Raw genomic sequence first — 288,358 nt, 5'->3', positions numbered from 1 at the left:
TGGAAGAGGCCTTAAAGAACAGGACATAGTGGAAAGGAGAGTGGACCTAGGATCAGAGGACCTGGGTTCAAATCCTGCCTCTGATGCTTACTACTTGTATGACCCTGGGCAAATCACTTAACCTCCCTGTGCCTTTGTTTTCTCATGTGTAAAATGACAGGGTTGAACTAGATGGTCTCTTCTAGCTCTACATCTAATCACCCTCCCCTACATCTTATAGATGAGGAGCCTGAGGCCCCAAGGAGTCTAAATGATATGCCTTTCACTTAGAGCCAAAATGCCTACCCATGTTTTCCAGCTCCAAATCCAATACTTTTCCCATTACAGCAAACTGCCTCCTAGGCCTGAAAGTACCCAGCTTCATTTCAAGAGGCAGATTATGGATTTAGAGCTGGAAGGGAACTTAGAGGTACATAATCCACCCCCCTCATTTTGAGGTTCAATGACTTGCCCAAATTCACACCAACTGTAGGGTCAGAGCCATGATTCAAACCCAGGGCCTTGGACTCCGTGTCTAACACATTTTCCTCTGTATCTGGCTTTCTCTTATGTCACCACTTCATAGATAAAGTACTCCATGCTCCAGTGCAGCCATCAGATCTCTTTGAAGCTGCTATTTTCTACTTCTTAGCACCACTGGTTCAGCAGGAGGTAAAGCTGCCCAGGATAGGCTCAGCTCTAGAACTGGAGCTTCAGTCCAAGTGGACTGCAGGGCACCAAGATGGAATAACCTCCACTTTGTAAGATGGGCAAGTTTCCAAGAGAAAGTGTTTCTCAGAATGGGAGGCTATGGTGAATCCATTTCTTCAACCTCGGAAATAAATTAACAATTCAGGTTATGATCTGATAAATTCTTACTTAAATAACGTAATTCTTCAGGAAGATACAAGTCTTCAGAGAATGGAAACAAGTTTAATGACCTCATTTAAAAAAAAACACTTTTACAAAAGGAAATTTACTTAGAAGGTGCAGCAAGCATGGAAATTATTTCCCCCCAGGTGTGAATGTGGGCACACTTTTCCCATACCACCTTCATTCCTTGGAAGAGTGGGCTCACTTTTAATGCAGTTTCTACAAGGCATTCACCCATCAGGTTCGCTTCTAAATGTTGCATGGCCAATGGATGGATGAGCATGCATCACTGCTACTGCTGAATTAGGTCCTGGAAAAGTTTTCACTTCTGGTACTGCTAGACTGGGCCAGGCAAGGTCTTTGGGATTTTGCTCCATATTGTCTGGCTTGTGGCAAAGCTTGCAATGGATTTTAGCTCCTGGCCTTTCAGTGCCTTCCTCTCCAGACATTTTGAAGCTCACAAGGTCATAGCCGCCCCAATCTTCACCTACAAGCAGGCAAGGAGAGACACAACAGAGACCAAGGCAACAGCAAAACCATGGACTCTCTGCTTCATGCTGGCTGTGCAAGAGAGAGAGCTCAAAGCTCATCATCAAGAGACCCACAACAACTAGGCCTCCTCCAATGTTCCCAGTCCAGAAAGAGCCATAGCCAAGAGATTCATCCTGGCTGGCCAGTGCCTTTTGAATGTCCCCTAGTTCTGGCTACAAAGTGAATCAACAGTTCATACCCTCATCACATGGTATGCAGACCAGACCCAGCTACAGAACATCTCTGTGTGCTCCACATCAGGGAACAGTGATCTCATTTTACAAATAAGAAAATTAGCCTGTGGTCTTATAGCGAATCAGGATGAGTCAGAATTCAAGCCAGGGCCCTTTGCCTACAAAGTTAGTGTCCTCCCACTACACAATCAGCACATGATCAAAGTTGGTGAATAGAATCAAGGGTGCTGGCCCATTCTGGGAAGGAATTATCTTCTGTCCTATCCTTTTTGCTTGAGGAGAGGACAGGGAAGATTAAGTGCATAGAATACGGCTGCTTTTAGAGATAGCTAAGTAGTGCAGTGTGTTTGCCTTAGAGTCTGAAAGACCTGGGTTCGAATCCTGCCTGAGATACTTATTACCTGTGTGTGACTCTGGGCAAGTCACTTAACCTCTCTCAGCCTCGGTTTCCTCATTTATAAAATGTGAGTGATAATAGCTCACAGGATTATTGTATCAAATGAGAGAGCTTATGTAAAGCATTTTATAATTAGACCCCATATAAATGCTAGCTCTCAATATATGTGATTGTCCAGCCATATTGTTGTTTGTCCTTTGTTTTCAAAGAGGACCAATAACATCATAGGTGATGTCTTGACTTGAGTATGAATTGGGTTTAAGTGAGGCAGAGTTGCACAAAGTCGTCAGGCTCAGACTCACGTTCTGCTCTTGAGTCACCCAAATCCAGTGGCAGGACAGGAATCAGGAAGACTGGGGATGGCCCTGGGTGCGGTGGATGACATTGGCCTCTTTAGTGGCTCACCATGCTCTAATTGCTCCACAGTGCCTGATTCGGCCGCCTTCATGGCCATTGGAAGAAATTGTTTGCATTTGTCCATTCTGCCAGGGAAAGTCTTCACATGCTTGGAGCAGACATCTTCCTAACTCATCAACAAGTCTGAGGCCTGTCAGTTACCCTCAGCCTGATTTAGCTAGCCTGCTGAGGTGATTTACTGGGGTGTGGTCCCTATGCATGCTACAGCTTCTTGGGGCCACAGGTGAGTTAGGTGAATCAGGTGGACCCCAAAGGTTGATAAAGAGCCCTGAAAAGGGTTCAGTAGGCCCTCACAACCAAGATGCTAATCCTCCTGAATATCCTTTACACTCTTGTTCAGCTATAAATTAATTGCTAGATCCTTTCAGGGAGAAGGGAAGGGTTATTGATAATGCCCACCCCAGGGTGTGCCAGCATACCTGTATTCACACTCATGCCTAACGTTACAACCATAGGTGAGTAATGAAAACCCAGGTGAGTCAAAAGAGATAACTCCCAGACAAGCACAGATAATCCACAAGGAACAAAAATTAGGATTTTACTGTATGTGATGTGACATGCCAAAGAAATCTGTGCATCATAAATTTTCTCTGAGAATTGAGTTAGCTACATCCCAGAAACTATCACACCATAACAAATTCTCCATGGTCAGTCAACAAATATTTATTGAGCATTTATTATGTACAGTAGTAGGAGTGTGCTTATAAATGTTTAACAACTGGTTCTGGGAGGGGGGAATATGCTGGACACATTTTAAAGTTTAATTTTCATTATTAACATTTTCTCTAACACTATCTTGGGTTATTTTATGTTATTTATTTTTATTTTTTGGCAATTGGGGTTAAGTGACTTGCCCAGGGTCACACAACTAGTAAGCATCAAGTGTTTGGTCTGAGTCCGAATTTGAACTCAGGTCCTCCTGACTTCAGGGCCAGTGCTCTATCCACTGCGCCACCTAGCTGCCCCTTCTCTAATGCTATCTTAAGTCTAGACAATCAATAAAACAATAAATCAATCCCTAATTTATGGCACTTGCTGTTTTTCGAGATGTAAATGTTCACATTGAAAATTTGACGATCAGTTCTCAAAAGGCAGTTTAAACCAGCTCTCTGGCTCCCCGAAAATGCCATAATGTGGTTTGTGGAGGACACGAAGGAAAGAGTCCTAGATTTGGGGATTACACAAACTGAACTCAAATTCTTTTTTTGTGACCCTTACCAAGTCACTTGTTCTCTTTGGACAAGTTGTTTCATAGGCAAATGACTTCTTCCAGCTTTAAAGTTATGATGCTAAGAATAAGCTACAGGCTTTAATCTTAAGAATTCACTAATCAGTCTTTTCCCATGTCCAACTGTTTTAAAATAGCCTTACTAAGACAATTGTAGGAGGTCCGTAGGATGGGTCTGGTGGGCTCCAGCCTGGAGTGCAGCAGAACACCAGCAATAGGCCTTGCAGGTCTCTGCAACAGCAGCAGCAGCTTCAGGAGCTCTCTGCCCAAAGACTGTAAGAGAGTCAGTTAACTGGTCAGAAAGAGACTTTCTGCAGGGGAGCCTTTGCTGCAACTGGGTGCAGCTGGCACTAACTGGCAGCTGTATTGCCCATATGCAGTTCTGGGTTACAATTCCAGGGTGGAGAAGTGTACTTGTGATCAGTCACAAAGAAGCAGGGACCAAACACTAGCATTTCTGACTGCAGGAGAGCAGGGGACCTTCTTGAGTAAAGATCAGAGTACAGATTAGGAGAGCAGTGACCACACCTCTCATAGGATGATACCACTTTGGAAGCACTGAAAACTTGCAGTTTGGGGCAGCTAGGTGGCACATTGGATAGAGTGATGGGGCTGGAGTCAGGACTTCCTGGGTTCAAATCTGGCCTCAGATACTTACTAGCTTTGTGACCCTGGACAAGTTACTTGACCCTATTTGCCTCAGTTTCTTCATCTATAAAATGAACTGGAGAAAGAAATGTCTATACACTCCAGTAGCTTTGCCAGGAAAGCCAGAGATGGGGTCATGAAAAGTCGGGCAGGACTGAGAACAATGATAAGAAGAACTCACTCCAGATATAGTAGCATAAAAAAGCCTAAAGCTTGACACAGTGCCTCCCCAACCCTAAGTAAACAAAGTCCAACTTTAACATAAAGATCAAAGTAAAGAAATAAACTGAAAAGATAATCAAACAAGAAGGAAAAAAAAGTACTTGACTATAAAAAGCTACTATGGTGGCAGGGAAGAGCAAGACATAAACTTAGAAGACAACAATGTGAAAACAGCTACAAGCAAAGCCTCAAAGAGAAATGCTATTTGGAATCAGGCCCAACAAGAATTCCTGGAAGAGTTTTTTTTTTTTAAAAAAGAGACATAAGAGTTGTAGATAAAACATTGGGAAAAGAGATGATGATGCAAGAACATTATGAAAAAAAGAATTGAAAGCTTGGTAAAAGAGACACAAAAAATACTGAAGAAAATAATGCCTTAAAAAACAGAATTGGCCTAATGACAAAATAGGCCCAAAAATTAACTGAAGAAAAGAATCTGGGACTCAAAATTTAAAAAGGAAAGAATGTTAAACATAAATAAATAATTAAAAGTTAAAATAAATAAATAAAATATCTTTACTTCCTCCATCTTTTTTTCTCATTTCGTATTATCATATAATATTCCTTTTTACTATATATAATCAATCAACTATATAAAAGTGAGATAGGCTGCCACTGGAGACAATGAGTACATTATATCTCTCCGCAGGTCTTTAGTCAAATATTGGATGGCCATTTTATGTGCATGTTATATTGGGGATTCTTTTTCCAGTATGAGTTGGACTACAGTACTTCTATAATTACCATACATAGTAACATGTATCTTATGTATTTATTATAGAATTGAAATATGATGCATTGTTTCTATTATCTGGTAATTAACTTTGCAAAAAATAAAAATAATTGCACAGTTACATTTAGTCTGTGCTTTTAATCTCATCCCTTCTAGCCATGTCTAGATAGGGAGTAAGAAGAGAAAGAGAGAGAGAGAGAGAGGAGAGAGAGAGAGAGAGAGAGAGAGAGAGAGAGAGAGAGAGAGAGAGAGAGAGAGAGAGAGAGAGAGAGAGAGAATGCCTTTGACAGCTACTTGAAGAATTCCATCTTTCACTTAAAGGGTAAAGATGGAGGCAGTATTAGGTAAGTGTCAGCTTCTGAGGGCCTATGTGTGCTGCACCTCCCCCTCCTGCTGGGAGATCTTCATCCTGATTCCTGTTTTCAATCTCAGATCACAGAAATATTTCAAAGGGAAACTCCCCAATGTAGTATCTTCATTCTTACAAGCTCCCTATTGTGACTGACTGTACAAGGGGTCTGTTGTTCTCTCCTGAATATGGATTCAGGAGAGTTATACAGGCAGTGAGTGAAGAAAAGACCCAGAGAGCCTCAGCACAAACCAGAAGGGAGTGTCCATTGTCAGAAGACTATGGACAGACACGTTTGCCAAGAAGCACACCAGTAAATCTAGCCAGCAATGTCTGGGTGGGCAAGTATTAAGGTAAAATGGGAAACATTTTACTTCCAACACAAAATCTATGGGGCCTTTATGTTGAATGTTGAAGTTCTTAATAAATTTCCTCAATTCTAAATTGTGATTTTTTAAATGTGTTCTGTAATTTTAGTGTCTATTAAAAAGCAGATTTCAAATAACTATTTAAACAATGTAAGAATATATTTTTTTAAGTATCTGGACTGGAGACAAGTTTTAAACATACAAAAGGGTTAAGCTTTTTCTTTCCTAGTATTAACTAAAAGGGTTGCTGTTTCTCCATCTCTCTGTTTTTATCCTTTAAATTATTTATATCAATGTTGTTGTTAAATAATGGAGGGGTTGTCTTCTGGTTTTCTCAAGCCAATTGATTGGTGTAATTACTCTCTTTAGTTGTGGTAATTATAATTCTGGATGCTTTTGCTGAGAGGCTACCCTGGGTCCATTTATTTCTGCATTGTCTGTAAAAGCAAATGGGGCTTGCCTGACATAGTCAGCTATATCATACTGAGATTGTTGTTTTCCTTGCTTTTGTTGCTTTTTTAAATTTTCCCCTTCTCTTTTAAATAGCTTGTAGCACAGTTTTGATTATCTATGCCTCATGGAGAGATATTCCCAGCTTGTGACTTTTCTGCTGTTTGTTATTGGTGACAATCTCAATAGCAAGGCTCTTCTTAACCCCCATCCATCACTCTCTTTCATTTTCTTTCCTTCCATTATCCTCCATATAGTTCTGCTCCCCATTAATCTACACTCCATATGTCTTTATAAGGGAAATTTAGGCATTCAGGAAGAATTCTGTTCTCCTTTTCAGGTATGCATATTACAGTGTATCATGAAAACAACCATCCAAATCAAGGGCCTGATACATTCTAATCATCTCTGCTCCCCTCCCTGAGAGTTAAATACAGGATAGGAAAGTAAGCCTTCAATTTTTCTGCTGTACAAACTCGTTCACATTTAAGTCATTACTGGTTTGTCAGTTGGAGATTTCCTAAACCTCCTAGGGACTAGAATGTCCAATGAGTATGAAAGACACTAAGATCTGTGGCTGCAGTTATAAGTGAGATAGGGGTAGGGACTGTACCAGTGTTTCAGCTATGTACTAGTGATCTGCTGGATCAGGAAACTGCCTCTACCAATTCAGGTCAGCATCTTCCCTTCAATGTATAACCTGAAAGAGTTGCCTAGAGGTCAAGAGGAAGTAAGGGAAGAAAGAAAGGAAGGGAGGGCACGGTTGTGAAGGGTAAGTCAGGAGTGGGAGAAGAGAGAAAGGGAGGAACTGGAGAGAGGGGGAGAGGGGAAAAGAACACAGATAGTGAGGCAGAGGGCCCCTCTTACACCAAGGGCCCCAGGCTTCCACAGGGGCAGCTGTATCTCTAAACTCCTAAATCCAACTCTGGCTTCCAGTGTCCTAACTCCTGACCCCCAATCACCCAACAGTAAGCCAACATCATCATTAAAATCAGAATATCATTGCTGGAAAAGGAATATACACTTACAGACCTTATATATGCTCCTTTGGGGCATGTTGTTGGATGTATGAAAAAAAAATGTTTTAGCCCAAGAAATGCAAGGGGAGGTTGAGTTCACCTTTGAGGAAGACCTGACACTGGTAAATTTTCACCTTTCTAATAATTCTGTATTCTTTATATTACCGAAACAGATTTGGTGGTAGGAAAAGGCTATAGAAAAGGATTGTTTGACTTAGAAATGCCAATAATCTTCATGAGATTACGATAGGTGAAAAAACACAGATGAGTGAACAATAGCAGAAATTTGTTGTTCTGGGACTCAGAATGGCACTGCGTCTGGTGGCCAGCCAAATGGAAGTGTCCCAATGCATTATCCAACCGGTCTATGAACAAACTGAAGAGAGGAATAGGAATCCTTTTCATAGGTACAAAACACGGTCAGCTCTCTGAATCACCGTTGCTTTGAACAGTACAGCAGATACAAGGAGTTGGCAAAGTTATAGCCCTTTGCCTTTGTTGCACGAGTCTCCAAGTATCCAAAATGTGTGTGACACATGTATCTAAGAACATGAGCAGGTAGTTTGACAGATGCTAGCAGAAAAAAAAAATGCATACATTCTTTACACAAATGAGATGACATGGCACAATGCTATGATCTTTGTTGTTGTTGTTGTTGTTGTTGTTTTCCAGCACCAACAAATCTAAATTGTGCTCTTTTTACCTTTTTGAAAACCAAGGAATTGATTTTTGCATCTTATGTCGAATATTGAAAAGTAAGGTAAATTTTGAACCACAATCCCTAGACTCATGTTTTAATCAGCTATCCTGGCATTAAGTCTTAAACTAGCAGACCAGATACTACTGTTCCTTGACCAATTGTCTAATGATATGCTTTTGGTGATTCTCAAGATGATCACAACTTGAATGTATGGTGTCTCATTCTTTAGAAAATTAAGATGTATACCAGTTTCAACTTTTAAAAGCAACAATTAACTTAAAATGAATTCTTAAATAATGGTATGACTTTGACTCTAACACATTCCTCTTCCTCTGACATTTCAAGTGATTGTTTAGAAAGTCAGAAGCAATAGCCAATGAAATGTTCTATCTCACGGATAGATGCTTGAGGTACCATCAATGATATTCTGATTTCATAATGATGATGTTGGCTTACTGTTGGGTGATTGGGGGTCAGGAGTTAGGACAGTGGAAACCAGAGTTGGATTTAGGAGTTTAGAGATACAGCTGTCCCTGTGGAATTCTGGTCATGAAAATGTAACTGGCTTAAAGGCCTCCAACATAAGGGCAGTTTTTGATGCCTTTGAAAACAATTACCTTGGAGCAATTTTTTGATCACATAATCAGTAAGTACAGGGAAAGAGGTTAGGACTCTAAGTTTTCTGAGTTCTTTTCTGAGCTCTTAGGCCAACTTTATGTTTACTACACCATACACAACTATGATTAGATATTTGAAATTGTCCAGAAACTCAGGATCATCCTGACAAAATACCTGAAAAGTGCATTGAATTTTCTTTTCATCTAGATATCATGGTATCATCTAGGCATAACTTTGGTCTTATTGAAGTGGCTTAGGTATTTGTAGAGACTGAAGAAAAAAAACAGGATTTTAAACAAATGAACAAAAATAATTTATGTCAGTCACTGAGCCCTTTCTGATGACCAAGGCCTGATTATGAAATAGCACGAGAACACATACATCTGTAGAATTTGTGGTATAATCACCCATATACAGATGGCATGTGATAATTGATGATGTCCTCTCCATGTGACCAGAAATTTAATCTCTGGCACAAAGCACCAAGCAAGCTATCTGATAAAATTGTACAGGACATTTCTGTTAGGACGACCTGGCCAATGAAAACCACAGTCAATAAAATCCTGCAGATGTTTGGATTACCTAAAGCTCCCCACAAACAGCTGGATGAGAGTGTAACAGAACCCCCAAAGAAGAACTAAAAACTGCTACATTATAAAATTAGCCCTTCAGCTTAACAGATGGATGAATGACTGGGCCCCCTGCCATGTCTCCATTGTGTCTAACATGAGGGATATAAGCAATGTGGTCTCACAATGATTAGCTCTAGTGCTGGAGAGGAATTCTGCTCATTCATTCACTCATTCTAGCTGGAGCGACCAGACAAAAAGCAGTGTCTGGAAACAATGATGAATGGGGAGTCAGAAAACCTAGGTTCTGATCCTACTTCTGCCTCTCTAGACCTTAGCTTCCTCATCTACAAAATGAAAGGGGTTAGATGAAATGAACTCCATGCTTGCTTGCTTTATGACCTTGGATCTAGTCAACTACATGCAACTACATCAAATAATCAGGTAAGGAAATAAACCTCAGCATGGGCCACTACTTACTTTTAAGATTATATTTTACTTTTTTCAATCAGGAGAAATCCATCTTCTCTCCCTCCCCCACAATTGGGAATGAAAGAGAAACAAACCACCGGTTATAGACATGAATAATCAAGCAAATCAAATCTCCATGTTGGTCATGTCCAAAACATATTTCCCTTTCCCCTGTGCCACCCCACCAACACACGTATATTTCCCTCTGCACTCTGAGTCCTTTACTTCTCTATCAGGAGGTAGGTAGCATGTTTCATCATTATTCCTTTGGAATTATAGTTGGGCATCATTCTAATTAGAATTCCCAGTTCTTTCTAAGCTGTTTGATATTGTTCGTCAGTTGTTTTAGTTGAATCCAACTCTTCATAACCCCATTTGGGGTTTTCTTGGCAAAGATTCTGGAGTAGTTTCATTTTCCAGCTCATTTTCCAGTTGAGGGAACTGAGGAAAACAGGATTAAATGATTTGCCCAGGGTCACCCAGCTAGTTAGTGTCTGAGGCCAGATTTGAACTCAGGAAAATGAGGCTTCCTGACTTTAGGCATGGCACTCTTTCCACTGTGTCACCTAGCTGCCCAACAATATTGTCACTGTAAGATTTGTTCTCCTGGTTCTGATCATTTCACTCCACATTAGTCCATACAAGTCTTCTCAGGTTTCTTTGATACCATCCCCTTCATCATTTCTTATAGCACAAAATCATTCCATCGCATTGATATACCATTCCCCAGTTGGTGCATACCCCTAAGACTTTCCTTCTTTGTTACCTTAAAAAGCTATGCATATTTTTATACATTCTTAGAGTTTGTTTTGTTTAGGACTTGAATCTACTCTCCCTCTAGTTCCCTTTTCTCCCTTCTTCCCTTTCTCTCCTGTTTCCCTGTTAAGTAAAATGTGGTTTTGTACTCAGCTGCATGTGCATATTTCATCTTAAGATCAGTTCAGATGAGAGTGAAGTTCCAGAGTCAGCCACTCTCCCAGCTTCTCCTCCTTGTTTATATGGATTTCTACATGTCCACATTGATTTTGTGAGATAATTTTCTCCATCCTTCCTCTCCTCTCCCCCCACTACTAGTGTATTCCTCTTCCCCATCCCTTTCCAAACTTCTTTTAAGATTATCATGATGTAACAAAACCACTCCCAGGCCCCGGATGGTGAGTAATGGAGGTGAGTTTTGAACCAAAGTCTTCTAACTCCAACTACTGAGCTCTTGTCCTGAGACACATTGCCTCCCTCATCCCAAGTGTCAAACTGAATTTTAGGCTGCTTCAATTCTCAGAGCATCGAAAGGCAATGTTGTTGTTCAGAGGTTTCAGTCATGTATGACTCTTTGTGACTCATTTTTGGGAGTTTTTCTTGGCAAAGATACTGGAATGGTTTGCTATTTCCTTTCTCCAGCTCATTTTACAGATGAGGAACGGAGGCAAACAGGGTTAAGTGACTTGCTGAGGGTCACACAACTAGTAAGTGTTTGAGGCTGGATTTGAACTCATGAAGAGGAGTCTTCCTGATTCCAAGTCCGGTGCTCTATCCACTGTATACTTAGCTGTCCTAAAGGTACTGTGGGATACTAGAAAGATCAATGCACTAAGAGTCTGAAAGCCTGGATTCTAGACTTAGATCTTGTACATTCTGTGTTAGTCCAAGTAATTCACTTTGCCTTTCTGGGTGGGATTCCATTCCCTCAGCAGAAACAAATGGGAGAACAAATATACTGTCATCTGTGTGAGCTGAGATGAGAAAATTAGTCTGAGCTTTGGAGAGGCAGTAGTGTAACCTCTCAACCAGTTATTAACTATAGATAGGAGAACCATCTTGAGCCCCAAGTCTCCAACCCTCATTTGTAAAATGAATGGATTGGATTAAGTAACTTCCAGGCCCTTTGTGAGTAATCTTTTCTTCAGCACTTCAGTAATTCCATGATTTCATTGGAATGGATACTCCACCCATCTGTGCAGGTTCCAACTTCTCTAACACTCTTATCTTCTCCAATTTTCTTCATACCTTCCTGTAAATTCTTCATTGAGGATTCTCCTGCATCTCTGGAGATATTCCTGTGCTTCTTTTAAAATATTATGGGTAACAAAATAGCATGTTGGTTCACCTGATATAATGGAAGGAGTTCTGGATCTAGAATTAGTGAACCTGGGTTCAAATCCTACCTCCAGCATTCAGTACCTATGCGACCTTGGATAGGTCAATTAACTTGCCTGAACCTCTGAGTGCAATGAAGGGGTTAGACTAACTAACCTTTATATTCCCTTCCTAGCTCAATTCAGTAATTCTTTGCAATAGAAACTATTTCCTCCAATGACTGCAACATAGCTATAACTTATAGTCTAGAGACAGTATCTGAAAGAATGTTAGATATGGAATCAGAGGGCCCGTGTTCAAATCCCAGTTTTGCCTCTTTAGGCCTCAGTTTTCTTATCTCTAAAATGGGAGGATATTGGACCTCTGAGGCGCTTTCCAGATCTAAATCTATTCTCCAATGGCAGTTGCTTGAGGCTCAGAGAGTTAAGTGATGTGTCCATGGTAACATGACTAGTGAAGTTCAGAATTGGAATTTGATCTCAGGTCTTCCTGAATCCTTACCCAACACATTATTCATTATGCTAGTCTCTTTTGTTGTTGTTATTCAGTTGTTTCAGTAGTGTTCTACTTTTCATGACCCCATTTGGGATTTTCTTGGCAAAGATACTGGAGTAGTTTGCCATTTCTTTCTACAGCTCATTTTACTGATGAGGAAACTGAGGCAAACAGGGGTAAGTGATTTGCCTGGGGTCACACAACTAGTAAGTGTCTGAATCCAGATTTGAATTCAGGTCTTCCTGTCTCTAGGCCCGGTGCTCTATCCACTGAACCACCTAAGTGTGCTAAGCTGTTTCTCTACCAATGGAATAACCCTGGTAATGTAGAAGTTGAAAAGAGGATTGATAGGATTAATTTAAAAAGCTCACAGGAAGGTGGTTCTTTGTTCAGGATGTTTAAATGCATCTCCCTATGTGGACATGACCATTGACACTTTGTTAAGATAAGTAGTGTTCGTCCCAAAGATATTCTCTGATTAAGTCTCAGTGTCTGGGGCTACCCCTCATCACTGCCATGAGCTGATGGACTTGGATTCTTAGGACAGACTCTTGCAGGAGGAACCACACCCATAGTGATGGCTTATAAAAGGGGAGCTGACAAGCCTGCTCAGCCCCTTTAGTTCCCCTCTTCCTTTCTTTTGAAGAGATCGTGAGAGTAAAGGAAAGTGTGTGTGTGTGTGTGTGTGTGTGTGTGTGTGTGTGTGTGTGTTTGCAGAGGAGAAGGAGATACCCCTCCCTAAGAGACTTTAATAGTTATCTGGCCTCAGAAACAAATGACAGAGGCAAACATGCTCTCATCCATGTGACTTAATATGAGAAAATTAGCCTGAGCCTTAGAGAGGCAATGGTGTCACCTTTCAATCATTTGTCAACCATAGGCAAGGGAACTAACTAACTATCTTGGGCCCCAAGTCTCCATCCCTTAAAAAGTGGTGAACAACTTCCTCCTTTCAACCCCACAAAAACCTTTTCTTTTTTCTGCCTGGAACACCATGCCTTCCCCATTTGCCTATTGGTTTTCCATATTCAAATATTTTTCTTGTTTGGTGGTTTCTTTCCCAAGTGGTAGGAGTTCTTGAACCTCAATATTCTAAAGGACTATATAGCTCTCCTGACTATCAACTTCCCAAATATAGGAGGGAAGCATTCCTGGGCAGTGTGGGTCTTGAACCTCAGCCTCCTATTTAGAGAAAGGGACATTTTCTGGGTAGTTCACACTTGGGGGCTGCCTCGCGAGTAACCCCAAGTTCAAGAACTCAACATACTGGGAGGATCAGTAGCAAGTGGATACAGTGACAATATGGGGGAGCAAGGCAACTAGATCTTACTCTGTTATTATCACTTTGTTTTTGAAAGTGTGACTCTAATGAAAAGGCAGATTTCTTATCTAGCAGTCTCAACTTCATTTTCCTTCTAAAGAAGGAAGGAAGCAAGGAAAGAAGGAAGCAAGGAAAAAAAGGAAGGAAGGGAAGAAAGAAGGAAGGAAGGAAGCAAGGCAAAAAGGAAAGAGGGAAAGAAAGAAGAAAGGAAAGAAGGAAGGAAGAAGGAAGGAAGGAAGGAAGGAAGGAGGAAGGAAGGAAGGAAGGAAGGAAGGAAGGAAGGAAGGAAGGAAGGATCTAAGTGCCCACCATTTTCCAGGCACTGTTAAGTGCTTTACAAGTATTGTCTCATTTGATCCTCACAATAACCTGGGGAGGTATGTGCTACTATTATTTTCATTTTATAGTTGAGGAAACTGAGTCAGAGAGGTTAAGTAATTTGCTCAGGCATACAGAACTATAAGTGACTGAACCTGGGTTAGAACTCAGGTCTTCCTGGCATATGAACTGATGCAAAGTTAAGTGAGCCGAACTAGTAGAACATTTTACACAATAACATCAATATTATAATAATGATCAACTCTGAAATACTTAGCTACTCTGCTCAATACAACGATCCATGACAATTCCAAAGGACTTATGATGAAAAATGCAATCTACCTTCAGAGAGAGCTGATGAACTCTGAATGCAGATTGAAGCATATTTTTTCCACTTTATTTTTCTTGTTTCTTTTTTTTTTTTTTGGCAACATGACTAATGTGGAAGTATGTTTTGCATGACTTTACATGTATAACGGGTATCACATTGCTTGCCTTCTCAATGAGGGGGGAAAGGGCTAGAGGGAGAGAAAGATTTTGAAACTCAAAATTTTTTAAGTGAGTGTTAAAAAATAAAATAAGTACATTAATGAATAATAAAAGAAAAGAACTCAGGTCCTCCTGACTCCAGGCACAGAATCCTATCCACTGGGCCACCTAGATTCCACCGGTTTGAATAATAAAGCCCATGTGGTATGATGAAAATTGCGGCATCAGGAAAGACCTGGGTTTAATTCTTGGCTCCAATAATTGTTATCCATGTGTTCTAGACCAAATCACTTAATCTTTCTGAGCCTCAGTTTCCCCACCTGCAAAATGGGGAAACTGCAAAATACCTGTCATAGAGCTGTTGTAAGGAAAGTGCTTTATGAAACCAAGTACTACATAAATCTGAGTTATTGTCATTACCCACAGAGGTTTACTAGCTATTTGTTGCCATCCATTCACATGAATTTCTGAGAACTTCTTACTGTTTTTTCCTAGTCATCTTGGCTTTTACTACCCATAAGAAAGAGTTTCAGTGGTCAATCTTCCAAAATTATTGGTAAAATGTTAAATAAAGCTGGTCTAAGTATCAAAATCTAGGGAATTCTACTGTAAGTGTCTCTCCTTTCAGAAAAGGTTCCTTTAATCCTACACTTCAACTGTCATTAAATGAGTTTTCAATCCACAACAAAATATTTTTTCTTGTCCCACTGTTGATCAAACATAGTATTTTGTTGAGACTCTTTAGAATTTCATGCTTCTTTGTGCCACACGTTGCAAAATGGACTATTTTGACCAAATTAGGCTCAGTAAAAACAAGTATCAAGCAATATTTTCATACAGTGTGGTGTAGTGGATAAGGTGGTGGGCTTTGTATGGGAAAATCGAGTCAACAAGAATCTATTAAGCACCTACTAGGTGCAAGGCACTCTGCTAAGCACTAGGGATACAAAGAAATGCAAAAATAGTGTCTTCCCTGAAGGAGCTCTAAATTGAATGGGGGACACAACATGCAAACAAACATGTTCAGAGAAGATTTCTATATGATAAATGGGAGAGATTCTTAGAGGGAAGGCACAAGCATAAAGAGGGACCAAGAAAGGCTGCTTCCAAAAGGTGAGATTTTAACTGAGATGTGAAGGAAGCCAAAGAAGCTAGAGAGGCCAAGAGGTAGAGAAAAGGAAGGAAAGAATTTCTGGTATGGGGAGCTTGGAAAAGATGTGGGTTTGTATATTGCCTCAAATACTCAAAGCTGTGTGACACTTGGAGTTAACTTGTCTGGGCTTCAATTTCCTCATTTGTAAAATGGGAGAAATGGTCCCAGCTACCCCATCAGGTTATTGTGAAAGTCAAAATGAGGTCATTTATATAAAGCCCTTTGCAAACCTTAAAACACTCTATAAAAGTGAGCCACAATTATTGGGCCTCAGTCCACCACAGTGAAGCAAAAAAGATAGCTAAGGAGTTTTCACTGGAGAATTTCTACAGTTTTAAATTGATTAAAATCAATCAATTGAAAAGCATTGACTAGATGTTTACTAGCACTAGTTGTACTATGGAAATACAGTGAAAGGTAAAAACCATTCCTGCTTTCAAGAACCATTCATTGTAGTGAAAGGAGACTACATAAATAATTAAGTTCATGCAATATGCACATGTATAATATGTGTATGCATATGGGTAACATATATGTATAATAAACATATAGTATGCATTATGGAAGGATAGGAAAGGCCTCCTAAAGAAGGTGAAATTTGAACTGAGATTTGAAGGAGGTTGGGGAAACTTAGAGGTAGAAGTAAGGAGGGGCAGTGTTCCAAGCATGGGGGCAGCCAGTGCAAAGGCAAGGAGATGTTGGATGGAAGAGAAAGTTAGTGGTATAGCTGCATCACAGAGTGCATGAAGCAAAATGAAATAGACCAAGATGGGAAAAACAGAAATGAGACTTGCAGAGACTGAGGTATAAAATTCAAAGAATAATATTTACCGTTCATTTTCCTTTGCCTAGTAAGAGGTGTAAACAAAGAACTTCAAACACAAGCCACTCCCTACTCAACGAATAGCCTTGTGAAATTCTTATTTGTCTTCAGACTTAAAATTCAAAGCTGTTTATAACCTATCACTAAAGTTTATAGAATTTTAAACAATCAAATGTCTCTTCAGCATGACTCAACTAAGAATCTTATTTGGCACAGTTTCCTTCCAAGGTTGAAAGAAATGAAGCTGCTTATCTCCCTCCCCCCTAAAAAAAAATTTAGTGGCTTCTTTTTTTTATAACACTAGATTCACGACCCTCCCCCCAGTTTTCTGCCTTAGTTTTATTTCATGGATCATATTCTTCTCTACCATCATTCTAGGATAAAATAAGATTATAGATAGAGAACAAGAAGAAATCTTAGGGGTCAAGCCCAACTCTCTCATTTTACTGAAAACTGAGGGCCAGAAAAGTCCAATGACCTGCTCAGAATCACAAAATTAGTCAATGTCCAAGGTGATACATGAAGCCAGGTCTTCCTGACTCCAAGCCCTTCATTTTATCCACTACAGAGTGCCGCTTTTCAAGTTGGCATTTAAAGCCTTTCACTCTGACTCCAGTCTACTCTTGCAAACTTAATTCTCATTATTCCTCTTCCACACCCTATGTTCCAGCCAATTAGGCATTCATTCCACCTTCTGCCTCTCTACCTTTGTATATCCCTGGAATGTGCTCCATGTTTTTTTCCACTCCAAAAATCCTTAGATTGTTTTCTTTATCACCTTCTGCCTCCTCTCAAATTATCTTGTACTTATTTCTATAAATGTTGTATCTCAACCTCCCCCCTTCCCCCAGAACATAAACTCCTTGAGTGCAGGCACTGCTTTTCCTTATGTTTTTGTATTCCCAAGGCTATGCCTGGGTTTCTCTCCTTCCTCATCTCTCCCTCCTTGCTTCCTTCAAGTCTCATCTAAAATTTTATCTTTTCCCAATCGCTCTTAATATTAGGGCCTTCCTTGTGTTAATTATGTCCAATGTATCCTGTACATGGGTTGTTTATACACAGTTGTCTGTTTTTTTAATTGTTGTTCTCTCCCTTATTAGATTGTGAGCTTCTTCAGAACAAGGATTATCTTTTGTCTTTCTTTATATCTGAAATTCTTCTTAGCATAGTACTGGGCATGAGTAAGTGCTTAATAAACACTTATTGGCTGACATATTAAGGTGCTTAATAAATGCCTTTTGAACAAACAAATGAATGAATGTCCTTTGTTCCTTGATTTCTCTTTGCCCATTTTTTACTAGGATATTAGACAGTGGGGAATAGAGATGATTGTAATAAAGAGTTAGTGTGTGAATAAATGGAAGGAAAGTGGTTAGTTAATTTATATTATTATATCTGAATGGTTGTAGTCTACGAAGAATCATTAAAGAATAATGGCAAAGAGGCAAAGAATGGTGCATGGTAGAAGCTACATATTGAGGGATATCCTGCTATGTCAACTGGTAAATTGGCAGTAAATCATAGGCAGAAAGTTTGAGGAAGTCTGTTCTTTACTCATCCATTGACACTGCACAATCTTCAATGGAAAAAAAATGAGAGAGGATATAATGTCAATGTTTTGTGATCTTTAGTCTTTAAGGGAGGTGCTTTCCATGTAGCCCTTTTCAAGGCTGGGGTCCTTATCCCAACATCCATGTGAAATGATGAGTCAGGTCCCCCAGAGGAAGAATAGTGGCCACATCTTTCTCTCCAGGTTTTAGGGGTAACTATAAATGTAAGCTGTTAAAGGGTACTTCTCTAATGCCATTGGCTGAATTCTCCATTCCAATGTGTTTTCCACAATAGCTATTACCCATTACAATTAGTATTTTCCTTATTTTCCTTAATCAATTATAGTTGATTGACCTAATGATTAAGGACCCAATATCAGATAACAAATTAACACCAGTTAGGTTTTTACAAATGGATATTTACTGAAAGGATATAGTGAAAACAGAAGTTACAAAGCATTCCCCGCCCTTGGACACCTATGGGCACACTCATTCCTAAATACTCACTACCAACTAAGTACACTTCTAAATAGGGCATAATCACTGGATGAGTCATTTCTGAATGCCATGGAGGGTCTTGCCTACACCTCACTCAGCTCAGCTAATAGCAAATTCTGGTGTGAACTCCTATGACTGAACCTCAGCTCCTTCAACCTTTAAAAACTCACAAAGTTGTAGCTATTTCCAATACTTCATCTACAACTAGAAAAGAACAGAGGCAAAGAACAGAGGCGTGTGTATTCAGGGCACATGTTGGCCCAGTAGAAAGGTCCCAAGGCCTCTCTGCCTATGCAGAGGCTTAGAATATGTCTTCCTTCAATAGCAGCCAGGAAAAGAGAGAGAGAACAGGGAGAGACAGACAGACAGATAGACAGATGGACAGAGACAGAAAGACAGAGAGAGAGAGAGAGAGAGAGAGAGAGAGAGAGAGGAGAAGAGAGAGAGAGAGGAGAGAAAGAGAGAGAGAGAGAGAGAGAGAGAGAGAGAGAGAGAGAGAGAGAGAGAAAGAGAGAGAGAGAGATGGAGAGATGAGGAAGAAGGGAGAGATAGTCCAATTGTCTCTCAGAGCTTTTTGTATTAATGCTTAGTTTCAGGTCAGTAGCCAATCAAAGAAGCCCCTTTTTTCACCACATAGTAAGAGACAGAAAAAAAACAACAACTATTTTTTTGTAATTTTAGAATATCTGGGCATACTCTAAAGTCCATTTGGGTGTTATAACAGACTTAACACACTGTATATAATCAAAGAGTAGGCTTTCCATGGCCATTCAAATATTACATTCAGTAATAGTGTTATTCTGGGGTGATTTTTAAATTGATTATAAGGGATACTTGGTCCTTTATAGTAGCTTTTGGGGAAGGGGCAAGGTTGGCTCCAAAGCTGAGCTAGACGGGACCTTGAAGATTGTAAATTTGTTGTAATTTTGTTGTTTGTTGTCGTTTTCAGTCATGTCCAACTCTTCATGACCACATTTGGAGTTTTCTTGGCAAAGACACTGGAGTGGTTTGTCATTTTCTTCTCTGGCTCATTTTACAGATGAGGAACTGAAGCAAACAGGGTTAAGTGACTTGTCCAGGAACACACTAGTAAGTGTCTGAGGCCAGATTTGAACTCAGGAAGAGGAGTCTTCCTGACTTCAGGCCCAGTACTCTAACCCAGAGACACCAAGCTAGCCTCTGTAATTACATAAGGCTTTTTAAAAATTAATGCATGAGGCATGAGAGCTACATCAGGAAAAACTTCTATCTTTTGCAATGAGGATGTACTTAGGGCAGATGCTCCTAGGGATAGTTTGGTGTAAGAGAAAGGACATTGGACTTAGAGTAGAAAACCTGTACTTACATCCTGCCTTTGCTGTTTATTCCCTGGCTGACTGTTAGCAAGTCATTTTCCTCTGGGGTAGAGGAGGGAGACATGGTCTCTTTTTGTATAAAATGAGGGGATTAGATGGCCTCAGTTATGTGAAAGGTCTCTTCCAGCACTGAATCCTCAATCTGTTGTGTCAGAGCACTAAGAGCCACTTCTCAAATTAAGCAATGGAAAGAAATTGCATCTTTGTGATAGATGAGTACCCATACATCTATACACATTAGCTAGATTTCTGTCCAAACTCTTAAGACTGCTTTCTCAAGACCATAGAATTTTATAGCTAAAAGACTAAAAAGGTCATCTAGCTCAGTTTCCTCATTTTACAGGTTAAGAAAATGAGGCCCAGGAGTGCCAAATGACCTCTCCTTGTAACTAACAGTCTAGTGTATTTGCCACTGCTGACAGGAAGAAAATAATTGAAGCACTTTGGAATAGTGAATAGAGTCAAGTCAAATAAAGAGAACAAACATTTATTAAGCACCTATTACTATGTGCCAGGCACTGGGCTAAACACTGGAGAAACAAAGAAAAGAAATAGCAGCAACAACAAAACAGTCCCTGCTTACATGGAGCTCACAGTCTAATGGCAGTCTAAACAAGTATGTACAAACAACATACATACAGGATAGATTGGGAAAAAATCAAAGAGGCACTAGCGTTAAGAGGGATTGGGAAAGACTTCTTTTGGAAGGTAGGATTTTAGATGAGACTTGAAGAAAGTAAGAGAATCTAGGAGACAGTGACAAGGAGGAAGAACAGTTAAGACATGAAAGACAGCCATTGAAAATGCACAGCTTTAGGTGATGGAGTATTGTGTGTAAGGAACAGCAAGTGAAAAAATGCTCTAAATCAGTATTGACTAAAGAAATGCAAATTAAAACAACTTTGGGATATCATCTCATACCTATCAGACTGGCTAAAATGATAGGAGGGGAAAATGACAAATGTTGGAGGGGATATGGAAAAACTGGGACACTACTACATTGTTGGTGAAACTGTAAATTAATCCAAACATTTTAGAGAGCAATCTTGAATTATGCCCAAAGAGTTATAAAACTGTATATACCCTTAGACCAAGTATTACCACTATCAGATCTGTTTCCCAAGGTGATCAGGGGAAAAGAAAAAAACCTATATATTCTAAAATATTTATAGCAGCTCTCTTTGTGGTAGCAAAGAACTAGAAATTGAAGGGATGTCAGTCAATTGGGGAACAGCTAAATTAGTTGTGTTATATGATTGTGATGGAATACTACCATGCTATAAGAAATGAAAAGCTAGTTGATTTTAGAAAAACATGGAAAGACTTGCATTTAATAAAGAAGAATGAAATGAGCAGAACCAAGAGACCATTATATACAATAACAAAAATATTGTTTGAAGAACAACTGTAAAAGATCAAGTTATTCTGAGTATTATAAATACTCAAATCAACTACAAAGAACCAATGGAGGAAGATGCTATCCACCTCCAGAGAAAGAACTGATAAATAGAAGTATGTATGATATGGTTTCACTTATCTTTATAAATCTATGTAAAATGGTGGCCTTCTTTGGTGCAGGGTGGGGAGGGAGAGAAGGAGATAGTTCAGAACTTAAAATGTAACAAAAAAAATTCGATTTAATTTAATTTAAAGAATTAAGGCACACCTCCTTGGTCAGTCTACTGTGACCCAGATTATGTGGAGGGGAGTGACATATAAGAAGGCTAAAAAGATAGGAAGGGGCCAGGTTATAGGGAACTTTCATTGCCAAACAGAGGATTTTATCTTTGATCCCAGAGTCAATAGGAAGCCACTGGGGTTTGCTGAATAGGGAAGTGATATAGTCAGAACTTCACTCTAAGGTCGCTTTGACAGATGAGAAACTGGAATGGTGAGAGACTTGAGGCGGGAAGATTAACCAGCAGTCTATTGTAATAGTGTAAGCATGAGGTGATAAGGACCTGCACCAGGGTGGTAGCAGTATCAGAGGAGAGAAGGGCACATATGAAAAGCATTATGATGGTGGTTATTGTTGTTGTTCAGTCATTCAGTCGTGTCTGACACTTCATGACCCCATTTGGGGTTTTCTTGGGAAAGATACTGGAGTGATTTGCCATTTCCTTCTCCAGCTCATTTTACAGACGAAGAAACTGAGGCAAGCAGAGCTAAGTGACTTGCCCAGGGTCACACAGATAATATGTGTCTGAGGCCAAATTTGAACTCAGGAGGATGAGTCTTTTTGACTCTGGGCCTGGCACTCTGTCCACTGTGCCACCTAGCTGCCTGATATTATGATGGTAGAAATTAAAGAACTAAATAGAATATTAAACTAATTATAATACAATTTCTGGCAGACTAGGTGCAACCATTTTAGAGAAAAGTATAACAATGTAATAAATCACAAAACTTGCCATACATTTTGAGATTATGATTCCATTGCTAAGATATTATCATAAAAGGCATAAAATTTCATAAGAAGAAGAGTTCTGTCTGTACAGAGATATTCATAATTGCTTTATTTGTGATGGCAAAGAATTCAAGAAATCTATTTGCTTGGAAAATGGAAAATTGCATAATGCATCAGCTCCTTTCAAGCAGGGAGTTTTCCTTCTTTGTACTGTTTTCTCCAGAAGGTACCTAGAGCAGTCCCTGGAACATAGTTGGTATTTGCTCAATACTTATTGACTGAGTGATCAGAGTATGTCCTCATAAAAAAATAATAAATATGAAAACATATAAAGTTGTAGAGAGCTCTCCACAGAGTGAAATCAGCAGAGGCAAAATGACATGCACACTCACTTCGATTATATAGACCTACATCTTTACAAATACATGGAAATATGTGTTTGTGTGGTATGGTATGGCGTGTGTGTTTGTGTGGTATAGAGTGTGTATGTATGTGTGTGTGTGTGTGAGTGTGAAAAGTAAATAAAACCAAAGGTAATGGAACTTATGATAGACTTGGAAAGGAACATAGAGCAAACTTTTTTTTTTGGTTATTCATTTTCTGTTAATTCAGTCAGTTCTACCTTTTAAATGATAAAATTTTATGAAAGATTGTGTTTCTTATTGTGTTTATATGATTATTAGTCTTTTTGATGCTTGTTAAGTTTATAACAAAATTTTTAAGAAGATAGGCCTAACTTCTTAAAGAAATATAACAATTTTAAGCTCAAAGTTTATAGCACTGATGCTGAAAAAACTACTAATGTTCTTTGACAGAGTTAGAATTTGAATGAGATAAAATCCATCTTCAGTGCTTTCCTACCTAGTCTGCCTATGTCCTTTCCAGTTTTCTAGATGCCTCTTTCCCCCTGAGGAACACAATGTCCTCATGCTCCTCATCTGTGCCACCCTAGCCAACCTCCTTCCACTCTGCTTGCTTCAAAATGTACTTGTCTCCCCATCAGAGCCAAAATAAACTCCTTTTTCACCCTGGGACACTGGAAAATTGCAACCTTTATATATTACTGTCCACTAGAGTCTTTGAGCTTTCAGCAGATCAAAAGTAACTCAACTTATCACAAAATAAATAACCATGTACTACAAAGAGCAGCCTTTTTTCTGGCCTACGTATCCACATACTTACAAAAAGTCATTTAAAAGTTTCCCTTATTGTACTTTCCTGAATGTTGATTCCTAACTTAGTCAATGAGTATTTATTAAGCACCAATGGGGATATAGTTTTTTTTTTTAAAAAGGCAAAAGATAGTCCCTGCTCTCAAAGAACTCACAGTCTACTGAAGTATACAACATGAAAATAACTAGGTAAATATAAGATACATATGTAATAAACTGAAGCTAACCAATAGATGGAATGAGGAGATAGTGGCAGAAGGTATCTGTGACATGGGGTGAAAGGAGAAGAAGAGGGAATTCTCAGTGAATGGCCCCTTTTTTTTTCAGTGAAATATAAGGCCAGGTTCTCAGCTGAGAAAGTAGAAAGAGGGAGATCCACGGGAGGTTTGAGGAAAGAAAAAAAGATTTGGAGGAGCCATGATGGTGAGTGAAATAGTGAGTTAATTAGGTCGGTATAAAAGGATTGCCTTGGAGGTGTGAGGACACAGTTGAGGGTATGTAGCATACATTTGTAGTAGACCCAAGTCAGCATGGTTTCATGATTTTCTCCAGCTTCATTCAGCCACACATGTGTAGGACTGAAGGTAGCAGATGGTGGGAGTGATCCAAGGTTGAGGCTTGGCAGGGCAACATTGGCAATATGATAAGGGGACAAAGGACTCAAAAGAAAAAGACAGTGTAGAGTTGAGCTAGTTCACCAAAAGGTCATTATAGGGAAAGGAGAAAAGTGTAACTAGTACACGATGATGGCCTGGAAAAAACCCAAAGTGTTAAGGGATTAGAGGTCACAGTAAGGAAAAAAGAAGAGAGTATTGAGTTGCAAGGTAGAGAGAGAGGAAGTGATCAGATAAGGGAATTTCAGAGTTCCGAATGTGGAGGTGGTACATTTGTGGGTAATGACAAGATCAAGGGTATGACACTATTGTGTATGGCTGATATAGGGTGGAGGAGTAGTTCATGGGAAATGAGTGAGTTTAGGAACTGAGGGTTGGGGTGTTTGAGGGAGTATCAATACGTATGTTGAAATCTCCTAGTATAAGGACAAAAGTTGAGGAGGAGAAAAAGACTGAACCGGGTACTGAATTTGTTGAGGAATGAAGAGAAACGTCCTGGAGGCTGGTAGACAATAGCTATCCAAATTTTGATTGGGTGATAGGTATAGATTGAATGAACCTCAAAGGAGTGCTCACTGAGTGATAGTGGTAAGAGGTGAAACCTGGAAATGACAATTGGGAACCAGGATTATTCCAACTCCCCTGCCTCAATCTGTGATTGGAGGTGGGGGCAGTGGGTCAGGAATGAATGAAAGTGTAGCTAGTGCTAGAAAGGAAGGCCAAGGAGGCTTTGTCATTAAGAGGGTGCCAGATTTTAGTGGGATCCAGAAAATGGAAGAAGTGGGAAAGGAAAATATTTAAGATGAAAGTAAATTTGTTATCTATGGAGTAGGCATTGCAAAGAACTCAATAGAAGGGGTGAGTAGCTTTAGAGTAAGATAGTGATGGTGTGGAAGTTGGGTTGATAGCAAAGAGAATAAGTGATCAGGCTGTAGGGCCCGAGAACAGACTTCAAATGATGACAGCTAGGGGTTTGGAATCAAGGACCCAGAGGGGAGTTGATCAATGAGTAATGATTTCAGGTAGGTTTCACTGTCTGTAGAAGTTTGGCCTCAGAGTAGGGTCCTCTCAGGGCTTTAAGTAGCTCAGGAAAGGGGACAAGTACCAGGAGTTTAAGGAATGCTGTTGCTTTCCTTCTGCCAAAGTAAGAGACAAGGCTAAAGATGTTACAGAATGACTTTTTTTCTCTGCTCTGGAAGGAAGGCGTCAGGTAATCAATGGAATGTCATTTCTCTTCTTCCAATAAGAGTAATGATGCAATGGCATTTCCCCCCCTTTCCTCAATCCCTAATCCCAGCTCTATATCCTCTTTATTCCCTTGAGGTCTTGCTAGTAACTAGTCTTCTAATAGCTAATGCACTAATTCATACTGAGGATGATGGAAAATTTAAGAACCTTCCAAGATGCATTTGCATTTTAAATGAGGGCTCCTTCAGACCTTAAGACAAAGGAATGAATCTCTAATGGTAGGAAATGTGACCTGGACATTGATGTTGGAGATTGAAGAAGGCCTTTAATCAGTTTCTCTATAATCTTCTTACCTTTTTAAGGCTGACCCTATCCTATTAGTTGCAATCAAATCCATCATCACTGTCACAATGGTAACAGTAGGAAGAGGTGATCAACAAATGTTTGTAGGCCAACAGATTTTTAGAACCTATCTGCAAAGCTTCATAAAGACTCAAGGATAAAGACCCTTGTGCCTCCCTAAAACCCTCTGTTCAATAGCTGGTGCTCAACAGTTTATGAAATTTACAATGTTTAGGTTGAATGGCAAAGAATTCAAGAAAAAGATTGTCAACCAAAGGCTATATATTGTATACATCTCATCATGATGAAAATTGGCTTAGTCCACCAGTTTTAATAATCAGAAAATGTAAACTTCACCTCATCTCCAAGACTATCTATAATTCCTAACCTTGAAATTTCTCTGGCTCTATAGACTTTTAGACTTTAGAAGCGAAAAGGACCTTCTTGGACAGCTATTCCTATTTATCTCATTCAATTTTTTATTTATTTATCTTTATTTTTAGGCAATTGAGGTTAAGTAACTTGCCCAGGTTCACACAGCTAGTAAGTGTTAAGTGTTTAGTCTGAGGCCGGATTTGAACTCAGGTCGTCCTGACTTCAGGGCAGGTGCTCTATCCACTGTGCCGCCTAACTGCCCCTGTCTCATTGAATTTTTTTGAAAAATTTATTATTTTTCAATCAATTCAAATTTATCTCCTCTTCCTCTTGCCTCCTGTCATTCCCAATTGAAAAAGAAAGAAAAAGAGAGCCCTCATAACAAATACATGTAATCTGTTCATTTCATTTTAAAGGTGAAGTGAAAATAGACTTAGTGACCTGCCAAGGGTCAAAGCAAGTGAGTGCAATAACAAGGGAAGAATGAGAATCCCCTGACTGCTGCTCCATCATCTTTCCAATACACCAAACTACCTTTCTGAGTGGGTTAACTTCATGAGAATGTTTTGTTATTGTTGTTGTTAGGTCATTTCTGTTGTATTTGACTCTTTGTGACACCCCTTTGGAGTTTTCTTGGAGTGGTTTGCCTTTTCCAGCTCATTTTTACACATGAAGAAACTGAGGCAAACAGGGTTAAGTAACTTGCCCATTAAATGTCTGAGGCCAGGAAGTGTAGCCTTCTTAGTTATTTTCATTTGAGTTTGGGTGGATACAGAGAAAGAAATGGAAAATCACTCTACTATCTTTGAGAAGAAAACCCCAAATGGGGACACAAAGTCAAACATGACTGAAACAACTCAACTACCACCACAACAAGAAGGATATGTTAGCAAATCCATCATATAAAATAGCCTATGATTATCCAAATTCAACATTCTCAGTTCTGTGTCTTTCTAACGAGTTTTACCCTTTCTTTCTTGAGGTATGAGGTGAATTGGAGATCAACTTTGTGATTCACTTATTTCCATCTCTTGTGGGTATTCATTTTTCATATATTCTTACTGATTAAACACAGGATACCTAATAATAGCTCTATATCAGAGTCAGTCATAGAGTTCAGGAACAAAATTAACTTAATCTCAAAATAAATTTACAAGATGACCATATCTAAAGCCCTTGTTCTTTCTTTCCTTTAGTTCCTTCTTAACATGGAATAGCCTGAAGGTGGCATCATACAGTGGGAAAAGCAGTGATTCTGGATTCAGAGGCCTGGGTTCAAATCTTGTCTCTCTTGCTTACAGTCTGTGTTAACTCAGGCAAGTTCCTTAAGCTTCCTCAGCTTCTTCACCCTTTGCTCTAGCCTCTACTTCCAACCCAACACTCCAAAGTAAGTAAGTCAGTAAGCCTGGGGCTTCTGATTGGTGAGAAGCCACTAGAATTAGTCCAACTCAGACTCAGAACACTGCTTGCTGCTGCTTCCTGACCGTCATCATACAATGCTGCTGAACATGCCCACTTGACAGGCACCTACTTTGCTTCCAGTTCTTTGCTATGAGAAAAATATGTATTTTCTATTGTCTCTGTCCTTCAATATTTTATACTTTATGGATCTATGATTTTTCTCAGTGTGAGTACTCCCTCCTTGATGCATACTGCAATCCCACTATAACCTAAGGGAGGTGACATTTTATTTAGGCTTTAAAGGATTGGTCACCAGAAGCTTCTGTGGTTGAAATACCATCACCATGTAGTAATAAGCCTCTTGATACTTAGCTAGGCTGCTTCTCAGACTGAAGACTCATTCAGTCCATCTGTCCCTGGGCTATACTCATCCCTCAAATCTCCTTTGAAAACTATATTTTCTTCAACTGAACTGTTGAACATTGGACTCTACATCACTTCCTGTTTTGATTCTCGACCAATTCAATAAGAAAATATCTTTAGGCCAGCCACTGAAGGTTACAATTCATGTCTAAAACCACACTTACCAACTTTTTCTTCCCTTTTCCCCCATCACCAACCCAGTTCCTCCTCCTGACTTTCTTGTTCTGTTCGTGGTACTCTCATTTTCCTGTCTTCCTCATTAGAAATTCAGAAAGTATTTTTTTTACTTCTCCTTCATGCCCTCACATTTTGTGCATTCTTACTTCAAAATTTATCTTCCATCAATCCATTTCTTTTCATTCTTGCTGATAGTACCAAAACATAAATAAATTCTTATTATTTCATGCCTGGGCTGATCACACAATTTTCCCTAATATCAAATTTTACTCCCTCCAATTACAGAGTTACAGAATGATAAAATTGAAAGGGAACACAGAGGCCAACTAGTCCAAGGAATACCTGAAAAATCAATCATTCAATTGCCGCATTTTTTTCCTTTTTTTTTCAGCTTTTGAGTTTTATTGTATAAACAAATTTTTTTAACATGTGTTTTTAAAACTTTGGGTTACAAATTTGCTCCCTTCTTCCCTCCCTACCCACCCTCATTGAAAAGGCAAGCAGCTCAATACAGGTTATAGATGTGTAGTCATGCAAAACACTTCCATCAACACTTCCATATTGTGAAAAACTAAGTATATTTCCCTTCATCCTATCCTACCCCCATTTATTCTATTCTCTCTTTTGACCCTCTCCCTCCTCAGAAGTGTTTGCTTCTGATTATCCCCTCCCCCAATCTGCCCTCCTCTCTATCATCCCCCTGCTCTCTTGTCCCCTTCCCCCCTTATTTTCCTATAGGGTGAGATAGATTTCCATACCTAGTTGTGTATGTTATTCCCTCCTTAAGCCAAATCATATGTGAATAAGATTCACTCATTCTCTCTCACCTTCCCCCATTTCCCCTCCATTGTAAAAGCCTTTTCTTGTCTGTTTCATGTGAGATAATTTACCCCATTCTACCTCTCCCTTTCTCCTTCTCCCAGTATAATCCTCTCTCACCCCTTAATTTTATTTTCCAGATATCACCCCTTCATCTTCAACTCACTCTGTGCCATCTATCTATCTATCTATCTATCTATCTATCTATCTATCTATCTATCTGTCTGTCTGTCTGTCTGTCTGTCTGTCTATCTATCTATCTATCTATACATACATATAATTTTTTCCCTCCAACTACCCTAATACTGACAAAGGACTCATGAGTTACAAATATAATCTTTCCATGCAGAAATATAAACAGTTCAACTTAATAAGTCTCTTATGATTTCTCTTTCCTGTTTACGTCTTCATATTTCACTTGAGTCTTGTATTTGAAAGTCAAATTTTCTATTCAGCTCTGGTCTTTTCATCAAGAATGCTTGAAAGTCCCCTATTTCACTGAATGACCATTTTTTACCCTGAAAGATTATACTCAGTTTTTCTGGGTAGGTGATTCTTGATTGTAATCCTATCTCCTTTGCCTTCCAGAATATTATATTTCGTGCCCTGTGGTCCCTTAATGTAGAAGCTGCTAAATCTTGTGTTATCCTGATTGTGTTTCCACAGTACTCGAATTGTTTCTTTCTGGCTGCTTGCAATATTTTCTCCTTGACCTGGGAGTTCTGGAATTTGGCTACAATATTCCTAGGAGTTTTCCTTTGGGGATCTCTTTCAGGAGGTGATCAGTGGATTCTTTCAATTTCTATTTTGCCCTCTGGTTCTAAAATATCAGGGCAGTTTACCTTGATAATTTCTTGAAAGATGATGTCTAGGTTCTTTTTTTGATCATGGCTTTCAGATAGTCCAATAATTTTTAAATTCTCTTTTCTGGACCTATTTTCCAGGTCAGTTGTTTTTCCAATGAGATATTTCACATTCTCTTCTATTTTTTCATTCTTTTGGATTAGTTTTACAGTGCCTCAATTTCTCATGAAGTCACTAGCTTCCAATTGCTCCGTTCTAAATTTTTTTTAAGGCAATTGTGGTTAAGTGACTTGCCCAGGGTCACACAGCTAGTAAGTGCCAAGTGTTTGGTCTGAGGCTGGATTTGAACTCAGGTTCTACTGAATTCAGGGCTGGTGCTCTATCCACCGAGCTTCCCCTGCTCCATTCTAATTTTTAAGGAAGTATAAGCTTTTGGACTTCCTTTTCCATTTGGCCAATTTTGCTTTTTATGGCATTCTTCTCCTCATTGGTTTTTTGGACCTGTTTTGACATTTGGGTTAGGCTATTTTTTAAGGTATGATTTTCTTCAGTATATTTTTGGGACTCCTTTAGCAAGCCATTGACTTATTTTTTTATGATTTTCTTGCATCACTCTCAGTTTTTCCTCTACATCTCTTACTTGCTTCTCAAAATCCTTTTTGAACTCTTCCATGGCCTTGTACCAATTCATATTTTTCTTGGATGTAGGAGCTTTGGCTTTGTTGTCTTCTTCTGGTTATATGTTTTGATCTTCTTTGTCACCAAAGTAAGATAATATAGTCTGACTCTTTTTGTGCTGCTTGCTCATGATCCCAGCCAATTACTTGAGTTATAAACTCTTTGTTAAGGTAGGTGTCTGTTTCCAGTGTGGAGAATGTACTGACCAAGCTTCAGGGGTTTTGTGCAGCAGTTTTCAGAGATACTTCTAGGGACTTGTAAATTTTTAGTTCTTCCAAGTTGCTATGATCAAGGGCAAGGTATTTACTCCTTTCCTGGGCTGTGCTCTGGTCTATGAGTAACCACAACCACTCTTTTCTGCCTTGAAACTGTGAGGAGGATTTCCTCTCTACCACCACTACAAGCTCCACCATGCCACTCTCCTTCTTGCCCCAGGACCACCACCCAGAACTGTGACCCAGATCCAAGCATGGGCAAAGCAAGAGAATCCTGCACAAGCAGAGATCCCTGCAATCCCCTTCTGATCAGCCACTCAATTCCCCCTCAGTCTGTGGGCTGGAAGCTCAGGAGCCAGCTGCCGCCCTAGGGCCACACTTGGAGAATGGGGCTGGGACCCACACTTCTCTCTCACAGCAAAGACCTTTCCCACTGACCTTCTAAGTTGTCTTTGACGTTGAGAAGTCTGGAATCCGTCACAGCAGCCCACGATTCAATCCTCTGAGGCCTGCGCCAGGTTTGCGGAGGCCTGCGTGCCCATGCCAAACTGTGTTCCTCTCCCAGCCTGGCAATATACCTTTCTGATCAACCATCTAAGTTGTCTTGGGCTGGTAATTTGTTTCACTTTGTCTTTTTGTGGGTTCTGCTGCCTTAGAATTTTTATAGGTATCTGGAGGGGTTTGGGGGAGAGCTCAAGCAAGTCATTGCTTTCACTCTGCCATCTTGGCTCCACCCTTCGCCACATATTTATTAATTATCTATTACGTGCAAGGTACCTATTATGTGTAAGGCACATTATTATGTATAAGTATTATGCTCAGTGATGGGGATACAAAGAATTGAAGCATAACAGCTCTTGCCTTCAAGGAATTTACATTCCATCAGGACAGATGATATGTACATGTAGAAGTATACACAAAATAAATACAAGATTGTGGGATGGAAAATCAAGAAAAATCCTGGAAAAATTAGGAAAGTCTTTATGAAGCTTTGTAGTTGCTAAAGCACCTGCTAAAAGCACCTATGCTTTACAATATTTATCTCACTTTATATATCCCATAACTGTCCTATTTACTGTTCCACATTAAGTCTCTTATCATCATGCCAGTGTACTTGGCGCTCTCTATGCCTGGTATTACCTCCTTTTTCCCACCTCTCAGCATTACTTATTTCCTTCAAAACTCAGCTCAAGCATTATTTTCTACGTATATCCAATGAGATAATATTTGTAAAGTACTTAGCACTGTGCCTGGCATATAGTACGTATTATGTAAATGTTTATTCCCATTCCTTCCACCATACCTTGCCAGTATTGGCTTGATTGAAGAATATGGGAATGGGAATAATGTATATAACAAGGCTGGAAAGGTAAGACATAATTAGGTTGTATAGGGCTTCAAAAACCAAGTTAACAAGTTTATATTTGATCCTAAAGGATATATATAATAGGGGGTCATTGGAATTTTTTGGTAAGAGGATGAAGTGGTCAGAACTTCACTTTAGCAGAAGCATGGTAAAAAGTATTGGAGTGGAGAAAGAATAGAGACAGGGAGACCAATCAGGAGGCTTTTGCAATAGTCCAGGAGAGACAGATGAGGGCCTGCAGTAGGGTGGCAGCTGTGTGTGTGTGTGTGTGTGTGTGTGTGTGTGTGTGTGTGTGTGTGTCTGGTGTGACGCAGTATGTGGTGTTTAGAAATGGGGAGAGATGGTGTGAAGGTAGTAATGACAGCTTTTTTGGATAGAGGAGGGAGTGAAACTGAGGAGTCAAGGATGACAGACTGGACAGAAAGGTTGCAAACCCAAGTGACTGGAATGATGGCAGTGCCCATAAGAGAAATAGGGATGTTAAGAAGAAAGGCAGGTTTAGAAGTAAAAATAATGAATTCTGTTTCGGATATGTTGAGTTCGAGATGCCCACGGGGAATTGGCTTGATATATCCAATAGGCATTTAGAGATCTCTGACTAGAGCTCAGGACAGAGACTAAGAGTACAGATGTAGGAGTCATCTGCATGGAGATAGTAATTAAACGTCCCAGCAAGCAGTCATTCTGTCTTTGTTTAAAGGTCTGTCATGAAAGCAAACCCCAACCCTGCCCCATACCTTACAAGGCAGTCCATACTATTTCATTCCGAATAGCTCTAATTGTTAGGGTGTGAAGATAGTAGAAATCACAGTGAGTCTGGAGGAATAAGGTTCAAATCTTGCCTTGTGCTCACTACCTGAATTTGTGCGTATCATATTGCTCAACTTCATCTAAGACATCTAATACAACTTCATTTTACCTAGAAGAAACTTGGGTCCAGGGAGATTACTCTTAATTCTGCCCTCTGGGGCCATGCCAAACAAATTTAACTCCTCTTCTATCTTGAAATACTTGAAGACAGCTCTTTTGCTTTATTCCTTCTTCCTTCCCTCCACCTTCCCTCTCCAGGCTAGATTCCTAATTCTTCAGACCCTTTACTATCCCAGTCACTCTCTTCTGGACATCCTGACCCAGCTTCTAAATGTTCTTTCTAAAATATGGTGCCTAGAACTGAATAGAATACTCTAGATATGATTGGTCTGACCAGGGCAGAATATAGACTGACCTCTCACTTTCTGTGTTCCAGATATCACTTCTCTGTGATTGAAAGTGGTGTAGAAAGTGATGCTTAAGCTGGGTTTTGGAGGAAATAAGAGATGTGAAAAGGCAGAGGAAAGGAGGGAGTACATTCCAGGCGGGAGGTTACCAAGTGCACTGGAGAGATTGAGTGAAGATTAGTGAATAGGATGATGATGAGATATCCCAAATGAGATATTTGTAATGCATTTAGCTCAGTGCCTGGCATATAGTAGATGTTATATAAATGCTTATTCCCTTCCCTTCTTTTCCCCTCCCACTACCAATGTGACTGGATTGAAGAATGTGGGAAAAGGAATAATGTATAACAAGACTAAAAAGGTAGGACAAGGTCTAGTTGTGTATGTTCTATGAAGATTTGTTTCATTTTATTTTGGTGGAAGAAAAAAGCACCTGTTTAGCTAAATGATCATCATAAAATCATACATTTGGAACTAGAAAAGATCACAAAGGCTATCTAGTTCAACCCTGTCATTTTACAGATGAGAAACTGAGGTCCAGAGAGGTTGTGACTTGCTTATGATCACATGACTACACAATGTCTTAGGTAGGATTTGAACCAGGTCCTCTCACTACACAGCTGGTACTATTTGTTTTATCACTATGAGTCCTCCACCACCGAGGAGATCACAACCCCTCCCCACCTTCTTGTCTTGAGTGATTCTTATCCATAGCAAAATGGAAACACAAGCTCACAGATGTACAGCTGAAAGAGACCACAGAAACCATGTAGTCTAACCCCCTCATTTAAAAAAATCATTTATTTAGTTTTAGTTTTAACATTCACTTTTATAAGATTTTGAGTTTTCCCATTCATCTCCTCCCTCCTCCCCAAAACAGCATGCAAACTGATATAGACTATACATGTACAGTCATGTTAAACATATTTCCACAGTTGTCATGTAGCAACAGAAGAATCAGAACAAAATGGAAAATCCATGAGAAAGAAAAAACAACAAAAAAAGAGAAAATAGTATGCTTCAATCTGCATTCAGACTCCATAGTTCTTTCTCTGAATATGGATAGCATTTTCCATTATGAGTCTTTTGCAATTGTCTTAGATCATTGCATTGCTGAGAAGAGCTAAGTCTAACAAAGTTGGTCATTGTACAATGTTGCCCAAAGTTACGTAGTTAGTAAAGGCTGGCCCTCTGAATCCCAAACTAGTATTTTCCCATAAATCTTGACATGATCTAGCCAATAAGTTGGAGGTCTTCCTACTATTCTTTTAAGTGTCTTAGTGGGAGCTATGTATTCCATCAGCATGTCTACCTATTGTCTTTTATGCTAACTATATGACTCTTTCACCTCCCCTTTCAGTCAGACATGTCTTTTGCTCTGCTTGGTACAAGTTGTCACTGATGCAGCTATTTATATCTACCATGTCACCTTCCATTCTTCTTTGCATATCTAATTTTAGTTCTTCTTTTTTATTTTATTTTATTTTATTTTATTTTTTAGGCAATTGGGGTTAAGTGACTTGCCCAGGGTTACACAGCTAGTAAGTGTCAAGTGTTTGGTCTGAGGCCGGATTTGAACTCAGGTCCTCCTGACTTCAAGGCTGGTGCTCTATCTACTGTGCCACCTAGCTGCCCCTAATTTTAGTTCTTCTAAAAAGATTTTTTATTCTTTCTTGATTCTTGGCCATATAGCAGTATCAGGAAAATAATGGTGTTTACAAGATGGGCTTTTATCACTAGTGGCATGCATGTTGGGAACATTGAAAATGCTGTGCAATTTCCCTGATCTTCTTCTCCTTCTCAGTTCTATGCTGGGTGCATCATCATAGCGGTGAATTAATTCAACATAGCTGCATGTCAAAATCTTGATAACATATATCTTTCATTCACTTAGTATTTCACTTGGATTCCAAATGCAAATGGCTAGAATTAACTCTTTTTCATTACTAGAAATTTTACTGAAGCCTTTGTAGCCTTGCATGGCTTAATACAATACATACGATGCAATTCAGAGCCTAGGGAGAACCTCATCACCAGTAGTATATTGAAAACATCACAATCAGTAGCAAGTAGAAGAGAAAATTCACAGCAATATATGAAACAGATAAAAATGATTAACATTGTTATAAGCTCCTGTAAAAATTTCAGGCAATATTACTCTTGCTTTGTGTGAGTCCCCGGTTCTGGAGTCCCCAAGTGGTTTTCAAAGTGAGCTTGTTCATAACTTCCCCAGCTTTAAGAGAAAAGAGGTTAAAAAGTACAAACTCAGTCTAGAAATAATTGTCCTTCGTTTTGTTATCAATTTGTTACCATTTTATCTGATGCTAGCTTAAGAAAGAGGAACTACTGATGCTATTGAGAGAAATGTGACATTTTTTACTTGATGTCATTTATACTTTTATTATAGCGTGACCTATGTGTCTGAAGTTGTTTCTCTTCTTTCTGCATGCTATTGAATGATATACTAACATTAGATGACAGTTACCCCTGTATCGACCCAAATGTTGCCTGAACTTTGTATCAAATTTATGTTTGATATTTATGAGAAGGAAAAGAACCAGGCACAATAAAACGGTTTCCGATCTTTAAAGTTTCATAGTGAGTCATGGGTCTGTCTAACAAGATAAATGTAACAGGACATCCTGTAGTCACTGTACAGTTTTTCCAACCCATCTAAATTTTTTTGGTCCTCATGAGATTGAAAGGTACCCAGCATTTTAATCAAATATTAAAACCTGCTTAACTTATAGCTTATAGCTGCAATAAAATGCAAAAATAAAAAAGTAGAAATTTGAGATCCTCAGCAGAGGACCATGTTTGGAATTAATTCCCATTTTATTTGCCATTTTACTTATGATTGTTTTGAATACTATCTCTGATTATTTTTAAAATAACAGAACACATGTCCACTGATCTTTACATTTTTACCGTCATTAATTTATTTTCATTCTTTCTTGATGCATTTGTTTTTTGACTATAATTTTAGCATTTAAAGGGAAATCAAGGAATTTTCTTTTAAAGACTTAAGGCAGTTAGTGTTCCTAGACGTGTAATTTTGTTTCAGTGGCACTTTTTTTATACCCAGTCTATAACTATGCACTCAAAAAGAATGTTTTTTTAATTGTTCTTCAAATGGAATCATGGTGGATTAATATCAAGTTAAAAATATATAGCCTTCTATGCTACCAGTAAGAAAGAAAGAGACAGTGAGAGAGAGAGTTAATGCGCTATCTGTATACATATATGTATATGTGTGTGTATGTATACACACACACATCAAGGGGAAAGACTGAATGTTAGCTAATGGCTAGAGCAGTGAAGAACAATTAACAAATTCTGATTATTATTAGTTGGTTTATATGTCAAAGGAGAATTATAGTTGTATATGTAACTATAAGCTTTTGCTTTTTTTTATAAAGTTAATAGTGATTATTGCTTAATTAAATTCAATTAGGATTTTGCAAATATATTTTAATTTCTTACCAGAAAGCTGTATTTTTTTTAATGTGATCTGCATTTAAAGACACAGTTAAGCCTATCTAGTTAAATCTAAGGGGATTAAGGTATAAACAAAAGAAGTCATAAATTTCCTGATAATTTTTTCTTATGTGTAGATTTTCTTAGTAATAAAATAACATGAAATGTAATTATATAGTATAATATTTTGCATTACTTTAAATTTAAGCTATGATTGTTGACCCCTGGCATTATTCTTGTCTTTGTGTCTACATTTTCATATGAAACTTCCTAAACTTCACATACATATATATTTTAATGTCATATATATGTGCATATATTTCTTCTGTATGTAAACATATAGAACAAATAAAATGTTCTGAGAAGAATTTGTCCTGCTTTGAACATGGCTATGGAGATGAGATTTACTCGTTCTCGCAGTTATGTTATAAGAATGTATTTTCTAAACTTTTTTCATCTCTCTTGTAAACATTAGTTATATTTTGTTTTTAAAAAATGCTCAGAATTTTATCTCTCTCTCAAATATGTGTATATAATTTAGCAGATTAAGGAGTTAAAATTATGTGGTAGCTACATAGTAAAAAGCAAACCCTGCATTTTTGATAACACTTGTTTTAAAGAATAGCCTTTCAATCTAGTTACCAGAAGTAGTTACCAAAAATCCACACACTTCCATAATCCACTTGACATTATCAGTACCTCCAGGAATCTATGCTTGATTTCTTTTAGCATCTCCATTTTCTGCAGAATGGTTCATATTTTTACTGGCATCAGTCAACCCCTTGAGTAACTTCTCTCCCTTCTTTGTACGTATACCCATACATATAAAAGAAAAGTAAAATTCTGAGCATTTTATTCAGAAGCAGAACATAATTAATGTTTACTGGAAAGATGGAAAAAAACCCTATAAACACCATAAAGAAAATACCTTCTTAAAACAAATGTAGGAATGGGAACTGAATCTATAATTTCATTGTTATAAAGAACTCATTCTACCCATGTGAAGGTTATAAAACATGAGTGTGCTCTGGTCCCTATTGCCAGAAGACCAGGCATTTTACATTTTGCCTCTCCCGCAGGGAGTTAGGGGAGGATTCTAATCTCTGCCATTGGCTAGAATCCCTACCAACTGTGCTCTCCCTGTTTTAGGGTTTTAAGTATCCCAGTTCCATTTCACTACATAACAGTCAGATTAGCTTTTACAAAGCAGTATTACTTCAAAGATGTAGTATGAACAAACATTTTTCCCAACGCAGAGGCATAATATTAAGAGAGGGATTAGGCTCACAGCTTAATTTAGATCCTACATAGAATTAATCCCACCTAATTCAAGTCCAAGCCTTCCTTGGGCTTGTCTTTAGGACCTTGGCTTTCCCGATATGCTAGATGCAGCATCCATCTTGGAATAACAGGCTCTAAGAGCCCCATACCTCCAGATCCTAGACTGGATTCTGCACCTAGAACTGAAAGTCCAAATGAAACAGATCAATACCCTAAGACCTTCTGTTAGGGAGCCACATGGCTTGAGGAGAGGAGAAGTTGCCCCAAAGGCCCTTCTCTGATAACTGCATGATGTCATCCACTGTATGTTAAGGAGTCCTTTGTTCCTGGAAATCTCACTGATAAATGAGACTGCCCTGGCCAGGTAGTTTTAAAAATGCAGCCAGTTCTGGCTATGCAGCCAATGGAAAGACCACCAAGTAGCCAGCCACTTGGTAGGTCAATAGAATGGCTATGCATACATTAGCCAACCTGCCTCCCAGAAGTGAGTCCTCAGTGCCTCTTAGAAAGTGAGGTTATTTTAGATAGTCCAGGCATGTGCCAAACCCCCATTATCCTTATAAGAGAGTAACTTATTCAGGACCACACAATCAGCATGGGTCAGGCCCAAGACCACTAGAAAACACCACTTCTCCAAACAAATCTACATACTGCTAATATAAGTAGACAATATGACTATGGTCATATCCCAGGCAACACAATTTATTCCCAAGACATATTACTTGTTCTATATATGTACCAAGAACACACATGCGTTTATACACACATGTGATTGTACACACACAAATACACATGTGTACATAAACCATATAATCATATATGCATTGTGTGGGTATATGTGTGCATATATGCATATATGCATAAACATCTATACACAGGTTCATATGATAACATATGTATATGCAGGGTGTTCCAGAAATCTTAGTGAAGTTTTAAGCTTTGATAGCTTAAAACTATAGGTATATATTTTAGAAAATACAAACACATACTAATAGAATTTTTTTTAAACAGACATATCAAAAGATGAAGTTTATGTGCTTTCAAATGAAAAACATAAGCCTATTGAAGGACAGATAAAAAGTCAACAATCATGCCTTGTGTTAAGAATAATTGTAATAGTAATTCATACATACAAATATATGTGTGTGTGCATATATATATATACACATATATATGTGTATATATATATATCTATATCTATATATATCACTTTAAGATTTACAAAGTGCTTTCTTCGTAATAAGCCTATGAGCTGAGTAGTACAACTATTATTATCTCCATTTCACAGACAGGGAAATTAAAGCTTCTGGCCTTGCCCTAAGGTCTAGTTGATCAAAAAGCTCAGGGCCGCATCTCTTGACTCTAAAGCCTAGCTCCCTGGGCTTTGTTCCAGAAAACTCTACAATCCTCTCATTACCCATTAATCCTCCTAAACATTTCAACTTTGTGGATAATGAGTTATCATCAATTAACCAAAATATTCATTTGGTAACTTTTATTTGTAAGTCAGTGTGATTTATAACACAGAGTACCTGCCCTCAAAGAATTTATACTTTATTTGATAAAACAAGATAGAAGCATGAGAATAGTTTTTAAAATAGTAGAAGCAGAATTTTGTTCTAAAAAGTTTGCACTGAGGTTGATTATTTTGCTTGGTTAAGTATATTTCCTCAATTCCACAATAATAGTATCTATCTCCCAAGGTTGTTATGAACATCAAACAAGATAATAATTGTACGTCTGTAGAAGACAGTCAGCTTCTACAATCAGGCTGTACTGGACTGGGAAGGATGTTCCTGGCACTCCAAGCTGGGATTCTGAATACACTTCATTCTACAGAAACATCATTAAAAGACAGAATGATGTCTTGGATAACAGTAAGAGTAACAACATTAACAATAATAACACTAACATTTATACAGTACTTACTGTGTGCCAGGCACTGTGATAAGTGCTTTACGATTATTATCTTGTTTTATGTAAATTCTCTGTAGTATCTTACAGTTAGAAAGTTCTTTTGCATATATTACCTCACTCAATCCTCATCACAACCCAGTGAGGCTTATGGTACAAGCTTCATTACCCCTATTTTAAAAGATGAGAAAATAGAAGTTCAGAGAATTTAAATGACTTGCCCAAGATTTCTCAATCAATAGTGGCAGAGTAAGGACTGAGCCTCAGATATACTGGTTTGAAATCCCATGGTCTTTTCACTACCATAGGTAGAGCTTACAAAGGTAGTAAAAGTCAGAAGTGGGATTTGAACTCAACTCCTCTGGCTTGAGAGCCAGTACTCATTATACTGTACCATGGATTGTGAAGTAGACAGGCTGAGGCTCATATCCCTGTTTTATAGATGAAGAAACTGAGGCTCAAAGAAATTCAATGACTGCTCATTCACCATCATGCAGATAGAGTCAGAGGCAAGGCTTGAACCCAGGTCTAGCACTATGTAACACTATCTTACTCCCTGTAACAAAGAATTACTGCTGGTTGTCATGAGAAACACATAGGAGATCAAAAGACTCCCTCTTAGGCCACATTTTCCTCTTCTCTTTCTCTCCCCCTTAAAACCTATAAAGGAAATTGTCCAGAGCTACTAATGGAATTTTGGGTCCACATAAAATAGAAGTAAGATTCATCTTCATTTCAGAGAACAATCAGACTAAGATTGTCCTGAACATCTCATCTTAGGAAATTGAATAGGGATGGGAGTTCTTAGATCCATAGCAAGCTCAAAAGGGTGCAGGTCAGGAAGAAACTGCTAAGATGGGTGGGGTGGATGAAAACCTGCATCATCCTTGACTCCTTCCTGTCTTTCATCACTCCCCCCCTTATCCAATTTGTTATTAAATCTTATCATTTCTACCTTCACAACATCTCCCCTATATATTCCCTTCTCCCCACTCATGATCACCTTCCTAGTTCAAGCTCTCATCTGCTCTTGCCTGGACTATTGCAATAGCCTTCTCCGTGGTCTCTCTGACTTAATAATGGTAGTAGTACCACTAGTAGTAGCTGGCATTTATATAGTGCTTTAAATTTTGCAAAGTACTTTACAAATATTATTTCGTTTTATCCTCACAACAACCTGAGAAGTAAATACTATTATTCTCATTTTACAGATGAGAAAACTGAGGCAAATGAAGGTTAAGTGACTTGCCTGGGGTCACACAGCTACTAAGTGTCTGAAATAGGATTTGAACTCAGTTATTTCTGTTTCTCAGTATAGGGCTTGGTTCACCTCTCTCTTCCATTCCACCCTTCATTTAGTGCCAAAGTGATTTTCCTAAAGCACAAATCTAACCATACTACTCCCCTACTCAATGAACTTTTGTGGCTCCCTGTTATCTCTAGGATCAAGTAAAATATCCTCTATCTGGTACTAAAACTCTTCAAAATCTGACCTCTTTCTACTTTTCCAGCCTTTTTACCCTTTGCTTCTCTCAACAGGCTCTATGATCTGGTTACAATGGTCTACTTATTCTTTACACATAACACTCCATTTCCCCACCTGTTGCTTTGGCATGGTCTCTCTCCATGCCTGCTCAGCATGGAGCATCTCAGACTGGCTTACCTGGCTTCCTTTAAGACTCAGCTCAAATCCCATTCTCCTCACAAAGTCTTCCCCAAATCCTCCTCCAAGTTCCTTTCCTCTGAGATTATCTTCCATCTTGTTGTTCATCCTTTGTTTTTGGACAAGGACCAGTGATATAATGGGCTGATGTCTTGACTCACTGCCTTCATTTCAAAAATGAGGAAACTGAGGCTCAGGAAATCCACTCAAGGTCATGCAAGTAGTAATCATCAACAGCAGGATCTGAACCCTGGTTCTCAGACTCTAGAGCCAGTATTCTTTCCATCATGCCACAATTATACATGCTGCCATAGTTTCCTCCTCCTTCCTACTCTCATGGGTGGTGTCTGAAAGTCAAGGCCCTCCTATTCTAGTGGAGAAAGAGGCTCAACAGGTAGGAAATTGAGGATAAGGAGAATCCTAGAGTTAGTGATGAGGGGATAAAGGAGAAGGGAGAAGGGTGTGGTGGTGGAGATAAGCGATAGGAATGGCTCAGAGTGAGAAGGTGCTGTAGGGGTGAGTAGGCATTGGAATCTGGGAGTCTTAGAATAGGGGGCTCATGGGAAACAATGAAAAACAGCCTGAGAATATAGAAATGAAAGGAGACAGGAAGGGAAAGCCTGCTGAAGTGATTCAAGGAATGAGAAGTTATATAGGAGTCTGTTCTTAGGGAACCAAGAGACAGCAAGCCGTCCTGGTATGTGACACTGACTTGGTTTCTGAGGTATGCCAATGGTGATTTCTCCCAGCATGTTTCCTTTGGAAGTTTAGGAATGTAGGTGTAGAGCTGGAAAGGCCTCAGGGGCCAGAGAGGCCAACCTCTTCATTTTACAGATGAAAATGAAGTTCGGGGAAAATTCTTATCCAAGATCACACATGTAGAATTTGAACACAGGTCCCCTGACTCCAGGGTCAGGGCTCCTTCCACTGTACCCTGCTACTTCTTAGTGATGATTAACACTAGGGCACAGGTCAAGAGTTGGTTCCACATATAAATTGTCTGGCCATACTACATAGTATTACTCTTTTGGCTGTGTTGTTCTCACTTCCCAAGTGAAAAAAAAACCAAAAGCAAAAACAATTTTGTAGATGAGTAGGTGTCTGCAGAGTCAAACAACTGTACTTTTAAAATTTGCATCTGACTTTTTAGAGCTTCTTTAAAAAAAATAGGCTGCTATAATTTCCCTAGTGGCAGAGATTTGTGTTTAAAGGGTTGGGTTTTATTTGTTTGTTTGCAGAGAGCAAGGTGATGGATTCTGATCCAGAACTGGTCTTGCTAACTTCCCAAACCCACTTTAAATCCCCTTAGGAGACCAGAAGCTTAGTTTTATATAGTTTACTCTGTGTGGACAATTCAAATGATGGCCCCAGAAAAGTGTTTTCAGAAGAAAATGAGTAAATTGAGGTCTAAGAGATGTGGCATGCAGCATTCTACACATACTTCAGAACATGGGATTTCATCATATTCCTTTAGTCCTGGATTCGATTTAATACACATTTATTAAGTGAGGCAACAAGCATATATTAAGGATCACTTATGTGTTGGGCACTGTGCTAAGTGCTGGGGACACAGTAAAAGGCCAAAAACAAAGTCCCACTTAGTGCTCACTGTCTAATGGAGGAGATAGCATGCAAACAACTATGTACAAACCAGATTTAGGGTAATCTCAGGGGAAAGACATTGATATTAAAAGGAGAGCAGGGAAAGGTTTCTCATAGAGGGTGGGATTTAGCTCCCACTTGAAGAAAGCCAGACAAGCCAAGAGACAGCTAAGAGGAGGGAGAACATTCAAGGCATAGAGGATAGCCCATGAAAATGCAATGTTTTCATGGAGATGGAGTGTACAGTGCGAGGATGAGCAAGGGGGCCAGTACCACAGGATCACAGAGTATATGGAGGTGAGTAAAGTCTCTGAAGACTGGAAAGATAGGAGGGGGTCAGGTTATGAAGGGCTTTCGTTGAGGAACAAAAGATTTCATATTTGATCTTAGAAGAAATAGGGAACTACTGGGGTTTACTAAGTAGAGGGGTGACATGGTCAGACCTGTACTTTAGGAAGATTAATTTGTTTGTTGAATAGGGGATGGACTAGTGTAGGGAGATACCTGAGGAAGGGAGATCAACCAGAAGGTTATTGTAATAGTGCAAGCATGAGGTTATCACCTGTACCATGGTGGCGGCTGTGTCAGAGGAGAGAAGGGGGAACATATAAGAGATGTCAGAAAGGTACAAATGACAGGATATGGCAACAGCTGGTAGATATGGAGGTGAGAGAGAAAGAAATTGAGAATGACACCTTGGTGGTGTGCATGGGTGACTAGGAAGATTGTGGTGCCCTTGATAGGAATAGGGAAGTTAGAAAGAAGAAATGGCTTTGGGAGAAAGACAGTGAATTTGGTTTTTAATATGCTAAGGTATATATTAAGATTTTTATGGGATGTCTATGGGATATCCAGCTTAAAAATATTGTCTCATTTGATCCTCAGGGTAGCCATAGACATTCACTAGCTGTGTGTTTCTGGGCACAAATATTCGTGTCTATTCAGTCTGTGGTAGAGTCTTCCAAACTCATATTGGTCTGATCAGGACACTCTGTGCCCTGACTCCAAAGTAGTGATATCATTTTGATCCTCTTCAAGAATGAAGGACAAGATCCAATGACTCTGGGCAAGTCACTTAACCCTTTTTGCCTCAGTTTCCTCATCTATAAAATGAGCTGGAGAAGGAAATGGCAAACTACTCCAGTATCTCTGCCAAGAAAACCCCAAATGGGGTCATGAAGAGTCAGACATGATGGACAGTAACAACACACTTGATCTTCACAACAACCTGCTGTTATTATGCCCAATTTATACAGCTGAGGAAACTGAAACTTAGAGAAGATAAGTGACCTGCCCTAGGTCATGTAGATAAGTCCCATATCCAGGATTAAGAACTTGGGTCCAGGTGAAGTCAAGCTCAGCATTCTTTTCATTGAACACTATTGCCTTTCAGAAAGCATGTCTTCCCATGGCTCTTTAGTGTTTACATCTCTTTCTCTTGGATTGGGCTGGGTTTGATTTGGTTTTGTCACCACAAGCCTTTATTTTTCAAAGCATAGCACAGGTCTCAGAGATCTGGAGATAGAAAAGACCTGAAAGGTTATCTAATCTAAACATCTCATTACTTAAATGAGGAGAGTTCAACCCAGAGAAACTGATTTACCCACTGGTAGTAAGTTGCAGAGCCAGGAGCTAAGCTTATGTTTTCAGACTCCAAATACTTTGCTCTTTCTCCTGCTGTCATTCCCTAGCTGCTCTAGTTAGCCTAGCTTAGGAATGTGTCTGGCAGCTGATAAAGGCCTGATGTTCATTATGTTATCTTCTTACCATCCTTACCATTGATCTTCTTACCATTCTGTTGATGTATACTCAACATATGTGAAGTTTTTCCCCGCTAAAATAAAGCTACCTTAAAGAACTTTCTGACAAGAACAGAAAAACAGCTCCATGCTCATAAACTAACATCCTATAATGATCTGAATAGATTGAACTCAATAGATTTCCTCACAGGGTATGATAAACTCAAGGTCCTACACATTCCTAGTCACCCTGTAGCTTATTAATATCTTTCCTAAAATGTGGCACCCGTAACTGAATGCAATCCTGAGCTAGGCCAAGAGTTGAGTAACAAGAGGACATTTCATTTGGGAAATGGAACAATATTTTCAATACCTCCAATGTATGCACTTTTTGTAAAAGCTAATCTTTTAAATGCTGATATTCTATCCATGAAACTATAAGGCCACAAGTCAGGGAATGCAACTACCCTAGAAGAATTAAAATTACAAGTAACCCAAAGGACAATGAAAAGAAGCATGATGGGTGTAAGTAGGCTATATTCCATTCCCAACAACGTGATATAAAAGATAACATCAAAGAAACATTCAACCAGAAAGGTTGGGAGCTGATGTGTTGAGAATATTCCAACATATTAAAATGATCAAAGTACACAGCCATTGAAGTGGGTAGGTTATATGGTAGCCCTCTCTGTAGGATTTATAGAATGAAGTGAACAGAACTAGGAGAACATTGTACAAGTAATAGCAATATTGACTGTGGATGACTTAGCTATTCTCAGCAGTACAATGATCCAAGACAATCCTAAAGGATTTATGATGAAAAATGCTACCTCCTTCCAGAAAAAGAACTGATGGTGTTTGAACACAGACTGAAACATTCTATTTTTCACTTTTTTTTAGTTTGAGTTTTCTTCCACAAAATGAGTAATATGGAAATATGTTTTACATGATTGCACATATATAACCTATATCAGATTGCTTGCCATCTTGGGTAAGAGAGAGGGAGGAAGATCTATAAAATGTGGAACTCAAAAACTTTTTTTAAAAAATGTTAATAATTGATTTTACATGTAATTGGGGGAAAATAAACTATAAAGAAAGAAAGACAAACATAAGAGGGAGGAAGGGAAAGGAAAGGAAGGGAAGGAAAAAGAAGAAGGAAAAAGAAGGAAATGGGAAAGAGAAGGGAGGGAAAAGAGAAGGGAGGGGAAGGAAAGGGAAGGAAAAGGCAAGGGAATATAAAGCCTAATATGTGCCAAAAACTGGGCTAAGCACTTTAGAAATATTCTCTCATTTTATAAAAATGATATAGAATGAAAAGGCATTGAGAGTTACAAGCTACACCAGTGAAAGGGGCACCTATACTCATAAGGTTATTATAGATCCTTTAACTAACATTGTATTATTATAAATAAAGGCCATACTTTCTTTCAAATTTACCTTGTATGAGGATAGAAATCCTCCCCCACCCATCTCCATTTAGCCTGTAATAAATTTATCAGGTAAGAACATATCTGTATTGTTCACTAGGTGTGGACAAGGCCTGGACGCCTCCTTAGGTTCCACAAGAAATCTGTTCAGATTGCCTGAAGGATTTGGTCATGCCCTCTGGCATTTATCTAAAATCTTCAAGGTAGTCAGAATTAGAGATCTGAGTATCTGCCAACATAGAGGAATGCAAGTGAAATCTGAATCAGGAGAGGGATTTCCGGTGAGAAGGAATTTTTTGGGGGGTGGAGGAGGAAAAACAAGAGTCCCTCAGCCTTGTCCTCCTCCCCCAGCCTTATTTGGAGGAACATCTTTTGTACTGGGAAGATACAGAGGATTTGGACCTTTTCAATGGTGTACTAGAAGCATCCCTGGAACATCAGCAGCTGGTGGCTGTCATTGTCTGCCTCAAAAGCTGTGAACAGATGAGACACAGGAGGAAAGTAGATTCAAGGCTCTACAAAGAGCTCAGCAGAAAAGCCACACTTATGAGAACTCTAGCAAAAGGACTTTGGAGAGTTGTGAATTACTCTTTCACTACATCTACTCTCTAAGTTTGAAGCCGTTTTCTTTTGGACTCTGCATATACATTCTGGCCCCAGAATCTAGCATTTTACCACTCTGCCCAGCCACCTAGCTCTGATATCACTCACACTGGCATTAATATAGAAGGTAATTTTCTTTGACTCGTTGTCCCTAATCAGAATTTCATCTGGGAAAATTTCCAATTGTAGTTTGTGTCCATATTTCAGCAAATGTAGCTACTGGGGTTCCCAGTTCTGGTAATCAATATAACAAATATGTCACGTAGAGGACAGTTTTTATTTCCCCCTTCAGAAAACTGCAGATGGTGCAAAGAACTCATAAAAGCCCATAAAGTGATAAAGAAAATGCATAAAGTACTGACAGTAATCCAAAAGTCGCCCACTGGGGGGAAAAGGAAGTTTGGGATGCCCACTATGGCAACACTCTGATATTCAAGGGAAACCCCTCTCTCCCACAGATTCTGGAGGGAGATAAAGTTGAGAGCCAGGTGGCACAGTAAATAAAGTTCTGTGTCTGGAGTCAAGAAAACTGAGTTCAAATTTGGCTTCAGGTGGAAGCTCTGTGACCCTGGCAAGTCACTTAATCTTTATTTACCTCAGTTTCCTCAACTGTAAAATGGGGATAATGACAATATCTACCTCACAGGATTGTTGTGAGGATCAAATGAGGTCATATTCATAAAGCACTTAGCACAGTGCCTGGCACAGAGTAGATGCCATATAAATGTTAATTGTTATGTAGTATAATAATTATTATTGTTATAGGGAGAAGGAGACCTCTTTGTTCAATACATTTAAATTCTCAAAACATTCACAAGTGTAAGTATTCATAAGCATAATACAATGATATATAATATATGAATATTATATATCATAAATATCTTTTTATATAACACATGATAGATGAAAAAGGAGAGGTTCAGGCAAAGTTCTATAAGAAAACTGAAAAATGAGAGATCACTTTGCCTGGGGATATCTGAGCAGGATTCATGGAGGAGGTGGCACCTAAGTTAGGCTTTGAAAAAAGAAGATTTCAGCAGTCATAGATATGGAGGGAATCATTCCAGACACAAAGGATAGTAAAAGCAGAGGGTCAGATAAATATGTCATGGGACATTATGGCTAAAAAACAAAAATGTATGAAAGGAATTAGAGTAAAATAAGGCATTTGTTGATGCCAGATTAGGGAAAGCCATAAATGCTAGGCTAAGTAGTTTGTATTTTATCCTATAAGAAGGGAAACAACAATGTTCTTTGAGTAAGGGAATGATAACATGATCAGACCTGAATGTAATGAGGATATGAAGATTCTTGGCTCTTCAGGAACATAGTTGCCCCTCCTTTTTTCTAGTATATAAATGTAAGGGTTGATTGAACCATATATCCATCTATTCACTTAAAGTAGCTAAGAAAATGCTATAGTTTAGATACCTTAACCAGCCAAGGATACCTCTGTTGAATCAATCAGTCAAAGATATGACTATCAGTTGTTAAAACCTAATCAGTTTGGAAGGAACAAAGAAAGCCATTGGATGAAGTGATGTTATGCTACATAAGAGGTGTATTGGTATTTGCTGAGGAAACTTTGGTCAGTTCCTACGGGTCTCCTATAAAATAGCAAGCTAGTTCAGAACCCAAGCTTCTGAGCATCTAGAAGCTTACAAGAGAGAATAGTTCTAGCCCTGAGTGGATATTCCTTGGGGGCAGGAAGAAGGGTAGAGCCTCTGTCCTCTGACTTTGATCAGAAATGGGGGCAGAGGAACTTTATGAACTTCAGAGTGACAAAGGATTTCGACTTCTCATTGGCATCCTAGTAGTGTCTCCAGAATAGCAATAACTAGTAGTAGTATCTGCTTCAGGAACTAAGGACAAACAACATGCTAAAGAAAGGCATTTGCAGGACATTAGAAGTGTTCCAGCAGAAAGCTACACCACACCTATGGGGAGCCTCTTGAGGCCCCGCAAAGGGAAAGAGAGACTTCCATCAAAAGGACTTCCAGAAAATGTGAGTTACCCTTTGTCACATGTACTCTAAACTTGAAACCACTTTCCCCTGGACTCTGTATATGTTTGTGGGAAGGGATGCCTCCAGTTTGTGGGAGGGGGGTGTTGCACTAAATGTTCTTACTATATCACTTTAATACTTCTTTCTAAAAGCTAATTAAGTATGGCTAACTAATTGAGGCCAGATGGTAGCCAAATGGTGGTAGTGGGGACATGCTGGTGGGGGCTCATGATCTATAGCATCAGAAAACTGTTTCTCTTTCCCAATGCCTCAGGGTCTCATTGAATTTTGAGGGAGAAGTTAGCTTAATTCTGGGAACTAATAGGGGTTGGGAGATGAGTTCCAGAGCATGTTCTACAAGTGATTTTTTGAAGCAGATGTGGGCTAATTTGCAGGGACCATCCAATTACCTTGATTGAACTTGGGAATGGAAAGACAATTGGAACAGCTAGAGCAGGGGTGGGGAACCGTTGGCCTTGAGGCCACATGTGGCTTTCTAGGTCCTCAAGTGTGGCCCTTTGACTGAATCCAAACTTCACAGAACAAATCCTTTTTGACTGAATCTGGACTTCACAGAACAAATTCTTTTATGAAGGGGATTTGTTAAGGGCCAAACGTTGAGGATCTAGAGAGCCACATGTGGCCTCAAGACCACAGGTTCTCCACCCCTGAGCTAGAGTGTTCTTCAAATCTCCCAAAGACCTAGTGCAAAAAGCATACTTACTCAGAGCCTGGAGGAATGAGGAAATTAATGGGATGATTCATCTTAATTTGCTGGGAACAGAAAAATGGAAACGGTCTGAGAAAAGTGAGTTAAAAAAAATTCCCAGAGCAAAAAATTCCCAGAGCACCTGAATAGGCCCTTTGGAAAGTGTAAAGCTTTGTAAAACAACAGAAGAAGAAGTAAATAGGACTACGAGAAGGTCAGCTGGGATTCCAGATAATCCTCACATGGTTATCCTGTTCAAAAGTTGGCATAATGCCCTACAGAGAAGGAGGAAATGTCAGAAAGCATCTGTGGAAGGACAGTCAAACATCAGTGAGAAGGATCTTTGATGCCTTCTGGAATGGAGAAGAATACTAGATTTTTGAAGCATCTACAGTTGGAGAGCTGAATAGGAGAAAAATATGTTGAAGAATAGGAGCTGAATGGGAGGAAGCAGAATTGAGGCAGGGACAGTGGTGAGGATCATGACAGTGGCTAGGAGTAAAGACAATAAGCCCAGTCTTCTGGAATAAAGACACCATGGGGAAAGGTGGAAGGGAGAACTACCATGGCGAATGGTACCAGAAACAACCATGATCATCTACTCCAGCACTGGAGTCCTAACTACAGGGAGGGACCAGCAACTAAGTGGAAGCATGTATAAAGTGTCGGGCCTGGAGTCAGAAAGACCTGAGTTCAAATGTGGCCTCATCCACTTACTAGATGTATGACCTTGCCTAAGTCATTTAACCTTCACTTGCTTCAGTTTCCTCGAGTATAAAATGGAAACAATTAAATGACACTTTATTTGTGTGCGTATTAGATTTTAAGCTCTTTGAGGGCAGGGATCATGCCAATATTCATCTGTATATCCCTAGCACTTAGTAACTTACGGGTGTGGTTGTTCAGTCATTTCAGTTGTGTCCAACTCTTTGTGACCTCATTTGGGGTTTTCTTGACAAAGATACTAGAGGGGTTTGCCATTTCCTTTTCCACCTTATTTTACAGATGAGGAACTGAGGCAAACAGGGTTAAATGACTTACCCAGGGTCACAGAGCTAGTAAGTGTCTTAGGCCATATTTAAACTCATGAAAATGAGTCCTCTTGATTCCAAGCCCGGCTATCCACTGCACCACCTAGCTGCCCAACTTGCAGGTAGGAAGTGCTATTATTATTACTGTGGGTTGCAAGGATTATAAAAGGGAAAGGGATATACACTAAAATGTGGCAAAGGGCCCTCCTATCTCTCAATAGGCACAGATACAAGTGGTTCTTGTGTTCTTTACTGTGTAAATAAAATCTAATCCAGGCTTTTTGCCTTGTGAGCCTGACTGTTTATAAGGAGAGCTGGAGTTAACATTGGGAAGGACTAGATACTGGTATTCTCAAGCTTTACCTGGGTAAAGGCAAATGAATCAAAAGAAATTTAGAAGTTCCCAAACTCCTTTATTCAAGGAGAGACTCTCTGGAACAAGGGTATATTAGGAAAATTATTTTGGCAATTTTCTAGTTGCCATGGCAGAGAGGTAAGATTTGTGACAAAGATACTAATTAGGGGCTATAATAAGTCAGATGAGAGGCAATGAAGGCCTGATCTGAGGGGATAGCAGAGTGAGTGTAAAGAGGAGGACAGATACCTGAAATATTATGGAAGCAGAATCAGCCAATTTTGTTAATATAATGGACAGGGGAGTATGATGAAAAAGTGACTCCAAGGTCATGAACCGGAGTGACTGGGAACAGAGAAGACTACATGGAGGAAATGACACTTGAACTAGGCCTTGAAAGATGGGGAGTATTTCAACAGGTAGATATAGGGGGAGAAAAAATGAAAGCAATGTAGGTGTCCATTTATTGGACAAATTGAGAATATGTAATAGAATGTATGTAATAGAATATTACTGCACCATAAGAAAAATGAATATAAATATTTTTAAAACCATGGAAAGATATATGTAATGTGAAGTGAAAAAAGCAGAACCAAAAATTTATATATATATATATATATACACACACACATATATATATATATATACACATATATATACACACACACACACATACTTTCTATAATTGTATAGCTAAAAACAATTAAAGTAACAAACTTATACTATACATATAATAAATCAAATAAAAACATATTAGGAAAACAGGTGATATGGCTAGTGCTGCATTCAAAACAATACAGACATCTTTTGAGGTAAGATTAGTGATTGATAAATAAGAGCAAATATAGGCACAGACAACTGTGTTTGTTGGTTTCAATCTTTGTGTTCATTTTCTTAATATTTTTTCTTGTGCTTTCTTGTTCAAGTACCTTCACATTCGAATATTCATACTTGTTCATGGAAATTTTAAAAAATACATTTTAAAATAGAGATTTTGGAGGAGGATACTCTGGTTATAGGGAACTTCAAGAAAAGAGGTATGGAGGAAGTGATCAGTTCCAATGATGATGAGTAGTCTAATTTGGAATATAGAGTGCATGATGGGAAATAATTTGATATAAAGCTAGAAAGAGAAGTTGAGATCAGATTGTGGAGAATCTTGAGTATGAAGCTAAGGAATTTTACTTAGTAAGCAATGAGGAACCATTGGGTTGTTTGAACAGAAATGAGATTAAGAAAATTAAGAAAAAATTATGAAAATTTTAAAAAAATATAATAGGAGTCGTAGGGGAGAAAAAAAGAAAGAATGGAGATGGGATAGACAGGTATTACAATAAGGTAATAAGGACTTGAACTAGATTTTTGGTGATGGAAAAGGTAATCATATTATATTCTTGGTATCACTTTTAATCCCTCGCTCCTCTCACTCCCCACTAAAATACCTTGGGAATCCATCCTTACTATTCCCAATTATACTATATTGCATACAAGCATATAATGAATGCCTGTTGATTAGACATTGAACAAATGAGTGTAGTCTCACTATACTCTGCCTCTTCAGACCACATTTGGAATATTGTGTCAGTTTTGGCTTCCACATTTTGGGATGGACTAGAAAGCTAGAAAGGCAGCATAATAAAGAGGATAGAAAGCCAACCTTGGACTAAGGAACACCTGAGTTCAAGTCTTGCCTCTCATACAAATTAGTTTTGCAAGCATAGATAAGCCACTTAACCTCAGTGTCTCAGGCAGCTCTCTAGGACTATAAATTACTAAAGAGTTACCATTTGCTTTGATAGGAGAGTTTCCACGTAAGAGTTCACAGGTTGAAACAAACTTAAATATTTTTAAATTGATAAATTGGAGTGGAAGAGTAACCAGGATGGCAAAGAACCTTGAGCTCATGTCACTTGAGAATAGATTGAAGGAATAAGGAACAGGATAAAGGAGAGGGAGGGAAAAGAAAGGGATGGGAGGGGAGGAGACTTAAGGGGGAACATGATGACTGTCTTCAAGCATTCACAGTGCTTGAATGAAAAATTACTTCTTTGGTTTGGCCCCAGAGAGCCGAACTGGGAGCAATGGGTAGAATTTGCAAAGAAGATTTAAGTTTTATGTAAGAAAACATTTCCTAACAATTAAGATGTCTCAAAAATACAGTAAGTTGTTCTGGGAAGTAGTAAGTTTTCCTTCATTGTAAGTCTTTCAGCAAAGATCAGAGGACCATTTGTCCAACATGTTACAGATTGAATGAATTCTTATTAATGTATGGATTGGCTTAGATGGACTTTGGGTTCCCTTTCAACTCTCAGATTTTGTGATTCTGTGAATTGTCTTTGTATTTGCAGTAAATTAGTCTGGTCGGCATAATCGTATCTTCTTGTCTCTCTAAGTGCTTAAAGTTATAAATGCACTATAAATGCACATTGTTGTAAAATGAATTTATCTAGGAAAACAAGGACTTTTAAAATAAAAGATATTTGAGAGGTGTAAGGAAGATCAAAGATGGGATAAGATCAATTTTCAGAGTGGATATAATGATGAAAAACTGCAGAGAGAAGGCAAAAATGCTCAACTAATTTTGCTTCAGTTTTCTCTGCTAAGGAAAATGATCTTTGGACTGATAAGGGTAAAATTTTTTAAAACAGTTAATGGGGAGTTGAAACCTAAGATAAGTAGGAAATTAGCAAAAGCTGCTAGTTGTCTTTGATGGGTTCAACTCAAGAGACCTAGGAGAACTACATAGTACTAGATGAACCACTAGATGTGATTCTAAATCACTGTCAGTATTCTTTGAAAGATCACAGAGAACAGAAGAGATACAGGACTGAATAAGAGAAAATGTTTCAAATTTTTTTTAAAAAAGGGAACAGAATGGAAACTTTAGCCAGTGAACTTGACTTTAATTCCTGGGGAAACTCCAGAATTTATTTGTAATGGGGTTGAGGGGTGTTCAGAGGAAACAATCAAATTTATGAGTTCCACTATCAATTTGATGAAATTACAAGGTACAAACCATTGCTGTCATCTGAGAGAGAAGGACACCCATTCAGGGTAAGAATGTCCACTGGAGCTTTGAGACAACGTAGGAAACTGCTCTGATTGGTTCCCAGTAATCAGCTCCCTCCTCCCCTCTGATGACTAACAGCCAAGAATCAGCCCAAACCTTGTAAAAGAAATTCTTGCCATCTTCTCAGGATGCCTTCTTTTCCTTTTCCCTTATGTCTTCTTGCAATAAGTGGGAGACAGGAAAGGATGGGAGTTCTTTCTTCCACTGCCTGGAGCAATTAATGACTTACGTGAAAAGCAGATGAAGCTGTATGTACTTGCTCTGTTGGCCTAAAGTTCCTATACCTCAAATTTCTGGTATGTTTTACTTTTGTTGCCTCTTTTGAGCATAGATCAGAGACTAGGATTCATGTGGATGAACACTCTCTACTCAAAACACTCAAAGCAACTATGATATTGGTAGAAGTAATGCAGAAGCACATGGCAGAGGCATACGTGTGCTTGCATGCAATGTTAAGGTGAGATCCTGGAGGAACTTTCCCATATTCCTAACTTAAAGTCTGATAGTTCTCTAGTTTAAGAGTTTAAGCAAAAGGAGAGTTCTCCAACAGTGTATTCAAGGAAGGAAATATGACCCCTATTTCTAGAAGGCTGTGGGGAAAGGCAAGTGACCTAGATCTTGCCAGCCCTCCCCCCACCTCTCCAGCTATTGCCATGAGTTTCTTGGACAATGCTGGTCTAGTATAAATGAGGGGCCTATTCAGAAGTCCCCAAAATGCACTAACCTTCCGGGGGGGGCAATACATGCTTCTGTATCTCTCCTATGGACTTTCCATGAGTCTTTTGTGCCTTATGCATTTTCTATAGGATAAAATAAAGGCTGTCCCATACCCAATATGAATTTACTGACCTCAGTGCCTAAGCACAATTTGAGGACCTACCTCATTTGAGCAATATCTAAACAGGAGCTATACCATAAGTTTATTTAGAGATTTTTTTCTAGAACAGGTGGGGGCAATGAGACAAAAAAAAAAAGCATCTAGGGTTGAACCTAGACCAGAGTGAGTCCAGAGTCACTGGGGGCCCCTGGATTAAACATTATTAAAGCGATGGTTTGTATGGTTTGTGAACATTTAGAAGAAAAAAACTTTATTCATTCTGTATCACTTCATATAAGTCATCAATGTTTCTCTGAATTCCTCATGCTCATCATTTTAATGGCATCATTACATTGTATTGCATTTATACACCTCATTTGGTTTGGCCATTTCTGAATTGATAGATACCCACTTTGTTTCTAGTTCTTTGCTTCTATTGAAAATGATTGTATGAATATTTTAAACCTTTGTTTCTATTGTTGACCTCCTTGAGGGCATATACCCAGTAGCAGGATCTTTGGGTCAAAAGATATGAACAGTTTTCTCTCATTGATCTTACATAATTCCAAACTGTTTTCCAGAATAGTTGGACTGATTGATAGTTCTATCACAGCAGAATTATGGTACCATCTTCCCACAACCCCTCCAACACCAATTGTTTTCAGAAATTTTTTCTTATTCCTCATTCTCTTAAGCTTTTCTAAAAGGGCACATATGAGCACTTTTCATTTTTCTTAAGTTGCCTTTTGCATCACTCCCACACATAAGCGCCACTACCAATACCACCAACAAACCTCTCACAAGGTTTAAAAGGAGCTGGAACTGTTGATCCTCATAGCAGTTTTTCCAAGCTAGGTTGTTATTGTGCATCCTTCATTTTTGAAAAGGACCAATAACATCACCAGCTTGATATCTTGACTTGCTGTGAATTGGATTTAAGTGAGGCAGAGTTGCACAAAGTCGTCAGCCTCACTCTCTCTTTCAGAGTTATTAAAGTCCAGTAGCAAGACAAAAGTCAAGATGACTGGGAATGGACCAGGATGTAGTGGATGACCTTGGTATCTTCAATGTCTGACCAAGCTCTAAGCATTCCACAGAGCCCGCTTCAGCCTTCTTCATGGCTGTTGGAACAAATTGTTCTCATCTACTCATTTTGGGGAAGTCTTCACATGCTTGGGGTAGACATCCCCCTAACTCACTAACAGGTTTGAGGCCTGTCAGTTACTCTGAACCTGATTTATCCTACTTGCTGAAATGGTTTTACTGACATGTGGCTACTGTGCATTTTACAGCTTCTTGGAGCCACAGGTGATCTCGTTGGGTGAAGGTGAACACCAAAAGTGGATGAGAAGCCCTGAAAAAGGTTTGGCAAGCCCTCATACCAGAGCTGATAGTCCACAGAATCTTAGTTATATATAGCAACTTGCTATGGTTTCAGTAAATCAAGAAATACTTTCTGAAATTCCCATAGTAGTTCCCATTTGTAGTTCAGTTTTTAAACTACATGAATAATTTAGTTTTAAAATGATAACCAAATTTCTTCTGATAGTAAGAGTGAATACATTCTTAACATCTAATTTTACTAGATCTTACTTTCCACTTTGTCATTCTGACCCATCACTTACAATTGGATTTTAAAATTTATCTGAACAAACCACAAATGGTATAAACAAGGAACAGGCTATGATATGATAGTCATATTTTTAGTATAGTAGCATCCTTGGAACCTTATAATAACATAAAAATAAGTAAGACTTCCAAGGAACATTATATATAAACCTACTGAACTAACAATGCAATACACACCCAGAGTCAGGAGCCATATCTTACCAAAGTTTGTACCTCCCGGATGCCAGATAGCCAAATTTGGATCTTCATAATGAAAGGGGCCTGGAGTGGGGTAGTAGGATAGATATGTTGACATAAATTGCCAAATTAACTGTTGGATTAATATAGTTCAGTTATAAGGCACCAAAGAGACTGTAGCAACTCAGGTGACCTTTATTGTAAGGATTATTTGTGATCAGTATATTCATAAGGTTTTTGTTCACAGCCATAATGCTGTGATGGTATTGCCAAAATCAGGCTGCTGAAATTGGGCCAAGGTAGCACTTGATAGGATTTTGTTACATGAAGTGGTAAATTTGTAAAGCACATCTGAGGCATTTGTTTATTTCCCATTATGAAAGAAGGTAAGAGTGTGCATGAGCGGGCCAATCTATTCAAATCAATCTGTAGCGCTAGGCAGAGCAAACCAGTCGTTTGGTTGGGTTTGTGCTACTGTGTATCCCAAGATGAGAGCAAAAAGTGAGACTCAGGGATGTCTACACTGTCAATATGCCCTTGCTGTATCCTTTTCACTACTGGTTTGGTTTGTCATCAATAAATTGTAGTAGTGTAGGTTTACTAAATGAATGGTATCACTTTCCCTCATATTCTCAGGCAAACCAGAACTGTCCCCAGAGGACCTAGCACAGTGCTAGACTAGATGGTAAACAAATGTTTGCTGAATACAACTAATGTGAGCAGGTGACTTTGTTGTACAAGCAAAAACCTGTGGTCAGAGCATTTGTGAGTAGTATCATAATTAAATATAATATAAGAAAGTTAATTTGACCATATAGTCAACAATCCATATAATTGTTCCTCTGGTAATAATGGTAATTATACATTAATAATGTTGGAAATAGTAGTGCTTTTTATACAAACTAAACTCAGTTTTCATAGTTTTTCATTTTCTTTAATTTTCTGGTGACCATAAAAGTATGAATATTTTCATTTATTCAGTTTATTCCTTATCTTTCTCTTCATTTCAAATTCACAAACTTGTACTCACAGGTTCTATATCTGACTTCCAGGAGCCCAGTTGAGAGCCTCCTCATATTCAACCACCATGCTCCTGATCATGAGGATTAGTCATTCATGAGAGAGGACACAGAATAGAAAGAAGAATGGATTTTAAGTTCCCAACATCTGGAATCATGGGTCAGAGAGAAGGAGATGGGGAAGCTGTTGGGAGTCATGAGAGGAAAGTCAGGGGAAATAGGTTCAGAAAGGGAAAGCACTAAAGAAAAACTTTACTTACTTTGCCTAGAGCTGGCCTTGCCTACTCTCCGAAAGAACCAGGCAATTGCCACTTAATTTTTGTCTCTTCTCCTTCTTCCCATCCACATGCCATCATTTTCTCTGCCTGACATAGTGAAAGGATGGGAATGGCTGAATCAGCATCTCCATGGTGACACTGAATCAGAGGTAGGGACAGGGCAAGGCAGGAAAAGGACAGGATAAAGTTGTGACCTCCAACAAGCAGCCCGCAGACAAGAAATGACCTGTGTCATACTGACTGGTATGCAAAATGTTTACTGCCAAAGATCTTTGTTTTTGCAAACCTTTATAAACTCATGAACACATTCCTCCTTCTCCCTTCATTCTGATCCTTCTATCTTCAGCTCTCTCTTTAGTGCTTGAGCCAAGAAGAACTTCTATTTATTATACCAAATCTGAATGATAGGGGATAAAAGACCAGCAGGAGATAAAATCAGGCTTTATGTCCCAAAGCTGTAACTAGAAGAAACTGGTGATACACTGATAGCTGGCCTTCCATCCACTGATCTAGAGAATGAGTTTTCTAGTAGGTCATTCTCTATACCTTACCACCTTTCATAAAATCATACTGAAAACTCAACTTATCAAATGGAGAAGTAAGCCAGTCAATCTGTACCTGACAACTCCAACAAAAAATTCCCACAAAACCACCAGGGTCACACCAGAATACTAATGGGGCACTGAGGCTGAGAATGTTCTCTTTACCTACTGTCATCAGTGGGGCTACTTCTAACTGCCCAGACTCTTCCCCTCTAGTGGTTAGCAATTTTCTACTTCTTTTTATTTTTCCAATTGCAATGACCCCAAATCTCTGAGGAGGAAATCATCATTCCACTCCCTAACCCCTGGCACCCATTAGCTCATCCTCTTTTATCTCAACTCTCTCCCATCCATGTCTCTTCCACTGTGCCCTCTGGAATTATATAATAAACAAACTTCTCTTTATCTTGGACCTATTTCACTCATACTCCTTCCATTTTCTGGTACTCAACAGAGACCTGACATCCCTGGACATCTTTTCCAATACTGGTTGCACTTTCTCTTATATGCCTCAATCCCTTTCATGAATCCCATAGTCCAGACAAATTCTCACACAACACTACATCTCTCATCTCCTTGCCTTTGTATTGACCAGGGGTAAGGAACCTATGGCCTCCCTGCCCCCACTGACTATCCTCCATGCCTGTAATACCCTGTCCCTTTGCCTTTTAGTTTCTTCAAGAGTCTGTTCAAATTTCACTTTCTGCGGAAAGTGTCTATCCATTCTCCCAGCTGTTAATGACTTCTCTTTTCAGATTAGCTCCTCTACTCTCTATATATCTTATATGGGCCTCATGATTTACATGTTGCTTTTCTGTCATTAGAATCAGAAGTTACTTGAGGGCAGGGACTGTTTTCTGCGTTTCTTTGTATCCCCAGCACTTAGCACAATGCGTGGAACTTAATAAACTTCAATGTTTATTGACTGATTACTGTTTTGTCTCTCCTCACCAGATTACAAATTTCTTGAGGTCAGAGACCATTTCATTTTGTCTTTGCATCCCCAGCACCTAACACAGAGCCTGACACATAACTAGGTGATTAATAGATGCTTAACTGATTGATTAACTATTTGATGGTCCAAGAAGCCTTCACCGATTTACACGATCCAGGTGGTCTTGTCTTGTGGGCTTGTTACTTACTGTTTACTTGTTGCTTTGTAAGACTTTTTGATTTTTTTTTCTTAAGCATTCTTTGTCTCTGCAAATAGAGACAAAGTCAAGAACTTTGTGTTCCACATGTTAATGTTGTTGCAACAAATAAATCATCAACAAGTGTTAGGAAATGAGCTCCCTGTGCTCAGCATTGCAGTGCAAGGCATTGTGGAGATACAGAAATTATATCATCCCTGTCCTTAAAATCCAGGTCTATCCCACATGGACAAACACAAACAACACAAGACGGTATGTAATTAAGTGCTAAATTAGGCAGCACTGACTGTAAATAAGAGGGGAAGAATTCAGAAGAAGTTGTTATTGTTCAGATATGTGACTTTTCATGACCCAATTTGTGGTTTTCTTGGCAAAGATACTGGAGTGTTTGCCATTTCCTTCTCCAGCTTATTTTACAGATGAGGAAACTGAGGCAAACAGGGTGAAGTGACTTGTCCAAGGTCACATAGCTAGTAAATGTCTAAGGCTGGATTTGCAGTCAGGACGATGAGTCTTTCTGACTCCACGCCTGGCACTCTATTCACTGAGCCACCTAGCTGCCCCATTCAGAAGGAGAAAATGGGTTAAATAAGGACTAGAATAGTAAGGGAAAGCTTTGTAGAGAAATTAATTACACAAGATTCCCCTGTGATGCAAAAAAAATTGATCAATGGAAGATATTACTAGTTTATCATTTCTTGTTTTGACTAATTATATTGATATGCTAGGCTCAACTAAGGTAAGACCTCCTACACACAAGATTTCCCAGTATTCCTAGTCGTCAGTGCTCTCTTCCTCCTCAAAATATCTTATATCTGTCTATGTAAATATTATATTGTCCTCAGTAGGGTGTATGATTTTGAGGGCAGAGACTATTTTCATTTTGTCTTTTTCTCACCAACAACCAGCCTGTAGCACTCAGTCAATGATTATTGAATGGAATTGGGCGGAAGGAAATACTAAACATAAATACTCAAGTGAATCTGCCATCTTTTTGATTTGGAAGTTTCTCCTAGTGAGGCAGATCAAAACTTATTCACGCTTGACCTTTCTGTGTTTTCCCATGAGTTTCCATAGGAGGTATCAGAGTCCAATGTAGCACCTGGCATGTTGTTGTTGTTCAGTTGTTTTTCAGTTGTGTCTGACTTTTTTAATGACAAGGAGGGAGAGTTTACAAACTCCAAGATGGTGAGCTTGCTCCTGATGAAATTCCAAGGTGTTTTCTTAAAGGGGTGGTTTTTGAAGTTACAGGAGGGGGGAGGTAACAAATAGTCAGCATTTCTACATGCCAATCTAATCTCATTTCTTTTCCTTTAAATTTATATGATCAATAGACAGCAGATGGTGAGAATACTCTATGCAGTATACCTAGATTTTTATAAAGCATTTGACAGAGTCTCTAATGATGTCCTTGTGGTTAAGAGGGAGAGGCGTGGACTAGATGATATTACAGTTATATGGATTCAGAACTGGATGGATGGCTGGATTCAGACAAGTCATTAATGAGTTGATGTCAGCTTGGAAGAGGTCTCTTGGAAAGCACCCCAGGGATCTGGGTCTTCAGCTGTTGCTGTCTTTTTTGCTGTCTGAGAGCAGTTTACTAAAGAATGGAGAGCTACTTCATTAATAGGTTGGCCATTAGGTGACTAATGGCAGCCAATGGCAGTGGTAGTTTAGAATGCTTACTCATTTGTATTCCATTCTCAGCTATGAAGGAGGAAGTCAGTACGATTGTTGGTCCATTTAATTAGTTCATCAGTGCATAAACCTGAGGCAGGAACTAAAAATGGATACTACGTAGGGCCCAGGATTGAATAAGAAGAAGACAGTAAACTGGATAATTTAATACCTTTATAAAACTGATATTTAATGAATGCTTATTAGATTGAATTAATTACATTTGATACATTGAATGTTGCTTTCAAGAATCCCAAGCTAATCTTCAGTAAAAAAAAATCCATCCAAAAAAAAGACATATTCTTTTAGTAATGCTACATGGTTATAAATCTTGAACACAGTAATCTCCAAAAAAATCAGCATTATGAGTGACACAAAGGCCAATGGAGATATGATTGGAAGTAGATAGCAACATATTTCCAATAGTGACCTTTGAAAAAGTGGCATAAGTTATTGAATTGAGGAAACGTACAACATGTGTTCAGGAAAAAAGGCAAGCTGATCACGTAAGGGATAACAGGACTGCTTCACTGGTACCCATGATATATAAAAAGACCTGGAGGAAAGCCTCCAGGATGTTGGGATGACACTCTATGGGAGGACATCCACAAAACTTATACAGGATGAGAAGACATGGATGAGTTGTGATCTGAACTGATGGATTTGATATTCTAGTGAAATATTGGGATGAATACATCAAAATACTTGTGTCCTCTTGTATTCTTATCTGGAAAGACCACAGCTGAAGTACTGCGTTCAGTCCCAGGCATCACATTTTTGAACAATACTGTGGAGCTGGAGCAATCAGGATGGTGAGGGGTATAGAGAATTATACAATGTTAAGCTCTGGAGATGTTTAGCCTAGAGAAGAGAACACTTAGGGAACCATGATACCTGTCTTCAAGCATCTGAAGGATTGCCAGGTGGAAGACAGATTACACTTGTTCTTCTTGGCCTGAGGGCAAAACTAGGAGAAATGTGGGGAAATTTTGGAATGAAATTTTGGCTTGATATGGGGAAAACGTTCTAATTTTTGGAGAGCTATGTAGGTTGTCTCCGAAGGTTCTCTTTTACTAAAGGTCTTTAAGACAGTAAATGGTTAATAAATGTTTGTTGAATTAAAGTGAATAAGTCAAACAAAGATGAAGATGCCACAATCTAGATTGTGGAGATTATTAGTAAGGTATTAGAGGTTCCTTCCAACTCAGATTCTGTGACATCTTATTCTTCTTTGTAGCCCAGGTATAACTCAGGAGGCAGCAGGGTATTATGGCTAGAGAACAAGACAGAGTCAGGTACAAGACCTTAAAACACTTTAGGTATGCAACTCTGGACAAGGTATTTAACTGCTCTCACCCTTCATATTCTTACCTGTGAAATTGGTATAGTACTATCGGTAGTGTTTGCTTCACTGGGTTGTTGTGAAGATACCTTATTTGTAAAATGAGGAAAATTACATGTGTTGCATTTGCCTCAGGATTGTTATGAGAAAATAATGAGATCACTTATGTAAAGTGCTTCACAAACTCTGAAGAGCTATAGAAATTTTAGTTACTTTTCAAATCCATTGAATTGTTAGCTGTTGAGAGCAGACTCGTCATGGGTATCTGATCACTTTGTATCCCCAGTTTCTTGGTTACGGGCCTCTCACATATTAGACCTCGAGGTATTAAAATTATGGAAGTCTTTGAAAGTCATGCAGAAAAATTTAATGTAGTACTGAAACAGGAAGAGAGGCAGGTAGAGAGGATGCTCTAAGATAGTGAGTGGTCTCCAAACATTTATTATGCACCTCTATCAGTAAAAAAAAAATTAGCATGCATTCCCAATATACTGTTATTTAAGCTATTAAAACTTAAAATACACTAAGACTTCGGTATACATTGTATGTATGCTTATAAATTAAATAATGTACTATTGTATTAATATATTATATACTACACAGAACATGGTAAATAAAAATAGAAATTAAAAAGCTGAAATAAGCAATATTTTAAAAATATGTTAAAGTTTCTCTCTTAACGATACACAAAAACTTCATTCTTGAGAATATGATTGAATATGCTTCATTATTTAAAAAAATAAACCAACTTTATATGTCCTGGGGAATAGAGTTATAATGGTTAGTATTCATTAAATTAATTTGATCTATATGGCTAACCAAGCTGATGAATTTCATGTTTGGATACTTTTCTATTGAAAGATATGCAATGCCACAATCAAATTAATAGGTCACAACTGTCAGTGGGCAGAACAGCTTTTCAGCAGGAGTCATGTTTCTTGGTATGTTAATATTCACTATAAACAAAGCAACAACAAAAGCAAAAGTGAATTGTCTCTGATTTCATCTTAGCAGCAAGTTTTCCATATAAATCCATTCCTCTTTCTTTCTTTCTTTGATTCTGCTTAATGCATTACATCAGACCTTAATTTTCTATTCATGTTTGGATATTTTAGTTGTGTTTTTTGTATGAGCATGAGAAACAGCAAGAAGACCAGTTTGGCAGGACCTTCGAGTGCATGAAGGGGAGTAATGTATAATAAGGCTAGAAAGGTAGATTGGGGCCAAGTTGTGAAGGTCTTTAAATGCCAAACAGAAGATTTGATATTTGATCCTAGAGGTAACAAAGAACAGTTGGAGTTTACTGGGTACCAGGGATGACTTGGTCAGATCTAAGCTTATGGAAAACCACTTAGGTATGTGTGGGAGGATGAATTGCAGGAGGGAGAGACAGGCAAGGAAGCCAATCAGAATCCCATTAAACGGTTCAGGTGAGAGATGATAAGGCCTGGAAATGGGGTGATGGTGTGAGAGGAGAAAATAGAGAAGCAGACAAAATGAGAGATGTTGTAGATCTAGAAATTACAAGATTTGCCAGCTGCTTGAATGTGTGGGATAAAGGAAAGTGAAGTCAAAGATGACACCAAGGTTTCAAACCTGGATGACTGGAAGGATTGAGGTGCTCTTAAAAGGGATAGCAAAGTTTGGAAAAGGATTGGATATCTGGGGAAAGGTAATGTAATGAATGAGATCTGTGATGCAAAATGCAACCCATTCGCGTGAGATAATCCTGTGAGATTTGTTCTATTCCAAATGAAAAGGGGGAAAGGGGAACACAGGGCTCTTCTTCATCTATTACTTCCCTGCAGTGGAGAGCCTACCTTCTTAGGGCTCTTGTCACAGAAAAGGATCTGAAGGAAAGGGGTGTGGATATGCTAGAGAGTTCGAGGGGGATTTTCCTAAAGGCACCTGTCCAGTTGTGCTGTCCCTGCCTCCTTTGAGTTTAGGTTATAACTGTCCTCAGGGGCAGAAAAAGGGATTGTTCAGAGCTTTCACAGCTGAGGGAGTGTTAAGCTGTAATGAGTGATGGATAGGTGTGGCTTTGTCGAAGAGAAATCCTAACAGCTAGCTCCTGAAAGGAGGATGGGATGTGATCTAGGGTCACGGTGGAGTGAAACTAGCACTGAAGAAAACCTGGGTTCAAATTCAGACTCTGCTTCACCTGTGTAACGGTGGGCAAATCATTTAACTATCTGGGTCTCAGATAAAATGGATCGTCATGTGCTCTAGCATCCTAACTTCCATCCATGTTCTTTTTTTTCTTAACCGACCTGTTATTTTATTGGTGTAGGGAACTCCCTCCGTCCATGCCTAGCTGTACCAGCATAGCAATTTATAGTCTTCGAGAGTTGTTTGGGTTACTGAGAAGTGACTTGCCCGTGGTCACAAGGCCAGTATGTGTCAGACACTACTTGAACAGAGAGTTCTTCCTCGCTCTGAGACCAGCTCTCTAGCCACTATGCTGCATTTCACGATTTTAATGTCAAATCCTTCTTGCTCACTTTCCCCTCTATCAGAGGCAGCATAGTGTAGTAGAAAGAACCCCAAAATGACCAACCTGAGTTCAAATCCATTCTCTGCCATTAACTACTCAATGTAACCCCTCTGTGTCTTTATCTGTAAAATTAGGGATGTTAGGGTGGTAGATACTCTCCCAGGTACCTTCCAGGGCTAGTTCTATAGATATCCCCCCCCCCATCTGAAAGTCTCGGGCTGCAGCTTCAATTCGGCGACCAGTTTTCACTTGGCTTTGCCCAGGTTTCCTTCCCCCCCCCCCTTTTTTCTCTAAACTCCTCAGGATGGTCACATAGAAGAGTAAGACTTTAAGCCAAGAAGACCCAACGGACACCTCCCCCATTGAAGGCTGTGTATGCAAATCAAAATACCAGGAAGTAGCTGGGAACCTCTCAGCCAACCCCCTGAAACCCAGCTTAGTTCCTCTCTGGCTGCCAGGGGCTGGTTGCGCGAGCTTGCCCTGAAACTCTGGGGCTGTTCTAGACTTTTTTTTTTCCTGGCCTAGGGAAGATCAGGAGCCCCTCAATCCCTGGTGGGCCTCCGACAGCCACAACAGAATAAGGGTTTCCCCCTTTCTGTTGGGAACCATTGAAAACTTTCTCCCTATCCCCGTCCCCTTTTCTCCTCCCTCTCCCTGCTTCCCCTTCCCCAAAGCCTCGCTGGGCTTCGCCTCCCTCACTCCCTTCCCCACCCCTTCCTAGGACTGGGCTGAAGTCACCGTGGAGCTCCAGCGCGGCACCCCAACTTTCCAAACCAGGAGGGTGAGTAGCGGAGCGGGCTTGTGGGACTCGGTGGGTCGATCGGGATGGGATGGGAGGAGGAGGCGGCGTCTCAGGGAGTGGCGCCCCGGGCTGCTTAGAGAGGAAAGCTTTTGGTCGGATCTCAAACTGCAAGGTACAGATTTGCACAAGTCAGCAAACATTTATCAAGCGCTTACTGTGTGCTGGGAGAACGGTGCTGAGACAAGGGCCGAAAAAACTGGCGATTGGCCCAAGAACCGGCGAGAGGCGAGCGTGTGTGTGTGTGTGTGTGTGTGTGTGTGTGTGTGTGTGTGTGTGTGTGTGTGTGTTTGGGGACGCGGGAAAAGCTCCCGGCAGTGAAGAAAGGTAGGGGCAGTATCCCTTAGCCAGCTGAAGTGGAGAGAAAGCTGCTGCCCTTTCCTGCCACCTCAGTCCTTTACTAAGGTACCCTTACTTAGGTCTCTTGGTTACAGGTCCCCGCCCCGCTTTCTTGACCACACAAAATACGTGTGGGCGGTTGCAAAGCGGCGGGCTGGGGGGGGGGGCGGGAAATCACTGCAGGTGTTTTACCTGTTGCGGGCGCTGAGCCCAGGAGGGGCGTGGTGTTGGGGTTTAACAAGCTGGGGGCGCCGGAAGCTGGGCAGAGGGAAAGGTGTTTTTTGCTTTTGTTTTGTTTTGGTCTGAGGTGCGGAGGTGGATAGTTGGATTGCTATAAATGCTGTGCTCTTGAGCTATGTGTGCCGGACTTGGGGAGGTAAGAGGCGGGGAGGAGGAGTGGATGTTGTGGGACGTCCCTCCGACAGGTTGAAAAGGTTGCTGGGCTTTCTCCGCCTCTTGGGTGCCTTTCCCAGAAAGTAAGGAGAAGTTCCCTTGGCTTTCTCTGCGCGGGAGGGGGGCGATAAAGGGGCAGAGGTGTATCAGGGGAATTGTCATCTGGCGGAATCCGGTCAGTCCTCTGCCCTGGGATTCCCAGAGAATGCAGCAGAATTAGGTATATTAGAGCTGGAAGTGGTCATCTCCTTTTCCAGATAAGGATAACTAGGCCCAGAGAAGAGAATGTCACACAGGTAGCGAGTGGCAGAGCCAGGATTCTACACCCAAATCTTTTGAACATGATTTACTCGATCTCTGAACCGACACCAAATGTAAACTTAATTTTTCTTTTTTAAAACCGCATTTCTGGCGGGAGAGGAAGCAGGGTTTTGTGTGGGATGTCTTCAGGGCTGCTGGTCATACCGTTATTGGGGAACAGGGCTTTCGGACATCTGATAAGCTGTCCAGCCCTTTAGTGAAAAGGAAGCCAGAGTTATTTTGAGACTACAGAGGTTTGCTTTTCCTTTGCACGGGGGGAAGGGTGTAGCTCCAGTCGCAACTTTTTCCTGCATGATCTCGTTTGCTTTCTCTAGCGTGCAGTTAATGCATTTGAACTTTTTGGCCTGATTTTTAAGTCTGTTGATCCACTCTGCAGAGAAGGTGGGAGGTGTTTTAAGGATCCAAACTGCATCAAATTCAAATTACTTGATTGCCCAAATAGTAGGCTGGTAGGATTTTTGCTCAGTTTGTTGTTCTGTGACATAGTTATGCTCCAGAGATATTAGCTATCCTGTATTCACTATGTAAGAAAGGGAGTCTTTGCATTGTATAATTTCATCTTCATAAAATAAGACATACCCATAACTAATGTCCAATAATAAAAACTCTAGAGTTGCTGTTATAGTTTGGAGTCCAAAGGCAATGTCTGTGCCTGAAAAAGCCATGCATGTAGAAGACAGGAATTTATGGAAAGAAAAAGGTGATTTAAAAAAAAAAGACATTCAAAAGTTAAAAAAAGAAAAGAAAAGGTAATGAAAATATGGTGGAAATATGGAAGGAGTAAGGCTTTTTCCAAGTGCAACATTGCCATCTTAACAACAGGGACCAAAAGAAATGCTTTTTGAGCTAAGGAAGAAAGAAAATTCAAGTTTATCAAAACTTTTTGGTGATCTTTTGGGCCTCCAGAGGGTTTTCAGTGTTAGATGCAGAAATTCCTAAGAAGCCTCTTTATGAATTCTGTAAAACTTGCGAACTTTAACTTTCCATAATCTATATGGTAATAAAGCATCAATGATAACTGTCTGGGAATGTCATTAAATGAAAAGAGTAACCAGGTACAGGAAGAAAGAAAACTATTTGGGGGGTTAGTTTTGTTTTCTTTCTCTATGTGAACATCCGGGTGTAGTAGATAGATTCAAGAAGACTTTCATTCAGATCCCTCCTCAGTTATTAGTTCAATGACCCTAGTGGGTAAATCACTTAACCTTTTATAGACTCATTTTTTCTCATCCGCAAAATTTTCATAATAATTGTACCTAACCCATATAGTTATTGTGAGGTTCAAACATGACAATGCATACAAATTATTTTGTAAACCTTAAATGATTAAACATGGACTTAATTATAGTAAGAATTATGATTAATGACACTCCTTTTCCAAGATTGGACATTTTAGTTACATCGTAGGTAGGAAAGGTATTGGTTTAATTTCATTAGCTCCTGATTGTCAAAATTCTGTTCACGAAATGGTTTTTCTATGCTGTGAATGTTTGATACTAAATGCTAACAGTTGACCTTTAATTAGCCAATCAGCAATCGGGGTTAAGTGACTTGCCCCAGGTCACACAGCTAGTAAATGTCAAGTATCTGAGGCTGCATTTGAACTCATATCCTCGTGACTCCAGGGCAGTTGCTCTATCCACTTCGCCATATAGCTGGCACTAAAGCACTTTATGTGCACTCTAAAGTGCTGAATATAGAGCAGGAAGACTTGGGTTCAAGTCTGTTCTGTGCCATGTGTTGGCTATGTCTTAAGTGAATACTTTGTGGCACTAATTTAACCACTCAGGAGTCTAGGCCACTCTGACTCTAAGTTGCATAGAAGGTGTGTTGACCTACCCTGTTGAAGTTGTTTCTTTATCAAAGAGTTCTGAATACCAGTAGAATCATCAAAGGTCTAGTTCTTATCTCTATACATGTACATATGATGAAAAAATATTGATGTGAATATTAATATTAATATTAAAAGTTTGCTGAATTTAGTTGATAAACAATTTTGTCCACATCTGTATGCACAGATATTGATCACCATTAACACTGTGATATTTTCTGCAGGTACACATCAGGGATAAGATAACAATATCAATCAAAGTTAGGATTCAAATCATACCAAAAAATTCCTCAGGGACAGGGGCTATGTATCTACCTGAAACTGCTTTGGTATCTTCCGCTGGACCATAATAGTAATAATATATTACAGTTATTTTTTTTATTTAAAAAATTCTTATAAAAAAAAAGCTTTACTGTTTTTTTCAGAGTTTCTACTCTCATTCTGATTTGATCCTCAGAACAAACTTATAAGGCAGACAGATACTATTTTCCACATTTCCAGAGGAAAAAATTGAGCCTCCATGATGAAAAGAATAACCCAAGGTCACATGACTAGAACCTAGGTCTTTTGACATCTAATCTGGTATTCTTTCCACTATACCATGCCATTGGGCACAGAATAGGCACTCAGTAAGCATGTCTTGATCCTTTCTAGGAAGGTAGGTAGTACTGTGGATAGAGCTCTGGCCCTAGAGTCTAGACAACCTGAATTGTAATCCCATCTCAGACAATCACTTAGCTGTATGAATCTCTGCATGTTATATAATGTCCATCAGCCTCAGTTTTTTTATCTGTAAAATGGGGGTGATAATAGAATCTACCTCAGGTAGGTAAGGACACTTAGATTTGTGACCTTGGACAAGTCACTTAAGCTTCCCTAGCCTTAGTTTCCTCATCTGCAAAATGGGGATAATGATAGCACCTTTTCCCCAGAGTTATGAAGATAGAATGAGATAATATTTGTAAAGTGTTTTACAAGCCCTTAAGTGAAATATGGGCAGCTAGGTGCTACAGTGGAGAGAGGGCTGTGTTTGAAGTCAGGAAGATTCATCTTCCTGAGTTCAAATTTGGCCTCTGACAGTTATTAGTAGTGTGACCCTGGGCAAGTCACTTAACCCTATTTGCATCAGTTCCTCATCTGTCAAATGGGCTGGAGAAGGAAATGGCAAACCACCTCAGTATCTTTGCCAAGAAAACCCCAAATGGGATCGTGGAGAGTCTGGCACAACTGAAATGACTGCATGACAACAACAACAGAGTTCGATATAAATACTAGCTATTCTTGTTCTTAATTTTAGATTCTCTAAGAAAAACTTTGCAGAGGGATTTTCTCAAATCTTCTATCTCTAGAAAATTGCCCATTGTGCACTCAGAAAGGGTTGCTTTGATGGTAATTACACCTTGGAGGGTAATATGCTCTGGGATTGACTTCCATTAGTTAGTTTGCTAGTTTGATTCAATTTGACAAATATTCATTAGATACTTGCTGTGTGCAAAGCACTGTGGTAGGCACTATGGGAGATAGAAAGTTTAGATGAGACATATTCTTGCCTTCTGTGAGACTTAGAGCAATTCACTGACCCTGGCTTGACTTCAGTTTCCAAAAGACTCCTCTAACTCTAAATTGCAAGGTACCCAGAGAATTGTAGCAGAGTTGGAAATGGAAGCTGATTCTCCTCATATAATAATTACATATATCCTGATATATGTAACATATTATATCACATATATAACATACATATTTCTAAAAGTATTTAGTAATTAAGGCAACAATTTTTATTCTCAAGGCACTGGCAAAGATCCTTTGAACTTTTTTCTGTTAAGAAACAGTACAATAGGATTTAATTAATTCAATGACCATTCATCACATTTTCATGTAAGGGGGACACAATATTAACATCTTCCCCTGATTTTACATGTTTCTGAAATGAGGAGTCTATTTTAAACTGGACTTCATCTATCTAAGCTTGAGGCTTTATAGAGAGGAGGAGAGATGATGAAGGGAAGGATAGGATGGGCAGGAAACAAGTTAATGAGATAAGGCTGGAAGGAGAAATTGATTAATAGGGAATATGATGAAGTTGAGGGGACTCTTAGTTTGAGAAAAACTGAAACTTGTGTTCAACATATGAAGCTGCTGTTCTTTCCTAATTAACTGTCCTTTATTTCCGAATTTACTTAGTATAGAGTGGCTATTCTTAACTTGGGGACCATGAACTAGTTTTTTAAATTATTTCAACAACTGTATTAAAATTTAATTGATTTCTTTGTAGTCGTGTGTGTGCGTGTGTGTGTGCGTGTGTGTGTGTGTGTGTGTGTGTGTGTGTGTGTGTGTGTGTGTGTATGTATATGAGTATGAGTGAGAAATAGAAGGGGTCCATAGGTTTCAACAGACTGCCAAAGGGGTCCATGAAACAAAAGTTTAAAAACCTCTGATATAGAATATTGTTTGGGTTGTGGCATTTGGTGATCCTGGATACTTCTCTAAGCAGACTCTTTGCCTTGTCACTTCCCTGGCCCTTAGAGACTCTTTGGTACCTTTTGTAAAATCTAGCAATTCCCCTGAAGTGCCCAGAAAGCAGTTTCTTCTCTTGGGTCCTAATTACTTTTCTGTCATTCTGGAGAATATGGTGTCATGTATCTGGGAAGAGCAATGATGACCCATAAATTAAGGGGAGAATTAGAGGTGGTAGTGATTCTGAAAGCATGGTAAAATTTATGAAAATTAACAGAAGAACATGGAAGAAAACATTTAAAGGGTCCCCTATTAATGTCACTAATATTGAAAAGTTCAGCAATTTTATGGGACTTATACAGCTTCTGCATTTTCTGACAATTAAGTCACACAACTTTATGGGTGGTTTCTCTTCTCTCTTTCACAACTCCCCCCCCCCATTTATTATTTATTTATTTTTATCATTCTTTTGTTTTTAAATTTTGAGTTCTAAATTCTCTCTCTTCCTCCCACTGCTTTCCCACCCACTGAGAAGGCAAGCAATATGGTATCAATTGTACATGTTAAATCATGCAAAACACATTTCCATATTAGCCATATTTTAAATAAAATAAGAAAAATAAGGAAAGTAATAAGATTATACTTCAGTTTGCACTCAAAGTCCTTCAGTTTTCTCTCTCTCCAGGTGGATAGCATTTCTCCATCATGAGTCTTTGGAATTGTCGTTGACCATTGTATTGATGGAAGAAGCCAAGTCTTTAACAGTTGATCATTGCTACAACGTTGCTCTTACTGTGCACAGTGATCTCCTGGTTCTTCACAGTTTACTTTGCATCAGTTCATATAAGTAATGCCATGTTTTTCTGAAACCACTCCTTCATCATTTCTTATAGTACAATAGTTCTTCATCCCAATTGTATGCCACAACTCATTCAGCCATTCCCTGACTGGTGAGCATGCCCTTGATTTCCAATTCTTTACTACCACAGAAAGAATTGTTATAAATATTTTTGCATGTGTAGATAATTTTCCTTTTTCTTTGCTAACTCTTTGGGATGCAGACCTAGTAGTGGTATTGCTGGATCAAAGGGTATGCGTGATTTATAGCTGTTTGGGCCTGGTTCCAGATTGTTCTCCAGAATTTTTAGACCAGTTCACCATTCCACAAACAGTTCGTCAATGTACCTATTTTTCCCTTATCCCCTCCAGCATTTGTGTGAGGTAGTATCTCAGAGTGGTTTTAATGTGCATTTCTCTAATCAGTAGTTTTTTCATGTGACTATAGGTAGCTTGATTTCTTTTTCTGAAAACTGCCCATTCATCATCTTTGAACATTTATAAATTGGGGAAATAAGCTCTTAGTTCTATAAATTTGACTCAGTTCCCTATATATTTGAGAAATGAGGCCTTTATCAGAAAAACTTGCTGTAAATTTTTTTTGATATTACTTCATTGTCTATGGTACCTTACAGAAAAATGTAGTTTCTTTGATTAACCCTTTTAATTAGGTCTATTTTTCCTTTTGTTTTATCTGAGATCATGATTGCTACCTCTGCCTTTTTAAAAAATTCAATGAAGCACATTAGATTCTGCTCCAGCTTAACTCTGTGTATATCTTTCTGTTTCAAATGTGTCTCTTGTAAACAACATATTGTTGGATTTTGGTTTCTAATCCATTCTACTAGATGATTCTGTTTTACAGGTGAGCTCATTCCATCACAATTACTGTGTATTTCCCTCCATCCCATTTTCTTCTGTTTTTTTCCTCTCCTCTTTTTATCCTTTCCCTCCTCATAAGTCTATTTTGCTTTTAACAACTATCTTCCTTAATCTGCTCTCCACTTTGTCATCCCCCTACCTATTCTATCATCCCTTTTTCCTCCTCTTTCCCATTAGGTTAGTTACATTTCTATACACAACTGAGTGTGTGTGTGTGTGTGTGTGTGTGTGTATGTGTATGTGTGTATGTATATTCTTTTCTCTTTGAACCAGTTCCTATGAGAGTGAGGTCCAAGCATTGTCTGCTGCAACTCCCCCCGACCCTTGCCCATTTTCCTCTCTATTATAAAAGCTCTTCCTTGCATGTGCATGCCTTTTCAATGTGAGAAAATTTTCCCCATTACCTTTCCCTTCCCCCTTCTCCCAATGCATCCTTCTTTCTCTCATCCCTTTATTTTTTTTGAGATCATTCCAGCATAACCAATTCCTATCCATGCCCTTTTGTCTACATAAACTCCTTTTAACTGCCCTAATAAAGATAAAGATTGTTGGAGTTGCATGAATCATCTTCCCATATAGAAATATAAATAGTTTAACTTTATTGAGACCTTTATGATTACTTTTTCATGTTTATCTTTATATTCTTCTCTTGAGTCTTGTGTTTAAATATCATATTTTCTATTCAGCCCTGGTCTTTTCATTAGGAATACTTTAAAGTTCTCTGTTTCATTAAATGTCTATTTCCCCCTTGAAGGATCATACTCTTTTGCTGGTGGATTATTCTTGGTTGTAATCCTATCTTCTTTTTCTTCCAGAGTAACATATTCCAAGCCCTCCAGTCTTGTAACATGGAAGCTACTGAATCTTGTGTGATCATGACTGTGGCTCCACAATATTTGAACTGTTTCTTTTTGGTTGCTTGAAGTATTTTCTCTTTGAATTGAAAGTTCTGGAATTTGGCTATAATATTCCTGGGAATTTTCATTTTGGGACCTCTTTCAGGAGGTGATCTGGATTCTTTCAATTTCTGTTTTATCCTCTGGATCTAAGATATCAGGGCAGTTTTCCTTGATAACTTCTTGAAATATGATGTCTAGGTTTTTTCTGTGATTATGGCTTTCAGGCTTTCTTAAATGATCTCTCCTCATTATATTTTCCAAATCAGTTATTTTTCTTACTAAATATTTTACATTTTCTTCAGTTTTCCCATTCTATTGACTTTGTTTTATTGGTTTTTTATGTCTCATGAAGTCATTAGCTTCCAGTTGTCCAATTCTAATTTTTAAATAATTATTTTCTTTAGTGAGATTTTGTACCTCTTTTTCAATTTGGCCAATTCTGTTTCCTTAAAGAATTCTTTGGTGAATTTTTGTACCTCCTTTTCCATTTGGCCTATTCTACTTTTAAAGGAGTTTTCTTCAGTTAATTTTTGTATCACTTTTACCAGTAGTCCAATTCTGTTTTTTAAAGCAATATTTTTTTGGTTTGTTTTTTGTTTTGTTTTGCTAGGCGATGGGGTTAAGTGACTTGCTCAGGGTCACACAGCTAGTAAGTGTCAAGTGTCTGAGGCTGGATTTGAACTCAGGTCCTCCTGACTCCAGGGCCAGTACTCTATCCATTATACCACTTAGCTTCTCCTAAGGTGATATTTTTTTCCAGTATTTTTTGTGCCTCTCTTACCAAGCTGTTAATTCTCTTTCATAATTTTCTTGCATCACTCTCTTTTTCCAATTTTCCCTCTACCACTCTTATCTCTTTCTTTAACTCTTCCAGGAATTATTGTTTGGCTTGTGTTCATTAACATTTTTCTTTGATTCTTTAGTTGTAACTGTTTTTGCATTATAATCTTTTTATGAATTTGGTCTTGGTCTTAGTCTTCCTTGCCACCACGGTAGCTTTTTATGAGCAAATTTTTTGGTTGTGTTTTAATTTTCCAGCCTATTTCTTAACTTTGAACTTTATGTTAAAATTAAACTTTGCTCATGCTAGGGGTGGGAAGGCAGTGTCCCAAGCTTCAGGCTTTTTTATGCTGCTGTTTTCAGAGTTAGTTCTGGGGGTCTGCAAGTTTTTGGTACTTCAGTGGTATGATGGAGGGAGAGGTATGGTCACTGCTTTCCTAGTCTGTGCTCTGGTCTTTACCTAGCAAGGGCCCCTGCATCTGTATGCAGTAGCATCCTCTTTGCCTTGGGACTGGGACTAGAGCCCCTGATTCCTTGTGACTGACCCCCAGCGCTCCTTTCCACCCTGGAAGTGTGACCCAGAACTGTGCCTGGGCAATGAAGTTGCCAATCAGTGCCAGCTCTACTCAGGGCCAACAAAAGGTCTCCTGCAATCTCTTAATTGTCTGACCTCCTTAACATCTCTTGTCTGAGAGCTCCCAAACCTCCTGCTACTGCTTCCCAGTGTGTGTGGACTCTGTACAGGCTTCCACCCAGGTGTCAGAAACTTTTGCCAACATCCTAAAACTTCTTAGGCCAGAAAAACGTCTTACCCTGACCTTTTGTTGGCTCTGCTACTCCAAATTTTGATTTGAAGTGTTATTTTAAAGTTGTTTGGAGAGGAATGTTGGGAGAGTTCAGCTGGGTTGCCTCTGACCTACCATGTTGGCTTTCAGTCTACCTCTTTCACAATTTCTAAAAATATTAGTCTACAATAGGGACGGGAACAAGGCTAGGAAGGAGACTGAAAATGCAAGGGGGAGTGAGAGTCTTTGGTTTGAGAAACTGAACTTCCTTGTTTGAGTTTTTCTAAGTTTCAGTCCCTCCCTCAGAATTTCTTGACCTCAGCTAACTGGAAGAACACTGAAGAAATTCTGGGCAAAACATTCTTGGTTAAGAGTCTCATGAGATTAGAAAGCCAACATATTCTGCCCTTCCCAGCAAATGCTGAAGGGACAGCAAGAGCTTCCATTTTTATCTTACTGGGTCTTTTTCTTCATTCTTGTTTTATATTATACAGACTTCTTTTCCTCTCACTGAACAGAGTTGTGGGGAAGTAATTTTCTTTATTGACCCAGAGCATTATTCATATTCAGTGCTTTCTGTTAACAGAATTGTGGTGGGTTTTTTTTTTTTTGTCGGGGGTGAGGGTAGGTGGGGATGGAGGAGGGTTTAGGAGGGTGGAACAGCTCAATTGGAAAGAGTAAAAAGTTTCATCAGTTCAACCCTGTGCTTTGTGTTGGCTCTTCTACCTCTTTTCCTGCTAATTCAGTGAGCCCATCTATGCTCTGTCAATAAATCATCTATTTGCCTGAAAGTTCTTTATGAAATGTGTCTGTATGATTATTGTAGTTTTTCATTTGTGGTAATAAGAAGCATATAAATAACTCTTCCACATTATAATACTCTCTTATACTTATATTTTTATAAACTTTGCTGTTTAAAATTGCTTTCATATTCATCAGCTTATGCTTGACCAGGAGTTCCCAACATTTTTTGTGTGTGTAACAGACCCCTTTGACAGTCTGATGAAGCCTGTGGACTCCTTAAAATAATGTTTGCAAAAACATAAGATAAAAGACAAGGGAACCAAATTATAATGAAATACCATTATGGAAATGTTTTTAAGAATCAAGTTCTTGGACTCCAGGTTAAGAATGTCTGAGCATGGGATGGGTGGGTGAATGAGACCTCCTTTCATGCTTCCTTAATTAAATACCTCTGTTGCCTGCCTTTTGAAAAACCCATCTGCCTCTAAATCTGACCAGCTGGGAGTTTGGGGAAGGAAGTTAATAGCTGATAGGATCAAAGGATTTAAAGCTGGAAGGTATCTGAGAGGTCATCTAGTCCAGCCTTCGCTATTCTATAAATCGGGAAAATAAAGTCCAAAAAGGTTAGTATATAGCAGACCCTGCATTTGAACCCAGGTTTTCTATCTCAAAATCCAGTGCTTTCTACACATGCACACTGTTACCCTTCCTTCCCTTTTTTATGGTGTATTTACCAAGTCCCTAGAGTGCTAAAAGTTTGTTCATTCACCCCAAAACATGAAGTACCCACTGTGTGCAAAACACTGTGTTAGGTGTATGTGATACAAAGATAGTTTAAATAAGATACCTATCCTTGCCCACTTGGACTTTATAGTTCAATAATGGGATAAAATATGAATACAGATAACTAGAATATACTATATCATATGATAAGTATGTTAGTTAAAAAACAGGGTTATGTGAGGTCCAAGGAGGGGGAAATTAAGGATTTATGGAGTGAGGTACTTACTATATTATTACTTAAGGGATAAATGGGAATTAAGTGAAGAAGAAAATATGGGGTATTAAGTTATAGGGAGTAGTATTGAATGTGGATATGGAAGAATATTTGACATCAGAGTAGTCTAGTTTTGCTGAATCATAGAAAATTTAGAAGAGAATAATATGAGAGGGCTGGTAAGGTAGCATGGTATATTATGTTAGGGGGCTTTAAATGCTAGATAAATGGATTTGAACTTTATTTAGGAGACTATAGTGGAGCCACTGAAGATCATTAAACAGAGGAGTGGCAAGACTGAGTCTATGCATAAGAACAAATATTCTGGCAGCAATATGAAGGACAGATGGGTGGAAGTGGAGATTGGCAGGAATAACTATTTGAAGATTATTGCAGGAGTCCAGTCACATGGTCATGATAGTGAATGAGAGTTGGGAAATCAGGAATAGAAGAGGAGACATTGGAGAAAGATGTGGAAGTAGAATCAACAGAGCTTGGTGATCGTTCATATTTGAAAGGTAAAAGAAAGGGAAGAGTCAAAAATAGTATCCAGGTTTATAAACATGGGACACAGAGTGGATGGTGGTGCCACAAAAAGAAATGGTGAAATCAAAAGGAATTGGTTTTGAGGAAAGGTAGGTGACGATATGGTCTGGTTCATTCCCTCTTTGTAGTTCAGACCTCCATATGGGAAAGCTCCTGGCAGTTTTGGGTTTTTTTGGTAGGGCCTTTGAATCCTTGTTGTAATCCTAATGTACATTGGTATAAATCTTTGTTTTTAATTATATCCTCCACTTCTTTCCATTCCTCTTTTATTTTGTTTTGTTTTTATATTTTAGTGAGGCAGTTGGGATTAAGTGACTTGCCCAGAGTCACACAGCTAGGAAGTGTTACATGTTTGAGGCCAGATCTGAACTCAGATCCTCCTGACTCCAAGGCCTCTATCCACTACGCCACCTAGCTGCCCCGTACTCCCTCTCTTTTTGGGTGGGATCAGGTGCAAAGCAAAGTATCTGAATTTCCTCACGTGGGATGAAGGAGGAGTTAGGATCTCTCTCTCTCTCTCTCTCTCACTCTCTCTCACTTCAGCCTTTGGGAGAGATGGTTGTATTGTACACTTAAAACAATAACAATAATAATAATAACTGCCACATATAAAGAAATTTTGCAGATCCCTTTACATACAGCAGGGCAGCAGAACGGTTACTTTGGTTGTTTGAGCTTTTGAGCAGGTTGAAAAATTGGTACATCTCTCTACTCTTTCACTGTTCTTATAAATTATGATCAGCTCCACTATGGACAGCGAGATTGTAGGAGAGAGATTGACTAGGCCACTTCTCCTTTCCAAGGGGAAACTATGTTGCTCAATCAAGAACCGGAGCTTGAGGAGGAGGAATTGGTGCTGGAGTCAGAGGAAGTAACACTTCCTCCTGTTTTTTGGCCTCAGAAGGGTGACCTGAATAATTACCAGTGAAGTACCACCTTTTTACCATTCTGGAATTTATATCTTCTCATTTCTTCTCACTATCTTTTGGTGAGGAAAAAAAATGATTACACAAAAAATTCTCTGTTTGTACCTATTTAAGAAGCAACATTGTATAGTGGGAAGAGAAAGACAAAATGGTACAGTTGAAAAATTGCAATTTTTGGAGTCAAAGGACCTGGATTCAAATTAGCAAATCACTTAACCTCTCTGAACATCGGGTCCCTAATCTATAAACTGAGAGGGGTTAGATTTTCAGTTGCTTTTCAGTCATGTCCAACCCTCTGTGACCCCACTTGGGGTTTTCTTGGCAAAGATACTGGAGTGGTTTGCGATTTCATTCTCCAGCTCATTTTACAGATGAGGAAACTTGAGGCCAGTAGGGTTAAGTGACTTGCCCAGAGTTACACAGCTAGTAAGTAACTGAGGCCAGATTTGAACTTGGGAAGGAATTTTCTGACTCTATCTACTGAACTTCCTGGCTTCCCTATGGGGGTTAGATCACATGATCTCTAAGGTATGTTCTGGCTCCAACCCTAGGATCCTAGTTCCAAACTAGGTGAGCTGATCCTGGAGTCTGAATAAATCTGGGTATAAATGCCATACCTCACATTGATCATTTGGGACGCTGGGCAAGCCATTTCTACATCTGAGGGGTGTGGTCTTGACAATAAAATTCATTAGTATTATGAATTGCTCTATGAACTTTAAAATGATGAAATAAGTATCTCTTGCTGTTAGATGGTTATATAAATGCTGGTTAACCTTTATGTAGCACTTTAAGGTTTACAAAGTTCTTTACATATGCTTTATAAGTTAATAGCAATAGTTGGCATTTACATAGCATTTGATAATTCACAAAGTGCTTTACAAATACTGTCTTATTTTACTTTTACAGCAAACTTGGGAGGTAGGTGCCATTAGTGTCCCCATTTGCAGGTGAGGAAACTGTGGTAGGTAAATGTTAAATGACTTGCTGAGTCACACACTTATTAAGTATTTGAGGCCAGATTTGAAATCACGTCTTATTGCTTCAAAGTCTAGTGCTATATATCTACTGTGCCATTTATATGTTATATATCATAAATACTTATTATGTATTTATATATTTGATCCTCACAACCTTGTGAAGTAGGTGCTATAATAATAGTAGTTGTAGGAGCTAGTAGGTGCTACATTGTTATCTCCATTTTACTGGACTTGTTAAGGGTCATACAGCTGTTACAGCTATGACTTGCCCAAGGTCACACAGAGCTAGTAAGTGTCTGTCAGAATTTGAACTTAATGACTCTAAGTCTAGTCTCCGAATTGAAGAATACTGGTCACCTGACTCCATAACTAATGTTCCACCAGCCAGTTCCTTCTGAGATCAGGTACAAGGTAAAATCTAAACAGTGAAAATCCTTTCCTGTCTGGTACAACAGGTACCCAATAAAGGTACAAGCCAAACAATACAATAGAAATCCTTGCTATTCACAGTAGATGTATTTCCCAAGAAGCCATATAAACTATAACTCTATTTAAAGCATCTCAGTTGAATTAGTTACCTTAGGAAACATATGCAGAATTTGTCTCTAAAGCAAATGTCCACTCCTTAATTTCTCTTTTCAAAGAAAACTTGATATGCAAAAAAAAAAACCCAAATCCCAAATATGGCAATGTACCCTTATCTTTCATTTTGTTTAAAATAATTCTTGTAGTTTTTCATGGAATTTTTCCTTCCTAGGCAGTTGATCTTTCTTTTGTAGAATTGATGCCTTATTTATAGTAGATTCTTAGCATATATTTGTTGATTTATTGATTGAATAGCTGAGCTTACTTGCTAGGGGGACTACTTCTCATATCTGGAATGCTATGAAATAGGTGGTAATGTCTTTATGTGTAGTTAACTGTAAATAGGAGTAGAGAACCCAAAGTGTCAGCTTCCAAAATTTTGACTTTAAAATCATAGAGCTTTAAATAGTAGTTTTCTTCTTTAGAGAAGCCTGGGTATATACTTCTTTTTATGGGATGAATTACTACTATGACCTTTTGGAGACGTATTTTGCCCCGTGGATATAGCCATTACTTCTGCCCTGTCTTCTATCTTTCTATCTTATTGTACATCCCTCTTCTTTGTATTCTTTAAACATAGGAGAGCTTTGTATTTAAACTGATGAAAAATGTGTGTGTCTTGCTTCCAAATGTTTTCCTTCATCTCATTATAGAATTGACAGGGTGATGCTTTATTGAGTGTCCTTATAATTACCTTCCCTACACTGTTCCCCTAATCTTTTTCTTCTCTCAGTGGTTAGGGAGACCAACATGGAGGGGCAAATGGACGTGAGGAATGAATGTGGAGTAAGTAGAATGGTTAAAGGAGAAGTTTATTGGGAAAATACTTCAATTAAACAAATATTTATTAAGAGGCAGGTGCTAGAGATATCAAGATGTTAAAAACAACCCAGTCCCATTCACTAAATAAACTTTCAGGCTTGAAGTGAGTGGGGGATAAGATATTTACAGAAATAGTAATAATGTGAGTTAGATGAATGAAGTTGAAACAGAGAGGCAAAGATATTTGGAGAAAGATGGATTACCTCTAGCTGGGGGGATTAAAAAGAGGCCCTTTGAGGATATGGCACCTGAGCTGGAAGAAAGGAATTCAACAGGTAGAAATAAGGTGGGAATGTATATTAGATGTTAAAGGTCCTGTACAAATTCAAAAAAGCTGGAGAAAGGATTAGGTCAGGGAATAGCTATTAGTCCAGTTTGCTGGATCATAGAGTACATGAGAAAGAATGTCATGAAATAAGACTAGAAAGTTAGGTTGAAGCCAGAACTTGGAGGGCATTAAATACCAGGGTAGAAATATATATATGCACACACACACATATGCGCACACACACACACACACACACACACACATTTATGCATATATATTTAGTTTTCAATATTCACTTTTATAAGATTTTGATTTCCAAATTTTTCTCCCTCCCTCTCCTGCCCCCTCCCCAAGACAGCAAGCAATCTGATATAGATTATATATGTATAGTCCTGTTAAATATGTTTCTACATTAGTCATATTGTGAAAGAAGAATCAGAACAAAAAGGAAAAACCATGAGAAAGAAAAAACAAAAAAAGTGAAAATAGTATGTTTCAATCTGCATTCAGACTCCATAATTCTTTCTCTGGATATGGATAGCATTTTCCATCATAAATCTTTTGGAATTGTCTTGGATCATTGTAATGCTAAGAAGAGCTAAGTCTGTCATAGTTGATCATCACACAATGTTGCTGTTACTATGTACAATGTTCTCCTGGTATTGCTCATTTCACTTAGCATCAGTTCATGTAAGTCTTTCCAGGTTTTTCTGAAGTCTGCCTGCTCATCATTTCTTATAGTACAACAGTATTCCATTACATTCATATACCACAACTTGTTCAGCCATTCCCCAGTTGATGGACATCTCCTCAATTTCCAATTCTTGGCCACCACAAAAAGAGCTGCTATAAATATTTTTGTACATGTGGGTCCTTTTTCCAGGGTGGAAATATCGTCTAACTGAATTAATAGTTGAAAAATTATCCTTTAGGCAATGGGAACAATTAGATTGCTTTGAACAGGAGGCTGTGAGGTCACAGTGTATTAGGACAATTGCTTTAGAAAGCAGTGTAAAGGAAAGATTGGTGAGGAAAGAAAGAAGGGTTACTAGTAGATCAGTTTAACGACTATTATAGTTTAAGTAAAAAATGGTGGGAGTGGGGTTTGCTGTGGGAATGGAAAGGAAGGGAATGAATTTGAGAGGGATCATGGAGGTAAAAATAAAGAGTAAGAGGGAAGATTCAAAGGTTGTCTGAATTTCATTAATGGGGAGTAGTTGTGGCATTGAGCAGAAATAAGGCAGTTGGGAGAGGTAGATATGATTTTTTTTTGGCAGGGGGGAGGGAGGGAGATTATGGGCTTTGAGTTTGATCTATCATCAGGTTGTCCCAATGGAGATGTGCAGTGGGCAATCAGAAATTTTAAGATGGGACTCGGGGAAGAGGTTGGGAATGAATATATAGATTTAGGAGATATCTGCACTTAAGAGCAGATGAGATTACCAGGTAGAGAAAGCATAGACAAAACAATGAAAAGAGCAAAGCTTTAAGCCAGGATGCTTGGGCAGGAGCAGAAGTACTCAATTGTAGTTTATTTCCTCAGGGACAGAGGTGAAGTATGATTAGAAGGACAGACATAAATGTGGGGTTGTGCTTTTGCTGCCCTCTTTGGCAGGTATGTTGTGAATGTCTTTTTCACTTGGCTAGAATCTTGTATTTGGTGTTCCATGAACTGATTCATTCCACTGATCTTTTTTGAGCACCTTCTTCTAGTGCTAACTGAGCAAAATTCATCTTTCTATGGAAGTCCGGGAGGGTTCAGATCTTGGCTCAGATACTTACTATTTGACCTTGGAAAATCAGTCATTTCCTAGACCCAGTTTTCTCATCCAGAAAATGGGCGTACTAATATCCTCTTCTTTACAAATGAGAAAATGTCTGAAAGACGCTTTGCAAACCTTAAAATGCTATATAAATGTAAGGTGGTATTGGCTGTTATAGACTAGAGGTGAGGAAATAATTTAAGAAACATGTGCGATTTTCCCAGTTATGATATGATAAAGACTCATATTAGGTCCAGTGGCAGTAGTGAATGGAAATGTATAGCAGAGAGGTTAATGATAAAACAAAAAGGAATATTAGAAAGGAAGGGAATAAGCTTTTATATAGTGCCTACTATGTGCCAAGCACTGTACAACTTTCATTAGATCCTCACAACAGCCCTAGGAGTTAGGTGCTCTTATTATCTCCATTTTACGGTTGAAGAAACTGAGGGAAGCAGGTTAAGTGACTTGCCCAGGGTCAGCAAAAGGCAGCTAAGGTGGTGCACTGCAGAGTGCTGGGCCAGGAGTCAGGAAGACACATCTTCCTATGTTCCAGTCTGGCCTCAGACACTTACTAGCTAAGTGACCCTGGGCACGTCAGTTAACCTGTTTGCCTCAGTTTCCTCATCTGTAAAATGAGCTGGAGAAGGAAATGGCAAACCACTCTAGTATCTTTGCCAAGAAAACCCCAGATGGGGTCATGAAGCATCAGACAGGACTGAAACAACTGAACAGCAACAAAACTTCCTGAATCCAGATCCAGCAGTCTATAAACTGTGCCATTTAGTTGCCCCAAACTATTAGAGTTTACCCAGCCCAATCCTCTTATTTTACAGTTGAAGAAACTGGCCCAGAGAAATTAAGTGACTTGCCCAAAGTCATACCAGTAATACAGTTGGAATTTGAATACAACATGTTTATCTTAGCATTTAAATCTAAGCCCTGCCACTTAGCAGTGTGATCTTGGGCAAATCACAGGTGTTACTTTATTTGAAGAATTATTCTCATTTTACAAGTTAAATTGTGCCCAAATTTTAGCCCTTCAGCCAGTCATTGCCATTGTCCAGACACCATACCATACCATACTAATATTTAATAAAACGAGAAGGAAGAAAATAGAGAGTGGTGAGGGGAAAAGAAGGAAAGGAAAGAAGTGAAAACCATAAAAGATCAGTTTATCTTAGACCATATTAGGCACAGCTGTTAGTGTAATTGGACTTGGAGTAATAGAAGAAGATAAATATCAGTTCAGAATCTGCCTCTTCTCTATTTAATTCTTCCTTGAGCTTTACATTTTGTATGTGCTTGTAATATCTCACAGTAATATTTTTCTGTATTTGTGTCCTTCAAGTGTTGATAAATAATTATACGACAACGTAGTCAAATAGGGTCATAAGATCACAGAATGTTAAATTGGAATGCGTTTTAAAGATAATCTCATCCAGTCCTCTCATTCTACAGATGAGGCAAGAGAAGTGAAAGAGGTAGTGATTTGCCTAATGTTGTGTTTTGGTAGTAAGTAGTAGAGCCCCACGTCAAATCCAGGTCCTTTGATGACAAATCCAAAACCTTCCACAAGTTATGACTGAAGAAGGAAGTTAGCAATCGGGGGCTTTGGGACAGAAGTGGCAACCAAGATTTTTGTATCAATCTTGGTCAGAAATAAACCTGCCACATCAGGAAAACTTATCTACAGCTGTCCATTTTCCCTGCTTATACAACCTCCTCTCTTGTTTCTGAGTCATTTAAGTAATGAACTCAGATAAATATCTGCTCTATTCTTATCTGTGGATTATTAAAAAAATGTTTGTTAACCAAATGATTTGTAAACAAAGCTTACCCAGGGGCTGATTGGGACAGAGGGAGATCAGTGAGGGATGTCAGGGTATTGCACAAAAATGGAGAGCTGCCCCTGCCGCTTTGAAATAATCATTTAACATCTGCCTTAAAGGATGTTGATATCGTCTTTGGGCAGAATTTCTTTCAGCATTGGACCAAAACATTTGTCAGAGTTCCTCTTGAAACTGTAGGCTAGTTAGAGGTTTTGGAGCACAGTTCGAAGGTTTGTGGTATTACCAGTATCTATCCTTTGGTACAAAATAGGCATGCTTGCTTATTGAAGATACTCTGTACAAGGTAAGGGTGCTACACCTAAACACTTGTAATTGGAATTATCGAAATTACAAAACAAATTCATTAAAAGGCTCTGTTTAAGTAGAGTTGCTAAAATGCATTCAAAAACATAAGTCCACCTGCTTTACTAGCCATGCAACTAATAATGGTAGAACGTCTGCTGTGTGCTTAGGTACTATGTGGGTTACAGAGCTGAACTATATTGGGCCACATCCCTGCACTTATGGAAATTTATGCACTGTTTTCTTGGGATAGTTAAAATCACTTACCATAATATTAAAAAGGCTAACTTCTTCTTTCATATAGGGGTAGGGACTGCACCCATTATTTCTTTGGTATTAAGAACTCCCTAATGAGGAAGTCCCCTCTGCTATTGTAGGTCAGGCACCTTCTCTACAACTTAAATTTTTAGAGACTTACCTAGAACAGAGGTGTCAAACATGGGGGCTGCAGTGACACAACACTCCTAGTGTGTCCCAAGACAGATTAAAATATAGTTGGCAGGGGCAGCTAGGTGGCACAATGGATAGAGCACTGGGCCTGGATTCAGGAGGACTTGAGTTCAAATTCGGACTCAGACACTTGGAGCTTAACTTAGCTGTGTGACCCCAATTGCCTTGCCAAAAAAAATGTAGTTGGGAAATATTTAACAAAATGCATAAAAATACAATGAAAAATTTATGTTTCTAAGTATATGTTATATAATATATGAATTAATAAACATTAGTTAATATAATATTAATAACAATGTGTTATATAATATCTATTATATTATTGATTATATATCACTAGATAATATTATATTTTAAAACTAAATCAATATGTAGTCTGCAGGGATTCTTAAGTACAGATTAGTGCCCCTCCACCATTCCTATTTGAATTTAATACCACTGACCTAAAACACTGAGAGATTAAGTTATCAAGGGCCACATAACCATTATATATCAGAGACAGGACTTGAATCCAGGTGTTACTGGCTTAGAGGAAAGCTCTCTATCCACTCTACTACACTGCCTCTTAATGGCAAATGTTAAGAAAATAAACTTTTTTAAAAATCTTTTAAATCTTATATTTCTTTGTATGGTCTATATAAAAACTTTTTAGAAATTTCAAAAAATTAAAATTTAATCTGTCCATTATAGCAAGTTTTCTTAAATTTAATTACAAATGAATGTAATCTTATGACTACTCCTATAGGAGGGTATAAGCACAGTATAGTGTAAAGAACAGTGAATTTGGAATTAGAAGATCTGGATTTGAACCCTAGAGCTGCCATTTACTTTGGCTCTGTGACTTTGTATTAGTCAGCCTGTCTCACTGGTCCTTCGTTTCTTTAACTATAAAATCATGGAGTTGGACTATAAGATTTTTTTTAAGGTCATCTTAGTTCCATTAGTATATGATGTTATTCTGTGGTACATGGACAGCTCCTTTAACAGTTTTTTTAATATGTTGTTGTTGTTTTTTGGTAGTCTTCTGCTAGGCCTGGGAGTGAGGAAGGCTTGAATAGAAACACTTACCTCCTGGGGTTGTTGTAAAGATTAAATCGCTTTACCATAGTGCCTGGCACATAGTAGGCCCTCAATAAGTGCTTGTTTCCCTCTCTTTGTAAAGAAAGAGAGGAAGGGCAGAAGTTATTCATAGCTTTCTTATTCTGCCACAGTTAAACATCCTCCCTTGCTCTCCCAATTTCTGTCTACCTCGGGCATGCCAACTATAAATACCCCCAAACCAGATTGACCTCCCCCTACCGAAAAAGAAGAAATAAATCCAAACAACAAACTTAAAATCACAAATCACAACCTCCAGAACCAAACAACTCAACAGGCAGATCTGGGCAATGAAAGGAGGAAAGGTGAAGTTGTCTGCATTTCTCTCTCTCTTTTTTCTTTTGCAAGAATTAATAGATTGTTTTGTCTTGAGTGCCACCAGTGATTCTAGCAGTGTCTTTGGATGCTGTCAATAAACTTGGATCGTAAGCAGAAGAGAGGAAGAAATAGGTTGCATTGACAAAATTGAAGTCAAAGGAAAAAAGGAGATGAGGAAGGAAATTGGGGGTGGGAGGGAGGGAAAGAGGGAGGAATGGTCCAGGAAATGATCCAGAGAACTGCCTTTGATGCTACTAAATGGCACCAGTATGATGAATTTTTGGTGCCTGTGCAAGTATTTGAAGCATGTTTTTTGAACTTTGTACTTGCTAACCCACTGCAGAGAATTTAGGCAAAAGTCACTTTGTTCCCATTAACAGATTTTGCTCACTTGAGTCTGTAGTGATATTATTAGGGAGGCTTTTCTGGCTGGATACCAGGGTTGCTCTATCAACTGTCCTTCTGGTCTCAATCAATCAACCAATCATATAATAAATAAGTTTTATTTATAATAATCCAAGATTTATTTAAATGACAATAGCTTTTTTTTTTATCCAGTCATTCAGACTCATTCAGTCAATAATTGTTTATCGGGCACCTGTATACACACACACATACATACACACACACACACATACACACACACGCACACACACGCACACACATATATATTTAATTGATATCTATTGTTTAATCACCTAAATTTCCTTTGGGCAGCTAGGTGGCAGAGTGGATAGAGTGCGGGGCCTGAAGTCGGGAAGACTCATATTCCCGAGTTCAAATCCAGCCTCAGACACTTACTAGCTGTATGACCCTGGGCAAGTCACTTAACCCTGTTTGCCTCCGTTCCTCATCTGTAAAATGAGCTGGAGAAGGACATGGCAAACTACTCCAGTATCTTGCCAAGAAAACCCCAAATTGGGTCACAAAGAATTGGATAAGACTGAAAAAACAACTGGACAACAGCAACAAATTTCCTCTAGTATTTTTTTCCCCAGAGAGCCATCCCTTATAATAGATTATTTAAAAAAGAAAGAAAAAGAGGAAGAGGGAAAAATCAGAAGAACTGATCAATACATCAAAAGAATCTGATGTCATATGTAGTGTTCCGTGCTTATGTATCCTGTCTTCTTCAAAAGCACAAGGAAAGATGTCTTCTCATGTCTCTTCTTTGGGGTCAAGCTTATAATTTTGCAATATTCAATTTTAATGATTTTTAATGATCCACATTGTTGCAGCCACTGTGTCTATTGCTTTCTTGACTCTGCTTAACTTATTTTGCATCAGTTCATATTGTCTCTCCATGCTTCTCTGTATTCATCATTTTCATTAATTTTTACAAGACAATAATATTCCATTACAGTCATGTGCCATAATTTGTTTGGCCATTCCATAACTGATGGGCATCTACTTTGTTTCCATTTCTCTGCTGTGAAATAAAAATTGCTGCTGTAAATAGTTTGCTGCATATGGACCCTTTCTTTTTGTCAATGATCTGCTTAGATTCCTATACTTAAAGTTTAGTGGGCTCATGATATATTTGTTATGAGTCTTTTCTCATCTGTGCACATCACAAACTTTCCATGCCTTCTTATTCTATTCAATTCTTGTTAATATTCTCTCATAGAACCTTAAAGGGGATCTACCGAGCTTGTTGGAAGCTTTCCTTCTAGCTCTTTTTATAGCCTGTGCCACACTTGAACTCAACATTTTATGTAATGACATGTAAAAAACATCTATGTCTAGTTCCTATTGTTATCTTTGTATATGTTGAATAAATGCAATTGAATTTAAAAAACTCCTTTTGAGCATACATCTTTGCCATTTGCAGAAATTTCTTGCACATTTGAATTTGTTTTTCTAGATTACTTAGGCAGATGCCTTTTAGTTAGAGCATAAGTTAATATTGAAGTCACTTGTCTTGTTTTCTACTCATATCTAGACATAGCCTAGTGGATTTATAAATTAAAATGTGTGGTGGGGGGAAGTAGAACTTCTATGTGACCTGCATAATTGAACATCCTCTTACGCAGCTCACCACAAATCTATAATAAGATATTTGAAAGTAGTAAACGTTGTTTAAAATATATTTTCTATGATCTTTTTTACTAGAGTAGGCTTGATGGATAGCATTGGTAGTAGGGGATAAAATATCTTGTTAGTAGCAGTATCAAGTGCTGTTGGGCTTTTTCTGCATGTGTAGGACTTTTATTTTAGAAGAGGAGCATAATTTGATTTGTAATGAGGGGCCATAATAATAAAAATAAAATAGTTAAGTCACTCAGTTATATAGCCCATTACAATTTAAAAAGTGTTTGCCTCTGTAGAGTAGTGTAAGTACTCTACTCATGTAGGCAGTATACATACTTCTGTTTCACTAATGAAAAAAAAAAAGAATCAGAAAAGGTAAGTGACTTAATTAAGCAATGTTATACAACCAATATCAAACCTACCTTTGACTCCACATTTGCTTTGCAAAGATATTCATGTCCATTTTCTCATTACAACACAGTTCTAGTGTGCATATTTAACAGGTCACTTTTTAAAGAAATAATAAGAATAGTATATAGTGATGGTATTATAATGGTATATTATAATATGAATTTTTATTTTATCTATATTTGTATTTTGTTTATATCACATATATGTTAGGTATAAAGTATGAATAATAGATTGTTGTTAGTAAGATATGAGCCATTGACTCATTATTCCTTGATGAGAATATACCTTGTAAGAGAGATACATTTTGTGAACAGCCATAAATAGGGAATATATGGTCATGATATACGAGTAGAAACATCATTAGGGAAAAGCCTTTCTGCTGACATCATGATCACACAGGCCTCTATTACCTAGCCTTTAATTAAGCATTCTAGCCTGGACTATTGTACTACTCACATAATTGGTTTTCCTGTAGTTAAGCTTCTTTCTCTAGTCTCCTTCATCCTTTATACAGAAGCCCAAATAATCTTTATAGAGTTATTGAATATCAGAATTGGAAGGGACCTCAGAAGTCACTTAGTCCCACCTGAGTTTGCACAAAAATCCCCTCTGAAATATAATTGAAAAGTAGTCATTCAGCTTTACCTAAAAAGGCTTCCTGTGAAGGGGAGCCCACTACTTCTTAAAGCTTCCTATTCTACTTTTGGATCACTCTAATCGTTAGGAAGTTTTTTTCCCCTTATATCAAGTCTAAGTTTGCCTGTGAAGCTTCCTCTTACTGCTACTAGTTCTTCCCTCTGGGACTAAGAAGAGCACGGCACTTAATCCCTCTTCTCTGTGATAGGCAGCCCTTCAAATTCTGGAAGATGGCTAAATCTTCTCCAGATTAAACATACTACCACCGTCTTTCTTTGATCTTTATATGGCATGAGCTTCACCATCCTGGTGGCCCTCATTTGACACTTTTTTGCTTATTTACCTGAGGTACAGGATTGACTGTGTCTCCTAAAATAAAACAAATAAACCAACCATACCATGTTAGTGACTACCTATTGCCTTTTCAATAAAAATATAAGCTCATCCTCATGGTTTTTATGGTCTTCCACTAACTTTTTCTAGTTTTATTGGACATTACTGTTCTTTCACACACCGTGCGTTCCAGCCAATTGGACTACAGAGTGTTCCTTGAACTCAATATAGTGAAGCTCTGGAGATCCTTATCCAAACTACCTCTCACACTAACAAGTTGGATACCCAAAGGTTTATAATTACTTCTCAGCACTGTAGGGATGCCCTTGAGTGATTTGGGGTATCTTTCTAATGTAGTACCCAATATTAATCATATAGTATCTCTCTATATTATTGAGTGACCTGGTGTTTAGTGCTTCAGTATCACTTAACCAATTGACATCAGTTAGCTTTTACAAAAGGATATTTACTGAGAATGTATAGCAGGAACAAGAATACAAAAACATCCTCCCTAAATGAGGAGCATATTCTCTCCTTTAACCAACTTGTCCCCAGGGAAGAGTGAGCTCAAACTTAAAGCAGTTGCTATATAGTATCCTCTTCCCCTCCCCCACTATTTCACAGTTTACTTCCAGATTCAGCATAGCTGATGGAGAGAGTCACTCTCGTGTACAGGACATAGTGTTTCAGCATTGATCTACTCCTGGATTAAGTCTAGCAGGCCACTTCAGGGCTTGGATGGCGAATCAGGCTGGGTTGTCAGCAAGCTCTGGTGTGGTTTCTAGTTCTTGAACCTCCCTCTAGTAGCTCTAGTAGCTTACTTTTCTGATATTTCAAACCTCACGAAGTGTTAACCTAATACTTTCCATCTTTAATACTTCACCTAAAAGCAGGGAAGAGTAGATGAAACAACAGGACCATTGACTTACAGGCTATAGAGTGGTGGCTAGGGTGGGGGGATAAAGGTCAAGCCCTTTTTCCTGACCAGGCTTACAACATTTTATCCTTCTGTATGCTCGCTTAGTTCTGGTTCAGCAGCCAACTATAAAGTCTTTTTTATTCACCATGTAGTAAGAGGACAAGACATAGAGAAAATGCTACACATGCTCTGAAGTGGAGAGTTGGGTCCCTCCATTCCACACTCCTAAAGGCAGGCTCACCAAAAATCCATGAGTCCCCTGAAAGTGCCTTTAGGCCCCCATTGGCCAATCCATCATTTTATCCACATTCCATCTGTTTCTGTGCATTCCCATAAGCTTTCCTCTATTCTGGGAATATGGGCCCTCCCCTTTCTCATCCCTTTTGAATTCTTATTTTCCTTCTGAGGTTCAACTTGGACATCACCTACTCCACTAATGTCTTTTTTAACCACTCTGGATGTTTAGTTCCTTATCTTCTTTCCAAATGCCTGATATACTTATTTAGCTGTGTACATACTATATCCCTTCAATAGAGTTCTTTAGGATAATAGAATTAGAGACCTAGAGCTGAAAGGGCTCTTAGAGGCTATTGACGAACTGCTGATTAGCAGCACAGTAGATTTGAGTCAACTTCAGTTCTGATCCCAGCCCAGTTAGTATCTGGCTGAATGAACTTGGACAAGTCATTTCATCTTTATTGTTTTTCAGTTTCTGTTTCTGCAAAATTAATAAATAAAAGATCATAATACTTGCTTTGCCTCCTCAACAGGAGAACTTTCTTTTATGATAAACCAGTAAGCTAATGTATGTGAAAATATCTTTAAAATTGGATAATACTAAACAAATAAACTGATGCAGGTCATAATCCCTCTTAATTACAACTTAAGAGATGCTCTTTGAGAGTCATGGTGACCCTCCCCCCAATCATCTCTTGCAGTCAGCCTGGGGACTTACATGTCCAAATTTAGATATGCCATTCATCACTTTCTAGCTTGGCAGGACTTGTTAGAGCTTTGAGTCTGCTGGAATAGCTTTCAAAGTCTCAGAATGACCTCCATGCCGTGATGACGTAGAACGTTAGTGGAGGAAGATTTGAAGTGATGGCAACTTTGATCCATTCTTAATTCAATTCAATTCATTTAGAAAACATTTATAAAAGTGCCTACCATGTGCCAGGCACTGTGCTAAGTGCTGGGGATATAAAAGGAGGCAAAACACAGTTCCTACTCTCAAGGAGCTTACAATCAAATGGGGGAGACAACAAATGTAAACAAAGCAATCTATACAGGCATGCCTCAGAGATGTTGCAGGTTCCAGACCACTGCAACAAAGTGAATGTTGCTGTAAAGCAAGTCACACAAATTTTTTGGTTTCCTAGTACATATAAAAATTATGTTTCCACTATGCTTTGGTCTATTAAGTATGTGATAATATTATGTCTAAAAAACCCAATGTATTTACCTTAATTAAAAAAATATTTTATTGCTAAAAAATGTTAGCCATCACCTGAGCCTTCAGTAAGTCATAATCATTTTGCTGGTGGAGGGTCTTGCCTTGTTGTTGATGACTGCTGACTGACTAGGGTAGTGATTGCTGAATTTTGGGGTGGCCTTGGCAATTTCTTAAAATCAAACAACAATGAAGTTTGTCATACGGATTCACTCTTCCTTTCGTGTGAACACTTAAAGGCCATTGTAGGGTTATTTATTGTCCTAATTTCAATATCATGGTGTCTCAGGACATAGGGAGGCCCAAGGAAAGGGAGAGAGACCTGGTGGTGGAGCAGTCAGAACACACATGGCATTTAGTGATTATGTTCACCATCTTATATGGGCTCAGTTTGTAGTTCCCCAAAACAACTAAAATAGTAACATAAAAGGTCACTGATCACAGATCACTACAACAGATTAATAATAACATAATTTTTTCAAAGTTTGAGATATGGTGAGAATTACCAAAATGTGACACAAAGATACGATGTAAGTGCATGCTATTGGAAAGATGGCACCAATAAACTTGCTTGACTCAGGATTGTCACAGACCTTCAATTTGTAAAAAAAAAAAATGCAGTTTCTTAAGTGCAATAAAGTGAAGCACAATAAAATGAGGTATGCTTGTATGCAGAAGAAATAGGAAATAATTAAAGGAGGGAAAGCACTAAAATTAAGAGGGGTTAGGGAAGGCTTCTTGCAAAAGTGGAATTTTAGTTGGAACTTAAAGGAAGCCAGGGAGGTCAGTAGTCAGAGTGGAAGTTTTGAAATTCATTGCTCCTTTCCCCATTTTAATGATGATTGTTGACTTGGTTCTATGTTCTTCAATCTTGACGTTCTTCTGCTTGGTCAATTTCTTGGCCCCCTCATATGCTGCCTCCTTCTTATACATCCTTGGAGAAATTCTCTGATCTTTAGCTATGCTGGAAAGAGCTCTGGATTTAGAGTCAAAGGACTTAGGTTTTAATCCCAATTATGATACTTAGCAATCATAGGATTCTGGAAAAGTCACTCTGCCTATTGGAGCTTCAAATTTACCTAAACCTGGTAAATAAGAATCCTGTATCACAGGACTATTGTGAGAATCATGTGAGATAGTGTTTGTTAGGATGTACATTTCAAAACCAAAGTAGCTTTACCACTCCCCTATATGTGTTGTTTACTCCTACTACAAGTAAGTTTTTTGAGGATGGAAACTGCCTTTGCTTTTTGTATTTGTATTTCTAATATTAGGTCAGTGCTTGGAATTTAATTAGTGCTTTTTCATTCATTCATCAGAATCTTTTCCTATATTTAGGCCAAAATTGGCCTAAATTTCTATCCCTAGTTCTTAGTAGAGCTTGGAATATAGTAAATGCTTTTTTCATTCATTCATTCATTCTTAGTTCATCCATTCATCATTATCTTTTTCCATGTTTGGCCCAGGGTTGGTTCAGGGGTCCTTGTTTGTCCTTCTACTTTACCTGGAGATGATTTCTATCTGTTACATATACCTGGTGCAAGTTTCTATTATGCCTCACCAAAAAGTGATAGGGAAATGAACTGATTGAAGGTTTCAACTTCTGTGACGCATATGTGAAGATAAGCAGTTTAGTCCATCTTGAATGACTTACATTTTTAAAATAATTCAAACACCCTCAGAGAGAAAAGTTTCTTTAAAAAAAAAAGAGTAGTTTAGTGACTTAGCCAATGCTGTTTAGCAATCCTCTGTGTTGCTGATCTGTTGCTTAGCCTTAGCAACCAACCATATGCTACTTTCATTGGTCTGAAATGGCTGTCAGTGGTGTAATAGCCCAATGTAAATATGGAATTTAACTCTCTAAGTGGAGGAGGCATTGACAGAATAGAAAATGCAAAGACAGAAGCTGTTGACAAGGATAGGAATGTTCAGTTCAGGTTCAAAGTCCATTTGCATCATCTAGTAAGGACTGCACATCTGAAGCCAAACTTGGCTTGCCTTTTTCTCTGAATTTTCCTGCCAAGAAAACAAGAAGCAAACATTAGGAAATTAAAACTTTGCTTCATAGCAATGATGATTCTTGGCATATCTGATCAATGAAATTACAGCTTTTAAAAAAAAAACAGATAAAAAATGGAACTTTATCTTAGAATCTGAATTTGATTTTTAACAAAATCTAATACCAAAATACATGTTTTAAAATCATCTAAGTTAAAAACGTCTTAAAAAACAGGAACTAGGGTTCAAATGTTCAACAGACCTCTAAATTTAAAAAAGGCACCATTGAGTGGTTGCCAATGCAAACTGGATCAGTACTAATGATGAATTCCAAATACAGCTCTGTTGCTGACCTCCTTCTTTGTACTGACCAAATTAATTTTCCAAGGTTTTATATACACACACCCACACACACATACACACACACACACACATATACATACACATATATACACTCATATATGAACAAATATGTATATATGTATGTATGTGTGTGTATGTATAAGATGGAAATGTATTACTTAATAATTCATAGGAGTTTTTTTCACTAAAGTACTTGGAGATTCTTAGGTAAGTGATAAGTGCTCTCAATATTATATATTCCTTTCTTAGCTGCTCTGTCATAGGATAATAGACACAGAGCTGGAAGGGAGCTCAGAGACCCTCTACCCCAAATTCTCTATTTTATAAATGAAGAAAATGAAGCCCAGGGAGTATAAATGGCATTCTCAGAGTTGCACAGATAGTAAGTGTGAAAGTGGGGGATTTGAACCCAAGTGGTCTGATTCCAAAGCCAGTTTGTTCTTTCCATTGTGGTTAATACTTCTGGTCACCTTTAATTAATTTATTTGGGGGGGGTGGTATGATTAACTTTATTTTTAAAAAATAAATTTTTTTTCTTATATCATCATTGTCATCCCAAGTATCCCCCTCCATTCCTCTTCCAGAAAGTTGTCCCTTATAACAATAGTATTTTTAGAGAGGGGAAAAAATCAACACAACTGATAAGTATAGTGAACAGTAATGTATAACAATTGTGGACCTACCTCCTCCACGAAGGGGCAGTTTGAGAGTGTCCTGTCATGTCTCTTCATTCAAGTCCTGCTGGATCTTTATAATTTTATTACATTTGTTCTTTACTTTTTGGTATGTAGTTGCTCTTTCCATTTACATTTTTGTAATTATTTTCTTGGCAATCTGCTGTCACTATTGTGTTACTTTCTGTCATCATGTAGTGTTCAGATGTTTCCTTTTTGAATTTGGATGCTGAGGCATTTAGAGTGTATATGTTTATTTCTGATATTAGTCTGTGACATTAGTTTGACTTTTAGCATAATAATTCTTATTGTTTTTAAATTTTTTTAATGCTTGCTTTTACTTTGTCAGATCATACTGATCACAACTCCAAGTTTTTTGGATTTACTTGATTCATAGCAATCTTTTTTCCATCCTCTCAATTTTATTTTGTGTATGTCTTTATTTTTTTTAAAAAATGTGTGGGTTTTTTTTAAGCAGCCAATTGTAGGATTTTGCTTTTTTACCCAATGTGATTCTCTTTTTTGTTTTATTGGATTGTTTAATCTATTCAGATTTAAAGTTATGAGGTAGGTTTATATTTTACTCTGTCTTTAATACTGTTTTTTTAAGTTACAATTTTTCCCTCTCTTCTGCTGTAAGCACAGTATTATGTTCTTTCGGTTGTTTTACCTTGATTTCTTTAAAGGTGGCCTTGTTCACACTCACTCACTTTCCCTCATACTTAAACCACTCCTCTTGTTTGTTATCTCTTTCCCTTTGGGGTATTGCTTATTAGTTCCTTTTTGTCTCCTGGTTTCATTTGGCTATACATCCCTCCCCCCCTTTTTCATTCTCACGTAGGTAGATTCCTTCTTCCTCTCCTCCCCTTCAACTGGTCCTCTTCAATAGATTTTATTTAATTTCTTTGTGCCATTTTCCAAAAAGGAGCTCTCATTTCCTTCATTATTCAGCTTCTTTCTGCCTACCGCAGACCCTCATTCTCTGATTCACAATCCCTATAATTATCTGGACTCTGTTTTTTCTCTATATTCCTCATGCAATCAAAGTTTTGAAAGTATCTATTCTAGACTCTCTCCTTATAGACCTTGCCTGGTAGATTCCCTTTTCCATTGTGCTTAATTCCCAGAACAATATTAATTGTTGTAGGTGTCAGAGAGGACACTGCCCCATGGTTGGACCCCTCTCCCACCATGTCTCTGATTATGCAGCCCTCCCCTTGTTGCCTTCCCCTCACCCCCATTTGCCTCAAATTTTTCTCCCTTGACCCATGCTCTCCCACTGGTGCAGTTGCCAGTTGCTCCCAGAAGTTTCAACTCCCCTCTTCTCCCATGTAGAATCAAGTAGATTTTTCAGGCACCAAATCTCCCAGGCCACAGTCAACACAAAGCCCCCATCTCCCTTCATAGACCATCTCTCTTCACCCATAGGAACATTTATCGGTGAAATATCTTCTATCATCAAAGCAAAGCCTCTTCCTTCCCCTCCCCCTTTTCAATCCTTTCCACTTCCTCATTACCTACTGCCTTGTAGGCTCTTCTCTTTCTGAAAATAGAGGTCACCATCCCCTTATTGCTAGCGTTTGATTTGACCCTGGCGAATCACATATTCCTCTCTATCCCCCTGCTCCTTTCCCTCTTTCCAGTACCCTCCCATGCAAAATGTAGTCTCACCTATAGGCACAGTGTCACCAGGTTCTGTTCATAATGCCCATGCCCACTTCTTTACTGTTATCTTTATCAGACTTGCACCTTCACTCCTGTCTCCTCATGTACTTGTAGAAAGAAGCTTCTTACTGGTCTCCCTGCTGTCACTGTTGCTATCTCTGTTGCTGCTGTTGTTTTGGGGGTATTTAAGAAGCAAATAGTTGCTTTAGTTCTGTTTTATTTTCTAAAAATGTTTCAAACATATATTTATTTATCCATCTATCTATCTCTTCATTCATTCATTCATTGTTGAAGTCCATCTTTTTCAAGTATGGTTAAACTCAGCTTTGCAGGGCATGCCTCCCTGGCCTGAGCTCCATTGCTCTTCTGAACACATTATTCCATTCCCTCTTGTATTTTTGCAGTGTGTAGAATAGCCTTCTTTATTTGAAATTCCCTTCCTTTGTATTTGAAGATCTTTTTTCCAATCATGCAGTTAGGTCATGCAGTGGATAGAGTGCTAAGAGAGTACTGGGTTTGGAGTCAGGGAAATCAGAGTTCAAATTCGGTCTCAGATACTTGCTATGTAGCCTTCCTCAAATCACTTAATATCTATTTGCCTCAGTTTCCTCAATGGTAAAACTCACAGAGTTGTTGCGAGGATCAAATTAGATAATGTTTGTAAATTGTTTAGCACAGAGCCTGGCATATAGGAGGTGCTACATAAATGCTTTTTCTCTTCCCCAGATCATGTGTAGCACTTGTTTCTGAATGGAATTGTTAAATTTAATATACCTTACAGTTTGTAGCCTTGTTTTTTTTTTTTTCTGGAGGCAATCATTGAATTCTTTCAATTGGTATTTCATTTTCTTTGTTCAGAAGTTCTAGGAAATTCTCTGCTACTATTTTCTGAATTAAGGTGTTAAGGTTTTTTTGTACTATTGTGGGAGATCTAGGATCCTGGGGTTGTCTTTACACATTCTATCTTTGAGAGCAGTATGTTTTGCTTGCACAGTGAGCATATTTCCCCTTAATGTAATTGTTGTAAGCTTCTCTTCTTCTAGATTGTCCTTTATTTCTGTACATTTGCATTCCTGGTTATTGTTCTGTCTTTTATTTCACTGGCCAAACTTGCCATTGCAGATTACAGTTTTTCTATTCTGCCTGTATTTTTTGCTGTGCAAATTTATACATTCTACTTTCGTTTCTCTTTTAAACCACTCAGGAACATCGTGTTGTGGTTCCATGTCCTCCTCACATTCCACAGGTTCTTCTGTCTCATCAAATGTTCAATCATTTTCCTTTGTTTTGAAGTATTTATTCATAGATGCTTAGGCTTGTTAACTAAATCTGAACACTATATTTCCTTCCTTTGTTATTGTCTTCTCTCTTACTTTATTTGCTTATGTTCAAGGTCTCTGAATTTTCTTTTCCTAAGATCTTTAGAAATTTCTTTTTCCCCCTCCTAATTATCCTCTATTCACTTTCTTACTTTGTCCCGATTGATGGTGATTTCCTTAGGAGCTGGATCTCAAAATACCTCCATCTCCTCCTAATCTGCGCAGCTCATGAATCACAAGCCTAGGTCTTTGCCCCAAGTGATTTTTGAATAGTCAGAACCGACCTCAGCTACACTCTGTGTTCTTTGCTTCATGCTTAGTGGAATGCTGCACAGGCAGTAATCCCGCCAATCCTCTCCCACACCTCACCCTCCCCCCCACAAACAATGTCCTGCACTGGTATCTTTTCTTGATCTCTCTGCCCCTTGTTCTCTGGCTTGGCACCAGTCGTTCAGAGAGCTGTCATGCTGGTGCAATTGAGTTTTTTGCTTTGGCACCAGCAGTTCTACTGGTGCTGTGAGGTTGTCTGCCCCCACCTTGGTAGTTCAGCTGCTGCACTGGTATTCTGAGGTTGTCTGACACTAGCAATTTAGAACTTTGCAGCAATAGTTTAAGGGTTGTGGCTGCTGGCTGGCTGTCCCAGCCATTCAAACTCCCCCAGCGCTGGGGGAAGGAGATAGATGGGACTACTGTGTGGTTTGGATTTTGTTGTAAGCCTCTGTCAGGTTCTTGGGTCTACTAGTGCAGCCTTGCTATAGATAGCATGAGAAATGAGAAAATGCACTAAGTGATCTCAGGGTCTGTGAATGTCAATTTGGAGGTTTTAAAATTTTATTTAACCCTTTTTTTTTTATTCTGGGTGTCTTAGACCATGGAGACAGCTGAAGTTCCTTGATCTTTGACACATAATTTCTGTTTTGAAGAGGTTTGAGTGGGCATAGGGAACAAGGAAAATGACTAATAATTTATCTTGTTGTTCACATGGGCCAGAAAATATGTGCCCCCTTTATTTTTAAAGAACAAAATTAAGATAGCTGCTTCTAATGCTATTTTGAAGGTAGTTTTTATATTGTCTAGATTGATATGTGTTCTAAAGCAAATGGATTTCATTAATCTACTTTGCAAGATTTTGAGGTTTTTTTCAGACCAGACAGAAGCAACAATTTATAATTATATGGTAGTAAATCATAATTTTCTCAGAAAGGGGTATCAGAGAATACATTTAAGTACAATTATGAAAATAATTTTATAAAGAAGTCCATTTATTTGAAGTAGCTTTATGTCTTTTGCTCTATCTTTTCCTATTAAAAAAAAGTCCTTATGTATTTTGTTCCAGAACGCATAAAGCAGTGGTTTTATCATGAGGGAGGTTGAGACCTCAAAAGAATTCTTTGAAAAGTTCTGAAGAGTTTGGAGGCCAAAGCTGCAAACTTTAAACAGCTGTCTGGTGGGGCCATAAGGGGGAATTGCATGTTACGTAAGGAGGGGATAGTACGTTTGTCTACTCCATTTTCTTGGTCCCCCATCTGTCTTCCTTCTTTTCTTAGCTTTAATATCTTTTCCCTCTAAGATGATCTGTGGCCCTTGTAGCAGAGACATTGTATTATGGAAAAAGTCTGGGACATAAAAATTGATATAAAGATTATTGAAGTAGACATAGTAGATACATATGACAGCTGGAGCTAGGTATAAATCTGGACTTAAGCCAGCATCACTATGAATACAGTTTTAAACTGTTGTAGCTTAAAAGTACAGTACATTACTGGAAGGGAAAGAATGTCTCTGTACCAGAAAAAATATACAGGCAAATGATCTTCATTCTAAAATTACTTGATTCACATAGATGTTATGTTTTGTAAGTGAAAATTCTGGTTATTAGCTTATATCATTATTTAGAAATATTTAACTGTTCATAGTGTCTAATATGGAACCTGGAGTTATATACTAAATCTGAGTAAGATTTAGTTTCTTCCTTTCCCATGACTTTCAAATTAAAACACAAAGTTCTATCTATTTTTATTTCAACACTGTCTCTTCAACTAATTCCCTCCTTTTTAGACCCATTTAGAGAGGTTTGGGGTTATTAAAGCTTTGTAATTTCCTAAATGCATTTTACCTTGTTCTTCCTCTTGTTTAATTGTCAGTCCAACTCATCCATTTGTACCATCTGTTCCAGATACGGATATATGTATTTGTGTATACTGATGGATAAGATCTATAGGTTGTCCATTTAGCTACATGTTAGAACAGATCATTCTTCATCCACTTGATTTCTTCTCTGTGGATGGTTAATCCAAACACTTTTGAGTGATTATAGATCTTTTCTGGAAGGCTTTGCAATGTTTCAGGGTTTCAAGCAATAGGCACAATGTTATCCACAAACATTAACACCTAGAGGACTTTACCATCCAAAGAGAATCCCTTTAATGACTCCAAACTTCTCCCCCAAACAAACGCAATTTAAGAAATAACATGATACCAGTGTTGATAATAGGACTGAGAGATATGGAACACTCTGTCTCTGAAGAAATAAAAATAAATTTCATATAGAGGGCAATGGAGACATAGTGAGTATGAGCAGGCTGTATCATATAAGAAATAAGGAACTTTGAAGAACTGGAAGGGAAAATATATGATAAAAGAAGGACTGGTCATGTGGTGAAAGTGAGTGATAACAGGGGTACAACTTGAGTGTTCCGTTGGTATCCATCCTGTCAATGGAAAGAGAAAAAAAGTCCCCTAGTACATTGGATGGATCCCCATGGTAAACTTCTGAGAAGACATAAACAAGAATGGTGCAAGATGGTCAGCCGTAGATGGGTTGCAAGCTCTGTCACTAGGGGAAAAAAACCAAATTGATGATATCATATATCCATTTGATTATTCCATTCCCATGTCAGTACTCTACCAACTCCCTAATTATTTCTGCCTAGATAACTACTATCTAATCCAATCCAACAAACATTTATTAACTAACTAAAAGACAAGAAAAAAATAGTGTTTGAACTCAATAATCTTACATTCTATTCAAATAATAACTGAAATTTATATAACTCTTTACAGAATTGCTTTGCACATATGCCTTCATTTGATATTGTTGTCATGGGTTGCTGTGGCTTTCTAGCTGCTCTACCCATCTCCAGTCTCTTCCTGCTATATTCCAAACTACCACCTGATATAGAATAGTCATCCTCAAGTATGGCTTTGGTGATGCCACTTCATTGCTCATTAACATTTTATGCCTCCTCATTTACTAATGAATGAAATCCTAGTATTTCAGTCTTATATTCTTTGACTTCAGTGTACCTTTTCTGCCTTATCTTTTCCTCCCCTTTATATCATCAGCTGTGTGCCTCCTACTTCCTATCTGTTGAAAAATTCTATCCATCATTCAAAGCCCCCCTCAAATGAAAACTCCTCAATGAATAATCCTTCCTTCACTCACCCTTCACCCACCTCTCCCAGAAAGTCTTTCCTTCTTAACTCCCATAACTAAAGTGATTGTACCTCTTATCACATCACAATGTAGTTAATAACTGTGCCAATGTGATCTCCTTGTTTCAATTATAAGCTCCTTGAGAGCAGGGACCATGTGTTCTTCATTTTTGTATCCCTCTAGTCTGGACAAATAAATGTTTGTTGAATTTTGTTGAATGAGTGAATAAATCTCATAATGACCCAGATATGGAAACTTCTACTGCAGATACATTGCTGTTTTATAGTAGAAGTGGGAAATTTCTATCTTTGACAGGAAAGAGGAATCAAGTTCCTTTTTTATTTTATTACTACTGGTATCAGTTAACTTCTTTTACAGGTGCTAGGTTTTAACTTTGAAAGACTAAAACAAAAATCTTAACCCAGTGGAAAAAATCTCTCAAATGGTCTCTATTCTCAAAGGACCAACATGCAAATCACTGACTGTATTTCTAAATCACATCCTAAAATAGCTTTCAGCTGTTTCACAACTATGTTTCTCTTAAATCTTCTCTGCCTCAAATGAAATATCCCCATTATTCTCAGTTGTTCCTCTGTATGATGTGGCTTTGAATTCCTTTACCATTCTGGTAATCTTCTGAGTCTCTGGACATGTTCAGATTGTCCATATCCCTCTCAAGGTGTAACACTAAGAACTTTGATAATGGTAATAAAAATAATTAAGTACCTACTATGTGCCAGGCACTGTGCCCAATGGTTGATATTGGACCACAAAGTAAATGAGTCAATAGTATAGTGTTTTACAAGAAAATGTGCTTTCACCACTCTGCTTAGAATCAGCAGAGTTGTTATTAGAGGTATCTACTTTAGGTCTGGAAAGGAATTGGAGGAATCTAGAGGGGAACAATGGTCATTATTATTTTAGACCTAAAGGAAAAAAAAAGACCTTCAAGCAAAGGTCAAAGGATATAGTATAAATAAATAATTCCAGGGAATAGCTCAGCACTCACATGCCATAGCTGAGTGCCAAATCATCTTAATATAGATCCAAAACTCTGTTTTCCAATCTTTGCCTTCCCCTCTTCCTAACTTCCCTATTACTGACAAGGGTGCCACCCTCTTTCCTGTCACCCAGGCTCTCAATATAGGTGCCATCTTCAACTCTTCAGTTTCCCTCTCTCCCCTTATATCCAAATCACTCAGCAAGTGGTATTGATTCTTTTTCCCTAATACATCACTAATTCTGTCCTCTTCTCTTCTCTGACATTGCCATAGCCCTCATCACCCCATGTCTTGGACTATTTCAGAAACCTCCTGCTTGGTCTCCCTGCCTCAAGTCTTTCACCACTCTGATACATCCTTCATTCAGGCTGTCAGATTGCTCTTCCTAAAGAGCAAATCAAACCCCCTATTCAATAAACTTCAGTGACTCCAGGATCAAATATAAAAACCTTAGTTTGATAAAGCTCTTCGTAACCTCTCCCCCTCCTTTTGAGGCTTATTATCTTACTTCCATCCATGTATTCTTTGATCCACTGTCTTGGCCTTTCTGTTCTCTGAACAAGATGCTTCATGTTCTGACTGTTCATTTTCACTCACTGTCCCCCGTTGCTGGAATTCACTTCTTCCTTTATCTCCTGACTTCCTTCAGTTCTCATTCAGTTAAAATTCCACCTTCTGCATGAAACCTTTCCCAATCTCCTTTAATGTAATGCCTTCCTTCTGATGATTATCTCTAATTTATCTTGTGTATAGCTTTATGTAGTTGTTGACATATTGCCTCCACCATTAGACTGTGAGCTCCTTGAAAGCAGGGGCTATTTTTGTCTTTGCATTCTGAGCACTTATCACAGTGTCTGATACCCTGGCACACAAATGCTTTCTGATTTGTTGACCTGACTATTGGTTTTCAGCATTTCAGAAATGACTCTATGATTTTTGAGTATTTAATCATTTAATAAATGTTGTCTAACTAAATCTGAGTACCACCACCAAACCTTCTAGAGATTACTAGGCTTCTATTTCTCTAGAGTTGGACATGAAGCAATTGCTTTGTCTCTCATTTCAACTGAAGGGGAAAAAAAAACAACTTAAGGCTATGTTTTAAAAGGATCTTTAAGGGGCAGCTAGGCGGTGTAGTGGATAGAACACTGGCCCTGGAGTCAGAAGAAGCCTAAGTCAAATCCATCCTCAGACATTTACTAGCTATGTGAACCTCAGTAAGTCACTTAACTCTGATTGACTCAAAAATAAATAAAAGGATCTTTACTCAGTAACTAAGGGAAAAATAAACAAATTAAATACAAAAGCATGGAATTGACAAATTTTTGGGGAACTCACATCTTAAGAAAATTCTGCACTATCTAAGTCTTGGCTGGCACAACTTAAGTTAATCATTTTATCTCCTTGGGACAGTATAAAATGGGCTTAATAATACATTACTATTCATGAAGAGTAGAATATAGTGATTTATAATGTACTTAAGGCACCATAAGAATGTGCATTATGGCAATAATAATATCATCAAACAATTGGATAGGAACTAGACCTTTGATTTCATTGGCATAGGAAACTCCTAGACTACCATAAAATGGCAGCTTAGCACCTTTTCTGTAATCTCTAATTTTAGAAAATTGCTTGGGACACTGAAAGGTTAAAGAGCTCGACCAGGATCACACAGCTAATATGTGTTAGGAGATGGGTTTAGACCCAGATCTGCCAAGCTCCAAGCTTATTTCTCTCTTCATTCTGCCACATTGTCTGTCATCAAATAATATTAAAAACAACTCAGATTTACACGATATAAACCATTTTATTCTTCCCTACACCTATTACCTATTTTGACCCTGTCTGAGGACCTCTCAGTTCCAGAAAGATAGACCTTCTCTATCTAGCCCCAAAGAGTCTTCCTCTAGGCTTTCAGGACATCCTGAATTAACCTATCTTCTAGAGGGCTTTATAACTGCTACCCCTAGAGGACTTGGTATCGCTCTTGGCCCATTTCCATGTATGGAAATATATTCACAAGTTAACAAAATATATTAACAAGTTAACTAGTTCTACCCTTAAGTAATATACTTACAAGTTAACCAAACTATTCTCACAAGTTAACTAGTTCTACCCTTAAGTAAAGCTAGGCTTATTTGCCCCTTGTTTCAACTTGGATCTAAGCCTGGCTTTGTTTTATGGCAATCTAGTGTTCATCCTTGAGTCTACCTCTAGCAAGGTTTCACTTCTCTCCCCACATAAACACAAACTACCATTTCCCTAGCTTTACCAGGATGGCTTCTAATTCCTCCCAAAGTGTTACCTGTGGCCTCTTAGATTTGGCTCACTTGGAGTTTTTGACTTACCACTGGTCATCACTTCTCAGGAAATAGCTCCAGGAGCTCAGGCAACTACATTTTATAGATCATTGACCTGATGTCCTCCTTTCTTCTAACAACTTCTAGTTCTATTGTGGATCTTTTAGTACCACCTAGGAGGAGTATTTCCTAATATATAGGATCAGCTTCATGAAGAGAACAGAAAAGGGGAGAAAGATTAAGGGACTTTTAAACAAAACTGTCTGCTAAGAGTTCTGAATTTCACCTTTACAAGAATTAGACTGCAATAGATCACCAATAAATAATTCTTTAGTGTAAATTCCTGTACTTATATATTTATTCCTTTACTATATTGAAGTTTGTTATCTAGTTAGCCAGAAAAGTCTTCTGTTTAGAAGGCATTTATTATCATGTTTTGATCTTGTACATTCATCACACAATGTATGTATCCTGAGGCTTTGGCAAGGAGTACATTTTATACAGACAAAGCCAACAAAGTAACACTATTTATCAATGTTAAAGTGTTTGATCTTTTGAAAGATGATTGTAAACAGCAAGATAGAAAAGTTTTCTAAATAAGGGAAACAACAAATAAGTTTTATAAATGCATAAAAACTCATAATACTTTTTTAAAAAGGCAAGTAAGGTTGAGCTATTCTTTGGAATGTATTATATGTAACATATAATGATAATAGCTAGCATTTGTGGTTTGCAAAGTACAAATATTAAAAAGAAAGACAGTCTCTGCACTCAAGAAACATGCAATCTGAGTGGGGAAACAACACACAAGAGCAAACTGAAAATCAGTGAGAAGGGAAAGGAAGCTGTCCAGCTTAGGGGCATGATAGAGAAATCCAAAGAAATACAGCATCATAGGTTTCCTGGAATGAACTTTAGAGAATGTCAGGTATAACCCCATCATTTTACATATGAGGAAACTGAGGCACAAAAATTTAAGTGATGTTCCCAGGGTCAATCAGAAAGTGTCAGTGGTGGGATTTGAACCCAAATCTAATGGAGTCTTTTAGACTACCAAGTCCAGTGTTCTGTCTACAATGCACTGCTTCTCAAAAGAAGTAATTTGTTTTCAGAGAGATTAAGTAACTTGCCTCCTAGGTCACACAGGTTATGACCAAGGGAGGATTTGGACGGAGGTCCTTTGACTGAAAGCCCAGCACTCCTATCTGTATCACACTTTTTGCCCAAATAGGTCATTTCCCCCCTTCACTGCTTCTCATATTTGAATGAAGTTAAATAATAGTGCCATGATCACTGGTTTTCTCCTCATCTAATTGTTAAGCAGCAGGACTTGTGAGGATATATTTTAATTGTGGAAAATCAAAACATTCATATGTTTCTTAGTTCTGAGGAGAGCAGAGAACACAGTGCCTGGCCGTGTTGTAAGTGATTAACAATTGGTTGTTGATTGGAAGAGCAGATCATCTCCCAATCCTAGAGAACCAAGCCAGTAGTTTAAACATTAGTGGCATATATTATAAATACCTCTATGCTTCACAGCAGGGAAAAACTTTGAGGGTAGATTCAGTCATCTCAGGAATATTTGTACTAATGGACAGATGCTTTCATATACAAAGATACTTTCCTTTCCTCTTTCGTCATGTGATTTCTTGTCCTGCCATCAAGTCAAACGTAAAAAGACTGGACCACTATTTTTTCAGTAGTTTCTCAGATATTAAAACCCAAAGGGCAGCATTTATTTATTCCAAAAGTATTACTCTGATCTCTAGGGCTTCTGTGAAATACTCCTGTAAAATAATGAATATGCTTTGTTACTTTATAAGTTATATCTGGTATTATCAAACTTGTAACCACAGAGTCAAAGAAATTTCTGCCCAGGAGAGGATAGAATGAGGCTGTGGTCTAGAGATGCTTCCAGCCCCAGCATTCTATGTACCTATAAGTCTAAGCAGCTATTGGACCACAGAACTTTAGAGCTAAAAAGAACCTTTGAGGGTTTTTTGGTCCAGCCCTCTTGTTTTGTGCAGGTTAGAAAGATTTTGGGTCCAGTGGGCTGGTTTAGAATTGTAAGACTGGGGAAGTTTATCATCATTGAACCATCTTTTGAATGATAAATTCATGTTCATGGTTTAATGGGTCACCTAGAAAAATTATATTTTATTGGACCAAATCAATCAGTTGATAAATTGATACTTAGTGCTTATTATGTTCTGGGCACCATGCTAGATGCTTGAACTACAAACATAAAAATGAGGCAATCCTTGCTTTCAAAAAGCTTACATTCTACTGGGGGGAAACAGTGTTTTGTTGCACCTGTTTAGTCCAAAGCAAATGCCATAGCAACTGATATAGCACAGTCATTTACTCAAAACAGATCGGTCAAGGGAATTTTAGACATTATGACCAGATGGGGTTGCTTTTAGGTGCTCCTACAGAAGGGCAGCTTAGGTGGCACAGCACTGGATCTGGAGTCAGGAGGACCTGAGTCCAAATCCAGCCTCAGATAACTTGCTAAACTGTGTGACCCTGGGCAAGTCACTTAACTGTTTGTCTCAGTTGCTCATCTGTAAAATGAGATGGAGAAGGAAATGGCAAACTGCTCCAGTATCTTTGCCAAGAAAACCCCCAAAATGAGGTCGGAAAGAACCGGACACAACTGAAATAACTGAGCAACACCAACAGTTACATGGTGAGAGACTGCTTATGGCTTACTGTTACTTAGGGACATCTTACATGCCTCATATGCAGTGAATAATGAACTATTCTGATTCCTGTGCTCAATAAGCATTTGTTAAGCTCTTACCATGTGCCAAACACTGTGTTAGGTGCTGATGATCCAAAGACAAAAATAAGACAATCAGCTGCTTCCATAAATTACTCAACAAATTAAAGGATATAGGGAAGAGGAAGAAACATTCTATTCCAAATTGTTGATAGTAGAGAGGTTAGCTTTCTTATGGATTTTATAGGGGGAGGGAATCATACATTTTCTGATTTCATTCAATTTGAGGGCACTGGGTGCAAAGGATTATGGCCTAGAAGACTTGACTTCAGACATAATTTTGTTTTTGGTATGACTTAGCTGTGTGACCTTGAGCAAGTCACATGAGCTCGCCAGATCTTAGTTTCCTTATATGTAAAAGGTGGGAGTTGGACTAGAAAGTCTCTAAGGTTCCTTTCAACTCTGTTATTCTGTGATGCATTGGGGACTCTTTTGGTTCTCAGTGTTTATGATATAGCAAGGAAGCACTCTGTGGTAGTCTTTGAATTTGTCTTCATTTCTAATGGGTTGAGTGAGAGTCAGAGATAGATCTGGGAATATTTTCACTTGGGAGTAAAACAGTTGAACTCTAAATGGAGTGGTGCACAGAGGGCTTTAGGTGCAGTCCACCAAAAATAAAAATGCTGCAACCTACTTCCTTCTCCCATTCCTTTGGAAGTCCTAAAATCAATTCCTTCTTTTGGGGCCACCTGCCCAACCCCCTGAACCCCCAGTAGTGGAGAGCTATGAGGCAAAAGACATGAGGATGGTGGTCTGTGGACTCCTCCAGGTAGGAAGCATACTACCCCGAACCTATTCAAATGTTGGTCAAGTCCTGGAGTCAAGTCCTGGTTCTAGTGAGAATCAAGTCCGAGGTTGCAATATATGCCATCATCACAAAGCTTGTCATATGTATCCAATTATTTTTTTTAGCCCTGGCAAGGCACTATTTTTAGAGCAAAAGATATAAAAGCTCTCTTTAGGAAAAAAAAGGGGAAATGTCAAGTAATTTTTTCTCAACCCTTCTCCCATTCATTTTGTCATTAACAATGGAGTCAATTTCAAATGTACAAAAGTCAGCTAAGTCACTGATTGATCAATAGTGTTTGGTGACCAATGGAATTCAAAGGTGGCCTTAGAATTTTCCTGTTTACAAGCTGCTTGTTAACCTCCTGACTGTGCCAGGAATATCACCTGAGTTGAATTAGTATAATTTAATAATAACCAATTATGGGGAGTAGGGATAAGCTTCTAAATTTAAATGAGTTAGTTATGAGATTTTCTTCATGTTTTTGTGATGACTACTCTAATCTATTGCTTTGACTGTTATCAGAAGCATTTTTTGGAAACTTTGGAGTTACATGGTTTTTAAAAATTCATATCATTCATTGAAGGACAGATGGTGCTGCCTATGTTTCACTCCATCAACTTAGTTTGATACTTGCAGTGTACTACATCTAACTTGAATGTGGTGATTGGAGGTCCTGGTTGATTTCGCTTTCCAGAGTGGTTTTGCTTTGCTTCTCTTCACTCATTCAACATGGTACTCATACTGACCTACTTGCTAATCTCATACATGGCCTTCTTTCTCCAGTTTCTGTGCCTATGCCTGGAACGCACACTATCTCCTCACTTCTGTCACTTAAAATTCCTGACATTTTAAAACTCAGTTCAAATGCAGTAAGGGGGTAGGGGTCCTGATGCTCCCAAGTGTCAGTGCTCTCCCCCCACCCCAGTTGCTTTTCAGTTACTTTGGACAGATTTTGTATCTACTTATCTGATACTGTAGATTGTAGCTCCTTGAGGGTATGTATTATTTTTCTTTTTTTCTTTGTATCCCCAAAGCCGATTATAGTGCCTGACATAGAACAGCAGTAATAATAGTGAATATTTATATGTCACTTTGAGGTTTATAAAGCACTTTACACTTATGAACACATTTGACTTCATACAACAATTTGTGAAATAAGTACGACTTTTATCCCCATTTTGCAGATGAGGAACCTGAGGCCAAGAGAGTACCCAGGGTCATAGAGCTAGTAAGTGTCAACATCAGGTTTTTGAGGAAACTGAGGTGAAACAGAGGTTAAATGACTTGCCCAGGGTCACACAGCTAGCAAATGTCTGAGGTTAGACTTGAATTCAGGTCTTCCTGATTCCAGGCCCAGTGCTCTATCCAAGGCCACAGAGCTGCTTCAAAATAGCTAAGTTCCAGGAAAAGGCTAAATATATCATTAAATTCAACTACCAAATAAGTGTTAGGTGTCATCCTTGACTCCTCACTCTCCCTCACTTCCATATTCAATCATTTGTAAAGCCTTGTTGATTCTACTTTTGTAACATCTCTCTTATTCGGTCACTTCTCTCTTTGGACATTGACATCACCTTGGTATAGGCCCCTATCACCTCAAGCATGGACATTGCAATAGCCTTCTGATCTCCCTGCCTCAAGTCTTTCTTTACTCCAGTCTGTCCTCCACCTACTCATATTGATCTTCCTAAAGTATATCACTTTGTCATTAACAATGGAGCCAAGTTTCAAATATACAAAAGTCAATTGAGTTAGTGACTCATTGATCAGTGGGATTTGCTAACCGATGGAATTCAAAGCTACCTTAGAATTTTTGTGTTTATGAGCTGCTTATTAGTTACTTAGCCTCACCTCCACCCCCTACCCCCTATTCAGTAAACTCCAGTGGCTCTCTATCACCTCCAGGATCATATGTAAAATCTTCTGCTTGGTATTCAAAGCCCTCTCCCTCTTTTTCTCCCATTACACTTTACTCCCCTCTCCATGAACTCTGTGATCCATCGATACTGATCTTGCTCTTCCTTCTAAAAGACTCTCCATCTCCAGACTCGGAGCATTTTCATTGACTATCCCCCATGTGTGGAATACTCTTCTGCCTCATCTCTCCCTCCTAGCTTCCCTGGCTTCCTTCAGGTTCTAGCTGAATTCTCACTTTGTATGAAAAGCCCTTCTGTATCCCTTCTACTGCTAGTGCCTTCCCTCTTGATTATCTCCAATTTATTCTGTCTATATTTTGTTTCTATGTAGTTGTTTGCGTGTTGTCACCCCTTTTGTACTGTGGGTACCTTGTGGGCAGGGACTGTGTTTTTGCCTTTCTTATATCCCTAGTGCTTAGCACAATGCCTGGCACATAGTGGCATTTAACAAATGTTTGGTGACTGACTACCTGGCACTGTGCTAGGACCTGGGACAGGAATGAAAAGTAATCGCTGCTCTCAAGTAGTTTATTCTACTGGAGATAAGGCAAATAAATACATGATTTAATCACCCTGATCACCTTTTTCATCGTCTAGGATTCTTCCATATTTTACCAGTTATTTATGGCAACATGCTCCAGCCTGCTTACACAATGAGTGATTCTCTCCATTGCCCTTAGGTGTTAATGTTTTTTTTAATTCTCTGAAGATTGTTTAACAGGAGAATGGTGACATGAGAAAGAATAGCTTTTTGCAGTTCTATAGATATTGGTCTCAATTACAATAGTATGTAGCTTCCTACCTAAATTCATTTGAGCTTGATCTCCCCTCCATCAAGCTGTGAGCCCAGCTCATTATCCATTTATGGCATCTTCCTAAAACACATATTTCAATGGATTAATTCAGTGTAGTTATCCTGCTATTTGTTCCAATCTGACCAGTGTGCTTTTTTCATCTGCTTAATTGGTTTTATATGGATAGTTAGAGAAATCTCATATTTCACTGAAGATTTGTGGTGGTCTAGGGCTTCAGAAAGTCTGTGTGATGTCCTCCACCAATAGAAGAATTTGGAGGAATTTCTTTCATTTGGATCATAAGAAATTTTGCATGACATTACATAGGCCACTTTGATGAATCCATATCTCATCTTTTAATACCTTGCTTGATGTCATTTCTAATTAGTTGAACAAAGTAATTGCTATAGTCATGCATCTTTTAGAATTTTGACATGTATATGAGAGACACCTCATTTTGTACTTCTAAGCCAAGCATGTTCTTAAAATCAGTAAATGCAGCAGAATTTTGTATTCTGAACCCCTCAATCAGCTGCATGACTTAAAACATCTGATCACCTCTTGATGTGTTCATAACTATTCTCATAAAGATTTTATAGAGATGAAAAGACAGACATGTGGGCTAGTAGTTGCTAATGCTTCCTCCCTTCTCCTGCCTCCTAGTAGAAGGATCCTTCATGGTCTTTTCCATTCTTTTTGGAATATTCTCCTCTTAGACATTCTGAGAATCTAAATGGCCAGAATTATTGTAAACATGATCATCCTTCAGAGCAGATGTATTAGCGCCTAAAAATACCAACATTATATAACATATTGTTAGCTATAGTTTCTTCTCTCATTCACTCCTTAAACCTTTGCAATTTGGCTTCCTGACACATCATTCAACTGAAACTACACTCTCCAAACTTCTCTATATCTGTTCAAGACACCGCGGTCCTTCCAGTTTTCCAGTGTCATAACCTTTCAAAACATCTCTCACTTCTGATCCCTTCTTTCCACTCACATAACTGCTTTAGTTAAGGTCCTCAACAACTTTCTCCTAGATTATAGCAACAGCCTCTTGATTGGTCTGCCTACCTCAAATTTCTGGCCACTCCAGTGCATCCTACACACTACTACCAAAGTTATTTTTCTTATGTGCAGATCTGACCATGTGACTTCCCTACCCTATCAACTGCAGTGCCTTCCTTTTGCCTCTTGGATAAAATATAAATTCCTCTTTTCAATCACTACTCACTCTGACCTCATCCTACCATTCCAGCCTCATTGGACATTTTCCCCCTTTTCTTCACTGCACTCTGTGATGTAGCCAAACTGGACTTTTCCCTTCCTCACACATGGCACTCCATCACCAATCTCTGTGTCTTCATTCTGGCTATTCCGCGTGGCTGGAATATACTCAACCATAGATTCACTCTCTTCCTTTAAAGTGTGACTAGAGCCCTGTCATCTGCATGAAGCTTCTTCTGATTCCCCCCACCCCCAACTACTAGTGGCCTCCCTTCAAAACTACCTTGTATTTATCTACCATATATATAATTTGTATTTATTCACTTTATTTTTATACTGTATATATGTATATATATACTGTATATATGTGTGTGTGTGTATATATATATATATATATAAAATATGCATATGCATGTATATACCTGTTATCTTCCTCATTAGAGGAAGTATGTTCCTTGTGAGTTCCTACATTGTTCCTACTATTTATGTATTATCGATTTAACTCTAACTCTTTTATCTCTATCTCTAGTGCTGTGTCTGGTACACAGTAGGTACTTCATGAGTCCTTGTTGATTCATTTGGTGGTCTCTACCTCAAGTGCTTCTTGGTTATAACTTCTCTCAAACATACATTTCTTTCCTATGAGAAAATCAGAATGCTTATGTTACATTTACTTTTATATTATGTTTAAATGGTATATTTACATTAATATGAAATACTGTAGTGGGACCTCTGTGTTATCAGGATCCATGCAGTGGCACTGCCTTATGTGATTAATGCAGACAGTCCCTAACTTTAAAACCCTGACCCTAGCAGGAACTCCCCACCCTTCCCCTATGACACATTTCCTTCCCTCCCCTTTTTTTCTTCCCTTTTGCTAATTGAGATTCATCTACTTCTCAGCAGCTTACCAATGCCAGATGATGCCTGAGTACATTGGTTTAGACTAGTGGGGGTGGGGAAAGAGGGTTAGAGAACACTGTTTCCCCATCACTTCCCTCACTCACATCTTCTCCCCAGGCCCTATCTCTGTTTTATAACTTATCCTCCTTCTCCCTGGCCCACAGTGTGAAATGAAAAGAAGACAGTGTAGAAGCCTACTCTGTTTTTTGCCACCAAAGACCTTCTATTGCCTCTCCTCATGCTTTTATTCCTTTCCTCCCTTGTTCTACTCTAACACTAGTTAGTATCATTGAAGAGAGGAAAGGAAAATCTTTTGTTATAAATACTCATTTTTTTCTCCATCTTCCACCCCTGCTCTTCACCTAGAACTTTCATACCATCTCCTTGCTTTTTTTCTCTACCTACTGAAACCTTCCCCTTTATCTTCAATACTCAGATCTGATGATCTTATGGTAATGCCCATTCTCATTGCTTATACTTTGGAGGGATGGGGTAATAGCAGATCTCTTATTGTTTAGGTTTCATGCAGCAGGGGAGATAAGTTTCTGCCACCACAAGTGGGAACTTAGAATACATTTCCCCCTTGAAACCTGGTTATATATAGTGTTTAATTGCTATAATACAGCTAGTATATTGCTGAACTTTTTGTGGTGGTGGTGAGTTGGGATGGTAGAGCAGTGAGGAACCGAGGTGGGGCTTGGAGGTAGGATGAGGAATCTTGTTTGGTCAAAATTCTCTCTTTTTTCTAATGCCTCCCCACCAACCTAATCATATGGATCCTTCTAGATGATCTAGAATGAGTGAGTTGAGGTGAGAATTGGGGTCTCACACTTGAAGGTGGGGAGTGTGGTGTGAGAATCTGCTTCTGCAAAAGGGAAGTGGAGGAACAAGGAGGAAGGGAAACACTGGTCTTTAAAGAGAAGTGTATTGTGGGCTAGCTTGAGAACCTAACCACCTCTGTTTCTATGGAAAAAATACCTAAAAATAAAGTTGTATCTATATAGATATGACTTATTATATTGATATATAATATGATGACATTACATCATAAGTCATATCAGCATAGATAGATTCATATTGATAAATAAATCTGTTTAGATTTACAGAGTGGTTTCTTCACAATAGCTCTGTGAAGTAAGTAGTAGAACTATTATTATCTCCATTTTATAGATCAGGAAACTGAGGTTCAGAAAGAGGTCGCCTCACCTGGGGTGACAGTGGTTGACAGGGTATCAGTCAGGACTCAAAGTTTTGTCCTCCCAACTCCAAGTGTGATGCTTCTTCCCCCATACTCTAGGCAAGTTCCAAATAGTGAACTTATGAATGGAATTTTAGAGTATAACCCACTTGACAAGTTAGAAACAGCTTCTGGTTCTTCTGGTTCATCATTATAGCAGATCCCTTTTCATGGGATGCAAGAAAAACTCTCTTCATCTTGAGTCAACTTTTGATATGAATGGCCTGGTATATTTTGGGGAGCCTCTCATTTTTCGCTTTGGCTTCTTCCCTCAGCCAGATGGTACCTGAGAACATTAGTGTTTCCCCTTTCCCAGAGGATGATTATTAGCTCTTCTCAAGCAAGCATCAGGCTCATAGGATATTAAACTTAGAACAGGTTTTATTTAACACAGAAAAGGTGCATACTGGATTCATAAAGTCAAAAAACTCTACTTCTCTTTTCCATGGACTTCTGCCTTTCCAGAAGGAACTATATTGTCTTACACAGTGTTAGCCTGGGCTTTCCCTTCACAAATATAAATAACTTGGAATTTGCTAGGAAGCCAAAAGACACCCCCTGCCTTCTTCCATTGGGCCAACCCCACTGGAAGGTGACCTGCACAGTCATGTGGTTTTCAGTTCTTCCCTGTATGGGCATTCCAACAAGAGGCAAGGTTCAGATTTGCTCCTTCACATCAGGGTCCCGTGCTTTGTTGCCCCTTGATCAGTTCGTCCTCCAGTCATTGCTCTATTCTAGTTCCTTTCTCTTTTTGAGATTTCATCATTCCACCACCACTGTTATCTGTACCTGGTAGGCATCATGTGTTCTTCTTTACTGTTCCTTCCTCCTCCCATGTGTGCTCATCACTATGGTTCCCAGATGCTTGCTCCGCATTTCCCAGTTGCTTACTCTGGCACCTCTTCACATTGCCATCACTGCTCTCTGCTTCCTGTTTGCTATGTTTATCAAGGGGTGGTGCCAACTTTCAAGAAGGTAGACCACAGAGTCAATGCACTGAAGTGGTAATACTTGGTATAGTTCTTTCAAGATGAAATAACTAGGGCAGTTTGAAGCTTTGCGATAATTTCAGGTAGGGTCAGAATTTTCTGGGCCTTTTATGCCTCTGCCCTTTCACCCAAGAGCAAAATACAAGGTGTTCTTTCACGTAACTGAAGGAATCAATTTCTTTTCTCTAAAGTTTCCATTTTTCATTCTTGAACAAGGTAAGTTCCATATGCCCCTTCCTTTCCCAGTGACTGGATGGTATGCCTCTCGAAAGGAAGCTTACACTGAGTTGGTTTTTTTTTGGGGGGGGTTGTTTTTACAGTTCAGAATGAGGCTCAAAAATGCCTTGCCTTTCTATGTCCTACTTCTTTTGTGGCAGCTGGGTCAGGTAATGCAGGTCACAGTGGGGCTTCCCTGAGCCCCTTGGGGTGGAGTAGCACTGGCTGTTCCCAAACATCTATGACGTAAGAGGGATGGGGGAAAGGAACAACAGTGTTGCAGTGGGAGAAGATTCATATTCCTGCTATGTGAAATTCCATCCAAATTAACTTATTTAAAGTACACATGCCTTCTTCCTAAAGTACTTGAGGATGGATGCAGATAAAGAGCACAGTGTAAAGGTGTTTCACATAGATAAAATAGAGTTGATTCAAAATAGAAAAGACCAAATGCTGAAGTGAGGTATATCACTATAGCACTAGGGACAGCTAACTGGCACAGTGTGTAGAGAGCCGGGAGTAGAGTCAGGAAGACTTCTCTTCCTGAGTTCAAATCTAGCTTCAGACACTTACTTGTTGGGTGATGCTGGGTAAATCACTTAACCCTGTTGGCCTCAGTTTCCTTATTTGTAAAATGAACTGGAGAAGGACATGGCAAACCACTCCAGTGTCTTAGCTGAGGAAAACCCTGAATGGAGTCAGGAAGAGTCAGACAAGACTGAAACTTCTTGAACAACAACAATCACTGTACTTAATTGATTACTTATTGAAGAAAAACAGCATGTTTTGAAATGAGATACGTGAGTCTGAGTTGGATGGTAACTTACATACCATCTGTTCCAACCCATGCCTGAATAAGATTCTCTTCCACAGTGTATTGGGCAAGGGGCCACCTAGTCTTTATCTGAAAACCCCCAGCAGGCTGTCTACTGAAGTAGCCCATTCCAAGACTAAGTTTGTCTCTTTGCAGTTCACTCCTATTTCTCCTAGTTCTGTCTTCCAAAGCCAAGCAAAACAAATCTTACCTTAAGGCAGCCCTTCAAGTTTTTGAAAAACAACAACACACATACACTTTCCCTCCCTAGGAAGTATAGAGGGGGAGTATAGGATGAGAAAGTATCTAAACCCTGAGAGGGGAGGTAATGATAGTTGGTTTTTACATTAACATATTATCAGTGGTAAGATTAATTGTTGCTGTATGTGTCCTTCTGGGAAGCTGGATGAGAAGTAAAAACAATGCAAAAATGATGCTAGTAATTAATTTATTTGTTATTACCTTTGTCATGTTAACCCAGTTTGCTTGGGAAGAACAAGATTGGGTTATGGCCTGAGAAGAATCTTACAGATGGTCCTCAAACGCATTATCTCATTAAGTATAGAATCTATGATAATGCCAGTGAAAGGCAATAGTTTAAACATCCTCTTCTCTGAATTTGTATTAGGGTACATCTCCTGGGGGAATGCTAATGAGTAGGAAAATGGCCAAATTAGAAGACTGTATTATCCCACATGGACATATATTGCAATATCTACCTGTTTGGCCATCTGGTTATCTAGCTATCTCTGTCTGTCTGTCCTGACTCAGACCCTGGGTAAGTTACTTACCCTCTCAGGCTCAGTTTTCTCATTGGTAAAATGGGAATGATAGCACCTACCTCACAAGGTTCTTGTGAGGATCAAATAGTTAGCATATAAAGCCCTTTATGAACCTAAAAACACTATAAATGCTGACTGTTCTAATGAAGAGGTATCATAGCATGGTGGATAGGGATTGGGACTCTTAAGTCAGGAAAGCCTAGGTTCAAATAACCGTGTACTGACACATACTGGCTATGTGATCCTGGGCAAGTCACTTAAGGACTATGAATTGCTGAGTAGATACTCATCTATATCAGTAGAGAGAGTTTCCTCACCTGTAAATTCCCTATGCAAATACAGGCACAGATGCAGTCATTATCTACCCATCCATCTGTCCATCCATCCCTCACCCATCCAATAAATCTGAATTCATTTAGATACACACATTCAGATTTAGGAATGTGTTTATGATTGAATAAGAACTATCATGTAGGATTCTGCAGATTATTCTTTTGGAACATTTATTCTGTTTGAGTATTCTGTCTCTGAAAATGATTAATTGATGTCAGGTGTTTCAGAGGAAGACATAAATCCCTCTGTACTGAATTACACAATACAATTTCCAAATTGGCTAGAGAGAGACATCTTCCTCTTGACATCTACTTGACTTTATCAAGGTCACTAGCTAGCACACATGTAGCTTAAACTTTTATAAAACACTTTACACATATTATCTCATTTGATCCTCATAACCAGATCAGGTAGGTGCTATTATTATTCCCATTTTACAGATCAAGAAGCCTAGGCCTAACATTTTAGTGACCTGCCCTGGAGAACACTGCTAGTTTGTTGTTGTTGTTCAGTCATTTCACTTGTGTTTTGACTCTGTGACCCCCTTTGGGGTTTTCTTGACAGAGATACTGGAGTGGCTTGCTATTTCCTTCTCCAACTCATTTTACAGATGAGGTAAGTGAGACAAATAGGGGTAAATGACTTGCCTAGGGTCACACAACTAGTATTGTCTTAAGCAATATTTGAACTCAGGAAGATGAATCTTCCTGGCTCTGTCCAGCACTCTATCTATTGTACCATCTGCTGTCCCACTGCTAGTTTAGAGATTGATAATCATTATTTGTTGTTGTTCAGTCATTTTCAATCATGTCGGACTCTTTGTGACCCCCATTTGGGTTTTTTTTTGGGCAAAGATACTACAGTGGTTTGCCATTTCCTTCCCTAATTCATTTTATAGATGAGGAACTGAGGCAAATAGGGGTAAATGATTTGCCTAGGGTCACACAACTAGTAAGTGTCTGAGGCTGAATCTGAACTCAGGTTTTCTTGGTTCCAGGCCTGGCTCTCTATCCACTATGCCGCCTAGCTGCCCAAATTCTTATTTAGACCTGTAGTAAATTAGGATAATTTTAAGTGTTGCCTTTAGAATTCTCTGTGTATGCTCCCTTTGGATTAGACTCACTTAATATTGCTAGCTGTCATTTACATACTCTTTTAAAGTTTGCAAATTCTTTACATGTAGTTTCTCATTTGATCTTTACAACAGTCCTTGAGAGGTTATTACACATGAGGAAATTGAGACTTAAAGAGGATTAGTGGCTTATTCAGGCTTCCATAACTAGTTGGAGAGGCTGCCTGGTGTGGTAGCAGGAGCATGGAGAAGGAGTCAGAGATTTTGTATGCTTCTTGATTATGTGAACATGGTCAAATCTTCATCTATAAGCAGTCGGTTGGACTAAATGGCCTTTGAGGTCCCTTCTAACTTTAGATCTATGAATAATAATAGCTACCATTTATAAATTAAATATTTGCTTTTTACATATGTTATGAATCAAGGTGCTGTTGTCACTCCCACTTTACACATAATAAAACTGAAGTTAAATTTGTGCAGGGTCACATAGCTAGTATTTGAGGCAGGATTTGAACTGACTCCAGGTCTAGCATACGAGTCACTTAATCATCTACCCACCTGATATGATCCTATAATAATAAGAGATAGGGTGTGAATCCAGGTCTAACTGATTCGCAAGTCAGCACTCTTTCCATTTTCCCTCCCTCCTGCCCCCAATCAAGGCTATAAAACCCATGGGAATGACAAGGAAAGGAAATGTTTAAACTTCCTCTTCTCTGAATTTTTATTAGTGCACATTGTTAGGGGGAATACTAATGAGTAGGAAGGTGGTCAAATTAGAAGACGGCTATATTTGGCCAGTAGGCATTTATTAAGTGCCTACTGTGTACCAGGCACTGTGCTGAGGGTTGGGTAAACAAAAGGAGGCAAAAGACAGTCCCTGTTCTCCATCAGCTCACAGTCTAATGCAGGAGACAACCACCAAACAACTATGTACAAGCAAGATATGTGCCAAATAAACTGGACACAACCAGCAGAGGGAAGTCACTAGCGTTAAGGGGGATCAGGAAAGGCTTCTCATGGAAGGTAGGATTTTAGCTGGAATTCAAAGGAGGGTAGAGAAGCCAGGAGGCAGAGATGAGGAGGGAGGATATTTCAGGCATGGGGGGAGATTTGGAAAAGAATTATCCCTGGATAATTCTCAGATTGGATGATTACCTCCTTGATGTGTGAGAGTTATATGCATATCCAGCCAGATTAAACAATTCTGAGCAAGATTCCTACATTTTGTTTAATATGATTGTACACATATAACCTGTATCAGATTACTTGCCATCTTGGGGAGGGGAGAGAGGAGGGAAGAAGGGAGAAAAAAGTTTGGAACTCAAAATTTTATAAAAGTGAATGTTGAAAACTTTCTTTGTATATAATTGGAAAAAATAAAATACTGTTAAAAATTTGCTGCTATGAAAAAAAGATTCCTACATTTTCCCAAATAATTACCCCAATATTATTTTTATATGTGTAGGTAATCCCATTCTCAGGGCAAATCAAAACCCTTTCCAACCAACCACCTTGAGAATTAATTTCATGTGTTGCTATACCCCGTTTAATACTTTAGAGATCTATGATTTCATTTGTATGGGTACTCCAACCAATCACTGACACAGGTTACTTAAATATTTTGCTAAAATGTCCCAGAGCACAGTAACATATAGTAATAAATATAACCTTATATTTATGTTGCACTTTAAGGTTTGCAAGGTGTTTTCATCTTAGCAACCCTGTGAGCTAGCTGGTACAGATATTTAGAAAGGCAGAACCCCAAATAGTTTAAGTGGCTTCCCAGTAGCCACATAGCCAGAGTATGCAAAGCGGGATTCAAACCCATTTCCTTACTCCAAGTCAATCACTTTCTACTCACTATAGCATGATACCTCTCAACATTCTCACTTACCTTCCTGAGACAAGAATTATATCGAATTTTGTTTTTATGCATAGCGTCTGTCACAATGCCTTGCATGCAGTAGGTGCTTAATACATCCTTGATGATGATAGAATATTAATAGATTCAAAACTGTTAGAGCTGGAAGGAACTTTTGAGATCAAGTTGTCCAATCTCTTCATTTTAAAGATGGTGAAACAGACTTGAAGAGAACATTAACCACTCAAGATAAAATACCTGCTTAGTAACAGAGCCAAGATTAGAACCCATGTCTTTTTGCTCCAAGCGCTCTCTACATTTTGATTTCTATTTTATTTTCAAATAGAAACTTAATAAGAATTTTGATGCAAAATGTAGCGTTTTGTGGTTTTCCCCCCAATAATAACAGAAAACCGAGAGTCAATTGTGTTTTCTTCTTATGAGAAATAGTAATTGACAGTGAAATATAAAGTTGTGGAAAATAAAAATTAGATTGATTTCTACTGTGGCATTTTCCTGTCTTTAAAATTTGAGTATATGAGTCTTTTGCAATTAAATTTAACAAATTTGTTGAATAATAATAGTTCATACTTAAATATTGCTTGGAGAATTGTGTTTTACCTACATTAATTGTCCAGTCGTTTTTTAGTCATGTCCAACTCTTTGTGATCCCATTTGGAGTTTTCTTGGCAAAGATATTGGAGTGGTTTGCCATATCCTTCTCCAGCTTATTTTACAGTTGAGGAAACTGAGGTAAGCAGGATTAAGTGACTTGCCCAGGGTCACACAGCTATTAAGTGTCTGAGGTCAGATTTGAACTCAGGAAGAATAGTCTTCCTGACTCCAGGTTCAGCTTTTTATTCAGTGAGCCACCCAGCTCCTCCCATGTTATCTCATTAATTCTTACCAAAAAAAGAGGTAAATGCTCTTATTATCTTCCTTTTACACATGAAGAAAAACAAATTTGAGGCTGAGCAGTTAAGTGACTTGCCCAGGGTCACACACCTAACAAGTGTTTGAGGCAGATTTGAATCCTGGTGTTCCTGACTCTGTGGCCAGAACCCTGCTTTTCTAATGGGCATGACTTAGCTTACAGTTGTATGGCACTTTACTATAATCCTATGAGGTATTATAACCCACACTCCATAGAGAAGAAAATTGAAGCTCACAGAGATTAAATGACAATCCTGTTATAACTGAAATAAAAATCCTGGTCTTTTAATCCAGTGTGTTCTCATATATTATGCCATATAAATTGAATGTGTGTGTGATGCAAATATTAAGATATGAAGGAACCTGAAAAACTGCTCTGTAAGAAATGGTTGCAGGAACTCTGAATATAACGAGCTTAGAGAAGAGAAATAAAGGGGAAACAGGGTCTTTAAGTTATCATTAAAGGAGCAGAAAAAGGAATGGATTTATTTCAATGTTGCTGAAGAAAGGTAGAAATCAGAAAGAGGCCCATTTCAGCTCAACAGCAGCAACAGCAAAAGACTTAAAATCAAATACAGGCTTTGATTGTAGGAATTTACTTGTGGTGGGGGAGGGGAAGCACTTAATTAAAGGGGATGGATGGTTTTTCGGGGATTCCTTAAGAAGTTAAATCAACAAGCATTTATTAAGCACCTACTATGTGTCGGGCATTTTTCCAAGGAGTGGGGATACAAAGAAAAACAAGTCATTGTCCTTTCCTTCAAAGGGCTCACAGTCTAATGGGGAAAACAACATGCGAACAATTATGTACAAACCAGAGATATACAGCATAATCTAGAGATAATCAACTGAGGGAAAGCATTAAGGAGTATTGCGAAAGGCTTTTTGCAGAAGGCAGGATTTTAGTTGAAGCTTGAAAGAAGCCAAGGAAGGAGGGAGAGCATTCTAAGCATGGAGGACAAAAGGTAGACAATGCCTAATGAGAGAGAAATTAGATTAGCTGATCATAAGACCCCCACCACCTTGAAATTCTATATCTCATTTTTAGTGCGTTTAGACCACTTAAGGGGTAGTTACTTTAAATATAGAAGCAAAAATACTCCCTTGATCTTCAAAGTTGTGTTTTCTTCCTTCCTAAACTGTTACTTCTGGATATTCCTAGATGTATCCTAGTAGATATTCCTCCTTGGCATGGAAGTAAGAGATTCTTCCAGTGATTTAAGGATACCTAACTATGAAAGGCAGGTAGTTATAAATATTGCATATGCTTATGTAGTGACTATTGTCCTAAACTTGACTAAAGTCACCAAGAGAATGTATATTTCAAAGCAGTAATTAAATTGAGATTATCAGGGATATGGCCCAGGACATGGAATTTTGAAGAGTACAGAATTTTAACACACACAATTCCCTGTAGCTAGAAGTCATTCATTGTTTTTTTTATGTCTTAATTCAAACCTTCTCATCATAAATTCCAAAATTGAATTGAGAGTCTGTTTTGTGCTATTTTCCCCTGGCTGTTTTATGTTATTTACTCTATAGCCCAAAATTGCTGGTTAAAGTATTGGTATATTCAAGTGATAAAATGAATTAATAATGAAGATTTGCTAACAGTAAAAGCTGCAAACAGTGGGAAGTTACCAAGGCATAGATCAGTTTGCAACCATTCAGAGGACAAAATGTAGATAAGTTATTATTTCAAAGAAAAAGAACTTATTAAGGGAAGAACTAGTTGGCAAGGTTTTGAAGGAAGAGTAGGAAAGCTGTGGCTTCACAGAAAGAGGTCTTATTAAAAGGGAACGAGTTAAAACAATGGCTCATTACCATAGGAACATAGGCTCTATGGAAAAACAGAAATGTTAAAGAATATGCCTCCATAAAAGAGTCAGAAGATTAGTCATTTAGTCAGTCAATAATCATTTATTAAGCATTTATCCAGACATTGTGCTAAGCACTGGCCTTACAAAATGAAGTAAAAGACAACCTCTACCCTTAAAGAGCTCACAGTCTATTGAAGGAAACAAGTAAACAAATATGTACAGATATGCTATGTACAAGATAGAAAGGAAATAATTAAAAGAGGGAAGGCACTAGGATTAAGAGGAGTTGGGAAAGGCTTCCTGTAGAAGATAAGATTTTATCTGGAACAAGGAAGCCAACAGGCATAGAAAAGTGAGAGCATTTCAGGCATGAAGCACAACCAGAGAAAATGCCCAGAGCTGAGAGAGTATCTTGTTCAGGGAACAGCAAGGATGCCAATAAAACTGGATTGAAGAGTACGTGGCAGAGATCAAGAGTAAGAAGACTGGGAATTGAAGGGATGGTGGGGGGTAGGTTAGAAAAGGCTTTGAATGCCTAACAGGATTTTGTATTTGGTCCTGGAGGTGATAGGGAACTTCTAGAGTTTATTGGATAGAGGTGACATGGTCAGACCTACACTTTAGGAGAATCACTTTGGTGGCTAAATGGAGAAGATGAACTGGAATGGGGAGAAGCTTGAGGCAGGCAAACCCATCAGCAGACTGTTGCTACAGTCCAAGCATGAGATGATGTTGGCTTGCCCCAGGGTCATGGCAGTATCAAAGGAGAAAAGGGGAATGTATTTGAGAGATACAAAGGTGAAATCAATAGGCGTTGTCAACAGATTAGATATTGTGGGGTGAAAGATAATGAAGACTGGAGGATTATACCTAGGTTGTGAGACTGAGGGACTGATAAGAAGGTGGTGCCTTGACAGTGAAAGGGAAATATCAGAGGGGAGATCTTTTAGGGAAAGAAAATGAGTTCAGCTTTGAACATGTTGAGCTTTAAGATGCATCAAGTTCTAGATATCTGAAAGTCAGTTGGAAAGGTGAGATTCGAAGTCAGAAGCAAATTTAGGACAGGATAGATAGACTTGAGAATTGTAAACTTAGAAAATAGTAATTAATTCCATGGAAGTTAATGAGATTCCCAAATGAAATAGGATAGAGGGAGAAGAGAAAAGGGCTCAGGACATACCCAAGGGACATCTATGGTAAGAGGACATGATCTGAATGAGGAATCAGCAACGGAGACTGAGAAAGAGCAGTTACATAGGCAGGAGAATGAAGTGGTAGTGGCCCAAAAACTATAGAGAAGAGAGGAGAAGAAGGTGATCACAGTATCAAAGGCTACAGAGAAGTTAAGGAAAATGAGGATTGAGAAAAGGACATTGGATTTGGCAACTAAGAGATAACTGGTAACTTTGGAGAGAGTAGTTTTGGTGGAATGATGAGGTCCAAAGCCGGACTGTAGTAGGTTAAGAGTATGAGAGGAAAGAATGTGGAAGCATCTATTGTAGATGGCCTTTTCAAGAAGTTTAGCTGCAAATGACAGAAAAGATATAAGATGATAATTAGTGGGAATGAAAGTGAAGGGGTTTTGAGGATGGTGGAGATATGGGCATATTTGTAGACAGGGAGATATTAAAGATGATTGAGAGTGGGGAGGACAGAAAGGCAGTCTGTTGGAGGAGATGGTGTGAAATGGGATTAATTGTGCAGGTAAAGGGGTTAGCCCTGGTAAGGAGTAGGGCCACCTCTTCATGTGAGATAGAAATGAAAGGAGATAGTGACAGAAAGCATCTGAGTGATATGAAATGAAGAAGAGAAGAGAAAAGGGAGTTCCAAGAGAAGTTGATAAAAGATGGTAAAGTATAACTTGAGAAAAGAAGAAGATAAAATAAAAGGGAAAATGAAAATGAATTTATATTTATAAGATAGTTATAAAATTTAATGTTTGGAAATTTTCCTTTGTTTGCTAGAGAATTCTAAACATATAAAAATATTTAACATGTAGGTACCATTTACAATAATAAGCTCTATGGAAATCTTTAAAAATTAGAAACAATTTTAAAATTAAGGATGTCTGTAATGGTTTCAGTGAAGAAATGGGTTATATCTACCTGTCATCTGACCTTTGGGATCAAGTTACACTCAGTGTTGGACAAATTTTACTTCCTGGTTTCAGAAAGGAAAACCATATAAAAACACACGCACATACACCATATCAATAGGAACAATTAACTTCCTCCTATGTAACTTATCTTGTGAGATTTAGAATCCGTTTACAGTTCTTTGTGATACCTGTATGGAGAATGGGGCTCAATAAAGAGACACAGGTTGCACTGAGAGGAAAAAAGAATAAATATGGGCCATGTAAGATTGATAGAGCCACTTTTTATTTTGGATTTTGAAAAAAAAATGAACCTTAGGGCACAGGAGTAAGCTTCAGGCAGCACTGTAGCATATACATGCATATGTGTACATATGTATATATGTATCAAGTGATTAATGTTCTAAATTTTGACTGGTCACAAGGAGAATGTGTGCTCTCTATAGAGCCTACTAGAGCAGACTGATCCAGAATCTCTACCTGAACATGAAATTTTAGAGAGTACAGAATTTTAACATACATTCTCCTTCAGTAGTTAGAAACCATTAGAGTGGCTATTTCTTCCTTTATCTCCACTGAATATTTGAATTATGTTTTAATTACTTATTTTCTGAATTGTGTATGTATATTATTTGAATATATATATGTATATATTATCTGTATCTTTAATAAATTTTTCATCTTCTCACTCTCTGATTCCTCTGTCTTATTTCTCTTTTCACTCTAATCAAATGCCTTGAGAATGAAAAGAATGGTACTTTATTTAAAAATTTCACTGTAACAGAACTAGGTGAGAAGAGGACAAAGTCAATTAAAAAAGAAATCTTGGGGGCAGCTAGGTGGCACAGTGGATAGAGTACCGGCCCTGAAGTCAGGAGGAGCTGAGTTCAAATCTGGCCTCAGACCAAACATTTGACACTTATTAGGTATGTGAGCCTAGGCAAGTCACTTAACCCAAACTACCTAAAAAAAAAAATCCTGGTATAAGAGGGGTGAATTTCATGAATTTAAACTAATTGAGGGGAATGCTTTCAAAAATGAGGGAAAGATCCAAATTTTAGAATACTTTAAACTTATTTTATTGCTATCAAGTATATGTGATAATAAAATGATACACATTATAAACAATAAAACATGAAGGGTAGTACAGTGAAAAGCATACAGGACTTGGAATCACTTTACTCAAATGTGAAATGAAAGCTGGACTACATGGTTTGTAAGGGCTCCTCTAACTCTAAATCTAGAGATCCCTAAGAGCACGTATAAGGAAGACATAGAGTTCAGGATAAAGAAATGAGGCAGAGAGACCAATTAGAAAGCTATTGCAATATGTGATGAGGGCCTGACCTAGGGTAATGGCCACGTGAATAGAGAGAAGGGGATTGAGTCAAGTACTGTTGTGGAGGTAGAACCAACAAAACCTGGTAATTGAATGGGTGTGTACAGTGAGGGGTTGAGGATAACCCCAAGGTGGTGAACCTGTGTCACTGTTATGAAGGTGATGCTCTCTCTGGACATAGAAACATTCTAAAGAAGAGAAGGTTTGGGGGGAAAGACAATTCTGTTTTAAACATGTTAAATTTGAGGTACCAATGATACATTCAAGCCTGGCTTTGTGGAACTGGGATTCATCTGCATAGAGATGATAATTAAAATGATGGAGTTATCAGAAGAAACTATGTCGAAAAAAAGAGGAAAAGGTCCCAGGACATATCTGGGATATGGGCACATCTGCAGGTAGGGGACTTGATATGGATGATGATCCAGAAAAAAGTGATTGAAAAGGAACCCCTGTGTCTACTAGAGGATGGGACACAAACAAATAATTGTAATGATAATGAGTACATAAGAGGGCTTAAAAATGAAGTGCTTCATGAAATTGAAGGATAACTAGTTTGGCTTCTAGAGGATGTGGGTTTTGAGCTGGACTTTAAAGTCTATATAGAAATTCAGTGTTCCAGATATAAGATATAAGTGTTCCAGATATAAGAAACATGACAGAGGGTACAGGGAGCGGGGGAGAGAAAGGGAAGACCATGTTTTGAAAATAGAGTTCCGTTTTGGATCGTGTTCAAGGAAGGTGAGTAATATAGCACTGAAAAGGTAGCATGCTTTCAGACTTTGAACTTTACTCAATAACCAGTGATGACGATTGAATTGAAGAATGATAGTACTAATTGCTTTTCTTAGTTTGCTATTAGTAGGAAGGCTGTGCAGAGAGCAGAAGGGAGAAAACATATAAAGAGGTTATTGCAAAAGCCGAGGCATCTTTTTCTGAGGGACAGTATTAGGATGGTGACAGTGGGAATTAAGATGAAGGGATAGATAGAGGACATAGTGAAGTAGAATTTATTGGACATTGTAATTGATTAGTAATCAGAATTGAGAGAAAGGGAAGAGTATAATATAATACCAAGATTTCAAACAGGAGAGACTTGGTGAATGGTGGTGCCACTGACAGAAACAGTAAAGTTAGAAGGAGGAACAAATTTAAGTGGCAACATCATAAACTCAGCTTTGGCCATTTTTGCTTGAGATACAAATGGGACATCTATGTGATTAAGTCTTCTGGGTAGTTGGAGATGAAGATCCAGAGTTGAGAAGTGAGGGTGAGCCTAGAGTTGTAGACTAGAGTCCTATAAACAGATGTGATTATTGAAATCATGCAGGTGAATGTGATTGTCATGGCGAATAGCATAGAAAGACAGGAGTAGAGAACCAAGGTCAGAACCTTGAGGAGCTACTGTTCTGACGTCAAGAGAAAGCTAGAAGCCAGCAAAAGAGACAGAAGAGGAATGAGTTGGAGAGATAGGAGCAGAACTAGGAGAATGTTGTGTCTTTGAAGTCAAAGGAAAAGACTGTAACCAAAAAGGAAAGGGTAGTGAATGGTATCATGCTAGACATATTAAGAAGGATGAGATTTGGCAAAAGCCATTGGCTTCAGGAACTTAGGAGATGACTAAATTAGATGATGTTTAAGAAAACCATTTCATAAGAGTGGTAGTGGTAGAAGCCAGATGCCAAAGCATAAAGGAAAAGAGTGAGTAGTAAGTGGAAGAATGAAACTTTTGCAAGAACTTTGGCACCAAAGGGAAGGAAAGAGATGATAATATGTATCAGGGAGTAATGCCATGTTTTAGAGGGTAGAGACTATGTGATTCTTTGTGTGGCTGTAGGTTTAGGTATTATGTAAGTTTTTTCATGATGAGGATGAAGGAAATTTAATTCTGAAAATCAGTCATCCTGAAAAGAAAGGCAAACCGCCAAAATACTCACTAGGAAGCCTAGTATTGAAAGCCAAGGAATAAATCTTTGTTTACTTAACTCCTTGTAACAGGATACTTTTAATTTATCAGTAGATCAAAACCTTTCTGTAGTCTTCACGATCATAATCATCAAAGAACATTTATTTACTGTTCTCATACAACACAGCACTATGCTAGGTCCTATAAAGCACTAGTTCTGTCATCTTGGTAACTGACCTCTAGAAATTTATAGGCCAAAATAGCTACTGCCTCCCTGTGCCATTCAGCCCCAAACATCAATGCACTGCTACCACTCTCTCTCATATGCTTCAGTTTTCTTTTAGAATATTTTTTTTAAAAAAATAAATGCTTTGTTACTTTATTTGCCTGATCAGTGATTTAACAAGAGTTTGGGAGTTACTAATTTTTTCTAATGAGTGAATGAATGAAAATTCATTTGTGTGCTTATGCTGTATCTAGCACTGGGCTAAGCTGCATATAGAAATACAGAAGCAAAAGAGACACTACTTTCCAGAAGTTTGTGTTTCATAAGGTAAAACCGTCCACCTATTAGGGAGTGGTGGTCTGGGAAGGGCGTTATGATATAAGAAGTCTGTGGGAGAGGGAGACAACATTAGGGCAATCAATTGACATTCTTTCCAGAGGTTTTTGGTAGTTAATTTGTACATTTCTCAGGGTAGAAGGTGAGGGAAGGAGGAGAAGGATCTCCTGCAGAAAATGGCCCAGGTGAGGAGGCATGGTGCCAAAGCTAGTGTTATAGTTGAATGGGCTTAACTTGAAGGATGGAACAGCAGCTACAACCAGGTAGAAAGTGACCTAGAAGTGCCTGATTGATGGTGATTCACTGAGAAAACAATGGCAACTTTCTAACACAGCTCCATCACATTGTGGCAAAGTGCTGCTTATTCTGAACAAGATGCCACCAGTTTGCTCTCAGCTTTCATTTTTGCTTATGCATTTCTCCTTACTAAAAGCCTACCCTGTACTTGCATTTTAAAATATCAGTTGTCCATATAATCCATTTAATGCAGTCATCATTGGGTATCCATTTCATTTGTTCAAGAAATGATGAAAATGTATGCAACAATCACCATGATTTCTGATTTTATAGTCCCTAGCTAGAAATCTTTTTTAATTGAAACTCTCCATTAAGTATGTGTACTAGATAATATAATATGTCAAAAAAAAAAGGGATAATGGTGTGTGTGAAGCCAAGATAATGGATTACAGGCAGCTACCCAGCTAAACTCTCTCAATATTCCTCTTCAAATTACTTTAAAATAGTTCCTCAAATCAAATTTTGGAGTGGCAGAGCCAACAGAAGGTCAGGGTGAGACATTTTTCTGGCCTAAGAAAACTTAGGAGGTCGACAGGAGAGGTCTGTGGCACCAGGGTAGAGGTCTGTCCAGAGTACACACATGCAACGGCAGCAACTTTGGGAGCTCTTAACCCAGAGATGGTAAGGGAGTCAGACAAGTGGTCAGAAAGAGATTAAAAGGAACCTGTTGCTGGCTCTGGGTGCAGCTGGCACTGATTGGTAATTCTATTGCCCATACACAGTTGTGGGTCACAGTTCCAGGGTGGATAGGAACACCTATGGTCAGTCATAAGGGAGCAGGGGCTCTCTGAGGTCACAGCTCCAGGGCCAAAAGAAGTGGTAGTGCTTATGGCTACAAGGGACCTATATGTTCAAAAATATTTATAGCAGCTCTCTTTGTGGTGGTAAAGGATTGGAAATTGAGGGAATGCCCATCATTTGGGGACTGGCTGAACAAGTTGTGGTGTATAATTGTAATGGAATACTATTGTGCTATAAAAATCACGAAGGGGTAATTTCAGATAAACAATGCAAAACCTATATGAACTGTTGCAAAGTGAAGTAAGAAGAACCGGGAGATCATGGGGTACAGTAACAGCAATTTTGTAATGAAGATCAGTTGTGAATGATTTGGCTACTCTGATCAATACAATGATCCAAGACAATTCCAAAGGACATATGATGAAAAATGCTGTGTCCACCTCTAGAGAGAGAACTGATGAACGCTGAGTGCATATCGAAGTATAATTTTCTCACTTTTTTTTCTGATATGGCTAATGTACAAATATGTTTTGCATAATTTCACATGTATAATTGATATGTTGCTAAAAAGAAAGGAATGTTAAAAATAAATAATAAAAATTCTGGTCCTCATAGTTTACTGTGAAAAGGGAGTTAACTTCCTTCATTGCCATACCTTGAACTATTCTTATCATATGTTTTATATTTGGTTTTATCTGTATATTTTAGTTTATGGTTTTATCTTTTGTAAATCTCATTTTGCTGACTCTAAAACATTTCCTAATAACTACTGATTATTTTTTTTCAGGCTGTTCCTTAAATTAAAGTTGATTTTCCAGCTCTTGTGTGCATTTTTGAGGGCTTATATCTTTATAGTGTGTTATTTGTTCAGACTGTATGCATGTTCTTCTCTTATAAAACAAAATAAGGTCTTTTATAGTGGTTGACATTATAATTAGAAATAGTTTTCTGGTAAATAATTATTGAGTAATCACATTAATATTAAACCTAATTCTGAAAAGCCATGTAAAATTATGTAGTTAAAATAGCTTATAGTAAAAAATTTAAATATCATTTCCATCTGATAAATTATTAACTATTCAAGATCATGGTGGCCATAATTAATCAAATATTCAGCTTATTGAGGTAGTATTTGTTTACTGTTTGTTCCTATGATTCAGGTTTATCTACTCTTCTGATTAGTGGGACTTTTCATTAACCATAGTATATTTGTTCACTTTTATTTTTTTTTCTTGGTTCACTTTTGGTAAATGAAACTTTTCATCATTCTTTTATAATTTGTATGACTTTTGTGGCTATTTTACTGGCATAACATATAATCTTATCTGACTAGCCATTTATAGCACATGGTATTAAAATGTAGACATGAATTTAATTAAAACTTATCAGAAAAGGTGTTCTAAAAATTGTAATGCTAAAGATGGAGTATGTTATTTAAATAGGGCCACTCACTATAGCAATAGGAACTGGAGCTTTCTCATAGAATTTAAAAATTAAGAGAAAATGATCAGTTTTTCTGCCCATTCCTTTTTCCTCATTTGGTAGCAAATGCCTCTCTAAATGAGGGAAAGCAAGCATCTACACTAATAGGGGAACAGGAAACCCATGCACAAGAATTAGGTGTCTAAAGAAAATGAATTAAACAAAGGTTCTAAACCTTTTTTGTGTGTGATGAATCCCTTTGGCAGCCTGGTAAAGCCTAAGGACCTCTTCTCAGAGTGAAGTTTCAAATGCATAAAATAAAAGACATAGGATTACCAAGAAAACCAATTACAACAATATATTGAAATATAGTTATCAAAATATAGCAAGGAGAAAGAGGGGGGAAGAGAGAAACTTAAAGACTTCATGTCAAAAAACTCTGTATTGAAGGACATTCTTTACATGTAGTTGGAGGCATGAGTGAGATACTGTGGGCCCCCAAATCTTTATCTAGATTGGGATGATGATGTAGCAATTCTTCAGACTGGGGTGATGTTTGGTAACAGCTACTGGACTTGGAATTAGGAAGACCTGAGTTCTAGTACTGTGTCAGAGATTTAATAGTTATATGATATTGACCAAGTCATTTAACTTCAGTCTCAGTTTCCTTACCTGTAAAATGGGAAAAAAAATATTTACTTGAAAGCATGGTGACTACAGAGGATAATTGTGAAGATCAAATGAGTTAATATATATAAAGTATTTTACAAATCTTAAACCATTAAATAAATATGAGATATTTAGAGGCATCTGGGTGGCAGTTAAAGTCAGTAAGACCTGAGTTCAAATCCTTCCTCAGATACTTATTAGCTGGATGACCTTCAGCAAGTCATATAACTTCACTTGGCCTCCATTTCTTCATCTGTAAATTGGAGATAATAATAGTACCTGCCTTCCAGTTTATTGTAAGGACCAAATGAAATGACATATGCAATACTCTGTGCAGAATTTTAAGTACTGTGGGTCTGAACCAAAAAAATTATTGCTATACAAAAATCATTGTTGATTATCACTTTCCTCAGAATGCTGCTTGAGAAATGCCTGACTCTGATAGTAAAAATAGCACATGACCACTGATTTATCTTCTATGGGTCTTTTGACTTTATTTATTGAGGAATTTTGAAGTGGAAGAATTCAGTGCTTTATGTAGGATTGTACAGAATGGCTGTTAAGGTCTCTTGCAATTCTAGAATCTTATGATTCCATGGAATTCACTGATATCTAGTTATTTTCTGACTGCCTGGTTTGCATCCTATCAATAGATATTTAAAAATATTTATTGAATCAACCATACCTATGTGTAAAGTGTAATGCTAGGGGCAGGAAATGCAAAGATTGCTGATAAAACAAAACAAAACAAAACTGTTTTCATAGAGCTTATAGTCTATTCAGGAAGATGTGATGCACACAAATATAGTGTAAGTTATGACAGGGGAAAACGAGAGATCCAGATAAAGTACTTCATGAAGATTTGTGGAAGGAGAAAACACTTTTGATGAGCGTTTGGAGAAAGAATTTCAGGGAAAAAGTAGCACCTGAACTGATCTTTGAAAAAGAAACCATCCTATGAATAGTATATGAATATATAATATAGGGCCTTTGAAAATGAAGACTGTCAATATTTGTGATACTTTCTATATGTTCTATCCATGATATGCTTATTGACTGCACTGGGAAGCTCTGTTTTACAAGAAAATTCCCTAAGATAGACCAATAAGAAGAAGGTGGTAGGATCAAAAAAGCTGCATGACTTTTGTGGCTATTTTACTGGCATAGCATATAATTCTGATCTGATTATCCGTAATGTATAATACATAATATATAATAAATATATAATATGTAATATAATACGTAATATATAATAAATGTCAATATTATATATAATATATATTATTACATTAGCACATGATATTAGAATATAGACGTGCATTTAATTGATACTTACCAGGAAAAGGTGTTATAAAAGCAAGCTTAATTTATAAAGCTTTATGCTCAGAATCAGGAAAGCTGTGGTCAGATCTTCCCCCCATTCACTTATTAGGTGTCTAATTCTCTATCCTAGTCACCACCTCAACTATTCCAAAGATATTTGAGGACATTGATTTGGAGGAGTGAAGGAGGACAGTTGAGGAAGTTGCCTATCTTGATGATTGCATTTAGTAGAGTAATAGGTAAGGCTATCTCCTGGCAATGACAGGAAAGCAGGTTTGGACTGGGTACAGTTTGGAACATTACAGGAGAGAAATTACACAACTGTGGTGTGGGCACAAGGAGGCCTCAGTGGAGGTGTAGTAGCCAGGGAGTACCAGCAGAAAAGGCAGACAGGGTAGGTAGCCATGTAAAAGGTATAAATATTTGCTAATTTACATGGATTGTTGGACCATTGCTTTAATGCTCTCCTAGTTCTTTAAAAAAAAGTTTCCCCATGGTTAGTTTCCATGAACTCATTTTTTTGAATGTTCCTTTTTATTATTGAGAAAAACAAAACCAAAAACCCCACTTGTTTTAGCAATCCACATTTCTCTTCCTCTGTGTAAAATTGCCCAACTAAGAGTTATGTAAATATTTAAAAGAGTCAGCAGTCTAGTGAAATAGTTTTCTACTAAATTTGTTGGAATTTTTATAAGTATCTTTCCGTAATAGTAGGGGAGAGGATTGAGGAGTTGGCCTTGGTAAAGAGAATGGCCACCTCTTTAGAGTGGAGTAAAAAACTTGAACACGAAGGCATGATTGATGTCAGGAAGATGTGAAATGAGAAGGGAAGAAGGTAGAGCTCCTGGGAATGATCTTTTCTTAAGTATAAGTGAGTGAGGTCCTCAGCTAGGAAGGTTGAGGTTAGGGGTATTGTGGAAGGCTTGAGGAGAGAAGAGGAGGTTTGGAACAGAATTGTATTATTGTTATGCCTTTAATTCCCCATGTTCCTTCCTCATCTTCTAATTAACCCTAGGGTCTTTTCTCTATACTAACATCATATTTCTAGGAAAGACCTTAAAAATTCTGAACACCCAGGTAAAAACCTGTAAATTCCTTCTTCTTGTTACTGTCTGGCTCAGTCTAGATTGTAGACAATGATTATGCAGGCTATTCCTGTTAAAATCTTTATCTGTTCATTTCTTTTTTTGTCCAAGGCTGGACACATTCTTCCTGAGATCACTGTTCCATAACCCATACTCAGGGAACAACAACAACAAAAAAAAACACAAAGCAGATAGAGAACTAGGGACTCACATAAACCAATATATGTGTCTTAGCCCCATGTACGCAAAGTTTGCCATTTTTGACTGGATGAAGGAATAATGGCTTCTCCCACACTCCTCATCAGAAGGACGGAGAGCTATTTGCCACAAGTTGAGTCAAAGGAAGAGAACGAGCCAAAAGCTGTCTCTCCTTTAACTGATACTCTATTCCCTGTTGTTGTTATGGCATAGGGTGGACCAAGGAACTATCCACAGAACATATGTGATTTCTATAATGTATTTCCTCCCCTCCCACCTTTTATCTCTTCCTGAAATTATTACTTTATTGGGTTTTTTTTTATTATAGCTTCCCATTTTCCTATTCCTCTTCTTACAGCATTAAAAAGAAATCAGCCCACACACCAGAGGACCATGTTATTTACTGGAAGTGAGCAGGGCCCAGGCTTAGAATTTCATAGTGCATGCTCTAGCCAGAGCATCTCCACTGCCATGACAAAATAAAAATATTATCTGATGTAGGGCTTAAATCACATTACATACATAATCACATTTGATAGATTTCTCATTTGGGGAAGAAGCTGCTGTCATCACTAAAATGATGTTGAGTAAATGTGGGTTTGTAAAGTTGTTGTGCAAACCAATTGCAACATATGAATATGCATGAGTATGTGTGTGCATATATATGTATATAGATGCATATATACATAAATGTTGCAATAGGTTTGCACAACTCTGTGAGGTAGGAAATCTAAGTATTATTTTTGTTTTTAAAGATAAGTCAACTGAAATTCAGAGTGCAGTGTCAGAGTTAAGATTCAAACTCAGGGCTCTCCTGACTATGTCCACTGTTCCTTCTTTTTATTTTTACTTTCATTTAAAAAAGAAGAGATTTATTGAAGTCCTTTTTTTGGTAACTTTCCAAAGACTTCTTCTGCCAGTCTCTCCCCAAATAGAATATGTTTTGTAACAAATAAGTTCAGCCAAGCAAGACACATTACCATATTAGTCATGTATGAAATGTATGCCTCATTTGCTAGCATCTAACAAATTTAGAGCTTGAAGAGGTACTAGAGGTCTTCTGGTCCAACCTATATTTTCACAGATGAAGAAATGGAGATGTAGTTAAGGTTAAGTGGCTTGCCCAGCATCACAGAGGTAGTAATAAGTGGTAGAACCAGGACCTGAACCTAGTTCTGCTAACTCCAGATCCACCCTTTTCACTCCATTCTAGTTTGACACATCTCTGTTGAGAGGTAGTAGACATACTTCATCATTAGTCCTTTGATATAATGACTGGATGCTAAATTATGAAGTCTTTCAGTGTTATCTTCCTTTGCATTATTGTTGTCATTATAGAAATTGTCCAACTTCTGCTTACTATGCTCTGCATCAGTTCATGTAAGTCTTCCCAAGTTTCTCTGAATTCTTTGTATTTGTCATTTCTTAAAGCGCAACTACATTAAATTACACTCATATAATATAATTTATTCATCTGTTCCCCAGTTGCTGAGCATCTGCTTTGTTACCACTTCTCTGCTACAATAAAAGGTGATGATATAAAACTTTTTAATTTAAACACTTTTCCCTCTATTTTCAACCTTCTTGAGTTATATACTTAGTTATATTGTTGGGTCAAAGGATGTGTGTGGTTTATCTTTTAAAGTAGAATTCCAATTTATTTTCTGGAATTGTTGGACCAATTCAATCAACTCTACCAACAGGGCACTGATCTCCACCATTAAATTATTTTCATCTTTTCCAATCTGTTGAAAATGAAGTAAAACCTCAAAGTTATTTTGTTTGCATTTCTATTTATAAAAGTAGTTTTGAGCATTTTCTTATGATAATTGATAGCTAGCATTTTGTCTCTTGAAAACTACCCTTTCCTGTCTTTTCAACACTCATCTATTGGGGAATGATTCTTGCTTACATATATTTGTATCAGTTCCCTATATATCTTGAATATCAGACCGTTAGCAAAAATATTTGCTACAAAATCTTTTTCTTAACTACTTCTCTTTTAATTCTAGTTGCAGTGATTTTGTTTGTGTAAAAGTGCTTATATTTAATGTAATTAAAACTGCCCATTTTATCTTTTGTAATCAATTCTATCCTTTAAGAAATACAGAATTAAAAATTGTCTACCTGCATATAGTTTTGCAAGGTACCACTTTACATTCTCTGATTTTTTCAAATAATGTGACATTTAAGTCATATATTCATTTGGAGTTTATTGTGGTTAAGTAGCATAAGACATTGGTCTAAATCTAATTTTGTCCAACATCATTTTCAGTTTTCCCAGCACTGTTTGTTGAATTACAAATCCTTACTTCTATAGCTGGTATCCTTGAGTTTATCAAATACTAGATAACTCTGTTCTATCACTTTGGGGGTCTTGCTTTTCTAGTCTGATCAGCTGATCAACTTTTCTAATTTTTATCCAGACCAAGTAGTTTTACTGGTTATTGCCTTATCATCTAGTTTGAGATGTGGTAATGTTAGACATATTCATTCCTTTTTCCACCCATCAATTTTGTTGAAATTCTTGATCTTTTATTTTGTCCAGATGTAGTTTGTTATGATTTTATCTAAGTCTATAAAGTAAATCCCTTAGTAGTTTGGTATAGCACTTAATCTGTAAGGTAATTTAATTATTTATTATTATTGTTGTAGTCCAAACACAAGCAATGAATATTTTTCCAATTTCTTGTATTCTTTTATTAATGTAAAGTGTTTTATAATTATGGTAATGTAAGTTTTGAGTGTGTATTGGTGGGATGGTTCCCAATATTTTGTGCATCTTATGGTTTTACATGGAATTTTTCCTATTTCTTGCTCGGGTTTGTTAGTAATATATCTAAAGATTGATTTTGTGTATCTGTTTTATATCCCACTACTTTACTAACATTACTCCTTCTTTCAGCTATTTCTTTCATTGCATATCTAAGTTTCTCAATAAACTATGATATCTTCCAGTAAAAATATTTTGAAGTTATCTTTGCCAATGCTTATTGCTTTAACTTATTTTTTTCTTATACCAGCTATCATTTCTAGAACTTTATCAAATAATAATAGTGACCGTAGACATCTCATTTCTCCATTATAATTAATGTTAGTTCTTGATTTTAAGTAGCATTTCCAAAATAAATGAGTGTTGCATTTTGTCAAACCTTTTTTCCATTTATTAATATAAACATGTAATTTTTATTGTTTTTGTTATTAATATGTTTGGTTATATTTACAGTTTATTTGATATTTAACCCTATGTTTCTGGTATAATCTAATCTAGTCATAATGAATAATCTTTTTAATTTATTTCCAATAGTCTCTTCAATACACCGCACCCATAGAATGATTAAACAGCATTCAAAGATGAGTAAGATGATATCAGTAATAAATTTGTTTCCTATATAGTAAAAGAAGTCTGTCCAAATCACATTCTTAGAGTGCATGAGAAACTTAAGATCAAAAATCATTCATCTAGAACTTGAAAGGACCTTATAAGACATACAGTCCAACTCCTTCATTTTACAGATGTAGAAACTGGGGCTCAGGTAGGTTAAGTGAGCCCAAAGCTGTACTCATAAGCATCAGAGGAAGGATTTGAATGCAGTTCCTCTGAGTCCAGAGTAGGTTCTTGTTCCATGGTACCATGTTGCCTCCTCAAGAGAAAAGATGGAAATATTTAAGTCAGAAAAAGATTAAAGTATTCAGAACTTGATAATTCAGTATCATAATGATTAATATTATCTTTGGACCCTAAGCCCAGCACTCTAGAAATTCTGCCTCTGCATTAAGTGTGAAATTCCCAAAATAAAACTATGAGTCAATCACTATCTGATTTAGCCTTCAGATTCTCATACCAGGTATCCAGTCCCTGGTAGCTTGCTTCCCATTATTCCTGACCTTACCTCTTATCCCTGAGAGCATCCATTGGTAATGAAAATAGTGATAGTGATTCTCTGTGGACCTGGTGATCAGAAAACATTTTTTTCTGGACACTTTTGACTGCTGGGGATAGGGCTGATTCTGTAGGTAACCTTTCTGTCTAGCATACTCATTAAAAGTTTCTTGAGTACTCTCCCCACTTATGTTTGTCTGGAAGTTTTGGGGAACTTGTCCTTATATGAGAATCCTTTGCAAGTCCTTAGCAGTTCTAATTGGCAGTGTGCCTGCAAATTGGAAATTAGTAATGTCTAGAGGTTTATATTCCATTAGGCAGAAATAAGAGGATAATAGAAAACAAATATACACAATCATGGACACCTAATTTTTTTTTTCTGGTTTGGGTAAGCAAAGTCAAAGCCTGAGTCATGCAAACTGGTAAAGGAAGAAAATCAAAAACTCAACGTGGCATTATATAGAAATAACTTCATTGCAGGAACTCTGAAACATTTACTCCTATTAATGAAGTTCAAGATCATTTTAAGTTAGGAATATCATCATTCAGTTCTAGTTATCCCACACTGCTCTTTTGCCTAATTTTACTAATTCCTTCTATGCTCTTTTAAAAAAAAATCTGGAGCAGGTTATCAAACTTACTCTGTGGTTCTTGGGTGATTAACCACTTTACATACCTCTCTTTACAGTAGGGGAAGTTTCTGAGCTTCTAATGAGCACGAGATAGATGGTTGTCATTGCTAGGAAGGCTCAATCTTTGAATATTAGGAAGTTGTGGTAAGACAATAGTTTTGTTTTTAGCTATTTCTCATTTAGTAATTGAGATTAAAGGGCAATCCCTAGGTGTGTGTGTAGGGGGTGGGGGGGGAAGACTTTAGTTTCTTCTATCATTAGAAGTAAGAGATGAAGCCTCAGGGTTTAAATTAGGAAGAAGCTCTTGGACTTTCCGAGTTGGTCACGTACTCAAAGCTCAGTCATATTGGGATGCATAAGAGAAGAAACATTCCATTCTTTGTTTCTCTATAAATTTCACAAATATTAGAAATGAATAATTTAAAGGCTTCATAAGTAGGTGATGTGGTGAAGTGATCTTATCATCAATTCAATTATCATTCCTAAGAACTGGTGACTCTCAGATCTACTTATCTAATCCTAACCTCTTTGCTGATCTCTAGTCTCATCTCTTCAGCTGTCTATTAGACATCTCAAACAGGGTGTCTTGTAGACTTTTGAAACTAAACAAGTCCAAAACTGAACTTATTATTTTTTCTCCTAATTCCCTAGCCTTCCAAACTTCCCTATTTCTGTTAAAGGTAGAATTGCATCCTATGTGTCATCCTCAGCTCCTAACTCTCAAACCTCATAGCCAGTCTATTGCCGAGTTCTGTCTATTTCAGCTTTATAACATTTCTCATATGCTCCCTACTCTCCTCTGACACTTCCACCACCCTGGTGCTTCACCTTAGACTATTATAATTGCTTACTCGGTTTACCTGACACAAGTCTCCACCACTTCATTCTATTTTGCACTTAGCTATCAAAGAGATGTTCCTAAAGCATAGGTCTGAACTTATCCCTACTAAATAAGATCTAGTGAATTCCCATCACCTCCAAAATCAAATGTGTAAAACCCTCTGGCATTCAAAAGTTTTTCATAACCTGCACACACATACCCCACCTTTCCATTCTTCTTACACCTTACACCCTTCCTCACATACTCTGATCTAGTGACACTTTCCTTGCTGTTCCTCAAACCAAACAGTTTCTTTCCAGACCCCCTAGATAAAATCCTCCATTCTAGAAGGAGCTTTTCCTGATCCACTTATTAATTCTTGTGCCTTCCCTCTGTTGATTATCTGTGATGTATCCTATATATAGCTTGTTTGTGTGTAGTTGTTTGCATTTTGTCTCCCTCTCTCATAGACTGTGAGATCCTTAAGAACAGAGGCTGGTTTTTATTGTTGTTGCTGTTGTTTAACTTTCTTTGTATCCCCAATGCTTAGTATGTGCCCGGCACATAGTAGATGCTTAATATTTATTGATGTTCCAAAGATATATTTTCTATCAAAACCCCAGAGGTATCATTCCCTTTCCCTTCACAATGGAAGGATTTCTTCATTGAACAAATAAACATTTAGGGCAAGTAGTGTGTGTGTGTGTGTGTGTGTGTAACTCATTGAAAAGGAATTAAATCGAATGCTTATTTTTACTCCTTTGTCCTAGAGCTTTCTGGTAGCCTTTTAAAAGTGACTTTTAGTGTGATAATAACTTTAATAAAGATTAGCAATCCCTAATATCTGGGGGAGGGCAAGATTCTTATTTTTTTTAAATGGTTTCTGGACAAAAGTCCAATGTAGATCTGAGAAGAGAGGCAGGCTTGTATACTGGAAAGAGTGCCAGTTGAAGAAATTGGTAGACTTGCATTCTAATCCCAATTTCTGCCAAGTCTCATTGACATCCTACAAATTACTTCACTTCTCTGGGCCTCAATTTTTCATCTGTAAAATGAGGGAATTAGATGAAATGATCTCTAAGAGTAGTGAGTATGTGAATTTAATGTCATTCTCCAAAATTTATATCATCTATATCTATCATTCACCATTATGAAAAAACAGAAATATTTTCAAAATAACCTTTTTAACTGAAACAGAAACAGGAATCTGTAATTTAACAGCTAGGCAACTTCTAGAATAGGAACCCCTTTCACCAATAATGATAACTTGCTTTTATATAGTGCTTTATGCTTTACAAAGCACTTTACGAATATCATCTCATTTTATACTCACAACAACCCTGGGATGTATGTATGATTATTGTTGCCATTTTACAGATGAGGAAACAGAGGTTAAGTGACTTGCCCAGGGTCACACATTTAGTAAGTCTTTGAGCTGGGATTTGAATCTAGAACTTTTTAACTCACAATACATCATCCATTAAGTCATGTTGCCTCTTAATAAGCTCCTGGTAAAGCTTTAATTATTATTAAATGAAATTACTTTTAAATTTTGTTATGTACTTCTTGAGGCCTGGGATTTGCTTTTCTGCTTATTTGATAACCCCCTACAGATGAAGCAATTACATTCTTACCAATGTTATTGATGGTGTCTATATACAACCTTATTGATCAGGTATAATATAAATGGAGAATTATGAATTAATAATATCATTAATTGCTTAGGTGATGAATAAGTGAGAATCATTTCTAGTATGGTAAAAAGTTAAATGCTTTTGTGTTCCAACAGGAAATATGGGATGTATAAAATCAAAAAGAAAAGACAATTCAACTCACGATGGAATAGATTTGAAGACTGAACCAGTACGTAATACTGACCGAACTATTTATGTGAGAGATCCAACGTCCAATAAACAGCAAAGGCCAGTAAGTAGATAGTCTCAGGGGAGAATTCCAAGAGCAAGATCCAAGCATGGCTGGCATAATTAAAATTCAATTGAGAACATATGCATGTATCATGATTGATTGGTTCTCAAATACTTTGTTTTGTAATTCAACCATTCTAAAGGCATGTAAACAACTTTATGGATACCTGGCCATTTATTGTGTAATGACCATTCTATTTTTTTATATTGAGAAAATTATTTTTACATCACTGGTGGCAAGAAAAATTTCAAACTCAAGAATGAATCTCCTATTCTATGAAGGAAAACTGTTTATATTAGAATATGTAGTGAGATTAGCACAGTGCCCTTAAATGTAAACTACAACAAAGAATACATCTAAAATATTACCTACCAGCTCTTCTTTCCTTCCTATCTTTTCCTTGTATTCTCCCACCCATGCAAGCTAATCAAGGAAAGAAATACCTTAATTTTTAGTACAGTGAAGAAAACTATAGATCCTTTCTTTATAATAATTTTTTTAAAATGTATTCATTCTTTGGTACTGGATGCCCTAGAAACACTTTTACAACAATAGAATTGGTGATGTTTCATTTTCATTCATTCCAGGAAGACCATGGCTAACAAATTTACATTTCTTGGGAAAGAAAAAAAATTGAGTAATAGTGACCTTAAATGTACTTGATGTTAAACCTCCTGTATCCTCCCCTTCATATCCTTTCCCCACCAAAAAAAATCAATCACATACTCTTTCATAGCATGGTTTAATAGGACCATCCAGTACCTAACCTCTAACAACATTTTAAACAATATCTCTACAGTATAAAATATTTTGAAGTACCATACCATTTCTGTACTTTCCTGTCTCCTACAATATATAAAAATGTAAACATTTTTATTTTAGTTAGTAATTCTTCAGGTACTAAACATATAAATAAGTTTTTTAAGGATTTATGAGTTAAAGGAAGGCTTTTTTGAGAAGAAAGTTAAGGGTGACTGAATTGAGATGTGGTGGGAGATGAGAGAGTGCAAAAATTAAACAATTGCATGCCTGGATTTTTTAAAAATTATATTATTTCTTGTATGAGTAAAAGTCTCAGACTTAACCAGGGAATTGTATTTGAAACAAAAAAAATTACTTTCTTTATAAATAGAAAGCCAAGGAAATATGGGGAGGAAAGTGAATGATTCCTGTTTCTCTCATTATGAGACGCTAAAGTTCCCATGCAAAATCAAATTCCTCTTCCTTAGCACAGTTCACCATAAATTTAATCTGTTTTAAATCAAGTGCTTTTTAATTGCAGGTATGGAAAATGTTTTCATTTTCAATCTTGTTGGACAACAAATAATAGGTGAAGGAGAATATTAAAATGTGCTTAATTTAAATTTTAAATAGGGAGAAACAACATGCGTCACTTTATTAAAAGTTTCATTAACAAAGAGGTAAAAAAAATCACTTGATTTAGAAATCAGAAGTAGCTAAATATTGTTGAAAGTTTATTTTCCATAATGTATAATGCAGTATTTTATTTCAGTTGGCACCTTTGGCTATGTGGGTAAAGGTCATGATTTCTATTCCTTTATTATCAGTTAGCTCTGCTCTGATTGATGGCCAGAGTAGTTACTTAGAAGCTAGACCAATTATTATAAAAATACATGCCATTGGTCATAAGGGGAAATGGACAAACAAAAACATAAATGAATACTAAAAGTTATTAGCCACAACTGGAAAGACAGTTTTTTAAAAAGGCACATTATTTCATGGGACAGCATTGTATCAAGGAGAGTGTTTTAAACTTGGGGTCCTGGATTTGAAAATAACCTCTGACATTTATTGTATGATTAACACAAATCATTTAACCTCTCTGAGCCTAGGTTTTCCTAATCTGTAAAATGGCAATAATAACTGGAGACCTATTTATAAGGTTGAGAGAATCAAGTGAGATGATAAATGTAAAGGCTTCATAACTTTTTAAGTAGTGTATACACATGTTATTCTGTGATTAATAAAAATAGTGTCAAAAATTATGTCAAAAGCTAATAATGTATATTACATGAAGGATGTCTTATTTTTAAAGTATAATTTAATGACCTATTTGAAAATCATTTAAAGAGGCAAACTCTTTCAATGATAATGGCTGTATGATATGATTTACTACTCTCAAGATTTTAGTCCTGGTTTTAGTCTTTGGATTATTTTCTCTAAGTCTTATACAGCAAACATTATATTAATTCTACAAATCTTAGTGATCAAGAAATTAAGTATAAAATGGATTCAAAGTGATAAAGTATGCTTAAAACTAAATTAAGTATTATAGGCAGTTTAAAAAAACACTCTTAGCATTCATGATAGAATTCCATCAGCCTGTTGATATCTATGGTAGTTTTTTTTTTTAACATAGTCTACACTTTGTACCATTTATGTTAAATCACTTTAATCAGATGATCAATGGAGTAAAAAAGTTGCAGGATTTGTGATCATTTTACATTCATTCTATCTATCTTTCAAGAAGTACTAGGAGCTTCCTGAGTCATTGTGCCACCTTTGTGTGGCAAAAGAATATATCATCAGAATTTACAGTGACTAGGTACATATTCCTTCTCTTCCCTGTGTTCCACCCTTTTCATTTCTATCCAAAGAAAACTAAAACAACTAGAGAATATACCACTGCTACCTGTGATGGGTCAGAGTTGATCATTAAACATTTCTCTTTGAGTTCTTGACACCACAAGAAGGTAGTTTCCCATTGGTGAGAGTCTCCATTTGGTACTTTATCTACTCTCCTAACAGTTTCCCATACGCCTTGCCATGGTCCTGCCCAATCCCAAGAGCTATTCCTGTGCATAGCTTTTCAGAATTTCTACTTGCATTTTTCTCTCCTTTCTTATTTATGGAAGCATTAAACTCACATCCCAGTTGCCACTGTTAGCATTAAAGGCATTATATGGAACACAGATATGACCCAGAAAAACCATTACTGTGCAGAGATGCTTAACACATATTCTCTTTGTAGGTGCTCAGTCCAGATTCTCAACTTTTACCAGGACAAAGGTTTCAAAAGACAGGTATGTTTTCATCAGAACATCCATGTGTTTTTAAAACACTTTCATATCCTTTGTAAAGTAACTTCCCCTTAGCTTTTGTATATGCCCTAGGCTGTTGTAATTAATGATATTTATCTGTGTCTTCATGTGTATTTTTTTTTTGTATTTTCTGTGAATTCTTGTAAACTGTCCACTCCTTGATCCTTTAAGGGCAGGAGCCACGTGTCTTATTCCCTTAAAAATACTTGTCTGTAGTTCTCGATTCAGTGTTCTGCACAGAATGGGCACTTGATCGATGTTTCTGAGGGTTTATCTTTAGGTGTTTTCACTTGAGTTATTCATTAACAGATTCTGAAGATCAAGGGGTTGTGGTAATAGCCTTATATCCCTATGATGGCCTTCACCCTGATGATTTATCCTTCAAGAAAGGAGAAAAATTGAAAATCATTGAAGAGTAAGTATATACACATTGCAACTTCTGGCTTTTGATTCCCAAACCCATCAAAGTCTTGTAGTCCTGTCCATTTTATCCACAGATTTTACCTTCTAGTAACCCAGTGTTAATCTGATTCTTGTCATGTGAAAGTGAAACTTCACAACTTTGCTACTGGTACAGTTTGGTGCTTAGATAGGTCAAGGTCAAAATAACTACTTTTGCCTTTCAAGTTTGGCTGCTAGAACACTCTACTGGCTAGTCTCACTTTTTAGAAAAATGTATTTGTTTTTGACCTGTTTTACAAATCAAGAAATTTTTTGTGTCTAAGTAGGCTCCAAGCACTTAAAGATGCTGCTTTTTTACTTTAAAAATTTAATTTGGTTTTATGAGCCTAAAGTACATAAGACTCTAAAAGCAGCTACTCTTATTTGTGAAGACCATACTCAGCATTAATATTACATATTTGCTATATACACAGTATCTCATTTTCCACATTATTTCCCTAACCTCTTCTTCTACTCTATCTCATTTATTTAGAAGACTAGCTTCTGAACTGAGAATAAGACATTCTATATATTTTAATCTTAGCTATCTCTAGCACATACCAACATGCTTTGGATACGTATGTTATCATTTCAAGTTTTGAGTAGATTTGAGGAGGGAAAATTATAAACATCCTCATGTGTATTGTGGTTAAAGATTCCTTTTCCTATTCTCTAGTGGCATCAAGGAATTTGAGGAGTAAACATTTTGTACTTCTAAATGATTTTGGAGAGCAGGCCAATCACGTAACTTAATTATCTTTTTGTTTCCCCTCACACAGACACACATAACATATGCCTAGCTCTATATATAACTTCTTTGTAAAAACTGGAGAATGAGGAAATGACTCATTACATTGTAATTTTTTTATTCCAAGATTTTCCATAGTGAATATTGCTATAGAATCCAGGTAGTTTAATAAGAGAGTTAATATAACATGGAAGTGTGACGTTTGCTCATGTCTCATTTTCCTTTTGTTTTTAAATTTGTCGCAAGAATAGTGATAACTTCTCTCTTAGGTGAATTGAGAAAAATAACTGATTTATATCTGAATAGCAATATATATGTATGTATGTACACACATATGTATTTATGTTTCTAAAATATGGTAACATGATCTATTAAAAGTTCTTTGTGTAACACTAAACAAAGTGACCCACATTTAGGGTTTTGAGTTAGTCCTCAATATATGCTCCGTACTCAACCTATGTTTGGACTCAAGAAAGAGGAGAGTGATGTTTGTACTCAAATCTTGGAGTTCTAGGTTCAATTTGCCAATAAAGAACAATAACCAGTTTTTGACTGATTGATATTAACATTCTTTTATACATATTTTTGTTCCAGGCATGGAGAATGGTGGAAAGCTAGATCTCTTTTAACCAAGAAAGAAGGCTTCATCCCTAGCAATTATGTAGCAAAAGTCAACACTTTGGAAACAGAAGAGTAAGTTCTTCCAAAATTTCATAAAACTGATGCACTTCCTGTTGTTGTATTTTTACCTTATTTATGCCACTGCTTCTCAAAGAAATACCATCTACAGACTTTTTCACATTTCCTTTTCAGATGGTTCTTTAAGGATATAACCCGGAAAGATGCTGAAAGACAGCTTCTGGCACCAGGGAATAGTGCAGGATCATTTCTTATCCGAGAAAGTGAAACTTTAAAAGGTGAGACACATTTATTTTGTTTTACAAAATATTATTCCTGAAGCAATTTACTGAAACTATTTTTGAAGAATAAGTCAACAGATAGCAAAAGTTTAAGGATTTAACATTTGGGAGATTATAGAAATAGTAGGATTTTATGTTGTTACTCTGAGGACAGGAATACATTTTTTGGAGCGTATCAATGTGGGCTTGCTTTGCTTAACTGTACTTTTTGGTTCCAAGAAAAGGTTTAAAATAGGGGAGGGAGGAGGGATAGAGAATTGGTGTGGAAAAGAGGGCTAATGATAGTGATACAAAAAAAAAAGGAATATGTCAATGATACATTTAAAGGTGCACAGAAGAAAAGAGAAAGAGGTTCAGAAGGAAAGCAAGGAGACAAGAGGAGACAAGCAGGTGCCAAATTTATTATGTAATTTTTTAAAAACAGCTGTAAATGATGGAGATTTGATTACTCATGTGCAATCATCTTTGCTCTTCTTGTATTAGGAAATGCTTGTATTTGCTGGTATTTGTCAAGTTCAGAATTACACAAAAAAAAATAAAGTATTTTTAAATGGTTAACTTGGGCTATAAAAATAGTTGTGCACACTATTACAATAAAGGCCATTTTTATAAAGATGATCATTTCTTACAATGTGTAAGGCTTTGAAATATTTTTCAAACATTCATACATTTATAAAGGTAACTAGGTGGCACAACGGATAGTGTGCTGGGACTGTAGCCAGGAAGAGCTCAGTTCAAATCCAGCATTAGACACTTGTTAGCTGTGTGACACAGGACAAGTCACTTAACCACTGTTTGCTTCAGTTTCCTCATCTGTAAAATGGGGATAATAATAGTATGTACTCTCAAGGTTGATGTGGGGACCAAATGAGAATAATAAAGGGCTTAGTATAATACCTGTTTTATAGTAAGTACTGTATAAATGTTAGCTATTATTTTTTTTATTTTTTTCTTAATTTAATTTATCAACAATCACTTCCATAAGCTTTTGAGTTTTAAATTTTTTCCCCTCTCCTTCCCCACCTGCCTCCCCAACATGGCATGCAGTCTGATATAGGATATATATATATATAATACACACATTCCTATTAAACATATTTTCACATTAGTGATATTGTAAGGAAGAATTAGAACTGATAGGAGGAATCACAAGAAAAAGAGAAAACAAAACAAAAGAAAAGAAAAAATAGCAAATAGTATGCTTCGATCTGCATTCACACTCCATAGTTCTTTCTTTGGATGCAGATAGCATTTTCCATCATGAGACCTTTGGTGATGTCTTACATCGTTGCATTTCTGAGAAGAGCCAGGTCTATCAACGTTAGTCATCACACAACGTGGCTGTTACTGTGTAAAATGTTCTCCTTGTTCTGCTCACTTCACTCAGCATCAGTCCATACAAGTCTTTTTAGGTTTTTCTGAAGTCTGCCTGTTCATCATTTCTTATGGCACAATAGTATTCCATTACATTATATACCACAACTTATTCAGCCATTCCCCAGTTGATGGGCATTCCCTCAATTTCCAATTCTTTGCCACTACAAAAAGAGCTGCTAGAAATATTTTTGTACATGTGGGTCCTTTTCCCATTTCTATTGTCTCTTTGGGATACAACCCTAGAAGTGTTATTGCTGGGTCTAAGGGTATGCACATTTTTATAGCCCTTTGGGGATAGTTCCAAATTGCTCTCCAAAATGGTTGGATCATTTTACAATTCCACCAACAATGCATTAGTGTTCCAATTTTCCCACATCTTCTCCAACATTTATCATTTTCCTGTTTTGTTATGTTGGCCAATCTGATGGGTGTGATGTGGTACCTCAGAGTTGTTTTGATTTGCATTATTCTAATCAGTAGTGATTTAGAGCATTATAAAATATTATAAATATAATAAGTATCTAGAAAAAACATATATAAGATATAATACAATGTATTAGACATTATAAAATATTTAGGAATCTACCTACCAAAACAAACCCAGGAACTATATGAACACAATTATAAAATGCTTTCCTCACAAATAAAGTCAGATCTAAATAATTGGAAAAACATCAGTTGCTCGTGGGTAGACCAAGCTAATATAATAAAAATGACAATTCTACCTAAACTAATTTACTTATTCAGTGCCATACCAATCAAACTACCAAAAATTATTTTATAGAGCTAGAAAAAATAATAACAAGATTCATCTGGAAGAACAAAATATCCATAATATCAAGGGAACTTATGAAAACAATTGCAGGGGAAGGTGGCCTAGCTGTTCCAGATCTTAAATTGTATTATAAAGCATCAATCATCAAAACTACTTGGTACTGGCTAAGAAACAGAGTGGTAGATCAGTGGAATAGGTTAAGTATACAAGACACAGCAGTCAATGACTATAGGAATATACTGTTTGATAAACCCAAAGACCCCAGCTTCTGGGATAAGAACTCACTGTTTGTCAAAAACTGCTGGGAAAACTGGAAAAGAGTATGGCAGAAACTAGGCATAGACCAAAATCTCACACCATATATCAAAATAAAGTCAAAATGGGTTCATGATTTAGATATAAAGGCTGATACTATAAGTAAACTGGGAGAGCAAGGAATAGTTCACCTATCAGATTTATGGACAACAGAAGAATTAATGACCAAACAGGAGATAGAGAACATTACAAAATGCAAAATGGATAATTTTGATTACATTAAATTGAAAAGTTTTTGCACAAACAAAGCCAATGTAACCAAGATTAGAAGGAAAAGTAGAAAATTGGGAAAGAATTTTTACAAGCAGTCTCTCTGATTAAAGCCTCATTTCTAACATATATAGAGAATTAAGCCAAATTTATAAGAATACAAGTCATTCCCCAATTGATAAATGGTCAAAGGATATGAACAGGCAGTTTTCAGATGAAGAAATTAAAGCCGTCTATAGTCAAAGGTTAACTATTATTAAAAGAAAATAAATCAAAAAGTAATATTTCCGTTTATTTTAAAACAAGGGCTTTTTTTTTAAAGAAAAGGCCATTATGAGACAATGAAAATACTATGTTAGGTAAGTTTCTTTAAAAAAAAAGTTAATAATATATACTAAATATTGCATAATAATATTTGATAATGCATATTAAAATATTCAAAAAGAATATTTTAAAATATATAGACCTGGGGCAGCTAGGTGGTGCAGTGGATAGAGCATCAGCCCTGAAGTCAGGAGGATCTGGGTTAAAATCTGGCCTCAGACAAATAAGACTTACTAGCTGTGTGACTCTAGGCAAGTCACTTAACCTCAATTGCCTCACCAAAAAAAGTTTAAAAATAAAAAAATATATATATCTAGACCTTAAAATATGATGATTGGTTGGAAACAGTTTTTACTTATGCTAAGAAATAGGCTAAATTCTCCAAACCCTTTGACCTAGGGAGCCCACTACTAGGCAAATACTTTAAAGAAATCAAAGGTTTAAAAAAGCCCAATATGCATATGAAAATATTATACAGCACTTTTTAATAGAAAAGAACTAGAAGCAAAGTAGGCACTCACAGGCTAGGAAGTAGCAAAACATGTTGTGAGACATCAATGTAATGCAATATTACTTTGCTCCAAGAGAAAATGAGTATGATGACTACACAGAAGTATGGAAAGACATAAGAATGGTCTAAAGTGACATAAGCAGAACCAGGAAAACGATGTGTACAATGACTACACTGGTGTAATTGAGAAAAAAAACAAAAACAATAACAATCAAAACTGAATCCCATGCAATTATAATAACCAAGATTTGCCCCAAAGAACATGCATGAGGCATTTCCCCCAACTTCTCTGCAGAGGCAGGGGAACTATGAGTGTGAGATACTGAATGTAATGTCAGACTTTCTTTTTGATGTGTTAGTTATTTTTATGAACTGGGTTTTTAAAAATTCTTTATGAGGGATTGACCTCAAGGAGAGAAAGAAGGAGGAGTATATTGGAGAAAATATATGATGTAAAAATAAAAGATCAATACAGTTACATTTTTTAAAAGGGGAAGTAGGAAAAGTTTTAAACTTAGTTTTTATTTATCATATTTAATAACATTCATTTTCTATAACATAATATAAAATGAAAATCTATAACCATTCTTTAACCTAAACTAAAGTCATTGCTTTATTTTTCCATAGGAAGTTTCTCTCTTTCTGTCCGAGATTATGACCCACTGCATGGTGATGTTATTAAGCACTACAAAATCCGAAGTCTGGACAATGGAGGTTATTACATATCTCCAAGAGTCACTTTTTCCTCAATCAGTGACATGATTAAGCATTATCAAAGTAAGTAAGGACAACAAATACTACAACATGCATTTTTAATGTTTAATAATAGTATAAAATGCTTTTTTATTTTTTAATCCTTAGCTAGTTGTCTTTAAAAAATGCAAATATTTCTTAAAATCTAATGATATTGATGATCTAGAAGTATCTTGGGATACAAATACCTATCAGTTAGCATCCTGGATATTTCTATCATTAAGAAATACTAATGTTTACACATTATACTGTCCTAATTCAGTGATCAGAAAAAGACACACATTGATTGAGTTTTATGTAAAGGATTCTTTTCCTGGGAGGCGTTAGGGGAAGTTTTAAGATTCTCTTTTAAAAGAAAAAAGATAGAAATTACCATATATTTTGTACTGTTGGGGTTCATCATTGTGGTATGCACTGTGTGCTCCCTATTTTTGGTGAGGACCCAATTATATAATCACTTATCTTCACAATCTCATCTTCCTCATCTCACTGTCTATTCAGTTGCTAAGTCTTGCACTTTTCTAAAAGTAATCAAAATTGTTTCCTTCTCTTATTGTTTAATTCTGGGCTGAATTCTTTGTCTTTTTTCAGTATTTGCCATACACACACGTAGAGTGTCAGTTTCTATAGGTATTCCATCTAACTATTTGTCATATTCTGGACAACAGATATTCTTAATTGTTCTTTTTTCCTGTGTGGAAGCTTAGGTTAAATGATTCTGTTCCCTTTTGAATTATTCCTTCTTCCATTCAGCACTTTCTGCCAAATACACATGGCATTTGCACACATGCATACATGTACCCCCCCACAGCAAAACAAAATAAAATTAGGCTATCAAATAAAAATATCTTCAAACAATAACAAGAGAATAATCCTGTCTTTTCATTTAGAAATGTCCCAAATTAATATCTATTTCAAGGTAAAGCCTATAATTATTTATAAACTAGGGCAGATCTGAGGTAAATACTTTTAGTATAAAATATAGAATTTCCGTTATATGATGCAGTGCAAAATACTATTTTAATGATTTTTTTTCTTTAAAATTTAGAGCAGCCAGATGGTTTGTGCAGAAGGCTTGAGAAGCCATGTATTTGTCCAAAACCACAAAAACCATGGGATAAAGATGCTTGGGAAATTCCACGTGAATCAATTAAGCTAGTGAAGAAGCTTGGAGCTGGACAATTTGGAGAAGTCTGGATGGGTGAGTAGTCAAGGATCATATACATGTTTCTCCCGCATTGTAGATTAGATTATTTGGAATGTTAAAAATGTAACCAGAGAATAAAAATAAGAGCAGTTTCTTTGTATCTTTCTTAGCATGTGTAACAATACAAAATATTAAGTAGTATCAATTGCCGTCAGTTGCCTTCTCTTTACTCGGAGAAGATAAGGAATAGTCTGGCAAATACATCTTTTTTGCTTCTTTAGTTGATAAGATACAGGGACAAGAATGAGTCCCATGTTGTATCCATTTCCCCTTTGAACAGTTTCCCTTTGAATGACCATTAAAAAGAGAAAAATAGGAAATTTTGTTCTTGACTGTTTTGCTACAGATTTTGAATGACATTTTTCCCTAAGCTAGATGAATTGGATAAATATATAAAGGTCAGGAAATGTATTTCTATCTCATAGATAAAAATAATATGGATTCAGAGCAGGTTTTCTATGTACTAAAGTAGGAGTACATGGAATATTTGAGGAGCACTAGGCTGAGGCTGAGGGAGGCTTAAGTAAATGATTGGTCAGTGATCGTACAGGTAGTGAATGAAAAGTAGAATTCTGCCATTAGTAGACTTCATTATTCTGCCTTAACCATTTCTATCTCCCTTTAATACTTTTAAAATAAAAATACTAAAGGGATACAGCAACATTCACACATCAAGGCTTGAAACTTTGAGAATTTTTTGGATCACTTTAGGTTTGTAACAGAAAAGATTTTGGGGAATGTAATGCCCTGGGTACCTGAAGAGAAGGAACATGAAATATGAAGAGGAGGTTATGAAGTCACAAAGACAAATTTTACCTGCTTTGAAGTCTTCTTTTGAAAAAAAAAAGGGAACCAGTTCTAAAATAAGAATCTCCTACTACATCACTACCACTTACTTTAGGTAGTTCTATTGCCACCTACCATGGGGAATCTATGAGAAGTAATTTCTCCTCCATTAACTGATCCCCTGGGATCAATTTTACCAATTTTTCCTTCTCCTTCCTACTGTGTCCACTACGACACAGCCCAGAGTCTACAGTACAGAATTAATTTCAATAAATTTAGTTCAGAAACTGTTTATTAAACAGCTGGTTTGTGGAAATTATTGAGCAAGGCACTGTGGGGGCTAAAGAGATGAACTTGTCATCATCCTTCTCTTTTTTTTCCCTTTTTTTTAAATATGAGGCAATTGGGGTTAAGTGACTTGCCCAGGGTCACACAGCTAGTAAAATATCAAGTGTTTTGTATGAGATCAGATTTGAACTCAGGTCCTCCTGACTCCAGGGCTGGTGCTCTGCACCACCTAGCTGCCCCCATCATCCTTCTCTTTACAGGGCTTATAATCAAGTAGAGAACGTAAGATACATTCACAATTAGCTCTAATTGTGGGTTGACAAGGCAGAATGTGGTGCATACTATGAGAAGTACAAAGTTCTAAGGAAATATTGGGAAATAGGTAAATTAGTTCTCACCAGTAAGGTAAATACATAGAACCAGGAAAAGCACAGACCATGCTTTGGGAATGATGAGTAGTCCTTCTTGGTAAAGAAAATAAGATTTGTAAATAGCAGATAGTGATATGCCTGGAACTAATCTAATATTTATTAGACTTGAGAAAATTTATAAACATACAATCTCACTTTATCCAGTTAACTCCAATGAGATTGGATAGGGGGAAGTACAAAGAGCTAGATAAGTTGCTTTAGGTTTGGTACAGGCTTAAAGCATTAGTCTCTTCTAGGCATTCCCATTTTTGTCTCTCCTTGTAGGCAGCAGATAACCTTGGAGTTACTGAACTTTCTTGTCAGTCCACCCCAGTTTTGTTTACATACATAGATTGTATTATCTTTCTCTAAGATTCCTAGGAGAAGCAATGGTAATAAAAATAGCTAACATATGTAGCTTTGTGCTTTGTATAGATGGCTGTTTGATTCTCACAACCAGAATATATGGCTGGTATTATGCTCATATTACAGATGAGAAAACTGAAAGGAAAGGAAAGGAAAATTGAGTGACTTGCCCATGATCACATCACATATTTAGGGAGTGTCAGAAGTACAATTCAAACCCCAGGTCTTTCTCTTTTTTATATTTTGTATTTTCAATCTCTCTTTCCCTCACTCCCTCTCTCCTCTTCTACCTATTGAGGAATAAAGCTGTGATACCCATTCTACATATGAAATCATGCAAAAGATATTTCTACATTAGCCATGTTCCAAAAAAACAAACAAATTTTAAAAAGGGAAAAATATGTTTCAATGTGTACTCTGAGTCTATCAGTTCTCTATCTGGAGGTGGATAGCATTTTTCATTAAGTACTTTGGAGTTATGGTGGAACATTGCAATAATCAGTCTTTCACAGCTGATTATCTTTACAATGTTACTATTACTGTGTACATTGTTCCCCTTGTTCTGCTCATTCATTTTACTTCAGTTAATATAAGTCTTCCCAGGTTTTTCTGACACCATCCCTTTCGTAAGTTCTTATAGCACAATAGTATTACATCACATTCGTATGCCACAATTTGTCCAGTTATTCCCCAATTGATGGATGCCGCCTCAGTTTCTAATTTATTGCCACCATAAAAAGAACCACTATAAATATTTTTGTACATATAGATCCTTTCCCTTTTTTGATCTCTTTGTGGCATAGACTAGTAATGGTATTGCTATGCCAAAGAGTATACACAGTTTTATAGCCCTTTGGGCATAGTTCCAAATTGTTCTTCAGAATTATTGGACTAGCTCACAACTCTACCAACAATAGTGTACCTATTTTCCCATATATTCTTCAGCATTTATTATTTTCATTTTCTGTCATCTTAGCCAATCTAATACATGAGGTAATATTTCAGAGGTATTTTAATTTGATTTCTTAAATTATTAGTGATTTAGAGAATTTTTTATGTAACTTGATAGCTTTGATCTCTTCCTCTGAAAACTGCATATTCATATCTTTTGGCTATTTATTTTTATAAATTTGGCTTATAAATTTGATAATTTATCAGAGAAACTTGTTATAAGATTTCCCCCCATTTTCTTTCTTTTTTTCTGATTTTGGCTACATTGGTTTTGTTTCTGCAAAAAGCTTTTAATTTTAAGTAATAAAATTTTATCTGTGTTACCTCCCATGAATTTCTATATCTCTTGTTTGCAAGCTTAGGTCTTTCTGGACTCCAAGTCCTGTGTTGTTCCCATTTTGCATTGATGCCTTTGCATCTCAAGCTTCTCTTTCCCTTCCAGTCTGCATGGGTTGCAGTTCTCTCTCAATATGTTTCTCCCCATTTCAATAATAGATGGTAGATGGGATCATGTCCCAAAATCCAGATTGGATATGTGCTGAGGGGAAAGAAGAGTATGATTATCAGAGAAGAAAAGAGTAAATGGAAACTGAAGTATAATATATAAAGTGATTTTTCTTGATTTTATTAGGGACCTAAAGATATTCAATATTGAAATCAGACTAAAAGCATGTAAAACTATGTAATTTTGCATGTCAGTTGGGTAGGAGTGCTGAAGAAACACGAGAAGCCATCACTATTTAAAATAAGTAGCATCCATATCCTGCCACTCGTGGAGCATCTGGCTTTAGAGATGTTATGGTCAGCACTGTTGTCAAATGAAGCATCTAGGTCACTTACTGTGGAAAGGGAGGAGCTAGGGCATATCAGTCAGGAGGAACAAGTATCAGTGAGACTGTGGGTGTAAATGATGAAAGAGGAAATCAGTTCTTAGGAAACTCTACCAATATGTGAGGTTAGCCATTTAAGGGGATATGACAATGATTATCTCTTGCATTTTCCTCAAATTTTCTGTTAGGCTTTTAAGCAAGTCCTAAAATACCACTCTTATGAACCATATGATTGTTCTTAAAGATTCTAATTTGGTGACCCAGCTCTTTCATTCTGAAGTTTCTGAATTGTTAGGGTTAAAGTTAATCCTCTCTCCCATCTCACACATATTACATAGGTCTTTTTCACTTCCATAAATTCTGCCTCTTAAGGACTAACAATCTGCAACTCAGATTCTTTGGTCCTAATAAGGACCTGGACAACCTAATTGTTTTCTTAATAGCAGCTATACTAACCCTTCCTGCCCAGTCCTTAACCTCTTATATTCAGAGAATCACAGAATGTCAGAGCTGTAAGGAACCTTAAAGATCAATGTTATCCAACCTATTTTTTTTAAAAAACAGATGAAGAACCTGAGGCCAACATCACACAACTAATTAATGGAAAAGCTGTATCCTCCCAAGCCAATCAGTGTTCTCCCTACTACATTACACTTATCAAATTAATTCTTCCGTGTGTACTTTTCAATGGATAGCATGTTGAATGTGTGTGGTACTTTAGGGATCTTTTAACATTGTGTATTTTCTCCCCTGGCTCTTCTTCCTGTAAAGATTTCCTAAAAGTAGAGGCCTTGATCCTTTTCTCTCTCTTGTCTTCTCCTCTAAACCCTCTGCCTCGGTGACTGATTTACCCAACAGCTTAAGTTATAACCCTATGACATATGACTCCCAAACTTTTATCTTCAACCATGATTGATCAGGCATCTCCACCTACATGTCCTTCCTTTCAGTTATGCCATAGGTTCATAAATATAGCATTTTAAGGGGATTTTAGGAATTGAGTCCCACTGTCCCATCTATCTTCATTTTACACGTGAAGTAACTTAAGAATCTTTAGTGCTTGCCTGTGGGCACATAAATAATAAGCAAAAAAGGTGAGATTTGCACCTAGGTCTCCTGACCTCAAAGCCAGTGTTTTTCCCATTGTACCATGTTAACCCCTCCTCATATCTCCTCCTTAAACCTCTAAACCTGCTTTTCTTACTGATTACCTCTTCTATTCATGGTACTTCCTTTATGGCTTTCAGTCATTCAAACTGAGAGGCATAAAATAGGACTGAGGATTCCAATGTGAGTGATTGGAAGCTATAAATGTAATACCATTAAGAGATAAAAGGTTGGCTTTAATTCTGTCTCCAAAACATGAGTCATAGATCATATGGATCATAGATTTATGCTGGAAGTGGATCTTAGAGATCATATAATTCAACTTCTCATTTTATAGATGAGGATATCAAAGCCCAGAGAAATAAAATGATTTTTCCCAAGGTCATAGATAATAAATAGCAGAGATAGGGTTCTAACCATTGTCCTCTGAATCTAAATGTGATATCCATTCTGCTATAACCAGCTTCCTCCTCTTGACCTCTTTCCCATTTTCATTGATGCCTTCCTATTTTAAATACCCTTTACCTGATGTCTTGGTAGTTCCCAGATCTTCACATTCATCCCACATACTGTTACCCAATTCATTTTCCTAATGCATAGTTCTGGTCCTGTTACCCCACTACTCACCAAATCTTCAACAGCTGCTCCTATTACCTGGCAAATGAAATTGAAACCCCTAAGCCTCACATTCATGCCCTCTGCAATGAATGTGGCCTCAAATGAACTTTGTGAGTTTTTTTCTCATATGACTCCCCCTCACATATGCTACACTCTAGCAAAATTTTCTCACAACCTGTACTTTGCTACATCTATGTCTTATCATGCCCAACATCCCATATGTTCTCTTCTTGGTGAAATCCTATTCTTCAAGAACCAGATCAAATGTCACCTCTTCAATGAAGCCTTTCCTGATTTTTTTAGGAGAGAGTGATATCTGTCCCCTCTGAAGTCGCATAGTATTTTCCCTTGTGCACAATCATATTCTATGTTATGTCATAATTATGAGTTTTAAAGTTCTATTCTGATGGAGATGATATTCTTGGTTCTTAAAACCAAATGAAGTTCTACTAAACTGAAAAGGTTTCAAGAACAGATCCAGTGTGTCTGAGGCCCAGCCTGGCCAAATATTGCTAGTCAGCAAAAACAAAGTTTGGTGACCAGGTGATACATTTTTTGGTCCTGGAAACTGACCCAAAACAGATACAAGCAGAAAATGGTTGACAGTAATAGTGGTAGCAAACAGAGGATATTAAGAATCACAAAGCTCTTAGTCTGAAAATATTAATTGGTGTTGTCACTTTTAACAAGACCTTTTTCCAAAAACGAATGAGTTAACATATTACTGGAGGAATTGAACCATAGCCATATTGCCATTCTTCCAATAAATGAAATGGAAAAAAAAGATCAGCAAAGTGAAAGAATGACTTCTAGTCTGTCCTTGGAGAGCTGAAAAAAAGAGTTAACAGAATTGGTTTCATCCCATGCTGGAAGTTAAAAATAAATTTCATAGAACTTTTTTTCATCTTACCTTGCACTAATCAGATGAACAAAGACAAATAGACTACCATGAAGACAATTGCAGCTTTTACACCTCCATCACTTGCAAAGGATAAAGATGTAGACAAGTTCTATGATATGACTTTGATGATATATGTAAAATTATGTCAATATATACTTTTCTATTCAGTGGCTTCATTATAGAGATAAAAATAGAGTCTAGCAGATCAAGAAATGAAAGAGGCTGAAAACATAGAGACTTTGTATGTCACAAGTATTCAAATAACATTTTCTTTAAGAACAGTGTAAGAAATTATATTGGTTATGGAGAGCACCAAGTGATATAAAAAATGAAACAGGAAATGTCTGGACACAGACTACTAGTTATTTGAGAATCAGTGGTCTATACCCAGGTTATTATTGACTGATCAAAACAGAGATCGAATTAAATACTAAACTGAAAGGAAGGATAAAGATAGGCAAAAGAAATTATATGCAATTGCAGCATTTCCAGTCCCAGCTACTCCATGTGTTATCTGTTCTGAAAAGTGAGCAGATGAGAGTAGAAACCTTGATCCTCACTATTCCTTAGATAACTGATACAAAACACTTGCTACAGCGAGAAAACAGAAAGAGCCCCCAAAACCATCACAAGAAAAGACAATTCTCTTGCTAATTGAAAAGACACGGCAGCAAAGAGCAACATCAACTTGCAGCAAAAACTTGTTTACAAAGTATTATGGAGGATTAGGATCATGAGTAGAATCAATTCGTAAAACATTAAAAGCGTAACAGGAAAAAATGAGAATTCAAAGAACTTGGTGTGAGATCCGGCTAAGTCAATTCATCTAGATATCATTTCTAAATAAAACCAGGAGGACCACAGACGCAAAATGGAACTAGTCTTCTTGAATTTCTGGAAATATCTGATCACATTAATGGTGATATCTGAAGAACCATACTTGGGTCTAGCTCCTTGGTCCATATTGTGAAGAAGAGACAGTGACACTTGAGAATGACATTGGTCAGAGAAATCAGACCTCTCTCAGTTGAAATCCACAGTAATGTGACAGATAGTAATCTACCCTTCCACAGTTGTAAAAACAAAGTGGATACAAAAGGATGGTATTCTGGCTATGACTTGCTCCCGTGATTTTGGCCATGACCCAGAAAACTTCTTTGTAAACAATGAAATGACTTCATATATAATGGATAAATTTAACATAGAAATAGTACCAAATGAATGTAGCTTGTATGATTTATTGTAAGTAAGAAAATATGGTTTAATAATGTATTTTTTAAATTTCTCATTCTTACTAGGGACATGAATGCTAAAAAAAAATTAAGATATGTGCAATTGAGGGTCTGGGTAATGTATTTTTAAAAGAATCTACCAAGAGAGGTTTGGTAAGCAGGGAAGCTTTCTTATTTATTGTAAAGCAAAAGCCGAACCTTTTAAAAAGATTTCCTATTGAACCAATGAATTAATAGATATTTTTTGTTAAAAATGAGAAACTTATACATGAAGTAGTAGTTTGTTATGGTTTGTAATATTTTTGTCTGAAAAGGTAATTAATAAATACTAGGAAGTGGCCAGTTACGGGGAAGGGGAAGAATAAGGAGGCTGTTTCTCCTCAAGATGTTTCCTCTTGTTTATGAGCTCTTCTTGACGTCTAACTTGGGTGAAATGTTTTCCTCTGTGGATTGTTACATTGTGGGGAAAATTATTGTACGATGAAGCTGAGCGCTACACTTCCTCTCACTATTTGGTCATGAGGCTTCTTTGCTGAAGAAAGAGAAATTCTTGTAGGTGAAATTTAAATTTTGGGGAAAAAAAGTTTTGGTACCCTCCCTATGTCCTTGTCATGTGAGGAGCTAGTGCAGGGGTGGGAAACCTGTGGCTTAAGGCCTTCTAGATCCTTGGATGCAGCCTTTTAACTGAGTCCATGTTTTACAGAACAAATCCTTCTATTTAGGGGATTTGTTCTGTGAAGTTTGGATTCAGTCAAAGGACTGAACTTGAGGACCTAGAGGGGCACACATGGCCTCAAGGTTACAGGTTCCTCACCCCTGAGCTAGTGCCTACTGAGGTGTCTAATCATTACTTTTTTTAAAAAAAAATTGAAATTATGTGGAGAGACAGCATAGCTCACCAGAGAGCTGGCCCCAGACTGGAAGACCTGGGCTCACGTCCTGCCTCTGACACATACTGGCTGTGTCGCTTAGGGCAAGTCTCTTTACCTTTCAATGCTCTTGGCAGTTCTCTAAGACATTACATTGAAGAGAAGGTGCTCACCTGCCATGGTAAAGGGGTTTTCCTCATCCCAGAAGTCCCCTATGCCAATGAAATCACATACATAGTTCTTTCACCTCTATGAAATTAATAAATTTTCTAATTCAATTGCAGGCATAAAAAGAAAAAAAACCCCTCTATTTTAAGTAGGGGTTTTTTGTGGCTGGTAACTAGTCATTTTTCAGTCATGTCTGACTATCTGTGACCTCATTTAGGGTTTTCAAGGCAAAGATACTGGAGTGCTTTGCCCTTTTCTATGCCAGCTCATTTTATAGATGAGGAAACTGAGGCAAACAGGGTGAAGTGACTTGCCCAGGGTCTTACAGCTAGTAAGTGTCTGAGGCCAGATTTGTACTCAGGTCTTCCTGATTCCAGTGTTTAGCAAGTATAAATAGGCCATCTTTAATAAGCACACCCAAACTGCAGTGTAGGTGTTTCCTTCTGCCATCTTCAACTATGATCCAGTGTCACTCAACTAGAAAGTTTTTATCACTTCTTGAAAGGATTAAAAAAAAATCCATTTTCCATTTGTGTTGATAGCTGAAAGCCCAGTGACTACTATTTTTGAAACTGGAGGCGTCTAGTAAATAACCTTGGTGAAAGTAAGATTTGATTCTTAGTGCTACATAAATGGGCCCTATAGATGTGATTATGAACTCTTATCCCATCAAATTGAATTATTGTTATTATTTTAATGGTGACAACATATCTGAGAAATATGTAATTGGTGATAGTGATTTGTTCTTGATGTGACTATTTTACTGATTGTTCTAACTGCAAGCCTTGTTAGTATAATTTAATAGCTTCAGCAGTTACAGTGTTTCCTGATAACTTTTTTCTGACGTTGGAAAGCATAGTTTTTATCTCCCATCAAACTGAATTGCCTGGTAGCAGCTAGTAGCCTGTAGTTTTATATTGTGTACACACACACACACACACACACACACACACACACACACACACACACACACAATGGTCTATGTTGCCTTTCAAAAGGAAAAAAAAATCCCATTTTCTAGCTGCGTCTATTTTTTTAGTCAACTGAAATCATATAACTCTGGGTCTTTTGGCAATTCTGTATAAAGCATTTTAAAAGAATTTATAACTTAATCCCTTCTGGTTTTGAAATATAACACCAAAAGGCTCCTTTTTTGTAACTTGCTTTTGTCTCTCTTTTATTATAATTTTGGTGGAAAGAAATTTCTTTCTTAGGGAAAAGACCGTATTTTTAGGTTTTATGGGTTTTCCTACTGTAATACAAATCAATTTTATAACCTTATGAGTTATTATTTTGTTTAGGTGGCTGTTTGGGGCAAATGTCCTAGGAAATATTTTTATTGGCTTTGTATTTTCTATCTTTCCTATATGTTATGACTTGTGTTGCAGAGTACAAGCTTGTCTTTTTGATAGTAGTAAGCCATACTAAATAAAAATGGAACATTAAAGGAAATCTTTCAATGGAGAAATCATTTTGACTGCTTGCTGACCAATAGAAAATAGAATCACCTCATAGCATTAATTGTTTCCTTGAAAATGAAGTAGGTGGAATTGTGTTATAGAGGGCAGCTTGCTCCATAAAGTGTTAGGACAAGAGAAGCATTTCTAGCCTACCAGAATTTCTTCTTTTATTCTTCCTCCTATAGTAAAAATTTAAACATTTTGCCACACCTGTTTGTTTTTTTAATAAGCTTTATTAAGGCCTGTTTTATATCACAGTCATGTCTGGATATTCTCCTCACCTCCTGGGATTAATCTTCTGTTTTAAGAAGGAAAAACAATTCTGCTGAAACAGGCAGTTCAGTGACTGATTTTTTTTGACAAAATACGTGACTTTCTGTCTTAGGACTCCCCTATTCCTCTTAGAGGAGGTGTGTCTCATCATCTGTTCTCTTGGACCACTGTAAGTGTTCCGTTGTTTAGAGTTAGGCCGCCTTTACTGATCTTTTCATTCATGTTGTCATTGTGCATGTTGTTTTTTTCTGGTTCAGCCAAGCCCATTTTAAGAACTTTTAAATGAAAGAATTAACACTTAACGCATATGTAATGCTTAAAGAAAGCATGTACTGTAAGTGATTTTCTGTAGTATTGAGCTAGTTGATGGCATTAAACTTAAAGGCAGATTGCAAAGTAGGTAAAAATTATTTGGGGTGCCTTCCTTTCATCCTTAGAATAAGGATGAGCTTCAGCATTGTTAGTCAAGGGTGGTAGATTTCACTTGAAGAAAATGAATAACCAAATCCATCTCTCCAGTTAGGAAAGTAATGCAATAGAAGACTTTCTACAGATCCCTCCCCTGGCATTTGCTTGTGATTCTGTCATTCTACTTCCTCCATCACCAATTGCTAGAGCCACACTCCTAAATAACACCTAATGTCTTATCTCCACAAAATATACATAGTAAACCCTTAATAATATATATTAATTTTTAAACTGAATTACTGTGTTTGAAGTTAATAGGGTCATAGTTTTAGAATTGGAAGGGAAACTAGAGGTCATATAGTCCAACAAATAAAAATCAAATTGATGAATGGAATATATTTATATCTTTATAGTAATGTTATTACTTTTTCTCTTCCTTTTCAGAGAAAAAGCTATCCTTATTCTTCACTGAGACCACTTCTCTTCTACCTATGCCTTTTTTTCCTCAATCTCATTTGCTCTAGGACTTTTGCCCAGGACCCTTTTACTCTATCTCATATATCCTGAACTGTGTCTCAAGCCTTCTCCAAGATCCCTATTAGCTAGGTTATTAAATAATAAACGCTTTTTTTTCTTCCTTCCCAAATAATGTGTGTGCATTTTAACAGTTACCTTCAGTAGATAATACCATACTCCTGTTCTCTGAGCCTCAGGTTTCTGTTCTCTGAGCCTCAGGTTTCTTATCTGTAAAATTAGGGACTTGGATTAGATCGGGGGTTCTTAACTTGGACCCCTTTGTCATCAACCCCTCCTCAGAATAATATTTTTAAATTTATGAAATAAAAACATAAGATTACCAAGGAAACCAATTATATTAAAGCACAGTTATCAAATTTAAAAAAAAGAGTTCCTGAAATATTCAGTGCCATATCAATTAAACTACCAAAAAATAATAACAAGATTCATCTGGAAGAACAAAAGGTCCAGGATATCAAGGGAATTAATGAAAAGAAATGCAAGGGAAGGTGGCTTAGCCATACCAGATCTTAAATTGTATTTAAAAGCAGCAATCATAAAACTATTTGGTACTGGCTAAGAAATAGAATGGTGGATCAGTGGAATAGGTTAGGTACACAAGACACAGTAGCCAATGACTATAGTAATCTACCGTTTGATAAATCCGAAGACTCCAGCTTCTGGGATAAAAACACACTATTTAACAAGAACAGCTGGGAAAACTGGAAAATAGTATGGCAGAAATTAGAAACAGACTAACATCTTACATCACATACTAAGATAAAGTCAAAATACATACATGATTTAGATATAAAGGCTGATACTCTATAGGCAAACTAGGAGAGCAAGGAATATTTTACCTGTCAGATCTATGGAGAAGGGAAGAATTTATGACCAAACAAGAGATAGAGAACATTATCAAATGCAAAATGGATGATTTTGATTACATTAAATTGAAAAGTTTTTGCACAAAGTCAATGCAACCAAGATTAGAAGGGAAGCGAAAGCTGGGAAACTATTTTTATGGCTAGGGTCTCTGATAAAGGCCTTATTTCTGAAATATATAGAGAACTGATTCAAATTTTAAGAATACAAGTCATTCCTCAATTGATAAATCGTAAAAGGATATGAACAGGCAGTTTTCAGATGAAGAAATTAAAGTTATCTATAGTCATATAAAAAAATGCCCTAAATCACTATTGATTAGAGGAATGCAAAATCAAAACAACTCTGAGGTACTACATCACACCTATCAGATTAGCTAACATGACAAAACAGGAAAATAATAAATGTTAGAGAAAATGTGGGAAAATTGAAACACTGATGCATAGTTGGTAGAGTTGTGAACTGATCCAACCATTGTGGAGAGCAATTTGGAACTATGCCCAAAGGGCTATAAAACTGTGCATACCATTCGACCCAGCTATACCATTTCTAGGTCATCATCCAAAAGAGATCACAAAAATGGGAAAAGGACCTACATGTATAAAAATATTTGTAGCAGCTCTTTTTGTGGTGGCCAACAATTGGAAATTGAGGGAATGGCCATCAGTTGGGGAATGGCTGAACTGGTTGTTTATGGTATATGAATGTAATGGAATGGAATGTAAGAAATGATGAACAGGCAGACTTCAGAAAAACCTGGACAGACTTATATGAACTGATGCTGATTAAAGTAAGCTTAACCAGGATAACATTGTACACGGTAACAGCCACATTGTGTGATGACTAACTTTCATAGACCTGGCTCTTCTCAGCAATGCAAGGATCTAAGACATCTCCAAAAGACTCATGATGGAAAATGCCATCCACATCCAGAGAAAGAACTATAGAATCTGCATGCGAATTGAAGCATACTACTTGCTCTCTTTTTTTCTTTCATTGTTTTGTTTTGTTTCTTCTTTCTTGTGGTTTCCTTAATGTGAAAAATATATTTAATATGAATGTATATGTAAAGCCTAAAAAAAGGAGTTCTTGGCCCCATTATCTCTGCACCAGATAATCTCTAAGGATCCTTCAAGGTGTTATTATTTCTATTATTCTTTCACTCTATGTCACTCTAATGATAGGAATTTGGAATACACTATCAGGCTAGGGGAGGACCTTGTGGAGTCTTTAATTTTACTCTACTTACATATGTGCCTACCACTGCTTTCACCATTTAGACTCTTCATCTTTTTAATTCTCCCTGTTTGGAAATTCATCCACTCTAACAGTTAAGGGAGAGTAGATAATGGGAAAGTTGAGGAATTAGGGAGGAGTTGGGGAGAGTATCTCCCTGGTAACAGGAAAAAAAAATTGAATTGCATCTCAGTTTGAGGCATAGGGGAGGTATCAGTGTAAGTGAAGATAGAATTGATAATTTTGGTTGTCATGTATTACTACTTTTCATTAAGAATTGAAATACGGATTACAAATCCAACCGAGATATTGAAAAGCTCCTTATATTGAGAGAGAGAGAGAGAGAGAGAGAGAGAGAGAGAGAGAGAGAGAGAGAGAGAGAGAGAGAAACTTACTCAAAACTCCCTGTTTTATTTGTGGGAACAAGTTTAAAAATAGGATAGGTTTTCTAGGTTTTTTAGTTTTGTTTTGCTTTAATCATTAATTTCAATGTTTTTATTCTCAGTGCTGGTTTGCCTACTGAGAAATGTTGTAGCTAATGAACTAGTAAAATTTTGCTTAATTTTATGTTGGTAAAATAGAGCTTGGAACACAATGATAATTGTCCTATGAATTAGAAATTAGTATGTTCGAGGTGGAAGGGACCCTGGAAAGGAGAGCACTTTATATACTCTTATTATGCCCTCCTAGTATTATTTTACTTATATTTGTATCTGTTTTATTTCTTCTTATGAGATAGTAAACTCCTTGAAGTCGGGAACCATGTCTCATTTGTCAGCATTTTAACAGATGCGTGGTACTCAATAATTTTTGGTTAAATGAATACATGAATGAATCAACTCATCCATTCTCTCATTTCACACATTAGGAAACTGAGACCCTGAATAGGTAAATTACTTGTTCAAGGGCATGGAGTTACTTAGTGGAAGAATTGAAAATCTAGTTCTTCTGACTCCCCAAGTAGTGCTACTTCTTGTTCTTGTTCTTTTTTCTCCATCTTCATCTCTTCCTCCCCCTCCTTATCATTTCATCCTTCTCCTCTAGAATGAACCCTTTTGACAAAGAAAAACAACAGTACAAATATTAAAAACTGAAATTTGTATTATGTCCTAATAGTCCCCGTGTATCCCAGATGTGAGAGAAGATGTAAATTCCTTTCTAGGACCTTCATTTTTTACCCTTTCTTAGGATTTAACTTCATTTTAGTGATATTTTTGTTTATATTATTACAGTTATCATATATACTGCTCTCTTGCTTCTGTTTATTTCACTCAGTATCAGCTCATACACATTTTTCCATGTTTTTCTGAATTCCTCATTTAGTCATTTCTTAATATACAGTATTACGATCACATACCACAGTATTTTTAACCATTCACCCATTTGTCCTTCCATCAATATTTACTGTCACAAAGAATACTATTAATATTTTGGGATATATTGGACTTTTGTTTCTGTCTTTGACTTCCTTGTGACCAGCAGTAGAAGTGCTGGATCAAAAAATAGTAGCAGCTTAGTCATTTCCCTTACATAATTCCAGATTTATATCCAGAACATTTAGATGGCTTCACATCCCTATCGATAGTGAATTAATATGCCTATTTTTCCACAGCCCCTTCAACATTAACTATACTCACATTTATTATCTTTACAAGTTTACATGATGAAACCTCAGAGTTCTTTTAATTTCCACCCTTCTTACTGTGGTGGCAAAGAATTGGACACTGAGGGAGTGGCTCATTAGTTGGAGAATGGTTGAACAAGTTATGGCATATGAATGCTATGGAATATTATTGTATTGTAAGAAATGATTGAGGAGATGGCTTCAAAGAAATCTGAGAAGACTTGTATGAACTGATGCAAAGTGAAGTGAGCAGAACCAGGAAAACAATTTATAATACCATAACATTATTGTAAAGACAAACAACCTTGAAAGACTTAGTAACTGATCAATGCAATGACCAATCACAATTGCAGAGAACTCATGATGGAACATGCTACCCACCTCCAGATAGAGAGATGATGAACTCAGAGTGCATCCTGAGGCATATGTTGTTGGTGCTGTTATTGCTGTTGTTATTTTTTTTGACATGGCTAACATGGTAATTTTTTTTCCCTTGACTATATATCTTTGTAATGGGACTTATTTTCTTGCTTTCTCAATAGGCAAGGGCAGAGAGAAGGAGAAAATTCAGAGAAGAAAATAAAATAAAATTGAATTTAAAAAAAAAACCACCTTAAAATGTTCCAAGAAGAACACTTTCCAAGTAGGGATTCTTAACCTGGAGTCTGTGGATAGATTTTCAGGAGCTCTGTGAAATTTGATGGGTAAAAAATCTTTATTTTAGTATTGAAAAAATGGATCAAGAGATGGGAGTACTTAGAGAGGAGGAAAGAGAAAAATGAAAATGAAGTGTAACTTGAAGGCAAGGAAAAGAGAGATTATCAGGAAGAAGTCTGCACTATTGCAATGGTCTCCAGTGTTGGACTTGAAATCAAAACACTTAGATTAGAATCCACTTCAAATATTAACTGTGTGGCCATGGGCAATCATTTAACTTCTCTGAGTCTCAGTTTCCTCATCTGTAAAATGACATTAATAACATTTGCACTACCTATTTGTTGTGAGAAAAAAATACTTTGCAAACTTGGAAGCATTACATCTATATAATTTGTTGTAATTATCACCTGTGAAATCTTCCCCTTTCTAATATATCCTATACATTGCTGCCAGATGTATATTCTTCATCCATAATGCTAATAATTTTACTGATCAAAAACCTGAACTGGCTACCCATTGCCTATGGAATAATATACAGACTCCATAATCTGGCAGTCAATGTCTTCTATATACCGACTTCACCTTAACTTTGTAGTTCAATCTCCCCTCATATACTCTACGCACCTGCCAAATCAGACAATGTGCCATTCTTTGCACATACTCTTATCTTTCCCTCTTCTGTGCTTATGTGCCCATTTATACAATCATGTCAGTTATAAGTTCTTTTGAGGGTAGAGCTTGTGTCCTTTTTTATCATTATGCATTATCCCCAGCACTTAATACAGTACTTTGTATATGGTAAATACTTAAAATTTTTTGTTAAATTCTGGATATCTAAAATATCTCACCCATTTCTGTCTATTGAAATTGTTCATGATGATGGAAAGCATGAAATGTTGCTTCCTCCATGAAGATTGCCCTCATCTCACCCACAACTGGAAATGAATTCCCCTAGCATTGCTTTGGGGGTGGGTCTTTTTTGCCTCTCTTAATCACTTTTCACATTCTATTTTTATTTTGTTCTTTTCTGTCTATTTCTTATCTCCATTACTAGGGAGAATGCCTGGCACCTAGTAGGTGTCTGATAATTTTTTTATTGATTGAAAACAATCCTCCTTTGAATGGCAGAAATCTTTTCTTTTTCATTCTTTACAGGGATCTAGTATGTTGTCTCAAACATAATAGCTGATTAATAAATGTCTTGAAATGCATGAATGGGACTCTGACATCATCACCCACTTCACCTACCTATGACCTTGTTCTCATCTACTCCTACTTCCTTTGATGTCTTTTTCTAGGAATGATTGATTACCTCTCTCTCATGCATCTTCAATTTCCTGCCCCCTCCTTCACTAGCTCCTTGTCATCTTGCTGCAAATAGTATTGGATTTCCCCAATCCTTTTTTTTTGGGGGGGGGCACGCCTAGGCAATGGAGTTAAGTGACTTGCCCAGGATCACACAGCTAGTAAATGTTATGTGTCTGAAGCCACATTTGAACACAGGTCCTCCTGATTTCAGGGCCTCTGTTCTATCCACTGTGCCACCTATAGCTGCCCCCAAATCCTTTTTTTTTAAGATTTTTAATCATAACAAATATGTATGGCACCTTCAAGCTTGTAAAGTGGTTTATGTAAGTTACCTCATTTAATTTTCATAATAAGTCCTGTGAAGTAGATACTCTACACATTGTCCTCATTTCATAGGTGAGGAGAAGTCAAGTTATTCTTCCATGTCACATAGATTAAGTATCAAAGTTTGGATTTAAACTGGGGTCATCCTGATTCTGATCCTAGGACTCTACTCTACTATGCTACTCTCCAGTAAACTACAATCTCATCCCTCTCCTTCTCTCTATTACCAGACTCCTTTAAAAAAGGTGTCTACTCTTTTCTCAAATCCTTGTGGTCTTGTTTCTGTATTCCAGTCATCCTATTGACACTGTTCTTCAGAGGTTACCATTTATTCCTCCTTTTGAAATCTAATAGCCTCTTTTGAGTCCTCATCCTTTATCTTTCCGAAGTTGGTGAACAGTTTTTCTAGATGCTGTCTTCAATTTCCTTAGAATACCAACAGTTCATTGGTTCTTCTCTCATGTCTTTAGTTACTTCTCTGTCTCCTTTACAGGCTCTTTTTCTTCTTTCCCATCCTGACTTCTCTTTCTACATTCTCTCTCTTCACAGTCTTATTTACTGCCATGACTTTAACTATCACTTCTACATAGATGAATCCTAAATCTATACCTCACAAAGAGTCAGACAAGACTAAAAAACGACTGAACAACAAAATCTATACCTCCGTCTCTGACTTCTCTCTCAGCCTCCAGACTCACATCTTCAACTGCCTTCAGGGCATCATGGGTATTTTGCTGACACCACAAATACAGCAGACCCCAAGTTGAACTTCTTATCTCCCTTCCTCAGTCTGCCCTTCTTTTCACTTTACAATTTCTGTCACTAGTGCTCTTATTCAACTAAACCCCCTTTTTTTGAAACTTTGGTGTTATCTTTTACTCTTCCTTCTCTCATATCTAATCATTTATCAAGCCCTGTTAATTTCCATTTCCATAAGCTGAGTCATATCCACCCCCTGTTCTCTGTTCCCCCTGCTATCATCCCAGTACATGTCTTAGTTATAACCTACCTGCGCTAATGGAATGGTATTCTAACAGGTTTTTCCACCTCCATTCTCTCCCTCATTCAAACCATCCTCACATTACCACCAGACTTGTCTTCTGTATGTACAAATCTCATACTTATGCTCATTCCTCTGTCCAGAATCCTCAACTGGTCTCTTAATTCACTGCAATTCAGCTGGGGTCTACACATATTTATTTCCTAGTGAGTAAAGTTCAAATTCTTTTGCCCGGCCTTCAGAACCTTTCATCCTCTAGAGCAGGGCTTCTTAAACTTTGTCTGTTCGCGACCCCTTCAGCACTTCTTAATCTGTGAGTTGAGACCCACAGTTTAAGAAGTGCTGCTACAGCCAGCATACGTAGTCATCTTTATCTCCTACTTCCCTTTGTATATTATGCGCTTCAGCCAAATGTGGTGCTTGCTGTCCCTATATAAACTTCTGTAGTCTCCTTGACTTTGTTTAGTCTGTTTTACATTTTTTGAATACCTTCTGCACCATATCCCCAATTACCTTTCTTCAGATGGGAGTGGAAAGGAGTGGTGGTATTTACATCAATGGACAAGCATTAAGCACCTACTATGTTCTTATCACCATGCTTGACTCCAAGGATACCCAGACATAAACAAAGTAGTCAGTGTGCTCTAGGAACTTCACATTCTAAAGGAATTTCCCATGATAGCTTTTTTTGGTTCAATTATTAGTTCATGTCTATAGGGGAAATAAAACAGGATTCTCTGGATCTCACTGAGGAGGTTTTGTAGTATTCTGGGACTTAGTGGTGTTCATACAATGTCACTTACAAAGTGGAATCTCTGAGGACCCTATCATCTATAGAAACTATCTCTTCAATTCGGATTCCACCGGAATCTTCCATGTTGGCTAGCATAGGTCTTCTTCTTTTATGTCCCACTCACTCAGAGGGCTGGCAAACAAATTTATCTCTATGATTATATCTATCAAAGAATCTTAACATATTTATAGGAGACATCTTGTTGGAAGAAAGATTTTAAGACTACATTTTGGTCTACTGAGTCAATTTTTAAATATAATCAGCAAACAATAAATTATTCAATATCTCATCCTCCCCAGCTTTGTCAGTTGTGTAACTGTGAAGAAATGGTATAATACAGAATTGTTTTCATTTATAGAAATCCTATACCTCCCCCCACCCCAGAGTGTTAGCCATGTAAAGTTACAAATCTCACCTTATGTATCTTAGTATCTTTACCAGTGACTAGTGTAGTGTTATGTACATAGTAAATTCTGTGTGATGCTGGGTAAATCATTTGACTTCTCTCAGCCTCAGTTTTCTCACTTGTAACATGGGGATAATAGCACTTACCTCAGTGTTGTTGTGAGGATCAAGTGAGATAATGTATATAAAGTGATTTTTAAAACCTCAATACACTCCATAAATATTGTTATTGTTATTAGTAAGTATTTTTGTTATTACTAACAACTATTGTTATTAGTAAGTACTTGTTGAATTGAATTAGATTAATCACCCCAGAGAAGCAAGGACTAAGAAATCTAAACACCTGCTGGAAGATGTACTTTTTATTTATGTTTTCTTTATTTCTGGGGAAATGCTGCTAGCCATTTGTAATTGTTGGGTTGATGCCTGAGAGCCTATGCAGAATAGAGGTGTTTACTACCTATCCTTTCAGGGATTGGTTCAACCAAATCTTTTTGAGTTCTGCTGTCCTGGCATTTATGAAATATTCTTTGGCATAAGAGGAATAAATACACCAAGTGATACTATCAGAGGTGTTTAAGACAATTTGCAATGTAAGACAGGTGTTACATAGCCTTGTGGCTATCTCTAAACAGCTCTAAATCTCTTCTTCCTCCATCTGAGATATAAGTAGAACAAGTGGTTATGAAAACTGTAGGCAGTGTAGTCAAGCAGATTAGGGCTTCTATTTCCTATGTATTGTTTCTGAGCCAGATATTATTGATTATGTATCCCATCTGAGTGGTCAGAGTTCGCCTCCATCAGTATTGTTCTGGGTGTACCAAAGTATGTATTTTATAGAGGTTCCCAGTGGCTCACAAGGAAAATAAAAACTTGAGCTACATTTACCTCCCTGAATACTTCTGAAAAGTCTCCATAGGGAATTTGAATGTTCAGTCTTCTATGAGACTGTCATCGGCTGCCAAGCAGAAACAAGAAAGGAGTATGAACTGTATATCAGTGGAATAGGAGGTCATAGGTTCAGAGACCCTGAGCATGCTCTGTTTCTTTTCAATATGGCAGAAGAGCTATGTTCCTGGTATCTAGCCACCAAAATATCCCAAAAGTATTTGGATAAAATTCCAGGAATGCGAGAAAAATGAATGCTCGGGGGGAAAGCCCAGGGCAGCTTTAACCACAGTTACTGCATACCGGAACACAAATCAGCTTAAAAATACTTCATAGATAGGGAAGTTAAACTGGTTTTGTGCTATGAAGACTTAAATAATGCCTCTCCTAGAAATACCAGTGAGATACCAATAAGAACTATGAATACACAATTTGAAGTTTGTGTGAATGTTGAACATTATATAAAGAAAAGAAACAAAATGAAATAGTAAGGGAAATGTAGAAATTGTAATTACTTTTTTTTCTAGTTATAATAACATTTATTTCCTAATCACCTCTGTCATTCAAAATTTTTCAGAGTATTGAATTATTCATATAGTAAGGTTGTACATGAATATTATTTCCATTAGGTTATTTTCTCCCTTTTTTAAAAAAATTTCAGGTTTAGAAAATAAAAACCAAATACAGTTTATCTATTCAACTTCAGCAGCTTTTTATTCAGTCTACATATGAACTATAGCAAAAAAAAAAATCCCAAGTAGCATGTAGCTAGCTTCAATATTGCATATATCTATCATATCTACCAGATTAGCATGTGTATCTTAGTGTAATAGGACACTGTGTTTGTAGTCATAAAGGTACTGCTTTGAGCAGTGTGACCTTGAATAAATCACTTAACCTCTCTTAGTCTCAGTTTCTTCATTTGCAAAATGGGAATAATAACATTTATACTATTACCTCATAGGATTGGTGTGAGGATCATGAAAGTACTTTGTAAATTTAAGGTGCAATAAGTATAAGTTATTGTTAGTAAGTTTTTAGCCCACAATTCCATAATTATTGTGGAATAAGTATAGACACCCCTACTTTTTTTTCTCACCTCTCCACTCCTTTCTTTCCTCAGGCTACTATAACAATAGTACCAAAGTGGCTGTGAAAACTCTGAAGCCAGGAACCATGTCTGTGCAGGCATTTCTAGAAGAAGCCAACCTCATGAAAACACTTCAGCATGACAAGTTAGTGAGGCTCTATGCTGTGGTTACCAAAGAGGAGCCCATTTATATCATAACAGAGTACATGGCAAAAGGTAAGCATCTACTATTTATCCCAGTAATCATATTTTAAATAGTTAAACAATTCTACAAAAGATCCCTCTTCATGACATGAAAGAGACTTTGACTGCTCAAAGGCTAAGTTAGCAATGTCCAAACTCCAGAATGTATTAATTAATAAGTGGAACCAGTTTTGAGGGTAAGCGCCTGGTGGACTTAGTGTTTATAGTCAGTGTACCTGTCCAAGTAGGTGAGGGAGGCTCATTTTGCCCAGCAAATGATGAATGTTTTCTTGGCTGTGGGAACAGATGAAGACCACTTATTCAGACATGAAGTAGTGGAACATACAAAAACCATGGATATTTGGAAATATTGAAGTGTCTGATGTTCATTTTCTTAGATTAACTTCCAAATAAGAATATTTTTGTTACATAATTTTAAAATGTGAACTCTAACTTCCCAAACTAGTTATTTTTAATTTTATACCTTCTTGCATCATCTATGGACCTTGAGAATTCACTGGCTCTGCTGTGTAGGCATTCCATCCATTTTTCTAGATATCAACCTATATATGCCTTTTCATTCTGTGCAATCCTTGTCCATTTTCTTTTACGAATCCTAGATACACGACAGGGTATCTTGGTGATATCAGTAAAAGACTCATGTTTCCATCATGTCTGGTTCTTGTTATTTGACAAGACTCTCCTTTTTGAAACCCTTAGTAATTTAGTAATAGTTGTTAATCTTATTGAAGCCTACTTAACTCATTGTGTGATATATTTCTATTGCCCTTTGGGTTGCGTACTCTTATGATTCCTTTGAATGTATGGAGTTTTCTGACTCATTGCCAATGATTTCCATCATTGGAAGAATATTAGTGTTTTAAGACAAAGGCTTTGGTGACAGGAAGTAGCAATTATAATACTTTAAGATGTAAATCTTTAAAAAATCACCCAGCAAACTCTTATTCTTGTAAATTTTTTTAAAAATAGTTAGAAAACTATGAAACAATCACCCGACTCTGCTTTCTTCATGTGTCTGTCTACCCAGGAATACAATTACTAAGAAATAGTCAAATGGACCAGAAAACAGCTGTAGGAAAAAAAATGAGACAAATATATCAAGAAATTAAGAAGTCCTGGGAATGATAGAGAAATGACTATATTGCTGCTACAGAGCTGATCAGAAACGTTACCATTCATGTTAATAATACTAGAGATCAGTCAATCAAAGTCAGTCCAGTTTTAAGAAGTATGTGCTAAAAAAAAAAAAGAAAGCCTTGCTCTTGGGGTGTAGGATCCTGCTGCTCTCCAAACCAGATTAGTATTAGCCTTGAGCCTTAATGTGAATGCCTCATGGTAGTAAAGAGAAATCTTCCCAGGATGTTTAAGGACAGATTTCTACTTTAGTAGAAATTCGGTAGTTTAACCTAATCCTGGAAGACTATAGATTGACAGAAACCTTGATTTAGAAATGGATCTTAGAGCCCATCTAACCCATCTCCTTCATTTTATTGATGAGGAACTTGAAGGAATCAAGTGACTTGTCCAAGGTCACCCAGTGGGACTTAGCTAAGCCAGAACTGGAACCCAGCTCATCAAGCTTTAAATTCAGCATTCTGTTCACTTTATCATGCTGCTTCCATAATAATAATTAGCATTATAATAGCAATAACATCAATATTGAAAGTGGAAGGGGCGGGGGAAGGAAACACAATGATTTTTGTATTGTTTTTATTGGAGCATTCAGAAAATGTGATAGCTAATTCACAGGCATTTTATTTTTAGACGAGACTAATTGAGAGAGAGAGAGACAGAGAAACACCAAGATACAGAAAGTCAGAGATAGAGAGACAGAGGGTCAGAGACCCAAAGACAGAGTCAGAGATACAAAGACAGAAAATGAGGGAGACAGAGACAAAGTCAGAGAGAATATCTATCTATATCTTCATATCTATATCTCTCATCCTATTTGAAGCAATCCCTATTTTCACATATATTTTTACATTTGTGAAAGATATGAAGAATAGGTAGTTGACTTTACCTTAGGGAAAAGTATTATGACTACAAAACTTACAAAGTCTCAGAATTTAGAAAAGCGATGGTGATTTAAATTTAGTCTGGATTTTCCAGGGAGGGTAGGGAGAAATAGCACTGACTTCTTATTCTACAAACAGGGAGCTTGCTGGATTTCCTGAAGAGTGATGAAGGTGGGAAACTGCTGCTTCCAAAGCTAATTGACTTTTCAGCACAGGTAAATTTACTAAAAATTTAAGTGTCTACTGGTTTATGGATATCTTCTAGCCTTGAATTTTGTGTTAGGGTGTGTAAAATGTGTTATTCTGGGGAGCCAGATTTCCTATCGGTATTTCCCCCATGGAATAGCACATTCAGAGATGCACATTCAGACATACATTTCTTTGGGAGAGAAGAAAGAATGGTTATTTCTGAGTGAATCATAATGTATTAAGTGTGCTTATCCTTCAAGCTAGTAGGGCTTGATTACCCACGACTTCATTCTGGTTTCTATGGAAATAAGAGTTATTTTGGATGTCTTTATGAAGAGCTTTTATATTCCTAGTTCTAGCCATCTCCTCTGAGGCCGATTAACCTCTTTTTAGTCATTTCACCACCTGGAAAATGGGAAAAATAGAACTGAATTGCCTTCTTTGTGGGGAATTTATGAGAACTGATTTAATGCTAGTTAAGTAAAGCATCAATTGTACAAATAAATGTCTGGTAATGGTACTATCAAGCTGACTGGTACATACATTCAAACATTCAGAATTTTCAGAAAGCAGTGATAAAGGGTTTCTTTTCTCATTTTTTTTCTTATGTACTAAAGTGGCTAGTCGCATGTTTCTGAGAGATTTTAATTGATCTGTAATCTTTTCAATGGTGGTCAAGTGTGTTTTTAGGGTTTTTTTAAATATAATTTGAGTATGCATGAGAGCAGAGGCAATTTGCCAAGAAATCCACCTGACTTCCTGTAGACATGGCATCACTGTTGATGTCTGACAGTTTCCTTATGTCTATTAGATGCATATAGATTTTTGTGTTTGTTTAGTCCTCTGTATTGGTTTATGTGGTGATGTGTGAAGGGAAGGCCTTTTTCCTTATATTACATTATGTTACTATCTTACATTATTAAAGTATAATGTAACATAAAAGATAATTGTTGAAGTTGTGAAAGAAATGTGTTTTATATTTTTTAATCTCCTGCCCTGTTCCTCTCTGTTTCTCCTTGACCTCTTTATCTCTAAAAGCATTTTACAGGAAAACATTGAAAAGGGCCCTTTGTAAATAGCAAATCATATTCATAGGAAATGCTAATTGCTGGTGATGCTAGTGTACTCTGTAGGAGCACATTTTACCCACATCCTTCATCTAATAACACATGTAGTATTGGGTGGGAGCTATTCATTATAACCAAGGGAATGGAAGCCTTAATGAATGTGGCTGTCTCCTATGCCTAGAAAACCTTCCCTCTTCTCAGCTTCTTGGAATCCCTAGCTTTTCTCACAGCTTAGCTCAAAGGCCACCTCCTACACAAGGCCTTTCCTGATTACTCTCAGTTTCAAGTCAGTCAACAAGCATTCAGCATTTGTTATACTTACCTATATATATATGTTATTTTCTTCCAATAGAATGTAAGTCTCCATAAGACAGGGACTACTTTGTTTTTGTCTTTTGAATCTCTGGCACCTACTATCATTCCTGGACCATAGTTGGCTTTTAAATGCTTGTTGAATGAACGGATGCATGCTAGTTGAAGTTTCTCTAAATAGAATGTGCTTTTGGCACAGGGAGTAGAGCACTGGTCCTGGGGTCAGGAGGACCTGAGTTCAAATCTGGCCTCAGACACTTAACTAGCTCTGTGACTCTGTGCAAGTCACATAACCCTTACTGCCTCCCACAAACAAACAAACAAATAAATAAATAGAATGTGCTTCGTCTGAACGTGTCGAGGGTTAAACTGCAGGAGCATTTTCTTGTTGTTCTTGAATAGAGTGAGCAGAAAGGAAAGCTAGTCAGAACTTACTCTTGTATCTCCTTAAAGACTACCTGTCTGATACTCATGCTTTACTTACCAGGCCCTCAAATGTTTATGTAATTCTGTCTTTGTTATCTTTCTCTAGTCTCTCCACTTAGAATGAAAATATCAGGAAAAAGACAAAAATGCTTAGATAAATTATGGTGCTTGAGTTCTGCAGGGAATTAATACATAGCAATTTAGATTGCATAATATCTTACTGACCTTTCTTTGCCTCTATGATAACCATCAACTTAGAATTGGGAAATTCTGTAGTGTACATGAGGCTACAGTCAGCATGTTTTCAGATTTCCTAGTAGAAGTTTAAGTACATCAAGTGGAGGGTGGGATGGTAAGAAAGGGGACTGTTCATCTGGATAAACAACAGTACAACTCTGACAGAGTTATCTAGGATAGGATGAGGAGCAGAGAATTGTTCCCCAAAGCCTTATGGCTCATCTACCCTCCTCACCAGAAGAAACTTCAGATTCTTCAGTCCACAATTTCCCTTCCCCTCGCCATTGGAAACAGGAAGTTGGGTGAATACACATTACAACATCATACTGTATAAGCAATGATGTCATCACTTCCTGGTTTTGAATAGTTAGGGAAGGAAAAGCTTTTCTGATATTCAGGAGTAACCTCTTCCCAACTTGACTTCTCCTTCCAGTATGACACTAACTAGGTCATTCCTAATTCTAAACAGATTTGCTATAGAGCTTCACTTATCCTGCAAATAAATGGGGCACTTTCATTCTTCGTTCAGTGAAAAGGAAGATTATTTCCTTGTTAGAGAGACCAAGCCCTGAGGGAGTGTTATGTTCTCAGCACAGAGATGCTATATGTACTTCTCTCTTCTGGTTCTCCTTTTTAAAAATAGATGCTTTATTGATGCCTTTTTTGTGTCATTATCATTTCCTGAAACCCTCCCTCCTCTACCACTCCTGCGTTTGAAACTTTCCTTGTACAAGTCACTCAATCAATAAGCATTTATTAGGCTTCTACTATGTGTCAGGTACAAACTTGTATATAGCTGACAATGTATGCCTTGATACTATTTAATAATGTGCCTTATTTAATCATAGATTTAGAGCTGTCAGAGGACATCTAGTCCAATTCCCTCATTTAACAGAAGAGGAAACTGAGACCTAGAATGGTAAAATGACTTTCCCACGATCATGTGGGTAGTAAGTGGTTTTGAACCCAGATCAACTGACTCCCAATGCACCACCACTCATTCCACTGTATCATAGTCTACCACTTCTTTGCTGAGAAGAATAAGTTATATTTACTAGCTGTTCTTTGTAATCGAGATTAAATAGATTAGAGTTCTGATGTCTTTCAATGATGTTTTCTTTTACATTATTGTGGTCACTGTGTAAATTGTTCTCTTAGTCTTACTTCAGACTTCAGTCAATATCAGATCAAGTAATCAATTGAGAAGTAATTATTAAGCATTTAATGTGTGCTGGGCACTGGGGATACAAAGGCCAAAAAACTTAAATAATCCTTCTTTTTCATATACATCTTCTTACTGTGCAATAATATTCCATCGCATTGATGAACCGAAATTTATTCAACATTGGGCACCTTCCTTGCTAGTTTTTGTTTATTTGTAAAACCAAAAGTGCTACTATAAATATTTTTCTATCACGTTCCCTCTAGCTTTGACTCTCTTTAGGCATATCCTCAGTATATTCATTGGAATCAAATGGTATGTCAGCTTAACTTCTCTAGCAAAGTTCCAAATTGTTTTACTGACTAGTTGGAACAATTTTGAGCTACACCAGCGTACATTACACATCTTCCCACAGTCCTTTGAATATTTGTCATTTTCATCTTCTGTCATCCTTCCCTTTTTTGCCAATCTGATGTGGACAAGGTAAAATTTTAGCACTGTTCTCAAAGAGAAGGGAACTAACACCTTGTGGGTGCTTATTTAAGCAGCAGGGGATAAATGAGAGCAGTTATACAATCATAAAGTTGTAGAGTTAGAAGAGACTTTAGAAATCACCTCATCCATACCCCTCTTTTTTTAGTGGCCCAGAGAGGTAAAGCTGATCATTAAGAGTGTCAGAGTTTCCAGAATGAGAGAATAATCTTATTCCTATCTTAATCCTAGTGCCTTCCCTTCGTGAATTTTTTAGTATGTATCCTGTATGTATGTATGTAGCTTGTTTTGTATATGTTTTCTGTTGTCTTCTTCATTAGATTGTAAATTCCTTGAGGGCACAGACAGTCTTTTGCCTCTTTTTTGTGTTCCCAACACTTATCATAGTGTCTGGCACATAGTAGGTACTTAATAAATTTTTATTGATTATAATAATCTGACCTGGTCAAAGCATCTCTGGAGAATTATGTTTAGTTTAGGGCATCATGTTTTAGGAATAGTCTTTCTAGGTTGGAGCTCATTCAGAGGATGCTGATCAGAATAATGAGGAGACTAGAGACCATATCATAGGAGGGCAAAGTGAAGGAACTGGGGACAAAAAAAAAATTAATATGGATAAAATAGCTGTTTTCCAGTAACTTAAAAGATTTCCAAGTAGAAGAAGTATGCTGCTTGGTCCTAGAGGGCAGAAATGGGAACAATGGGCAAGATTGGCAGAGAGGCAGTTCTCAGTAATGAAAAACATCCCAACAGTTAGAGATAACAGCTAAGTGGGGCAGTGGGTAACGTGCAGTATTTAGAGTGAGGAAGATCAAAGTTTATATTCTGCTTCAGATGCTCAGCTGTGTGACTCTGGGCAAGTCACTTAACTTTTCCTCCTCTGTAAAATGGGTATAATGACAGCACTTACCTCCCAGGGTTATTGTGAGGATAAAATGAGATCATATTTATAAAGTGCTTTGCAAGCCTTAAAGCACCATATAAATGATATCGTAATTATTGTGGTCAAGGATAGGCTGCCTCAGATGGTGATGGGTTCCCTTATTCTAAGTGAATGAACATTTGTCGTTGTTGGTTTGAAAGGGGTTCTTCACTTCCTGTTGTTCTAAATGACCTCGGAAGTACCATCCAAATCCAAGTTGCCCCAAGCTGTAGCTGAAGTATCCATAGCAAACAATGGAGAAAAGTTGCAAAGGGCTTTTGACTCCAAGCAGACCAGAAGGGCAAGAACTAGGAAACTTGGTTTCTAGAAAGGATTCAGGGTGAGTTAGATAAGAATATACTAACTAAATTCTGGTGATAAGAGCAGGGGGGGGGGGGATTTGGTTGTAACTGATAATGCTTAAGTATTGGTGATCAAAAGCACCAGTTTTTACTTAGATGTTCATTTCACTGAAAAGTGGGCTCTAGATGATGATCTTCAAAGATGCTTGTTTATTATGTTGTTTAGAATTAGCTGTTTTAATTGAGTAATATTTTTTATTTATCAGGAGCAGTTATGGAAACTTCTTAGTTGTAACCTAGTTTGAAGATAATATATGGGCTTTATCATTTTGGAGGGGTCAAATATGTGGTCCACGGCCACACTCCTGAGTATGGCCTAAAACCAGATTATAATTTAATTGGGAAATATTTAACAAAATAAATAAAATACAGTAGAACAGAGATGTTAATACGTGGTTTTCTGAGTCAATCTATGGCCCATGGGGATTCAGCAGCCCCTGTTTCCATTTGGGTTTAACAAGACTGGTTCATACCACCTGAATTAAAGCCAAATTGCCACCTGGTGTCAGTGTACCTTAATTGCAATAAAAGTATCTGGGTTTGCTGTTTTATCATTAAGGGTTAGATTACACTCTGATCCTTCCCTGCATCTTCTTCTTGACATGTATTATAGAGTTGTTTCTGCATTATCGAGTTCCATCAGTACTAAGAGTACTAAGCCTATTTCTGCTTTCTTTTATTCCATCTGGTATTCCCTTCTTTTCCTTCTTAACATCCTATGGGGTTTCCTTGTTAATTAATTACAATGCCCTTTTCAAATCACTGAGACTTCCTGCTTCTTTCTCCCATATGCCTTCCTATCCCCCACCTCCACTGTCTCCCTGCCCAAAAAGCAGGATATTCTCTGAATTTTCCACTGCTGGGGTGGTTATGTTCATCTGACTTAGATAAGACCAGGGGTGGGGAATTTGCAGCCTCAAATCCATGTGAGGCACCTCTAGGTCCTCAAGTGTGGTCCAAATTCTCTTATTGAGGAGATTTGTTCTGTAAAACTTGGACTCAGTCAAAGCGTTGCCCTTGAGGACCTAAGGGCCACATGTGGCCTTGAGGCCACAGGTTCCTCACCCTTGGATAAGACATTGCCAGAAATAGTGAAAAGTAAGGTCAGCAAGAAGAAATAAGATTTAATTTAAATGCTGTTGTGCCAACGCTGGCTACTGAAGATGGGATTGTGACACAGTGGTGCCATGGCAACAGATAGCAGGTAGGTAGCTCTGTGAAAGTGTTGGTGTTAAATGAAGGATATTGACAAAAGCTTAGCCGAGCTCCTCCAACCCTGGCAAATCAAATATCTTTGGTGAGTGAAGGCTTCATTAAAAAAAGGCACTTTGGAGGCAGCTAGGTTGCAAAGTGGATAGAACCCCGGCCTTGGAGTCAGGAGGACCTGAGTTCAAATTTGGCCTCAGACACTTGACACTTACTAGTTGTATGACCTTGGGCAAGTCACTTAACCCCGATTACCTCACCAAAAGAAAAAGAAAAAAAGGCACTTGAAGCAGTTGGGTGATGATGTATTATGGTAGTATTTCTCTTGCGTTCAGAGGAGTGTTCTCCTTGCACATCTAATTCTTCAGATATTTTCTGCAGGTTTATCACTGATATGTATGTTCAAACAAATGAAATGAAAAAGCCATAGGTTAAATGCCAGTTGCTTTAAAAATCAGGTTGGGATAGAGAGTGGACCCATGATTTAGTTGGTATACAGAACTGTGTGGCAAAGAAACTTTCTCCCAATACAGGGCAGCACCTTCTCTGCATCCTAGAGAGTTTCCTAAAGCACTGAAAACTTAAAGGACTTGCTCAGAATCTCACAGTATGTGTGACAGGCAGGACTTGAACCCAGGTCTTTGTGACCCCAAGGCCAGCTTTGTATTCACAAAGTTGAGTCATTTTAGAGTTTGTTTCTGAGTCCTTTCCCAGTGAAGCAAGACTTCTGGCCAGGCAAGTGATTTAACAGTACAATGAGATATCAGGGAAAATTGTGTCATCACCATCTTTAGAAGGCTTTTGACCATGATGATGATGATGATGATGATGATGATGAAGAAGAAAAAGTATAGTAATACCTCACATTTATGTAGTTCTTTATGGTTTACAAAGCACTAAGTGGCAGAATTGATGGGTAACTGAATAATAATAATAATGATGATGATGATAATAATAATAATAATAATAATAATAGTTGAGGGGGCAGCTAGGTGGCACAGTGGATAGAGCATCGGCCCTGGATTCAGGAGTACCTGAATTCAAATCCGGCATCAGACACATAACACTTACTAGCTGTGTGACTCTGGGCAAGTCACTTAACCCCCATTGCCCAACCGAAAAACAAAACAAAAAAATAATAATAGTTGGCATTTATAAAGCACTTTAAGATTGGCAAAACAATTTGAAAACATCTCATTTCATTCTCATGACCCCCTAAGAGGTAGATGCTATTATAATCCCCATTCTATACATGAAGAAACAGGTAGACAGAGGCCAAGTGACTTGCTCAAGTTACTAAGGTAGGATATGAACTCAGGACTTCCTACCTCTAGCACCAACATCATAAGACATCTACATGCTTTCACTTGGATTCTTTTATGTAGACAGGTTTCTAGACTAAATGGTTTCTTTTTTTTTCTTTCTTTTTTTTTTTTGATGAGGCAATCAGGGTTAAGTGACTTGCCCAGGGTCACACAGCTAGTAAGTGTTATGTGTCTGAGACTGGATTCGAACTCAGGTCCTCCTGACTCCAAGGCCAGAGATCTCTACACTGAGCCACCTAGCTGTCCCAAAATGGTTTCTTAAATCTACCATCTTCCCACAACCTTCCATTTCCAGGCCAAAATGATGTGTTTCTTTGAACATTTAAAGATCTTAGTCATAGATTTAATGATGCCTACATTTGTTACTATCTAAATGGGAATTAAGCAGTCACAGAAACTTTTGGGCTGGGACATTAAATTTAGGGGTTCTGTCCCTCCCATTAATACTGCGTCAGTCCAATCTTTCTTCTTTCTCTCTTTGATTGGATAGGATCTTTACATGACATTGTGGATATACCCAGAATAAATTCTCTCCCTTTGTCCCTGTCTTACCAGTAGGGAGTGTGTGTGTGTGTGTGTGAATGCCAACTCATTATCTTTCATTCAGATCATTCTCATGTTTTCGTGGCCATTATGCTGTTGCTCAGCATCATCTTAGCCTTTGCTTTTGCTTTATTTTGAAACCTCTTAATTTGTAGTCTTTAATGAGTGCCCCTGTAATTTCTACTCTCTCACTTGTTTTCAGTCTCTCCTCTACTGGCTCATTTTCTTCTATCTACAAACATTCCCATGTCTCACTTATCCTGAAAAAAACCCTCATTTGGTCCTTGCATCCCTGCTAACTGTCCTGGTTTTTTTTCTGCCCTTTGTAGCTAAATTCCTCGACAAGGCCATCTACAGTATGTGTCTCCAGTTTCTCTCCTCTGACGCTCCTCTTAACCCCTTACAACGTGGCAAAACTGCTCTTTCCCAAGTTACTATTAATGTCTTAGTTGCCAAATCCAGTGGTCTTTCCTCAATCCTCATTCTCCTTGATCTTTCTGCAGCCTTTAGCACCGTTGCTCACTCTCTGCTCCGTGATATTCTTAATACTTGCTCCTGATTTTCCTCTTACCCACCTGACTGCTCTTTCTCTGTCTCCTCTGCTGTATCGGCCTCCTCTATAGGTTTCCCTCTAACTATAGTTGTCCCTCAGAGTTCTGTCTTGGCCCTCTCTTTTCTCCCTCTATACTACTTTACTTAGTGATCTCATCAGCTCCTATGCTGATGATTCTCAAATCTACCTTTCCTGCTCCAGTCTGTCTGCTGACCTCCAAGCTTAGATCTCCAACTGCCTTCCAGACATTTTGAACTGGATGTCCAGTAGGCATCTTAAATTCAGTATGTCGCAAACAGAACTCATTATCTTTCCCCTTAAGTTTCCCCTCTCCCACCTTCTTTTTTTTTTTTTTTTTGGTGAGGCAATTGGAGTTAAGTGACTTGCCCAGAATCACACAGCTAGTGTTATGTGTCTGAGGCCAGATTTGAATGCAGGTCCTCTTGAGTCCAGGGCCAGTGCTCTATCCACTGTGCCACCTAGCTGCCCCTACCTTCCTTATTTCTATAGAGGGCAACACCATCCTCCCAGTCCCTCAGGTTCACCCCCTAGGAGTCATCCTGGATTCCTCTCTATCTCTTACCTCCCTTATCTAAACTGTTGCTAAGGCCTGTTGATTTCACCTTTGTAACATCTCCTGAATATGCCCCCTTCTCTCTTCTGATGCTGCCACCACTCTAGGGCAGGCCCTCATCCCCTTGATTACTACGATATCCTACTGGTGGCTCTGCCTGCTTCAAGTCTCTCCCCGCTCCATCCATCTTCCATTCAGCCACTCAAGTGATTTTCCTAGAACACAAGTCTGATCAGGCTACCTCCCTATCAATAAACCCTCATGGGTTCTTATTAATTCTAGAAACAAATACAAAATGCTCCGTTTGGTATTCAAATCCCTTCATAACCTAGACCTCACCCACTTTTCCAGCTTCTTACATCTTAATCTCTGCCATAAACTATACAGTGCAGTGAAACTGGTCTCCTTGTTGTTCCATGAACAAGACACTCCATCTCTTGGCTCTGGACATTTTCTCTGGCTGTCCCCCATGCCTAGAATACTCTCCCTCTTCCTCTTTGATTAGTGACCAACTTTGCTTCCTTTAAGCCCCATCTAAGACCCGCCTCTTACAGGAAACCTTTCCTGATCCTTCTTAATTTCAGTGACTTCCTTCTGTTAATTATTTCTACTTATCCTCCACATAACTTGTTTTGTATATATTTGTTTGGGTGTCGTCTCCTCCATTAAATTGTAAACTCCATGAGAGAAGGGGCTATATTTTACCTCTTTTTGTATGCCCAGCACTTAGCATAGTGCCTGGTACATACTAGGCACTTAATAAATATTAATTGAATTGAGTCAAATTAATTCTCACAGCCTCTTAGTGTGAGGAATGTTATTGCTATCCTTATTTACCTAAAAGGGGTGGAGACAAAAGAAGGTGAGCATTAATTAGCCTTTAAGCTAAGACTCTGACTCTGTTAGACTGGATACCAAACTGAAAACCCAGAGTGAATGGCTCCCAGTTCTGTGCTCAGTCCTCCAAGAGAGGCCCTCCTCTTGTGATTCAATTTCCCGGGCAAAATAGAAAATGATTTCTGGTAAATGATGCTCTAGTGACTGTTCAATGTTTCTTCCTCTTTTTTAGCTGCTTGTTTTCCTTCTGTTCAGAACACCAGACCTTGCTGTCATTATCAAGCATTTAAAGGCCTTAAATGAAACTTCCTCAGCAAAAAAGTCCAATCAACACTATTAAAAAGAAAAAAAAAGGCAATTTATGAAAGCATTGGCATCTAATATTCAAGAAGTGTCATTTTTACCTGAATCTGGTAATTGTGTCTGTACAAAATATCTGTAGTGAATATCCTTTATCATTAGGATGTTTTCTTTTTGAGAGTTGTTCTTAAAATAATATTGCTATTACTATATACAATGTTCTCTTGGTTTTGTTCATTTCGCTCTTCATTATTTCGTGCAAGGCTATCCCTGGTTTTCTAAGATCATCAAACTCATCATTTCTTATAGCACAGTAGTATTTTTCTATGGAAAAAAATTCTAGTGAACTTGTGATAGAGACTCACAGAGAAGAACAATGTGTCAAACTACAATTTCATTGGCATGGAAGATGGAAGGCCAATATCCTACCTTTACTACAAAGCTATATGACTTCAGGTGAGTCATTTGATCTCACTAGGCCTCTTTCCTCACCTATGAAAAATGAGAGGATCGATTTAGTTAATCTCCAAGGTCCCTTCCAGCTCTAGAATTGCATAATTCTGAATATATTTGACTTAGTCTCATATAATAACCAGCATCATAGATTTAGAGCGGAAAGAGACCGTAGAGAAAATTTTATCCACCTCTTCATTTTACAGATGAAGAAACTGAGGCCCAGCGAGTTTGTGACTCACCTGTGATGACAATAGTAAGTAGCAGAGACAGGATTCCAGGCCAGGTCTTCTGACTCCAAAACCAACATTCTTTTCTGGTAGTCATGATGCCTTAATTATAAATTAACCTTTACTACTAACCATCACTAGTGAAAAGAAATGTGGTTCTTTTAGAATCAAGTTATTGTGTTGAGAATTTGCATCAGAAAGCACTGATTAAGCTTCCACATATATAATACTCTCTAAAATTAAAAATACAAGGCCATTACTTTCTAGAAGCTTGATTAAATAGATTATATTAAAATAGATCATATTAATCTAGGAATATGAAACTGACTAAAACATATGAAAGGGACAAGCAATCAATATAGGATTTAGTCATTAAATATATAAATTATAATTTTTATCTCCATCTCTTTATTAATGCCCTGCTGAGACTAGAGAATAAACTTCAGCCTTTGAAACATACAAAATGGATAGATAAAACTAATATTGTTATAATAATTGCAAAACAGGAATATGTATGATTTCTTCATTAAGAAACAAAAGGATATTTTAAATCTGTCATTTGAAAAATTTTGTAAAGTTAAGCTTTTTTGTCTGGGCAAGAGGAAACAAATTCTCAGAGTGACCTCAGGATATAGGAAGTTGTCATGGGTGTGTCACATTATTTCTTCAAGCTGTGTGTGTGTGTGTGTGTGTGTGTGTGTGTGTGTGTGTGTGTGTTTCACTGTCTCTGTCTCTCAATCTCTTGTTGAATTTCTTTTGCTCTCCTTTGAGAGCTCTATGGCACCAATAATAGATCTGGGATATGAATCTATCAAAATAGATAATATAGGGAAAAAGCACTTTACCAGCCTTAAACTATGTAAATGGTTATTATTATTGATATTATTATAACATAGGCCCTGCCCTCAAGAAGTTTACATTCTGTTGGACCTGGACAACAGGGAAGGTCAACTTCTGGTTCATGTATGAATTGGACTAGATGACCTCTAGATTCCTTCCAATTAAATTTTATGCTTTTGCTCATAGGAAGGGTCTGGGCATCAGAGATGCCTGAGTAAATGATAAATAGCTTAAATAATGTGTGACTTCATTGCTGTGATTACTTTTTCCTCAGTTATACTGTAATTCTTTCATGCTTTGAAAGAGGTTTCATGAGTTAAATGTAAGGGGGGAAATCAGGTGACTAATATTCTAGTGATGAGCCTTCCTATCCTTAGATGGCCAGAGTGGATTTTTGACAACAGAACCACAGTTTTGCTAAGCCTTCATTTGGAACCTTCTGCTCTGGGCCTGGTTTCTACCACAGTGGTGTGAGCATAGCATTCTAAGCATGGAAGCCAGAACCACCTCCACGTCATAGTGAAGCATTAGATTCATATCTCATTAAAGGAAACTAGCAATAAACTATGAAATGCTCAATATGGTTTTTATGGCCCTTCATAACATGGACCCAATGACCTGTCTAATCTTATTTCCCATTACTCCCCAAGGCAGATCTTCTGCTCTAGTCAGTCTGAATTCTCCACTGCCCTCTCCTTTCAGCTTCCCCCATTTCCTGTACCCCTGCTCTTGTACTCTGACTCAACCTTTGACACCCAGCTCAAGCCCCACATCTTACTCCAGGAAGTCTTTTCTGATGATTGTCACCCACGATGACTTGAATTTCTCTTGCGCCATGCAATTTAGTACTTGATTATAGACTAAGTTGTGACCTCTTTTTTCATGAATGGTAGTGTCCTTGCTTGAAGGCAGGGATTATGCCTTATGATTTATTTTTATTAATTTTAACATTATGCAGTACCTAGTGTGAGGCTCATAGTAGCTATTCAGTAAAAAGGAAGTCCTTTGTGAGTCATTGCCAATTCACATTAAGTATGTAAAGATGCAGTATCTTATAGTTTATCTACAGCTTTTCTTCCCAGAAGCTCTCTTGAGAATTTCCAACCACAGTCAGTTAATTTTTGTGCCTTCAGGATTCTTAGCCAGTAGCTATACATGGATGCTACTTTCAGGAAACTGTGTTACGTTCAGTATGCTACGTTAATGAAACACTGTGCCTGTCCCCTAGGGGCTCATATTCTAAAGAATAAGTGAAATATGTACTCTAAAACTTATGTTGGAAATATTTACATGAATATACATAGTGTGTGTATATATATGTATGTATGTATATGTGTGTATATATATGTATATACACACATACATATATACACATACATATATACACATACATATATATACATACATACATACACATGAGCCTTCCTATCCTTAGATGGCCAGAGTGGATTTTTGACAACAGAACCACAGTTTTGCTAAGCCTTCATTTGGAACCTTCTGCTCTGGGCCTGGTTTCTACCACAGTGGTGTGAGCATACACACACACACACACACTGTGTATATTCGTGTAAACGTTTCCTATGTAAGTATCAAGGTGCGTGTACCTGATAGTCATATAGAAGACTTGACTCAGCAATGGTGCAATTATACTGCTTAGGATAAGATTCACTGAGTGTATACATTTGGCTGGTGATCTAGGACAAATTTCTGCTCCATCTAGCCAATATATTTCCTAAAATGTGACACCCAAAACTGGACATGAGATTGCAGATATGGTCAGACCAGGAAATAATACAGCAAGACACAAGTCCCTGGAAACTCTGCTGCTGTTCATGTATGGTAAGATCACCTTAGTTCTTTTGGCTACCGTATCACACTTTTGACTTAATGAGTAGGTAGTCCACAGAAATTCTCTGGTCTTTTTCTTATGAACTCCTTTCTTGCCATGCCTCATTCACTCTGTACTTAATATGTGTGTGTGTGTGTGTGTGTGTGTTTTCCTAACCCAAGTACAGAACTTTATATCCATCAATATTGAATTTAATTTTATCATTTATTGTCCATTATTTTCATCTGTTAAGATCCTTCGGGATAACAGTTCTATCTAATTGGTATTAGCATTCTTTCCCAGCTGAGATTATCTGCAAATAAAAGCATGCTAGCTATTATCTTCTAAGATATTAATAAAAATGTCGACCACAGTTAGACCAAGGATGAAGTCCAAAGGCTTTTCAGTATAGGCCTACCTCCAGGATGACGTCATTTCATTAAACGTTGATATTTGGCTCTAATCTTTGCTCCAGTTCTAAAACCAATCAACTGGCCTGTCATCCAGTCCTTAAGTGTCCATCTTGACTACAAGGACACTGAAGGATTTTGTCAGATTCTTTACTGGAACCTGGATATGCTATGTGTATAGCAATGTCCTTATCTACTAGCTCTTAGTAACCCTGATAAAACCCTCAAAGGAAAGAGGTGAGTCTGACATGATTTTTATTAATGAACTGTACTTCCTAATATGGCAACAGAGTGTAGTGGATAGGGAGCTGACGTTAGAGCCAGAAAGACCTGGATTCAAGTTCTCCCTCCTACCTTGGTGAATCATTTAATCTCTCAGTACTATAAGCAATTCTCTTCCAAGAAGGAGCTCACTTGCACTGATAGAAGGAGCTTCCTCTTCAGGAAGTTGGCTGCATCAATTAAGTAATCAAGTCCCTATCCATACTTTCAAATAGTGGACACTACTTTTCTTTCTAAGTGTTCATAAAACTACCCCTTTGAAAATCTGATCCAGACTGTTGTCAGTAATCAATGGCACTCGATAACTTAAAGAATCAACTTTATTTCCTGTTTTAAAAACTAGCATATTTCCTTGTTCTCAATCCCATGATCCTTTCCCTTTCTCCGTAATTCTCCTCCAAATCATTAACAGCTTAGCAAACATACCTGCAAATTGTTTTTCTCTTTTTCTTTTTTACAAAGTACTCAGTGCTCTTTGGATGAAAGGATCAGTACGATTTTATTTTTTATTTTTAGTATTATAGTTTTCACTCTGACAGGGCACTAGCCTCATTACCACAGGAAGTGTTAGGAGGTCTAACACTTCAGTCTATCTTATTTTTCTTCTTTGAATCAGAGGGCAAAGTTCTCTTTATTTTCTGTGTTCCACTGAAGGTCTTCTTTTCTTCTTTGTTGTTGTTGTTGTTGTTTTTGCTCTTTTCTTTTAATGCTATTCCAAATTCAATTTATCTAGTCTGCTATCTAAACCAATTCTGCCTGGCCTGTATTCATAAAGAAGACTTTCTGGTTAACTTCCTGGGTATAGCTGCTCATCCTTAGTATCTTACCCAATAACTACCTATGGGCAGCTAGGTGACCCAGTGGATAGAGTGCTGGATCTGGAGACAGGAAGGCCTGAGTTCAAATCCAACCTCAGACACTTACTAGCTGTATGACCCTGGTCAAGTCACTTTACTCTGTTTACCTCAGTTTCCTCATCTGTAAAATGAGTTGGAAAAGAAAATAGCAAACCACTCCAGTATCTTTTTCAAGAAAACCTCAAATGAGGTCACGAAGAGTCAGATACAACTGAATAACAATGAACAGAGTCAGAGCACGTGGATTCAAATTCCACCAAAGAAGTTTACTGTCTGTGTGACCGGGGACAAATCATATGACCTTTCTTGGCTTTGGCTTCCTCATCTATAAGATGAAGGAGTTGAACTGTATGGTCTCTGAGGTACCTTTCAGTTCTATATTTATGATCATGTAACACTCCGTCCACCATGACTTATCAGCTACCAAGAGTCAGATGAGAGATTTGAATCCAGATCTTGTTAAATTCAAACCCAACACTATATCCAATGGGTCATGCTGCCTCTACACTATTATGAACTTTTCAAAAGGATCTCTGTTATAATTCTGAATTGATATTTTATATTGTAAGTTTTCCATTTTCAAGTGATTGGTAAGGATAGAGAGGGTAGGTAGTTATGTTGTTGTTCAGTCCTTTCAGGTAAGTGACTTGCCCAGAGTCACACAGCTAGTAAGTGTTTGAGACTGGATTTGAACACATGAAGATGAGTCTTCCTGATTCGAAGCTCTATCCCAGGGCTCCATCCACTGGGCCGCCTAGCTGACTCTAGGGCCGATGCCAATTCTACTCTAATTCCACTGCCTTCTCTCTACACCAGAAGTTTACTGTGCTGGTGAAATCCTAGATTTTTCAAATATCACCTCCAGTAATTATATGGTCCCACTAAGTTTTCCTAGTTATCTCAAAACTAATCCTTTCAAGTGGCAGGCTGTAAGATATAAAGCAAAAATAAGATTGTGAGGCTGTTGAGTGTGATACAAAATGTATCAAACATAAAGTAAAAAATATAACTGATATGATATTTCTGTCATGCGGCATAGTTGTTATCAATTTGTGAGAGCTTTTTAATCAAAGCAAAACTTTCTTTTTTACCTAAGCCATGCCTTTATTTGAGCCTGAATTAATCTTCTAAAAAATTAAATGAGGTAAAATATTTGCATCATTTAATTTATTTTGGCATTTTTTTCACCTCAGAGTTAATTGACCAGGGTTCTAAGTAAAATTAGTTTGGGGTGGAGGATATCAACTAAGTAAAGCTGAAGAAGCTATTGGCAGGGGGGAAGCTTTCAAATACAACTTATTTTTGAGATAGTAGAGGATTATATTTCCATCTGGTAGCAAGACTTGATCTTTGTTTGAAATCTTTTAACCTTTAACTGTTCTGGGCTTGTTGTTATTGCTATCATTTGAATTTTTCACCTTTAAAAAATCTTGGGGCAGCTAGGTAAAGCAGTGAATTGAGCTCCAGCCTTGCAGTCAGGAGGACCTGAGTTCAAATCCAACCTCAGACAATTGACACCTAACTTGTGTGACCCTGGGCAAGTCACTTAACCTCACCAAAAAGTAAAAAAAAAAAATTTAATCTCAATTCTCTTTTGTTGCCTTGTTGTTCAGTTATTTGGAAATCTTTGTGACCCCATTTGGGGTTTTCTTGGCAAACATACTAGAGTAATTTGCCATTTCCTTCTCTAGCTCATTTTACAGATGAGGAAACTGACGCAACCAGAATTAAGTGGGTTGCCCAGGGTCACATAGCTACCAAATGTGTAAGACCAGATTTGAACTCAGGAAGATGAGTCTTCCTAATTCCAGGCCCTGGCACTTTATCTACTGCACCACCTAGATGCAAGTCAACAATTTTAGAAAGGCCTAGATGCTACAGTGAGAAAAGGAGTATAAATGCCTAATCGGTTCTAGAAATATGTATTAGTATTTGTTATGTGCTAAGCAGAATTTTGAATGCAATGATACAGAATTGAAAAAAAGACATGATACTTACCTTCAAGGAGCTTACAATCCATTAGATGTATACATTAATGAGGCACTGTGCTGTTCATAACAGAAGACCAGGATTCACATCAAGGTTCCAAGATTTAGTAGTGGTGAGACCCTGGGTAAGTCACTTAATCTTTCGGAGCTTAAAAGTGGGCTAATAATATTTGCGTTACCTACTTCATAGGGCTGTTGTTAGGAAATGACTTTGTAAATCTTAAAATGCTATATAAATGTGAGTTGATGAAGTCTTATAGAAAAGAAGTCTGGAGATATAAGTACAACATTGTTAACTGTTTGTGGATGAGTCATTCAGCCTGAGTCTCATTTTTCTTCTCTATAAAATGGGAATAGTAACTTACATTACTGATCTCAAAGTGCACTCCACTGGAGTTGACTCCTTCCAAGTTGACTTCAGACCAGCAATGACTCCTACTCTTTGAGTCTACCCAAATCTACTTAATTGTAACTCACATCTCTTCAGCCACTCCACAAGAATTGAGTGAGATGTTTTGTCAAAAGCTTTGCTAAAATCTAAGCCAGTCAGTCAATAAGCAATTATTAAGTGCCTGCTGTATGCCAGGTACTGTGCTAAATAAGGGCTGGGGATACAAAGAGAGGCAAAAGACAGTCCCTAACCATGAGGAGTTCGAAGTCAAATAGGGGCAAGAACATGCAAACAAAAGTAGACTGTATCTACAGTATTTCACTGATCTAATAGCTTGGTAACTCTGTCAACAAAGGAAATTAGTTTAGTCTTGCATGACTTGATCTTGCCCTTTGAAATCAGTCCCTTCCTTTACTACATCAGTGGCATCAAACACAAATGGAAATTGATCCCTGCAGGCTGACTTAGAAAAACACAAATTAACATTATCTGTGTTTTATTGTATTTTTATGTATTTTGTTAAACATTTCCCAACTACTTATTAATCTGATTCAGGCTACACTGGGAGGGGCCCGAGTTTGACATGGTAGCTAACCTTTACCTTACTATTAACATGTTCTAGAATTGTGCCAGGAATCAAAGTCATGAACATTGGCCTATAGTCTGCTGTCTCTATTTTATTCCTTTAAAAAATTGATCTTTCAAAGATCATTCTAAATGGGTCAATCATTACACCTGCCAGTTCTTTTAGTACTTGAGGATGGAGTTTATCTGGCTTGGTAATATGAATGTAAGAGCAGCTTAGATGTCCTCTCACCATCTCCTTATTGCTTTGAGAATTGACAGGGTTGCTGTGAGGATCAAATGAAATGACATGCATAGACGTGCTTTGCAAACCTGAAAGTGCTGTAGAATGCTGGCTGAGCTATTTTTTCTTTTACAATGTTTTTTTGGAAAAAAAAAAGTTATCAACCATAGGTAGAAGTCAACTGTAATCTCTATTTGGATATGAAGTAGTTACTATAATACCAACAGATTTTAAAATGAAGTACAGTAAAGAGCAAGGCATGTAGAATAAAGATCAAGAAGCTCTTGTCTCTAAGGTTATCTGTCCTTATATGTTTGGCAATAGAACTGTTCTCACTAAGACCAAAGCTGTTCAAACTGATCAGCACTAAACCAGTTCTGGTCACTTTTATTGTTCAGTCATTTCAGTTGTGTCTTACTCTTTGTGACCCCATTTGGAGTTTTCTTGGTAAAGATATTGGAGTGGTTGCCATTTCCTTCTCTACCTCATTTTGCAGATGAGGAACTGAGGCAAACAGGGTTAAGTGACTTGCCCAGGGTCACCCCTAGTAAGTGTCTGAGGCTGAATTTGAACTCAGTTCTGCCTGACTCTGGGCCCGGCACTCTATCCAATGCACCGCCTAATTACCCCCTGGTCACTAGAATTCCACAACTATGGGCTCTAATAACTAAGTGATCAGTTTGGCCAAATGTTAGAATCAGAACAGATCCACCTCTAAGAATCTGAATGCAATTTAAAATTCACAAGTATTTTTGTACATGTACATAAAAGAATATTTTTTGTTGTGAGTTATGATTTCATTTATGTATCTTAAGTCCCATGAGGAAAACCCCTCTACAAATGCAGATTGGCACCTGCTCTGCTGCTTCTACTCTTAGTTACCCAAGACACTGAGAGGGTAAGTGACTTTCCCAGACTTGCCCAGAGTTACACAGCTGGATATGAAAGGTTAACTCAAGTCTTTCTGACCCTCAGGTTAACTTCCTATTACCATTATACAACACTACCTCACATAGGCGTGCTATCTTCAGGAAAAGAAAGTAATATTCTTTTTATTCATCTATTATTGACTCTGTTACATTCCATAGTGGCTATCAAAACTTTTCCTACACCTCTCAAGGTCCTCAGCTCATCCCAAGTGTCCTCTATCTCATCAGTTCACCTTACTAAAAAAGGTGGATGCCTTCACACTCATCTCACAATTTCTGTTTCTCTCCTCCTTCCCTTCCTATCCCAGAAGAACTTGTTTCACCTCCAAGATCTTGAGCTCTCTTTCCTCGCTACTCATTTATTCCTTAACCCTTAGCAATTCAGGTTCAGCCCCACCCCTCCATTAAACTGTTAAAGATTAAAGATCTTTTAAAGATTAAAATTTTAAATTAAAAGTTTAAAGAGTAAAGACCACCAATGATCACATAGTGCCTAATAATCGACTATTTAAGCTGGGTGAGATCTTTAAGAATTTTATAGTTCACCTTCCTCATTTTCTAGATGGAGAAATGGAAGCCCAGATACATAATAATTTAAGTGGCTTCACTAGAGTCGTATAGATAACTAACCACAGAATCAGGAGTAGAATCCAACTTTCCTTATTGCTCTTATCCATCATTCTTTCCAACATGCCTTACTACCTCGTTAAACCAAGCTCCTCATTATTCTCCCTAAATTAGTTCCTTATCCTTATCTCCCTGTTTCTGTTAACTATTTTTTTAAACCACTTTCTTGCTGCCACCCTATTTTTTCTCTCACCATATCTGGATAGAGAAGTTTCTACTTAGTTAAGTTGTACTTCCTGTTGAGGAAAGAGATCAATATCTTTTATACTTTCTCAGAATATTTCTTTGGGAACCCTACTTAAGACTACTCAAAGTTCGGGGAAGCATGAATAATTGTTTTTAAGTGGAACTGATTCACAACAACAAACCGCTCTTTCTCTTTTTGTTCTTATACAGGACAGACCAACCCTACAGGGTGATCATCATTCACTTGTTATAGGTGTGAACAGCTGGCAGCTTATTTAGGAATATCTAGGATCTCTACCTGGTGAATGGGGTTTAAGGCAATTAATAGTTGAGGGTGACTTGACCAAAGCAATGAAAAGCGTTGGTCTGGCATCCTTGTACTGTAGTTGTTCTAAAATGGTACTTGAGGGAGGGTATGCAATAATACAGGGATTTTTCCATGTCTTATTGTTGATAGGGAAGGAGGGAGGAAGAGAGAGAGAGAGAGAGAGAGAGAGAGAGAGAGAGAGAGAGAGAGAGAGAGAGCATATTACTTCTAGCATTTGAGCAGCAGTGTGCTGTAATGGGAACATCTAACTCCACAGTTAGAAACCCTGGGTTCAGCTCTCCACTCTGCAACTTACTTCTCTGTCAAGTGGGGTTTTTTTTTCTGCAAAATGAAATTCATACTACCTACCTTGCTTACATCCAAGAATAGTCATGAGGGTCACATGAAATAATGTATGTAAAGTGTTTTGTAATAGAAATAGATTTTATTAGCCATTGGTGGGGAAATCCCCAGCAAGTCCCTCCATAGCAGATCACATCCTGTCAATTGACTCATCACTTTTGTCCTAGAGTTTTGCCCTAAGGAACATAGAGATTAAATGGCTTATATAATGATGTTTTATTTCCCCCCCCTTTCTGAGGGTATTCTCAAACTTATTAGAATATTCGAATTCATGAGTTGGTTAGGTGGTATGGTCGGTAGAGTGCTGCACTTGGAGTCAGGAAGTCCTGAATTCAAATCTCGCCTCAGATACTTACTAGCTGTTTGACCCTGGGCAAGTCATTTAAGTTCTTTGGGCCCAAGTTCTTCATCTGTAAAATGAGGATGATAATAGCAGCTACCTGGAAGGGTGGTTGTGAGATCTAATAAGATAATATATGTAAAGCACTTTGTAAACCTTCAAGTGCTATATAAATGTTGTCTATTGTTATTTTATTAATTTAGTAATTAAAAACATTCCTGATTTCAACTGTTGACATACATTTTCCCTCCTTTTATTTGAGATGAACAAATAAGCAGATGAATTCACTTTACAAAATATGTTCAGACACAGGAACAAAAAGTTTGCAACTCTAAACTATAAGAACTAAAAGTATGTATGTGTGTCTATATGTGTGTGTATGTATGAGTATGTGTTGATAGACAGACAGACAGACAGATAGATAGATAGATAGATAGATAGATAGATAGATAGATAGATAGATAGATAGATGATAGATATGAATGTACAAAATCTTTTAAATGACAATTTCTGAAAGATACTTGGAAATCAATCTCTCCTGTTTGGAATCTTTTAAACTTTATGAGAAGTGGTTAGTGATCTGAGGTTAGGTCATGAAACTCTGCTAGGTTAAGAGTGGCTGCAGATGCCAGGCACAGGTGAGCCCTCTGATTCTAGACAATGATATCGTTTTTGGTCTTTGCTCTTGGATGCACAGTGCAAGATAATTTAGACAGGAACTACAGTTTCCATGGAACTATTCAAAAATAAACTCAGAAGTTAAATAGTTAATAGTTAAATAGTTACTCATAAATTAAATTGTGTATTACGTATTAAGACATGACATTTAGATACATGTAATTAGGATGAATTAGCCCAGAAAGTAGTATCTACAGACAAAGTAATCATCTGAAACTTTTCTTTCAAGCTTAGGCATCATTTCCATCTCTATCCTCACTCCCCATTCTTTAGCTAAAAGTGATCTTTCTTTCTCCTCAGTTTTTCTTATAATACTTGGGATATCTCTCTTACCCTATATCTTATTTATTTCTATACATATTGAATCAATCTCCTTTCCATGTACACACTTGGAGTGTAAGGATTGTGTCTTTTCAAACCTGCATTCTCAGTGCCTAGCATTTAATAGATCAGAAATTTTTTAAAATCATGGCTCTTACTAATACTCAGAAAAAGGCAATTCAGAGAACATCATAAACTACTAAACTATATACTGTAGTACACTCTTAAAAAGTATTTTTATTGAATTGAATTATAGTAAGCCAACTAATCTGATAGTTTGCTTCTTAGTGAGTTCAACACACTTGGAGCAAGGATTTTCCTCAACTTTTGAATTAGTACTATTGTTCTTGGAAATCATATTTTGGAAATATAGCAAATTTTCTCTTTTTTTTGTAACTTTGTTTTGGGAACTTAACCCTCAGTACATACATTTCAATATATGTTTAAAAAAAGAGAACTATAAGAAGTTTATGTAAGAAACTTCAAACTATGCTCATTTTTTAAAAAAGAAGTTATATATGTATATGACTTAATAGGGTGGTAGGAAAACTGTATTTAATTGTTTCCTTTTTTGGATTTAAAAATGCTTTAATGATGCTCTTTTAAAGTTATTTCTTACCACACACTAACATTCTACTCTCAACATCCTTTTTCACCCCTTCCTTGTAACAAATACATATAGCCTAGCAAAATAAATCAATGTGTAAGCCATGTCAGAGAATGCATATCCCATGTTCATTACCTCTCAAGAACTGGGAGGTTTGTTTCACCATTTGCCTTTTGAAGTTACTAGCGCTCCTTGCTTTGATCGGTCCTGAGGTTTTGGAAATTTGTTCTTTTATATTATTGTTGTTGTCATCATATAAATTTGTAATAACAATGATATGCCTAATCTTACTTAAATTTTCAATGTCTGCTTCCATGCTGTCACACTAAAATTCTATTCAAAATAGGGGAGCTGTAAAAGCTTTTAAAAGACAAAGCTGGAGCTGTTGACTAATCTAATAAAAAAAAAACCCCATAGTATTAAGCAAATGGTGCTTTAGATAGACTTATTTTGGTCCTTTGTCCATTAATTTATTACTTCTGGTTACATACATACCATCTCTGCCTCTGCTGTCTCATTTATGAAATGGAACAATAGTATCAATGTCTTTGAAGAGATAGCTTGAAGGTTGTCATTTGTTTTTGGAAACTCTTTGAAGCAATTAAAATGCATTATTACCATTAAGAGGAAAATGATTTATCTTCATTAAAATGTTGGAAAATATGGTATTTTCAAAAGACCTTAAAACAGCAATCTCGGTTTATCCATCAATAATAAAATTCTGGTATTGAAATGGCTGGGTTTTTTTTTTCCCTCCTGCTGGTCCTGCGTAATGGGATAAGAACAGAAAATAAGAGCTCTTCTTCTCATTACAGATATCAGAAGGAATGGCATACATTGAGAGGAAGAATTACATCCATCGAGACCTGAGAGCAGCTAACGTTCTCGTTTCAGATTCACTGATGTGCAAAATCGCTGATTTCGGCCTTGCTCGGATAATTGAAGATAATGAGTATACAGCAAGAGAAGGTATGGTGTTGATTTCCAGGTTTGTGTCATGTATAGATTATTTATGAGGTGACTGATGTCTAAAAAGAAAAGATTTGGTTTATAGAATATTAATGTACCACAATTATTTGTTTAATTTGCCATTCTGATAATAGTCATAAATTGCTTTTTTAATTGCCATCTTGATTGACTCCAGATGATGTTAATTAGAAACTTAATGCAAACTACAATTTGCACTCTAATTAAGCAAACTGACAAAAATGTGTTTTACAAAATAAAATTTGATTTGTTTTTTTTTGTCATTATATGTGGAAGCTTTTGCTTAATTAGAAAGTAAAGTAGTTTTTTCTTAATTACACAGGAAATGTTAGTAACATTAAGTCTATCTCCAAAAACATAATTTAGACCAGTCTTTTATATTAGAAATGAAAATGTGAAGTTGCCACCGTAGTGCTCACTTAATTCAACATAATTTTGCAAATTAATCTGATTTCAGATATTGCATATTAACTCATTAAAGATCAAGGAGTAGAAATAAATTTCCAGCACATTAGAAAAATTGACAACAAAAAACTTGAGCAATTCTTTGCACGTCATGCCTCGTACTGTTTCTGAGGGCTATCTATTCACTATCATCAATAAAGGTGTAGGTCTAAAAAAATAAGGATGTAGGTGAGATTTAGGGCAAAATTACTATCATTTTAACAATAGTCTTCTGTGATATTTTGGATTCTGGCATTCTCCCTCATGAACAATATGAGGATTAATTTTTGTATTACCTTTTCTCAATTTAAAGGGACAAGGATTAATTTGATAGCATTTTAGTTGGCTCAGATTGCTTCTCTTGTAATTTAAAAGAGTGTGCCATATGTATTTGTTTCTGGTGCCATTTGGAAGAATTGGCCCCACTTAGAGAGTTGATAAAGAAATAACTTCAAAATATGGTTGCAATTTGTTCTGTATCTGCTTCTGTTATGTTGAAATATCACTCTCTGCCTCCAGAGGCCTAGTCATCTTAAGCAGTTTCTCTAGCTCCACCCTTACACTTAATCAAGTTTGGAAGATGGGACTAGTGCAAACAATAGCTGAAGTTGGGCTGATGAACTAGATTCATTATAAAGATTGCACTTTGAAAGAGCTTGGATTCTTTCACTGTCTTTGAAGTTTCATTTCATTCTTTCATACTTCATTGAGATGTGTCATATAAATAAGAGTGCTCTCTTTGCTTCGAATTTTGATTTGGTACCACACAGAATACCAAAGTAAAGTCTTGTTGAAGGCTCAGCTCTCTGCAAAATATCCTTACTGAAAACTCTGTCATCTTCAGTGTTTCCTAAGTGCTCAAAGTCACAGTTCAAGCCTAAATCCTTTGATTTGCTGACAACAGAAAGACATACGCAGCTCTTCCCAAGCTGACACTGACTCTCTCCTTTGACATTTGTGGATATAAAGACCTCATCCTTCATAACATTTCAGTTTTTATTTTTATTTAGAAATCATTTGTGGCAATGCAAACCCTCATATTTGCTGAGAATTATAGTTCTTAACAAATATACAACTAAATCTATTTTCCCACTTATAAAGTAAAAGAATTGGACAGCCTTTTTTCTGAGAGTTTGAGGGAGCTAATGTCTCTAGTGGTTTATACTTTTAAGGTATTTATCTATACAAATACAAACATTTTAAAACAAGTATTATTTCTCAGGTATATGCTAACATTTTTTTCCAGCTGCTCACAACTAAACATGTCTTGTTTCATAGGTGCAAAATTCCCTATTAAGTGGACAGCTCCAGAGGCAATAAACTTCGGATACTTTACTATTAAATCAGATGTATGGTCCTTTGGAATTCTCCTATATGAAATTGTAACCTATGGGAAAATTCCCTATCCAGGTACTATAAGTTTATTTGTTATCCACTCAGTTGTGTTCATTCTTTGATATGTTGTTTTGCTTCCTAGCATGTGTGGGAAAGGAAAATGAACTACAACACGCAGTAGAAGAGAAGAGAATTAGAAGATTTTGTTGGAGACCAGTATATTATGAAGGGAATTCTTGTTCAGGCACAGATTGGACTGAGTGGCCTTTGAGGACCCTTCCAGCTCTGAGATTCTGGGACTACCAGCAGCTTTCCCATTCTGCTAAAGATAAATAAGGCAACTGCTTAGGTTTGGAATTGTAGCAATAAAAATCATACACTAAGATGCAATTATGTAGAACTTGAGAAGGATTGAGTTGTTCTCGATACCAAGATTTTCTAATTAGCTGAAGGATAACCCTTTAAGAGTTAGAACTTTAAACTTATTTGTGTTGGAATCCTTTCTAAAATTAGCTATAGACTTACCTTGCCGTTTAAGCAGAATATGTTGAGCATAATTTAACCTTTGATCGATTATTTGGAGTTATCATCTTATTGTAATGTGTACACATAGATAGAAGAGGGTTGAATGGACACTGATGTTAGCAGCAGTCTTGAAACCTGATTTCTTTTTTTTAAGAATTTTTCCACATCACATTGATTTTTGCTCACTTGCCTTTTTTCATTAAAGGAAGAGAAAAATCAGCTTTTTAATCTCTTGGGCAACAGAATATGCCTCTATTTCTACAAGACTGTTTAGCAAGTCAAAGGTCAAATCTCCTTTGGCTTTAAGAAATGTTCTGCTTCTTTATTCTTGCTCTCTGGGTTCTTTGATTTGCCAGCACCATTCAAAACATGATTGGTGATTTCTGCACCACAGCAATAATGGCTCAGATAGGAACTTCCTTGTCAACTTTCATCCAGTGTTCTATCTCACTCATATTTTTGCACATGTACAAAGGAGTAAAGTACAGTTGAAAAAGCACTAACTCTGGAGTGAAAGGACTGGGTTGAAATCCCACTGCTGACATTACCTGTGTGACTTCGGTCAAGTCCCTGAGCCTTCCTAGACCTAATTTTCTTTATCTTTAAAATGAGGGGATTGGACTAGAAGAATATTGAGGTCTCTAGATCTGTGATTCATTTCTGGAATCAGTGCTGGGGATGCCAAAGCATTCCCCAAAGGGAAAAGTTCTTATTCCAAAGACTCCAGATTCTATATCAGAAGAAAACGATAATATTTCTGCCAACATGATACCAGACCACCATTTCCTCTAAGTTTTCCTTCATATATTTACTTTGAAGAACATTCCAGACACGATTCAAAGTGGAATCTTTAATATTATGGTAGAATTAGAAGTCCTGACTAGTTCCTGTATGAGAGATCTCCCTTCTCTTAAAGTCTTTTTTGCAATGAGATGATATAGTACTGCTCTAGTGAGGTTCACAGAGCTGTTTGCAAAAATGCACTTGGAGCAAAGGTGACTCGCATGAGTGCTTTCAAGGATTACTGAGTACAGGAGCCTGTCTGTATAACTTCTTAGTCTGAGGGACTGTTTCTTATTCTGTCTCTACATTCTTCTATCTTTAGTTTGTTGCCATCACCACCATGATCTTCTTCCTCTTCCTCCTGCTCCTCCTCCTTCTCTTCCTCTTCCTTGTCTCTCTGTATCCCAATTCTTTCTCCGTGCTTACCTGGCTTATGTGAAAAGCACATGTAGGACAATAAATTTAATAATGGCTAGCCTTTATATAGCACTTTGTTTGCAAAGCAAACAAAACAAAGCCCTGTACCTATATTATCTTATTTGATCCTTACAACAACCTGGTGAAGTAGGTATTCCCACTTTACAGATGGGGAAACTGAGGCTGAAAGAGGTTAAATGACTTGCCTAGAGTCACACAGCTGGTATCTGAGGTGAAATTTGAACTGTCTTCCTCATTCTAAATCCAGCCTTCTTACTCACTGTGCCACCTCACTGCCTTGAGTTGGAAGGGTTCTCAGAAGCCATCCAGTCCAACCCACTCATCACTATACAGGTAGTAAGCATATATGGTAACATTCGAATCTAAATCTTATAGCCCCAGAGTTAGCTGCTCTTTTTACTGCATCAGCCAGATTATTCCTTTCCTTCCATGTGGTAAAGCAGCCAGTGACAGCATGTCAGATCTGTAGCTACTCCCCAGCTGTGTTTTATTCTGTCTGGGTACTCAGAAGCTGCTGCTTCACTGCCAAAAAAAGAAATAACTTCAAAAAAATTGGATGTAGGAGGACACATATGAATGATGAGAAAAAAAGCTGGGAGTGGGGATGGGAGCAGAAAAACCCTTAGGAGGAAGTAGCTTTCATGGGAGCCTTCTGACCTTATTTACTTAACTAGGGACAGAAGGGGAAGGGGAAAGAAATCTCCAACCAAATCTGCAATTGTCATACATATATTACACTGAACATTAGATCTCCACAGCAGGAAACCTAGAACTTAACAGAAGTAAAAGCATTTCTTCCTTCTGAAGCTGGTCCAAGTGAATCAAGCTAGATACAAAGGTTCGCGCAGGGCATGAGCCTTGGAAATACTACAGCTCTTCTGTGGTGAGCAGAAGCCCCAAATAAAGAAAGTTATGCACATTTCTCCCTGAGCTTCAGGCATTACATTGACATTTGTGTGAAGTTTTCCATTTAATCAATTCCCATCCTGTAAATATTCAGAAATCATACTTCTGAAGTAAGAGTGGGCAAAAATGTTTCACCATCAGAACTGCTATCAAGATCTAGAACACTTATTCAAAGTGTCACTTAGATCATAATAGTTAGCTTGTGCAGACAAATATCTATAGCCTTTCTCAGGGGTTTCTTACCTGAGTAATTGAAGAGGATTAAAATGACTTCATGGTATCAGAGTCAACGTACAGTGTGACCGACTATGCCTGATCAGACCAATGTGAACTTGGAAGGCTCTAACACAAGTTGGGTACAAATAGTCCGTGTGTACATTTAGAGTGGAGATGTCTCTAAATCTGCTCGTCTCACACTTCTTTTGAGCTACTGCAATTCTGCTTTGCTCATAGAATGCAGCACGCCATGCGGGGTAATCCTGTGCCAATGTCTCCTATGTCTCAGAATTGATACCAGTTGTTGCAACCCGAGGAAGTTAGCTTGAATGCGTACATCCCTAATGACATTCTGTATTAGATTCAGGGTGGGTGGGGGAGCTATGCAAACACTTCCCTCCCTAAATCTGTGTTTTAGAGTTTACCCAAGAGCCTCTAATGGTAAATCTGTGCAGAAATAGGGGATAGTCTCAGTTAATTGAGCTGTCACTACCTGATGATGCGACACAGAGTGTATTCTAAAAGCATTTGACTCAGATTATCTGTAAGGTGCTTTCCAGCTCCAACATTCTAACATGATTCTGACATAATACATGGTTCCTGCCTTTACCCCCAGAAGCTTTTGCTCTAAGCCAACATTTCACATGGTTCATACTAAAAAAAAAAAATGCGTCAACACAATACATAGTTTAAAAAAAATAAAAACTACACACATACACTTAAAAAAACAGCTAAAATGGCATAGAAGCCAGCAAAGGCCAAACACCAACACTAGAAGTAGGTGGTGGATTGCTTACTAAAAACAAGAAACATAACGGGCCAAATGTATCTGAATAATGAAGCAAAGATAGTAAACATAGAACCAGGAAAGGCTTCGAAAGTTCATTGTCAGCAAAGCTGAAAAAGTCCTACCAGGTTTTTTTGTAACTACAGACTGTTCTTATAAAGCACTATATACATTGGAAAAAATATAAATGCCAAGTTTTTGTTTTTCACTTTAATAGCTTTCAAATTATAAATCCCTTTCCCTTTTGTTTGATTGATTTCCCTAGTGAGATAATTTGAACACTTTTTTTTCCAATTGAACCAATATTTATTGAGTTAACTATATGCAAGGCGTTGTGTTAGATATAAGGAAGAAAAAATGACACAATCCTTGCCCTCAAGGGATTTACAATCTAGTAAGGACGGGATGTGATTAGGACAAAAAAAAAAGTGATCCAGACAAATGGGTTTCCAGGAGAGAGAAATAACTTTCAGTGAAGTAGAGAAGTTCAGGGAAGGTTTCATGGATGAGATGATATCTCAGCTGGCCTCTGAAGGAAAAGAGGGTGAGCAGGGAGGTGAGAATGAATTCTAGGCATGTGCAGATGACCTAAGCAAATACATGGGGGCATGAGAGAGGAGAACAAGATTGGGAAGCAGCTGGTAGTCCAGTTTGGCTGGAATATAAAATGCATAAAGGCACAAAATATGTGTCTGTGGAGGGGGAGGGAACTGGAAAAGTAAAATAATGCCAAATTGCAAAGGACCTTCAATGTCAGATTGAGGAAAATGTCAGTCACTGCCTTTCAGGCAGTGACTGAAGTTGTTTTGTTTTGTTTTAACAGAACATGGTCAGATCTGTGCAGTAGGAAGATTTGTTTGTCACCGGCATGAAACTTAACTTAGAAAGGCAAGAGACAGGAGGAAGGGAAAAGAGTTAGAAGCCCATTACTTCTAAGAGGTTTACCAAATATAGATAGATATAGGTGTGTGTGTGTGTGTATATATATATATATATATATATAAAATTTATATATAAAATGTATATATGTGTATACATACATGTGTGTGTATATATCCATACATACATGCATATGTTTTAGAATAAATCAAAGAAATATATACCAGGAATACATAACCATATCTCCATATATGGAATCTGCATAACAGCCATGACCATTTTCTCAGTTCTTCACTGCCTAATATTAAGATTTTCAAATTATTAGAGTATGATATAATTTGCTAGAAATTGCTCTGGATTCATAGTCAGGAAACCTAGGTTGGTCCCCAGCTCTGACACTTTATAGCCATGTATCCTTAGGTGAGCCACTTAACATTATACAGCCTTAGTTTCTTCATCTGTAAAATGGAGTTGATAATACTTTTACTATAGTGCTTTGTAAACTACAACTGAATCAAAATATGAATTATGGAATAGTCCATTGCTGCTGTATAGATTTTTCTTAAAAATTTCAATTTATGTTAGATGTCTAGCATCTGTGAGGAAAATTACCAGGATGGTTCATTGCAGCGCCTAGACCATTATCTTATTCATAGTTGGTTCTTAATAAATACTTATTAAATTCGAGCCTGCTTGATCCATCTGATATATTCAATAAAATGTAAACTCGAAGACAAGAACTGTTTCCTTTTTTTTTTTTGTAGTCCTGGTACCTACCTAGCACAATGCCTTGCACACAGTAGGCCTCTAATAAGTGTTTTGTTGAATTATCTTGTTAAGCACACTTCACTTACTGCCCTTTAGCACCTTCATTTCTCTCATGTCCTTGGCTCTTGTTCGAATAATAGATGACCCCTTCTGGAAAAACTGAACCAGATCCTCAAAGTGTAAAGAGTCATCTCATTGTCAAAAGCCAACTGATCAAGCTTTTCAGTTAGCCCTAGAGATTCAACCATCCTTCCTAAATTCTCATAGCACTAGTAATGGAGAAACTTTCTTTGTCATGCTATGTCATTTACTACCAAATTCGACTAATAGACATTCCAGATAGAGTGTGAAGCTTTTGAATTTGAAAAAAGGCTGAACATATATAATCTATATCAAATTGCTACAGTCAGAGGGAGAGGAGAGGAGAGGAAAGGAGAAATTTTGGAACTTGGAACTCAAAATTTTTTAAAATTAATGTTAAAAATTGTCTTTACATGTAATTGGAAGAAAAAAATACTATTTAAAATAAAAAAAGAAAAAGGCTGAGTTTAGATAATGGGACGTGGTTGAAGGTCACTTACCTCTATCCCCAGACATTTTTCTCTGTTAAAAGATAACTCAATGAGTTTACAGAAATGTGTTATATATAGACAGTTGATCTCACCCAGATCATCAGAGTTTGTGCCTTTGAAAACAAATCACAGGATCATAAATTTAGAGCTGGAAACTGCCCTCATTACACAGATGAGCAAATTGAGGCCCAGAGGCCCAAACTTAGCAGAGTTATTAAGTGGTTTACCTGATGTCACAAAAGTAGCAAACGACACAGTCAAGATTTGAATCCAGGTCCTCTGATGCTGAATCCAGCATCCACCAAATCCATGGCATTTGGTAAGTTGGGCCTCATCCTAGCAATCAAAAGAACTCACTTTTGTTTGAATGACTCAGATTGGTTTGACTGGGTAACCCCCGCCCCCAGTTTTCTGGGCAATTTTACAAAGTTTGATTTGATTTGGACCATGTAGATAGAACCTAAGAGTGTAAATAAGAAGGATAGAAGGAACAAGAGAATTGAGAAGATTAGGAGGAGAGTTTTGATAGCTGGGCTTAAAAAAAGAGAACAAATGCCCCAGAAAGATGAACTCCAGCTCAAATCATTGAAGGAAATTGGATGAGACTGAGCAAAAAGACTTGCTTTCTACAAACTTTGCTGGCTCTTGGGGCACACACAGTCTTACTTCTCTGATGCCTCATTCTGAATTATTTGGCAGGCTAAATACTACCTTGGAAACCAAAGAGTGAAAATATATATTTTTAGTCTGTCAGAGCAGTCTCCTTAGCTTCTAAAACTTGCTTATGTTAATGGCTGCAGGATGTGGGTAGCAGGAGAACACTGCCCTACTTGAGAGCAGACATACTCAGGCTGGTTTTCTGAACGGTGTGTTTTATTTCTCTCAGGGAGGACTAATGCTGATGTGATGGTGGCTCTGGGGCAGGGATACAGGATGCCACGCATGGAAAACTGTCCAGAAGAGCTCTATGACATCATGAAAATGTGCTGGAAGGAGAAGGCGGAAGAAAGGCCAACGTTTGATTATTTACAGAGTGTGCTGGGTGACTTCTACACAGCAACAGAAGTGCAATATCAACAACAGCCTTAGAACAAAGAAATACTTTTTTTTCCCTCCAATTGGCATAGACAGATGCCACATTAAACACACACACTCACACACACACACACACACACACACACACACACACACACACACACACACACACACACAGAGACCAAAAACTGGTTGCACAAGTTATTTCAATGTGCCTGGATTAGCCACTGCGCCTGGTTCCTAAAGGCTGAAATAACTCAGGAAGATTCTGTATACTGTACACAGAAAGAGATACCCTGTTTCTCAGCTGATGGAACAGAATTGAAAAGAATAACTGGGGACTGACTGGCTCAGAGGATAAACCGCTCATCTGCTGGTAACCTTATGTGTCTAAGCCACCATCTGAATCCAAACTTAGAAGGAAAAGAATAGATCCCAATTAAAAAATATATACTTTGACCCTGCATTTCTAGGTGGAAATGCGATAATTACTTTAAAATGTGATCCATATCAGCAAATTGTGACACGTGTTTTCAAGCCAAATGTACTCATTTATAAAGTCGCCATTAGTGGTTACCCACTGCAGGAATTCTTTGTATTTTCCATAGATTTGCACTCATTTAAAAAAGATGGGGAAATGTCATCAAACTATGTTCCATGTGAAGTCAGTGACTGAGAAACATGCACTCCCACCCCTTGAAATCTAGTCCCATAAATATCATTCTGCTGCAGGTACAGTTCACCAGTATCCTTTTCTTCAGTGGAAAGGGACCAAGATTTTTCATTTTAATGTCAGTGTTATATTTTAAAGAAGATCTATGTTCTGGTAACAAACCATAATTCCCAATGTATGGAAATTTGATTTTTTGGGCATTAGAAACAGCAGTAAGATTATGGTGTCTACAAGAACTTTCTCTAGCTATGCAGTTAAGGCATTATGGAAAGGAAAATGGAAAGACTAATTCCTTGGCTGCTTCCAATGATTGAGAGGCATTTTTATTACCAAATGTTTAATTTTAGCTGCATTGTCATATATGCCTTAATGGATTGATTTGTTTTTCATGATTCATACTATGATTTCTAAGTAATTAGAGATTTGTATGGGACTATTTATAGCCAGCAGCTAAGGCTCTAAGGAATTACTTATACATACTGTCTGTGGTGTGAGGTTCGAAAAGACATATTTTTGTTTACTAAACTTTTCTATTCTAAGCCTTGAATGAGAAAAAAAAGCCTCATGCTTGTAACCTTTCACTTATATTACCATGTAAATACCTAATATGTCTATTATTTGATTGTTTTTTTCAATATGCACTGGCCCTATAGCATTTTTAAAAACAATAACATTTTCCTTGTGTGTTGCCTTCTCAACTACTGTCAACTTAAAAAAAAAAAAAGAAAAGACAAATGGCAGGAGAAAAAACCAATGGCATTGATTCCCTAGAGCTGTCTGATTAAAATGAATAATTTCCAGTTCTCCTTATACAACTTGGTAACTTCAGGAATAAAGTAAAAAAGAAATTGATCACCTAGAGGCCTAAATATCCTTTCATGAGTGCAAAATAGACTGTTTCTTTTCCCACAGGCTTCAAAATCAATTGCTAAGATCCATTGTCATTTCAAATTTTAGATGCTAATGGAAAAGGGTAGTCCAATCACCAGTTTTGTTTTTTTCTCTATACTTCCATTCTTGCCTTGTGTTTTATAAAATATGTCCTGTCTAAAACATTCTATGGTTACCATTTCCAGATGCCATATCTGCACATATTCTATATTCACAGGTATAATATTGTATTCAGGCAGGATCTGCACAGCTGGTATCTTTTCATCTAATTGATTGTGTTTATGGACACCATAATTGTCATCTTAGCACAATTAGAATCCCGCACAACAATTTGTGGTGGGGGAGAGGTTCACAATGTGAAGATACTCCCAACTAAACCTCTAAAAGATAATCCATGGGCTTTCTATTATTTCTCCATGGTCCCATTGTCTTTCAGCTCTTCCTCTTTCATTGTCTCTTTTCCTGAAAACTCAGAACCTAATATGTCAAGAAATCCTTCCTTTTCATCCATTTTGTTCCCTTCTGTCTTGCTTAGAACTCTTCTGCGTAGAACCCATGTGTTAGAGCCACGTCCTACTTCACATGTGACAACCCAATTCTCTTCCTTCTTCTTAAAAACTCTTCCAGGCTTCTGAGAATGTCATCTTGAGGTACTTTGTGACTGACAGACAAAATTAGGGACTAAGGTCGAGGGTTGTGTAATATATTAATACTTGTAATAACTTATTGAATATCATCATGTGCACACATCATAGTTATATCTTTGTGTGGTAATATTCTTCTGCCATGTTCTGATGAGGGTCCTAGCTTACCAAAGAAGAGAAATCTTCCAACTTTCCCCAGGTAGAGTAGATGTCTTAGGTTGGTGGAGAAAGGGTGATCTAGCCCAGATGAACAAAATGATGGCTTTGACACAGAGTGAAAACACAAGGTTTGATGGTTTCCCATAGTCAGTGGCAGACCCTCTCTGATAGTGACCCTCTTCCCCAGGTAGTTCAGAGACTCCAAACCTACTCTTAAGTGCACAGCCATCCTGCCTTCGTCCCATTTGTTTCCCAAAGCCAAAAAGAGACTGATCCCTCTTTCAATGGCAAATACTGTATCAGAAATAGCCAGAAATTTTAGAGGGTGCTGTTGGTATTCTGTTTTGACACTTCTGGAGTAAATGAGCCCTCTCCCAGCAAAGTATGTGACTGATAAAAGGTGTAATTGTATTTGCATTCTAACATGGCAAAGCATATCATGGGCACCTGATAAAATGTTAACAATTTTTAAACTTGTTCAAGATTCTGCCTGTATTACCTGCTTTAACTTCTCCCTTTCCTCTGCCCTTTGCCCTCACATGTATATTCAACACAGGGTAAAAGTAGATTGGAAGAAACTTGCCACCTAGGCATCTGAATCTGACAGGTCCAGAGGCTGGGAGAAGAGAAATGTAATTTAATTCTATGGCACTGTGCCTCCCCCCTTTGGTAATTGATGAACAGCTGACTTTCCCAGCTATGAACAGCTCTTGGTGGTGAAGTAACAAGGGTGTTGAATTTAATACCAGACCTGGTTCAAGCTTTGGCTCTGCTGCTAAGTTTCTGTGTGACTTTTGAGCAAGTCATTTAACTTCCCAGAGCCTCAGTTTTCTCATCTGTAAAATGAAGGGGTTAGACTCTGAGGTTCTTCCCTGCTCTAAACTTAGGCTCCTCTGAAAATCAAACCTGTACTTTGCCCTCAGTTTCTCCTTTCACCATCACCCCCACTCTCCTCTGCCCTTCTCCATGCCTACCCCCCAAAATAGGAAATAGTGGGATCCAGTACCTCTGAACTCACTCTCTTTTGAGCTCTAACCACAGGTTATATAAAGCCAAAATTCCTTAGTTCAGTTGGGTGTTCGTAATCTAAATACTGGGTTAATCAAACCCTAGATATTGCTCAAGCAAAATGTACCCACCTGGAAAAGACCAGATTGATGATTTAGGGGTACATAAGCCTTGAAAGTCTGGAATGGGAATCATATTGCCTTCCCCTGCACACATGCTTCTGAAGATTATACATAATCCAGAAAGACTACACTGTCAAATAAAATGTTTTGAGAACATCAGTTTTGAGTTTAATCCATACACACCAAAGATGTGGGGTTGATACAATATTATCCCAAGAAAAGTTAATCTGAGGCATGTGTAGGAGGAAAAACTCCCAATTTAATTTCCTGTATTCTTATGAGTACAAATATTTGAGACTAGAAATGCCAAAGAAATGTCACAAGGTTTCAAAAGCTGCCACAATCAACTTTTCTTCTTGAAGGTTGAGATGACAGTGACAGTGATTTTGGCCCCTTGCTTTTTACTATTGTCTGAAAGATTCTGGCCAGAAGCAGCTGATGTGCAATATTACCAACAATACAATTCAACCATCCCAGGGTAGCTTTACCCCATAACACAATGCAAAAATGTGACATCTGAGTCTGTTGGTTGGTTTTTTTAAAGCGTAAAACATCACCATACCTAGATTCTGGCCACTATGAGGGAAACACAGCTGCGTTAAGAAATGAACAAAAATCTGACGCTACTCAGTAGTGTTCATGGGAGCACTGGATAGTAAAAAAGAACAGGATTTGGAGTTGGGGCTCTGTCACTGCCTGTGGGTTTGAGCAAATCATTTCACTCCTCTGGGCCTTAATTTCCTCTTTTATAAAATAAAGAAGTTAGATTAGATGATTTCTAAGGTTCCCTCAGTTCTAAATCCATATTCACAGGAGACTTGATGGCCTGTTGTACGACCACTTCCTCTTCACTAACAGGTAAACCAGATTGGAATCTAGTCAGTCACTCAAAGATGTGCTTTATGTAGCTCTCTCACCATCCTTGACTGAACCTAGGTCCTTAATGGTTAAAAGAGTGATAAGAGAGATTGCAGCCAAGAGGACCTACACTAGGAAGGGATCAAAATTACAGTGAATAATTACAATGATAGCTGACATTTATATAATACTTACTATGTGCCAGGCACTGTGCTAAGTGCTTTACTAGTATTTCCTTATTTGATCCTCACAACAACCCTAGGGGGTAGGTGCTATTATTATCCTCATTCTATAGATGAGTAAACAAAGCCTGAGAGTAATTAAATGACTTGCCCAGGGTTACGTAGCTGATAAGTGTTTGAGGCAGGTTTAAAACTTGGGACTTCCTGACTCCAAATCCAATATTTAGTTGTGCACTATTCTGATTTTACCCACTAAAGATGTATGATGCATAGTCTCGGCTGAGCCCCTGATGCTGCTGAACAATACTTCCAATTTACTCCTTTCGGCTCATTGTAATAGCAGCTATCCCAAACTCCTCCTTCCTCGTGATCCCAACCACACTTTCAGGCCCCTCACTTAAAAGTCATTTCTTGGCCTCCCACTACAACAAAGACAAAAGCCCATGCTTAGGGAATCTCTCATCTCCCTTTCATCACCTGTCAACTTCTCAGCATACCATCCATTCTTTTCTCTTTCCCTCCTATTCTTTACAAAGAGCTACTCTTATGGTCAGATTACATCCCCAGCCTGCTCCAGTCATTATCCCCTAGATCAGCACTTCTTAAACTGTGGGTCATGACCCCATAAAAATTTGGCAGCAGTAAAAGGTTTCTGAACACATGATGACCAAAAATTAATTCGAAATCAAATGGGTAATGAATCCAAGGTGTTTTGGGCAGTGCTTGCCCATGGTGCATTGCACTGCTTCACTGCAGCCTTGGTTCTGAACGCAAAGCCAGTGCACTTCACACTGTGCGTGCCCTCAGGCTACGCAATGCGTACAAATGCTGGAACTCAAAGAGGGTTGCAAGTGGGAAAAGTTTAAGAAGCCCTGTGCCTAGATCATTCCTCCATGCTAAGGTCTCCTCAATTATGAAAGTCTTCCCTTAACCATTCTCCAAGGATCTTTCTCAAGCTACAATGTCTTTCTTCCTGTCTTCTCCATGGCTAAACTTTTAGAAAATGTTGACATCTGACGCCTCTGTTCTTTCTTCAATGACTTGGAATCTTAGACCTGTCTCCACTATTTTATGTAAGTTGGTCTTTCCAAGGTCCCCCATCACCTAATTATGAAGTCCAATGGCGCTTTTCAATATCTTCTCTCTTTACTTTCTCTGGAACATTCAACCGGACTAATTAGCCTCTTTTTCTGGAGTATTCTCTCCTCCTTTGGCTTTTAAGGCACCACTTTCTCTTGGCTTTCATCCTCCTCTTCTCTATCTTTTTCTCCTCTTTATCCCTTAATGTGGGCATTCTCCAAAGTTCGGCCCTCTCTGTCTTCCTTAGCAAGATCACTTAGTTATCTGGCATCAACCATCATCTCTACCCTAGGATTCCTAAATATATATATATATATATATATATATATATATATATATATATATATATATATATATATAGGTATGACCACTTACCTGAGTGCCAGTTCCAATCAATCAACAAATATTTATTAAGTGTGCTATGTGCTGGGGATACAAAAAGAGACAAAAGACAGTCCCTGCCTTCAAGAAGCTTATAAATTAATTGGGGAAACAGCATGCAAACAAATATATACAAGTAAGCTAAATACAGGATGAAAGGGAAATCTGATAAAGGCACTAGAATTGAGGGGTTGGGAAAGGCTTCCTGTAAAAGATGAGATTTTATTTGGAACTTAAAGGAAGTCCAGGAAATCAGTAGGTGGAGTTGGGGAGAGAAAATATTCCAGTTATAGGAGGCAGCCAGAGAGAATGCCTGGAGCTCAGAGATGGAGTGTCTTCTTGGTGAAACAGCAAGAAGGCCAGTGTCACTACATCAAAGCATATGTGGCTGGGAGTAAGGCATAAGAAGACTGGAAAGGAGGAGGGGGCTAGGTTATGAAGGGCTTTAAATGACAAAGGATTTTCTATTTGATCCTATAGATGATAGTGAACCACTGTAGTTTGAGTTAGGAAATGACATGGTTAGACCTGCACATCTCCAACTGGACTAAGGGCATTTCTACTTGAATGTTCCACTGACACCCCAAATCAGGCTTATTCTTTTTCATTTTTATTTCATTTTTAATTCCTTTTGTTTATATAACACATCCATTCCTAGATATAGCCCTCCTCACTCCCCTACCCAGCAAACATTCTATTGCAACAAAAATTATAAAAGAAGGGAAAAGTAGGCTAGCAAAAACAGCACATCTATTCTACACACCCCATATCCTCCCCACTCCTTTGCAGTGAAGGGAGACAGGGTGCATTTCTCTCTCTCTTTTTTTAGGCAATTGGAGCTAAATGACTTACTTGCCCAGGGTCACACAGCTAGTAAGTGTCAAGTGTTTGGTCTGAGGCCGGATTTGAACTCAGGTCCTCCTGACTTCAGGACCAGTACTCTATTCACTGCATCACTTAGCTGCCCCTGACAGGGTGCATTTTCTCAACTCTTTTCTGGTGCAAATTTGGACATTATATTTACATGGTGCTTTAAAAAAATTCATTATTCTATTTACATTATTGTAGTCATTGTGTAGATTCTGTTCCTCATTCTTGTTTCACTCACCCCAATCTTCCCAAGCTTCTTTGAATTCTTCATATGCATCCAAAGTTACAGGAAAAAGCTATTTGATAAAAGTGATTATGAGACATGGATCACCCTCATTAATAATTATCTTCCTGTTCCACCATACCTGCAAGATGCTCAACCTAGACTATTTTATTTAATTCATAGTCACTTCATGACATATTCCCCTACCAGGCTACAAGCTCCATTAGGGCAGGGATCTCTATTTAAACTCAACTTCCCCTACACTGCTCTCCTTACAACAGACACTTAAGAAACTTAAGTTTGTTTAGTTGAATTGTCTGTTGAATGGGAATGCTGATACTCAAGGAAATATGAAAGCTGGTGATGGTAAGCTGAAAGGGATAATGTGGAAGCAGGGTAGAAACACAATCAGGTAAAAAGGAAATCTGACATCAGAGGTTCCTGGCACAATGTGATTGCTAGGAAAAATGAGTAGTCTGTCCATTGAACATTCATTAGAAGAGGTTCCTTTCCTTTTTCGATAGCAAAGACCTGGGAACAAAGTAGATGTCTGCTGATTGGGGAGTTATTTAACAGGTTGTGGTAACATAAATGTAATATTTCTATGGTATAAGAAACACCATGATGAATACAGAGAAGCATGGGAAGACATATGTTTAAAAAAAAGTACCTAGATAACCCTTCCCTATATATTTGAGAAAAAAACTATAAGTATCCTCTAGGAAATGGCTTTTTACTGAGGGAAATTTAGTACTGCTAATTCATCCAAATCCAGGCCATTTAGAGTGAATATCATACCAAAGAAAAGCATACCCAAACCCCACCTCACCAAGCAGCAGCTCTTTAATCTGCCAACATATTTAAAAGTATCAAAACCACCTCATGAAAGTTTATTTAGTGGTTGGTGGGGGGCGGGGAGAAGGAGCATAAGTCATGTGAGGGAGGATGCACAAATTCTACCTTTTCTTTTGGACACAAAACACAAAAGTCTTAAATTCCCAACTTCAAAGCATCAAATGAGTCTGACATGGGAAATCTGCCCTAGAATTTATGGAAAACATTATTCCTTGATGCTGAGCCTTTAGTGAGCTAATTCACACAATCTGTTATCCTGCATCTGAAACTTGACCAAAGTGTTACAAGCTGAAATGGATACAGACTCATTTTTTAAGGCTTAAAATTATCTCAGAGAATATAAAAGAAGACCAAGTAGACTTAGAGGTGAAAAACCATTTTTTTCCTAGCAGAAGGTCAAAAGTTATTTTAAGGAATCCTTGATTCAGGTCTGGAATTATATGTGCAATATAAAAAGTGATGATTTTCCTTCTATAATGTATAAATAAACATATGATAGTATTCATATAGTAAGGCTCAATGAAGTTAAGTGACTTACCTGCCTAGTGTTGCATGGCTATTAAGTATCAGAGAGGAAATTTAAACTCGGGTCTTCCTGATGTCATATCCAAAACTTTATCCATTACACTATATTGTCTCTTAAAAGAAATTTTTGTTGTTCAGTAGTGTCCAAGTCTTTTTGATCCCATTTGGGGTTTTCTTGGCAGAGACACTGGAGGGGTTTGCCATTTCCTTCTCCAGCTCATTTTACAGATAAAGAACTGAGGCCAATGTGCTTAAGTGACTTGCTAAGGCCACATTCAAACTCAGGTCCTCTTGAATCCAGGGTTGGCACTCTATCTACTGCACCATCTAGCTGCCCCCTAAGAGAAATTGCATTCTAGATTAAAACAAGTCTGAGATATCATCCAACACTAGACAAACTGTCAATAATGGCAAAAGAACTCCCCTCTCCCCTCTCTCTCCATTGTTGGAAGTTTTGTAAAATGATAGGAGCTAAGACATTGTTGGTGTAGCTAGGAACTGGTACATCCATTCTAGGTACTGATTTGGAATTTTGCAAAGAAAAAAAATTGACTAAATCCTTCAAAGCTTTGAGCCGGTTATCCTACTACTAGAGGATTCTACTACTTTGATCCCAAGGAAGTCAAAGACAGAAACAAAGGCCTTTTATAAACCAAAATATTTATTCAGCACTCTAATAACAGAGTACTCAAAAGAACAGTAGATGCTTCTCATTTGGGGAATGGTTGAAAAATTGTGTCTGTGATGGAATGTTACTGTACAGTTAAAATGGATGTGAAGGATCCATAAATACACTGCAAGACACATGAACTAATACACAAAGAAATAAGTAGATCCAGAAGGATAACATACCACAAATTATTTTAAACTAGGCACAGTTTTTCCCATCAACTCTTTGGATTCATGCTATCATCAGCCTTGCTACATCTGACATCAATAAGCAAGCACTAGGACTACAGAGAGCAGTTGGGTGGCATAGTGGACAGAGTGCTGGGCCTGGAATCAGGAAGATTCATCTTCTTGAATTCAAATATGGCCTCAGATAATAGCTGTGTGACCCTGGACAGGTCACATAACCCTGTTTATCTCAGTTTCCTCATCTATAAAACGAGCTGGAGATGGAAATGACAAACCACTCCAGGGTTTTGCCAAGAAAACTCCAAATGGTGTCATGAAGAGTTAGACATGATTGAACAGCAACAGAACTAAAGAGAAATAAGGTTTTGATGTAGGATGACTCCTTTGAGCCTATCCATCCAAGTAGTTCTAAATTCAGCTAGCTGTATCATCTTTTAGCTCTCATCTCTCCATCTTTAGTGCAAGAATAATGTGACACATTTCATCAAATGCTCTGCTAAAGTCTAGGCAAACAATGCATGCAACATTCGCCTGACATACTAGTTTAATAACCCTGTCAGAAAAAGAAATAGAGTTAGGCATGACCTGTGTTGGATGAAACTATGCCAGCTCTTTGTAATCACTTTCTTTTTCAGATGTTCCCTATGCTTTTAATGATCAGTGCTAGAATTTCCCCAGAAATAAAATTCAGGTTCACTGACCAATAGTTTACAGGGTCTGTTCCCTTCCATTTTTTTTGAAACTCAGGAAATTTGCCTTTCTGCAGCCCTGTAGTATCTCTCACTTTCAAAGAACAGCCTCTCAGCAGTTCTCTCCGTTCCTAAGAATGTCCCAAATCACCTCTGTTCCAGGTGACTTGAATTCATCATGTTCATCTTTGTATTCCTAGCACCCAGCACAGTTCCTGGCACATAGCAGAAACTTACTAATTGCTTACTAGTCAATTGATCACGGTCAATGATCAGTACTTTCTTACTATCTTGTTACTTATCTTGGGTATTGCCAACATCCTAATTGGCTACTGTGTCCTGTGCTTTCTTGTCCAAAAGTCATTCTCTTTGGCAAACAGAGGTGCAAAATAAGAATTAAGCAGCTTTGCTTTCTTTCTCTTGGTGCTTATCATTATTCCACCCAGACAATGCATTCATTGGTCCCAGTCTTTTTTTGATCCTCCTCTTTGCCCTAAGATAACAACTTTTTAAAATTGGTGGTTTTAGGTTTCCTCATCAGCCTTGGCTCCTTTTGAAATGCAACATACCTAACAGTATTTTCTGCAAGACCATGATGTGTTTTTATGTCCAACACTTCTTCTCTGCTCTTCTTTTAAAGCCCAGATCTTTTAAAAATCTAAATTAGAGGGAACAGCTAGGTGGCGCAGTGGAGAGAGTACCAGCCCTGGAGTCAGGAGTCCCTGAGTTCAAATCCTGACTCAGACACCTGACACTTACTAGTTGTGTGACCCTGAGCAGATAATTTAACCCCATTGCCTAGCAAAACAAAACAAAACAAAATCTAAATTAGTTGATGAGTTTCTCATGCATCCTCATCAGCTTAAGCTCCTTTTGAGATTTAGCATTCCTAAAAGAACTTTCTACAGGACTATAATATGTTCTTATGTCCAACATCTCTTCTTTACCCTTGTTTCTGTCTTCTGTATGGATCTTTTAAAAATCAAATTTAGTTGGTGAGTTCCCCAATATCTACATCAGTCTCTTTAGACAACTTCTCTTTTTCCTCCTCATTGAAATGTTTGTGTCTTTATGTATTCAGAATTTTACTGTTGAAAGGTTCCCATCCCTCTTGGGTTGATTTCCCCTAGATGCCCCATAGATGCCATATCCCTCTTTGGAACCTTCTGAAATCTGCTCTCCTGGAATGTAGATGACTATCAGACGATGTTTGGCTTCCCTCAGTCACGAATTTTAGAAGGGCTATTTCTTTCAGGTCCAATAGGTGTGAACTCATGTTTCTTTACAGGGTTTGGGTCATATTTTACCTCTTCCCTCCTGTGGTGATTCCAAGGGCTGTTATCCCTATCTGTGGAGTGAGGCTGCTTACGTACACATAAAGATAATTTTTTGAGACTAAAAAAAGAAGTTGTGCTAAATATTATTTATTTGACTGCCTTGCCAAAGTTGTAATAAAGCTATCGCTTCAAAATAGCAAGTCTGGTTTCATTTGACTATAGAAAATTTAAAAAGGCCAAAACAATCCCTGGCCTTTAAAGAGAGACCGGAAAAAAAAAAAAACGCATGGTTTCGTTTCTTCATAGAACTTCGCCATCTAGTGTTCTCTCAAGTAAATGACAACGTTAAGTTTAACCACCTTCATTCTGAACATTCACAAATAACACTTTAAAATGATCTTTAAAGCAAGAAAAGAAAAATGTAATGGAAACGTTTATGAACGTCTTTTCAGTCCCTCAACAATTACTTAGTTGCCATGCTTCTCTCTCTTAGTTATTTAAGTTCAGCTTTGTCCAAAATTTTTATTTATTCCAAATGGCAGCAGAAAAAAGGACAACTAGGTTTGAATAAATGGCTAAGTAAAATTCTTCATCTCTGTGCAAAATACTCTAAGTGAGGAATTCCATATTCTCTAGGTCTTAATCCAAAATCAAATATTAAACTTTTTTTTTCTAAGAAGCCAGGGAGGTCAGTATTTGGAGAGGAGGAGACAGAACATTCCAGGTATGGGGAGAGCCAGAGAAAATGCCCAGAGCCAAGATATGGAGAATCTTGATCAAGGAACAATCAGAAGGACAATGTCACTGGATCAAAGAGTACATGTTGGGAGATAAGGCGTAAGAAGACTAAAAGGTAGGAGCAGGCTAGCATTTGAAGAGCTTTGAATGCCAGAATGTGTTTGATCCTAGAGAGAAAAGGAAGCCAATGGAATTTATTGAGCAGGGGAGTGACATGACTGCATCTGCAATTTAAGAAAATTACTTTGATGACTAAATGAAGAATGGATCATAGTAGGGAGAGACTTGAGGCAGGCAGACTCACAGAGGGTAAAGTGATCTGTGACCCCAAAGATTCACCTGTGGTCACAGAGCTAGACTTGCCCAAGTAAGACAGTATAAGTGGCAGAGCCTAAACTAAGAGTCATGTCTTTCAGTGCAGGGCCCTTTTGATTCCAGGGGTGGGAAACCTGGCCTTGAGGCCACATGTGGCCTTCTAAGTCCTTAGGTGTGGCCTCTTGACTGAGTCCAAGTTTAACAAACAAATCCTTTTACTAAGGGGATTTGATCTGTGAAGTTTGGATTCAGTCAAAGGGCTGCACTTGAGGACCTACAGGGCCACATGTGGCCTTGAGGTTGCAGGTTGGCCACCTCTGGGTCACTAGACCATATTGCCCTGAGTATTTAATCAACTAAGGTGCAAACTGAAAAGACTTCAACTTTGTTCCATTTAGTCATAAACTGTTCTATTGGGATATACTTATATGTGGCTTGCTTTTTTTTTGATGACCTCTTTATACATTTAAATCTACTCTCTATTCTTTTTTGTTTTCATAGTCTTCTTTTATACTTCAAAGTAGTTGCTTTAAACAATTACCACAGAGTAATCAATACCTAAGCCTTTCTGGATCATGTGTGCTAAAGATATTCCACAACTAAAAGTCAATGATGTGTTGGACACAAATTCTATTCCACACTGATGAGTTAGAGGATACTTTGGACAATGAAAACATGTGAAAATGGAGTTTTTACCAGTCTAACAAGCAAGATCTAACTATACACACACACACAAATTTAAAGCAAAAACTTCATAAGACAGCTGTCATGGATTTGAGAGTGTGTAGCAAAAGCAGAGCCTACCTATATGTCCCCTCTCTACCCTTCCCCAAAAGCAATCATGGCTTAAGAGACAACCTTGGGGGTGGGGAAGAAAATTTAAATGCGAAGCCTTGACTATTTTTAAGTGTTTTTTTTAAAGGAAGAATGAGTGATTCCATAAAGACAATAGCTACTTTTTTTGAACAACTTGGACCCCTGAAAAAAGACTATAGTGAGTGAACAGGAGAAGGGATCCCTAGGCTAACCTATATGGACTGATGACACCAGGGGGCAGAGTTGTAAAGAGTTAAGAGGGCTTTTTATTGAAACTGGTAGCAGAAAAGATACTAAGACAAGACTACTACTACTACTACTATTAGCAACAACACCACACACACACACACACACACACACACACACACACACACTGAACAGACCCAAAGTAAAAAGACTAAGAGAACAAAGAATTTGAAATGTATAAAGGACAGGAGGGTATAGACAGAAAAGCCAAAAGAAGTGAGTTGGAAGGAAACCAAACTCAGAAGAGGAAGAGCAGTTTAGGGAAACTGAGTAAAGTATTGAGTGTCCATAGCCAAGAGAAAGACCAATCAGATATTTTCTATGGGCATAGTCCAAAAAAAACAGCCAAGTTGAGGGTCATTTGGTCATATGGATAGCAGTTTTGAATCAAAGCCAAAGAATCATGAAGAAAAAAATCTTGCTTCTTCAGTTGTAAGGAGTTGGAAGAAAATTAGGCTCAACTCTAGAGATGAAAGTAGAGGAGAAGATTAAAAGCCAAGGTCGTCAAAGATCATGACCCAATTTGGGGGTATGCCTGACACAAAGAGCCTTCAAACCTGGCCCACCCTGAGTAATATGAAACTTTATTTGTAATTTATCTCAACCCTAAGTAGTCTGTATCCTGAATTTCTCTCACTCTACAGTAGATGATTATTGGATACTTGCATTGATCACGAGTGCTGGACTCCCTCCAGTGGATAGTACAATGGTAAAGGTACTGTTTCTTCATGTGAAACAGGAAATAGTGACAGAAGGGACCTGAGTGATATGAGGCATTTTGAAGGGTTCTACTACTGTAATCTAGTCCTTGGTATAATCTCTCAAAGAAGACAAGTAAACTGTTGCTTCTTTAAAAAAAAAAAGCCAAGCTTTCTCTCTACTTCTAAATATTTTGGGTTAGCCAAGAAATGAAACTTCAAAGTCCATATTTTTAAAAAGTAATAATGAAGTTAGGCAGAATTTCATTACTGAGCAGCACTGGTCCTTTTAATGGATGTTATTGATGGCCGTGGTATGAGAAAGCAATTGCCATTTTTCTTAATGTCTAGATAATCACCATTATTATTCACTTCCTTTTAAATGCATACATACTTGAGCCAGGATCACTTTTCTGCATATTCTTGCCTCTAAGTTTCCTCTGTCTCCAGTAGTTGTTAATACATTGCTGCTGCCAACTCTTCACAAATCTGAAAATTTAAAAGAAGTTTGTTCTTTGTTCCACAATTAATCTGGATTCCAGATCTTCATTTGCCTTTAACGAATCCTGTAAGAAAAGAATTTTTTTTTGAAAATAGAAAAAAAATGAGGAAATAGGAGTCCTTGGACAAGAATGGTATTAGTTCAACAACTTGTTGGCAAACAGAGAAAGCTGATTTCTCTCAGAATGCTGGATCTGTGGAGAGAGGCTGTCCCAAAGTCAGTTTTCAATTCCACCTAACAGAAAATGCTGTAGTTTGCTAGGAGGAACTTTAGTGACATAATATTAAGATGAGAAATCTATAAACTATTACAGATCATGAAAGTTCCTACTTAGAAGACAAAGATGTAGACAGTGTAGTCAAGTGCAAAAATGTAACCAGAAATGTTTACAACCACAGCAAACAGCCCAAAACATACCTGTGATTCTATTGGAGATCCCAGAATACAATAAGGCCACTGTTGAGGCCCCGTGAGCACACATCCTAAGAGGGTAAGGAGCATCTCAACTTGCTGCCATTGCTATTCTTGTACTAAAGAGTGAGATGTGAGTCAAGTTCCTGGGGTCAGTGGCCTCTTTCACTACATGAACTTCCTAATAGCCATCATTAGCATGAGCCCTACCATCCTTTGCTCCAATCAATTGAATTGTCATAGGCTCTTCCCTATTCTAGGCTAGAAAATTCATATCTGTTTCTCTGCATATCTGGTGATCAAGAGTCTTTGTCTGATAAAATTAAAATCTCTTTTTTTTTTTCTCTTCAAATGTGTCTCTTTCTGATTCAGACCTACCCTTGCCCAGTCCCTATCTTCTCTGTTTGGCTTATTCATTAACGAACTAACTTCCCTATATTCATATATATATATATATATATATATATATATATATATATATATATATATATATATATATATATATATATATATATATATATATATATATATATATGTATTCATATATATGTGTGTGTGTATGTGTGTATGTATGTATGTATATATGTATATATATACACATATATATACATATATATATATATATAAAATCTCATTCCCCCAATTACATGTTAAAACAACTTTTTAATTTTTTTTTTAAGTTTTGAGTTCCACATTCTCTTTCTCCATCCCTCCCCTCCCCTCCTCCCTTCTTGAGACAGGAAGCAATCCAATATAGTTTATACATGTGCAATCATATAAAACATTTCCATATTAGTCATTTTATACAAGAAGACTCAAAAAGGAAGGAAAAAAGGAAAGAAGGAAGGAAGAAACTGAAAAATAGCATGCTTCAGTCTGTGTTCAGACAATATCAGTTCTTTCTCTAGAGATGAATAGTATGTTTCCTTATGAGTCCTTTGGGATTGTCTTAGATCATTGTACTGCTGAGAATAGCTAAGTCATTCACAATTCTTCATCATACAATATTGCTGTTACTGTGTACAATGTTTTGGTTTTTCTCACTTCACTTTGCATCAATTCATGTAAGTCTTTAGAAGTTTTTCTGAAATCTTCCCACTTGTCATTTCTTATAGTACAATAATATTCCATCTATGCCACAGCTTGTTTAGCCATTCATTTGATGGTCATCCTTTTGAGTTCCAAATCTTAGCCACCACGAAAAAAAAAGCTGCTATAAATATTTTTGTACAAATAGGTCCTTTTCCCTTTTTTATGTCTTTGGAATATAGATCTAGTAACGGTATTGCTGGATCAAAGTGTATGTACAGTTTTATAGCCCTTAGGGCATAGGTCCAAATTGCTCACCAGAATAGTTGAATCAGTTCACATCTCCACCAACAGTGCATCAATGTCCCAGTGTTCCCACATCCTCTCCAACTTTTATCATTTTCCCTTCTTATCATATTAGCCAGTCTAATAGGTTGTTTACATTTGCATTTCTCTAGTCAGTGGTGATTTAGAGCACTTTTCATATGTCTATAGATAGCTTTGATTTCTTTGTCTAAAAACTGCCTGTTCATATTCTTTAACCATATTCTTGATCACTTCCTCTTGTAATCTTTCCATCCTTTGTGCTTATAAAAAAACCTTCCTCTTTCCAGAAGAATTCTCATTCCTGTCTACCTTCTCTATTGATGAAAATTCTTCATTTCATATCTTCCTCCCTTCTCTATCTACCAGACAAATTGGGTTAGGAGGAAGAATCAGTATTTTCTCACACTGCAACTTCCATTCCCTCTTTCCATGTTCCACTCTAGTCAATATCATACAGACACTTGTCTTAGTCTTTTCACACACTCCACTCACCTCTTAACTCCTTGTAATATGGTTCCAACCTCACCGACATTTCTCTTTCCAAAGTTACCAATTATTTCTTAGTTGCTAAACCCAACAGCTCTTTCTTAGTACTAGCCTTGACTTTCTAGTGTTCTTTCTTTTACTGTTGACCACCTTCTCTGCTTGAATACTCTCAACTACTTCTCCACCTCTCTAACCATTCCTTCTCAGATCTTTTTCCTAAGCCGGTCATTGCTCTATTATTTCTACCCCCCCCCCCCAACAACCATGGAAGCTCTTTTCTGGAACTTCTATTCTACCATTTCTGTGGGCTTTCATTTGATGATCTTGTCCATTCCCGCAGGTTCAATAATCATTCCTAAATGAAGCCCTAATCTCTCTCAACTCCAGTTCTACATTTCCAATAACCACATCTGACTGTTGGACATCTCCACTTGAAAGTCCTACCAGCCCCTCAAGTTCAACATAACCAAAACTGTCTATCCTCTTGCTGTTTAAACTTGTGTCTCTCCCAAGCTTTCTTTTTTCTATAGAGAACACCATCAGCCCTCTAGTGACCAAGTTCACAGTCTCAGAGCCATCTTGGATTTTTCTCTCTTATCTTATCATATCCAATCACTCAACAGATTCTGGCAATTCTACCTCCACAACATTTCTTGCATCCATCCCCTTCTCTACTTGCACTGCCAGCATCCTAATTCAGCCCCCTCATTACCACTCACTTGTACAATTTTAATATCCTTGTAATTGATCTCAACTCGCCAATCCAGTCTCCACACAGCTGCCAAAATAGTCTTCCTAAGGCACAACTCTGACTTTATTACTTCATAACTTGAAAACCTTCAAAGGCTCCCCACTGCCTCTAGCAAAACATATTAAACTCCTCAGCCTGTTGCTTATGCCCTTGCACAGTTTAGCTCCAACTTACCTTTCCAGCTGTATTTCACATTATTCCCCTTCATGTACTTTATATTCCAGCCAAACTGGACTAACTAGTTATCCTATTTCCATTCATTCATTCATTCAAGCTGTTCCTATTGACTAAGATGTAATTCTTTATTTTCACTTTTCAGATTCCTGACTTCAAAAGTCAGGTGCTGCCTACCTCATCATAGACTTCCCTGATACTTCTAGCTATTAATATTCTCTCCTTCCTCAAATTTCCTTGTCTTTACTTCTCTGTGTACATATTGCACACATATCTTAGTCCCAACAGAAATATATAAGTTCCCTGAGGACAAGAACCGTTTTGTTCTTATCTCTGTATCTCCAGCCCCTTAAAAGTGTCTTATACTTAATAGGTGCTTAATAAATGTTGAATGGAATTAAATTTAGAGTCAGTAGACTTGGTTATGTATCATACAGGCCAAGCGAGACATGAATCCTTCTCCACAAGAACCTTATCTATTTAAAAAGAGCTATTGTGAATATGAGTGAAATATCTGTGTAATAGTGGCATTTATTTCCATGTGGATGTGAAGTGTTATTATTTTAGTATGGTGAGTAGAATTCAGAGAGGAAAAAAAAAAGAAGAGACAAGATGAAAACCCATTTTTGTTTACTTATGCCAAATAAGGCTCCACAGAATGGAAGGCAAGAAAATGTTGGCTGGAACTTTTTGATCAAAATTGAAATACAGATAATCTTCAATATGTTGAATAGAAGCATGCCAGTCAACTTGGCTGAAGACTGAATCCCGCAAATCAAAACAAATTTTCCTGCTAACTCAGTGCTTAAGGTAGAGGACCCCAGGTCCACAAAGTTATTCTGGTAACCTTAGTTATTCCAGTGGCTTTGATTCCACTTTTCTATTTGTCTTACTTTTTCCTTGCCCTCAAAGTTGATGTTGGTAGATAGGAAGGATAGGTCATGTTTCTCTGGACTTCAATCATTACTTTGTGTACTGGGGAAGTGTAACTAATCAGATTCCCTTTGACCAAAAGAATCTCTATACCAAGCATATAGCTTTGGATGGGATGCATGTAGCTTTGAAGTAGAGATGGAAAGGGATCCATATGGAGTAGAGATGGAAGAAGGGACATTTGTACAACTCATCAAATAAACCCAATCAATCTTGGCAGTCACTGAGGGAACAAATGTAAGACCAGATTGTCATCAGATCCAACTGCTTCATTTAGAAGCTGATCCAACTACCCATCTCTGGTGCAGATCCAGGCTTTTGGCACCAGTTCCATGGTGCTTGACAAAAAAAAACCTCATCCAACTAAAATAAACTTCTTTATCATTCAAATGAGGCCTAGAGGTATAGTTTCACAGGCCATTCTACTCATGCTGAATCCAGGGGCCAAAGGTACTGATACAAGTAGACTATGAGTCTCAACAAGTGAGAGCACATGAGGGAGCAATTTTGTTAATGGCTTATCTATTCATACTCTAATTCTGGGTGTAATAAAAGAACCACTGGAATAGGAGTCAAAAGACCCAAATCCTAGTCATAGTTTAAATGGTTAATAATATGATACTGAGCAAGACATTTAGGCTTAGTGAGCCTGTCTCCTTGCCTATGAAATAGGGTTACTAAAAAGTCCACAATCATGGGGAAATAGCATATTGATGAAACTAATTCTGAGAAAATTATAAAATTCAAGCACAGATAACAACATTTTAGTTCATAAGTGCATAGCCATATATGTCATCCTCTTGTCCAGGAATAATATCAGCTTCTTGACAACACATACCAGGAAAGTCCAATCACCACCACCATCTGAACAACCACTTCCCCTCAGACCCTAATGGAGATAGCCAAATACCTTGAACAGGAGAAACTTGAGAAGAGCAGTGCTTCCAGTCCAGCACTCAGAGCCTCAACTCCTGTGGAGCTGAGGATTTCAGGAACTGCTACAAGCCACAGCTACCCCAAGATCTGGGAAAGAACATTCTCACTCCCAACATCCTAGGCACTCCCCAATTGTTCAATGTCAGAAAATGATATGATTTGCTCTGTGGAAACATTGAATGAATATGCATTACTATCTGTCTTGCCACTGCACCCTAAGGCCCATGGGACCCTTCCATCTGACTTGCAATTGAAGTTTTCTGTATATGTTGTCTTTCCCATTAGAATGGGAACTCCTTGAGAGAAGGAATTGTCTTGCTTTTCTATTTGTATCCCCATCATTTCACTCAGTGCTCTGAACATAGTAACATTTCATAATTTTTTTTATTCATTCATTCATTCATTCAGTATCCTCTCTCTAGAATTCTCCTGCAGAATGCTTATCTCTAATATCATATACTTTTAGAAATCATTGTGATACTTTGAAAAGAATGGAAACAAAATTCATTCAAAAAAGAACAGTCACAAAAAAAACACAGAAGAAGCTTTAAATGGTTGTAGGAATATTGATATTCTACAGTATGGTAATGTTAAATTAATATTCTATAATGAAGTAATGGGCAATGAGTTGGCACAGTACAGTGCAGGGCTTGGAGTCAGGAAAACTCATCTTCCTGAGTTCAAATCTGGCCTCAGACACTTCCTAGCTGTGTGACCCTGGGCAAGTCATTTACCCTGTGTGCTTCAGTAACATCATCTGTAAGATGAGTGGGAGAAGGAAATGGCAAACAAGTCTGGTATCTCTACCAAGAAAACCCTAAATGGGGTCACAAAGAGTCAGACACGACTGAAAATGACTGAACAACAACAATGTAGTAATATTAAATTCCAACCTTCCTGTTATGAGAAATACTTTCAAAATGATCTAGTCAAATCATGTTCATAATTGTGGGGGGTTTTAAATAAAGCTTTTTTGCAAACAAGGAAAAAACATTTGGTGAAGTAAAACTTTTTAGATGGATTAAAAGAAACTGATCAGTGGTGGCTGTTAAAAGAAAACAAAGTAAGCTACAAGTCAAGTTAACAAGCATTTATTAAGCACTTGTATGTGCCAGGCACTATCCTAATCACTTACTGAAGTTCTGAATGGAGGACCTCAAAACTTCACATTAGAGATTATGAAGTCCTGACAGCATGATGATCAAATCATACATAAGAGTTGTTGATGGCGAATGTCTGACTTTAGCATCTCATGTCCATTAAGATATCACAGAAGACTGTCCTCAAGAATGTTAAGATTCTGCACCCTGTTGAATCTTACAAGTGCATACTTGCAAACAAACATGGCAGCTATAACATTCCACTTTTCTAGTATAAAGAGCCCTATCAATTTTAACCTTCCAAAATGACCAAGAATCCAGAAATGAGCACGAAAAGGCTATCAGCAGGAAGAATAAGAAAATAGCTTAGGCATTTCATATAACCAGACATTGATCAAGCACCTGCTGTATTGCATAGCTCTATGCTAGGTGCTGAGGGAGTCACAGAGTTTGCCTAAGACACAGTTCCTATTCTCTTGGAGGTTATAATTTAGCATGAGAATAAGTCAAAAACACTGACTATAATGCAAAATATTACCTGACAAACCCAATGGACATAGGAAATTATATAAGCAAAGGTATAGAAGTAGTAAAGAACTTTATGGAGAAATGAAAGTAGCTCAGTTTGTGCAGTAGAGGGAGCAACATATCAGACTGAACTCTAGGGGAGTACCCAGCTCTGCAGAGTCTCAAATATGATGATCGACTATCAAATGCCTTGTGCTATGTCTGCAACATTCTCCTTACCCACCTGTCAAAACAGAAAATTTAGGCTAGCATATGCATGATAAATCCATAGTGATACTTAGAAATCTCCAAACCCCTCTTTAGGCATACTCACAAACCGTCTTTTTAGATAACGTTATAGAATATTAACAGGAATTAAAACTGCCTCGTCTATGATTTGAAGACTTTTCTTTCCTCCCTTTTTTGAAACATGAAACAATATTTGCCCATCTCGAGTCCTGCAGTATCTCTCATCCTCCACAGATTTTCAGAAGTCATCAATAGTAGTTTAGCAATGGAATACCCAAGTTCTTTCAGGACCCAGGGATGTAATTCTTGGATGTTTGGGGAATTAAACTCATTGATGGCAGGTAAGAGATTCTTAACTTTTTCTCACTAATCTTGGTTTTCAGTTCTTAAAGTTTTTTCCTCTCTATGTTTCTTTCCCATAGAAGATTATTTTTCTGGATAGTCAAAACAGGAACAAAGTAAGAGTTGAAGACTTCTACTTTTCTCTAACTGTTAACACCAATCTACTATTCATTCCAGGTTCTAGTCTTATTCTTTCTTTGGTCTTTTCTTTTTGTTGTTGTTACCTGCATAGCTTTAAAAAGCAGTGAGGTGACACAGTGAATAGAGTGCCAGGCCTCCTTTGTTGAGTTTAAATCTGGCCTCACTTACTATCTGTATGACCCCAGGCAAGTCACTTAACCCTGTGTGTCTCAGTTTCTTCATCTGTAAAATGAGCTGGAGAAGGAAATGGTAAACCACTCCAGTGTCTTTGCCAAGAAAACCCCAATGAGGTCACAAAGAATTGAACACAGCAGAAAATGACTAAACAACAAAATCATCCTATCATCCCTTAATCAATTATTTTGTATTCCCACATTCAAGAAGAGGTCCAAAAACAGGCCTAAGAAGAAGAACAGAGAACACTAATTTTAGAAGAGTTTGCTTTATGGAGTCCAAAGAAAGGAAAAGTCAGATTTCATGGGATCCAAAGCATTTTGCACCGTTTGAGTTAACCACATTTGAGTAATTTGATAGTTTATTATGTTAAAGGTTTGAAGGGCTCTTGTATTGGGTATTGATAGTTGGAGAGACCTTTCTGGCAATAAGGATGAGAACTTGTTGAAGGTAGATCCCAGAAAACAACATAATTCCCCCTTTCAAATGCTCCCAATAACATGAATACAGCCTCAACCCTGGAACCTTAGAACTGTGCTTAATTGCCTGCACTGTGGTATACTAAAGAGTGATGTTCTTCATTCCACTCCCTATGATTCTAATGTAAAGATTATAATTCTATTCAATTCAATAAACATTTATTAAGCACCTACTACGGAGCAGGCACTATGCTAAGTGCTAGAGATACAATAAGAAAAAGAAAAGACAGTTCCTGTCCTCAGTGAGCTTGCAATCTAATGAGGGAAGACAATACACAAAAGGAAACTGGAAGAGGGGCTGTGGTAGTTGGTGAGGACGCCTTTTTCTGTGGAGTTGAAACTGGGCAAAGTAGAGTAAGATGGGAGCCCAATTTCTGCCTTCTCTAAAGGAAGGCTTTGAGAGTTCGGCACTCTACCCTCCAACTCTTCAATCAGCGGGTAGAGGAGGCTGAGAGAGATGGCCCCTGAGGCTTAAGATAGCAGCACTGCGATGAGACTCTGCAGACAGAGGCTGCTGGTTCCGTGGAGTTGAAACCAGGAAGAGTTGTAGATGCCCTGAAGGAAGCACGTTATAGCAATGGAAATGCTACAGGACCCTTCCCCTTCCTGCTTCACTGAAGATTCAGACATTTGATGATTCTGCAGGACTATTAAAAATGCACTTCCCACCAGCACTACCACTCATCATTCAGAGATTTAAAGTCCCCATAGATCTTGTGAAGGCCTTCCTGCTTATATTGAAGAACTCTGCCGTCTGCCTCAACTCTTCAGTTTTAAGGATCTCTTAAACCACTTGTAGTAGGATTGCTTTCTGTGTAAAGCTTGTGATGAACTCCTGCAATAAGTCTTGACTGGATCAGGTCTGACATTTATAGTAGTCCAAGATAAGGTTGGAACCGGTGAAACTCCCTCACTAAACATAGAAATTAAAAAGGAGAATATGTATCCATTCAGAAACCTTTAAAATTCTAAGGAAATGAGATTACATCTTTATTAGTCAAATAACACGTAGTTGATTTTAGCAGTGGGGAGAGGATAGTCTTGCTTACAATTGCATTGACAGCACCTTCTTTCCCTCATTACTTGTTTTGTTGCCATCTGGATTCTTCTACTTCCTTCTTATACAGTTTGCATCCCTGAACTAAGGCCCTTTGAAATCAAATACTTTGCCACATTCTCTCCTCTAGGGAATTTGCCAGACAGCACTTCTGCTGAATCTAATACTCAGTATTTGGAGATGAAAGTTCACAAGAAAAAGTTGCATAGGGAATAAAGATTCAATTCCACAGGGTCTGGAAAGCCTAGGTTTGAGTCCTGCCACAGACACATACTGGCCCTGACTTCCGAGTCAAGTGCTTGACGTCTCAGAACCCCCAGGCAACTTTCTAAGATGAGAAGTTTCAGAACAAGTGCTAACCAGAATTGATAAGAGTGAATTTCTTCACTCTCTGTACCCATTGAAACATAACATAGGGAAGTGGAGATGAGGAAAGAAGGGAAGGCAGAGAAAAGCATTTATTAAGCACCTGTGTATACGTAAAATCCTGATGAAATAAATGACTGAGCAGCCTTCTTCCATAGGATTTCAAAACAACATAATTGGGAGTTCACTTCAAACAAAAGAAGTCCAGGTCAGACACAGCTATATTTGAAATTTGAAAAGAAAAATGGTTTTTTTTTAGCAACTTTGCCTATCCATTAGTAATTAAACCGAGAATATAATCTTAAACTTGTTATATTTCTCAGTCATATTTAGTATCTAAAAAATCTTGGCATTCTTTAGCCTTGGTTTGGTTGCATTCTTATAAAGACCTTTTTCTCCAGTCTATTTTACAGACCTGCTTCTCCTATTGAGCAACACAGACCCAAATAAAAGGATCTGGTTAGCTTTTACTGTTCTCTTTACCATCTAACACACATCCCCCAAATCCCCTTGTAGTCTTCTCCAGAATATTTTTTTTAATGAAAGGCAGTAAAATATCAATTGAAAGATATGCCATACACAAATAAAAACTCCTAACAGTAATAGAAAAAGACAGGTTTCCCCAAACAGAAACAATCACCTAAAATATGTTGTTTGGTTTTTTCCTAGTTCTGGAAAATTCCTGCCTGAGGCAGAGAAACTAACAGGGAAGGTTATGAGAGAAACTAACCACAACTTGTCAATATTCTGCTAGCAATGTAAATTCACTTTGTTTTTCTATATTAGCCAGGACCACTTATTAGTGGATTATGATCTCAGAATCATCAGAATACCTGAAAACTTCAACCATAAAAAGTCTAGAAATCATATTTCAAAAAATCATGAATGAGAACTATTCAAAACTACTAGAATAAAACATCAAAATGAAAATATTAAGAATCTGCCAGTTACCTCCTAAAAGAAGCCCAGAAATGAAAATGCAATAGAATCATGAACAATTGCAGTTTAACTGATGTTCTGTGAGGAATCTATGAGGAGGCAGCATTTAACCGTAATTCTGAAGAGTCTATTAATTATGATGAATGAGGACAGAATAAGAAGAAAGGACTAAGAACTTATTTCCTGAGAGAACTGAGCTTAAGCTCAGAAGAGAATTTTTAATGTAACATCAATCCTAAAGCCCACTGGTAAGAGAGAGCCTCACACCAATGGACTTTAGGACTAAGGTTAAAGAGAGAAGAGACTTTAACTGGTAACCTGATAGAACTAAATGGTTGCACTATGTTCCCAGAATTGAGAAGATAACAGTAGCAGTGACAGAGGTGACTCTGGTTGATACATTGTAAAAAAAAAAAAAGCAAAACATATTTTTTTGTTTGATATACTGTTAATAAATTGTATCATCAATAACTTTGATGCTAATTTAAGCTTAAGCAATTAGGAGTGTCTGTGTGTGTGTGTGTGTGTGTGTGTGTGTGTGTGTGTGTATGCAGTAGGAAGGGGGGGAGAGAAATGAGCAAAATTTCATGGGGAAAAGGCTTTTCCAGTTTATTTAATAATATTTAATAAACTAATGTGGGACTCAGAGCTAATTAAAGAGTTGTTCCAATTTTATTAATAAGGAAATATCAAAATATGGCCTTTGACTGTCTTAAAATCTGGGTTGACAACAAATAAGGAAAAATAGACTAATAGCAGGTATAGAATGAGGTGGTCACCCTACCCCAGTTATATATCAAGTAACAAACTTGCACATGCTCACTAACTGTCCTCACTCCTGTGTGTATGTATATGTATAAAACATTTTATAGGCATGTACACATATATACTTACATGTCAGAGGCAGGTAGGGTGCAATGGATAGAGCACTGGATTTGGAATCAAGAAAACTTGAGTTCTAATTTGGCCTCAGACAGTTACTAGCCATGTGATCTGGTTGACCTCTGTTTGCCTCAGTTTCCTCAACTGTAAAATAGAGATAATAACGACACCTACTTCACAGGGCTGTTGTGAGGATCAAATAACATAATATTTGGAAAAAACACGTAGCACAGTGCTTGTCATAGTTTCTGTTATATAAATGCTTATTCCCATTCCTTCAGTTCCCCCCACTTTGAAGGTAGATATTGTTTTACTTTTATCTTTGTATCCTGAGTACCTAGCACAAAACTAGCACCATAGTAGGTATATAGTAAATGGTTGTGGTTGACTAACTAGGAATGAATATCAGGTACACAGAATTGTGAGTAATTTGAGATGAGGAAATGGTTTCTTGTTAGAGGTCAGGAATTCTCAAATGGGATGACATGCCCCGACTAATCTCATGCCAAAATAACTTTTTCAAGGTTTTCCTTCAAATGTTATACTCATGATTTCGAGATTTGGGCCTTGACTTCAAAACAAAACAACGAACAAATTACCTCATAGGTCAGAGTGGTCAAATCAATTTCAGAAGAGAATTTTATAAGCAAATATTTTGTTAGTGAAGTCCACAAAAGCAGGATCATCCTTTCTTACAAAGTTTGGTGGGAAAATGCAAAGACTCTGGGTTGACCAATAGGAATAACCTTAAAAGGGGGAAGTTGATGGTAGAGCTGCTACTTTTACACTGCCTCTCTGTCTTTGTCTCTGTCTCTGTCTCTCTCTCCCCTCACCCCCATCATCTTGAGATTTTATCTGATAGTTTGCAAATGCTTCAGCAAGGATACTAATACCTTGGATCAACATCTTTCTAATAATTCAATTCCCTCAACTCTTTCCATGAACAGTTTCCCTCCATGGGTAGAGTCACCCATGACCAGGCCAATGTTTCAGAAAAGCAAAGATTCTACTTGTCTGTTTCTCACTGGGCTTCCATTTTGGGGAAAGACCTAGGTCAGCCAAACTTCATTCCCTTACTAGTTCTGGTTCTGACTTCACTAACACCATACCCAGGAACCAAGATGGTGGAGTGCAGGCAGCAACCTAGCTGAATTCTCCCAACAGTCCCCTCCAAACAGCTTTTTTTTTTTAGGCTGTTGGGGTTAAGTGACTTGCCCAGGGTCACACAGCTTGTACCCGTCAAGTGTTTTGTCTGAGGCCGGATTTGAACTCAGGTACTCCTGACTTCAGGGCCAGTGCTTTATCCACTGTGCCATCTAGCTGCCCGTTCCAATCAACTTTAATACCTTAAATCGAATTTTGGAGCAGCAGAGCCTACAATAAGTCAGGGTGAGACATTTTTCCAGTCTAAGCAACTTATGAGGCTGGCAGGAGAGGTCTATGACACCAGAGTTGAAGCCTGTCCAGAGCATATGTACACCACAGCAGTACCAGTGGCAGAACTTGGAGGCAGCAGAAGCAGCTTCAGGGGCTCTCTGCCCAGAGACAGTAAGGGGGTCAGACAACTGCTCAAAAAGAGATTACAGGGAACACTTTACTGGAAGTTGGTGTATCTGGGGTTGATTGGCAATTCTATTGCCCAGAAGCAGTTCTGGGTCTCTGTTGCAAAGGATCACAAGGGAACAGGGGCCCTGGTCTCATTCTGAAGGCAGAAAGGAGAGCTAGAGACTTGTGGCTGCTGGAGAGCAGGTGCCCTTCCTGGGTAAAGACCAGCACAACCGGGGAATGGCTGAACAAGTTGTGACATATGATTGTTATGGCATACTATTGCGCTATAAAAATGATGAGGGGGGTGATTTCAGAAATAAAAAACAAGGTAAGACTTCCATGAACTGATACAAAGTGAAGTGAGAAGAACCAAGGCATCATTTTATGCAATAACAGCAATGTTGTAATGATGATCAACTGAGAAAGACCTGGCTACAGTGATCCCAGGCAATTTCGAAGGACTCATAAAGAATAAATGCTATCCACATTCAGAAAGAGAACTGTTGAACTCTGAGTGTAAGCTGAAATACAATGTTTGGCTTTCTTTATTTTATTTATTTTTGTAATATGGCGAATATGGACATACGTTTTAACTGATTTCACAAGTATAATTGATGTCATTGGCTTGATTTTCCAGTCGGTGGGGGAGGGGTGGGAGAGAGAGAATTTGGAACCCAAAATTAAACTAAAAAGAATGTTTAAAAATAAATAATAAATTTATTTTTTTTAAATTGCGAAAGGACACTATCCTCCCCCCCTCCATCTTATTCCCTCCCCTCTCCTCCCTTGCTTTTCAGCTCCCTGTTGGATACTGTCTTCCTTCATTAGAATGTAAGCTTCTTGAGGGCAGGGATTTATTTTTGCTTGTATTTATGTCCCCAGTACTTAGCATAGTGTTCTTGTTGCTGGTGCCTTGCCTGACTGACACTACCAGGTTAGAAACTGACAATTCTACCCTTTATCTTCCTTTTTGACCATTTGTAAGGGGGGTAGCTTATTATTATTATAATATTATTATCACCAGTTATTACCATTATTACCAATAACTCATTATTATTATATTATTATTATTATTACCAATAACTCCTTTCTCCATTACTTTACAGATTATAAAACACTTCCCTCAAACTAATCCTGGGAGGGAGGTAGTACACATATTAGGAGAGTGAATTACCCTGAATCACACAACTAGAAGTGGTAGATTTCAGACTCAAATCCAGGTCTCCTAACATATTATCAAGTGCTTTTCCCACTATTCTCTCACAACAATATCATGACAGCCCATCTACAGTAGTGTTCTCCAAAGCGGGGTGTACAGACCTCAAGGGCATAGAAGAAAATATTAGCTCTATTTATATTTTTATGTAAACAACAAGAAATTGAACTTTAGTAGTATCTAATATACATATTTAAAACCTCTCCCTCACTTGGTCCATGTGAGGTATCCTAAGAGAAGAGGGAGAATTCCACAACATGGAGGAGTTGACAATCTACAGGAAGCCTTTCCAATCCCTCTAAATTTCAGTGCCTTTCCTGTGTTGATTATTTCTTGTATATCCTGTACATAGCTTATCTCTACATAGTCGTTTTCATACTATCTCCACCATTAGAATGTGAGCTCCTCAAGGGTAGCAGCTGTCTTTTGCTTTTCTTTGTATCCCCGGGGCTTAGCACAGTGCCTGGCACATAGAAGACACTTAATAAATGCTTATTAACTGACTGATTAAATCAGAGGGATTTACAGCCGGTCATAGAACCATAGTTTTAGATATCAACTAGTGGAGTCTTTCATTTTATAGATGAGGAATCTGCAAGCTAGAGAGGTTGTGATTTGCCAAGGATAGATAGTTGCTTAGTAACAAAGTCAGGATTCAAATCTTAGTATTCTAACACTTCCCAACTCCTCTTCTCTGTCCCAGCTTTCCGATTCTCCCTGTGCCCAGGTCTGTCCATGATTTTCACAATCCCATAAAGTAAGAATGAGTATTGTTTAAGGAAGGATACATGTTTCCATTGAGCAGAAAGACAAGGTTAACCCTCAGCAAAATTGTGCAAAAGGTGAAGTTTTTCTCTGGCATCTTGTTCTTTTGACCCTTTCCAGTGTTTTTATGGTTACTATGTCAGCCCCATCTCACAACTCAAATATTCTACAAAACCCACACACCAGAAGTGTGCTGGCAAATATTTAATAACCAGCTCTCAGAGAAAAAATTTACACATAATACAATTTTGAGTTTAACTTGCATTAGTAATATTTTCTCCATCACTTTAAATCTAGACAATGAATAAAACAATAAATCAAGCCTTGATTTATATCATTTGCCAACGTCTGATGTATAAATGCTCACACCAAAAATTTAACAATCAGATCTTGCAAGCTGGTTTGAGCTGGCTCCAGCACACCCAATCTCCAGTTTCCTCCCTGGATAGATACTGCTGGAAGAAGTAGGGGGAAATCAGGAAATCATATCAATTCAGTACTCAGCTTAACTTCATCACATATCGATGAAGAGGGTAAAATTGCATAAGAAATCAGTAGATTTGTGATATCATCCTGAAGTTTACACCTTTCACAGATATTCTTTTTTTAATAATTTTTAATTTTTCTCTGATTAGATTTAAAAACAATTTTAACGTTTGTGTTTTTTTTTTATTTTGAGTTCCAAATTCTATCCTTCCCTCCCTGAGAAGTCAAACAATTTGATATAGGTTACACATGTGCACTCATGCAAAACCCATTGCCATATTAGCCATGTTGTTTCACAAATATTCTCAAAGCCAGAATAAATCCAGAAGCTCAGGAAGGAGCAAAATTCCTCTAACTTCCCATTGACCTGATAGAGTCAACTGCTTACTTCTTTGGCCACTGATGAAAATATCAAGACATGAAGCATTTACCAGTTCACTGGTTTGTATTGACAACCATGTAAGTGTTGCCTTTTCCACACAAGAATGGCTAAAAGAGTCAAGTTAGTTTGCTCTCTCTGAATGGAACAATGTTCTCTTTCATTTTGGGGGGGGGGGGGGGAACAAACAAAAAACAGAAACAACAATCATTAGCAGGGGTGGGGAACCTGAGGCCTCAAGGCTACATGGGACCCTCTAGGTCCTCAAGTGTGGCCTTGTGGTTCGGTTGGAGGTGCATTTAAGATCTAGGGGGTCATATGTGGCCTCAAAGCCGCAGGTTCCCCACCCCTGAGTTACACAGGGGGAAAATGAATAGTAATGTCATATTACAGCAAAAAAGAAGTAGGTCAGGCCAAGTACTTGGAATATTTTAAGATCAGACATTTAGAAACCTAGGGCTCGGGGAGAAAAAGTTTGAGGACCTCTGATCTATGCTCCCATCTTCAAGTGGGGCAGGGAAAGATATTTTACAACCCACTCTGTCACTTCACCCTCAACCCCCAAAATTGATTCCAGTTCCACACTGATTCCAACAGAAGTTCTTTAATTTATTTGTCCCAGATGCCATAGCCTAAATAAGCTAATCCCTTTATCTTTAGTGAAGATTAAAAAAAATTACCACTTATACCTATCTATACCCTGTTTCTGACACATACCGCCTGTGTGATCTGAAGCAAATCTCTATCCACTCAGGGCTCTAGGCCAGAGATGTCAAACACACCTACAGGCCACATGCCCACAACACACCTGAGGGCAGACCAAACCAGATTAAAATGTAATTGAGAAATATTTAACTAAACAAAATTCAGTAACGTATTTATTGTTATTGTTCAGCCAGACTCTTTGTGAGCTGGCAGAGATACTGGAGTGGCTGGCCATTTCCTTCTCCTCCTCATTTTTACAGATGAGGAAACTGAGGCAAAGAGGGCAAAGTGACTTGCCCAGAGTCACACAGCTAGTAAGTGTCTGAGGCTAGATTTGAACTCAGGAAAATGAGTCTACCTGACTCCAGGCCTGGTGATCTATCTACTGCAACACGTAGCAGCCCAATCAAGAAGACATAGAAAATCACATATTAACATTGTCTAAATCAATATGTACCAGCAGGGATCCTTATATATGTTTAGTGGCCTCCATTCCTGTTCAAGTTAGAGAACACTGCTCTAAGTGGTCTGAGACATTTGCCTTGGTAAAGGAAGTTCCCTCCCATGGGAGTGCGCATGAAATCACAAGGCTAGTGCCTGCCTGTATCCTACACTCTGCCTGCTATTTCACCAGAATACTAGGAAGTAAGTAATGTAGATATTCTTTATGAGGCTAAAGCTGCTACAACTATTTCCCTTTATATTATCCAGCTACATCACAATATCACTTTCGAACAACATTATTCTACAGCACCGACCCAAGCTCTGCATATGATCTTCCATGACCCCTAGAAAATGTGTTGTCTTAAAAAAGCTCAGCATAAAGTTTAGTATTGATAACTAGCAAAATAATAGCTAGCATTTATATAGTAATCTGAAGTTTGCAAAATGCTTTACAAAAATTTTCTCATTCAATTTTCATAACAACCCTGGCAGGTAGGTACCATTATAACCCCCATTTTACAGATGAAGAAACTCAGGCAGATACTAGTTAAGTAACTTGCCCAGAGTTACACAGATAAGAAGTATCTGGGGTCAGACTTGAATTCATGTCTTTCTTCCTGACTCCAGGGCCTGTACTCTGCCCATGGTGCTACCAAACTTCCTTGAAAGGTAACACAGAAAAGATTCTATCAGAGACTTGACAGTGGCAATGTGGAGTCTATGAACTCACACATTCAACTTCACACATCAAAGCATCATCAACAAAAGACTAATTAGCAATAATGTAATGTTAGAGGAAGGGAACAGATGGTCAGGGGGTACCATGTTGAACAAAATGAAAAGGAATTAGGGCACTAGGCCAATCACTTTTTGAGAATTCCAAGTGTGACTTGAATGAATGACCTAAGCAGGAATTTTCTGAAATTCAGTAATGCCAATAAATTGAGTGGGAATGACTGATACCTTCAAAGCCAAGGTTTCCACAATCTCATAAAATCCTATACCTGGGGCTGAAAGGAACTTATTGGTTATCTAATTTAGTAGTTTCATTTTACAGATGAGGAAATTGAGGTCCAGGAAAGGTAAGTGCCCAAAGTCACATAGGTAATTATGTATCCGATATGTGATTTGAACCCAGGGCCTTTGACTCCAGAGGCAGAGATCTTTCTGATATACCAGGCTATTTTTTCTGTTGTCACTCATCAAAAATATGCCTTAACTCAGACAGAGAGGGAGGAAAAAAAACCCTGCACACAAATATTAGATGGAGAAAACTGAGTTGAACAGATGTAGTAGGAAAAAAATTGAGATCAGGATGTATTTTGTAATATAAGCTCTGATGGGCAGGACTGATGCCTGGATAGCTTGCTTTTTACAGGGCTGAGAACAATAGTGTATCCAAGTGGTGCAGTAGATAAAGCACTGGGCTTAGAGTCAGGAAGACTCATCTTCATGAGGTCAAATCTGGCCTCCAACACTTACTACCTATGTGATCCTGGAAAAGTCACTTAACCATGTTGTCCTGGTGCAGGATAGAGACAGGGGCTAGCCTTGCGATTTCATGCACACTCCCATGGGAGGGAACTCCCTTTACCAAGGCAAATGTCTCAGACCACTTAGAGCAGTGGTCTCAAACTTGAATAGGAATGAAGGCCACTAAACATATGATGAGGAATGAGCTGGAGAAGGAAATGGCAAACCAGTTCAGGATCTCTGCCAAGAAAACCCCAAATGGAGTCACAAAGAATCAGACACAACTGAAGCGACTGAACAGCAAAAATAAAGAATAGCACTGGGAATGTTTCCCTTTGATGATGATGGTACTATTTTAAAATCTTCAACATGACGGCAATCAGAGAAGTATGGCTAGCATAATGCAGCCACATTGTGGCCAACTCTATTCCACATCACTCAGAATTTTGTTAGGTCATTGTTTGGTTTGGGGTCCCGCTCTTTAAGTATGATATAGAAAGACTTGAACGTTCTGAAGAGATCAACCAAAATCATCAGTGCTCATCAACTGATTGGTGATCAATCGATTGATCCCTGTCTTATCAGTTTGAAATTATCTTGAGTTAAACTTTAACCAGACACATTACACAGGATTTACGCTTAGATGTCCACTCACGCAGTGTTTTATGAATGGAGCAGGGGTTTCTGCAGCACTGTTTCATTCTGTGGGGACCCAAGGACCCTAAAGAGGTTAAACTGAAGAGTTTAACTATGGGTGAGTTCAAACCAATGAAACAGGATGACTATCATCAACAGTCCGGCAAGTATTTGTTAAGTGCAAGGACAACCCCAAGGCTGCACAGAATTATGTTTCAAGCTTACAATACAGAGAACACATGGACCAGTTACACAGAATCAAAGAATTGGAAGAGACTTTGGAAATCATCTAATCAGACCTCTTTCATTTTGGAGCTATACCCATTAAGGCTTAGAGTAGTTGGGTGACTTGCCGAAGGAAACACAGCTAGCTAATGTCAGACATCATACTTACATTCCCAGCCCAGCACTGGGGAAAAAATACCTCATTTTTTTGATTTATACTTCTGTGTGTATGCTGGTGGGTTGGTCAGTTGCTATGGTCATCCCTATCTCATTATCACTAACCATGTTGCTTATACTTATCATTATCTTTATCTTTAATTTCTTAGTATCATTGAAAGGATAGTTGTGATAGCCTAATCCCAAAATCTAGATGAGGTCTTCTAGATAAACTAATCTAAAGAAACTTTGCAAAAATAAATATTGTAATAATATGAAAGGCAGCTTGCTGTAGAACTAGGGTTCTGGCATTGAAGTTAAAACACATAGAAGAGTTTTGCCTAGAAAAGTAATGACTCTTACCTTAAGAAATTTCATAAATATTTTAGTAGCAGTCTGGCTCATCTATTATAAATACATCCTCACTTAAAAGTACCTATGAAAATAATCTGGTGTGATTGATAAATGGACAAAGGACAGGCAGTTTTCAGATGAAGAAATTAAAGCTATCTATAGTTATATGAAAAAATGCTCTGAAACACTATTGATTAGAGAAATATAAATTAAAACAACTCTGAGGTACCACCTCACACCTATCAGATTGGCTAATATGATAGAAAAAGAATAAATTTTGGAGAAGATGTTGGAAAATTGGGACACTAATGCATTGCTGGTGGAGTTGTAAACTAATCCAACCATTCTGGAGAACTATTTGCAACTATGCCCAAAGGGCAATCAAAGTGTGCATACCTTTCAGTCCAGCAATGCCACTACTAGGTCTATATCCCAAAGAGGTCATAAAAAAGGGGAAATTACCTACATGTGCAAAAATCAGCTCTTTTGTGGTGGCAAAGAGTTGGAAATTGAGGAATTACCCATCAATTGGGGAATGACTGAATGAGTTGTGGTAAATGAATGTAATGGAATATTATTGCGCTATAAGGAATGATGAGCAGTTGGATTTCAGAAAAACCTTGAAAGACTTACGTGAACTCATGCTGAGTGAAGTGAGCAGAACCAGGAGAACATTGTACATAGTAACAGCAACATTGTATGATGATCACCTATTACTGACTTATCTGTTTTCCACAATGCAATGAGCAAGACAATTCTAAAGGACTAATGATGGAAAATGCTATCCACCTCCAGAGAAAGAACTATGGAGTCTGAATGCAGATAGAAGCATACTATTTTCCTTTTTTTGTTGTTTTTTTTGGGGGGTTTGTGACTTGTTCTTTTGTTCTGTTTTTTCTTTCACTTTCACATGACTAATGTGGAAATATGTTTACATGATTGCACATGTATAATCTATATCAGATTGATTGCCATTTTGGGGAGGGAGGATGGAAAGGAGAAAGGGAGGGAAAAAAAATTCGGAACTCAAAATCTTATAAAAAATGAATGCTGAAAACTACCTTTACATGTAATTGGAAGAAATAAAATACTATTTACAAAAAAGAAAAGGAAAATAACCTGGTGTGACAAGTGGTGCTGATTTCATACACATAACCCAAAATGAATTCTGTTGTCTACTCTAATGATTAGACTGTTACATACATTTTAAATGCATATGATTTTAATAGGCATGTTGATATTTTTGCATCTTCTCCACTAAGACAGAACAGGAGAGGGGGGGAAATGCTTAACATCTATAGCATTTGGTAAAAATTTATTTAAGTTACTGAATTATACTAAGATATTATTGAAGCTGTAGATATTCAGATATTAGACTGAAAATACACCCAGACCATTATTTTAACCTTAAGAAAAAGAATGTTCTTGATTCTCCAGAGTTGTTTTGAAAGAACTGATCTCCATAATAACCTGAATTCAGGAGTAAGAAGTTTTTTTTTAAGGACTTATTTACAATACGAAACACCAGGAACTGGAAGAAAGCCCAAAGTGCAGGGGGGGAGAAAGAAGAGGGGAAGAATTCAGCCACATAAAGATGTCATCTATGAAAGCCATATTGGAAAGGAATGAGCTGCTTAAATCAATGATTTAAACAAGATATTTATAAGCTTTAGGTCTGGGGTGGAGAAGAATCTAGCCAATGGGTGAGCTTATGAATCCTACAGTGACCAAATTGGCTTGGAATATGTTTTGCTCACAAATTGCTCTTTTGAAAAGTGGGGAGCACACTTTTGAGGCTTGAACAAATGTTTGTTTCTTCATTCTATCTCCACCCTCCAAAAGTTTTAGCACATGTTGCCATGTAAAATTACATAAGTCTCTTGGGTTTCAAAACAAGCAGCTTAGTTATACATATTCCAGACAGTTAAACTCATTCTTTTCCTTCAAAAGTGGAAGGAAGGAGTTTTTAGTGGCAAAAATAAAAAGAAACTGATGACCCAGATTATTACAACTTATAAGTATAACAATAACAATAACTGTCATTTTCATAGCACTCCAAGTGCTTTACAGATGTAATCTCATTTGATCTTCACAACAACCCTGAGTGATAGATGCTATTATTATGTCCTTTTACAGACAACGAAACTGAGGCAGGCAGAGTTTGAGTAAACTGTCCAAGGTCACAAAATTAGTATTTGAGACCAGATTTGAATTTATCTGCCTTATTCCAGGCCTTCTCTTTCCAAATGTACCACCATTTCAATTCCAGTAATCAAAACCATAATTAGAATTCATAAGCAAAAACCAAAAATGGGAAAACATCCACTTTTTAAGGTAAAGAACAAACTCTTAAAATCACACTTACCATATCATAATTAAAAAAAAATTAACCATCTGTATGGACACCAATGGAAGGCACAATTAGAATAAAGGGAAACAAATGTTAGGAGAAGAAGCCAAAAATTTCTATGTGCTTCATGTATTTTTGTTGCATTAGTGAATGAAAAAAAATGAAAAAAGGAACGTATATCTCACTTTATGTTTTAAAAAAATAGATTAGTGTTTAATGAAATATTTACTTAAATGATATTTTTGTAAATCACTTTATACACAAACAAGGAAAGCTTATTCTTTAAAGGAGTCTTTTAAAGCATCCTTCCAAGAGAATGCAACCCTTCTCGTTTAACTTTTGTGTAAATTCATTTTTGTAAATTAATGTGAGGTATAAGGGACAGTAGAAGGGAATGGTGAAGAACCAGAGATCACAGACATGAATTTATATGAAAGGCAAGGTGAGCAGAAAGGGACCAGAACATGAAAAGGAGAATACTATAGTCAAAGCAGAAGGTCGAAAAGGGCATCTTGATTAGATGTTGTAGAAGCTACACAATAGTAGAGCCACAAAGGACCTCATCAAATCCCCTTGACAGATGAGCAAACTGTGGCCTAAGGAGTGATGAGCCCAAGGTCATATGACTAGTAAGTACAAAGCTGATATTAAGGTCTAGAGGTCTGACTTCTGTTCCTGAGTTTGCTTGTTTTTAATTGAATTCATTGACAAGAAGGGGGTGCTGAGTTAAGGTAGTGAAGAAATAGCTAAGACATGAGCTAGTAGTTTTCAAAGGAAGAGATCCAAGCTATCAATAAACGTAAAAAAATGTTCCAAATCACTAATGATTAGAGAAATGAATGTTCAGCTCTAAGTTTCTACCTCACATGGCTCAAATTGGCAAAGTTGATTTAAAAAAAGGAGGGGGGGGACAAATGCTGGAGGGGCTGTGGGGAAAACAGGTACATTAATGCATTGTTGGTGAAACTCTGAACTGATCCAGGCATTCTTGCAAACCAATTTGAAACTATGTCCCCGAAGCTATTGAACTATACAAACCCTTTGACCCAGGATATTGCCACTAGGTTGGTACCTCAAAGAACTCAAAGAAAGAGGAAAAAGACTCAAATGGACTAAAATATTTATAGCAGTTCCTTTTGCTGTAAAAAAAAAAAAGACCTGAAAACTAAGGAAGTAGCCATCAATCAGGGAACAGCTAAAAAAATTAAGGAATATGAAAGTAATGCAGTATTATTGGGCCATTAGAAATAATGAAAGGATGACTTTAGATAAACTTGGGAAGATATTTATGAAGTGATGCAGAGTGAAATGAGCAGAACTAAGAAAATAATTTATTACAATTGACAACAACCTTGTAAAGTCAAGTAAGTTTGAAAGACTTTAGAACTCTGATCAATGAGCTACCCCCCTGTAAACAAAAAGGTCATTGATTCAAGATGCAGAATGAGACATACATTTTTGTGCATGGATAAAATCTAAGTATTTGTTTTGCTTGACTGTGTTTTGTTTTGTTTTGTTTTGTTTTTGAAGGGGGAGAAGGAATGGTTCAGAATAGCCAGATTTCAAATTCTGTTGATTTTGTAAGCAGGGTCACACTATACCATTGACTGGGTGAGATTTTGGAGATAGGTAAATTTTGGAAACCTGAGTTGTGCTTTTAAAATAATGAGATTAAAAGCAATACATTAAATAAATACTTATTATTCCATATCTATTATGCTGGGTGCTGCAGAGAAAAAGAAATCTCTATCCTCCTCAGAGATCTTACTATCTAAAAGAGGTAAAATGTGTAAGTAATGCCTAATAAGAGTTTTAAGATTAAAACAGAGGTAATATGGTGGTGAGTAGACAGAATGTCAGGGTTAGAGCCAGAAAAACTTGGATTCAAATCCTCCCCCCGACTTATTAGCTGTATCATAAACCCTGGGCACATCCTTTAAGCCTCATGTTTCAAGCAACTTTAAATATTAACTCAATAAAAGAGCTCCCAAACCAGGACTTCCAGGCTGATTGTTTGCATATATGTATGCCATGAATAACATGAAAATGCAAATTTTAAAAAGATAGGTAGAAAGCTAAACTGAGGATGGCCTTAGAAATAAATAATAAGAGAATCTGAACTTTATTCCATAGATAATGGGGAGCCACTCAAGGAGTTATTTTGGGGGGAAGAGGATTGATGATTTATTTAACTGTGCCTTATTAGTGTGTAAAATGAATTGGAGTAGGGAGAGATTGAAGGCAGCTTTAATAATGTAGGTGAGAGGTAATGATGCTGTGAACTAGAGTTATTTCAGTAGAAATGGAAAAAGGAGAACTAATCCCAGAGGCACCACTGAGGTAGAAACGATATGATTTAATTAAATATATGGGAGGAGGGGGTAAAAAGGAAAGCGAGGAATCAAAGATTCCTATAATAGGCTGGGAGTGGGTAGGGGGAGTGTGTAGTCCAAGAAGGGAAGTCTTATTTTAAGAGGCAACTAGGTGGCACAGTAGATACAGTGCTTGGACTTGGAGGAAGAAAAACCTGAGTTCAAATTCTGCCTCAAAGTTGTTTCATATCTCTCAGCCTCAGTTTCCTGGTAGGTAAAATTGGGTTAATGATAGCACCAACCTTAAACGGTCATTGTCAGAATCAAATATGAACATATATAAAGTGCTTTACAAACCTTATAGCACTATATTAAGTGGTGGTAGTAGTTAGTAGTTGGTAATAATAATAGCATTGTTCATTCTTTGGATATTCTAATTCTCATTGAATAAGGCCCTGAAAGAGCAAGGCAAAATTCTTAAGTGAATTTCAGGGCCAGACAATGGCAGCAAAACTTACCAAGGATTATTTATTTCTGGCAGTAAGAAGTAGGACTTTCTGAATGTAGTTAGCTACTGAAGCTCCTGGGGAATTAAAGAAAATTTTATAAGGCAATTAATATAGCATTCTTCCTAGAGCATGATGAGGCATTGAATTTAGGCCTCTCTTAGACACTCAAGGACCACAATAGCAAAGTAATCCTTTAGGCCACTTAACTTCCCTCTTACTCAATAATTTCACCTTCATGCTAATGCTGCCAAGAAATAACAATTTTAACTAATTTGGATTTTTCTTCTCTCAGCACACATAATGGTCATAATAATGAGCAGGCAGAAGAATACAAAGATAGCTAAGTGATCCACAAATTGAATAATTAGTCTCTGCATAGTTAAGAGGGGGCTATAATTGGGAAGAATATTTCCTTTGGATTCTCTATATTTTCTGCATTAACACACACACACTTCCGAGTAGTTTGATAGAATTTCTATAATGGCCTCAAGGCCACATGTGGCCCTCTAAGTCCTCAGATAGGCCCTTTGACTGAATCCAGACTTCACAGAACAAATCCCCTTAAAAAAAGGATTTATTCTATAAAACTTGGGACTCAGTCAAAAGGCTGCACCCAAGGTGCAAACTTAAAAGGCAGCATTTCCCTTTGTTACTCTAGTTTAGGTAAAGGACACAACTCAAAAATTAACTTAAAGATTTTGTCCTTTGTCAGTTATGCCTTGAGTGTTCATGGCACACCCAGATGGTACACAGAGCACATCACTATTCTGGTACCGTAGGAAATTAAACAGATTCCTAGACTAGTCTTGGTCTGTGAGATGGGAGAAATGTGTTTCTCTACTAAGCAAATAAGAAAAAAAAATTCAAAAACAGTATGCTGGGCTTTTCTTTAATTCTTAAAATAGAAATACATGTATTCAAAGGACTTTATTGAGAAGTAGCATGGAAGGTAGGTGGAGAGATAGCTTCAAAGTCCTACCACCTCTGATACATCCTGGCTGCGTTCCCTTAGGAAAGTCCCTTGACCTCTCAGTATCCCAAGTCACTCTCTAAGTATACATAGAAAAGAACATTGCCCAGATTGGCAATAGCAGAGACAATTTCCTCATTATTGCTGAAATCAGAGATATGAAACAAAACAAAAATGTATACATATTGACTTACTAAACTCTTTGAAAAAAATCAACTTTTACAATTTTGAGAAAAGTTATATCTAAAAAAGAAAATTCTTTTAGGATCTATGATGATCCGTGTCTATATAGTCTTTTTAGATTTAGGATAAGCATATATGCGGTCACATTATTTTCTTATTTATTTAGAATACTTTTTGATGTGAAACTGGCAAAAAGATAGAATTAGCTTTTAAAATGTTTATTAAGTGAGATGGGCATTTTTAAAGGAAAACCTTAACTAATTAAAGAGCTGCCACTTGGTATAGCTGACAGAAGGGTTGATGGATTTGGAGTCAGGCTTGGGTTCAACTGTCCCCTACAACCTACATAACTTTAGTTGTCACTTAACCGCTCTGTGCTTCAGTTTCTTTTTCTCTAAAATGAGAGGGTGAGGCTAAATGTCCTCTATGGGACTATGGAGCGCTAAGCCTAGGGTCTGGTAAGCTATGCCAATGTATAGTACCCCCAAACAGATACAACAAGGTCAGGCTAAGATGAACAGGAACCAAGTTGCCATTCTGAAAATCTCACTCAGAACTCTTGTTCTGCTTTAGTGCCACAAAACACTTGCCAAGAATAAAAAGAGAGTTATTAATGTTCCTAGTTTCTTCTAGTCGGTCTCCAAAGGATTGTGTTTTATTACAACATTCTGATCCAGCCAAGTCACAGAGAGTCTGCATGAAATACTTCCAAAACCAAAAAAAAAAACCAACAACAAAACCCAACCTATTGTAAAATTGAAAAACAGTTGGGCCTTAAACAGGGTCTAAAAAGTTGTTCATTCATGGAATTCCCAGAGCATATGCAGACCATATAGTAGAACTGCTATAAGACTAATAATGGCAAAATTCAGTTTTATTTATAGTGCCTTTAGGGATCATATAGCAAGGAGTCAGGAGTTTGTAGTAGGCAGGCCAATAACATTACAAAAGTTTAGCCTAGCCTTCAATGGGAGAAAGGGTGTGGCTGCAAAACAACCACTAACCTTCTGGTCAAACCTTTTAACTTGCACAGAAAGTCCTATTTCAGTGATAGGAATGGTTAAAAGAAGATATATTTGTGTTTATAGAGTTTCCCTTGTATATATCTCCCCTCCTCAACAACGCCTTACATCAGAATACTCCTGATCTGCCTCAGATCCCAAATCCATAATTACTTCTAAGTAATGATAGCTGACAGTTATATAGAGCTTTCCTGTATGCAAAACACTTTACATGGCTTATCTCCTTTGAGCTGTCCAATGACTCTTTGAAGTAGATACTAAAGTTATGGTTAGCCTCATTTTCCTTATGTGTAAAGTGATGTGCCTAATCACAAAACAGTTAAGTTTCAGAGGTTAGATTCAGACTCACACTAACCTGACTCAGCGTAGTACTCCATCAATTTCTGTTCTATTGATTAGACGAAGGGAAGGGCAGGGAAGGGCAGGGTAGGGCAGGGCAGGGCAGGGTAGGAGAGATAGGGGAGGTAAGGGGAGGGGAGGGGAGAGGTGGGAAAGGGAGGGGGAAGGAAGGGAAGGGAAAGGGAGGTAAGGGAATATTCAGAAATAAATGTTAAAAATGATGTTAAAAAAGGATATCAATATTTTTAAAAACGTCTTAAAATACTATATAATTTTTAGTTTTTACAGCTTAGTATAGGAAAAATCTCACAAAGGTTTTCCTAGGCTATTATGCAGGCATTTTTCATTCAGCTCAATTTCTTTCTATATCTATAGTACTTCATAATAAATTAGTTTTTTAATGACAACTCTGAAATCAGTGCAAAATTCTGAATCATAGAAAGATTAAAATGTAAGTATTATACTTTTGACTAAGGCCATTGGACTAAAATTTAACCTTCAGTTAATTCCTCCTCCCCCCTCCAAAAAACAAAACAAACAAACAAACAAAAAAACTCCATTAACTAGGTCATTCCATCCTCCAAAAATTCCCAGTTAATTAAGGTATTGCTGGAGGAGTCTAAATAACACTCATACCATTTCCAAACCATGCTTATTTTTGTTAAAAAGTTTTGCTAATTTTTTCATAAATGTTGCTGGTTTTCTTCTGCTCTCATTCAGATAAGCTGGGTTTTCTCTTCGGGCCAGGAATATGTCCCCTGTTCTCCAAGTTGCCCTGAGAAAGGTACTGGAGAGCAAACCTTGGTTGAGATCGCTGCTTAGCTCCTATCACAACTAGAGTCTCTGTTCTCCCTACCACCAGGATGGTGAAGAAGGCATCGCAGTATTTTTCATTTACAGTTGGGTGGCTTGATCAGGGTTACCATTGAACTAAAACTATTATAAGAAAGATATTATAAACAGCCTCAAATCTATTTCTTTTACATCTATATTTTCAGTGAAGATACAAATAGGACTACATCCCTTGGCTCTCTGATCCCAAAAATATACAAATCTCTGAGAATTTCTGCCAGATTAAAGATACTTTTAAGGGATAATGATAGCCTAAACAGATCTCTATCTGGCTTGCACTGTAGGCCTTATGGGGCAGAATCTACCAAAAACATCATTGATGTTGTTGTTCAGTTGCTGCAGTCCTGCCCTATTCTTTGTGACCCAATTTGGGGTTTTCCCGGCAAAGATACTGGAGTGGCTTGCCATTTCCTTGTCCAGTTCACTTTACAGATGAGGAAACTGAGGAAAACAGGATGAAATGACTTGCCCAGGATCACACAGCTAGTAAGTTTTTGAGGCCAGATTTGAACTCAGCAAGATGAGTCTTCCTGACTCCAGTCCCAACACTCTATCCACTGCACCACCTAGCTGCTCCATCACTGGCAATAGTGTTTCAGAATTTACATTTTTATACCCATGAAAACTTGAATTTAAGAGCATAAATGTGCCAAAGGTCTGGCATGCAAAACATCTCATTAGTGAGGGAAAATGTCTAAAGAGTTTTCCTCCTGCCTATGAAGTTCTCATCAGATGATCAATCAAAATGGTGGCAATTTCATGAGATTAATTCTTACAAAATTATACAAGTATATTAGTGGCACTAAATAAATATGGATACCTAGAAATGGTGATATGTAAAGACAAAGAAAAAATCTACTCTTTTTTTATATAACACTAAGGAAATCCCAAACATGGGAAAAAATTCTACTAAATTGTCAGAATCAGGGTAGCTGGGTGGTGCAGTAGATGGAGCACTGGCCCGGAGTCAAATCCAGCCTCAGATGTGCACTACCTGTGTGGCCCTGGGCAGGTCACCTACCCCCAGTTGTCTCCAAAAAAGAATAAAAAAATAAATTGTCAGAATCCTGAATTCAGTTTTTTCAACACTACTTTATAGTAGACAGCCAACTTCCTTTCAAGCAGTCAATTAGTTGCCTGAGACACAGATAAAGATGACATTTAAACAGAGTAATATAAATAAAATGTGCACTAAGAATTTATTCAAGAGGGGAAAAATAACTTTACTCTGAAACTTCAAGGCTACTTGTCTTATCATCCTTGGTCTCAATCTCAGGAACCTGATAAAAATTGTGTTGTGGTTTCTGGAAAGGAAACAAGATAATTTGCAGAAAACAAACATATAACTCACATTCAATTGTGTAAATACATACATACACACATACATATTTATATGTATTTATATACATATACACACAAACACACATACATATTTGTGTGTGTGTGAGTTAAGCTTACTTGGTCCTTCTCAAATAATTATTCTTTCAGAACCTAAACCTTAAAAGACAACATTAGGGAATATCCTGAAAAACAGATCCAATTACTCAATTGCACTGTAAGGATAAAGTTTTGAGTCAACTAGGATAACATATATAGCTATTCCCATTTAAATAGGAAAAGCAGACCTTTGATTTAGTTGATGATTTTAGATTTCTTGTTTCCTATTTTTAGAATTTTGGAAATTTCTCCCATGCTAGTAACAGAGATCCACTTTAAATATACAAAAAAAAAAACCCAAACAAACAATAAAACACTCCTCAATAGAGCTTCATTTGTATGTGAAAATTTTACTTTACGCAAAACGCCTCAAGAATGTTTCTTTATGTGTACCTTTAATATAACAGTTTCCTACTTGGTCCTCAGATATCCTTAAAACCTTATTATTTTCTTTTTTTTTTAATGTGTGATAAGGGTAATGCATGCAGGAAGCCATTCACACTCTCTTTATGAATTTCATAGGAAAGGAAATACACCCTGAAAATGCCACTCTCTGAACCTGATACTTTTCCTATTAGTATCTAGTCCCAAAAAAATAAGAAAAATTGCTGGTTAGAAGTAAGCTAAGCTCAGGTTTTATAGAGTTACAAAGTCAATGCCAGGGTAGACTTCTGAAAGTTCACATGATTTAACATATCCCTAAAAAGATACAGTTAGTCAAATATCTAATTTAGTTGAATAGCAACTAAAATAATTAACTGATACCTTCAGATGGTACTGCCAAGAGCCACATCTTGGCAGTAAAGAAAGAGGCTCAATGAAACAAATTCAAAACATCTGTTTCCTCACAGTCTCAGAATTTCTCAAAATATTTCAGTGAGAAGTTGAAGACATTAATAACTCTACCCACTTAAGACATTGCAACAGAGCAAGCTAAGTATCTCAAAGAATAATGAACATTACCGTAAGGATGTTTCTAAGAGCGAGCTCTCCAGAGACTGCAATTTCCTAAAAAAAGACAGTTCAAACTAATTTCTAGAATGTAACTATTTTCTCTTTAAATCAAAGTATTTTTTTCAAGCAATTTATTTTTGGAGTTTTGGGGGAGGTTCTTAAAATTATATATATTTTTTTCAACTAGCAAAAATTCACATTCTCTTCTTCCCAGTCCAACTCCCCCTCCTCCCCCCCCACCCCAATCGAGAATGAAAGAAGAACAAAGCACTTGTTATAAACATGTATGGTCAATCAAAACAAATTTCTACATTTGTCATATCTATATAGCTCTTACATTTATATACACACACATATTTACACATATACATATACTGTATATCTATCTATTATCTATATAAATTCTAAACTGACTACTTCACCTCTCTACGAGGAGGTGGGTAACATGTTTCATCATTAGTCCTCCAGAATTGTGGTTGACCATTATCCTGAAGAGATTCCCTTAATTATTTCAAAGTTGTTTGTCTTTATCATATTGTTATTATATAAATTGCTCTCCTGATTCTTTTCACTTCAGTCTGCATGTGTTCATACAAGTCTTCCCAAGTTTTTCTGAAACCATCCCCTTTTATCATATTTTACAACACAATTACATTTTCTATGACATTTATATATCATAAATTGCTCAGCCATTCCCCAATTTATGGGCAGCTCCATGGATTCCCATTTTTTGCCGCCTTAAAAAGAGCTATAAATATTTTTGTACCTTCTTAGAATACATTTTGCACATTTTTAGGACTCATTTTTCCCTCCTGTTTCCTGTTGAGTATTTCTGCACCCAACTCTGTATATATCTTTTTCCTTCCTTTAACCAGGTCAAATGAGAATGAGGTTTAAGCATCAGACTCTTCCTACTTGCAACCCCAATTATGTGAGATAATGTTACCTAACTTTCCTCCTCCCACCTACCCAGTATAATCCTCTACTCCTCTCTGTTCTTCTGTTGAGATCATCCGAACATAACAGAAACATCCCCAGGCCTAGTCTAATTAGACTCCCTCTATGACCATTCATCCCTCATGTCCAAGATATAATTTCCTTTGGGACTTTGCTTGTAAATGTTTTGGAGTCATTCATTCATTCATTCTGCATTTGTGTTTTGAGTGTCCCTGACACCATAACAGCTTTTTAGGGTTTCTTTTTTGCTTATTTACTCATTCTTCCAGCCTACTTCCTAACTTCACACTTAATTTTAAGTGTAGCTTCTGCACACTTCTGAAGAGAAGGTCTAGGCTGGTTCTGTCACTGCTTTCTTAGAAAACTGTGTTGTATTATTCCATGATCTCAGGGACAGCTCAGGCTAGGGAACTGCAACCTTTCAGGGCTCCCAAAGTGAACTGATCCAGGACAAAGTCTGATTGCTATACTCCTGGTCTACACTCTGCAAGTTTTTGGCCTGGATCTAGGTATGAACAGTAGCAGATGCTGCTGGACTCAGCCCCTTACAGCCAGCTGGGAAACTGCTGGTTCTGAGGTACAGAACTGCAGGCTCTCCTGCATGAGATTTGTGCCCCAATTATTCCTCTGCAGGCTTCATTCTGAGCTAGAAGTTGGAACTGAGACCATGCTCTGTTCTTCAGGGGTCTGCTACCTAGTTCCAAACTCTGCTTTTTGTACCCTGCTGAGGGTCAATGACTGCTCCCCACCCCAGAATGCCACCTCTGGACACAGTTGTTCTGCTCAGCCTGCCCTGGATTTGTGACCCATAACTGGGTAGTGGATACCATCGTAGTGCTCTGGTGTGGATGTGGCACCTCCCCTTGCCCCAGTACATAGCTTTACCCTTGTGCGACATTGTTCAACATGGTGTGCTCCTGGCCCTAGCCCTTTCCCCTTTCCCTCATGTCTACAGACCTTTCTGTTTTCTTGTGCCAATCATGGTGGGAAAAACGACTCATGAATTTTCTTGAATTTCCTGGTCACTATTCAGTCTGATGTGCTTTCCAGATCAGTTAGAAAGTAGGTTTTAGGGGTAAAGGAGCTCACTGTACTTCCCGCTGCTCACTTTTTATATGATTTAACCACTTCAGATAGATCCTTCATAAAAGTTGTACAATTGTCAGTTTTACAATATAAACATATAGTCAACTATTGAACAATAAGTTTTAATAGCAAAGCATTTTCCAAAACTATGACTTACCTTATTTGCCAAAAGTGGAAGAGTTTAATTCACCCGTGACTGGATGTTATTCCATTTTCTTAAAACATAGAAGCACGTAGGCCTGTGTAACTCCTTAAGGTCAGGCATAAATTGCAAAAGTACTCAAATTTGCTAATGTCATGTATCAAATTGTGTTGCCAATAATGTAAAATTGCTTTTGTTATTCTGGTCTTTTTATGTCATTGGTAAGGGTAATTCCAGGTATAAAAACACCCTTTGCCAGTGCAGACCAACAGCTTGTCTTAGAGTTACTTGGGTCCAGGGTGCTCTGAAGCCAGTTTCTACCCACATTTGGCAACCCTTGAACCTCACTTTCATCAACTGGTTAAATGAGGCCAGAACACACACATAGAATTGGGTGCAGCAATACATTTTACTTAACAAGAAACAGGAGGGAAAGGTGAGAAGGGAATGAGAGAAATTAAGGGATGGATTAGTCCTAAACAAAACAAACTCTAAGGATTTACAAAAATATTTATAGCTCTTTTTTTTTCAGGTGGCAAAGAATGGAAATATGAGAGAATGGCCATTAATTGAGGACTGGCTGAATACTATTATGTTATATGGTTGTAATAGAGCATCATTGCATCACAAGAAATGGCAAAAGAAGATGGTTCAGGGAAATCTGGGAAGACTCTGTGAAGTGATGCAGAGTGAAAGTGAGCAGAACCAGGAGAACAGCTTGTATAGTAACAACATTGTAAGGACAAAAAACTTTTAAAGGCTTAAGAACTCTAATCAATATGATAATCAACCAGTATTCCAGAAGACCAGTAAAAAAGCTACTTACTTCCTGACAGAGAGATAACGAACTCAGGATGCAGAATGGAGATATATATTTTTATATTGCCTTGGGAATTTGTTTTGCTTGATTATGCACATTTCTTTTTTATGTTCATTTATTTATTTTTAACATTCATTTTTAAAAATTTGAAGTTCCAAATTCTCCCTCTCTCCCCTCTCGCACCCATTGAGAAAGGAGGCAATATGAAATCATTTATGCATGTGAAGTCACGCAAAACATATTTCTATATTAGCCATGTTGAAAAAATAAGGCAAGAAAAGTAAAGTGAAAAAAGTATGCTTCAATTTGCATTCAAAGTTCATCAGTTCTCCCACTGGGGGTAGACAGCATTTTTCATCACAGGTCTTTTAGAACTGTCTTGAATCTTTGTATTGAGTAGCTAAGTCTTCCATAGTTGATCGTTGTTACAATATTACCGTTACCGTGTGCAATGTTTTCCTGGTTCTATAACTTCACTTTATATCAGTTCCTATAAGTCTTCCCAGATTTGATTATGTTTCTTATAAGGACTTTATCTTGTTTTGTTTTTCACCCAATGGGGAAGGAAAGAAGCAGGGAGTGAAAATAAATGTTCCTTAATCAAAAAAAGAAAAAATATTTTTTAAAGAGAAAAAAAAAGAATAAATTCTGGTAAGATCCCTTATTATCTTATTCCTTCCTTCCCCTTCTCAGTTATCATTCTTGTTTCTTGTTAAGTGAAATGTATTTCTGCACTCAACTCTCTCTCTCTCTCTGTGTTCTTCCTTCATTTAACCAGTCGATGAAAGTAAGGTTTAAGTGTTGCCCACTCAATGTTCTTGTTCAATAACCATCATCTCCAGTGCTTACTAGCTATGTGACCACAGGCAAATTACTTAACCTCATAGTGTCCTTAAGCAACTCTCTCAGACTATAAGGTATAGAAAAGTTGCCAATACCTATTGGTGGAAAGAGTTTCAATACTGGGAATTCCCCACAGCAATGAGATGATGGGTATACTCCTACCCTCAAAAAAAATGTACAAAATACTATGATTAGTGCTGGACATCAGAGGTGAAATGAATTAACGAAGGGGAAAGAGAGGGGATGGTGAGAAATATATACAAATAATTATGATAAAAAGTAGAAGGAGCTACCTCTGTTAAGTGGAAAGAATAAGTCTAGACAAAGCCCTAAGAAAATTTTGAAATAAAAATGCTGAATATGAACAATGCTGGCTTTTTAGAGGTGGCACCTGAATTGGGTCTTAAAATAAGGAAGGATTTTTCACTATTGGGGATGGGGGCAGCAAGAACTCCTGTTTTTCATAACAATTGTCAGAAAAGTCATAAAGAGGGGAAGATTGTGCTGGAATGTGAATTTTTCTGGAACATTAAACATGTGCACCAAACTCTGACCAATGAGGTGATGAATCATGAGTTCAGAAAACTGATAAAGTTGGCACATTTTGCCTTTTGACGCATCTTGCAACAAATGCATCTAATCCCTTTTCTCTACTCTCAGATAACCAGGGGTGTCTTTGTTCTGTTAAGTTTGGGTACAGTCAAAGGGCCATACTGGAGGATCTACAGGGCCACAGGTAGCCTTGAGGCCACAGGTTCCCCACCCCTGGTTTAGATCTCTTACCTCATCACCTCTTACCTCTAACAATGGCTTTCTAGTTGGTCTCCCTGCCTTAAGTCTTTTCCCACTCCAGTCCATCCCTCACAAGCTACCAAAGTGATTTTCCTTAAGCACAGATCTGGCCATGTCATTTCTCTATTCCAGCAGTTCTCAAAGTGTGATCTGGGAATCCCTGAGGGTCCCAAGTCTCTTTCAGGGGGTCCACAAAGTAAAAAATATTCACAATAATACTAAGACATTTTAATTTCTAATAAAGCAAAAATCAGTAGTTATGACCTACATTTAAAAAAAGCTCTTTGTGCAGTGGAGTGCAGAGAGAAAGTTCCTTGATTATATTTTAAGAGTATAACAGGGGTCCTGAGACCATATGGTTTGAGATTCACTACTATATTCAAATTCCAGTTGCTGCCCATTACTTCTAGGAATAAAATATAAACTCCTGTTTGGCTTTTAAAGCCCTTAACAACCTGACTCCAACCTATCTTTCAGACTTCCTACGTTACTAGCCCTTCTAGTCCAACCAAAGGGGTTTGTGTCCTTTCTATACTCTTTCTTGTTTTTGTATCTGTATCTTTATTACTCAGTACAGTATTTGGCATAAGATAAATGCTTGATAAATGTTTTTCATTAACTCATCTCTCTATGCATTTTTTAATTTTAATTTTATTTTGAATTTTAATACTCAAATGTATTTCCACACAAAAAACAAAACACAAATAAGATTCTGTATGAAACTTTTAATCTTATTTCATATTGCTGCTTTTAAATATATATTTAAAAGCAAAATTTGAAATATAGAATGTATAATATTATACAATTAAAATAATTATCTTAATTAAATATAATTAATATAATAAGATCATCATCTAACTGAGAGCCAGTGTGGCTTCAGAAAGGGCTGAGGAACAGTTGATATGGTGTTTGCTGCCCAACAACTTCAGAAGATATGTCAACAGCAGAATAGAGGTCTGCACACAACATTTGTAGATCTGACCAAGGCCTTTGATACTGTCAGTCATGAGGGCTTATGGAAAATTATGTCAAAATTTGTTGTCTGGAGAAGTTCATCAGCATTGTATGTCAATTTCACATCAGCATGCTTGCCTGGGTTCTGGATAATGGACAATGCTCCAGTGCTTTCCCAGTCACCAGTGGAGTGAAACAAAGGTATGTGCTTGCTCTCCTGCTTTTTCAGCCCTGTTGTCAAACGCTTTCAACGAGGATGACATCAAGGTCCGCTACCCTACTGATGGTAAATTCTTCAATTTGAAAAGACTACAAGCCAAGACCAAAGTGGAGAGAGTGTTGGTGCATGATTTTCTGTTTGCTGATGATTGTGCACTCAATGGAGCCTCTGAAACTGAGATGCAACAAAGTATGGATCAGTTCTCTGCTGTTTGTGCTAATTTTGGCCTAACAATTAACACCAAGAAAACACAGGTGCTCCATTAGCCACCACCACACTATCTATACATGGAACCATTGGTTACAGCAGATGGAGAAGTTTTACATGCTGTGGATAAGTTCACTTACCTTGGTAATGTACTTTCCAGGGATGTACACATTGATAATGAGGTTGATGCACTCATTGCCAGAGCTAGCTAAGTGTTTGGGAGGTTCCAAAGGAATGTATGGGACAGAAAAGGTATTAGACTGACTATCAAACTGAAGGTCTACAGAGCTGCTGTGGTGACCTCATTGTTGTATGCTGTGAAACCTGGACAGTATACCAAGTGCCATGCCAAGAAACTGAATCACTTCCATTTGAATTGTCTTAGGAAGATTCTGTAGATTACTTGGCAGGAGATACCGAGGTCCTCTCTCGAACTAAACATTCAAATTCTTCTTCAGAGAGCACAACTCTGATGGGTTGGCCATGTTGTTCAAATGCAAAACACATGTTTGCCAAAAAAAACTATTTTTATGGACAACTCACACAGGGCAAGAGTTCTCATGGTGGTCAGAAGAAGTGATACAAGCACACTCTCAAGGTCTCTCTTAAGAACTTTGGAATTGATTGTGTGACATGGGAGACACTGGCACAGGACCACTCAGCATGGCATGCTCACATCAGAGAAGGTGCTGTGCTCTATGAGCAAAGCAGAATTGAAGTAGCTCAAAAGAAACACAAGATAAGCAAAGTTAGAGAATCCACCCCAAAGGTTCACAAGGACTATTTGCGCCCGACTTGTGGTAGAACACTCTGAGTTCATATTGGTCTGATCATCCACAGTCACCCTAAAACTTGCATCTAGCATAATGATGTCATTTTGGTCCTCTTTGAAAATGAAGGATGACAACCAACCAATATAATAATTATATAATAAATTATAATATATTCTATATATAGTAAATTTTACATATTACTTTCAAAACTGTCCTGCTTATATGTACCTCCTTCTGAGCTTTCTTCTGTTCTATTCTGTGTATTTAAAAGAATGTTTCAATAGTTCTCTCTCGTATATATTACATATTATGTATAATATGTAATATATAGGTATATATGTATGTGTTTATATATACATATAAACTATTGCTAACCTCAATCCCTCATTAAAAAATGAAAAGTAAACAAAATCCTTATAACAAATAAGCAAGGTCAAACAAATAAGATACAAAATGACACAAAATACACAGTGACCACATGCAAAGAGATATCCATCTTTCTGTACCTTGTGTCCATCACTCCTCTCAGGAGGTAGGTAACATGCTTCATCACAGTTCTTCTGGACCCATGGTTGGTCATTGTATTGATCAAAGTTTTCAAATCTTTCAAACTTGTTTTTCTTTTTTAAAAAATGTGGCTATTCTTTAATAAATTGTTCTCACATCACTCTATGTCAGCTCATACTATCCACAATTCTCTGAACTCATCTCTTTTTCTTTAGAGTATAATATTTCATTATATTCATGTACTACAATTTGTTCAGCCATTTCTCAACTGGTTGAGCCAATCTAAGGCACTCCCTTATATAAAAACAATTTATTATCATTATTAACAATAATAATAATAATAATAATAATTTTTGTTTTCTCTTTCCCTGCTCCTCTTCTCCCCTTTAGGATAAAGTAGTTTGTTTTGCTTGTATTTCCTCTTAATCTTATCCTCTCTCTTAATTCCATGCTCTGTATTCCTACTGTTTCACATGCTGAGTTTAATGTATTTCTACACCAACCTGTATGTGTATGTGGTGTTCAACCCCACTTTGTGGCAGGTAAGAATGAGATTCATGTGATGCCAACTCCACCTCTCTTCCCCCATGCTTGTATATACTTCTTGTATACTGTAATTATGAGAAATAGAAAGTTCTACCCCCCCTTTCTTCCTTTCTACACTAGTATATTCTTTTTGTGCATCATTTTCTTGTCCCCATTCAAACCCTTAGAATAGAACCAACCTATCTCTCAGATCTGTTTTTCTTCTTAAACTCCCTCAAAATACTTTGAAGACAATAGGGTTTTAAAGAAATACTTGTTTCTGCTTCCCTTATTAGAATGTTAGTACTAATTCATCCGTTGCTCAGGGAAATTTATCTTTCTAGGTTTCTCCAAACTCTTGTATTTTTATTTCAAGCTTCCTATTCAGCTCTGATCCTTTCACCAGGAATAGCTGAAAATTCTTTATTCCATTAAAGATCTATTTTTATCCATAATACTCAGATCTATAGAGTCAGTTATTTTTGTTTGTAAGCCTTTCTCTTTTGGTTTTAAAAATGCTATATTCTAAGATTTCTTATTTATGGTTGAAGCTGCCAGGTCTTGAGTGATCCTGACTGGCACTAAAGCTGCTTCTATTTGGATGCTTGTAGCATTTTTCCTTTCATAAGGGAACTCCAGATTTTGTCTATGACATTTCTTGGACTTCTTTTCTTTAGAGAGGTTTTTTTTCAGGAAGTGATCAATGGAGGTTCTATCTTTACTTTGCCTCCTGTTCCAATAGAATTGTGCAGTTTTTCTTGAAATATAGTGTCCATGTACCAAACTTCCAAAAGAAGTTTATAGAGCTAGAAAAAAATAACAAAATTCACATGAGGGACAAAAAGTCAATAATATCAAGGTAATAATGAAAAAAAAAGTGGAAAGAGGGTCTATCAGTACCAGATCTCAAACTGTATTAGAAAGCAGTGATCATTAAAACTGTTTATTACCAATGCAAAAGAGACAAGCAGTGACAGAGGCAGACAGAGACAAAGGTAGAAAGACAGGTCTTTCTGGAAATGGAACAGATTAGGTACACAACCTAGAGAAGAAGCAAGCAAACAACAGCATTTTATTAAAAAACAAAACAAAAACAAAGTTACTAGTCAACAGGATAAGGACTCACTATTTGACAAAAAAATGCTGAGAAAAGTAGACTGCAATCTGGTAGAAATTGTGTTTAGAACAATCACTTTACACAATACACCAAGATAAGTTCCAAATGATTCATGACCTAGACATAAAAGATCATATCATAAACAATTAGAAGAGCAAGGAAGAAATTACTTATAGGATCTATGGATAGAGGAAGAGTTTATGATTAAATCAATAGGATCACACAAGATAAAACAGACAATTTTGACTATACAAAATTTAAAAGTTTCAAAAACCTGGAAGTGAAACAAGTAACTGGGAATACATTTTTTGCAGCAAGTTGCTCTGATAAAAGTTTCATTTCCAAGATATATAAGAAAGTGATTCAAATTCACAGGCATGAAAGCCACTCCAATTGAAAAGCAGTTAAAGGATATGAACAGTTTTTAAAGGAAGAAAACTAAGCTGTCAACAAATATATGAAACATGCTTTAAATCACTAATTAGAAATGCAAATTAAATTAACTTTGAAACTCCACCTCACATATATCAGACTGGCAAAGATGACAAAAGAAGTAATTGAGGAATGTTGGAAGGGCTACAAATATACTAGTGCATTAGTGTTGGTGAACTGTGAATTGGTCTGACTCTAGCCATTCTAAAAAGGAATTTGGAGCTGTGCCCAGAAAGTTGCCAAACTGTGTGTATTCTTTGACCCAACTATACCACGACTAGGCTCATACTGCCAACAAAATCAAAGGAAGAAGAAAAGAATCTATATGTACAAAAGTATTTATAGCAGCCCTTTTTATAGTGGCAAAGCATTGAAAACTACAGGGATGTTCTCCTATTCAGGAATGGCAAAACAAAGTGTGGTACGTGAATTAATAGAATATCATTGTGCCACAAAAATTATGCAATGGACTATTTCAGAGGAAACTGAGAAGACCTTTATGAACTGATGCAGAGTGAAGTGTGCAAAACTAGGAGAGCTATTCATTCAGTAACAGTATAGAGAAACACATTTGAGAGAGTTTATAACTCAGATCAATGACAAAATGACAAAACAGAAGCCAAAAGAATAATTATGAAACACACAATACCTCTGACAGTCATGAACTTGAAGTGCAAAAAGAGACATATTTTTAGATATAACTAATGTGGGAATTTGTTTTTTCTGACTTTAAAGCTATACATATGTGGTGGCAAATGAAGGAAAATATCTCACAGGCTTTTAGAAATACGAGACTATAAGTATGAAGGAGGTTGGGGGAAGAGCTACAGATTTGGGAGTATACAGGAAATTACCAGATACCCAAATAGATTATTCTTGTTGAGTTAGTAAGTGACAATAAATTGAGTGAGATTGTTAACACGTTAGAAAAAAGGTAGAAAAACAATATAGAATGTAGTTTAATGTAGTTAAGTATAAAACTGGAAAGGAATAATGAGGTAGAAGATAAGGAAGGAAGATGAAGCACAAATACAAAATTAAAAATAACTGGGGACAGGCTACAATGAACTACCATGTAAAAAGTTAATGTCATTGAGGATACTATGCAGAAGATGGAGGTAATAAACTTCTTCTCTTTGTGGTTGGCCAACTCCACTTTTGACCTTGACATTTCAAGGGGAACATGGAAAATCTGAGGGGTACATGGGAAAAATTGTTTTAAAACTAGAAAAAAGAAAAGAAATAGAAAATAAGAGGAATCATGGTTGTTTAGTCTAGAAAACCAAAAGCCAAAAAGTGACTTAACTGTCTTCAAGCCTAAGGACGGTTATTAAAAGAAAGCTGCTAACTGGTAATTTTCTATTTCTATAGAGGGTAGAGCATGAGGAAGAATTACTTGGCAATACTGGTGGTTTATTATTGGAAGTGACTAACAAAAAAAAAAGGTTGTACACTATCCACTTCAGGATAAAAATCAAGCCTAAATAACTATTTGTTTGACTCATTCGGATGTTACCTTGTTGAGAGGGAAATGAGGACAACAACAAAAACTTAAATAATTTGAGGTCCAATTTCAACATTTTATATTAGAAATCTAAAATTTTGCCATATGATCTATTTACACTTATAGAGGTGATATGGGATATTCCTGGGAATGTAATAATTATCCAGGAATCTTTAAGTAGTCATGAGCCAGAACAATAAGAACTATAAGCACAGTCCAAAATAAAGACTGTCCTAAGATAATCTGGCTGCTTACTTCATATAAGATTTATTTCCACAAATGCTTTTTTTTTCCCAGACTCTGTTCCTCTAAATAGGGACCTCACCTCCTTCTTTGAGGATGGAAGTCATCAATGATAAGCTCCCTATTCACCCCTACTCCACGCATCAAAACCCCTTGGCATCATCATTACTTGTTCTAATCTGTTTTAGTCTATAAGGAAGTAGCCCCTTTCCTTGCCAAGAAAAACTTTCCATTTGGGCTCTTGATTCTTTCCCATCTCCTCCCACAACCATGATCAATCATTTTTTCTTCTTTCCCTAATCTTCAGTCTTTTTCAATCTACTGTCTTCTTCCTGGCCACTAACATTGTAGAAAGGAGTTATCAATCCTCAAACATCTTCACTTGATCCAGGCATTCTCTCAAGTTATCTATCTTTCTATAGATATGTGTGACGTGATAATAATAATAATAATAATAATAATAATAATAATATGATTTTTATATACTGCCTATTATGAGCTAGGAAAGAGCAATGTGATTTTCAAATATCTCATTTGATACAACAATTCAGGAAGGTAGGTAATATTGTTATCTTCATTTTACTGATCAGGAAACTAAGGTAGACTGGGGTTAAGTGGCTTGTGCAGGGTCACACAGCTCCTAAGTGTCTGAGACCAGATTTGAACTCTACGTATCTATCTCTTATCCTTTTTAAAGTTAAACTGCCAGAAAGAATAATGTTCCCTCATTACCTCCATTCCTTCCGTTCATGGCTCAATCCTTTGAAAATTAGGTTTCCAGCCTCATAATTTGAAGGCAATTAACTAGACTCTTGGAGATCAGCAATGATTATAAATACCAAGGACTTGTCTCAGTCTTCATTCTACTTGATTTCCTCAAGCTTTTAATACTGTCAATCAACTCTGTCCCCAGTACAATGCTGATAAACTTCTCTGAGCAACCAAATTTTGACATAATTTTCCACAAGCTCTCACGACTAACAGTATCAAAGGCCTTGGTCAGATCTACAGACGTTGTATACAGACCTCTGTTCTGCTCCTGGAATTTCTCCTGGAGTTGTCAGGCAGCAAACACCATATTGACCATTCCTTGGCCCTTTCTGAAGCCACACTGGCTCTCAGGTAGATGACCATCTTCCAGGTGAAGGATCAGCCTATTAAGGAAGACTCTGGCAAGAATCTTGCCAGCAACGATTAAGAAAGAGACCCTAAGACTCCTCCCCCGCCATGATTGTCAAAGGACAATCTATTTCCTTTACCTTTATAGAGATGGACAGCAGAAGCATTCTTGAACTCCTGCAGGGATAACCTCCTCTTGCCATATAACTTGGAAAATTTCATTCAGCTTTTGTATGAGCAATGGACACCCTACCTTGTAAATCTCAGTTGGAATGGAATTAGCACCAGGTGCTTTGCCACACAAAAGAAGCCTAATGGCATTCAAAACCTCTTCTTCAGTCAGAACTTCAGCTACTTTCTAGGGATGTACACATTGATAGTGAGGTCGAGGCACACATTTCCAGAGCTAACTCAGTGTTTGGGAGGCTCTGAAGTAAAGTATGGAAGAGAAGAATTAGACTGACTACCAAACTGAAGGTCTACAGAGCTGTTGTGTTGACCTCATTGTTGTATGCCTGTGAAACCTGGACAGTATACCATGCGCCATGCCAGGAAACTGAATCGCTTCCATTTGAATTGTCTGAGGAAGATTCTGAAGATCACCTGGCAAGATAAGATACCAGACACTGAGATCCTTTCTCGAGCTAAACTGCCTAGCATTTAAATTCTACTGCAGAAAGTGCAACTCTGATGCACTGAAACTTTACTCTGGCACGGTAATGTCATTTTGGTCCCGTTGAAGGACAACAACAACAACTCCTTCCCCGGTAACTGTCTCCTTCCACCTAGTTGACCCTTCTTCCTCAACCTCTTTCAGTGAATCATTATTTATATCCCTCTTGCAGACTAAATCTGGGTGTTTCCCAAGACATCAAACTGCTCTTTTTTCATCTCACCAATTCCACGGGTTCAATTATTATCTCCATAGAATTGCTTCCCAAATTTAGAGAGCCCTGAGCTCTCTTTTGGACTCCAATTAGTGAAAAGCATTTATTAAGTACTCACCAAATGCAGGCACTGTGCTCAGTGTTGGGGATATGAATAAAGCTAAAAAACAGTCCCTTCACTTAAAGAGTACATCTAATGGAGGAGACATAAATAACTAGATACAAACAGGATATAAACAGGGTAAATGGAAGGTGTGAACAGGTAATCACTTCATGAAACTTAAGTGAAAAATTAGGTTTACTAATTTTTTTTTAGGCAATCAGGGTTAAGTGACTTGCCCAGGGTCACACAGCTAGTAAAGTGTCTGAGGCTGGATTTGAACTTAGGTCTTCCTGATTTCAGGGACAGTGTTCTATCCACTTCACCGTCTAGCTGCTCCCAAAACTAGGTTTATTATAAGGGAAATGATCATGCGTGTGGAACCCTAAGCAAGTGCAAAGAGTTTACAATCCAAACAGAAGCTTGCATATTTATGAAATTGCAGCAAAGAGAGGAAGAGAAACAGAAATCTCCACCTACATGGGAGTGGCAGGGGAGGAGAAATCATGAATAATAAAGATGGCAAAAGTCTCATTCTTTTCCCTTGGGAACTACTAGACTATGCAGATATGATAGTCCACTTATCTACAAGGGTCCCAGCTGCACAAGCAATTTCTCATCCTAGTGCAGGCTGGGTGGCCCATCTTGACTCCCAAAGAGACACAGGGAGTCCATCTTGGGGTGTAAACAACAAATTATGTCAGCTGGGAGTTGGGGGGGGCAGGGGTTGTCCTTGACATGTTCAGGGCCTCCTGCATATTCCAGATCTAGTGTTTCTGGAAAATTTAGCAACTCAAAAAGACAAGTTCAGGGGACTGCTTAACATTCCTTAACATTGGCAATCTGAAAGGGGAAAGCATTATCAGGTAGGAGAACCAGAAAAGGTCTTATATAGAAGGTGGAACTTAAACTGAGTCTTGAGTAAACCAGGGGAACTAAAAGGCAGAGGTGTGTGAGCAGAACACTCCAGTCATGGGAGTCAGATCATGAAAAGGCATGGAGATGGAGAGTGTCCTGCTCGAGAAACTGCAAGTATGCCAGTCTAGTTGTGCATAGAGAAGTATAATGTGAGAACCTTGAAAGGCAGTCAATGGCCAGCTTATGAAGAACTTTAAATACCAAACAGAGGAGTTTGTATTTGATCCTAGAAGTCACAGGAAGACAGTGGTGCTCGCTGAGCACCATTAATGTGGTCTGACCTATGCTTTAGAAAAATCATCATTTGGCGGCTGAGTAGAAAGAATAGACTGGAATGAGGAGAGCCTTAGACCAGAAGATCAGTTAAAAGGCAATAGTCCAAGAGTGAAGGGATCAGAGCCTGTACTAGGGTTGTGGCTATGGTACTTGAGAGAAGGAGATGTAAAGGTAGAGAATGACGAGATTTGGCAATGGGTTGTATGTGTGGGGCCAGTGAGAGACAGGCATGTCAAGAACAACAGGAAGTGAATCTACATGACCAGAAGAATAGTAGTATCCATGACAATGATTGTTTTATTGTTTTTCAGTCGTGTCATATTCTTCATGACCCCATTTGGGGTTTTCCAGGCAAAAATGCTAGAGTGGCTTGCCATCTCCGTCACACAGCTAGTAAGTGTCTGAGGCCAGATTTGAACTCAGGAAGACGAGTCTTCTTGACTCTAGATCTAGCTCTTTATCCACTGTGCCACCTAGCTGCCCCTTGATGATGAAAGGGAAGTTCAAAAGAGAGGAGGGTTGGGAAGAAGGATAGTAAATTCTATTTTAGAGATGTTGAGTTTGAGATACTTATGAGATATCAAATTTGCTGTCCAAAAGACAGATAAAAGATAGGTAAAACCTATCCCTGAATTTCTTATCATCTTCCCACTTACCCAGGTTTGATTCTTCTACTTCCTGACACATCCAATCAATTGCCAAGTCTTACCATTTCCACCTACACAAAAGCTCTCACATCCATACTGCTATCCCCACTTATATACATATTACTTGATTTGGGTTTTCATGACTTATTTTTCAACTGGTTTATCACCAACAGCTTCCTAACTGGTCTCCTTGTTTCTAGTCACTTCTCTCTCCAAAGTATTCTCCATATAGCTGCCAGATTGATGTTCCTAAAGCAAAGGAACTCTTCAAGCATGTGACTCATCTACTGACAAGCCTTCAGTGGCTCCCTATTGCTTGTAGGATAAAGAACAAACTCAGCCTGTGTTTAAAGCCTTCCAGAATCTGGCTCCTACCTGCCTTTCATTGTTAGTCCCCTTTCAGCACTCTATTTTCCAGATAAATTGGCCTATTAGCTGCTCTTCAAACTGAAAGTACCATCTTCTGGGTCTGTGACAACCTGTCCTCTGCCTTGTCACCATAAAAAAATGAGACTTCATTGAAATCTGTGGCTTTTGTGTTTTAAGCCTGACACCCAGTCCATGCTCTAACTATGCCTAGGATGTTTTCTTACTTCTTAGGAATGGAATTAGTCATTTTAATACAATATTAATCACAAAATTTACTAAGCTTTGTGGTTTTCCTTTTTTAATTTCTAAAATAAAGCTAACCTACCTGGAAGACAATGAAATGTTTATTCTCTTTCACTACTCTTCAATGTAGAAAATTCTCTGAGTTGCTGCACACTTATGGCCTCTGAATACTGTTCACAGAAATATGAGAAATGTCTCTTTACATACCATAGAACAAACATGAATTAAGCATCTACTGTGTATAGAACATCATGCTAACACTAATAGAGATATGAAATTTAGGAAAGATACCGATCTCTAGTATGGTAAGTTATAAGTGGGAAAATATTCAAAGTACTAACTCCTCCTCTATGTGTTGGTTTCTTCTTGGAGTCTCTCTCCCCCCAGGGGCCTTTTCCTGAAGAGAGAGCCTGGAACTGGGTATATTCTCATTCCAATATAGGAAGACAGAAGAAAGAGCTCTCCTCTTTCCAAGCTCTAACCTCGCATATCCCTCCCATCCCCCAACATACAAGCATGGATGAATGAGCAATCATTTTCTTCAGGCATAAGGATAGTCATTTGCAATTGCCTAGGCTTGAGCCCCAGATTACAATACTATTACCAACAGACGATCATAATTTTATGATGCAACTTAGTAAAATTATCAGACACATTTAATAGCTTGCCATTATACAGAATTACTTACTTACTCAGTTTCAGAGATTCATACTCTTTATTTCCCTAAGACTGCCATTATTATACTCAAATAAACCCAGGGTTCAAAGAACGTACTAATAAATATTTTTAATGGGCCAATAATACGGGAAAATTGAAGGATAATTGATAGGCAACCTATGTGTTCCATTGGTATCCATATAATATCACACAACATGATCATGTTTAATGGACCCCTTGGGATGGATTTATGAGAGAACATGGATAAAAGCTGCCCAAGCTGGACAGATGTGGAAAAAGCAAAAACTACATTGTTGAAAGAAGATCCTTACTCAGTGAGGTCACAGATCTACTTGAGCATTACTCCAAATTACTTCCCTTCATTCTTTCCTAGCATTTTCCCTGTTTCAGCTTTATATTTGCTTATGGTTACAGAGCTTATCAAGATCTGGGAGTCAAGGGTTAATAGACAGGAGAGAGGGAAAGGTGAGAAATTAAGAGATAACAATCGCTAGGATTGCAATAAGAAATGTACATGAGAATGGGATATACAGACATGATATTGGTATTCATATATAAATGTTTATTCTGATTTTCTACATACTGCAGGAATTTCAGCAGAGGCCAGCACTCTGATTCTTGAAGATAATAAAATTCTCATGCTATGTTAGTGCTGCCAAGCTTTCAGTGCCCAGGAGTATGTACTGAAATGATGAAGACAACTAAGAATTCTTGAATGAGTTCTCCAGGCCCTCTCTGGTGTTAATGGATAGGTTTTAAATATTTGTCAATGCTGTTACATAGTGCTGGATCCCAACAGATTAAAGTCAGGAAAACAATTAAGTTTTAAATTCAATTTTAAAGCTCTCCCCAAAAGACACTTTGTGTATAGGAGAGAAACTATGTGGAAGCTGCCAAAAACTAATTTGGGACTTACTATATTCCAGCTCTGTCTAGGAAAAAGGCTCTATTCTTAAGTAGACTTTTAGTGGTTTAAGAGTCTGTACAATCTGAGAAAAGTGGAAAGTCAACATTTAACATGAAGTTATAAGAGGCAGTAGATATTTACATATGATGTACATATGTTTTGAAATTTCCTCTTTTAGAGTTTAAAACTCAAGTAATTGGCTGGCATCATGAGCAAGCAGCGCAAAAAGAGTCAGACCATAGAATCTTACTTTGGTGAAAAAGAAGATCAAAATATACAACCAGAAGAAGACAACAAAGTCAAAGCTCCTACATCCAAAGCCTCCAAGAAAAATATGAATCAGTCCCAGGCCTTGGAAGAGCTCAAAAGGGAGTTTGAGAAGCAAGTAAGAGAAGTAGAGGAAAAATTGGGAAGAGAAATGAAAGTGATGCAAGAAAATCATGAAAAACAAGTCAACAGCTTGCTTAAGGAGACCCAAAAAAATACTGAAGAAAATAACACCTTAAAAAAAAAGCCAATGAGGAGAATGCCCTAAAAAGAAAAATTGGCCAAATGGAAAAGGAAGTCCAAAAGCTTACTGAAGAAAATACTTCCTTAAAAATTAGAATAGAGTAATTGGAAGCTAGTGACTTCATGAGAAATCAAGACACTGTAAAACAAATCCAAAAGAATGCAAAATTAGAAAACAATGTGAAATATCTCATTGGAAAAACAACTGACCTGGAAAATAGATCCAGGAGAGAGAATTTAAAAATTATTGGACTATCTGAAAGCCATGATCAAAAAAAGAGCCTAGACATCATCTTTCAAGACATTATCAAGGAAAACTGCCCTGATATATTTGAACCAGAGGGCAAGTAGAAATTGAAAGAATCCACTGATCTCCTCCTGAAAGAGATCCCCAAAGGAAAACTCCTAGGAATATTGTAGCCAAATTCTAGAGTTCCCAGGTCAAGGAGAAAATATTACAAGCTGCCAGAAGGACACAGTTCAAGTACTGTGGAAACACAATTAGGACAACACAAGATTTAGCAGCTTCTACATTAAAGGACCGCAGGGCATGGAATATAATATTCCAGAGGGCAAAGGAGATAGGATTACAACCAAGAATCACCTACCCAGGAAAACTGAGCATAATCCTTCAGGGGAAAAAATGGTCATTCAGTGAAATAGACGACTTTCAAGCATTCTTGATGAAAAGACCAGAGCTGAATAGAAAACCTGACTTCCAAATACAGGACTCAAGTGGAACATGAAGAGGTAAACAGGAAAGAGAAATCATAAGAGACATATTAATATTGTACTGTTTATATTCCTGCATGGAAAGATGATATTTATAACTCATGAGACCTTTGTCAGTATTACGATAGTTGGAGGAAAAAAATTATATGTATGTGTATGTAGATAGATACATAGAGGGCACAGGGTGAGTTGAAGATTAAGGGGTCATATTTGGAGAATAAAATTAAGGGATGAGAGAGGATTATACCCGGGGAAGAAGAAAGGGAGAGGTAGAATGGGGTAAACTATCTCACAAAAAAAAAACCAACAGAAAAGAAAAGTCTCTTACAGTGGGGGGGAAACGGGGGAAGGTGAAAGAATGAGTGAATCTTATTCTCATAGGATTTGGCTTAAGGAGGGAATAACAACACATTCAATTGGGTATGGAAATCTGTCTTACCCTACAGGAAAATAGGGGGAGAAGGGGACAAGAGAGCAGGGGGATGATAGAGAAGAGGGCAGATTGGGAAAGGGAGTAATCAGAAGTAAATACTTCTGAGGAGAGATGGGGTCAAAAGAAAGAATAGAATAAATGGGAGGGCAGGATAGGATTAAGGGAAATGGAGTTAGTTTTTCACAACATGTCTACTATGGATGTGTTTTGCATAACTGCACATGTACAACCTATATTGAGTTGCTTGCCTTTTCAATGAGGGTGGGTGGGGAGGGAGGAAGAGAGAAAATTTGAAACCTAAAGTTTTAAAAACATATGTTTAAAAAAATGTTTTCACATGCTACTGGGAAATAAGAAATACAGGAAATGGGGTACAGAAGTCTATCCTGCTCTACAGGAAAATAGAAGGGGAAGGGGATAAGAGAAGGGGAGAGAGATAGAAGAGAGGACAGACTAGGGGAAGGGATATTCAGAATGCATGCCATCTTGGGGTGGGAGGAGGGGGAGATGGGGTATAAATTTGGAATTCAAAAACTTGTGGGAGTGAATGTTGAAAGCTAAAAATAAATAAATTTATATTAAAAAATTTTAAAAATTAAAAAATGAAATTTCCTCTTTTATTTATAAAAAGATACAGGGGAAATAATAGTAGCTAACATTTATAAAGGGCTTTGAAGTTTTACAAAGTGATCTATATACATTATCTCATTTGATGCTCATAACAATTATCAAAGCTATAGTAAATATTATCCCCACTTTACAGATCAGAAAATAGATGCAAAGAGGTTTAGTCACTTGCTTGGAGCAACACAGCAGGAGGTAGGGTTTGAAGCTAGGTCCTCCTAATTCCAATTGCAGTACACCTCCTACTAAGCACATTTAGGAGATCTGTATAACTTACATATCATAGCAAATGAAGCAAGATGGCAGAAGCACATGATAAACATTCCAGCAGTGACTTAGGATTGCTGCCTGTCTAGTAGTCACCTGCATGGCCTAAAAGATGATATCTCTGTCTAGCAAGCACTTGATTTGGGAGCAGGAGCCACTACTTTAAAGTCTCTCTTTACAACTAGAAAAGTCCCTTACAGATCATCTGGTCCAACTACCTCATTCTGCAGATGAGAAAATGGAGATCCAGAGAGAATAAGTGATTTTAGGTCACAGATGTAGAATGGCAGAGACAGAACTGTTTATAAACCTTTTTATCCAAATCTAGGGCTCTTTCTTTTTGTTTTTTTTTTCCTCTCACATTTATTTTATTTTTAATTTATGGAATAAAACAAGTATTTCCATAACGTAGTATAATAAAAAAATGATTGCATATGAAACTGTAAGTCTATTATATACAACTTACTATTCCTTTTAAATATGTAATAAAGTTATCATGTAAATTTCTTTAGCCTTCACCATCATCTTCTCTCCTCTGGATTGTTTGTCATTCAACTCCTTGAGAAAGCTGTCTCCAACTGGTGTCTTCACTTCCTTTCCTCTCACTTCTTTAAGTTCCTGTAGTCTGGCTTCCAATCTCATCTCTCCAAAGTTACTAACAATCTCTTGACTGCTAAATCTAATCTTTTTTTCCCCCTAATCCTTATCCTTGACCTTTCTGCAGCTTCTGACACCACTGACCACTATCTCCTAGATATTCTGTCTTCTCTAGGTTTTCACAGCATTGCCTGCTCCTGCTTCTCATATCTCTCAGACCACTCTTTTTCAGTTTTCTTTCCTGGTTCTTCATCCATGTCACACTCATTAGCAGTGGCTATCCCCCAAAGTTCTATTCTAGACCCTCTTCTTTTTTTACACTAGACTACCTCACTTGGTGATTTCATCAACACTCACAAGTTCAATTATGAGTGCTAGGAAGATGAATTCCAGTTCCACATCCCCAAAGTGGAACATTTTGAACTGGCTATCCCAAAGGCATCCCAAACTGGCAAGCCTGAATCAGAACTCATTATTTTCACTCAAAACCCTCTCTTTATTTGAAGTTCCTTATCACCCTCATGGGCATCACCATTTTCCCAGCCACCCACCTCAGTGGAAACCTTACCTCAGTGTCCTCCTCATCTCCTCTCTCATTCACCCCACATATTCAGTCCATTGCCAAATCTTGTCATTTCTAACTTCTCTCCACTCATATTGCTGCCACCACAGCGCAGGATCTCATCACCCCTCTGTTGGACTACTATAATAGCCTTCTAACTGGTATTCTGGCCTCTTCTCAATCCAAATCCACCATCCACTCAGTTTCCAAGGTGATTTTTCTAAAGTATAGGTCTGACCACATCATCTACCTGCTCGATGAGCTCCAGCCCCTCCCTGTTGCCACCAAGATCAAAAACAAATTCCTCTGCTTGGCAATTGTAACCTGGTCCCTTCCAACCTTTCTAGTTTTCTCACACTTCATTCTCCTCCATGTACTCTATCTATTCTAGTCTATTTGCAATTCTTAAAAAAAACAACATCCCACCTCCCATCCTTGTGCCTTTGTATTAGCTGCCTCCTGGCCTCTGCCTCCTAATTTCTTCTCCTGGCTTCCTAAAAGTCCTCTCACCTTCTGCAGAAGACTTTTCCTTCTCCACGCACCTGTGGTATTGTCGTGTCTGAGGTTACCTTCCATTGACACTACACAAATCGAGTTAGGTACTAGCTATATACACGATGTTTCCCCGGGAAAGAAAGATCCTAACGGTAGGGACTTTTTTTTCTTGGCCTTTCTTTGTATGTACAAGTACAGTGCTAAGGCATAATACTTGGCACAGGGAATGCTCTTGTTGACTGACTTGACTATCTTTCCCCTTAATGTCTCACCCTGCTGGAATGCAGTAGAATTGGGCAAGCTTGTGGAACCCACGATAGAGGCAGAGAAGAGTGAGTTGAGGCACTGTGTTTGTGTCCATCTGCCTGGTGGCACCTGATGATAGCCAGGATGTGGATGCACAAATTGGTTCTAGTTTTTTAGGTGGAAGTTAAGTGGCGTTTAAAACGATCTGCTTTTAATCTTACCTTGAGATGGGTTGTCTCCAATCAGCCGAGATATAATTGATAATAACTATACCAGTGTGGGTCCAAGCCCAGTCCCTCCCCCTTTCTTTCCTTCATCCTTTATTCCCTCCCTCTTAGTTTCCCTAATTCCACAAGGGCCAGTGAAAAAATGTTCACATAGTTATGAGGGGGAAGCCCCCTCCCACCAAAAGAAAAAAAAAAGCACAGCCTTTATCTCCCACCTCTTCCTGAAAGTACAGGCACCCTCAGATCAGGGTCTGAAAGAGCTAAGCTCGGGCTTGGACACTGGCTCTGGCTGGCTGACTCCCCAGACAACAGGGCGGGGGGCCCCCCATACTTTTCCACAAATCGAGGAAACTGAAGGAGAGACTGGGCTTAACAAGCCTGCACCTGTAGGTAGCCCAACCCTGCAACTAGGGCATCGCTCGGCCAGGTGGCGCTGCAGGGTAGTCCTGGGGCTCTCTCTCCGTGTTAAAACCCTAGCTTCGCCTGCTGGCCAGTTTAGCTGTTAGTCTGTTTGCATTTTGGTCGTTGGAGCAGGCTGGCCAACGGCATCCGATACTTAATACACCCTTCCTCCACCCCAGTAGCGGATGTTAGGCTAAGTGGGTAGGGACAAACTCTTACCTAGAGTCAAGGGGAGCCCTGGGGTGAGTCGCGGGTGGAGGTAGAGGGAGGAAGATTGAGGTGGGTGTAAAAGTTCTTTCGTTTGCTCCTGCTGAGGGGAGCCAGAGGCAGCACCCTAGTCCCCAGGGAGATCACTGCGTCCTGAACTGTGCTGCGGGCAGCTGGTCAGCTCAACTTCTTTGCTTCCAGGAGAGGCGCAGCGCAGTCATCTGTCTTTTACTACCCAAGGCATCAATCACTGCTCTTCACAGAGGCGACTCACAACCCCAACTGTTGGGGGTGTATGGCGAATCATTTATACAAGCATTTACTGATCTCCTGTAATGGGCCTGACATTGCCGACATACGAAGACAAATCAGTATTCTTCTCGCCCCCCACCCGCTATGCTACCATGGGGGAGATGGAATACTGGAATATTCATAGGGATCTATTTTGTGCAAAACCAATGGTATGTTACAGTGAAGACTTAAAACCTCTGGTCTGGATGGTAACATAACACGGTGGGGGTGGAGGGAGATTAAAGTTTACTTTGCCCAGGTTATACAAATGTTCTAGCCCTGTCCATAAGATTCCCAGATTTAAAAAAAAAAATCTTGAAAACCATAAGTAAGGACGTTCTGTCAGAGGACATTCAAATGAAAGAGGTAATGAGTATATGACGGACTTAGTGAAAATTAGAATGTGGTGATTGAATCAAACCTAGCATACTATAGGATCTCCTTGATATCCACGGACCAAAAAAAGATCAAATAAACCAAGCATATCTACGTTCAGACTATAAAAGCCCATTAAGCTAATCATCAACACATATTGCAGGGATAGGCACTCTAAGTGGACATAAGTACAGACCAGAACTGAAGAAAGTGGTTTGGATTGCTTTTAGGAATTATGCAGTTTTGAATGACCTCAAAATCCTGACATAAAATTCCCTCATTTCAACACCACTTATTTCTATTGCAAAGTAGAGTGCTGGGCTTCAAGTCAGTAAGACCTGCAGTGAAATCCTGTATGATCTGTGAGATCAAGGTAAGGTCATTAATTTCTTTTTTATCTCCAGCACCTCCCTAGGACCACTACATCATATACAGATTGCTTTTGTGAGTGGAGGGAGATCTCACCTTCCCTGAATACTAATGAAATCCCAAGTCTGTCCCCCAAAACCAAACCCATTCTTCACTGGGGAAATGGTCAAAAAACATCAGTAGACCAGTTGGAAAGAATCACAGTTTTAGAGAAGGAATTTCAGAGGCTGTAGTCCAAACCCTTCATTTGACAGATGAGGGAACCGATGTTCAGTAAAGTTAGGGGACTTGTCAAAGGACACCAATATTACAGTTAAATAAGAGGATTTGAACCTATGTCTGACTCCAAATACAGCATGCTACACATTAATAACCACTTAAATTGCTCAAGATCTCTCAGAATTGAAATGCATTTCTTACAAAATTAAACTTCTCGTAAAGATAAAAACTCAATGCTGAACTTTTTAAGATCAATGTGTAAAAACTGACCTTTGACCCCACCATCCCTCCTACCAGGATTACATCTTAACTGTTTTTAGTAGTCTATAAACTTCTTGAGCACATAAGGACTATGTAATCTCTTTGCATCTCTAGCACCTAGTAGTCTTTGCACAGAGATGGAAAAGAATTACATATTCATTGCCTTTACTTTTCACGAGAAATTATAAAACTATATACCCAACCCCTGGAAAATGGCTGGATAAATTGTGGTATTCCATGGATTATTGCCTTGTTAAAAAAAAATACATATAAAAGTGAAGTAAAGCAAACTATGAGCAGGGAAAAATGTTTTTAAGTCTCCACATGAGATAGTTGATCTGGATGGAACATGTCTGACCCTATATGGCGATTTTCATGTTGAGACCACAGGTGTGATGTAACTGGCTCTCACTGAAGCCAATTTCAATAAGGGGTAACTGAGTGACTTTATGATCACAAGTATATTAATTTTGAAAACATGTTTTGGCTCTACACCCAATATTTTGATTACTTTTAGCATTATTAACTAAAAATTCATAACCACTTGAGGAAAACAATGTCCAAATTAAAACTTGATAACCTGTATCCAGTTGCTTGCCATCTCAATGAGGGTGGGTGAGGGAGAGAATTTGGAACCCAAAGTTTTAAATACCAATGTCAAAAATTGTTTTCACATGTAACTGGGAAATAAGATATACAATGTGGTATAGAAATCTACCCTGCCCTACAGGAAAACAGAAGGGAAAGGGGATAAGAGAAGAGGGAGAGGGGTTACAGGAGGGCAGATTAGAAGGGGTATTAAAAATGCACTCCATCTTGGGGTGACAGGCGAGATGGGGAGAAAATCTGGTGGAAATGAATGTTGATAACTAAAAATAATAAAAAAAAAATTACAACTTGAATCAATCTAAAGTGAACTAGAGAAAAATCAGTTTTAAAAAACAGAACTAGCAAATTTTCACTTAAATTTGATACTTTTTTTTTGCTAGTTTATAAGCTCTATGAGGACGTTATCTCTGCCCTCAATGAGTTTCTTTTAAAAATTTTTGAGAAATCTGAAGGAATTGTTACCAAATTACAACTGTTTCACAGCCATCATTTGGGGAAGCAACAATCTTCTGTTACCAACACAGATAAACCAGCCTAGCTGAAGCCTCAGAGCAGCCTGCAGCAGAAACAAGAAAACAATCTGGACCAGGAATATCAAACCACCACCACCTCCTTTTCCCCTCAGACTCCGATGCAGACAACCCAGGACTCTGAATGCAGGAGTCTTGGAAATAGGAATACTTCCAGGTAACTGCCCTCACCCTAAGCCAACATCCTGAGAAGCAACTTCTGTGTACATACAGCTTGGCAACTGCTCCAGCAGGTGCTACTTGCAGATGACAAAGAAACATACAAGCGATAAAAGAAATTGGACGCCAAGAGTACCAACTATATAACACCACAAATGAAAATGACTAAAAAGACAACTCACCTTAAAGTAATGAACCAAGATAAAAGATGGAGCAAAAAATCTACCTTTCCTTCCTGGACAACAGAACTGTGATGGGTTTGTTGAGTTGTTGGACTCTTGAACGTCATTAAAAAGTACCCAAACTGGCTTTTTCAGCCTCTCACTGGTCATATGTTTTCTATTTTCTAACATAAAAATGTCAATTATCCTTTGGCTTATATTCCCTCTATAAAAGCTCATCAGTTTACAAAGAAGTCATGAAAACTGCGACAGCTTCTGATGGCATCCAAACAGGGAAACATCATGTTTACCCACAAAGCATTAAGATGTCCTTAAATTAAGCAAAGTTTCAAGTTTTGAGTAGAGAACATTAGTTAAAAACATTTCATTTTGAGAGATTTCAGAACACTAGAATAAGCCATTTAGTAAGAAGGAAAAGTTGTAGATCCACACTTTTGGTTAGCACTGAATCAAGCATTTCCTTTTTGTAAAAGCAAATTGCTCATAATTGCTATACTCAATTCTTACAACATTCCACTTTAACAATCATTCCCTGGAATGATCTTTTGTTCAATGCTTGAAATATCAGTTTAACCAACAAGAGGAAAAACTTACAAGTCAACTGCTAGAAGCTCAACTACAAATCCCTCCTCTTTCAAAAAGAAACAATTCACATATGCATAATACTTATGATGGTTCGTGATTTTTGTGCATAGAATTCTCTTCCTATAAGGCAGCTGTTATACTTCATAACTCAAGAAGGCTTAGTGTAATTGTCAAGTTTTGTATTGTCTGATCACAGTAGAGTACAACTAGTGGTAGCAGATGCTTTAAGTTTCATTCTCATAAAATTCACAAGGCTCATTTAGGACAATCAGGAACAAGTGACCGATAGTAAGTAGTGGTTCCTACCACGTTCCATGAATAAAACTGACCACCTCCAGTTCTGCCCAGAACCACTTAAAAAAAACCATTCTACTACTCTATGACAAATTTTAAGCACCCTCCTATAAATATCTAAGTCAAGACACAATCCTGGTTAAATTTTTGTTTAGTTTTGAAAGCTTGTCTATGGGAAACCAAAGTTAAAAACAAAACCAAACATGGTCCAAATGAACACAAGGCCCTGTCTCTGACACACCACTTTTGTGACCTTGGATGAGTCACAACAACCTTCTAAAAGTAAGTTAAATTGCAGACCTGAGTTATATTGAAGTTACAAGTCAGGACTTTTCCCAGCATCCAAACCACCATCTCATCCCCCCCCCCACCTCTCCAATTCTGACATTTTAGTTAAGAGAATTTCTATTGGCTGGTATTTAAATTCTAATCTCTCCTTGACAGTATTACTCAATTTTACCTACTCCAAATCTGAAATTCTACAAGGAATTACTTATGCCAACAGTGATTTGATTCCAAAGACATCAAACAAAATTTAATAGTTGCAATCAATTTATTAAAAGAGATGACTGGTTAAGCATCTGCAATGGTGACTTCAACTTCTACACCTGGTTCAATGCTGATAGAAGTGATCTGTTTAACAATTTCAGAAGGACTGTGCAAATCAATAAGGCGTTTGTGGATTCTCATCTGGAACCGATCCCAAGTCTTTGAACCTTCACCGCAAAGGAGTTTTTCTAGTTGTGATTCGAAGTGTCTAAAATGGGAGAAATGGCAAACCAAACTTATAAGTTATATTTAAGATCTTACAAATGCAATAAAGTTTTGGTCACCTACCAACATTTTAAATACACATTAAGTATTCTTTTCAGCAATCAACCATTCTTATTTTTTCAAGAATTTAAAAAAGGCTTTGAAGAGCATTCTTGCTACATTTCTCCATTAAGTTACACTGACTCTCACAAACCAAGGATGTTACAGACTGCACTGACAGCCTTAAAACCCTTCACCCAGCTCCTACTTTGATCTTACGACTCTGATTCAAACACTGAACCAAACCAAGGGCTCTCACCCTGGCTTTTCATACCTTAGTGGGCATTCGAACAGGTCCCTTCACTTTCAAGTTCTTTTCTTTGGCTCCTCTAATTAGGTCAGCACACACTGAAAGAGAAAAAAGAAGCATTCATTCAGTTCATTCATAGGGATCTAGAGGAAAAAAAGTATCCAAGACAGCCCTTCTCAGAGTTGGCTCAGAATAGCGTATAAAACAATCACCGAAAATTCAACTACTGAAAGATCATCATCATTGCCAACTTTCTCGAAAGCTCGAGTCCGCCCTGGGTCACCAAGCTGAACCCCGTAAGGTGGGGCACCGGTCCGCCCCTCCCCCGCCCTCCCGGGATTTCTCCAGGGCCCGCAGATGCTCAAGGCCTTTGCTCGTTTCGGGGCAGCTTTCGGGGCGCTGACATCGCAGGTCACACCGGGGATCTCGGTGCCCCGTCCCCCCCACCCACGCTTACCTTTCTCGAGGGATTTCACGTTGCGGCTGGTGAGGGTGATCCGGATCCGGTGAATGGCCACTTCGGGCTCCACGAGGGTCTTGCCGGTGTCTTTGAATGCCTGCGAAGGAAGGAGGCCATTAGGGAGGCGCGGAGAGAGGGGATGAGGCGAAAATCCATCCCCAAAGGACGCCAACTACAAAGACTCCCGATTTAACGAGGACGGGAAGGGACACGTTGCCGGGAGCGCGCGCGGGCCGCCCCGTGGGCCGAACACGCCCAGACCCACACTGCTCTTCCCTCAGGCCTCGGCCCGCAGCGCGGCCTCGCGCCGGACACCGCCAGCTCCCCAGCCCCTCCTGCCCTCCTCACCATGGCAGTGGAGCGGCTTCCTGACCGACTTATTCCTCGGTGAGAGCGAACAGCGGTGAGTCAGGAGGAGGAGAGGCAGCAACTGCCGGCTCCTCGCGGCTGCAGCGGCGACACCCTCACCAAAAAGGAAAGGGCGGGGCCGGGGCGGTGCTTTTATAGCCACGGCCGCATCCCGGCACTGCGCGCGCTTTGTGCGCATGACCCGGAAGAGGAAATTATCGGCGCCGGGACCCACCGAGAGCTGCTGGGCTTGGGGATGGAAGGAGGGAGGTGAATGAGAAGAAGAGCGTCCTCCGTACTGCAGTGACCCCTGTCGCTGTGGCGGAGTGGGCGCTTCGCCTTCCGGGCTGTGGGCTGAGGGCGCAGGAGGTGTCGTGGCCATCGCGACATATCGGCTCTATTCGATTCCCTCCCACTTGTGCACTTCTAGGAAGCCAGGGGTTGCAATAGACGTTATTAGGAAGTTGCAAAGGGAAAGCGAAGCTCTGCTAAGCAAGGCAACTTTTTGTAGCGAAACCACATATGCTGCATCCGCCCCTCCCCTTCTAACCCCCCCCATTCGGAAAAGCATCAGCTTTTGCTTGTTGTCAATAAGACGCCCAGAATTCCTTCAGAGCGTAGTTTGAGGAAGGGGGGGGGGAATAATGCGAGACGTCTAGTTTGGAGAGGACCTTGAATGTCAAGACAAAGGTGTTTGAACTTGGCTGGGTGGCAATAAAGAACCACTGAAAGACTTTGGACAAATATGTGTGTCAGAAGGGGTGTGCAAAGGGTGTTTTTTGCTTTGTCTTGTTTTGTTTTATGGGAATGGTGTAGGTTAGAGGTAGGAAGAACCATAAGGGGGCAAGTTCGATGTGGGAGGAAGGTGGGTGATCAATAAGAGCCTATATTAAGAGGGTGGTAATAGGAATAGAGAGAAGAGGGCCAGTACCCAGTGTTGTGGAGGGGGTAAGTGTAGGGCAGCAATTGGGAGTAGTGAAGATGAGGTGCTGGGCTCCTGCCTTTGACATAAGGTCACAGTCTCTCTGTGCCAATGTTCTCATCTGTAAAATAGGATCAAACTACCTGTGGTACCTGCATCACTGGATTGTTTAAGGCTCAGGATAGAGAGAAATAGAAAGAAAAGAAAGAAAGAAGGAAGGAAGGAAGAGGGAAAGAAAGAAAGAGAGCACACTTCTAAATTTCCAGAAACGCATAATAAAAAGGGTACCAAAGTTTACGTGGTTAAAGTTTTCAAGAGTTAATGTGGTCCTGCTGACAGCCATCTGCTGGTACATTGTTGCAATGACAGTGTCATCCTATCAGTTTTACAAGGAAATAGAATGAATTTTTATATATATATATATATATATATATATATATATATATATATATACACACACACATACATATATTTGCATATATATAATATATGGGCATTATATATTCCCATAACACATGAAACATGAAAATGTGCATGTCTGTGGACAAAAATTAAGTGAAAAGTAAGTTGCAATGCATTTTTCAAGCATTTTGTTTATAAAAGATGTGGTTGATATTTGTAACTTAAAGAAAACCTAGGAAATGTTCTCTTCCAGCTAAGCAAAAAAGGTAGCCAGGGCCAAAATGAAGTGGAAAATTATCCATATCTGGATTTGTCTAGGCTATTCAGTAAAATCCTACTCTAAATGTCCATGACAAAAGAGTTCTTTAAAACAAAACTATTCCTTCGTCAAGTGAATAGGCAAAAATAAATAGTGCAAAGAGCTGGACACAGAGTCAGTAAAAACTTGGGTTCAGATCTTAGTTCTGGCAATGTATGTCCCTGGGCAAGTTTCACATCTCAGAATTAGTAAGGAACTCAGAAATCCCTTAGTTGAACAGAATAAGTCTAATCTCTCTTCCACATGAGAACCAGTTTATTTTGGCTTCTGAGACTTCTCTTCTGTATAATCATCCCAGGTTCTAGTAACCAGTCTGCATATCACAGTCTCAGGGCTCCTCATCATTTTGATTATTGTTGTCTGTATTTTCTAAAATGTAGCACCTAGAACCTAACACATACACCAGCAGTGGTGTGACCAAGGCAGAGTATAGTCTCACAATCACGTCCTGTATTCTGGACACCTTACCTCTCAGTGAAGCAGTTTTGGGGAGGATGTCACTTTGTGGGCTTGCCTATAGATCTTTTCTTTGTTTGCTTTCCTATAGCACAATGTTTCTCAAACTTTCTAGTCTCAGGACTCTTTTACACTCTTAAAAATTATTGAGGACTCCCTCCTATTAGCTTTTGTTTATGTGGATTATATCTATTCATACATACCATATTAGAAATTAAAATGTTTTAGTATTATTATGAAAAGTTTTGACCTCATGGACTCTCTGAAAGGATCTAAGGAATCCCTAGGAGTCTGTGGACCAAACTTTGAAAATTGCTAGAGAACATCCCAAATAAGAGAATAGTATCATGAGTGGCAGTCCAGCCATCCAATCCAACAAACATTAAGCACGTGCTATGCATCAGGCCTTAAGCATATGAAAAGGGGGAAAAACAGTTACTGCCCTCAGGGAGTCTACATTCTACAGAGGAGAATATGACATGTAAAGATATATATGTGTGTGTGTGTAGGTATGTATATACACATATGTAAACACATCTATATAGATAGGCATAGGTACATATATAGATATGCATACATACATTTATCTCTTTGTCTCTGTGTAATACTTTCAGGAGAGAGAGCAGTCCTCAAAAGAATCTGGGGATTCTCAGAGGCGGAAGTAAGGGTAGAAAGCATTCCAGGTATGAAAGAAAGCGTGGTGGAAAGGCATGAAGTACCAACTTCAGAGAACCACGAGCAGGCCAGTATTGGCAGAAAGTAGAGTTCTTAAAGAGGTGTTCGATAAGGCTGGAAAGGTAAAATGAAGCCAAATTGTAAAAGGGCTTTAAGTGCCAAATTGAAGAGGGTAAATCTATGATTTAAAACTTGTTAATCCACAAAGAAGACTCTGTAAGTAGTCAGTTACCACTTTGAATAAATGCATAGTTTAATTGCCCCAGATTTGAAAGGATCTATTTAATCTATCTACAATACACAAAGTTTTATTTATCTTTATAGCCAAAAGCATTCTGGGCCTCAGTTTGTTTACCTGTAAAATGGAAATAATAATACCTGTAGGACCTATCTCACAGAGTTTTGAGGATCAGAGGAATGTAAATCTTAAAATACTAGAAAAAATAGTGATTACTTACTGATCGAATTTATAGGTTACAGGAAAGTGTAAACTCTTAGCCATACATCAAGATGATTCAAGACTGTTTGGAAGTTGTTACAGGGCCAAGGATGGGACTTTAATTTCATTGTCATAGGGAACTTTGCAGATCAGCTCATTCTCTGCAGCTTGTATTCTTAATAAATTTCTTAGGTGCCTGAGAAATTATATGATTTGCTCAGGATGAGAGAGCCAATATTTCTTAGAGGTTGGACTTGAACCCAGGCTTTCCTGCTCTCTGTACACTATCCATACTGCAACAAAATGTAACTACAGAAATAACCCTATTCAATGACCCCCTTGTAATAAATATCAGAAGATGCATGAAACAGGGAGCTATGTTCTGGCCAAACTTATTCCCCCTGGTGATGGAGGAAGATACTCCAGGTAGAGGGTGTGGTCCTTCAGATACTCTTGCTTTCAGATGACATACTGTAGAGCCTCCTAGTAGAGCTGTGTAATCATTGCAAAGAATTTGGCTTAGAGAGACTAAGCAGATAAAGTATTTCTGTTATCCAGATTTCAACATCCATTTGGATTCGTGTTTCTCTGAATCAATCCTTTTCTATTATTTCTAATGGCATGATACTATCCCTTTACATTTATGAATCATAATTTCTTCAATCCTTCCTCAATGGAGGGGCACCCCTTTCATTTCCAGTTCTTTTCTACAGCAAAATGAGCTGCTCTAAGTATCTTTGTACATATGGGTCTTGTCTTGGTAGTGATTCCACATCCAGAGCAATAGATCACTCAGAATCAGAGGGTTCAGAGAAACAACCCCTTTATTAAAAAACATATTGTGAAAGGATTCTGGAAGATGGCAGAATAAGAAAGGGCATACCAGGCTCTCCAAATTTCTCCTACAAACAAGATAAAATTTGGCCTCAAAGTGAACTTTGAGCAGCAGTAATAATTAAAAGTTGTAGTAAAGCAGTTATTCTCCTAAGAACCTGAGAGGACTTTGGGAAAGGCTGCACCTCTAGGGATGGAGGTTTGGCCCGAGTGAAGTACAAACACTTCCAGTCAGATTTGGGGCAGCTTGGTTATTTGGCAGCCTCAGCTTCAGGAACTTCCACCTCATGGACCAGGTGGGGGTCAGACAGCTGAGTAGGGGAAGATTGAAGGACCCTTCCCTGTCTCAGGATGCCAGGCCAACTTATGCAGTCCTGGGCTGCAGCTGTGGGTGAAGAGGAGCAAAATTATGCCTGGTAAGTGTGATAGGAGAGTGGTGGGCACCCTGTTGGCCGTGGGCACTTTCAGGAGAGCAAAGTGCCTGATTTTGGTTCCACAACAGAGGGGTAAGCTGAAGTTTGCAGCCATAGGAGGGACTGCAGGGAATACGAGCATTCGCAGTAACAGCATGCCTGGTGGCCCTAGCCATGGTAGACAGGAGTACCCAAGATTGGGCCCCCAGACATCACCTAGAAAACAACAGTATGAAAAACCTGAATCTTGAGGGATGCCTCCCTACACTTTGGGACTAGAACCTTACTATAAAAATAATCTTCTTTCTAAAAATAATAAGAAAATAAATAAAAAGAATGAGTAAGCAAAGAAGAAAGAAGCCAAACATAGATAACCACTATGAGGCTAGAGAAGATCTGGGTTCATACTCAGAAGACAATGAAGTTTTTAAAAGCCACTCCTGCTTCAAAGAAAAATGTCAAATGGTCACAAGCCCAAAAAAGAGTTCTTAGAAGAACTTAAAAGAGGCTTTAAAAATCAAATAAGAAAGATTGAGGAAAAATTAGGGGGGGAAATAAAAGCAATC

General features: G+C 37.8%; 2 protein-coding genes, 1 non-coding gene and 1 pseudogene across 9 annotated transcripts; 2 read left to right on the top strand and 2 right to left on the bottom strand.

Moving 5' to 3' along the window:
• The first annotated feature begins 3,788 nt into the window (after nt 1–3,788).
• LOC110221392 (Fanconi anemia core complex-associated protein 24 pseudogene) lies at nt 3,789–8,027 on the top strand (annotated as a pseudogene).
• Nucleotides 8,028–65,491: 57,464 nt separating this feature from the next.
• LYN (LYN proto-oncogene, Src family tyrosine kinase) lies at nt 65,492–211,336 on the top strand. Of its 7 annotated transcripts, XM_078153408.1 has the most exons (14): nt 65,492–65,846; nt 118,907–118,957; nt 142,793–142,929; nt 145,922–145,973; nt 146,301–146,406; nt 147,775–147,873; nt 147,994–148,097; nt 152,240–152,389; nt 153,414–153,566; nt 174,999–175,181; nt 177,323–177,399; nt 200,952–201,105; nt 202,846–202,977; nt 209,663–211,336. In XM_078153408.1, the coding sequence occupies exons 3-14, from the start codon at nt 142,798–142,800 to the stop codon at nt 209,863–209,865; spliced, it is 1,545 nt and encodes a 514-aa protein (XP_078009534.1). In that variant the 5' UTR covers nt 65,492–65,846; nt 118,907–118,957; nt 142,793–142,797; the 3' UTR covers nt 209,866–211,336. The 7 variants fall into 7 exon arrangements, with proteins under 7 accessions (XP_078009534.1, XP_020861593.1, XP_020861591.1 ...); XM_021005934.2 differs by lacking the exon at nt 118,907–118,957 and having other exon boundaries at nt 142,793–142,866; XM_021005932.2 differs by lacking the exon at nt 118,907–118,957.
• A 70,659-nt stretch (nt 211,337–281,995) lies between these two features.
• Nucleotides 281,996–283,424, bottom strand: RPS20 (ribosomal protein S20). Its single transcript, XM_021005960.2, is given in 5 exon segments — nt 281,996–282,187; nt 282,189–282,218; nt 282,549–282,622; nt 282,982–283,081; nt 283,333–283,424. Coding segments are annotated over 5 exon segments (360 nt in total). The 5' UTR covers nt 283,336–283,424; the 3' UTR covers nt 281,996–282,034.
• LOC144457365 (small nucleolar RNA U54) lies at nt 282,705–282,773 on the bottom strand. Its single transcript, XR_013486671.1, has one exon. It is a non-coding gene; the product is annotated as a small nucleolar RNA U54 (small nucleolar RNA).
• Nucleotides 283,425–288,358: the final 4,934 nt, after the last annotated feature.

The sequence above is a fragment of the Phascolarctos cinereus genome, unplaced genomic scaffold, assembly GCF_003287225.1.
Source record: "Phascolarctos cinereus isolate Bilbo 61053 unplaced genomic scaffold, phaCin_HiC Scaffold_4;HRSCAF=312, whole genome shotgun sequence".
Classification (NCBI taxonomy): domain Eukaryota; kingdom Metazoa; phylum Chordata; class Mammalia; order Diprotodontia; family Phascolarctidae; genus Phascolarctos; species Phascolarctos cinereus.
The sequence above is the reverse complement of the archived record's forward strand: the minus strand, read 5'-3'. Positions and strand labels throughout refer to the sequence as shown.

Bases quoted from the DNA above. Each gene is read 5' to 3' on its own strand.
- LYN (XM_021005932.2), top strand. From the start codon at position 142,798: ATGGGATGTATAAAATCAAAAAGAAAAGACAATTCAACTCACGATGGA. The intron at 145,974-146,300 runs GTATGTTTTCAT...ATTCATTAACAG, and splicing joins ACAAAGGTTTCAAAAGACAG to ATTCTGAAGATCAAGGGGTT. The intron at 147,874-147,993 runs GTAAGTTCTTCC...TTTCCTTTTCAG, and splicing joins AACACTTTGGAAACAGAAGA to ATGGTTCTTTAAGGATATAA.